The 272,500-nt window shown below is 43.4% G+C and overlaps 3 protein-coding genes and 2 long non-coding RNA genes across 12 annotated transcripts in view; 3 read left to right on the top strand and 2 right to left on the bottom strand.

Annotated features, from left to right (window-relative positions):
- Positions 1-17,841: 17,841 nt before the first annotated feature.
- HES2 (hes family bHLH transcription factor 2) lies at positions 17,842-21,471 on the top strand. Its single transcript, XM_001377177.4, has 4 exons — positions 17,842-18,033; positions 18,122-18,217; positions 18,376-18,472; positions 18,611-21,471. The coding sequence occupies exons 1-4, from the start codon at positions 17,938-17,940 to the stop codon at positions 18,889-18,891; spliced, it is 570 nt and encodes a 189-aa protein (XP_001377214.3). The 5' UTR covers positions 17,842-17,937; the 3' UTR covers positions 18,892-21,471.
- A 401-nt stretch (positions 21,472-21,872) lies between these two features.
- On the bottom strand, positions 21,873-91,388 carry LOC103101292 (uncharacterized). 2 transcript variants are annotated; one of them, XR_008911585.1, is made up of 4 exons: positions 90,750-91,388; positions 85,348-85,622; positions 82,905-84,470; positions 21,873-25,150 (listed from the first exon to the last, which is right to left on the bottom strand). It is a non-coding gene; the product is annotated as an uncharacterized LOC103101292 (long non-coding RNA). The 2 variants fall into 2 exon arrangements; XR_008911584.1 differs by having other exon boundaries at positions 82,905-85,622.
- Positions 80,893-242,241, top strand: ACOT7 (acyl-CoA thioesterase 7). Of its 7 annotated transcripts, none has more exons than XM_056795922.1 (10): positions 80,989-81,144; positions 124,186-124,303; positions 138,748-138,904; positions 149,593-149,684; positions 155,377-155,491; positions 160,643-160,657; positions 162,660-162,746; positions 180,112-180,228; positions 211,045-211,229; positions 241,816-242,241. In XM_056795922.1, exons 1-10 carry the CDS (start codon positions 81,098-81,100, stop codon positions 241,915-241,917), a joined length of 1,035 nt encoding a protein of 344 aa, XP_056651900.1. In that variant the 5' UTR covers positions 80,989-81,097; the 3' UTR covers positions 241,918-242,241. The 7 variants fall into 7 exon arrangements, with proteins under 7 accessions (XP_056651901.1, XP_056651900.1, XP_007492149.2 ...); XM_007492087.3 differs by lacking the exon at positions 80,989-81,144 and adding an exon at positions 89,476-89,611; XM_007492089.3 differs by lacking the exon at positions 80,989-81,144 and adding an exon at positions 112,752-113,125.
- On the bottom strand, positions 101,730-112,850 carry LOC103101410 (uncharacterized). Its single transcript, XR_001622473.2, has 2 exons — positions 112,508-112,850; positions 101,730-102,127 (listed from the first exon to the last, which is right to left on the bottom strand). It is a non-coding gene; the product is annotated as an uncharacterized LOC103101410 (long non-coding RNA).
- A 5,744-nt stretch (positions 242,242-247,985) lies between the features above and the next one.
- The window catches only part of GPR153 (G protein-coupled receptor 153), a 30,483-nt gene continuing 5,968 nt past the window's right edge, over positions 247,986-272,500 (top strand). The window contains exons 1-4 of the mRNA XM_001377108.3: positions 247,986-248,247; positions 256,621-257,152; positions 261,561-261,990; positions 271,499-271,688. Of these exons, the coding sequence (XP_001377145.1) occupies positions 256,797-257,152; positions 261,561-261,990; positions 271,499-271,688 (976 nt within the window). The 5' untranslated portion in view covers positions 247,986-248,247; positions 256,621-256,796. The remainder of the gene's footprint in view (positions 248,248-256,620; positions 257,153-261,560; positions 261,991-271,498; positions 271,689-272,500) is intronic.

Consider the following 272,500-nt stretch of genomic DNA (forward strand, 5'->3'; position numbering starts at 1 on the left):
CCTTCCTTCCTTCCATCCTTCCTTCCTTCCTCCTTTCCTTCCTTCCTTCCTTCTTTCCTTCCTTCCTTCCTTCTTCCTTCCTTCCTTCCTTCCTTCCTTCCTTCCTTCCTTCCTTCCTTCCTTCCTTCCTTCCTTCCTTCCTCCCTCCCTCCCTTCCTCCCTCCGTCCCTTCCTTTCTTCCTCTCCTCCTTCCTTCCTTCCTTCCTTCCTTCCTTCCTTCCCTTCCTTCCTTCCTTCCTTCCCTCCTTTCCTCCTTCCTTCCTTCCCTCCTTTCCTCCTTCCTTCCTTTCCTCCTCCCTCCCTTCCTCCCTCCTCCCTCCCTTCCTCCCTCCCTCCCTCCCTTCCTCCCTCCCTCCCTCCCTCCCTTCCTCCTTCCTTCCTTCCTTCCTTCCTTCCTTCCTTCCTTCCTTCCTTCCTTCCTTCCTTCCTTCCTTCCTTCCTTCCTTCCTTCCTTCCTTCCTTCCTTCCTTCCTTCCTCCCTCCCTTCCTTCCTTCCTTCCTTCCTTCCTTCCCTCCTTTCCTCCTTCCTTCCTTCCCTCCTTTCCTCCTTCCTTCCTTTCCTCCTCCCTCCCTTCCTCCCTCCCTCCCTCCCTCCCTTCCTCCCTCCCTCCCTCCCTCCCTTCCTCCCTCCCTCCCTCCCTTCCTTCCTTCCTTCCTTCCTTCCTTCCTTCCTTCCTTCCTTCCTTCCTTCCTTCCTTCCTTCCTTCCTTCCTTCCTTCCTTCCTTCCTTCCTTCCTTCCTTCCTTCCTTCCTTCTCCCTCCCTTCCTTCCTTCCTTCCTTCCTTCCTTCCTTCCTTCCTTCCTTCCTTCCTTCCTTCCTCCTGCCTTCCTTCCTCCCTTCCTTCCTTCCTTCCTTCCTTCCTCCCTGCCTTCCTTCCTCCCTTCCTTCCTTCCTTCCTTCCTTCTCTCCTTCCTTCCTTCCTTCCTTCCTATCTTAGTAACAACCTAGTAACCACTCCAAGACAAAAAGATAAGAGCTAGGAAAATAGGGTTAAGTCATATTCAAGGTCACAAAACTAGGAAGTGTTTGAATTCAGATTTGAACCCAAGCCCTCTTGACTCCAGGCCTGCCACATTATCCACTATATCACTTGGCTGCCTCTAGTTCAGGTATTCTTAACCATTTTTGAATCATGGAGCCCATTCACTATCTAATGAAGCCTCTAGATTCTGTCAGAATAATTTCTCAAACATATAAAACAATAGGATTCCAAACCAAAATTTAGTAAAAATAAAGATGTAATGTTTTCCCATCTAAGTTCATGGATTCTTTAAAATCTATTCAAGTTCCTAGGCCTCAGCTTAGGAATTCCTGTCCTAATCAGTGTTCTTGTCATCCTCAAATTGTACATTGTTGGGGTAAAGACGTGACACTTTGAGACCTGGAAAATCTACGTAAAATATGTTGACCTTTTTGTATCAGTGAAATCTGAATTTTCCCTTTTCTTTTATGGGGTGTTTCCAGTAGCTTATTGTAAAGTCTGGGCTAAGTATTTGGACATAGATAGACTATACAGTATCTAAATTTTTTCTGTGTTGTCTGCTGGCCTTCGTGTGTCAACTGCAGTTTCTGGAAAACTCCCAAATTCCCACTGACTTTCTTATTCCAACCAGCCATATAGCCAATCCTTGGTGAGAAAAGGCAAGACGTGGAAGGAAACTGGGTATTGACCTATCTTTGGATTCCTGTCCTAGCCTCCCCCTGGAACAGAAGCATCTTAAAGGAGATCTTGCTATTCACAGTGCTTCCCATTAGCGGTTCATTGACCTGAATTGGGTGGGGGGTGGTTCCAGCCCTGGAAGCCACATCTATTTGTGGGAGAGGATTTTCCCTTCCTTTCTCTCTAGACAGCAATTCTCTCTTCCTTGATGGATCACTTAATCTGTTTATCCCCTTAAATACAGCCCTATGGCTCCACAGACCCGGAGGACAAAGAAGCTTCCTTATCATCGACTTCACACATATGGCTCCATCAAAGCCAGTGACAGGTGAGATTCATGATGTACTGATCTGGAAGCCATCTGGTAACAACGTTCCCAACCCAATTATCACCTGGCACAGCTTAGACTGTGGGGGGGGAGATCACATAGAAGGAGGAACCTGTTTTCTCTTGAGTCTTCCCCTTAGGGTCTCCAGAGAGCAGCCAAGACCTAGGTAACATAGTCAAGGGGACAGCTCAAAATTCAGAGCCCCAAATTATGGTGGTGGTGATGGTGATGGTGGGAACCAATCCCAAGGCTCATAGAATGGGTACACCTAGCTTGCTTGGGAGATTCCCAATGGGGCTTTTAAGAAATATTTTACCAAATTGTTGTAGCTACAATTTCATCATCAACTTGACTCAAAGGCATAAATGACTTGACTCTCGGGTTGTATTTGTTGTAAATTTGTTGTAAACCAATACTTCTTGGTTCTAAGATGAACCAGTACTCTGTATTGGTTCTAAGATAGAAGAGTAGTGGTAGTAGTAGTAGTAGCTCAGCAATGGGGGTTAAGTGACTTGCCCAGGATCACACAGCTAGGAAGTATTTGAGGCCAGATTTGAATCTAGGACCTGCTATGACTGTTCTTGGTCTTCTCTTGTAAAAAAGGGGAAAAAGGGGGGAAGGCAAGAGAAAAGGGGTGCGAGGGAGATAAGAGCCAGAGCAGTCTGCCTCTGGTGCTGGGAAATGTAGTCCTGGGACACACAATTCCACTTATACATTCTCAATCCACTGAGCCACTCAGCTGCCCCCTTGGGATGTATTTTTTTTATGCACCATTCAGGTAGGGGTAGCTGAAGTGGGAGACAATTGAAGTTGAGTCCAATGGATTCCTTAAGGTAGAGAAATTGGTTCCAAATAAGTTTTGAAATGGCTGATTAAATAATGCTGCCACAAGGTCTTACTGATCAGAGGGTGAGAGAGGTTGAGGCTCCCTAGTGCTCACTCCCTGCCACTCTGAAAACTTGTAATTCCTAGACATTAAAGATGGTGGGAGGAGGGTCCCAGAGTCAACTGCTTCCAGGCTTACCAATGGGAGTGATTTCGGTGTTATAAGAGGATAGGAGACTTGGAATAAAAATATTTGGCAAAGTTATTTACAGGTAGTTTAGCCTTTAAGAGGGCAGAGATGGGGCATTTAGGTGGCTCAGTGGATGGAAAGCCAAGCCTAGAGACAGTAGATCTTGGATTCAAATTTGGCCTCAAACACTTCTTAGCTGTGTGACCCCGGACAAGTCCCTTAATCCCAAATTGCCTCGACTGTACCACTCTTCTGCCCTGGAACTGATATTTTGTATCCATCCTAACACAGAAGATAAGGGTTTTAAATTTGTTAAAAAGGGCAGAGGAAAGGGAACAAGGCATGACTAGACAAGTGGTATATTGTATAGGAAAGATTGCTGGATTCAGATATTTTTGCCATTCCATATGTGACCACAGGTCTTTAGGCCTCAATTTCCTCCTCTGTAAAAATAAAAGGAATTGGACGAGAGGGCTTTTAAGGTCCTTTGCAGTCTAACTCTATCATCACTGGCCTTCTTGTCCCCCTACTGGACAGAGGATGGCTCAAAGGTATGGGGAAATGAGAGTATCTTTCTCAGGGCTGACTCTCTTCAAGCAACTGGTTTGGACCAATTTTGCAAATGAGCACAGGGCTCAGAGGTCGCATCAATTTTATCTCCTGGTAGTGATCCAAAATATGGTCCTTCAGGCACTTGATTGCTTTCTGCTATGAGAATGAGTCAAGAAGGGGAGTTTGGACAATTCTTTCGATCACTTAGCAGTTGAGTGCTTTGAGAGTCAGGGTCAAGTTTAAATCACTTATTGGAAGGCCATGGGGAAGAAAAGTATTTCAGACAAGGAAAGGGAACCCTGGTTGGGAAAGGAGCAAATTTGTCCAGAGCCTAGGGAGGCTTTTTTTTTTTTAACGCTTACTGGTACTGAGTATTGATTCCAAGGCAAAAGACTGGTAAGGGCTAGGCAATTGGGGTTAAGTGACTTACCCAGAGTCACACAGTTAGGAAGTATCTGAGGTCAGATTTGAACCCAGGACATCCCACCTCCAGACCTGGCATTCTGTCCACTGAGACACCTGGCTACCACAGAAGCCTCTTACAAAACTTCAAATCTAAATTTCCAGCAACATCTAGAGGACGTAAAGAGTGGAGAAGAGAAAGAAGAGATTTCCTAGCCAGCCCTCAAATGAAATCGTGAGCCTGGAAATCTTTGGATAGTGGAGACACTGAGCAAGGACAAGCTGAATATTTCCCAATTCTAGGCAGGCAAAAATGCATGCCCTTGACTCTGGTGTGTTCTTACTTTGGATAGTGCCTTGCGAGAAGTCGAAGTGAGGGGAAGTCTCCCTTGGCGGCAGCATAGTGGATGGGCAGGGCTCCGGTGTCTGTGGTTGAGGAAGGATCGCTCTCTCCATAGCGAAGTAGCCAGTCCACTATCTCAGGGTGACCAAACCGGGCAGCCAGATGTAGGACCGTGGCACCAGAATTGTCTTTGTCCTATGCAGGAAACAAGCATTTCTTAAATATCTACTGTGCTAAGTGCTCTACAAATATCATCTCATTTGAGACTCAAAGCAATTCTGGGAGACAGGTGCTATCCCCATTTTACAGATAAGGAAACAGAGGCATGCAGGGTTAAGTAGTTTGCTCAGAGGCACATAGCTAGTGAATATCAGAGGCCAGATTTGAGTTCATGTTTTCCTGAGCTGGTTCCATCCCCAGCACTCTACTCACTGGACCGATTAGACCCAGAAGTGTTGGCTCATCACGTTGAAGTAGCCATTGGTCACCAGTGGGTTCTTTTGCCTTTATGGTCTAAATTCTTAACTGGGAACCCACAAACAAGGCCCCACAAGTATGTCAACTGTAACCTCGATCGAGGGTATCTCCACCTCTGAAAATTCAACCCAGACCTTCTTATTGCTGACCCACACGCTTCCTCTGACCCTTGGAGCCCAGTGGAGAGAAATCATGGTCTTCCCACTTTATTTGATTAGGCAGCTTCTTGCCAGAGAGAAGATCTAATTTAGGCTAGAGCCTTGGCAAAAAGTAAAAAGAACCATGAGCAAATGTGAAGATTAAAGTTGGAGAGACCATGAAAAAATAGAAAAACTAACACTAACATACTACTAGGGCTGCTAGGTGGTCCAGTGGATAAAACACTCTACACCATGCTTGGAGTAGAGAAGACTTGAGTTCAAATTCAGCTTCATACATTTACTCATTATGTGACCTCAAGTTAGTCACTTAACCCTGGTTGCTTCAGTTTCCTCATCTGTCAAATGAATCAGAGAAGAAAATGATAAACCACTCCAGTACCTTTGCCAAGAAAATCCCAAAATGAGGTCGGGAATAGTCAGACAAGACTGAAATGACTGAATAGTGCTGGGAGAGTTGGGAATTGTTCTAAAAGTTTGGAATCATGCTGGAAAAGTAACTGATCTGTATAGATACCTTTAGTTCCAACAGTTTCTCTATCTTGTATATACCCCATGGAAGTAAAAGATAGAGGGAGATGCACCATATAGACAAATATTTATGGAAACTTTTTTTTTATAACAGTAAAGAACTAGGAAATGGATTACATCATATATATATACATATATATATATAGCAGATATAGGATATTGATTAGGAAATGCCTGAGCCAATTGTGGCATGTCACTGCAATGGAACATTCTTGTGGTATAACAAAAGAACATGAAGAATTCAGAGAAAATGAGGAACTGACGCAGAACAGAACCTAGAGGTAGGAGACATTTTTACACAAAGACCACAATGATATAAAGAAAACCAGCACTGATTCCAGAACTCTCATCAATGCAGTGACCAATTGGGACTTCAGAGTTTTGTCAACAGAGCAAGAACCTAACCTCTTGGCAGAAAGGTGGTAGGCTCTAGGTGTGGAATGAAGCATCACCCCCATCCTCATGATCACTACAGCTAGCATTTATCTAGACCATGGAGGTTCTTCACAACGTTCTTCCCATATACAATCTCATTTGATCTTCACAACAACCCTGTGAGCTTGATGTTTAGTGTTGTCCCCTCACATTTGGCATAAGAGGAAACTGAGTCTGAAAGAGGTTGTGGCTTCCATGGCCAGACATGACTGATGAGTTGTTTTGCCTAATTGTAGTCTTATCACAAGGCAGGGTTCTCTTAGGATTGGAGAGTTCTTTTGACAATGATTTTTTAAATAAAAAGAACATTATTAGGGGGCAGATGGGTAGTTCAGTGGATAGTTCAGTAGTCAGGCCTAGAGATGGGAGGTCCTAGGTTCAAATCTGGCCTCAGACACTTCCTAGCTGTGTGACCCTGGGCAAGTCACTTAACCCACACTGCTCAGCCCTTATTGCTCTTCTGCCTTGGAACCAACACACAGTATTGATTCCAAGATGGAAGGTAAGGGTTAAAAAAACATTATTAGTACATTAATAGAGAGAAATGTAACCAGAGAGTTTATTAATCATTCACATACTTAGAGAAGAGGGCATTACCTTATACCGAGGCTCCACCTAAATGTTATAAAAGGGAATGAGTTGGGGAAGGGAGATAGCTTGAGAACAAAAGAAGTACTCATTAGGGTATGACCCAAATGGGACTAAAGATAGATATTGAACCAATGTAGGCAATGTAGAGATGAAACTCAAGCAGAAATGTGGGAGAAGAATAAACAATATAATAGAAAGGAACACTAAAAGAAATTATAACTTGTGTTGATGCAATGGCCAATTTTACTCTGGAGTAAAACTAGGTATCTCGGTGGATAGAGCACCAGGCTTGGAGTCAGGAACACTTGAGTTCAAATTCAGTCTCAGACACTTATTAGCTGGGCAAGTCACTTAACCCTGGTTTCCTCCATTTCCTTATCTATAAAATGAACTGGAGAAAGAAATGGCAAACTGCTCCAGGATATTTGCCAAGAAAACCCTCCCAAAAGGGTTCAAAAGAGTCAGGTACAATTGAAACAACTGAACAACACAAACTTAGTGTAATATATTTTCCTCCTCTGAGCAGAGAGATGATGGAATATAGAAATGGAAGGTGATATAAGATGATGTAAATGCCACCTTGTTTTATTTAACTGGATTCTTTTGTAGAAACGATTACTGGGAAGTAAGCTATATTTTTTAAAAGTAATCAGTAAAACATTTTTTAAGAATCTAAAGAATATTCATTTAATACATATATGTGAGGATCTATTTGGTCCCCAAAATCCAATTTGCAAATAGAGTATCAAATCAGGTTGAGAGAAAAGAGTGATTTAGGGTTGAAAAATATACCTGATGGAGGCAGCTAGGTGGCTCCTCGTGGGTAGAGCCAGGTACAGAAATAGGAGACCCTGGGTTCAAATTTTATTTCAGATGCTTTCTAGCTGTGTAACCCTGGAAAAGTCACTTAATCTCTATTGCCTAGCCCTTACCACTCTTCTGTCTTGGAACCAATACATGGTATTGATTCAAAGTCAGGAAGTAAAGTCACACACACACACATACACACCCTAATGACGTGGGCTCTTAAAGGCTAGGCCTTCAGAGTGCTAGTTGTTCAGAGCTTCATTCACATAGGGGAAGGCACACACTAGGTCCACTACTCTTGTACCCACCCCACTAAGTAAGGTGCCTCTGCCTCGCATCATAAGATTGACTATTTGTTGAACTCTTTGACCACACTAGTCCATGAATATATCATGATCTGTCTTTAGTGTATCTGCTGCCAAAGCAAGTGTAATGATTGATTTTTAAAATAGGGAGTTCAAAGATAATTATTAATAAATAATATATTTATTAAATTAACCCACACTGGCATTCCATCTTTAAAATTAATTTTTAAAATTTTTAATTAAATTAATAATTAAATTTGAATTTGAATTAAAGAAAAAGATCTTCATTTTGGAGGTGGCGTGGGGTTTGGATCTGTGACTTCAGTGTAGGGGACTCTCTGCACTGAGAAGATGGGCACATTTCCTTTATCTTATAGTCATAGAGAATTGTGTGCCAGAAAGGGCTATTCCCTTCCCTCTCTCCATGCCTTCCTGAGGACATTTCTAACATTATTCACCTCTTTTCCCAGCAGCCAATGGGAGAACTTCTTCCCTCCCCTGGCTAGGTTAAGGCTCATATGCAGCATGAAAGTTGCAGTTTGGGCACTTGGTATCTAAAATGTTTGCCATCACTGGCCTAGGATCACAGAGTTAGCATTTGTTAGAGGCAGGATTTAAATTCTGGGCTTCCTGACTCTCAGGCTTTACTCATTAAATTATCCTGCTTCTTACTTTTGTGAACTTGTTTATTATTAGTTTATATAAGGATAATTTTATTTTTAAAAAGCCCAGAATAAAACTGCTCTTTGGGCTTTTGCCATTGCAGCTATTTTTTGAAAGAGATATTGGAGGTAGGTAGCTAGCTATATTCTTATAGTTTAGTTAGTAACAGTAGAGTCAATCAGGGCATGAACTGTGATCAGCCACTGAGGCTCAGTCTAATTGCAGCCCTGGAGCAGAGAAGAGTTTGCTACTTTTTCTTCTTGTTTCTGCAACTCAAACCTCAGAGACTACTTTAGGGGCACAATGGATACTTGCCATTTCAGCCATCTGAGCCCAAGGAAGTGGCAAGGGTCACTGAGTCCCATGTGTTAGGGGAGAAGGAGAGTCCAAGAGAAGTAGGTGGAAAAATTCTCACTACCAACTCCCTGTCCTTGCCTGACCCCATCATGGGCTCATTCACATTTCTTGTAGTGGAGAACTACAAGCCCTCAGTTACCTCCAGTCCTCTAACAATTGGAGGAATAGGTTTTGGTTGGTTGTTGTAAGTTAACTAAGTGTGATCTTAAAGTCAGGAAGTCTACATTAAAATCTCACTCTGCTGGGCAAATTGCTTTAGAAAATTCAAACTTTCTCATGCATAAAATGGTCAGAATATTTGCCCTGCCTGCCCACAGTGTTCTTGTAGAGGAAAGCATTTTAGAAGCCTTCAAGTATTATATTAACGAGAGTTGTTGCCTTTAAAAGATGAATGGGTTCTCTTCTTAGAAGACCCTAGTGAGTCCCCAAGCCTTTGGCTCTTTCCAGCCCAGAGATGAGGGTGGGAGAGGAGAATAGTCAGATGAATCTAGCCAGAAAGGCTCTGGTGATTACACCTGTCACTTAGCACTAGATTGTTTCTTAAGCTGCTAATGGGACATCCTAGTCTACCACCTGTCAATCTGCACCTAACAAGCTGTTTATCTCCAAGGGCTTTGTATGACAATAAGAATGAGGCTATAGTCATCCCTTCCCTTAGGTCTTTTCTCCTTGATCCCCACATTGTAAGGGATAGGAGATGCCTCTGTCTTTAACCCCTCATGTTGGGGTTGAGCAGGATTAGAGATTGAGAAGACTTCATTGTGTGCTCATGCCCTTTCCTCTCTAGCATTTGTATCCAAGGAAAATCTGGTTATAATGAACAGCAAGGACAATTGGGAAGGAGAAAGGAAGTGATCAAAAAATTGATGTAGTTTTGGGACTGTGTAGAAAGCCTGAAGCTACCAGCACCCTGACCTTTCACTAAATTCCCCTATTCTGCAATCCTTCCAGTACTGGACAAGGGACCATATCATAGGACCAGCTCTGAAACCTGGTCAAGCCTGTGCCAAGACTCTGGATTGCTACTTGGGAAAAGAAGTGAATGGGCCTGGACACAGATTCTGTCCTAATGCAAGCTCTAGGTTACCTGGTAAATCCAGTTTGGCCTCCCCAGGGCTTGGGGGTGGTGGTGATGGTATTGGATGCCAAGGTTAGCCTATTTGAGGAACTCAGAAGCACTGAGGTCTAAGAAGGGTTGAGTGAGACAGAGAGCACTTATTCCTACCTGAAGTCTTAAAAAGATGTTCTCCCACCCTCCAAAGTTCCCTTCTCCTGGAGCTGTTAACGGAGGAAGCTGTAGCATCAGAGATGGAAGGAGGGAAGCCTTTTTCTGCCTCCCTTTGAGTCCTAGGGTCATCCTCCCGGGACGGAGTGGGGTATTAGTACTTCCTGCCACAAACATTTGTTGAATTTGCTGCAAAGTTATAAATGAAGGCTTGCGGTGGTGGTGAGAGAGAAAAGAAAATAGGGGGCAGAGGCAAATTGGAAGAAAACAGAGAGGGACGAACTTCCAGTCTTTGGAAATCAATTTCGAGTGCTTGGAGCCCCCCTTTCCCCAGTCCCTACGGCAGGACAGGCGGATCGGGTCTAAGTAGTTTCTTTCCCAAGTAAAGCTGTAATAACTCTGGAGTCGGCTGCTACTCTCCTTGGTCCTGAAGTTTGGATTCAGAAAGGGAAGCAGCGGCGAGGGCCCCGGAAAGGCTGGGGGCTCAGAGCGGACCTGGAGGCCCCCCTGGCTCCTCACGCTACGCCACGTCAGGTCAGCTCTAGATTGGCCGGCCTAAGGGTAGAGACGCGCCTCTTAGGCCCACTCACCTCCACTCCACAGCCTCCCTGTGTGAGCAGCCACTGCAGACAGGCCAGGTGGCCGGTGGCTGCAGCGTCGTGGGCCGGGGTGGCTCCGTTCCTGGCGCGGGCAGTGGCGGGCAGGTTCGCCTCCTCCACCAGGAATCGCAGGCAGTGAAGTTTGCCCGTCCGGGCTGCGTGGTGCACCGGCAGAGCATCCAGCGGGTCACGCAGAGTGGGCAGCAACGAGCCGGCCCGATGCAGCGCCTTCAGGGCCTCTAGGTCCCCCTGACGTGACGCCTGCAAAGCTTTCTCCAGGGCCATGGCGGCCCTCAGCGTCCTGGGGGCGCCATCCGTTATATCTCCTAAGCCCGGACTGGCGCCCGGCTCGTGGGGCCGAGTCTCAGGCTGCTGACCCCCGCAGCCCTGGATTCCGGTCCCACTCCCACCCCCACCCCGGGGGGCCTGGCTACTGTCCTTGTGCCCCAGAAAAGACTCCTTTCTCTACCTAACCTTGTCTCTGCCCCGGACTCCGAAAGGGTCCGCGCTGCGAGAACGCAGCCGGGCTCTGCCCAGGAATTGAGGGAGATGGCCTGGACTGTCCAGGTGACCCCCTCTCTTCTCCCGCTCGTCTGCTGGGCCTCTGCCTCCGCCCTCTGTGGCCCTGGAACCGCGACGGCGGCCCAAGCTAAGCAGGTCCCGCCCTCCCCTGCCTGGGACTCCTCCCAGCTCTCAGCCCAAGGCTAGGTTTAAGTCAGCAAGGGAGGAGGGGCATCCAGAGCGACAGATTGGAAGCGGGGCTCCCAAGCCCCCACCCCAGCCACTGCTTCCGCACCAAGGTAGACCATCTCCGCTGACAAGCCCAGCACCTGGTTGATGACTGGGAAGTTGCCGTCTGGGACGCCTTTAGGAAAGAAGTGGGAAGACCATTTTAGCAAAAGCGCTGTCTTCTTGGGCTAGAGTCGGCGCTACTGCTTGATGAGGAAACTGGCTGGGGGGCGGAAGAGATCCAGTTCGGGCAAACCACTTGGTCTCTCGATCCATTTCTAACAATAGAAAGAGAGAGGAGACTGCCAGAGGCTAAATGAGGTGTCATTCGAAAGTAACTGCAAACAGGAGCTCGAAGGGACAGTAATGACCATTTAGTTCGTTACCCTCATTTTCAGAGGACAAAAGTGAGTCTCAGAGAAAGGGAGTGACTTGCTTAAAGTCGGTCAAGACTGGAACCCGGGTCACCTGCCCTTCTAAACCCTTTCAGCGATCTTTCCCGGCTTTGGGGGTGCAGAGAGAGGTAGGGTGGTGGCGGTGGCGGTAGAGGGGTAGTCCGAGGTTTGAATGCAAGAATCCATTTCGTCTGATTGATCCCATCTCTGACGAGGACCTAGGGGAACTCCGTGTAGACGTGTGGGTGAAGCACACATGCAAAGCGCCAACGCGAGAAGCTTTTTGGGAGGTCAATTTGTCTGAGAATAGAAAGTGGGCGACAAGTGCAGACCGCGCGACCTTGGCGGACAGCGGCTTTATATACTCATCTTCCACTTCTGACCCCAGGTCTTCCTCGCTGAATGCCAAGACCTCAGCAAGGCCACAGGGTGGCGCTGTGCGGAGAGGGGAAGTTCTCGGCTCCACTAGAAGAGCGAATAAGTGGCAGAGAGCCACCAGGGGAGAGACACTAAGCGGCCCTCTCCAACCGGGTTCATTCAGGCAGGACCCGCCATTATCCAGAGGCCCCATTCTCTGTCCTAGGCCTTCTCTCTTCTTCTTTTCATTCTTCTTTACTAGATCTTCAACCAGGTCACCACCTACTAACCTGGGTGTTTCCCAAAACTTGTTCATGTTCCCTCTGTGCTATCTCTATTGGTGACCATACCAGCTTTATTGCCTTCAACTCTCACCTCTTTGCTAATAACACCCCGGTTTACACATCCAGCCTCAGTGTCCTTCCCAATTTCCATTGTGGCAGGGCCAATACCTCTTGGACAACTCGTTAGATGTCCTCTAGGTATCTCAGACTCAAAATGTCTTGAACAGAATTCATTCTCTCCCACTGCCCCCATTCCTTCCCTCTTCCCAACTTCTTTAGTACCATGGAGGACAAATTCATGTTCCCAGTCACCCAGGCTGATAATCTGGGTATCATCCTCTTCTCCTCACCTGAATTCATCTCATATATCCATTCTATTGGCAAATATTGTGATTTCTACCTTAGAAAAACTCTCTTATTCATTCTTGTCTGCCTACTCATGCAACTGTCATCCTGGAGCAGGCCCTTACCTAGGAGGAGTAACTAGGAAAATCAGGCAATTATGCATACAGAATTTTGCCTTTTAGCTCACCTTTGAAGGAAGTTAGGAATTCTCAGAGGCAGAGGTGAGAAAGAAATGAATTTCAGGTATCAGGGACAGGCAGTGCAAAAATGTCCAGAGAAGGGAGATGGCATATAGCAGTGATGGTGAAACTTTTAGAGACAGAATGCTGTGCCCCAACCCCAGATTGTGTGTCATGCCCCACCTCACCACCTTACTCTGGACAAGGGAGGGAGAAAGGGCAGGGAGTGGCCTGGGAACTCAACTCAGGGGAGGGAGTAAGCATTTCCATTGGGAAAAGGAGTGGGGAGGTGCAGTGGAGAAGGGGAAGGGGACAGCTCCACTCCAGTTCCTTTGCCTTTCTAGTAACTAACTCTGTCTGGCAATGGTGTGCATGCCCACAGAGAGGTCTCTACATGCCAAAGATGGCACACATTCCATAGGTTCACCATCAGGGGAATATAGAATATGAAGAACAGTAAGAATGGTCTGGAGGGTACAGTTTGAACCACAGAGTTCTTGAAGGAAAGCAATGGGAAATAAAGATGGAAAAGTGGTTTGAATCCAGATTGTGAAGGGCTTTAAATCCAAAACAGAGAAATTGAGGTCTGATCTTACACTTAATATGGAGCTATTAGAATTTGGAGAAACCTTCATTTTTCAGAGTGGTTGTTGCTTACCCACAAACTGTAGAATGCAGTTTTGGCATTTTCTACTGCCTTTCCCATGGCCTTTTCTTCACCTACTAGTGCCCTCATGTGGCTCTGACTACTCAAATACTCTGTTTTGGTGCCCCACACAAGACAACCATCAAAGGTGCTGTTGGCTTCTCATTCCAGAGTAGAGAACTCCATTTAAAACTCTGGCTCCCATGGTTAATGGGAAAGAAGTTTGATTATTCATTTAAAAAACCAAAAGCCCAAGCCTGTAATGAATGATTATTGATTGATTCATTATTAAAATGTATATATTATTATATATTATTATATATTATATAAATTATTATATAAATTATAAATTATATAAATTATATATTATTATATATATTATATATGTATATATAAACAATGATTTTTTTGGTTAATCAATAATCAAGTTGCATTTTACAGATGAGGAAACTGAGGCAAAGAGGGTTGAATGATTTGACCAGGGTCATATAACTTGTGGGTATCTGAGCCATATTGGAACTTCAGAGGATGAGTCTTCTTGATTCCAGACCCGGTTCTCTGTCCAATGTGCCACCCATATGCCTATAGTATATGTGCCACTTCTCTATTAATTAGAACATTATGATGATCAAAATAATTCTTTTTCAACCAATCTTGATGCAGCTTGATTATTCACAACAAATACATTTATTTAACATTTTATAAAGAAGCTTTATCGTCTGAAGGAGATACCAAGATAAGGAACCTTAAACTTTATTTCATCTTGTATGAATGATGGAAAGGTTTTACCATGCCTTGAGGAGTTTGTGGGCAAACAGTATCAAAGGTATCAAAGTGGATATACTGGACTTGAAGTTAGGAAGACTCAGCTTCCTGACTGCAAATCTAGCCTCAGACACTTATTAGCTGTGTGACTCTGGGTAAGACACTTAACTGGTTATCTCAGTTTCCTCATCTGTAAAATGAGCTGGAGAAGGAAATGACTCACTACTCCATTATCTTTTCCAAGAAAACTCCAAATGGGGTTACAAAGAGTAAGAAATTACTGAAATGACTTAACAAAACAATGAAGTATTTGTATTTTTAAAAATTCTAACCTTGTCTTAGTATCAATTTTATGACAGAATCACATCAAGGTAATAGGGATTAAGTGACTTTCCCAGGGTCACACAACTAGGAAGTATCTGAGATCAAATTTGAACCCGGGACCTCCCATCTCCAGATCTGGCTCTCTGAACCACCTGAACCACTGAACCACCTAGCTGCCATATTATATGAGTGAGTGTACAGATAGATATATCTATCTATCTGTACACTCACATATATAATCATTAACCCTAAAAATTCCTTAATTTGAGGAATCTTTTTGTGAGTATTTCCCTGTCACCTACCCCTACCATCTAAAGAACAAGGGTTGATAACTTTGCAGCTCATGGCTCAATGGTTTCTGGAGACAGTTTTGGGGATCTATATGGATGTGATTCAATTGTGTGCAGGGTGTTTGTAAATTTATTTTTGTGCAAACTTGAATTTGTTCAAGAGAATCTACCACAAACATACTGTCTGAGAGATGTGTGAGAAAGACCTAGTGAGACTCACCTGAATAGTGAGACACTATAAAACTTGTTTGCTTTTCCTTTAAAGATTGGTCTCCCAGCTTCATGTCTTTTCACACTTTACCTTCTACTCAGCTGTCAGTGGTTTTTCCTAAATTGAGGATCTGATCATATCCTTTTATTCAGTGAGCTCCACCGGCTTCATATTACCTCTAGGACCAAATATAAAACCCTCTTTTGGGTTTTAAAACAGCCCTTCAAATCTGACCCTTTCCTACATTTCCAGTCTTTTTATGCTTTATATCTCCACCTCACTTTTTATGCTTTATATCTCCACCTCACTTTTTATGCTTTATATCTCCACCTCACTTTTTATGCTTTATATCTCCACCTCACTCTTCAGTCCAGAGTCCACAGCGTCCTTGCTTTTCCTTTCCCAGGACACTGACATCTCCCAACTTTCCATCTTATGGAAACTCTCTGTCTCCTAACTTCCCTGGTTTTCTTCAAGTTTCAGCTACAGTCCTACCTTGTGTAAGAAACCTTTCCCAGTCCTCCATTATTTTAGTATCTTCCTGCTGATATTCCCAACTCATCCTTCACATTATTATTGGTTCCTCCTTTGTTTTGGAAGAGTTTCATCATGATATCATAGGATGATGTCTGGACTTGAGCATGAATTGGATTAAGTGAGGCAGAGTTGTGCAAAGTCTTCAGCCTCACTCTCTTCCATAGTCATCCAAGTCTAGTGGCAAGGCAAAAGTTAGGTCTACTGGCAATGGGTCATGATGCAGTGACTTTGACTCTGATCAGGCTCTAAGTGTTCCACAGCACCTACTTCAGCTCCTTCAGGGTCATTGGAACAAATTGTCCTCATCTGCCCATTCAGCTGGGAAGTCTTCACTCCTCAAGATTGGAGTAGACATCACCTAGCTTGTGTAAGGGTTTGAGACTTCTTGGTTACTTTCAACCTGGCTTAGCTCATCTGCTAAGACCAATGTGGCCAATGTGCGTGCTACAGCTTCTTAGAGCCACAGGTGAGAGTTGGTGAAAGGCAGATGAACTACCCTGAAAAGGGCTCAGGTAAGCCCTTACACCAGCGGTGCTAATCCCCAGCCTGTATACTGTTTGTATATAGTTGTTTCCAATTCTCCCTCATTAGTCTGTGAACTCCTCCAGAGCAGGAATTATTTTGTTTAGGCCCTTTGTATCCTCTGAGCTTTCCACAGAGCCTGGCACATTACCGACACTTAATAAATGCTAGTTGGCTGACTGGCAAAGTCTGGCTCATTCCTAGCTCTCGTGCCTTGAGACCGATCCCTCCTCCAATCTACCAGCCTCTGCCTCTCCTCCCACCGTTCAGATTTCCTTCTTCTGAGTCCAGTCCCCAGAGGGAGGGAATCTCGGATCCTTTAGCACCTGGGACAGCGCCCGGTTCTGTTGGGAATCGGGTCTTCCGCCTAAGCCCTGGGACTTCGAAGTCAGCACAGCCTGCAGGTCACCGAGGGCTAATTGAGGAAGCCGGTAGAGTTCTCCCTAGCCTTCTTCTCACCGCCTCGACTTTAAAGCTACATTCGCGAAGGGATGTTCCTGGGTTAGAAAACAGCTGCGAGCCTAGACTTTAAGCACAGGTCGGATCCAGAAGCCGAGCGCGTCCCTAGGCTCATTGCTTCAGTACTTAGTTTCTTCTCCATAGTTCTTTTACCCTGCCCCACCGAGTCCCCGTCCTTCTCCCACGCACCTCGGAGGCTCAGCTCCGCTCTAGCCCTGCAGAAAGGGGCAGGAGGGAGAAAGGGGGAGTCAGCTCCCAATCCGCCCAACAAATAGGAGCTGCGGCCGCCCAGTCTGTTTGCAATAGCAACAGACAAGCGGAATGGCCCGAGAGACAGACAAAGAGACAGAGAGGAGAGGGGAGACAGAGACAAGAAAAAGGACTGAGAGATTGGAGAGGAGAGAAGTCAGAGAGAGGAGAGACAAAGCGAGCGGGGGAGGGGGAGAGAGCGAGACAGACGGAGAGAACCTCTGGATCCGAGAGAGTAAAGATTCGCCACTTTCTAAGGCTTCTACGTGTGACCTAGGGAGTTCCGGACGCGCCTCCCCATAAATCCTCATATTTGGCTCAGGTTCCCACTCCTGGAGCACGTTTAAAACGCTCAAACCAAAACAAACCGGGGGCGAAGCGGGGAACGAGCCAAAATTCTTAATAGCTTTTGTGAATGAGGCCCGAACTGCGCAAAACCGTAATTTGGTGCTAGGGCTAGGGCTGGGGGTGGGAAGGAGAGAAACGCGAACAGACACTTGTTTGTAAGCCGATAGGAGACCAGAAGGGCCTGGGGTCCTAGAGAACAGATACCTAGAGGCAGGAGGTGTGTAAAGAGTAATATAGATCAGAGATTTAGAGGAGGGCCAGCCCGTTTTCAGTCCCCCTGAGGTGAGAGCAACCTCCCTCTTAGTCCCTGGGTTGCAGGCACCTGTTAGTGGTGGGCTAGGAGACCCGGAGGAACAGGGATGTAAGTGGGAGAGCGCAGAAGGGAGAACCCTGGGTTCCTAGTGGGAGCAGAGCAGTCAATTCCTTCCGAGGCTTCGAGGCGTACTCGCCCTTCGTTGTCTCTCCTTCGGATCCTTTGGATTGCCTCACAAATTGCAGTCCTGGCCTGGCGTCCCAGTCGGAACCCTCCTCGCCGCGGGCGTCTCCTCTCTGTCTGCACCTTCTCTGCCCCAGGGCGCCCTGTCTTGATGCCAGGACCCGAACCAGGAGCAGATGGGGCCAGTAATCTCCCCGGGGATCCACCCCTTCCTCGTCCCTCCCAGCCGCCGCCTCCTCCTCCTCTTCTCTTTTCTCAGGCGGGAACAAAGCCAAGAGGTGGAGCCGGAGGGGCGGGGGTGGTTCCTTATAGTCCAGGTGGAGGCGATCCCCCGAGCATTCGCGTCCCAACGCCGGGTTAGAGAGTTAGGCAGGCCTGCCCGGGAGCTCGGCAACAGCTCAGACCCAGCTGTATGTCTCCCCACAGCGATGAGCCGGTTGCAGGGCGCGCCTTCCAACCTAAGATGGGGGTGCCTCGAAGGCCAGGGGACGCGGCAGAACTGCGCAAGGTAAGTTAGCGACGGGCTGTACAGCTGGGGAGTGGGAAGGAGAGGCTGGAAAGTGACAAGCCCAGCCCCAACCTCCCTGTTCCTGCAGACTCTGAAGCCCCTGATGGAGAAACGCCGACGGGCGCGCATAAACGAGAGCCTCAGCCAGCTGAAGGGGCTCATCTTACCCCTCATCGGCAAGGACGTGAGTGCAGCTGTTGCCCTCTGTGCTGAGGGTTTGGTGGCGGTCTCGGAGGGAATCTAAGAGGGTGGGAGTCGGTGATGTCCCTGGCGACACCCAGGAAGGTTCTGGGGGTCCAAACGACGCAGCCCCCTCGAGATTTCTCCTCTTGCTCCCCATAGAGTTCCCGCTACTCGAAGCTGGAGAAGGCAGACATCCTAGAAATGACAGTGCGCTTCCTCCAGGAGCTGCAGACGTCCCATTGCTATGCGGCTCCCAGTGAGTGGCCTCTCACTAACGGGATCCAAGTGAGCACCAGCTTGGACTCGTTCCCCTCCCCCCCCCCCCCCCGTCCCCAGTCCCTCACTTCTTTTGGGGCGGTCCGAGACCCTGACTCTTGGCCTTTTTTCTTTTCAGACTTAGCAGAGAGTTACAGAGAAGGCTATCGGGCCTGTCTCAGCCGGCTAACTCGGCTCCTGCCCACCTGCAGCCTCCTTGACGGCGACGTGTGCAGACGACTCCTGGAGCACCTGCACCGAAGCGCCTCGGGCCAGTACCCTCTTGGGTTCCCGGACTCCCGGCGCAGCCCCAAAGACTCGGGCTCTGAGTCCCCGGATGGAATGCGGTTGGCCTCCTCTCCTCCTGGATCTGCCTGTCCCCCTGATCCCCCACCTTCTGGACTCTGGCGCCCCTGGTAGCCTCCTTGGAGGCGAGAGGGACAGCGTAGAAATCAGGACTTATTTGGAATCCCAAGGAAAGGAGAAAAGTGGGCCGAATCTCCTCGGAAGTGAATGGAGTCCCTTGGAACAGAGCCCCAGCTAACCCTAGCCCTGTGGATTCTCGAGGCCCCGACTCCATTGCCCAGCCTTCTCACAGCAGTTGCACTTTGGAGCTTCTGGTTTCTTTACAGAGGAAACCAACAGGCTTTTTTTTTTTTTTAATAGCTTTGTTAAATGTCCCCTCCTCCAGGAAAGCCTTTTGCAGAGATGCTGACCTCTCAGTACCACTGTGCTGAGGGCGGAGGGGAGGGAAAGGGCTCAGCATATTGGAGAGATCCTGAGCTTGGACCCTGGTCCTCAGAACGAACTTCATTTCCCTGGATGCAGAAGATCGCTGGGGCCGGGCTGTTGGTGTCCCGCCTGTCTCTTCTGAGAGATGTCTGGGGATGGTTGCCAATGCTGAGCTGCCCAAAGCAGGTTGCAGGATGACCTCCCTCTACCCTGGCTCCCAGCACGAGGATTAGAGCTCTCCTGATGCAACCCTGACCCCACCCCAAGGGGAAGATGGGATGTGCAGGGGGATCTTTGCCCGGGCTTGTCTCCCCATTGAGACAGGTCAGAGCAAAAGAAGCAGCAAAAGCGTTGCGGCTTCAGATCTAACAGGAGAACCTTTTGGACAGGAGGAAGAGAGCCTGGGACAGAGCCACCAATCTAACCAGCAAAGGTCTATGGTGACTTAGAAGGCTTTCCAAGGCACCACCATCTGCTGGGCAAAGCTAAACAAATGCTTCCCGGTCTTCTTCCCTGCAGGCTTCTGGGTCAGCAGGATCAAAGCCCCTGGTGTTCCCACTCACCTCCTTTGCTCAGCTTTGCCAATTACCATTCACGTTTATTAAGTGACTACCATAGGAAGGGCCCTGAAACAAAGTAGAAACTCCTGGGAACCTTCCTAGGGCTTTGCTCAGGGGGCCTGAAAGTTAGCCTCTAGAATGAGGCTGCCTTGAGGGGAATGGTATTCTAGACCTGGCACTCAAGAATTAGGGAGAGAAATTGAGTCCAGGCTAAGCTTATGGAAGTTAGGTATCCCCCAAAGATCTTTTCCTCTTTTATTTCTTCAGGAAAAGCCACCAAAGAGAATGACTCTTGTTTCAGGATCCCTGATGATGATTCTTCCCCAGGACCTGAGCCTCAGCCTTTCTCAGTGGCTCTATACCTCCACTAGAACCTTTTAAATCTCCCAAACCTTTTGATGTCTTCAAGTACAGGGAGCAGGAATCTACTAGACTAGGATCTTTAGAAAAAGATTTGGAGATCTTTAGGAAAAGATTCAGAAAAATATATCCTAGATGTAGCCAAAAAATGGAGTTCCTGGTCATTATTTGAGGTTTTTTGTTAGAAGGCTGAGGTCCATGAGCCTTCCTGGGGACAAGACTGTGGTTTTGGTGCTCTAAAATATGAACCCTTGTATTTAGGGGAGGAATTTTATTTTCAAATTCTCACAGATAGTCCTATGGACTCAGCTTGGAATTTCATTTTTGGGGATTTCTGTTTGACATCCCAAAACTAAAAGGAAGAACTATTTGGATTTTCCTTTCACATATTCTTACCAGGTCACCCTTCTTCCTGTCCAAAAGGTTGCACTGTCAGATCTGAAGCTGCTTTTGCTCTGACCTGCCTTAGGTGGGGAGACAGGCCTGGACAAAGATTCCACTGCACACCCCATCTTCTCTGCTGGGGTGGGGTCAGGATTGGAGCAGGAGAGCATATTGGTTCTAAAGTCCAATATATTTCTAGTTGGGTTTTTCTGGCAATGAAAGTACACCCTTATGTTCAACCTCTTTTAAATGCCTAGCCCAGCAACCAGACAAACAAACATTTGTTGATGATGAGGAATAATTGACTTCCTTGGGAACATCTCTAGTTCCTGGATCACTATGTATTCAGAGAAACCAGTCAAGGGCAGGAATGAGGAATTCCCCAGTTGTGGTCTCTGAATCCGTGGGAACAGAGGAAAGTTATGCCAAGAAACAACCAAGATATGGTAGAGAAATGTGGAACCACCTCCCTCATTTTCTTCTGCCAGCCACTCCCTTCCACTTTTTTTTTTTAAACCTATGCCTTTGTCTGAGGATCAATACTAAGTATCAGTTCCAAAGAACAGTAAGGGCTAGGCAATGGAGGTTAAGTGACTTGCCCAAGGTTGCACAGCTAGGAAGTGTCAAAGGTCATATTTGAACCCAGGACCTCCCATCTGTGGGCCTGGCTCTCTACCCATTGAGCCACCTAGCTGCCCCTCCTTTCTACTTTTTAAAAAACAGGTAGCTGAAGACAAGCTCAGAAGTGGAAAATGAATTCTCTTATTTCTTCCTTTCACACAGAAGTTAAAGATTATATTTTTTTAAAAAACGGTGCTTTGTTATTTTGCATCTGAGAAATTGTATTCAAAGGAAAATGTCTATATACATAGGATCATAGAAAAGGATTATACCCCAAATCGTGTTTTTTTTTGTACAGCTTGCATTTTTTAAAAAATATAATAAATTCTGCATGTTAGTTTCAGAGCTGTCTTGTTTGTGTCTGCTTCTGAGCCTTCTCTTATTTTCTTTGTAATTTTTAAAAATGCTGCAATGATTCTCATTTATTTCTTTTCTCCAAGTTTACACTTTAACCGTGACAATCAAGTAGAGGTAAAGGATCTAGGCCAATAAGACTGACTGCTTTTGAGTTCCCTTTTCAGGTCCTGATGTTCTACCTGAGGCCAAGGCAGGAAGATCAGGTTTGCATACCTTCTGGTGTGTCCTCATTTCAGGGTTCACTCACTGCCCCATGATATGAGTCCCAAGGTAAGGTGGTAGAAGGTCAAGAGCAATATCCTAATATTCTCCCTCCCTCCTTCCCTCTCTCTCTTTCTCACTTTCCCTCCCTCTCTCTCTTTCTCTCTCTCCCTTTCTCTTCTCCTATCTGTCTCTTCCTCTCCCTCTCTCTTCCTTTCCTCTCTCTCCCTCACTCCCCCCCCTCTCCCTTTCTATCCCCTCATCTTTCTGTCTCTCTCCAACCCATTCATTCCATTAGAATTTCTGTTCTTGTTTCTTGTGTAGTAATTGGGTTGTCTAGCCATCCTGACCCTTGCTCCAATACATATTACATTAGTATGGAGATTGGCAATATTTCAGATGATGTTGCAAATCCATTTTGAAAATGGTGGAGATTTGAATGACCCGACTTGAGGGAGAATTTGAAGTTGTTTTGCTCAGGAAAATACTTGCTCATGAAAATTTTGAAAGGCATTAAATATTTCTTGTGGTTCTGTCATGTCTGACTCTTCATGACCTCATTTGGGGTTTTCTTGGCAAAGATACTGGGGTGGTTTGCTATTTCTTTCTCCAGCTCATTTTACAGATGAGGAAACCAAGGCAAATAAGGTTAAGTAACTTGTCCAGGATCACACAGCTAGTTTTTGAGGCCAGATTTGAACCCTGGTCTTCCTGACTCCAGGCCAGGGACTCTTTCCACTTCATCATCTATCTGCTTATGTTTTAGTAAGAGCCTATTGTTATTTTTTTATTTTTAAAAAACCCTCACCTATCTTAGAATCAATACTGAGTATTGGTTCCAAGGCAGAAGAGCAATAAGAGCTAGACATTGGGGGTTAAATAACTTACTCAGGGTCACACAGCTATGAAGTATCTGAGGCCAGATTTGAGCCCAGGACCTTCTGTCTCCAGGACTAGCTCTCCTTCTAGTAAACCACCTACCTTCCCCTAAGACCCTATTATAATGCTACTTTTAGGAAAGAGAATAATATAGCCAAAAAGTGAATTTTCTTGTCATTATTCTGAGTTTTTTTTTTTGAGAGCTAAAAGCTGTGAGTCTTTCTAGATCCAAGACTTTTGATTAGGTGCTTTAGGATCCAGAAATCTTTGTCTTTTCTTGACAGGCTTTCCTTGTTATAAGGAATTGCATAATACTGCATTTATAGGGGACTATAAGCTTCTTGGAGTCAGGGATTATGAATATTGCTCATGTTTGTACTCCTGCATTCTCCATATCACCTCACACAAGCACTTACCCATAGTGGGTGCTCAATAAGTAATCTATTAAATGAATGAGTTGGTGAGCAAATGGCATGCTTCAGGAACAATTTGATAGGGATACAGACAGATAAAGCGCTTAGTAAGTGCTTTCTGTGTGCTGGGACCTGTGCAGGGGAAGAGAAAAAAAGGTGATCCCTACCTAGAAGGAACTCACATTCTAAAGGGGGATGACAATGGGTAGAAAAAGAAAAAGAAAAGTTTCTCAAGGGAAAAGACTCCCTTTCAACAGAGATTCCATGTTTTCCCATAACCCCTTCCTCCCTGTGGTAGACCTTTATATTATTGTAGTGATATCATTCATGGAGGGACAAAATCTACACCTGGAGGGTAGAGAGCAGATTGTGATTATAAGTATAATCAAGAAGGTGTGTGTGAAGGAGTTTCTCACCTTAGATCCATTATTTTGTTAAACCTTTACCTTCCATCTTAGAATCAATGCTGTGTATTAGCTCCAAGGCAGAAGAGTGGTAAGAGCTAGGCAATGGGGGTTAAGTGACTTGTCCACAGTCACCCAGGTAGGAAGGTCATCCTGGTTCTGAGCCACCTAGCTGCCCCTACTTCTCAGTAATTTTTCATGAGGAAGGTGAAGCTATTTTTTACATGAAAGGGGTAGTATTTATTATAGGAAATAAATCATTGAATCCCTTGGTTTATTTTTCATTTCAGTCCATTGAACTCAAACCTGGTAGAGAACCAATCTCCCAGATGGAAAAATAAGAGGGGTATAATGGTAGATTGGAAAGATCACAGAACTGGGAGATGTGGGTTCCTGTCCAGGTTCTAACATTAACTATGTTTGTGACTGTGGGCAATTCACAACTTGCTTGGAATTCTGGGTTCTCATTTATAAACTGAGGGGGTTGACTCATATGGCTTTTAAAACCCCTCAGAATCGATGATTCTGAGATCCTTCCTAAGTCTTGGTTTCCTGTTTGTAAGACAAAGAGGTTGTACTATTTAATGCTGAGGGTTCCTTCCAGAGAAAAATTCTATGATCTAACTACACTAAATCCTTCTTTAGGGAAAGGTTAATCATATATATGTCTCACTTATATCAAAGGCTTCCTAACTCAACTAACTAAACTTTACTGGATGTAAAGTTATTTATTGATTGCACAGAGGTAGGTATGTTGTACTGGTTAGAGCTCCTCTTCTTAGTCAGGAAGACCAATCCCTCCTCATACACTTAATAGCAGTATGATCCTAGACAAGTCACTTTACTTCTGTTTGCCTTCTGTCCTCTGTAAATTGGGGATAATACCTCATAGATGAGAAACAAGTAAGACAATATACATATATAAAATGACATATAAAAGTTGATCCTAAGTAGAGTGGGCAAATTCTATTATTGTTGCTAGATATTATGAAAGAAAACTTTTGGGATATGTTTTTAGTTTCATAAAGAAAAAAAATTGGCAAAACTGACTCCCTCCTCTCTAAATTAGGACTCAAGCTTCCTCTTGATTCCTTATAGTCCTTTCCTAGTCAGAAATCTCAGTGACTTCCTGTGGAACTGATGCTAAATTACACTAAAGATTAAGGCATGGGAGGGACATGTAGCATTGCAAGCCTGAAACCCCACACACCTTCCCCAGGAGTCTCTGGGCAAGGAGCTCAGTGGGAATGTGAGCCGGAAGACACAAGCTTTTGGAGGTGACAGTTGCATGCCTGGGCTAGGTCCTTTGCCTGAGGCTGGGATATGACTCTCCCAGTAGAGCACTGAAGTACAAGACTTACCCAGAAGGGTTTGGCCCATAGCTCCTTATTGATTGAGAAACAAACATGCTAGGGGGAAGGTATCACCTGCTTCTAGATGCCCCATATCTTCTGGGTGTCCCCTTATCACTAGCCCTCTGAAATTGACCTAGTTCTTTCTGAAGAGGTTCTGATGGGCAGGACTTGGCTGAGCCAATCTGCTAGATGTCAAAACCTGACACAGGATGACTTCAATCATCTCGTCTTTGGTGGGTGCCCACCTCAAGCTGTCGATGACCATTTAAAAATGCCTAGAAGACCATTTTTCTTCTTGGTACAATGGCCAGCTCCTCTGATAGTCTCTCTTAATCTGCTTCCATGAATCCCTTGAAACTTTATTGCTTTATTATCTCGACTTGACTGATGGAAACTTCTGTAAGATTGTCTCTCTGCAACATAGAAGGAGTTAAAATAATTTAAACACAAAGGAACTCATCCTTCAGGTGAATATATCTCTGATGATATTTAATATGAACTCCCATTTCTATTCAACCCTTTTCTCAAACATTGATTAAGAATCTACTCTTGGAAATAAGTAGAACTGGAACAACATTGTACACCATAATAGCAAGATTGAATGATGATTATCTGTGAAAACTTGGCTGCTCTCAGCAATGCAATGATCCAGGATAATCCTGAAAGACGGGGAACACTATCCCCCTCCAGAGAAAGAACTGCTGGAGTTGTCTTTCATATCAGTGCATCTTTGGTTTTATTTCATGGTTTTGGTTATGTATGACTTTGCTCTTACAAGAGTGACCAATATGGAAGTGTGCTTTTCATGACAAAAAAAAAATCTACTCTTGCGTTGCAAGATCTCATGCTAGGTGTTGCTCCCTCATGAGCCCCTGCTGGGCTAAGGAGGTACAGGTGTCTGTTCTGAATCTGCCTTATTTTTTTTAAACCCTTACCTTCTGTCTTGGAATCAATATTGTGTATTGGTTCCAAGGCAGAAGAGCAGTAAGGGCTAGGCAATGGGGGTCAAGTGACTTGCCCAGGGTCACACTGCTAGAAAGTATCTAGGGACATATTTGAACCCAGGACCTCCTGTCTCCAGGTCTGGCTCTCTATCCACTAAGCCAGCTAGCTGTCCCCTGAATCTGCCTTATATTTCAGGTGTGGAAATTCAGACTTAAAGATATGGAATGTCTTCTCCAGGAACCCAGAGCTCATTAGCATCAGAGCCAAATATCTACTCTCAATCTTTTGGTTCCTGGGTTCTTTCTTCCCTCTACATTACTCTGCTTCTCTGAAGAGGCCCTTCTGGAAGGCTCAATATTTTTGCAGGTCTCCACCTGCTACCTTGGCACCAACTAATTGTGAGTTCAAGTGTAGTTTCTATGAATGCAAGAGCAAAGTACCTGATTGCCAGAGGGGGTTCATATAATAAAGTTTACAAATTACTCTTCTCCCATCTGCTAAATCCTAGGCTTTCCCAGATAGAGCCTCCTCTCAGTTTATCTAATAACAATGACAATAATAGCTAGCAGTTACATAGTGCTTTAAGATCTGCAAAGTACTTTACATATTTTATCTCATTTGATCTGCAACTGGGTATATTAATGAAGTCAAGATAGAGTTGGGCATTTGTGGCATCCCAGATTCTATCTGGGAATATCTGTTTTGAGTGGAAGCAATCATATGGAGCCAGGACTTCAGAGAGGGGAAGAATTGAATCATTAACTGGTGTTCACAAAATAAATTAAGTCAATCCTCTAAGGTCCAGCTGAGGCAAAATTGTTGAGTTTTCAGAAAGTTGTCTGGTCAAAGGAGTCATCAAGAAGATGTGTGACCCTAGTGCAAATATAAATAATAGGGAAATAGGTCTTGATCAATGACACATGTAAAACCCAGAGGAATTATGAGTCTGCTTTAGGAGGGGGGTTAGAGGAGGGCAGGGAAAGAACATGAATCTTGTAACCATGGAAAAATGCTCTAAATTAATTAATTAAATAAAATTTTCCAGATACCCCCGCAAAGAAGGTATGTGAGCGCATCTTATAATTTTAGGGAAATATATAGAAATTGTTCTTTGATAGATAAGAAATAGACCCATTGATTTGTGGATTGTAACACATTAAGGTGCATACCACTGCTGTAACTTCATCCCATACTCTACCATATAAAAGAAAAAATCATCTTTGAAGTTGAGGTAGATTTCCAAAGTAAATGGTCAAACGTCCTTCTGAGATTCTTTTTTCTTTTTTTGTCTATCGCTTATTGGGTTTGGGCATTTACTACTGATCTTTTCATTTATACTAATATAATCATTATGCATATTATATTCCTGTTTTTTTTTCTTAAATCCTCACCTTCCATCTTAGAATCAATATTGTGTACTGGTTCCAAGTCAGAAGAGCTGTAAGGGCTAGGCAATGGGAGTTATGTGACTTGCCCAGGGTTACACAGCTGGAAAGTGTCTGAGGTAAGATTTGAACCCAGGCCCTCCCATCTCTGGGCCTGACTCTCAATCCACTGAGCCACCCACATATTCCTGGTTTTATATCACTTCCTAGAAATATTTCCTGGTTTCTCTGAATTTTTCACATTCATCATTTTTTAGTTCCCAATAAGACTTCATTATATCCAAATACCACAATTTCTTTCATTGTTCCCCAACTGATGGGCTCTGATCTTTGCTACCAAAAAAAAGTGCTAGGAGCATTTTGGTATCTACCTTTGGATCATTATATGTGGCAGTGGGATCCTGGGGTCAAAGGATATTTTTTTCCCTAATTCCAAACTGACCAGGAATGACTGGATCAAGTCACAGCTCCACCAGTCATGTATTAGTGTGCTTGTTTCTCTTCTTGCACCAAGTACAAGAAGGAAAAGTAGCCTTCATTTGTCATACTGTCCCGAAGGAGACCTCTGTGTGTGGTTATTTCTATTCATCAAAACCCAGCTGCCTGCGGGTTTCTGGGGCTCTAAGGCTACCTGGCTGTGCATTTCAGGGACTCCAGATAACTGGGTGTGTGCGAGTTCCTAATTGTGGGTGGATGTCAGTGTTGGAGTGGCTGCAGCAGCCCAAAGGGAGCTGCCCAGGCATGTGGGAGAGAGCAGCAGCTCAGCCACCCACTGAGGTTCCCAGTGAGTAAGTAGTTTCACTTAGGGTTTCCAGAGTCCCAGGCAAAGCCTCAGGCACTCCAAGGAGCTGTAATAATACTTGGAAGAATAGTTTCACAAGCGTGAGAATGGGGTGAGAAGACCTGCCCCACATGCACACGTGGATGACATTTCAGTCAGACTCCCTCCTGCGGATCCCCGAGCAGACAACAGCCTGTGGCCCACGCACCTCCCCTCAGGAATGAAGCTGAGCAAGAGCTCAAAGGAAAGAAGAGTCAAAGAGACCCCAGGACGCTTCAACGTCCCCGAGATGGGAATACAGTCCTCAATCAGGAAGCATTTCTTTAGAATTTCCTGTGTGCCAGGCAAAAACAGCCCCTGCTCTCGAGGAACTTTGGAAAGTCCACATTGGAAAGGAGCAGATGACATGCAAATAACTGGGTAGAAATCAAACCTATACAGTGTCAGTGGAACCACGTGGGGCCAGGAAGCACCTCTGTCTGGAGAAAAGCAGGATTGGAGAGAGGTTACAATGAACCATTTCTGAGAAACACAGAAATTGTTCTTTTCTTTTTTAAAAAGGGATCTGGGGAGATAGAGCAGAAAGGGAACTGAACTGTAAATAAAATTTATTTTTAAATAAATACATAATTTATTTTAAAGTGGCTTTATTGATACCTTTAGTTTTTGTACCACAGTCTCCCTTGGATATACCTTCCCCATTCTTTCTTCCATCCCCAGTTGAATCTCCCTTTGTAACAAAGAAAAGCATTCAGCAAAAATGTATGTAATAGCCTCCATAGTCCTATGGAACCACCAACCCACTTCTGTGCTGAGAAGTGAAAGAAATGGTTCACGGACAAAATTTGTTCTTGAAAGGAATTGCCAGAATTGGAATCTGCCCTCAGACCCTGGGCAAATCACTGAACCCCAATTGTCTAGTCTTTCCTGTTCTTTTGCCTTGGAACCAATACTTAGAATTGGTTCTAAGAAAGAGGATAAGTGTTTTACAAAGGACAGAAGGGAGGGAGGAAGGAAGGATGAAATAAGGGAGGAAGGAAGGGAGGGAGAAAGGAAGGTAGAAAAAGAAAGAAAGAAGGAAGGAAGGGACAGAGAGAAAGAAAGAATGGAAGGATGGTAGGATAGGAGGAAGGAAGAAAGGAAGGAAGGAGGGAGGAAGGAAGGAAGGAGGGAGGAAGGAAGGAGGGACTGAGAAAAAAGAATGGAAGGATGGAAGGAAAGAAGGAAAGAAGGAAGGAAAGAAGGAAGGAAGGAAGAAAAAGAAAGGAAGGAAGGAAGAAAAAGAAAGGAAGGAAGAAACAAAGAAAGGAAAAAGGAAGAAAGAAAAAGAAAGCAGTTGCCAATACTGTATTGTACTAGGGAGGCTGAAACAAGACTATATTTAGTTCAATTTAATTACTATATTTATATAAATATTTCAAAGTCCCTGATGTTTCCCAGACTGACCACCATATACATTACAATGCCCTGAAAAGAACAATGAATTCTTCATCAGAAGACATAGAATCGAGCTCAGTTGTGTGATTCTTGGTCAAGTCACACAACCTCTAGACCTCTATCACTGCGTGTGTGTTAACTTGTTCAGTCCTCTTCATGACCTCATTTGGAGTAGTTTGCTATTTTCTTCTCCAGCTCATTTTATAGATAATGCAACAGAGACAAACAAGGTGAAGCAATTTGCCAAGGGTCACACAGCTAGTAAGTGTCTGAAGCTAAATTTGAACTCAGGTCTTCCTGATTAGACCCAGCTCTTTATCCACTGGGCCATCTAGCTGTGGGTGGCAAGAGGGAGGTTCAAAAAGAGATCTTTTAAATATAACAATATTGATTTTTTAAAATCCATAAGTAGTGATGCAACACAGTGTAGTGGTGTGGGCATCTCTGACATTTACAGGCTGCAAATCTTAGACAAATCCCTTTACCTCTCAATGCCCCAGGAAGCTAAGCCTCAAAGGCTAAGGTGCATCTCTGGCTCGGTGGAGCCTTCACTCCAGCAAGTCCCTAAATCACCTGTGAAATAACTGGTCCAGATAAACCAAACCAGAAAAGAAGATGAGGCTATTTGGAACCTCTTGGGGACTCTCCATTCTCACAATGCCTTTTAAGTGAACTTCTCCTAGTTACCATCCTCCTGTGGGAAGCCACTACTCTCTTTTGTTCTCCCAGTGAAACTTTGGGGTTAAAAAACATTCTGAGGCTCTTCGGGAAACTCCAGGCCAGGAAGGAATAGGGAAATAAAATGGGTGTCACCCTGGAACAGGTTTCAGGTGGAGCAGACTCATAGGAAGGGAAGGGATTTGAGCTTTTATCCTAGGAAGCCCTCATCTCTTGGACCTGCAGGGGTGGAGCTGGGATCTCAGTTTCGGTCTGGTATGTCTTTCACAATCCATAAAGTCGTTTGAAGCTTTATGAAAACATCTCCAACAAATGAGATCCCTCTGGCATTTTAGACTCCAATCAGTTCTTGCATGAAACACATGTCACTAATTTCCCCTCGGGGCCCTTGAGAAATGTATAATTATACCTTGGCTCTTTCCTACTGTAATAGGAGAAGGGCTGTGGGAAAGTCTGAATTAACCTTGAATTCATGCCGTCTTTCATCAATGACTTCCAGATGTGATTTAGAGAAAGTTTAAGAAGACACGGCAAGATTGACATCGACCAGGGTGTATTTTGAACTTGTTTTTAGTAGGATGGGGAAGGGTTAAATACTTTGAAATTATCCCAGTTACTAGGTGTGTGGAGATACAGTAGCTTAGTTGTCATTATCTTTCTGAGACTCAGGAAGAGAATTCTGGAATCCTACAGTTCTAGAATAAGATCCCCTAGTCTAATGTCCTTGTTTTACGGCTTAATTGTGGATCTACTTTTAAATGGCAGAAATGATGCATTGTGGTTACATTTTGCTGTTACATCTTTCTTCTAAGAGAATAAATTTCTCTGGAAAAGAAAACCCAAACAGTCATTTAAAACTAGTGGACAGAACAGGTAGGGGGTTCAAGGGATAGAGAGCCAAGCCTGGAGACATAAGATCTTAGATTCAAATCTGCCCTCAGAACCTCAGATACTTCCCAGCTGGGTGACCCTGGGCAAATCACTTAACCCCCATTGCCTAACCCTTACTGCTCTTCTGCCTTGGAACTGGTCCTCAGTATCAATTCTAAGACCACAGGTAAGGGTTTTAGAAAAAATAAAAATAAAACAAAACAAATGGGCATTTTCATTCTCTATAATTTCTATGATGATTAAAATAAACTAAAATGTAGTTGCCATTTCCTCTACTAGACTTAATTTATAATGTCCTTATAAGAGGGCTATTTAACTGATGTGATGGGAGCAGCAACTGTGAAAGACCCTACCATATCGGTTAGGCTAGGGTTTCCCTAAAAAGACACTGAAACCATCCCTTAGACTTAATTGGTCCAGAGGACTAAGGCTCCAACCCATCGACACAGATTCCTGGTTGACTAAATCCATAAAGACCCAACCCAGGCTTGATGCACTCTTCTGAGTGGGGACAACACATGCTAGTGATTTAGATAAATGGATGATAGAAATTGATAGACAATAGATGAATAGATAGACAAATGGATGGATGGAGCTATAGATGGATGTATCTGTGTGAGAAATAGAGGAGAGAAAAGAGGGAAAATATGTATTAAGTACTTACTGTCAAGGACTGTGCCAGATATTGGGAGTACCAAAATAAGCCCCCAAAATTGAAAACAACAACCCAACAGCAACCCAGTCTCTACCCACAAGGAGCAGACATTCCACTGAGAGATCACAACAAATAAAAGAAAGCCAGAAATGGGAGAAGGGAAAAAAAAGATGAATTCCTCTGGAGATCAGTGAGAGACCACTGAGCATGAGAGAAGGAAAGCTCAAGGGAGAGGGCAGTTAGAGGACCCCCCTCTATGGTCCAGGCTCCTATCCAGGAGGTAGAAAGGTCTGGAAAGTGAGGGAAGAGCATCAGGGAAGTTAACATGGTTTGGGGGCCCCAAGAGATGATGGTCAGTGTTCCAGTCTCACCAGTGAGTCTGAGGAGAGCTATTAATCTCTATTAATTGAGAAAATACATGATGACAAAAATATATTTTGAATTCAGGACCCTTTATGATGAATTTGTATTTTATAAATCACAACAATATCTCCATATCTTTAAACAACACTATGACATTTTTATCTTAGCCAGGCAAACACAGAAGTTAGCAGAAGTTGCACTCAGAGGCACATAGGGGACACTAAGGAGGTGGCAGAGTAGACAGAGCCTTGTCCATGGAGTGAGGAAGACCCGAGCTCAAATTTAGCCTTGTGTCCATCTCAGATGTAAAATGGGGATGATAATAGCCTTTCCCTTCCAGGGTTATGATGAAGATTAAATGAGATAGAGCTTAGCAGGCACATAAAAGTCGCTTAAAAATGTTTATTGATTGATTGTTTACCCCAGTGTTGAGAATTTAGTAGGTGATTAAAAAATGTTTCCTACCTTCCTTCCTTCACCCACCTGAACCATCTCAGCCTACCTAAACCAATGCTGTGTAATCAATAAATACCGATTCCATGTTATTGCTTAGCAAACTTCGTGTTAAAGATTAAATGCCTTTTTTCATCATCACTGAACTAGGGTGAACCAGACCTGACCAGACCACTTGTCTTTGGTTTCTGAGAAGTGAATTTTGAGGTGTTGAAGTCACCTTCCTAATGTCATTCTTGGTCTCCTCCAAGTGTAGGCTGGGAAAATGAAGACCAACGGTCTTAGCTTTGCCTTTTTACCATGTGACAATGTCTCTGACATTTGTTATCTAGGATGCTTTGTTGCCACGGAAATCCAGCCTCTGATCCTAACTGGCTGATGTTTTCCTCCTCACTACAGGAGACAGATGTGTATTTTCCATTGCAGTATGAAGTTGCTGCCAGCAGATGGTGGTAAGGTGCTTCACTCTTATGACTTGGAGAGCTTATTTGAGTCTGAAGTCTAGATAATAGACTCTGATGTGCTTTTTGGGGGGAAGATGGAGTACAGAAAATATTACTTTAAAATTAATATAATTAAACCAAAAGTACCCTTAAAAAGGAGGCAGCTAAGTGATGAAGCAGATAGAAGACTTATCTTCCAGAATTCAAGTGGCCTCAGACACCAGTTGTTTAATCATGGGCAATCCACTTAACTGCCTCAGTTTCCTCACCTGTAAAATGAACTGGAGAAGGAAATGCCAAGCCACTCCAGTCTCTTTGCCAAGAAAATTCCAAATGACTAAAACGACTGAAAAACAACCCTTAAAAAACAAGTTAAAAAACAAACAAACACCATGGGTACACTCAGACACTAAATAAAATGTAGGTTCCTTGAAGACCGTTTCAATTTTGTCTTTGCTCCTCTATCATCTCAAAAAGTGTTTGACACATAGTTGGTTGTTGTCTTTTGTACTTGAAGAAGACCAAAATAACATCACTATGTATGCTATGGTCAGTGTACAGTGTATCTGATTGTGACCAATATATCCAGTATGACCCAGAAGGCTCTAGGACAAGTTGGGAACAAATAACCCACATGAACATTTGAGATGAAGTAAATAGTAAAATGCAAAATGGTAAGATGGAGGGTGATCTCTTTTGATTCACATGTAACTTGGATTTCAGTAAGGCAGAGTTGCACAAAGCTACTGGCCTCGCTCTCTCTTCTAGTCATCAGAGTCCAGCGGCAAGACAGAAGTCAAGGGTGCAATCGATGACCTTGGCATCTTTGGTGTCTGATCTAGTTCTAAGTCCTCTGCAGTGCTTTGACATATAATAGGTGCTTTAAAAATGCTTGTTGTGGGGGAAGCTGGGTAGCTCAGTGGATTGAGAGCCAGGGCTAGAGATAGGAGATCCTAGGTTCAAATCTGGCCTCAGACACTTCCTAGCTGTGTGACCCTGGGCAAGTCACTTGACCCCCATTGCCTAGCCCTTACCACTCTTCTGCCTTGGAGCCAATAAACAGTATTAACTCCAAGATGGAAGGTAAGGGTTTAAAAAAAAATGCTTGTTGAGGGAGAAGCTGGGTGGCTAAGTGTATTGATAGCCAGGCCTAGAGATGGGAGGTCCTGGGTTCAAATCTGGCCTCAGACACTTCCTAGCTGTGTGACCCTGGACAAGTCACTTAACCCCCATTGCCTAGCTCTTATCATTCTTCTGCCTTGGAACCAGTACACAATATTGATTCTAAGATGGAAGGTAAGGGTTTTAAAAAAAATGCTTGTTGACTTCTAGCAGTGGAGCCAATAGAGTGGATTAGAGAAAGCATTCAACTGAGCTCCCCCTACATTTACCTCCAAACAAATTTAAAATAACTCTTTGAATTAAAATCTGTAGTGGCAGGGGGGCATCTGGGTAGCTCAGTGGATGGAGAGCCAGGCCTAGAGATGGGAGGTCCTGGGTTCAAATCTGGCCTCAGATACTTCCCAACTGTGTGACTCTGGGCAAGTCACTTGACCCCCATTGCCTAGCCCTTACCACTCTTCTGCCTTGGAGCCAATACACAGTATTGACTCCAAGACGGAAGGTAAGAGTTTATTAAAAAAATCTGGAGTGGCAGAATTTATAAAAAGCCAGAATGAGACCTTCTCCCAGCCCAAGACAACTTAGAAGGTCAGAAAGAAAGATCTGGGAATTGGGGGTAGAGGCTGTCTTGAAGACCATATGGATAAAACACTAGTGGTAGGACCAGGTGGTGGTGACAGAAGCAGCTTCAGCTTCAAAAGCTTTCAGCCAGAGATAGTAAGGGGATCTGGTAACTGATGAGAAAGAAATTATAAGGGTTTCCTAGTTAGCAAAGGACAAAGGACTGGACACTCTTTGACATCTTCATAAATTAAACCACTGGGTCAAGGGTGGAGGGGAGCACTTTTAGTCAAGAGAGAGTAGAAGAACTGAGGGGCAGTATTATTTTTGGTCCCAAGGGATCACAGTTCCGGGGAGGAATAGTATCACTTCCAATTACAAGGGATCAGTGGACTGTATTATTATTCTAAAATGCAAAGTTTAAATTCTTTTGAGAGTAATTTTAGGGTAAGAAATATGCTACCTCTCTGAATCTAGAAAGTGAACTGTTTGGAGAAGGTGCCATGAAGATGCCTGCAGAGACCACACACTGTACCAGATGATCCAGAGTGAACTTTGGGATGTGGTGATTTGAACAGTGTGGGGTTTTGTATGTATATTTTTATGCCAAAGGAGACTTCCCCCTAACTGGATTTTTGTCGATGAGCCTAGCAATCACTGGTATTGTTCTTTTCCCTTTTATCCCCAAATTATTGTAATTTAAAAGTTGGTTATATTTACAAGATTCACTGGAGAGACCACAGATCTCAGAGGGGAATGTGTAATTGGAAATCTATTACCCTAAAAACTACATTTCCCCGGGAGCCTATTGTTATATACTTCCTGTAGACAGGGGATATTAGGCAGTGACATTGTGGGTCCCTCATCTCTTTGGCTTCCTGTCACGAGCATGGTGGTGGTAAGCTCAGGGGTTTTGAACAGGCTGATTAGCCATGGGCACTTGGTTTTTTTATTTTGCATATTTTTTTATTCCTTTACTTCAAATGACCATTAATAAATCTCTTTTTAATATATTTTTTAATTATTGAGATTAATTTTAATTTTTACAGTACCTTTCTGGGTAAGGACAGAGTGCAGACCAGGATGCAGAGTGCAGACCAGATCATTGACTATACCTCTCCATAGATCATGCCCCCTTGGAAGCCCTGAAAACTTTCAAACCCAAAGAACTAGCTCTAAAAACAGGAGTTTGAAAAAGCCTAAAGCCTGACAGTATCCCTCCCTTTTCCATGCCAGGAATAGAGCCCAACTTTAATATAAAGTTCCAAATCAAGAAGTAGGGTAGAAAAAAGAAATGTGACAATAAAAAGCTACTATGATATAGGGAAGATGAAAATACAAACTCAGAAGAAGATAATGAAGTAAAAACAGCTATAAAGAAAGCCTCAAAGAATAATGTGAACTGAACATAAGCCCAACAATAATTTCAGGAAGTGCTAAACAATTTAAAAAATATATATTTTTTGTTTTCCTCCAATTACAGGTAAAAATAATTTTTAGCATTAATTTCTAAAATTTTGAGTTTCAGATTCTATCCTTCTCTCCCCCTCTCTCCCTCCTTTTTTTGGTAAGCAATCTAATATAGATTATACATGTGCAACTATGCAAAACATATATTAGAAGTTTAAGTAGCTTTTATAAAGATTTCTGTATAATTGCTTTTGATAAGTTGTAACTTTGTGACTTAAATAAGATATAATAGGGGGGCAGCTAGGTGGCTCAGTGGATTGAGAGCCAGGCCTAGAGACGGGAGGTCCTGGGTTCAAATCTGACCTCAGACACTTCCTAGCTGGGTGACCATAGGCAAGTCATTTAACCCCCATTGCCCAACCCTTACTGCTTGCTCTTCTGCCTTGGAGCCAATATACAGTATTTACTCTAAGACCAAAGGTAAGAAAGAAAGAAAGAAAGAAAGAAAGAATATAATAGGAATAGTATAAAAGCCTCTTGTTAAGATTAAAACTCTCTGGAGGTTGTTTCTTAATTTATAATTATTTATTAAATAAATTAAAAGAGCAGGTCAGAGAAGAAAAAAGCCTTTTACCATGTGTGGCTGGCCATTGCTTTATGAAGCCTCCACCAATCCTATAAGGCCAACCCAGGAACACTTTCTCACTGAATTCCTGGCCAAAAAGACTCAATTTCCTATCTGAACCCAAATATATACTCTGAATAATGTCCCCTTTTCCCAGTTCCTCTGATTAGAGGGCTCTGGCCTCACTCTGCTAAAAAGAGAGGTCTTCTGTACAGTTAGGGAGACTTTGGGGCTTCAGCATCCCAATGTATGTCTGTTCTTCTCCCCAGTTGTCTTGATTCTATCAGAAGGTGGGACAGGTTACAGCTTAATCCAATCAAGATCAATACAATCCATTCAATGTCAAAAATCTTCCTTTAAAATCCTGTGTTTTAACAAACAAATAAATAAGATCCTGTGCTTTTCACCAGTTAGGGAATATTGCAAAATAGAATGTAGCAAAGTATATACCAATCCTGTGCTTTCCACCCATGATATGTACCACCCTGTGTTTTCACTGTGCCTTCCACCCAGCTTATAAAAGCTTGCCAAACATTCCAGATTTGTAGAGAATACCTTAGACCAGTGACTGTGAACCTTTTAGAGACCAAGCATCCACACTGCACTTCACACAGCATGTGAGCCCATCACCTTACTCCAGACAGGGGAGGGAGAAATCATTCCCACTGGGCTTCTGGGAAGAAGATTGAGTGATATGAGAAATGTCTTCTGGAGCATTTGGAATTTGTGGAGTAGCATCCTCCGGCATGCATGCCATAGATTTGCCAACATGGTGCTAGACCACTCTCATGTTGACAGATGCTGTTAAGCAGAACACAGGAAAGAACAGACCACATATGCCCTGGGGGTCTCTGCAATTAAGGGAAATTCCCCAAAACTGTGCTTGTCCCTTTTTTCTTTTCCTTCTTTTTTTTGTGTGTGTGTGTGTGTCCTAAGTTCAACTTATGATGTGTAGGCAATTTAAAACACACCTTTACCTGAAGGAATACCCATCTCTTCAATACCCATTTTCCAGATTTTTGGCTTGGAATGCCCTGAAACATACAGGGAAATAATATCCTGAAAAAAAAGTGGAAAGTTCCCAAGAATGGGAGGAGGCAATCCCCTGGATCTTCAATAAATCTAGAAAGCTGGGTCCCTAGTATGAAATTCTATTGCCCTGGCTATTCCATTGCCCTAGCCACACACTCTCTGTATCATCCTTGAATAAACATTTTCATGCCTTCAGAGGAATACTCCAGGGTCTGAACTTCCAATTCTTTGGGCAACAACTGCTATTATCTTACTGCAACAAATTTGCCCTCTCACAACAGGATAAGTATAAAATCTTGCAATTGAATCAACCCTCTTCCCCACCAGCTCCACAAATATAACAACGAGGAGGCATAGATAGACAGTAGCTGTTCTGAAAAGGATCTGGGTATTTTAGTGACCTGCAAGCTCAATATGAGGCAGCAATATGATATGGAAGCCAAAAAAGCAATCTTGGGCTGCGTTTAGGAGGGGCATAGCTTCTAAGCACTTGGAGGAGCAGCGTAGCTTCTCTCATCTCTCTGTCCTCTACCTCTATTAGATCTCATCTGGAATATTATGGTTGGTTTGGGGTAAACAGATAATGATAAGCTATAAAGTCAGCAGAGGAAGGCAACCATGATGGTAAATAGCCTTGAGTTCATGATTCATTTAAAGGAATTGGGCATGTTTAGTCTGGATAAAAAAGACTTGAGCCACAAGACAGTTGTCTTTGATGATTTAAAGGACTGTCATGTGGAAGAAGGATTAGACTCTTTCAAATTGGCCCCAGAAGGCAGAACCAATGGGTAGAAGGTAAAAAGAGGCCAATTTTTAATGACAGGAAGTGTTTCCTAACAAAGATAGTTGTCCAAAAGTGAAATGTCATGCCTGGAGGACTGGCATCTCCCCATTCCTGGAGGTTTCTATAAGCAGAAGTTTGTTGAGTTTATTATGGTAGAGATTCCTTCATTGTATGGGCTGAACTAGGTGTCCAAAGAATTCCCTTTTAATTCTTAAAGCTTGTGATTCTGTGGTTCTAAAAAGGGGTCTTCAAACTCATACATGGGATGGAAATAGTGACCAGAGATCATGCTTTTTGCCTTTCTTTCTATTCCCAGCACTTAGCACAGTGACTGGTGAATATTATGGTTTGGTAAATCTGAACTGATTGTCTGATTGATTGATTGACTCTATCTCTTCCAGTAATTAACTCACTGTTGTATATATAGTTGGCATTTAATAAATGTTGAAATGATTTAGGAAACTTCTGCCATTTTGTTTATTGTCTTACAGATGAAGTTGACAGCCTTGTCTTATGAAACCCCAAACTGACCCTTGTCCGTGATAACCTGTCTTCAAGACTGACCCTTATTCTAGACTGAACAACAAAACCTGAAGTGCCCCTTGATTACCCTAGGTATGATTAGCAGAGATAACCAAATCTTAAGAACCCCTTTTTGCCTTCAAAGTTTATCTAGGCTTCTCCCAGGTATCCTAGCGTCTGATTGATTATTGCCTTTAGGTCTCTCCCAGGCAGGTTGACTGTGCCTAGTGTATCATCCCCAGGTAGTTGGCAAGGCCAATGTCCCCCTGCCCAAATCTATATGAGCACATTGTATTTTGTAGTTCATTGGAAGTTCCATGACTGAGGTTCTGTACATTAATCTTCCTACCTCTATTAAAGACCCTTATTAGAACTACTTTGATAGTTCTGTGTTTTTGTTTTGTTTTGTTTTTTTACAAATTAATCCTAATCCTATATCTGAACTTTTATTAGCATGCTCCTTTCTAACTCACTCTCTGAAGTACAGTTCTGAATGATAATATTTCCCACACTCTTCTGTGGCTCTTGGACCCTTTAGTCCAGTTAAGGGGTGAAAAGCTCCAGAAGGGAACTCTTAGTTACCAGTAGCTTTTTCCTCCATCTAGACCAGGGGTCTCCAAACTTTTTACACAGGGGGCAAATTCACTGTCCCTCAAACTGTTAGAGGTCTGGACTATAGAAAAACAAACTATGAACAAATCCCTATGCACACTGCACATATCTTATTTTAAAGTAAAAAAACAAATACAATATTTAAAATGAAGAACAAGTAAATTTAAATCACCAAACTGACCAGTATTTCAATGGGAACTATGGGCCTGCTTTTGGCTAATGACATGGTCAATGTCCATATTTGTCACTGCTAGCCGTAACAAGTGATGCAACTGCATCAGTTAGTCTAGATCTGGTTGGAGATTTCAGATGTTTCATTCTGGAAAAAGTCTGTTCACAGACATGAGTGTTGCCAAAGATGGTTGCCATTTTGAGTGCATGGTTCCTGAGATTAGGATATGTCTCAGAGGGGAAAGATGCATAGAAATTAGGCAAGCTGCTTGAGTTGAATGCATCTTTCAGAGAGTCAAAATACTGCAGTTCAGTCAGTTCCATTTGGTAAACTGTATCCACATTTTCAATGTCAATAGAAAATGGGTTGGGGAAAAGCTTTATGTCCTATTCATGGAGATGCCACTCTTTAAATCTGAATTGGAACTCCTTTTGCAACTTTTCCAAAGAATCCACACATGTTTCTTTTGGGAATGCAATCAAGGGTTTTTCCGCAAACAGATTTTGAGTTAAGGGGAGATGGCAGAAATTTTCCTCCTTCACTTGTTTGATAAGGAGGCCTAATTTTAATTCAAATGTTTTTACATGTGATTGCATATCACAGATGAGCTTCCCTTTTCCTTGAAGTTGCACATTGAAACTGTTGAGTAGCTCTGTTACATCTGTCAGAAAGGTGAGGTGCCATTTCCATTCTGCATCATTGAACTCTGGTACTTCTTTGTTTTTTGAAAGCATAAAAGCTGTAATCTGTGGAAGTAAGTCATAGAAATGTCTCAAAACTTTCCCTTGACTCAGCCAATGGACTTCTGTGTGGTACAGAACATCTTCATAGGCAACATTTAGTTCAGACAGAAATTCTTGAAATTGTCTGTGGTTTAGTGCATTAACTCTAATGAAGTTAACACAAGATACCACAATTTTCATAACAGAGTCCTACTTCAGTGATTTACTATATAGCAGCACTTGTTGGTGGATGAGGCAGTGTATGGCTATTGGATGAGAATGGATACGCTTGTCCATCTCTTGGTTAATGCAAGCAATTACTCCTTTCTTAGACCCCACCATGCTAGGAACACCATCAGTTGTCACACTGGCTAGTTCAGCCCAGTCCAGCTCCAAATCCTTCACAGTTTGGGAAACCATTTCATAGATATCCTCTCCTATAGCTGTTCCTTTGGTGCTTTGCAGTGAAGCAAGCTCTTCTGTGACTTCAAAATTGTAATTTGTCCCACAATTAAAAATTAGAAGTTGTGCAGAATCATGAACATCATTGCTCTCCTCAAGTGCTGTGACAGAGGCCAGGCTGAAGAGTGTGTGAAATTGATCACCTCAATGGGGGAGAGGCCCCAAGGGATTGGAATCTTGAGGAGGAGAAAACTCTGGCTGGTAGAGGAGTTGGACTCTCAGTCGGGAGAAGCCAGAGAGAGAAGGTTGAAAAAGACTTTCTCCGGAGGGTTACTCACTTTTTCCTGCTGGTGACTGGAAATCTTTTCCCCCAACATTTCCCAATTGAAAAGACTATTGAAGAGAAAACCTGAGAAAGACATTTTAAATCTCTGTCTGACTTTACCTCAGCTCCTGTTGCCCTGAGTCTGAACTGTGGCCAAGGGGGAAAACCCAGGGTGAGTCAACCTGACTTTCTCTCAGGGGGCTCAGGCTGCCAAAGCCTGAGTTCCCCCCAAACTTGAAGAGGGAGGAAAAGGGTTTTAGATAGAGACAGAGACCCCTTTCCCCCACTTTCCTCTCCCCTTTAATACAGTGCCAAGGAAAAATAGGAAAGTTTTCTTGTGGAGTTTTGCAAATGCTGATGCAAATTGTCTCCTATTTCTGCAATCCTTTGTGTAATTGTAGATCCTAAAAGATTAAAACTGTACTAAACAAATCTGCCTTTTCTGAACATATCTCTTAGGCAACAGAAAGAAGGCCCTCTTTTTCTCCCTTGAATGCTCTGCCAGTGCATGCTATTAGCCTAGCAACTTGAAAACTTGCTCGCAGTGATTAAATATTTAGCTGCTTCTGCTTTACAAAAGTATTTTCCTGAGTTGTCAATGTATTTTTCAGTTTTAATATTTTATCTTTTCTCACATCTCCAACCAAACAATCATATTTATCTTTATGATGAGTTTGATAGTGTTGGTGCAAATTGTATTCTTTGAACAGACACTATATTCTGACATATCAAACACACAGCTCTTTCCTTGTACTGCATGAAAAAGTAATCATAAGTTTACTGTTCTTTGACTATCTTACACTCTGAGACAATTTTCTCTTTCTTGATGTCATTGTTTCCTAGGGATTCCAAATTGCTATTAGTAAAATACATACATACATATATATAGGTATATATACAGCCATTGTAAACCTTAAAATTTCTTAGACTTATAAATGTTGGAAATTTCACCATTGGGAAATTTCATACTTGAAAAATTTCCTATTGATAGTGGGAACTCTATTGGAATGTGAACCCCATTGGCATGGGAGGTTCTTCCTCCTCCCTTCTTAAGATTACTTTAGGACAGAAACCTTTTGCTGAACAATGGAAAGGGCTTTGACCTATGCTTAAGCATAGAACAGGAAGTTCTTTGAGTCATGATTGATTTTAGAATTGATACAATAGAGATACTTGGAATGACAGAACCAGGTCTTGGAAAATACAATTTCCACCCCACTCAGTCCTAACAGGATTTAGGAAGGGCTGCAGCAAAAGATCAAGATTTAATTATCTGAGAATATGACCTTCAACAGACATGTGCAAAGCCACGGACCTCTGGGCGGTCCTGGGTTAAGGTAGAGCCACCATTGGCACAGGGAAGACATGGACAGTGATTGGTAGATGTGAGAACTGAGGGGAGGGAACTTGGATGGTTTCCTTAAAGATAGAGGGTTCTGAGGACTGAGGGTGGTTGGTTGGAGAGGTTTTTGCTCTGAGAGGTGGTGCTTTGAGAAGTTTGCTCTGAAGGAAGCTGGAGGTGGAGGCCCCTGAGACTGTTTCTCCATTTTGGTCACGTGAGTGATAGGGACTGATCTCTTTTCTTTGCCTCAGCTATCTAAGGGCTTGGGCCTTTTGGCCCAGCCTAAACAGAAGGGGTATTTAAGCCCTATTCCCTTCTCTCCCCTTTCTCTCTCCCTCTCTCTATCTCTAATACCTTTCTTCCTCCTGTTTGTAATTAAACTCCATAAAAGGTTGACTGCTGACTTGAGTTTTCATTTAGGAATTACATAGCTGAATTCCTTGGCGACCTTAAATTAATATATATCAGTCTTTTAAAGTGATTTCCTTGTCACACCCTACAAAAACAATATACCAACAATAATTTGCCCACATAGAGGCATACAGACTGCACTGCTCATTAATGCAGTCTGCTCTGTGTCCATCAATGCAGCCTTCCCAGTCCACATCATTTCAGCCTCACCAGTGGCCATATTGGTGGAATGCCACTTTTACCTCAGGCTCATATTGGTGAATTATGGGAATCAGCATGATTACAGAGCTGGTTCCTCCACTACCTTCCCAGTTCACACTACCCTGTGCAAACTACACAGCGATCTGTGAACTCACACAGGAATCTGATCACATGGGTAAGACTAATGCAATCAGATTCCATGGCAGGAAAAAAGAAGGCATGACACTAGTGTGTATCCTCTTGTGGTCCGTATTTATGTCCCCTATAATAGGGGTATATTGTGCATCTAGGGGAGTATGAGGGCCATTGTACTACCATGTTTCCCAGAAAATAAGACACTGTCATATTAATTTGACCCTCAAAAAAGAGGGGATGCCATAAAACACCCAGTGGCAGTGGTGGGCTTCCCACAGTAGAGGTCCACCACTGATGTCACAGGCCTGATCACTGCTATCAAATGCCTATATACAGTACTGGAGGTGGTGCTGGGCCTGTGACACTGTATACTGCTGTTTGGGATAGTGGAGGCTGCAGTGCTGGCTGTGATGGGACTATCACACCTTGCACAGGCCCATCACTGCTACCACTATACCAGGGCAGCAGTATGCACAGTGCCGAATCCCCTCCCCCAGATCATCACTCACCATGCTGACGTCTTCCATTGTGCAGCCACATAATGCTTTGCATGGCACCTTGTTCTCATTCAGTTACTCTCAGAACAAGGCAACATGCAAAGGATTATGTCACCAGAAGTAGTACTGTATATGAGTGACGCCATGCTTTGAGGTGCCACCACATACAGTGTTCCTCTCACTGACCACCAATGAAAGAGGTGCCCCTTCTGGAAGTGTGGTGGGGGCTGGATAAATGGCCTCAGGGGGCTGCATGTGGCCCACAGGCCATAGTTTGGGGACCACTGATCTAGACCCATGTTGGCAAACCTATGGTATATGTGCTAGAGCATGCCAGAGGGATCTGCTCCCTTCCCTCTCTTCACTCTGGCCTAAGGCAATTTCTTTCATCACTTACCCCTTTGCTCAACAGCCCAATGAGAGTGCTTCTTCCATCCCCTGTCTGAGGTAAGGCTGGGGGCTCACACACAGCATGAGGGTTGCAGTTTGGGCACTTGGTCTTTAAAAGGTTCACCATCATTGATCTAGACTGCTTTGGCTGTTTATTAAAAGGAGGGTCTTGGTTTCTCTTTCTGGGACGGAGGATCTACCAACAGCTAGAGCAGGAATTCTTTGATTTTTTTGGTGGCCTCTATTCCTTTGGTGGTTTGATAAAGGTTATGGACACCTTAGAATCATGTTCTTAAACTCAGAAAATAAAATACATTGCATCATCAAGGAAGTTAAAGATTTGCAGGACCATCCAAGTCCACAGATCTCCTGAAATCTGTCTATAGATGCCCAGTTCCTCTGATTCTTTAATCAGGAAAAGAAGAAAGAAAAAAGTAAGTCATTAAATGGAGGGGTAAATCTGAAAAAAGAACTCCTTCTCCAACCCCTTCAACTGTGAATTATGGGTTATTAAGATTTGCATACACTAGCCTTTCCCCTCCTACCCTATGTCCTACTTGGAACCTCACCTCCTTGGGTAAAGGAGGTTACCCTGATTTCTTGCCAGAAGAACACAAGCTCTGGCTGTTTCTAAGTTGGGAAGGTGTAGAATGTAGTTGGAACTCAGCCTTGCTGGGTTTGTGGAGGTTGATTGTTACAAAGGTGGAAATCAGGTGAAACTATCTACTAGGAGTCTGAGAGATTGTCATCTGCATTCTTGGAGGCAAGATCTGCCTCAATCACAGATCTTTGAAGTATTCCTGGAAGTCATTGTCTTAACAAACTATTTGAACTCTCAATCTAGATTGTTTTGTGGAGCTTCCCATAATAAATGCAAACTTACACCAAAATGGAACCCTTTAATTTTATTTTGGATACCTTTTGTTTTTATAACAAATTTATTTCTGAATACATTTTTAATCAGTCCCTCCCCAGCAATAGCTCTCATAACAGAAATTTAATGTTTTACAAAACAATACATAAATAATCCAGATTTAATCACCTACCAGCCCCTAAAGCAGGAAGGGAAGGGTGGGAGGGAGATAAGTTTGATCATATCATTTAGGAAAATATATCTGAAAATTTGTTATTACTTGTAATAGGCAAAAATTTTAAAAACAATTAAAAAATTTTTTAGAAATATCATAATGGAAAAAAGACCAAAAGTAGTTGATCAAAACTAAAATGTTAGTTGATTCTTCTTCTCTTCAGTATGTGCAGAGTTCTGCATAAATTATCTAGGCAGCTAGATGGTGCCATAGTACATAAGGCACTGGGCTTAGAATAAGGAACTCTCATCTTTGAGTTCAAATCTAGCTTCAAACACTTCTGTGTGACTCAGGGCAAGTCCCTTAACCCTGTTTGCTTTAGTTCCTCATTTATAAAAATGAGCTGGAGAAGGAAATGGCAAATTATTCTGATATCTCTGCCAAGAAAATTCCAAAATGGGATTAGATAAACACAAGTGAAAAAAAGCCAACAGCAAGAAAACACAGAATACTTCTCTGCAATGAGCAGAGGGAAGTTACTTTTATCAACTCTTCTCCATGGGCAAACTTAGCAATTATAATTATATAGTATTTAGTTTTAATTTTTTCTCTTGTAGTTCATCTTCTTGGGACTATTGTGAATTGTTCCCTCATTTTGCTTATTTTATTTTGCATCAGTTCGGATAAGTCTTTTCATTCTCTGAATTCTTCATATTTATTGTTTCTTAAGGTATATCAATATAACATTTGTATTCTACAGTTTACTTTGTTATTCTGCAATTGATTGGCACTTATTTACTTCTAGTTCTTTGCTACAAATGTTTTTTTTTTTTAAACCCTTACCTTCTGTCTTGGAGTCAATACTGTGTATTGGCTCCAAGGCAGAAGAGTGGTAAGGGCTAGGCAATGGGGGTCAAGTGACTTGCCCAGGGTCACACAGCTGGGAAGTGTCTGAGGCCAGATTTTAACCTAGGACCTCCCGTCTCTAGGCATGGCTCTCAATTCACTAAGATACCCAGCTGCCCCCTGCTATAAATGTTTTGATGTGTCCACTGGATTTTTGGAAATTCCAAGTTTTTGTGGGACTGGTAGATATAGTCAAATGTTAAGTATCCTCTTTTTTCCTAGTAGTTTTTCCATTTTATCAAAGTCTTCTTCCACGGAACACAGCCCTTGGCTGGACCCTTTCCTTTTGTATTCATTGTAAAGCATCAGTCTCTCCCTGATAATCCTGACTTCTCATTGCCTTGTAGCTAAGGTAAAGCCAATCAATCACACTTCCCTGTCCTTAGTTTTCCAGAAGATATATAAGATCCCCAAGTTGTATTATTCTTTGGAGAATCATCTCCTGATGTGACTCTCACAGATACTCTTCCCAGAGTCGCAGAGTCCTTGGTTTTGTGTGGTTTTTAGGTGCTTGACTGTGTGGCAGCTGAATATTGAACACTCTTTCCTGATTAAAGATTTTGTTTTGCTGACTACTTTGTTGGTTCTATGTTTTTCCAAGCTGACAGATATATAAGTCTTTCTGTCATTGATGCCTTAGGGCTAAATGTCTACTAGTAGGATCTCTTGTTCAGAAGACATGAACACTTTATTCACCTTTTTTTTTTTAAGTATTATTCCAAATAGTTTTCTAGAATATTTGGGCCAATTCCCGGCTCCAGTAACAATGTGTCAGTGAGCCTGTCTTTCCTCAGCCCCTCCAACACTGATGATTCCTATTTTTGTCATTTTTCACACTTGTCTGGGTAGAAGGTGAGAGTTTAGAGTTGTTCCAAGTTGAATTTGTTTTTATTTATTAGTGATTTGGAGCAAGATTTCAGATGATTGCCAGTTTTGCAGGGTTTTTTTGGTTCTGTTTTCTTAACATTCTTTTCTTGAGTTCCAAATTCTCTTCCTCCCTTTTGGCTCTCCCCCATTCATTGAGAATATCCATTATACATGTGAAATCATGCAAAGCACAGTTCCATATTACTCATGTGTTTTGCAATTCTTTTGGGAAATATTTCTTCCTATTCTGACCACTTACCCATTGCAGAATGGCCAGAATGCTGGTAAAGGTGGGGAAAAAAGCATGCTTGACACACTTTTAAGTTTAATTTGCATAATTAAAATTTTATCCACCACTTCCTTAAATATAAACAACCAAAAAAAGTAATAAACTAAGTCCTGATTTGTAGTGTTAACCAGTTGCTAAGATGTCAATGCTTTTGCTGAAAATTTTACAATTGACTCCCACTCATCAGTGGGATCAGGCTCCTCACATACCTTTGAAAATGGCTCTTGGTCTTATAAATTTTTTAGTCAGTCACTCAGAAAGCATTTTTGCATAAGAACCTGGAATAGAAGATTTATGAATAAAGGTCAACTGGAGGTGGTCAAAGAGGAGATGGAAAAGGTTAAATGTTGGCATCTTGAATGTCAGTGAACTTAAATGGATGGGAATAGGCGAATTTAACTTAGATGGATCATTACATCTACTACTGTAGGCGAAAATCCTTTAGATAAAATGAAGTAGTCCATCTAATCAATAAAAAGGTGAGTAAAGCAAAACTGGAGTATAATCTCAAAAATAACAGAGTGAAATCTATCTGTTCAAATCCAAGGCAAACTATTGGACATCACAGAAATACAAGTCTAGGCTCCAATCACAGATGCCAAAGAGGTCAGATTTGCTCAATTCTATAAGGACCGACAACGTCTAGAAGTGGGGGAAAAAAAAGATGTTTCATTCATCACAGGGGATTAGAATGGTAAAGCAGGAAATCAATAGAGAATTGGAATAACAGGTGTCAATAAAGAACCACTAAAGTAATCAATAAAACCCAATCTTTAATCAGGAAAGAGATAGGGCTCAATATTCAGCCACTGCACAGAATCACGAGTCAAGTGCCTAAAGCCACACAGAGCTAAGGGCTCTGGGACTCTGGGAATAGTATCTCTGAGATGATTCTCCAAAGAACTGGGGGACTTATATACCTTTTGGGGAACTAAGGACAAGGAAGTATGATCTATTGGCTTTGCAATGATTACAAGGAAACAAGAAGTCCAAGACAGGATTATCAGGGAGAGGCTGATGCTTTGCAATGGATACTAAAGAAAGAGTCCAGCCAAGGGTTGGGCTACCTGGAAGAGGACTTTGATACAAATGGTGTGATTATTGATCTAGAACCAGTCCTCCTGGAGAATGAAGTCCAGTGGTCCTTAGGTAGCATTGCTATTGTTAGCTGGAAAAAAACACAGAACTACTAAATAGTCAGAAAAACCACTCTTTAAATAAGGAAAGGTGTACCGTGCTAAATTGGGCCATCATGCAGAGCTGTGTGGCACATGCCTATGCAGAGTCCAAGGATTGTACTCTGGTTGCTCTGGTCACTGACCCGTGGGAATGCCAACCATGCTAGATTGGACACTTCCAAAGAGCCATTAAAGTTGGGAAGCTTAAATATCTTTTCTGGGGGAACAGGGGAGCTGAGGATGAGAGGGACAGTTGATTGACTTTACAATGGTAACAAAGGAAAATGAGGAATCCCAGACAGTGAGGGGCTGATGCTTTACAATGGACACCAAAGGACACCTTGGTATAGAACTTTGGCCTAAGGGGAGAAATCATTGGGACAAAAGAAGTTACTCAATACCAGATGGGATTAGCCATCCCACTTAAACTATTTTAAGGTCTATTGTTAGTCTGAGATTAGTGAAATTGAACTTTCCCTCCGGGAGGTACTCTCAGCAATAAGATAAAACCAAACCTGGGACTTTCACCTTTAAACTAAGTAAACTGGAGGCCACTAAGTCTTTCTAAACTACAAGTTTGGGGGCTTCTCGATTTCATGTTGACACTATCAATAATTCTGTGGATGCAAAAAAAAAAAAGGCAAAAAGTAAACCCCTTTCTCAGGAAGCTCACAGTCCAGTGGGGGTGACAACATGAAAACAGCTCTATACAAATGAGTTATAGACAAGATAAATAAGAGAATGTCAATAAAGGGAAGGTATTTAGAATTAAGAGGGACAGGCAAAGGCTCCCTAAAGAAGATGGAATTTTAGCAGGGACCTTAAAGAAGCCAGGAGGCAGAATTGAGGAGGGAGAACACTCCAGGAATGAGGGACAGCTCAGAGTCAAGAGATGGGAGTGTCTTGTTCAAGAAATAGCAAGAAAGCCAGTGTTGGGGGCAGTTGGGTAGCTCAGTGGATTGAGAGTCAGGCCTAGAGAAGGGAGGTTCTAGGTTAAAATCTGGCCTCAGACACTTCCCAGCTGTGTGACCCTGGGCAAGTCACTTGACCCCCATTGCCTAACCCTTACCACTCTTCTGCATTAGAACCAATACATAGTATTGACTCCAAGACAGAAGGTAAGGGCTTAAAAAAAGAAAGCCAGTGTTACTAGATTGCAAAGTACATGGTAGAGTATAAAGTGTAAGAAGAGGGAGCCACTAGGTGGTTCAGTGGAGATGGGAGCCTGTTCCAGAAAGACAGTGATCCTGGGTTCGAATTTGACCTCAGACACTTTATAGGTCTGTGTGACCTTGGGCAAGTCACTTAACTCCCATTGGCTAGCCCTTACCATTCTTCTGCCTTGGAACCAACACACAGTGTTGATTCTAATAGGGAGGTTTAAAAAAAATACATAAAGTGTAGGAAGACTGGAAAAGTAGAAGGGAAGGGCCTCCCTCACTCCCACCTTATGAAGGTTTGGGATGCCAAGAGTGATGGAAACTCACTGGAGTTTTCAAAGTAGGGAATGACAGGGTCAGAGTTGTATTTTGCAGTGATCACTTTGATAGCTGAATTAAGGATGGATTAGAGGGTGAAGAGTCTTGAGGCAGCCAGGTTATTGCAAAAGTGCAAGTGTGAGGTAACCAGGGCTTACACCAGGAAAGAAGGGGGCATATCTGAGAAATGTTACAATATGAGAGAGTGAGGAGTCAAAGAGGATGCCTAGGTTGTGAGTGTGGTTGACTGGGAAGATGAGGGTACCCTGAGGAGTAATAGAGAGTTAGGAAGAGAGGAAAATCTAGAGGGAGGGGAAAGATAATTAAGTTCAGTTATGGACATGATGAGTTTAAGATATCTATAGGATATCCAGGTCTACATGTCCAATAGGCAGTGGAGATGTGAGACTGTAGATCAGCAAAGAGGTTAAGGCTATTCCCTTATTGTAACAATGCAGGTACTTGGTCAGGGAATGTATTGAGAATTGTAAAATTATGGCACCCTGCTCAAACAGTGCCTTAGGGGAAGATAAAGTTGTAAACTCCAGATGGAATAATGAAAAAGTCCCTAACTCATACTTATAGTAAAGCTAGAACCTTAAGCTAGGTCTATTTTTAGATCTAATACAAAAGGATGATAAGTACCTATAAAGGTTAAATTAATCACTAAAAGGTCAAGCAACTTACAAAAGGCAAGCTTAACAAAAGAGGTGTGAAGTTTTAGTCTACCCAGAGAAGGTGAGAACAAAAGAAGATGTGAACTAAGAATGGTCAGTCCTGGGGAAAACGTCTACTGTGATTGGTAGATGTGAAAATTAGGGGAGATGACATAAGAGAAAATTCTCTTTAAAAGGAGCTGGATCTCTGAACTGAGGGGGGAGTTCAGACTAATTGGAGCTTGGATTAGTTGGAGTAGCTGGGTCTCTGAACTCAGTTCAGGAGTTGAGGATTTCAGTGAAGGACTGGAGTTTTGTTTGGGACAAATCTTGTGGTGAGTGGATAAATGACTGACTAGTCTCTCTTAAAGCTCAGGCCTAGTCCTAGGCCCTTCCTACTATTTCCTCTTACTCTGTCTCTCTTTCCTTAATTCCTTCATTTGTATTAATTAAAATCTCCATAAAACCCAGCTGACTTGGGTATTTTCATATTTGGGAATTTTTCCCATGGTGACCACTTATTTTTAATATAAAATCAAGACACTAAAATTATCTTTACAGTTTTGGCAATTCACAGTCTTGAAACCCACTTTTTCGCAGTCACAAAAGACTGTGACTATGGAAAGGTTCTGGGAAGTTCTTAGGAATGCTTTTTCTCTTCCTTTGTTACTAAGGAAGGGGTTATGTGTTAGGGCAATTGTTGCTCTACTGCTCCTAAGGAACTGATGTCACTTTACCAGTGGTCCACTTTGGTCTGTATGGCTTTACCCATGATTCACTCTGCCCACTTTGGGGAGCAAACTGCAGTGTAAATGGGAATCTACTGATATGTAAACATTCCAGGGCAATATTCAGTCAAATTTTGTTCTTTTCCCTGCAGACTCTAAGGTAGGCAGTGAGTGTGGAAATTGAGCATTGTTTGAACCTAGTTTGTGTGACTGGGAAAATGACTGCATGTTCAGAGATCCCCAACAAAAGATGTAGATTATGTCTAAAGATTGATATAAGGAGTTTTCTCATAATTGTAACTCTAAGCAACCCAAGTCTTATCTGAAAGGTGGCCCCATATTGATTAACTGGTGATTGTTCCCATGTTCTTTCAATTGTTTATAACTACTTGGCAGGGTTTGTGGGGTATTTCTGCCCAAATCAACATCAGAGGAGCTAGTCCTCTCTGAGCACTCCATACACCTTTTTCAGGGCTGCTCATTCATTTTTGGTAGCCACTTTTCACCCAACTCTCACCTGTGGCACTTTTCACCCAACTCTCACCTGTGGCACTTTTCACCCAACTCTCACCTGTGGCTCCAAGAAGCTGTAGAATGTACTGGGGCCATAACCCAGTAAAACTGTCTTGGCAATAGGCTAAACCAGGTTGGGGGTAACAGAGAGAGCTCCAACCCATTGGTGAGTTATAAGGGCATCTACCCCCAAGTTCATGGTAGAGAGAGAATGTTGACTTGGAAAAAGGGAACAAGAATCATTCCAACTCCTCCAATGAAGGTGGGGCAGGGTGGAATGAATAAAAGTGCAGTCAGTATTGGAAGAAGAAGCTTGGAAGGCTGGGTCATCAGGAGGGAGCCGGGTCTCAGGGATGACCAGAAGATGGAAAGAGTACAAATGAAAGAGATTTTAGATGAAAGTAAGTTTGTTAGGCAGGCACTAGGCACTCCAGAGAGCATGGTGGAATGGTAGTTAGCTTTAGGCTGGGCCATTGGAGGTGGGTGGGGAGGTTGAGGGAAATGGGAATAAGGAATGGGATAGGTGGAGGTGAGCTAGGTTTGAAAGATAAGTCAGAGGTTCAAAATCACTCTCAAGGGAAGAGTGAGATGGAGTTTATTTATCACTAAAGAATTGATGGAGGTGGACAAGTGGGCAGTGATAGAAGTGGGACCCCCGTGTTCTGAAATCTTGAATTTTTCACTATTTGGCACTAGGTAAGCATAAATTGAAAAACCTGTAGTTTCAGCATTAGTTAAGCATAAACTGCAAAATCTGTATTGTTAATCGGTTAACCATTCTGTATTATTCATCACTCATAATGGTTCTGTACTGTTCTGTACTCTTATGTTCTGTTCTATACACAGGCTTTGCAGTGTTCTGTATTATTAATCGCTTATATTGTTCTATATTTATCTTGGTTCTGGACTGTTAGGCATTACTAATCACCCATAGTGGTCATCTATTGTACTATATCTTCTCTATGTTCCCATTTTTGATGAAGGCATTTCAGGAGGGTAGTGACACATCTCTTACCCTGACAAATGATGGCAGGTGGGACAATGAGGGGAAACATGGGACATGTACACTAAGGGCTCTGGCAGTCCAAGAGAATCCCTCAAACCTGCTCATGCTCTTTATTCCCTTTTTGGTGCCCTCAAGTTCACCTATGACATGTCAGACCCCTAAACACACCTCTTCCTGGATTTGGACCCTTCTCAATGCTCATTTTTCAGGGTTTTCTGCCTGGAGCACCCCAGAATGTCCTATTCTGGGAAAAGATGGAGATTTCCCTGGAATGGGAGGTGACAAGCCCCCAGATCCTCAGTAAATATGCAGACCCTGATCCATAGGTAGGGCAACTGCATCAGCCCTTGGGCTATTTCACCAGCCCCGGGCTATTCTGTTAGCCCCTAGGCCATTTCACCTGTCTAGCTATTAGACCACCTTAAAAATCTCTTCTTAGTAATGAATGCTGTTGGGCAGCAGTTCTCAACCTCTCAATTTGTAGCAATGAGACTACATAATGCATATCAGGTATTTACATTCCAAATCATAACTGTAGCAAAATTACAGTTTTGAAGTAGCCACCAAAATAATTTTTTGGTTTGGAGTCACCGAAACATGGGGAACTGTATTGTGGGGTCACGGCATTAGAAAGGTGGAGAACCACTGCTGGAGGGGATGTGGCAAAGTAGGGACATTAATGCATTGCTGGTGGAGTTGTGAACTGATCTAACCATTCTGGAGGGCAATTTGGAATTATACCTAAAGGGCTTTAAAAGACTGTCTGCCCTTTGATCCAGCCATAGCACTGCTGAGTTTGTACCCCAAAGAGATAATAAGGAAAAAGACTTGTACAAGAATATTCATAGCTGCACTCTTTGTGGTGGCCAAAAATTGGAAAATGAGGTGATGCCCTTCATTTGGGGAATGGCTGAACAAATTGTGGTACATGTTGGTGATGAAATACTATTGTGCTAAAAGGAATAATAAAGTGGAGGAATTCCATGGGGACTGGAACAACCTCCAGGAAGTGATGCAGAGTGAGAGGAGGAGAACCAGGAGAACATTGTACATAGAGACTGATACACTGTGGTACAATTGAATGTAATGGACTTCTCCATTAGTGGCAATGCAGTGATCCTGAACAACTTGGAGGGATCTATGTGAAAGAATGCTATCCACATCCAGAGGAAGAACTGTGGGAGCAGAAACACAGAAGAAAAACAACTGCTTGAATACATGGGTGGAGGGGGATAGGATTGGGGATGTAGACTCTAAATGAACATCCTAGTGCAAACATCAACAACACGGAAATAGTTTCTGATCAAGGATACAAGTAATACCCAGTGGAATTGCAACTCAGCTGCAGGAAGGGTGGGTGGCAGGGGCGGAGGGAAATAATGTGATTATTGTAACCAAGGAATAATGTTCTAAATTGACTAAATAAACTAATTCAAATGGAAAAAAAAATCTCTTCTTTAAATAAAATTCTTTCACACTTTTGTGTTGGAGTTTTGAGCCTCCCATTCTTGGGGTAAGACCCTGCTACAAACTTGCTTGTGTTTTCCCACAATAGAATGAGTTCAGGCAGGTTTTCATCATCCTTGGTGATTTGGCCTAAGGGTAGAGTCTTCTCAGGGCTTTAGGCAATTCAGGTAAAGGGCAAGTGCCAGGGTTAAAGCAATTTTGTGACTCCTCTTTCTCTGAGGCAGTAAACCTGAGGAGAGACTTTATGGTGTAATTTTTCTCCTCTTCCTTGGAAGGAGGAGTTTGGAGTTTCTCTTCTTTCTAAGGCAGGAGACCTAACACAGTGGAATAGTGTTTTTCCCCTTACCTCCAAGACAGGATGTTGTTCTAAATCTAATTTCTGCCAAATCTTTTCCCAAATTTCCCTGTAGGTCTTTTTTTTTAAACCCTTATCTTCCATCTTATAATCAGTACTGTGAATTGGTTCCAAGACAGAAGAGTGGTATGCGATAGGCAATTGGGGTTAAGTCACACAGCTAGGAAATACAGAGGATAGATTTGAACCCAGGACCTCCCTTTTCTAGGCCTGGTTCTCAATCAAATGAGCCATCTACCCTTCCCCTAATAGTTCTTGTTAAAGACAGTGATCTCCAAATAGTTTATATTTTTTTTAGTTAATTGAACCCTCTACTTCCTGATACTATTGTAGTCCCCTTTGAGGGGACTCCCATCTCTAAATTCAAAGTCAGTCATTTAGTTCCTACTTTAGCACGTGTTGTCTTGTCCCTTTATTTGCTTCATGCATATATGTTTTGTGTCCCAATGAGATGGAGTACCTTAAATATCTATTTCTATATTTTATAACAGTGGTCTCTAGAGTTGAGTGTTTGTAACCTAGGGGGTACCCAAGATTATACAGGAAAAAATATTAGAACTTCTTTTTATTTTATCTAAAAAAAGAAATGTAGTTTTATTAATGCATAATATATATTGACCCTGCACCATCATTTGTTTCATGACAGAGGGTCATATGTGTCTAGGAATACTAAGAGAAGAATGGAAGTCTCCATGATGCAGAAGGGTTGACAATGGTTCCCTCACTTATTCATTCAATTTCAGTCTATCATGATGTATTACAATGCATGTGTCTGGGTAAGTGGATTTGTGGATTATATTATTCAGTTTTAACTAAACTAAAATGGACAAGTGGCTTAAAGAAATCCCTGAAAAGAAGCCTCAGATTGTAGTGTAAGAGTATGTACTCCATTTAGATTTCAGCAAAGCTGATGGTAATTAAGAACCAAGATGGAGGCCAGAAAATGTGAGAGTGATACCTCTTCAGATACATATAGTGTTCTGGAGCTTGTATGAAATCTCATGATTGAGTAACCTTTTACCTTTTTCAATCCCCTCCCCATTTACATGGACCAACAGGAACTAGGGAAATGTACTAAACAAGGATGCTGAAATGACGTCCCTTACCAAGATACTCAGCTCTGCCCTAGGAAAAAAATCAAATAGTAGAGGCCACCTCTTCCCCATCAGACTGGGAAGTAAAAAACATCAGACTTGAGCCTCTTTCTTGTTTAGTTCTATCAGTTATACCCAATTCTTCCTGATCCCATTTGGGGTTTTCTTAGCAAAAATACTGGAGTGGTTTGTCACTTCCTTCTCTAGCTCATTTTACAGATGAGAAATCTGAGGCAAAGAGGGTTTAAGTGACTTGCCTGGGGTCACACAGCTAGTGTCTGCCAACAAATTTGAACTCAGATCTTCCTGACTCCAGGCCTGGCACTTTATCCACTGCACCACCCATAGGCCCTTAAGAAAACAAAAGAGATTTCCACATACTGACTAAGGATCTCTTTTCAGATAGAGCATAGAGGCATCCCAGCAAAAGGAATATACCAGCACTCTAGCCAATAGAACACAGTAGCAACTAGTTGAGTCTCAAGCTGGAGGTAGAAAGAATCATGGAGTCTTGAAGATTGTCTCTATCAATAGAGAACCCTATGAGAACCTATCCCAACTCAGCCATACCTGCAGTTGAGACTCCATGTGTTCTAAGAGAAGCCAACTCAGCCTAGAAGTGGGGTGACCTATATATGTTAGTGATGCCACACTGTACAGTGAACTCTGTGAGGACTTCTGAAGCTCAGAAGTTCAAGTTGTCAGTTGCCTTGGCTCCATGTGTCCCCTACACATGTCTCATTGCCATTGTACTTTACATTTGTACATATTCTCCCTCCACATATTTTATGTATATTTGAAGGAAAGTACGCGCCAGGTTCTGGGGAATATTTCTTTGTAATTATTGCTTTTTCTACACCATTCAAGTAAATGTCTATTCTAAAGACTAACTGAGTCTATCAGATGTTGTTATTGGGATCCTCAGTAGTAGTGTGAAAGAGAATTCTTTACTCTATTGTCCATCCTGAGTTAACACTAACTTAAGTACCTCACTAGATTGAGAAGACTGCATTAACTCTTCTTTGTTTACCTTTTGATTGAATCAACACAAACTTCAACTAGGTGAAGGAGCTTGAAAACCACTTAGTGAATTTACATTCTCAGAAACTCAATCAGCCAAGATGAGTATTCATCTCTCCAGAAGGTGAATTTTAGAAAATTCACACTCTTAGATGAGAACTTAAGCTTCAGAAGGTGAGAAGTCTATCCCACAGATACTGCAGGGCAGTGCTAGACAATTTGGAAACTGTGTTTGGCCCTTGTGAAGAGGGGAGGGGACAAGAAACCACTATAAAAGCCATGAAATCCTTCCACTTGAGGCAGATTATCTTTGAGAAGAGAGTCTGAAGAGATTGCCTTCTGGAGATAGTCTTCTGACTGTGGAGAGTCTTTGAAGGAGCTTTGCTTCAGACTGTGGCTTGTATTGTGGGTTTGGAGCTTGGATTCAACTTAGACTCTGACTCGTGGACTACTTTGTTGGGTGAGTGAAAGGCTGACTCCTTTCCTAGTTTCCTAAGAGACTAGCTTCCATCTTGGAGGAGGCTGTGTGGTTATTCACCACCAGTCTTCCTGGTTGAAAGCTAATTAGTCTCTGCCTGGATTAAGCAGACCTGGAGTAAACATTTATGTTGATAGGATAGATAACCTTTCTAACCTGTTCACATTTCTCTACTTTATTGTTTCCTCTCCATTTTGTAAATATTTGTAATTAAATTTCTGACTCAAGATATAAAAAATATTGGCAACCACATAATTTTATGAAATTATTGTCCAACCATTAAATTTAACCCTTACAATAGGGGATCACAAGTTACAATGTTAGGAATAGTCATGCACAGGTCACCCCTAGAACTTGAGGTAGCTGATACTTCTCTGTGGGCCCAATCTTTCAATGTGAATTTGAGTTGAAGGAGTAAAGTAAACCTAGAGAGGATCTGGAGAAGATACTAATAATTTGAGAATGAGTTAGTGACAAGAAAATAGCTGATCTGATGATACCTCTTCTCTTAGTATGAATTTTTTATTACTCACATTAGTAGTAGTAGTAGTAGTAGTAGTTTCTCGGTAACCGAGGATGATGTTGTCTTTGTGTGTTTTCATCACATTATAAGGTTAAAAAATGAGAATATGATTAGATTTTACAAGAAGTTGGTTAAAAAATTAGAAATTGTCAAAATTATTTGAAATAAAGGGATAAAGTCAAGATGGGAGAATAGCAGGAAAAACAGGGAACTCCTACCCTAGAAAATCTCTAAACAGATCTAGAAAACACCCCTGACTAATTCCTGATGAGAAAAATCCAAGAAGTCAGAATAGAATTTTTCCAATCAAGATTGTAGGAAAACAAATGATAAATCTGTGGACAATGGAGTTAGGGTCTGGCAAAGAGTGTCCTTGGAGCATTCTAGTGTGCTAAGAGCAAGATAAGGTCCAACATCCACACTAAAGCACTACAACTTTGTTCAAGTTATGACAACAATGTCAATCACAGACTTTACCACCTGCTGGTACTCGAGTGCCTGTTCTAGGTCACAGATCCAAGGAAGATTGAAAAAGGATGATTTGGTTAAGGAAGACACAGGTCCTGGTCTATATATTGGATGAGGAACACATTCAGCAGTATAGCTTGGACCCCACTGGAGCAGGGCAAGGTCTCAGGTCTAACTTCTAGCCTGGTTTGAAGCCTGAAGAGGAATAACAAGGACAGGAATTCCAGACCAAAGGGAAGCTTGTAGTTATTTCACTGAACTGGTAGAGTCTTGTAGCTGGCTGATAGGAACTGAACAAATATCATTTTGTTATTGCTTAAACCCAATTCTAAGACAAGTTCTTGCAGAGCTCAGACCAAGGGGCAGTGATCAGATTTTTCCCTGGAACGGATTACTTTGGGAGCACTGAAAATTCACAGGTCCCAAGTTTGAGCTGTCCCTGAGATTATGGAATAACACAGCACTCAATACCTCCAAGAAAGCAGCAATAAAACCAGCCTAATCCTTCCTTCCAGTAGTACACAGAGCCTAGCCCTAACATTGAGCCTGCAGCTAGCCAGAAAGTAGGTTATATGAATAAGTAAACAAAAAAAGAACTTCACCACAAAAAGGTATTATGGTAACAGAGAAGTTCAAGATAGATGAAGAAGAGAATAACTCCAAAACATCTATAAGTAGTGCCTCAAAAACAAAACACCCCTGTAAAGATAATTTTAGCATAGTGACTTAAAATCTAAATTTAATTGGTTGCCAGGAAAAATCCCAAATAATAAAAAACCCAAATTAGCTGGAAACTTATGGTGAGTTAATTGATATAGTGAAAAGAAACTAAGAAGAAGGGAGAAGGAAAGGGTGAAGGATTTCTCCCGCCTGGCTTGTATCAGCTGGGTAGATTAGGGGATCTAGAAAGTAAAATTTTTGGAGTGTGAAGGAGGAAGGAATCAGCCTGAACTCCAAAAGGGCTCCGCCAAGATGTCTGAGACTGAATCAGCTCAAGGGCAAACTCACTGCCAAACCCAGACAAATAGCTGCCACCATTCCAAGATGTCAGAACGATTAGCACACTGCCAGCCAGAGTTACCTCTCCAGGGAAAGAGAGAGAGATAGGAAGTGACGTGCCTTATATAGACGGTTTTATGCCACTTTCCTGCTTCTCATCTGTACCAATGATAGCTTAGCTTGACTTAGGACAGCCCAGGGGTCTGTCAGCTGTTTCTGATTTGTCATTTGCTAGCACATGCCTGTGTAATGTGGGTGTGCACATTCCTCGGTGCTAGACAGAGCAATATTGAGAGAATCTAAAAATCACATCCCACAGAACTTGCATATGAAATCAACTAGTTTTCCTATCAGAGATGAATCAAGAGTACTAAAAATGTTATAAATGAAATGAGTGTTAGAGAAAAAAACTCAAAAAGAAATGAGAGCTATGAAAGAAAGAATTGGAAAGGGAATCTAAGGTTCAGCTTAAGAGGCATAAAACTTTGCCCAAACCACAAACTCATTAAAAATGAGTATAACTTCTATTCCAAATGCCATTTGGTAGGAGGTTCTGTCCACATTAGAAGAGATGAAGATCTTGCCCTTCATGAGGAATGGGACTGAGCTGGTGAGAGGCTAGAGAGCTCCAGACTTTGCCAGTACCTTTTGGGACTCTTCAAGGGTGTGGGTGGGGATTCCCTTGGGAACTCCTCACACTTCAAGTCTGCCTTGGACATTGAATTGCTTTGGCCACTTGTGGCTTCCTGCTTCTATAGAGAATATGGTAGAAGCTAATCCTATTTCAGGTTGCTGAAGGAAAAGAGAGAACAGTCTCCATAATGTCCCTGTGTCTAGTTTGCTACACTAGAGATAACAGAGTTTCCCCTTAGATGAGATCTAGCATTTCTTTCTTGCTTGAACTGAGTTACCTTGCTCTCAAATGGGAGAATTCTTTCCCTCTATATTATCTGAAATATATTCTCCTATGTACATCCTCTATGATTTCCATTTTGGTATAATTTGGATTAATGGGTTTCTTTGTTATTTGCTAAGTACACCCATTGTGGAACTGGTATATGTTGGGTTGTAATATTGAAAAATTAATATTATGCCAGGTCTAATATGTTAAATGCAATATTTAGAAATATAATGTTATTAAAATGATTATTGTGGCCACCATGTATAAAAATAACTAACCCTTAAGTCACAAGAGTGATAGTAGCTTTTAACAATTTAATTTTAATATAAATATAGTCTAAAAAAGAAATAAAGAGGGAAAGAAATAAAAAAAAATTTCCTAGCCTACCAACCCACAAGAGTGTCTTCTGCCTCAGTCATCAGTCTCTCCAGAGATTGTAAAAGACCCCTCTCTTCTAACATCTCATTCCTATCTCCTCTCCTCTCTCTCTACACAACTTCCTTTTCCTGTGCACTGGTCTAGTGCATCTCAAGAGGCAATCAAAGTCTCTGTGTTTGGAGCTAAGCTCCAATGGGATGGTTTAGATGGGCAGAAAATTCATGATCCTGGGAAGAAGGGATTCCCTTTATACAAGGTCAAGCCTTGGATAGAGTTCTGGGTCCTCCTTCCCCTTAGAAATGATGAAGCAATGAGAAGTTAGAATGAACCCAATTCTTCTCCCTAGACTAACAATATTTAGGGGATTTGATGGATCTAATCCTAGCTCTCTATTCTTCTTTCTGAGGAGACAGTGACTTCTGGCCCCAATCACTGCCTTCTTTCCTGGCAGGAATAAAAATCTCTCTTGGAGAAAAGTGAGGGAATAAGAGGTTAGAAATGTCTATTTTGCCGTCTTTCAGCCTCCCAAGGATAGCACTCACTGTACATGAGTCTCTCTGCATTGGGATCTTCCCTACATGTGGGATCTTCTACCTCTTACTATATTTGAGTGGACCAAATAGAATCCAATGACATCATGAGATGACAAGAACTATTAAAACAAAGTCTTAAAACTGATAAAATATCTTACATCAAAGATAAAAGATAACTAACCTGGAAAATAGATCGAGGAGGAAAAAACCTAAAAGTAAATGGTTTGTGGGAACTCAGGTGGTTCAGAGGATTGAGAGTCAGACCTAGAGATGGGAAGTCTTGGGTTCAAATGTAGACATAGATACTTCCTAGCTGTGTGAATCTGGGCAAGTCACTTAATCCTCATTGCCTAGCCTTTACCTCTCTTTTCCCTTTGTGGAAGTGAGAAATTGAGAATGATTTTGTAGCAGGAGTTTGGAGCAGCTGAGTGATGACCTGTCAGTCAAACAAGAGTGTTCTATTTGAAATGTTACCAGGAAAGGCAATTGGAAGTCAGACCAACTGTTGGCTGGCTCTTTTTGCCTTGAAAGAGGGAAGAAGGAGTTTTCTCTCTTGGTTTTGGAGACTGAAGACAGGAAGGTGGTCTTTTGATTTTGAAGACAGAATAAAGAAAGACAAAAATCCAGATATCTCTCTCTCTCTGACTTGCTCTATTGTGATAGTGACTGAATTTCCAGACCTATCAGCCATTTCTCCAATTGAACTCAATTCCATCATCCTCCAAGCTAAGACTCATCCTAGTGATAGGGAAACCCCCAAAATCCTCTTTCCTTCCATTTCCTTATCCTTCCCTGTCTTTCCCAATAAACCTTTTATTTAAGATAGAGAAGAGAAAAAGTATTTCATTTGAAACATCATAAACTCACTCCTGAGTTGATTTAGAGAAACCAGAAGGAGAATCACCAGGAAGGGGGGAGGCAAGAGGGAGGGAAAGGGAGGAAAAGAGAGGAAGGGAGGAAGAGAGGGAGGAGGGAAAGAAGAAGAAAGAAGATAACAGTCTGATCTTTAGTTATCAATTACCAATCAAATATAGTCCCTTATTATAATTTGGCACCCAGACTGACTGAATTTCACAATTCCTAAAGGCAAAGAAGTTTAAGCAAGTGATCTGTGGGGTAGTAGTGCTGGAAGCTATTGTAGGCTATTGGATTTATAATATCTTATATAGCAAAATGACAAATATGATAGTAGATTCTGTAGAATACATAAGCAATACCACTATGTTTCTACTGTGAATTTTAGGTTTACTCCACCCTGCTTAGTTTAACAAAACAGGAATGTCTCCACCCCTACTTAAGGATTAAGTGTTGAGAAGGATGGCCTATGACAGACATGTGCTAGCAAATGACAAATCAGAAACAACTGACAGACCCCCTGGGCTGTCCTAAGTCAAGCTGAAACTACCATTGGTACATGTGAGATGCAGGAAGTGATGTAAAAATGTTCTATATATTTTGCATCACTTTCTCTCCGGGTTCTTTTTGAAGAGAGGTAGCTCTGGCTTTGGCGGCAGAGAGGTGGCTGGTGGCAGCCTGCTGGGTGTCTTGGCATCTTGGCATGGCTGCAGATATTGTCCAGATTTGGTGGTGTGCATCCTTGATACAGTAACTGGGAGAAGCTTAATATCGTAGGTCAGGTGAGGCGTCTTCTCTGAGCTCTCTCGGAGTTTAGGCTGATTCCTTTTTCCTTTACCTTCCAAAACACTATCCTCTTAGGAAGTCCCTAATCTTCTGAGGAGGCCTTGTGGCAGAGGCCTTTGAACTCCCCCTGGCACAGGCTAGGCCAGAGAAATCCTATACTCTTTTCCCTCTCTCTTCTTCTTAATTCCTTCCCTCTATCTTAATTAAACCACCCAAACTGACTTGAGTATTTTATTTGGGATTTGAATTAATCCCTGGTGACCAATTAAATTTATATTCAGTCACAATCCTAAAATTTACCCTTACACTACTCAACATGCCATTTCAAAAAGAAACCATTCTCTGGCAAATTCTGACACAGATCGACAGGGTTTCCATGGCTGCAATACAGACTATGACCTACCTTAAGAACATTTACAGATGTATGATTTCTAAACATACAGCACAGATCATGGTAGTGGATATAAACTTGGAGACACTAGTTAAGAACTTGTTTGAAGCATTCCTGAAGGCAAAAGGGCTAGATCAGATAAAGGATAAGGGAAATGGTCAGGCAGACAATGCAACTAAGGATAAAGACAGAAAGGCCAAGAAAGCAAAATCCAGCGCACAGGGCAATGACAGTGACAAGGACAATAAGGCAAATAGTGAAGCTGAGAAAATTTTTCCACTCAAAGACATTTCCAAGATATCTAGTACAGCTGGTGTGTTGCATTCAAAGGTTCATAGGCAATTTACTACCCAGGAGTTAGATTCTATGAAGAAAAGGTTTCCAAAGTTTATCAATGAACCCCATAGGATTCATAAAGAACTAAAACATGCTTTCTGAATTTTTGAACCCAATTTTGAGGATGTGGAATTTCTTTTGGCAGAATTTTTTAGCTCCCATGAGCATTACCAATTTATTGGAAAAAAAAACAACTAAGGTCAGAAAGTTCCCTGACAAGTTGGCCTACAAAGGAACAAAGAGAAGATTTTGATTCTCTAATCCCATCAGCATAACCTATCTAAGGAAATGCAGGGAGAATTTGCTCCAAGCCATAAAACTGTGTTGCTCAAAAACCAAATGCTTGGGGGAAATTTGATAGATTGGTGAAAAGTAATGGAGAATATCCAGCTTCCTTTATTGATCACCTTTCTGAGACAGCTGAAGTTATAATGGGCATAGAAAGGGACATGGAGGAGTCTATAAGCCTTGTAAGGAGACAGTTTCTGAACTGTACCACACCTCAGAAATTTTTTCAAACATTATTTTCCTAGATATGATACAGTGAGTTTAATTGAATTAAGAGATGCTGCAACATATATATTTGACAGTCACACAGATCAAAGTAAACAGGTGGTAGATTTACAGCAAAAATTGGAAGAATCACAGAAAAATTTAAAAGACAAGGAGATTGAGGAAATTAAGAATTTGAATACTGTTAAAACATACCCCAAACCTGTTTACAAGTCAAGAAAAGTTCAGAGAGAGACTAGGCAATGCTTTTTTCTCCAATAAGACATGACACCTGATCAAAAACTGTTTTCTGAAAAAGAAGTCTGAAGTTAAGAACAACAAAAACGCTCAAAATACAATAAGCAAAAGCCTACTTGTTGTGAGCATTGTACATTGAAATCCACTCAACATGCAACAGATTTATAGGAAATGAGAAATGCTATAAAGTCAGGGACTAAACCCAAATATGCAGACATGGTTAGGAGAGAATTATGAAGCCAGGAATATAATGTATTTAGTTTGGTACATGGATATAGAGAAAATAGTGAAAGACAGACTGATGTTAAACTTAAGAGAAAGCAGAAAAGAAACAATGAAAAAATGGTGCAAGAAATTAAATTTGTGAGTGATGAAAAATGCAAACCACATGACAGGCAGAGACAAGTAACAGAACTTGATGAGGAAGTTAAAAATATCATTTCTCAAATAACAACAGAGATAAGAGACTTAGAAAAAAACTGTATAGTAACCACACATGAAAAAAGTAGAAATCAAGTCAAAACATTCTTGGAAAACTTTTTTCAGTGCAGATTGGGCACAGGGATTGAATTTTGTAAAAGAAAGCCAGAAAAAGTCACATAAACTCAAGCAGGAGTTAGTGAGAGATACAGAGAAACAAAACAATTTCCTGCAGCAAAAATGACTGTAGTAGAAAATCAAAGCATGAGTTACTGTTAATGGAGATGTAAATGATTTGGAAATATTTACAGATTTGTACAAGATACCACAAAACTCAGTTTATTCTTCAAATAGCTGTATGGCACAGATCTCCTTAGAAAAAAACATATAATTTGAATCCTGAAGATATGATTTGAATTCATTTTCTAATGAAGTAGAGGATATAGTAGTACAATCACCTCAGATGAAGATCTCATAGGAAATGATTTAAATCAAGAAGAGTTAACTGATTCAACCATGTAGCTGGCAGAAGCTACACAGCCAGAAACATATGTATGGAGTACTGTGGGGGAAGAATGAAGGCACACATCCCAGTGATCCAGGGGAAAATGCAGATGTACTAAACTTATTCCCAGAAGATAACATCATAGAGGGAGAGGTTTCTATCTCTACACAGTCAAAAGAGAGTGAAGATGAACAAAAACTTTAGGCTGATGATAGAGTAGAACCCATGAATTTTAGCAACAGCATTGCATATCTGCAAGAAGCTAATAGCATACCATCAAGTTTACCACCTCAACAAACAAATCTAAAGCTTATTGATGAGAAACAACCAGAAACAGATTTGGGAAACATAAAAGCTGGTGACATAGGGTTAGATCAACACAGAAAGCCAGAGTTAACATCTGACACAAGTTTACATGGCATTGAACAAAATCCAATGTATAACATAAGGATTACAGAATTCAGTGACTCAGAATCAGAAACTGAGTCAGAAGGAATACCAGATAGTGTAATAATAATGGACCAAGATAGTGATTTAGAACAAATACCTTATGAATTTTATAAGCTTTATAAGGAAATGGATGAAGAAGGGGATGTGTGGGACACAAATGAGAAAACTGAATACCTGAAACCTGAACAATCAAAATCTTATGAATATGATGATGATGATGACATCTTTGGGCACAGAACAAGTTGTATACCATTGGAGGAACTTTTTGCTAGATTTGGAGTTGATAATGAAGAAGACTTTATATAGAAATTGAATTACATGGCTTATACAGATACTGATTATGTAAACCTTAAAATTTCTTAGACTTGTGAATGTTGGAAATTTCACCATTGGAATGTGAACCCCATTGGCATGAGAGGTTCCTCCTCCTCCCTTCTTAAGATTACTTTAGTACAGAAACCTTTTGCTGAACAATGGAAAGGGCTTTGACCTATGCTTAAGCATAGAACAGGAAGTTCTTTGAGTCATGATTGATTTTAGAATTGAAAAAATAGAGATACTTGGAATGACAGAACCAGGTCTTAGAAATTACAATTTCCACCCCACTCAGTCCTAACAGGATTTAGGAAGGGCTGCAGCAAAAGATCAAGATTTAATTATCTGAGAATATGACCTTCAACAGACATGTGCAAAGCCACAGACCTCTGGGCCGTCCTGGGTTAAGGTAGAGCCACCATTGGCACAGGGAAGACATGGACAGTGATTGGTAGATGTAAGAACTGAGGGGAGGGAACTTGGATGGTTTCCTTAAAGATAGGGGGGGGGGGGTCTGAGGACTAGTGGAGGGTGGTTGGAGAGGTTTGGCTCTGAGAGGTGGTGCTCTGAGAAGCTTGCTCTGAAGAAAGCTGGAGGTGGAGGCCCCTGAGACTGTTTCTCCATTTTGGTCACGTGAGTGATAGGGACTGATCTCTTTTCTTTGCCTCAGCTATCTAAGGGCTTGGGCCTTTTGGCCCAGCCTAAAGAGAGGGGGTATTTAAGCCCTATTCCCTTCTCTCTCTCTCTCTCTCTCTCTCTAATACCTTTCTTCCTCCTGTTTGTAATTAAACTCCATAAAAGGTTGACTGCTGACTTGAGTTTTCATTTAGGAATTACATAGCTGAATTCCTTGGCAACCTTAAATTAATTTATATCAGTCTTTAAGTGATTTCCTTGTCACAATTATGAATGGGAAGGATATTAAAGAACATAAAGAACAAACTGGAAGGGAGATATACAATTTCACATTTATCCTCTAACTTCAAAAATATTACAAATACCATTCATGCAGTAAGAGTGAAATCAAGATTAGTTTGAGTTCCATAGGGTAACATACAACACAAAACCTTGTGAGAATAAATACTAGTCTTAGGTATAAGAAGAAAAAATATATTCTGACAAAAGAACAACTAAGGCTGTGTGACTCTGGGCAAGTCACTTAACCCCCATTGCCTAGCCCTTACCACTCTTCTGCCTTGGAGCCAATACACAGTATTGACTCCAAGACAGAAGGTAAGGGTTTAAAAAAAAAAAAGAACAACTAAGTAATTCAATCACAAGAACACTCCTAAACTTTTAGTAGCAAATTCAAACATCATAACTATGATATATAAAAACACCACAGTAATGGAAGATGGGAAACACCTAGAATGCTAATGAAACATCTATTCACATTGGATGAATTTGTTATCAAAGACTTTAATATCAAGTTATAGATGAGAAACTGAAACAGGTTATCCATATCTCTCAACCTTCATCATAAAACAATCTCTACTAGGGGAAGGAAGAAAGGGAGGGTATACCATGAAGATATTACCTCATAGTTTTAGATATTTCACAAGAACCAACAATGTGGTCATTTCATCAATGAAGATACATGCAAATGACATCTGATTTTAAAAAAATCAATAATAGTCCTTGTGAATGAAAGCCTAGGAATAGAAAGCTACGAAAGGAAAGCACATGAGAGTATGTATCAGCAGAAAGTACAGACAAGGGAGTATTGCACATGTTAAAATGATAATAGAAAAGCTCTGCTAAAGCAAATAAAATAGCTCTGGAAAGGAATATAGCCACTAAAACATACAGAAGGAAAAGACATGCATTTTAAAATTAGCTCCAAAGAGAAGTCTCTTCATAGTCTCTACAAAGTCTCTGCCAATAACAACAATATTAACAGAAAAGAAAGTAACAAAGTTATTTAACATGACAACATAACTCCAAGACCAAATGAAATACATTATATCCAAATTCTATCTCCAAGACATATCTAAAAGACAGCAAACTCAAACACCAAAAGATTAGAAAACTTCAAATTCATATTCTTAACATAAGTCTAAGAACTTATACATTATGCAATATACCCACTCATGAAGATGATCATATGTAACAGCTTACTTCCACACATGAAGAATAACTAATGAATATTGACAAGCACTCATGAAGAACTCACATCTTACTTCCATGCACAATGAAAAATTTCAATCTTACCTACATGCATATGTAAAAACCTTATACGCATGCATTTCCTGAATATTAAAGAACACAGAACTACAATCAAGAGTGACAACAGACAAAATGAGGCATGTAGCACAGATGAAAAGAGATCAAGACACATAGTTTCTACAATCAACATCAAAGACATGGAAGAACTTTGAAATTTTGGACTTGTGATCATGAGGTTATGTCAGAATGTGACATACATGTTAACATCACATAAATACATACATAAAATACACATAAATACAATGTGGAAGAAATCTCATGAATTGGGTAGGTATATAACATATACATAGTTGCAAAACACAAAATTCACACTGATATATAAATTTTTTTGTGTATACTTGTGTATAGGTTCCAAGGCAGAAGAGTGGTAAGGGCTAGGCAATGGGGGTCAAGTGACTTGACCAGAGTCACACAGCTCAGAAGTGTCTGAGGTCATATTTGAACCCAGGACCTCCCATCTCTAGGCCTGGCTTTCAATCCACTGAGCTACCCAGCTGCCCCCTGATATATAAATTTCTGTGGAAAATTCAAACAAAGAACTTTCTTATCTGCATGAGTTTTCACAGAAATCAAGAACAATGTATTATATTTGTACATATGTAAATCTGTATAGATGTAACTTATATACATATGTGAATACTAATATACTAACAAAATAATTGTTAGAATAATTTATTAATGTTCTAATAACTAAACTATAGGGACAATTTAGAAAAATTTGTTCAAAGTCTTAGGGAAGTAGGGACAGACAAAAACTACTTAAGTAAAGAAGTTAGATTACATTATGATTTTAGGTTAGCAATTGTTAGTAACAGAAAATTTTACTTAGTTGAAGTTATAGATATTAGGAGATAAGACAGTTACATATTAAAAATACTGTTGAAATTGTTTAAAATTGTTACATGATTTGTTATTATGTTCAAAGAACTATGTTCATGTAAAATCCCCATTACCTAAACCATTTTCCTATACCCAAACTTAGCATAGAATTAGATAGACAGAAGAGCTAAGATAGATTAAGATTTGTTGTTTTGGGAGGGTAAAGGAATATTTAACATAGTACAGGGTTAAGAATTAGATGGTTAGAAAAAAACACTATTCATAAGCAAAGGATAAACTATGGGAGTGGAAACACGGAGGAAAAGCAACTGCCTGAATACAGAGGTTGAGGGGACATGACAGAGGAGAGACTCTAAATGAACACTCTAATGCAAATACTATCAACAAAGCAATGGGTTCAAATAATGCCCAGTGGACTTACACCTCGGCTATGGGGGGTGGGGGGGAGGAAAAGAAAATGATCTATGTCTTTAATGAATAATGCTTGGAAATGATCAAATAAAATATATTTTAAAAAATTAAAAAAAAAAGAATTAGATGGTTAGGAATATAACAATATATATATATACGCACACACACACACACACATATATATATATACATATATATACATATATGTATATATATAAAAGGGAAGTAACATTAAAAGATACTGATTGCATTTTTTCCCAAAGACGAAAAAGGAGGATATATTGTGGAAGTGAGAAATTGAGAATGATTTTGTAGCAGGAGTTTGGAGCAGCTGAGTGATGACCTGTCAGTCAAACAAGAGTGTTCTATTTGAAATGTTACCAGGAAAGGCAATTAATTGGAAGTCAGACCAACTGTTGGCTGGGCCTTTTTGCCTTGAAAGAGGGAAGAAGGAGTTTTCTTTCTTGGTTTTGGAGACTGAAGAAAGGAAGACAAAAATCCAGATATCTCTCTCTCTGACTTGCTCTGTTGTGATAGTGACTGAATTCCAGACCTATCAGCCATTTCTCCAATTGAACTCAATTCCATCATCCTCCAAGCTAAGACTCATCCTAGTGATAGGGAAACCCCCAAATCCTCTTTCCTTCCATTTCCTTATTCTTCCCTGTCTTCCCCAATAAACCCTTTATTTAAGATCGAGAAGAGAAAAAGTATTTCATTTGAAACATCATAAACTCACCCCTGAGTTGATTTAGAGAAACCAGAAGGAGAATCACCAGGAAGGGGGGAGGCAAGAAGGAGGGAAAGGGAGGAAAAGAGAGGAAGGGAGGAAGAGAGGGAGGAGGGAAAGAAGAAGAAAGAAGATAACAGTCTAATCTTTAGTTGTCAATTACCAATCAAATATTACACCTTGGAACCATTATACAGTATTGATTCTAAGACATGAAGTAAAAAAAATATTTAAGAGTCATTGGATTTCGTAAAGAGACCCAAAAAGGATCTAGAGAAGATCCAGGACCCAAAAAGAGCTTAGACATCTTATTTCAAGAAATCTTAAAGGAATACTGCCCTGATCTAAGAATTAGAGGGAAAAGTGAAATACAAAGATTCCACTGGTCATCTCCTGAAAGAAATTCCCAAATTAAAACTCCCAGGAACATTATCATAAAGTCAAAATCTTCCCCAAAAGTATTACAAATAATCAGAAAGAAATCCTAATGTAATTTGTTGCTAAAAAAGATGCATATATTACATATAAAAATTACATAATTGGAAACTGAATTAAATTCTTCCAATAAGAGTTTTATTGGATTACAAAGATGCAACATCTTCTGATAATTTGTAAGAGTTACAGATTGACATCAGAGAAGATGGAATTTACCATTTGAATATTAACAAAACTTTTGTATAAACAGTGGATAGATGACAAATGATTCTCCTGATTTTGGAAGTGTAACCATCAATTCAATTCCTTCATTTGGAAAGACATACCTTTGGGAAGCATTTCTTTCAGCTGTTATAGCCATTCAAATTGCTCATCAAAATAAAAATGAACTTAGAACTAGATCTTTGGAATTCCCTAACAAAATATGTTAAACCAAGATTTTAAGAAATAATGGAACGTATTCAATCACTTAAACATTGCTCTCATTTTAAAATATTCTAATTTTAGAGAGAGCAGAGGTTTTTTTGCACCAACAATAAATATAATTACTTAAATAGGAATTTTATCCATCTCATTCTTATTAAATTTCTATTTTTGGTGAATGCTTTATAAAGTACATAATATGTTTGGCCAAAGAATGGGTATGAAGAGCCAGTTAGGGATAAGTCCTGGGATTTAGTTGATACAGAGAACTCTGAGATGAGATTTCTTCTTTTGATCCAGGTTGGTACCTTCTCTGCAGTTTATAGTCTTAGAGGACTGCCTAAAACACTAAGAACTTAAGTGACTTACTACAAAGATTCAGACATATATTGAAGTCCATGCTCCAAAGGTTTTTTTACTGATAGGAGACACGATTGTTTGAAGATGACTGCTCCATATTGAGCATACTATGCTCTCAGTAAAGACAAGATATCCTCCAAACTTAGTGTAATTTTAAATTTAAGGCATTTGGGCCACCCCATACTTGTTGAATTTAGTTGTTGTTTTTTTTTAAACCTTTAGGTAAAAGTATCTTAGTACCAATTTTTAGACTATTGGGATTAAGTAACTTGCCCAGAGTCAGATAGAAAGGTAATATCTCAGGCTAGATTTGAAACCGGATCCTCCTTACTCAAGACCTGGAGCTCTATCCACTGTACTACCTAGGTGTCCCTCAATTTAGTTTCTTTGAAGAAGTTATTTGCATATCCTGGGTCAGAGGGCCACTGACTCTTTGAAGTGAAGTTGAAGGTATCAGATTGGACCTCATATTAAGTGAGACATATTAATTGACAATTGAATATGCTTCGTGGTTGCTTGAAGAGTTATAGTCTTTTAAAAATTATATCTCTAGAAAGAGAAGCTTTTGTGCAAGAATTTTACAACTCCAGAGAACCTGAAATACTTTGGTATAATTGGGCTTTGTGGTAGGGTATTGGAGATGAGGATAAAATTTGCATTTGAGAGATACATACTACTCAAAGTATTAAGTGAATTCAGGGGTCATCCAATTCAATTTGAGCGAAAAACCTTTCCCCAAATGCCCTACAAATTGTAAGTTTCCAGTGGAAAAACTCCAGTGATAGGACATCCTACATTCCAAATCAGAGGACCATTTTTGAATTATAGCTAGGCAACATACTATTTTCAAGATCTTGGATAAATCACATAATCTCTTTATTTATTTATTTGTTTTAACTCTTACTTTTCTAGTAACAACTCTAAGACAGAAGGAAAAGGGTTAGGCAATGGGGGTTGAATGACTTACCCAGGGTAACACAGCTAAAAAGCATCTGAGACCAGATTTGATTCCAGGTTCTCTTGACTCCAAATCTGGTGCTCTATCCACTGTGCCACCTAGCTGTCCCTCATCTAATCTCTTTAAACTTCAGTTTTCTCCTGTGTAAAATAAGGGACTTGAACTAAATGATCTCTAAAGTCCTTCCTACCTATAACATTCTATGATTTTATGTTCATATGTGATAGGGCCTGACTGATGAGAGTCTCATCTAATGAAATCCCCACTTGAAATTCCAAGCATAATCAAGTATTCTCTGATGCTTTCCAGTTTGCTTACGGTGACTCATTGGTCCTTGCTCAACCTTTTGAAGTTCACAAGGTCTTCAATTTAGCCTGCTGGGTCTCCAACACTATTTCACCTGAGAGAGCATAGATATAAGATAAACAGAGGCAAAAGAAGATCATGTTGCTCATGGCTTCATGTCAGCTGGAGGGAGAAGAGTAGGTGCCCTTATTCTCTTTCCTTGGGGGAGGCTTAGTTGCCTAATACTATCATACAAGAAAGATACTGAATCATCGCATGGGAATCTTTGGTGTGCCTGTTCGATTCTGGCTTAGCAACCCATCAGAAAAGGTCCAGAGTAAGCACACAGGAAATGTTCATAACCGGTGCATACTTTGAAGTCTCTGTGGGAACTGTAAAGCCGAGCATTCTTTCTATTGAAGCTCAGAAGGACTGGGCTCTCCTTGGCTGGTCAACCTTTGCGCTAGATCTATGTGACCTCTGTTACTTTTCTGGGCCTCATCTTATGAATCTGTAAAATGAAGAGGTTAAATCATGTCAGAGGTTCTTTACCTGGGGTCCGTGGACCCCTGAGAATCCAGAGGGTCTGTGATCTTGGAAGGGAAAGAAATGACAACTTTATTTTCACTAACCTTTGGCTTCCTTGATAATCCTATGTATTTAAAATACATGAATTTTATGAGTTACAAAATATTCTGAAAAGAGATTTCATCAGACGGCCAAGAGGTTTGGAACACAAACAAGATAAAATTAGAATAAGTCTAGGTTCTCCCCCCAGGGCTAACCAAATTTTCTTTGGTCTTAATGAGATGTGATTATGGAGTCAGGATACTAATTTCCTTTATGGTTTATAGTAAACAAGCATATCATTGAACTGTATAACTATACCTCTAATTTTTCTATTAATGGATATGTTGCTTTGAATTGTTTCCCTTTGTTTCTTCATCTGCAAAATGGGGAGTTTTCAGTTGGCAGGAGTTATTGCAAAGGGTCTGTGAATCCATATTCAGATTCATACATATGCAAACTTTCTGACACATGAAACATACCTCCACACACACACAGACATACACACATGGCTATTTTTCAATTCAATTTAAAACATTTATTGAATACTAACAACATTGTCTTATGAAATCCCAGAATGACCTTTGTTCCAGGTAGAACAATAAACTCTTAACCATCTTTTTTATTGCCCAAGCCAGAACTCAGGTAAAGATAATAAAAATCTCAAGCAACTCTCAAACACCCCAAACTGGAATGAATTCAAACAACCAGACTGACATCCTTCCTTCCCTCCTAAAACTATATAAGCTTCTTATAAATTAGTGGAAATTTCCAGTATTACATTGCTGTGTATCTTTCCTGAGAATATAATCCTCCCAGGGTAGTGGCTCTGTGCACTATTTTTGATCAAGGTCTCCATTGCCTCAATTAATAACTTATAATGACTCTGGTAATTCTGTGATAAAAAAAAAACAAACAACTTTTTGATGATACCTAAACTGTATGATACACCAAGAATCCAAAACCAAAAAAGGAAACAATCCCTTCCTTCAAAGAACTTCCATTTTATCAAAGGACTATAACATCAACACAGATTTAGAAATACAACGTATTTCGAGGAGAAATAGAGCCCAGACAAGTGTGGGGGTGGCCAGGAAGGTTCTGTGTAGCACCTGAACTGAACCTTAGAGGAAACTAAGAATTTTGGGAGTTAGAGGTAAAGAAGGAGTGCATTCCAATCAGAAGATGGGCTATGTCTCAAATAAGGAGAGAGGAGGGAGAATGCCTCTTTTAGGGGACAACTGGCAAAATTCACAAAGGAACATGATATGGAGTAAGATTGGAAAGTTGATTTGGAGGTAGACCATGACAGGTTTAAAATGCCAATGTGAGAAATTTACAGGATTATAATATAATATAATATAATATAATATAATATAATATAATATAATATAATATAATATAATATAATATAATATAATATAATATAATATAATATAATATAATATAATATAATATAATATAAAGTATAATATAAAGTATAATATAAAATTAAATATAATAAATATAATAATATAATATAATAAATAAAATATATAATATAATATAATAATGTAATGTAATATAATATAATATAATATAATAAATATAATATGATATGATATGATATGATAAATATAATATAATACAATATATTATAATAATATAATATAATATAATAAATATAATAAATATAATATAATATAATATAATATAATATAATATAATAAACATAATATAACAAACATAATACAACATAATATAATATATAACATAACATAATATAATGATAGTGACTACCTCTCAGGGTCATAGTAAGTCTCAAATGAGATCATAATTATAAGCACTTAGCATAGTGCCTGATATATAGTTAAAATTATATAAATGCTAGCTATTATTATTTGAAACCCTTATCTTCTGCCTTAGTATCAGTTTGAAGACAGAACCACAGCAAAGGTTAGGCAATGAGGATTAAGTGACTTCCTCGGAATAACACAGCTAGGAAATGTCTGGGATTAGATTTGAACTCAGGTCTTTCTTATTCCAGTATCTTCCACTATTATTATTAATAGAATCAACAAGACTTGGTAAGTGATTGTGGTGCTCTTCAATATAGAGATGTTTAGAGGAAGGGCAAGTTAATGGTTTATTGTAGATGCGGTTGTGATGAATAAGTCCAATTCACTTAAAGGTTTTACTGAGTTCATAGAAAGTTTTTGTCATGATATATTTTCTCAATCATCCAATAGATAATAAATGTACTACTATATTCTGTTAAATTTTATTATGGGTTGTACTTGAATATAAATTAATTGGTGGTTGCCAGGAATTTAATTTCTAAATCCCCAAATGAATTATTAGAGTAAATGGAATTTATGGTAGTTTATTTACAATAGAGAGAAGATATTAAGGAATGAGACAAGGGGAGAGAGGAAGAGAGAGCACTAGCTTCCTTAGAGCCAGGACAGAAATTCTAAGACCCTAATCAGGGAAAAGAGTCTCAAGACGATTGGCCTCTGTCAAAAAGAGTGACTGATCCTTCACTCCAAGCCTGGGTGACTGACTGTCCTCTTCAGTCTTTGTTTTCTCTATTTAAAGACCTTTTACTCTTGTGTCACCTCCCCTAAATTTCACATCTACCAATCACAGCAGATGCTCCTCTCTAGGACTGCCCACTCTTTCACATGTGGGTCACAGACCTCCCACTTAATGCATGAAATGGGTGTTTCTACCTTTTTGTGGTTAGTTATACCTCTTGTGGGTAGTTAACCCCTTTTTGTAGTTAAAATGGTTAAATCTACTTCAAATACTGAGTTAACACTTTTGTAGATTAAAATGGGTAGATCTACTTAAAATACTGAGTTACCAGTTTTTGGGGATTAAAATCTAAAAATAGATTGTGGATTATAATTCAATCTTCCCAATAAAGGAAGAACCAAATACCTTTATTGTTATAATCAGGGGATTACAATTTAATCTTCATAATAAAGGAAGAGCTAAATATCTTCATTGTTACAATCAGGAGATAGCTAAATCCATCTTCACAATTCAAATGTGGAATGTGTTAAATCAGTAGTTCTCATTGTCCAGAGTGGGGAGGTGCTAGGATAGATAATCTTGGAGGGCTCTTTCCAACTATAAATTTTATGATTTCATGCATGTATTCCCTATGAGATACCAAGATTAGGAGTTTTATTTTTTTCTATTTCTAATGCTTTGTAGAATTGTTTCTATCCAGGAGTCTTTCAAAGAAAGAGCTTCTTCAATGGAATTTACCACATTTCTTTTGGTATTGGAGAAGTGGTGATATGGTACAAAGTAGAGTATAGGACCTGAGATACTTAGAAGTAAAGTCAGAAGAACAGATGAATGGGAAACCTTTCTGCTTTAGGTCCTTAGCAAACCTCCTTCACAACAGTGCCAAAAACAGTCAGGCTGAATTCTCAGTGGGAAAGTCAAGAAAAAGTCATAGAGAATCATTTGTCCAGGCTAGGGTAGCTTAGGAAGACAAAGAGATCTGTTGACACTGGGTTAGGGCTAAAGGGGAGCCCTCCAAAGTTGCTATGTTAGGACTGCCAGAGAAGAGGGTCTGAGACAACTCTAGGGCAGGAAGAGAACCCAGGGGATCCTTGAAATAGCTCTGGGAGCACCTACAAATGCTATTCAGCAGCTGTAACCTATTACCCAGATACTGGTTGTTGAGTCAGGGCTTATTGTTGTATCATATCCAACTGACTTTGTCAATAAAAGAGAGAGAGCAAATCAATAAATTAGGTATCATGTGAAAAAACCCACTAGAAAGCCATCAAATTAAAATTCCTTAATTATACATCAAAATAGAAATCTTTAAAATGGAAGGTACAGTTAGCAAAAATGAAAGCAAAAAAACTCCATTGAACTAGTAGATAAAACTAGCAAAGCAGTAGCGTCCCAATTTTGCCACACCCCCTCCAACATTTATTATTTTTCTTTACTGTCATATTGGCCAATCTGCTAGGTGTGAGGTGATACCTCAGTTGTTTTGATTTGCATTTCTCTAATCAGGAGGGATTTAGAACACTTTTTTGTGTGATTATTGATAGTTTTGATTTCTTCATCTGAAAACTATCTATTTATATCCCTCCACCATTTGCCATTGGGGAATGGCTTGATTTTTCGTAAATTTGACTTAATTCTAAAAGGAGATATCTTAAGCAAATTAGAACAGGGAACACATTGCCTGTGACATTTGTGGATAGAAGAATACAGGGATAAACAAGAGATGGTGAGCATTATGAGATGTAATATGGATAATTTTGATTACATTAAATTAAAAAAAATTGTACAAATAAAACTAGTGTAGCAAAGATGAAAAGGAAAGCAGAAAATTGGGGAAAATGTTTAAAGACAGTTTCTTAGATGGAGGTCTTATATCTCTTGTCAAATTTATAAGAAGAGTTTTCTCCCATTTGATAAATGGCCAAAAGATATGAGCAGTTTTTGGATGAAGAAATCAAAGCATATGTAGGTATATGAAAAAATGCTCTAAATCACTACTGATTAGAAAAATGCAAAGCAATTCTAAGGTATCATCTCACACCTATGAGATTGGCTAAAATGATAAAAGGGCAAAATGACAAATGTTGGAAGGGATGTGGAAAAATGGGAACATTAATACACTTTTGGTGGAACTGTGAAAGGATCTGAACATTTTGGAGAACAATTTATAATTATGCCCAGAGAGTTATAAAACTGTGTAGATCCTTAGATCCAGCAATACCATTGCTGAGTCTGTTTCCCAGGGAGATCAGGGGAAAAGGAAAAGAATCTATATATTTCAAAAATATTTATAGCAAGCTCTCTATGTATTGGCAAAATACTGGAAATCAAGGGGATGTCCATCAATGACTGAATAAATTGTAATATAAGATTGTGATGGAATATTATTATACTGTAAGAAATGATGAACAGGTTGATTTTTTAAAAACTTGGAAAGATCTACATGAAATAATGATTAGTGAAATGAGTAGAACCAAGTGAACAGTATATGCAGCTACAGAATTAATACTCAAAGAATAACTTGTGGATGTCTACCTCCAGAGAAAGAACTGAGAAATAGAAAGACACAATTTATACATGTGTATTTTTTTTGTCCTCTATGGTGTGGGGAGGGAAGGGGTTGAGATACCAGGGAATAAATTCTATTTAATAAACAAAACAAAACAAAACAAAAAACTGATCTAAAGTGAATTAAGCAGAACCACAAGGAACAATTTATACAGTGAGAGCAATATGGTAAAGATAATCAACTTTGAAAGATGTAGTAATTAATCACTACAATGACCAACTATAATTCCAAATGTCAGGTGATGAAATATGTTGTTCACTTCCAGATAGAGAACTCGATGGACTCAGAGTGCAAAATTGAAGCATTTTTTCTTTTCTTTCCTTCTTTCTTTCCATTTCTTTTTTTCTTCCCTTTTTTCTTCTTTTTCTTTCCCTTTCTATTTTCCTTCCCATTCTTTCTTTCCCTTTTCTTTCTCTTTCTCTCTCTCTCTCTTCCTTACTTCCTTTCAACATGAATGTTGAATTCATCTTGTTTTACTTTTTCTTTTTTTTTCCTGTCTACTTGTTTATTGTTGCCTGAGCAAGTTCCCATTTATTTTTCAATTTTCTTCTAGGTAATGACAAGTATGTTGCCTAGTTTTGTTTCTAAGATGCAGGAGTGGCAAGGGCTGTGCAATTGGAGTTAAGTAACTTCCCTAGGGTCACACAACTAGGACGTATGTCGGGGGTCATATATGAACCCAGGACATCCTGTCTTTAGGCTTGGCTCTCTATCATACAATGTACTCTACCTGGCTGCCTCTATTATACATACTTGTAATAGGTTCCATTTTTCTTGCCTTCTCAATGGCATGTGGGGAAGGATAGAATTTGGAATTAAAAATGGAAACTTTTTTAAAAAGGAAATAATGTCATATTAGAAAAACCAAGTTTCAAATCCTGACTTCTACTTGCTAGCTTTGAAGCTGTGGGCAGGTCAGATCTGAGCTTCAGTGTCTTCTACAAGATGACTGGATTGGATTTCATGATCTTTGAGATTCCCTTCCAGGTTTCATCTATGACCCTATGATGACAACTGTAATGCAGGGCAAACCACTTCTCAGCCTTATTTTCCTTATATGTAAAATTGAACTAGATTTTAAAATCCAACTAAATTTTCTTTTAGTTCTCAATCTAGGAATGAGCCTATCATTTTAATTCTTCTGAAATTTCAGCATTTTTTGGAGGGTTATACAAACTATATTTACTTAATTATAAGCCTTCCCAATTCTCTTTTCAAAATAATTGCAGGACCTTCCCAATAACTTCTGCTTCCTCCAGGATCCTCTCCCAACAGCAACTACTGGAGGTGGTTTCGTATAGTAGATCTGGAAGCCTTGGGTTCATATTCTACATTTGACACACTGACTTTGTGACCTTACATAATAATTTTTTTTTTTACCATTCAGTTCAGTTAGACAATTAAGACTATATAATCTGCCTGAGAAGGTACTCATATGAATTGGCAGACAAGAAATCAAGGGTATAGTTTCCCTGTCATTATTCCTACTACCTTCAGAGGAGTACTCATTTTGGAGCTTGTCAATGTGTTTCTTTTTTTTATTCTGATAATTAAATTTCAATAGAATTGTTTCTTTAGTCATCTTCAGTTATTTTATTTATTTAAGAACAGGATTCTGAGGGGGCAACTGGGTGGCTCAGCGGATTGAGAGCCAGGCCTAGAGACAGGAGGTCTGGGTTCAAATGTGGCCTCAGACACTTCCTAGCTGTGTGAACCTGAGCAAGTTACTTTGTCCCCATTGCCTAGCCCTTACCACTCTTCTGCCTTGGAGCCAATACACAGTATTGACTCTGAGATGGAAGATAAAGGTTAAAAAAAAAAAAGAACAGGATTCTGAGAAGTCTAGGGCTTCCCAGATTACCAAAGAAAAGTCCGGGACTGCAGAAGGAGCAAAATTTCTGCATTCTAACCATAGCTCCAAAGAATACCATCTCATTTAAGCAAAGTAGATTCCACTGGATGTGTCCTGAATATTTTTCTGTGGGAAAGACATTTTCCCTGTGGATGTTTGAAACCGGAATGAGGAGAAACTGGTTAAGTTAAAGATTTGCCTATACAAATAAATATGAATTGCAATGTCCTGGATTTTATGTAGACTCTTTCTCGAAGAAAAAAAAAAGACCTCGAGTCTTTCCCAGGGCCAGATGATGGGGATGCTCTGGTGGCCTTTCTTCATTTCCTGTTTATCCTGTGGAGAGCTTGTTTGTACAGGTTTAGTCGTGTCTGGCATCTTGACTGTTTTTGTTTTTTTTTTTTTTTGGGGGGGGCACATACTGTACTAGCTTGCCATTTTCTTCTCCAGCTCATTTTACAGATATGGAAACTGAGGCAACCAAGGTGAAGTGACTTACCCAGGGTCACCCAGCTCGTGTCTGAGACCACATTTGAACTCCAGGGCAATCTGGTTGCCCTTGTTTGTAAATGTTTGTTTGCAATCGTTGCACCTATTTGACAGTGCTGGCACTGTCCTTTGCCTTTGTGTGTCCACCCAACGTTTAGGGTGACCCCTGGCACGCAGTAGGGGTTTAATAAGTTATTTGTTGGTTGAATGATTCCCTCCTACACGAGGACCGGATGGGCTGTGCCCAGAGGGAAGGCCCAGCATGGCCATGTCCTTGATGGGTTTAAGTGGGGTGTCCGTAGGGAGTGACTTTAAACCCTTCAGGAAGCCGGGGTTCCGACCCAACGCGCCCCGAGGCGCTCTCGCGCTGCACCTCGAGTCCCGCCCAGGGGTGGGGGAGGGGGCGGCGACTGGCTTAAGCAAGGGCAGCTAGGACACAAGCCACCGCCCGATCGTCGCGCAGTCCCCTTCCTCCGCCTCCGCAGGGCGGTGCCTTCTCAGCGCCTGGCGAAGGCGCCCGGGCTAGGCGGGGCTCAGCGAGCAGGCGCGGCTTGTCTCTGGGGGCGTGGCTATGTACCGAAGGCAGTGGTTCATTGGTTAGCCATGGCGGTCATCCTGCCCTCTTCCCGCCCCCCGCCCCACCCCCTCGATGGCGCCACCCGGCCTCATTCATTCCTCCCCGTGCTGCTCTGATCTTGACTTCGTTCTGTCCGCCGGGCTCTCTACACCATGTCGAGCGAGAAACCGGCTTCCCTGTCCGTCATCCAGATCAGCAGGTAACGGCGGCGGCCGAGGCCATTCAGGCGTCCGCTGCTCGCGAGCCAGGCACCTGCCGCGGCCGGGTTCGGCCCGGCCTGGCTCGGCCCGGCCGGGCGGAGAACAGCCGGATGGAGGCTCGGCTCTGCCTGAGTCACGCCCCGGGCCGGGCCGGTCGGGAAGGCCGATGCCTGCGCTCACTGTCGGCTCCGCCCGGTCCCAATGCATCCTCTGCTGCCTGCATCCTCGAGGCCTTATGCTCCGGCGCCTGGGCCTCTCCATCTTCTCCCCGGGGGTGGTGGTGGTGGTGGTCCAAATATCGTTCCTCCCTCCGTAGGCTGAATCGCCTTCGTTCATCCTTCCCCTCCCCGCTCGATTTTCAGCCCCCAGTATACTGTGCCCTCACTCGCTCTTTAGGATGCTCACCTCTCTGCCTCTCTGGGATGACAGCCAGGACTGAGCCACCTCCTTTCCCCATAAATTCTAACCCCCAAGTGCTGCCCCACCAGGCGGAGCCGTATTTGCTTTTCCTCCTCCTTTCTCCATAGTATCCCTTCATTATCACCCTTTAGATACCATCCCTGGCTGAACCCCATTCCCTCATCAAGATTCTCATCTCCACCCCACTGATACCCTTTCCTCTATACCTCCTTGAACTTCATTTCCAAATTCAGCCCCCCTCCCTTATCCCCAAACCCCCGAAACTATCGCAATGAGTTCCATTCACTCGTTTCTCCACAGTGATTCTCCCTCGTTGACCCCTCTCCTCTCAATACCCTCATCTTGTCCCTCACCCTCACATCTTATCCTCTATATAGACTATCATCGTGACTGAACCCATTCTCTCATCTACCTCTCACCTCATTCTCCCCTCTGCCTTCCGAGCGAGCCCTCCCCTCCTTCTTAACCACTCATCTTATCGAAATTCTTCCTACTAGGAGTAGACCTATCCCTTCTCCATTCTTGCCTCATCCCTCAATTACCTCCCCCTTTGAGGTCCCATTCTCATACTTCTACCTCTTCCACCCAGCCCTGTATTTCTTTGCTATTCCCCTATAATCAATGATATACATCCTTCCTCCCCACTAATATCTACCCTCTGGAGTTCATCCCTAATTTTTTTATTGGTCCCTCAATATCTTCCCCTTAGAGCTCCTCCTCATCCTTTTATTTGTGCCACCTCCCTCCCCCCAATAGCTTCCCCCTGGGGTTCTACCTCAAATCCTTCCTCTTCCTGGGTCTATACCTCATCCATTTACACTAATCAAAAGATCAGTCCCCTCTGGCATTGATCTCCACACTCTCATCCCTCACATCCCCCCATTAAAAAATTAAAAATAACAAACAAAAAACAACCAGTTTCCATTCTGTGACCTACATCGCTTCTCTTATGCACCTGGGACCCTTGGAGCCTTTTACCTTTACCTTGTCTTAAACCTTATTTACCTTCCATACATCTACCTAAAATGCCTCATTTCTCCACCCCATTTTCCCAATACATCAGCTTCTTGTCCCTTTGTCCTCTGTACCATTGGTGAACAATTCCTGCTAAAGGATTCTCTATTCTTGCTCCCTTCTCTACCCTAGTTATCCAGCGTTATGATCTGTCTAAAATTATTTCATTCCTCCCCTCCCCCCCTTCTAGGGCTTCAACCTGGTGGACCTGAGATCTGGCATCTTGTTCATTGGTTTTGGTTTTCCCTCCTCCTCCCCAAACTGGTGAAGCCAGAAGGACCTAGGAGATACTGTCAGTTGGCAAGAAGAAAGGCAGATCTCTTACCTTTTTTCCTTCTTGGGGTGAGAGCCCTGAGCTAGCTGCTCTCTAATCATCTGAGAGATCTTCTCTTGACCTTATTCATATGTAAAGTAGGAGACTTGTCTCTGGTAGGAATCTTTGAAAGAAACTGTCCTGTTCCCTTCTTTTATGGATGAGAAAACAGACCCAGAAGAGGAAAGTGATCCTTTTCCTTTGATGCTTGATACTTGCTGCCTAGGTAGCCCTAGCAATCAAGTTAACTTTTTTAAGCCTCAGGTTTGAACCAGATGGCCCTTTGATCTGGAGATCTTGGATGGGCTGTGACCCCCAAGGTCACAGAGATAGCAGGCACCTAAGATTCCCATTCCTCTAGGTCCCCCTTTTTCCTTCACCCTTGGCCCCCCTACTCTCCACATTGTGGTAGGGACTGTGGTTTTTCAGGCCTGTTGCAGCTACAGTTGTATACCAATCCAAAGACCTGGGAATGACATTCTAACAGCAATTGTCCTGTTTACTCTGTGCCAGGCTGTGAGTGAAGTGCTTTACAATCTTTGTTTCCTTTGATAGTCCTTTTTGGGCTTGTGCTTCTTTCTAAACATTCCCTAAATGACATCTTTGGGGACTGACGACCAACCACTTTCTCCCAGATAATTTTGTCTCCTTTGATTTGCATCTGTTTGTATTGACTTTGAGAAGTACATTTACTCCCAGGTGGCACTGTTTCTCCATGCCACATATACCACTAGTGAATAGTGATGCAGGATTTGGGCCTGTGGTGTCTGGGACCCAAAAATAGTGAAGCGCTCCATGCTGCTCTCTACTCTGGAGTCCTCCTGGCACCTAATTCTTTTTGGCAGGTAATCCCAGCTGATTCTAGTCAACAGAACTCAGGATCTTTTGTTGGGCTACAGTGCCGTCCCAAATCCATCTCACATTCCCTTTACTTTGGTAGCTTCTAAAGTCTTAGTTAAAAGTCGAGAGAAAGGGTGCAGCTAGGTGGCTGCTAGTGGAAAGAGTGCCAGGTCTAGAAATGGGAAGTCCTGGTTTCAAATCTGGCCACAGATGCTTCCTTCAGTGTGAGCCTGGACAAGCCACTTAAGCCACTTAACCCTTCCCTTATTGTTCTATTGCCTTGGAAACAACATTCAGAATTGATTCTAAGATGGAAGGTAAGGGTTAAAAAAAAAAGCAGGGAAAAGGTGTTTCCATTGGGTAAAAAATGAAACTACTGCTGTTGCAACCCATCAGTTGATGTTTATGGAGTTAATATAGTATAACAGTAGGAACTTTTGAAGGAGGAGAAATAGATCTTTCTCTTCAGACAGCTTAGTCTGGGACAGACCAACTGACTGATGGTCAGTTGCTGAGCTAAGCTTGGATGAGGATTTTTCTCTTGGATCACTGAATCTTTGAAGACTTGATGGAATTGGGAATTTGAAAAGAAGTGACTTTGGCGTGGAAGAGAGAGGTGCTTGTAGAACTTGAGGAGGGGCCTGTTGCAGGGAGACCAAGGCATCATTTACTGGAAGGGCCCAAAAGGTCTCCAAGCTGACTTTCCCAAATGAGGTTTTCTTTCCTAATGCTTCACTCCTGAAAAACACGGTCAACTTGAACGTTTGATTTGCCTTCCCAGATTTGAAATGATCTTAGACTTTGATTTCCTGGATACAGTTACAAAAGATTAGACTTGTTTTGGTTCTGGGCCCCTGAATGTGAATGCTAGGAAACCACCAGACAGTGATTTCGATGGTGATGGTCTGGACACACTTTTCAACTTTATCTTAGTAGAGTAATTTGTGGTTTCTTGGGACCTCACTTGGAAAGGGTTTAGCACAGTTCAGTGCCTGGTACATAGTGGGCACTCAGTAAATGTGAGCTTTGATGATGCTGATGACCATATTTGGTTCCAAAGAAGAGAAATAAGAATGCCCCCTCCCTCTTTCCCTCCACCTTTCTTTGTAAAGGCAGGGGAAAGAGAAAGAACTCTATTTGAGTGGAAACATTGAGGCCCAATTGGGGAGTAATTTTAGTTTCCAGTTTTGCTTAGAAACTACACCTGGGTTGTCATAGTACAAATAGACATTGCCTTCCCATTTCTTAAATTGATTTTTTTTAAACCTCTGCCTTCCATCATAGAACCAATAGTATTTCCAAGGCAGAAGGGTAGTAAGGGCTAGACAATGGGGGGGGGTTAAGTGATTTTCCCAGGGTTACATAGCTAGGAAGTATCTGAGGCCACATTTGAACCCAGGACCTCCTGCCTCTAGGTCTGGCTCTCAATCCATTGGTCACCTAGCTATCCCCTTTTTTGGTTGGTTTTTACTAATATAGATACAATGAATCATAGCTTTAGTGTATGCACCTGGGCCCTCCATAAGGGAAGTGGCCTTGTAGGGCACTTTGTCTAGACTAGGTGTTAAATACATAAAATAATTTGAACTTGGAAGCCACAGTAGAGGAAGCTCACCTGGCAGAGGCTTGGCAGTACATATTGGCATAGCAGACAGATTACTAAAGAAAGAACCGCTCTGGGGTGAAGCTCAAGGGATTAAAATGTTTTTCTTCCTTTAGAATTTTTACTAATATCTTTTGTCAGTCAGTCAATAAACATGGATTTATCTCCTGCTAGGTGCCAGACACTGCTACAGAATCTCTATTTCTCAACACTGAAATCACAAGTTCTGGCCCTCTCCCTTTGTTTTCCAACACATCTCTTCTCCGGTTCTGACCGAGAGGGCCATCCTTTATAACAAAGAGGGAGAAAAAAATTTACATTAGTTTTTTTACATTAATTAATTTACATAAAATTAGCATTTATACTTTTCCACACCTGAGCAAGCTTTCTTTCCAGTCAAACAGGATTCTTTCCCTCTTCCCAGCCTTTGCAAAGAAAAGGGGAGAGGAAGTACATTCTCATCTCTCTTCTTTGGGCCAAACGTCCCATTATCATCCTCATCCTCATCCTCATCCCCATCCTCATCCTCATCATTGCTAACATTCATACTGTGCCTACTGAGTGCCAGGCACTTTGCCAAGGCCTTTCCAATGATTATTTCCTTTGATTTTCACAATCCTGGGAGGAGGGTATTATGATAGCCTCCCTTTTACAGATGAGAAACAGAGGCAGACAGGTCGAATGACTTGCCTCAGAATTTCAAGGTCTTCCGTTCTGATTTTTTTTGGTTAGTCTTCCTACTCACATTTTTGTTGGAGGCCTGGCATGTGTCCTGAGTGCCTCTGCTGCTGCTACACGGTGTAGAAGCGGCTGGGTAATGCAGACACCATCTAGAACAAGTTCTGATGGGCTTAGGTGACTGGCACCAGTCATTGGGGGTGGGGTGGGGCAGGAGTTGTTTCTTGGTTCTGCTTACTACATGCTTCTTGGAATTCTTCACGCATGCAGTTCAGGGGCCCAGATGACTTAGCCATTCCAAAAGGGGATGCCTGGAATAAATATGTTGGTGTATGCAAGCCTTTTTTCTTTCTTTTTTAAAATAAATTTATTGATTGCTTGATTTAGAATATTTTTCCATGGTTACTTGTTCTCTCCCTCCCCTATTCTCTATCCCCTCCTGGAGCTGAAAAGCAATTCCACTGGGTTATACATGTATTATTCAAGCCTTTATTTCTAATGCTGGCCACCTTGAACTCCCTTTTTTGCAGGGGGATTTCTGTATTTTAGTCACTTTTCCTTGACCTCATTCCAGATCAGTTTCTGGAGTGGTTTGCTGGGTCTGAGACTCTAGCTTTGGAGAGGGTCCCAACTCTGCATTTGGGCAAACATTCACCTCCTGGGCCTCAGTTTCCTCACTTGTAAAATGATTGATTTGGCTTAATTGGCTCTAGATCTCCATTCCTTTGATTTTGGAGTGGTCTTTCCTATGGTGGCCAGTAGTTTGCAGTTCTTCTTTTGAGAGTGTCAGTTCATTTCTTTGAACCACTTATCCACTGGGAAATGACATTTAGACTTCAATAACTATTAATTCCCCATTTGCCTTGCCTGTCAGACTCTTAGTCAGAGATAGTAGATGCAAAGATTTTTTTCCCCCTGGAAGCTGCCTTGTTATGTTCTTTAACTCAGTTCATCTTTGTTGTGATATAGATTAACTAAGGAAATGCCAGTGGATTTTTTAAAACCCTTACCTTTTGTCTTAGAATCAATATTGTGTATTGGTTCCAAGGCAGAAAGTAATTAACAAAGGCTAGGCAATGGTGACTTGCCCAGGAGTACAAAGGAAATGTCTGAGTCCAAATTGGAACCCAGAACCTCCTGTGTCCAGGCTTGGCTCTCCATCCACCAAGCCTACTAGCTGCCCATCTCCAAAGGATTTAATACATCATTGTAATAATAACTCTTTTCAGTGGATCTGCTTTCTCAGACTGAAAGAGAAGCTGGCCAGGACAAAGAATTTATAGACTCTTCATTATATGGATCAGCTTTTTCAAAAGTCCTCACAAAAGGCAACTTTAGATAATTCAGCCCGATAGGAAGGTTTTAAAGGCAACAATGTAGCTGGGACAGATTGGCGTGAAAGAGCCAGGCTTGACACATGGATGCTTCATTTCTTCCGGAGGCACTGGACCCGGATGCATTTTACTTTTCACTACAGATTGAATGAAGCACACCATTTCTCACTTCATTTCCTTCATGAGTTGTTTTTTTCTAAGATAAGTGTCTTCTTTCACAACATGACAAACATGGAAATACCATAGTGCATGACAGCACGTGTACAAGTGGTATCATGTTACCTCTGTGTCGGAGAAGCGGGGAGAGAAGGAGAGAACTTGAAAATATCAGAAAATGATTTTTAAAAATTCTATCTGAGTTTAATCTGGAAAAAAATCTAATTAAAAAAAGTTTCCCCCCAGGAATTGGCCTTTGACATATTTTGAACTTTATATTTAACATGTAAAAATCCTGGCGATCCTGGCTATGAGAGTGTGCATCTGGTGAGTGCTTTGCCATCCAAAATATTCCTTCAGCCTCCTGACCTTATCAGAGACCGCCTGGGACAGAGAGCTTCCTTTTGGGAGACCCCAGGCTGCCCCTCGCCTCTCAGGCAACACCGTCACTTATGGGGAAGGCACGGGCCAGCATCCAGACTCTCATCTTCTCATGGCGCCTTTACTAGCCCAGGTCCATAGGCAGATATGGTTTAAGATAAATCAAAGCAAGAGAGAAAGAAGCTGGACTTGGCTGTGTCCCTGCAGGGACCTGGAAGAACTAGAGGCTCTGAAATAATACTTCAGTAAACACTTATTAAACAGGAGAGAAGACCTGGAGCAGTGGAAAGTGGGCCAGCCTGGAGGTCATGGGTTCAAATTCTCTTTCTTGTCTGAACCAGCTTTGTGACTGGGTAAATCCTGTAACCTCCCTCGTTCAAAATTGGCCTCAGATACTTACTAGTGTGGCAAGTCACTTCACCTCTATTTGCTTCAGTTTCCTCATATGTAAAATGGGGCAATAATACACCTACCTTCCCTGGTTGTGGGGAGATAAGAAGTGAAGGTGGGGATCCCAGTGTCCCAGGCAACACTCTACGACCATCAAGTTATAGATGAGGTGCCCATCTATGTGAGTGGAGGGAGTTTGCACCCTAGAAGTTCTCTATATTGATGAAATCACAATTCTGGATTAAAAAAACCAAACCAGTAACAGTAGGGGGGGGGGCAGGTATCATCCCATTGTTCCAGATGAAGAAACCGAGATTCAAGGGTTAAATAGGTTTGTCCAAAGTTAATCCAGCCAGTAAGTGATGTAGATCCAGAATGTACATTTTGTCTTTTCTATGACAACCCAGAACTTGCAGATTTTTCTCGGGCAGCTCCCTAAATCAGTGGGCCCTAAATCGGCACCTCCATTAGTCATGGAGTGTTGGAAGTGCTTTTGGCCTAGACCCTCTCCCTCACTGTGGGGAACTGTGGATGTGAGGCTCCATTTTTAGTCCCAGGGCTCCCCGCATGGCCTTCCTGGGCTCCTTGGCCTGGCCAGTGCCCCCATGCCCCGGGATTGCAGTATTTCCTCCAGCTCGTTTCTGAAAGTGAGCCCGGGGGAGAGTCTCACCGGCGTGGGGGCTGTAGGACCAGCCACGTTTTCTCAGAGGCCTTCTTGAAGATCTGGACGCTGCCTCCGGGGAGAGTCTGGAGGGGCTCCAGGTTCGAGTGTCTGCCTGTAATGTGGGGATGGGCCAGCCTGTGTCCTTGGCGTGACACGGAGGCTTGGAACCTCATCTCGGAGAATCTTCCCATTAAGTCATCGACTTCCTTGAGTTGCCCAATCTAAGGGGACTGCTGGGAGCGGCTTTGTTGACTTCACTGGGGAGTTTCCATTTCCTCCTGATGGGTAGCGCTGACCCCTGCTGGCCGCCCTGGTGATGAATTGCTGGGAGCTAGGATGGGGGAGGGAGGTGGATCCATCCATAGTTAAATCAGGAGAGACTGGCAGGTGGTAGGCGTGCCTGGGCCGACAGGCCGGCCAGCCAGGCAGGCTCAGAGGCGCGACGGTTCGCCTCTGTTGGCTGCTATTTGGGGAAGCAGGTCACCACAGAGAAGGGGATTAACCCTCCTTATCTAGCCTGAAGAAACTTAAGGCTTTCCTTGGGCCACTCGGCTCCCTGAACCGGCCCCATGAAGAAGCTGTGGGCCCTGGCCCTGGCCTCTCGGGCCTCTTCCAGGGCCCACACTGTGGGTCCTGCTTCTCATCCAGACCATTCTAGACACACAGGGAGAAGGTAAGAGACTGATTCCGGTCTGCCCCTTCCTTCTCTCTCTCCTGGAATGACTTGCTAAATGGGAACGACAAGTAGTTCAGTGCCGGACATTCATGGTCTGCTTTGGGGGATTTGTTGGCCCGCCTTTTCCTTGGGTATTGGCTATATGCTGGGATATTTCATCTTGTGTTAGGACGAGACCCTCAAAGCTCACTGGGGATTGGACTGACCTTCCCCAAGGGACTAATTAGCCATGAGTCTCCTTTTAGGTCCAAGACCAGCAGTTGGGTCTTCTGTTCTCTGGCGGGCCTTGTTCCTGGGCCTTCAACTTCCATGATGAAGTTCATTTTTTGTTCTAATTTGTATTTTTGATCATGTTGGTAGCCCAGAGACTACGGAGTCAGCAAGGCAGGAATAGGAGTCCAAATTCTGCCTCAGATTCTGCCTCAGATACCTAGCTGTGAGCAAGCCACTGCCCTCCTTGATGCCTGGGTTGTGACATCCCTTGGTGCTGGGCATCTGATGCCTGTGACATCACTGGTCTGTCCCATGGGCACAGGGCAGGCCTGCCACCCTTCAAATCTTTATTCTTTTGGCCCAGGATGCCCCTTTCTGTGGGATAGGCATTGGAGGAGAGGAAGTCTAGCTTGAGTTAACTGGTTAAAAAGCTTCTCAAAGGTTTTCTCCCAGCCTTAACACTCTTCCCCTCCATTCTTTATCTCCATTTCTCTAGTGTTTCTTTATAGTTGGTTTGCTGCCTCTGCCCCTAGGATAAAACTGCAAACCTCACTGCATCTTGCATAATCTGGCCCAGGAAGGTAAAATTGACTCACTGATAGCCAGAAATACTGCTGGGAGTCACTCAACTCCCATATTGCCTAGTGCTTACCTCTCTCTTCTGGTTTAGAACCAATACAGAGTATCTATTCTGAGCCAAGGTAAGGCTTAAAAAAATATGCTGGGGCTGTTTTAGTTTTTGTCTAAGGAAGCATCCTATCCATAGCAAGCATTTCCTAAATGTCTGTAGAGGATTGAACCCAGAAACCCTCTCCTCTCCCCTCATTTCCCTTGTTAGATCCCCACTCTAGCTTGGGGGTAGCCATTTATTGCCTGTCTCTCAGGCTGTGCCTTCTTTGGGGATCTTCACCCCAATACGTACCTTCCAGTGCTTCCATCCAGTGCTTCCATGTCATCTTCCCCTCCTTTTGTTGCCCCCAAAGCCTCTGGACAAAGAATGGGAGAGGGTCCTTTCTAGAAAGAGTGGACTTTGTTCTTTCCTTTCTGTTTCAAGAGCATCAATGATTAACTTCTCCTTTGTTGGGTTGTTAGGAAGCTGGGTTTTCCCTCATCCTTCATTTGAAGAAGGCTGAGGCACAGAAAATGACTATGGAGTGTGTGTGTGTGTGTGTGTGTGTGTGTGAGAGAATGTGAGTGTGGGAGTAATATGGCCAGGAGACCTTCACCAATGGGCAGCTCTTCCTTCTGGGCTTCCTTGGGGAGCGAGTCACCTCCCTGGGGACCAGACTCATGGTTGGATGGGTCTTGTGCTTCATTTTCTGGAAACACTACTATTTAGGCCCATCTTCTGGTACCAAAGAGACTGGTGGTACCCTGAGTAGAGCACTGGACTTGGAGTCAGGAAGGGCTTCGTCCTAGAATTTCTGCTCAGTTAAGAAGCTTAGGCCATTTCTCTATGAAGAACATTGTTTATTAACAGATGAGTTCTGGCTCTCACCCAGCCTCCCAAGAGGAAAAAGTGAGCACCCGAAGGCTCCATCCTTGGACCTTCCCTGCCAGTGCTCATGGATGAATGCTGGAGAGAGGAGGGAGACTTGGGCACCTGGCCTCCTTCCTTATGACTTCATCCTGGGAGAGGTGTGTCTCACAAGCTTTACCTATGCCTGTGTGCTAGAGCTTGCCACATTCCCTTTTCCTAAGAGAGTTCTTGTTTAGCAGGAGCAGGTTCCACCCTTCCTAGAACCAAATCTAGCCTAGTGAGATGCCTTGAGGCCTGGGAAGAAATGACTAGCTTGGAAGCCGGATGACCTTCAAAAAATTTTTTAAGAAAGGTTTCATTTATACAAATGATTACAATTCAACATTAATTTTCAAGTTTGACTGCAGACCACTTTCTCTCTGTGGGCCTCAGTTTCCCCTTTAAAAAAAACCCTACTTTCTTTCTTAGAATCAATACTAAATATTGGTTCCAAGGCAGAATAGTATCGGCTAGGAAATGGGGCTTAAGTGACTTGACCAGGGTCATATAGCTAGGAAGTGGCTGAGGCTACATTTGAACATACGACCTTCTGTCTCCAGGCCTGCTACTCTATCCACTGAGCCACCTAGCTGTCCCTCAGTTTTCTCTTCTTAAAAATGAGTATAACAGCATCTACATGAGGATCAATGAGAATATTTGTACAGTGCTTAGCACAATGCCTGGCAGGTAGTAGCTTAAATGCTTGTTCTTTTCCTATTTATTCTCTATCTGGAGAAGGCTGAAGTAGAAAATTGTTAGGTTTATCAGGCAATAAAAGGATCTGCCTGCCCCCTTCCCATTATCACACAGGTGATGGGATACCAGGAAAATTGTGTCTTTTATTCCCATTAGATGATATATTCTTGGTAACCCTGGACCAGTGCTATCGTGTCTTTGACCATCAGGGGATGCTATTGCAATGTTACAAACCAATTCCTGGTTCTCTGAATTCTTGTGTACTCTGGTCTTGGCTGATGATCCCCAGGGCACCCATTCTGGGCCATATTCCATTACCTCTTGGGCCTGTGGGGGCCGCCCAAAGTTCTGCCACTGCCACAAGAACACATAGAAATGGCAGAAAATGTACCTAATGGAAACTTTGCAAATGAACTAAGGGAATGGCTACCATTTTGGGAGAATGACTGAAGAGTTTTTTTCCTATTTCACCAAAAAATGTTTCTTACTGTTCTCTTTTTATATCTCACCTCATATCCCAATAATATGCCCCTCCCTTAAAAGAGCCCTCTTTTAAAACAAAGAGTTAAAGAGAAACAACAATTAACCGAGATATCACCCTTATCTGGCTGAGTGTTTGGTATTCCACATTCCTAGATGTCAACCTTTTTAAAGAATGCCTTGGAGGAGGCAGGGTCTCCTTGATCTCCTTTGGGCTCAGTGATTGGTACCCAATTAAAAAAATTTTTTTTCCATTTACATTGTTGCCATCTTTTTATATATAGATGTAGAATATATATATGTTATATGTATAATGTATGTGTTTGCACATACAGACAGTTCTCACCTTTTGTACAGATTTAAATCCCCAGCTTTGGGTAGGTAGCATGACCCCACCAGGGCTACTCTGGTTTCCAGCAGGCAAGAGGGAGCCCCAGGCAAGGGGTCCTCTGCTGCTGTGGGACCCCTCTGGCTGGGGGAGCTGCTCTCCCAAGGAAGGACAGGTCTGCAGACACACATGTACATGTATATATATACACATGTGCATCTATAAACAAAGATCAGACTTGGTTCTTTTATTCAGTTTCTATTCCAAGAACATCCATGACTTTTCTTTTTGGATGTGGTTATTTAGATGAGTATTCTTACTCTCAGCCCCCCAGTCAAAGAAGACTTATAGCACAAGAAGTGAGAATGGCTAGTGTGTATATGTGTAAGAGTAGGGGGGGTGTTGTATAAAATATGTGTATGTTAGATGATGTAGATGTCTTCATATATACATATGTGTTTATTTTCCAAGTTCTGCTAACTCTACTGTGCATCAGTGTATGTATTTCCAAATTTTTCTCTATTCTTTCCATTTATCATTTCACAGTGTACCAAATATTCTGTCACATTTTTAAAAACTTTTTTTCTTTATTCAAAGATATTTTCTCAATTATATATAATAATTTTTAATATGTTGTCTCCCTCCCTCTCTTCTCTCTTCCCTATAGGAGATAATAAGCAATTTGATCTGAATTATACATGTATTGTCATGCGAAACAGTGTTCCAAATTGGTCATTGAGAGGATACTCATATAAAACCAAAACTCCAAAATAAAACCATAAATAAACTAATGTGAAAAATGGTATGCTTTGATCTGCAGCTGACTCCCACAATTCTTTCTCTGAAGATGGAGAGCATTCTTTGTCATAAGTCACTCAGAATTGTCCTGGATCATTTTATTGCTGAGAGGAGCTAAGTCTTTCACAGTTGATCATCCCAATCCCACAATATTGCTGTTCCTGTATACAATGTTCTCCTGGTTCTATTTATTTCACTTTGCCTCAGTTCCTATAGGTCTTTCCAGCTTTTTCTGAAATCATCCTGTTTATCATTTCTTATAGCACAATAGTATCCATCACCATCATGTACCACAATTTGGTCTGCCATTCCCCAATTGATGGACATCTCTTTAGTTTCTATTTCTTTGCCACCACAAAAATAGTTTTGTACAAGTAGGTTTTTGAGAGCCGAGCCAGCAGTCTCTCAGTGAGGAGGGTTCCTCTGTTTAGAGTGTGGCCATTCAGTCAGATAAATGATGAGAGGCACTGTATGCTCACTCATATGTCAGACATCACACAGTGCTCTGCCATGGCACAGAGGTTGGTTTATTTTATAGATTCAATGAGTACATTTCTGTCACACAATCATTTCTCAACGTACAGGTTTCCATAGAAGCTAACAATAGACGTGAAGCCTAAGGAAACATTGTTGCTATAACAGAAATAGAGGAACTACATAAACAGGGTGATCTGGAGGTTAGTACCTCTTGACTTAAGGGATGACCAGTTAGGGGAATCATTGTTATTTTTTGTCAGCTTTCACAATCAATCACAATTACTTAGGAGATGGGTAATAAAACATTTCATAGCTAGGTACAGGGTTAGAGGGTAATTTAAGACAGACCAGAATTGGGATTTTCCTCAATTTCCAAGTTGTATATTTCTTGTGATTGATTCAGGCACCTGGTAAGGTAGCTTGGTTATGAACCAGTGAAGTGTGTCAATAACTTGTGTTTCAAAGGAATGCTTCATTTACCTGTCATGCTTTGCCTACAATGGGTGTAGAGTGTTTAAGTATGCCTTTGCTTGAGAGAGAAGGGAGGGGTAATGGGTATTGGTCTTTAGGTTTTAATTCTGTGATTTTAATCTTTTGGGGTAATCTGGGGGGATTAAAGTGTGATATATCTGTGTTAACTTTATAAGTATTTGCTTTCATGTTATTTTTCCTGTATTGGGGAGAGGACAATAATCATAACAGTTCCATTAGTAGGGGAAGTTAGAGGGAGAAGTCATACAGAAGGGGGTTCAGTGGGTGCCTTATTTTCTGGGGGCTGCTTTGCAGTCTCCATTTCCCCAGACTATGACTTTGTCAGATAGCAGGGGTGTGATGGCTCTCCACCCATTTTTTAAAATCTCCTTGGGATACAGACCTAGTAGTGATATTACTGGATCAAAGGGTGTGCACTGTTTTATAGCCTTTTGGGCATAGTTCCAAATTGTCCAGCATTTTCTTGTACCACAGTTTGTTTAGCCATTGCCCAGTCCATGGGCATTTACGTAGTTCTCAGTTTTTTCTACCACAGGAAGGTCTGCTTTGAATATTTTGGTGTTTTGGGGGTCTTTTCCTTTCTTTTGGACATTCTTGGGTTATGTATTTGGCAATGACATCTCTTGGGTCAAAGAGTGACCATTGTAGTCATTTCCCAGATTTACTTTTTGCTCCTAGCTGTTTGCTTGGGGAAGGAGTCCTTGACTTTTCAAAGGATCTCTGCCCTAACTGCTTATATAGTGACTTCAGGCAAGTCACTCATGCTTTCTGGACCTAATTTTCCTTTGTAAGATTAGGGGGCTGCTCTGCATGCCCTGAGATCTCTGAGCTCTAATAGCAGCTGAATGACCAAGTAAATGGAAGAGCGTTGCATGTGGAGTCAGGAGTTTGAATCCTGCCTCAGGTACTGCCAAGGCCTTTTGATTTATCATCCCTAAAATGAGGATGATGATGGTATCTACTTCTCATGGTGGTGAGTTTAAAATGTGATATGTGTAAAGAATTTTACAAAACATAAAGTGCATAATGTTTTAGTAATGCTTATTGGTAAGTCTGTGAACTTATGAGGATGAAAACTCATCAGTGCCAACTAGCTGCTGCCTGACTCAGTGCTTTCCTCAGCCTGGCTTGACCATTCAGAATGTTTCATTTTAAATTTCCCAGCTGGAAAGGACTTAGGAATTGCTTAGTTAAACAACCCTTTCATCCCCTTTCCCTTCTTTCCCCTCTAGATAGTTTACTGTGAACTTTAAACATCTAAAATTGTTGATTTGGAAAAAAAATGTCATTCCATAAATACCCTTTTAAATCTCTGGCTTTCTTGCCAGTTTCCTTATCCAGCCATCCATGTGTTTGTATCTACATTTTCCTTTTGCATTATCAGGGGAAATATTCTAGTTCTTTCTTTGTTTTATATTCTTTTGTTGTCCTTCTTAATTGCCTTCTAACATACTATTATAACACCACACTGTTGCTGTAGGCTCAGCTTTTCTTGCTTCCTTGTATGGGATCTTAGAAGCAGCCAAGGGTGAAGGATATTTGAACACATGTCCCTTTTAAAATACCGAGGGTGCCTGATCTTCTGCCCACTGCTCACTGGCAAGGCTCTAGCAGGGTTGTATGTGTGTAAGTTTTATTTTTAGAGGTAATCCATGCCTCTCAGCTGGTACTCATCGTGAGGAACTTTTCTGTCCATGGAGTAATTATTTATATCATAATACTGCCAATTTGCCGCCCAACAAGTTTCCACCTTTTGCCTTGTGGCCTGTGCATGTAAATGGACTGAATTCCCAACTTGTTAAGCAACCTTTTTTTTCTTTGCCAGTTTTGACTTACCACCTCTCGAGGATGTGAGAAGTGATGTGTCCAGGGTCACATATTTACTGGTAGGACCAGGTTTAGAATTCAAGTCCTCCCACCCCTCCCCAAATTCTGTCGAAGCTTCTAGATGCCAGGTCTACACAACACCCCCTGCCCTTAAGGAGCTCCTATCTGTCTAGGGAAATACAAGAAATATTTGGGACGGTCTTGAGAGGGAACCAAAGAGCACTAACTAACAGGGGTTGCAATGGGTCAGATCTGGCCCTTGGAAGAAGGTGGCCTCTATAGATATTGAAGGAGAATTTTAAAATCTGTGAGCCTGGGGCTCCTGGAACAGGGCGACTTGTCATCTCACACGTCACGTTAGAGTCAGAACTCAAACCCAGCTTTCTTTGGCTCCACACCTTGCCCTTTGACTCCAAGGGGCATTGCCAGTGGGGTGACGGCCTCAGTGTGCCCCAAGCAGAACCCCTGCTCTCCCCTCACCCCGGCACCCTGGCCATTCTTGTTCCCTACTTGCCTCTTTCTGTTGAGGGCATGACTGCCCTTCCTTGGACAGGTGTGGTGCCCCCTTTCTTGATTAGTCCTCCTTCATCATTTCATCCTTTATAGCATCTCTTCTATCTTTCTTTCTGCTCACAAGGCCACAATTTGAGTGGAGGCCCTTTTTTAGTGTTTGCCTGAACTGTCGTGATCTTCTCATTTGATAGCCAGGCCCTGTCCAGCCTCCACCCAGTGGCTGTTTCACTCTCCCAGAAGCACAGGTCTGACCATCTCACTCCACTGCTCATCCATGCTGGGGACTCCCCATTGCCTCTGGAATCAAATATCGATTCCTCAGCGTGCCTTTTAAAGCCCATCACACCATGGCCCCAGCTGCCTTCCCAGCCTTGCTTGTATGTGCTGGCCACCAGACATCCACCTCCTCCTCTCTTTGGGCCTCTGCATTGGTTGCCTCCCCTGCTCGGGATTCTGCCTCTCCATTCTGCCTTGCAATAGGGGACTCTGTAGAGTTTTGAGTAAGAGCTTGACGAAGGTCTTTGTCTTAGGAAGATTATTTTATAGCTGTGTCGAAAGACTGAATTGGAGGGAGACTGATGAAAGTTTTCTTATAATAATACAGCTGAGAAGTTATATGGACCCAAACTGAACTGAAGTGTCTGTTGGAGTGTAGACAGGAGCATGCAGTTCACTTGGGTGATTCAAGAGATGGTGCTGCCTTTGAGGGATGGTGGTGAACTTTTTGGGGGAAGGGCAGACCGGATAATTAGTTCAATCTGAGATGTTAAAGTGCATCCAGGTAAAACTCTCTCTCAGACATTTGGCTAGATTGTACTGGAGTTCAGCTTGATGTGATCATAGATTTTGAGTTGGAAGGGACTTTAGGGTAAGAGTCCAAACTCCCTTATTTTACAGATGAGGAAACTGAAACCCAGTGAGCTTAAATTATGTGTCCCGGGTCACACAGAGTATCTGAGGCAGAATTTGAACCTCACTTTTCCTCACTTCCAAACCAGCTAGCTGCCCACTTATGGATGTTGGAGGAGGAGTGGGGTCTCACTATCTCTTGCCTTCTCCTTGACTTTAAATACCTTAATTGCCAAAACACCCAAAGGCCCATGGGTATAGATTTATCTTCCAGATCCTGATAGCCCTCATCTCCCCACCCCCATGGAGGTCTTTCTCCTTTCTCAGTGAAGTCAGTGCCTGGCACACACCTTGTTTTGCCTCTGTTTGTCTTATATCTATGCTCTCTCAGGTAACATAGTGTTGGAGACCCAGCAGGCTAAGTTGAAGATCTTGTGAGCTTCAAAAGGTTGGGAGAAGACCAGTGAGTCACCGTAAGCAAACTGGAAAGCATCAGAGAATACTTGATAATGCTCAGAATTCCAAGTGGGGATTCCATTAGACAAGGCTCTCATTGGTCAGGCCCTTATTTTACATAGGAGAAAACTGGAGCTTAAAGAGAGACAGCTGCACAGTGGTTAGAACATCTGACCTGGAGTCAAGAGAACCTGGGTTCAAATCTGGCCTCAGATGCTTCCTATTTTGTAATCCTGGGCAAGTCACTCAACCCCCATTGTCTAGTCCTTTTCCTCCTCTTAGAGTTGTTACTAGAAAAGGGTTAAAATAAATAAATAAGGAAATTAGGTGATTTATCCAAGATCTTGAAGATAGTATGTTGCCTAGCTGTAATTCAACTTTAGTTCTCAGACTAGTTGACTTCAACATACACTTTATTGTTTCCTCCGGTACCCTAATTTCCCAGTTCCTTGGTCTAATTAGCTCCATAACCACCTCCTCCACCCCCCTTCGCTCCCTATGGGATGATCATAGCTTCATGTTCCAATTTCATGTTTAAGAATGCCAACATTCCTTTACCTGATCCTATTGATCTTGCCTTCTCTCCTAGACCTTACTCGTTCTAAGCCTACTCCTTGGCGTCATTCCTACAAATTCTTGTCCTTCATCATCATTTTGGTTCTGCTCTCTTCCTAGGTTTGAACCAGTTCCACTCCTCTCCATCCTCTCCTTTAGAATTCCCCACGTCCCACTTCTGATCATGCCTTGTCCAAATCCATCCCATGATGACTCCCACCGTTCACCTCCTTCACTGCTGTGTGTGTGCTGCCGGGCAGAGTCAGGGGAAGTCATGAAACTGTGCCACCTGGGCCAGAGCCCTTCTCTCAGCCCAGTTGTCCTCTGACCCCTTCCTTCTGCTTCCAGACTTGTCATTGGAGGGGGCAGTCTCTTGCCATGCTCTCCTTCTGACTGTAGCAAACCCCACAAAATAGCTAGCATTTGCAAAGGGCCCTCTGTGCATTGCCCAGTTTCATTCTCACAGCACACGTCTTGGACCATCATCCTGAGCTGAAGAGCCCCACATTAGTTGTGGAAGTTGAAGCTGGAGGTCTCTCCACAGCCAGCCTGTGGTCAAGACCTCCCCGCCCCTTAGAGGTTCAACAGTGGATTTTATAGTTGTTTTTTTTTTAAACAGTTAATGAACATAAATCATTAACAAGGCAGAAGGTATTTAGAATGATAAGAAACGTGTTATAGTGTTTGGTAACAAGGGTGGAGAACCTTTGACACAAAGTCATATGTTAATATAGGAAAATTTAGTGACTCCTCCAGCACTATCCTACTACTTGTGGGAGGGGTTGAGTCAAAGTAACCTTTCTTGGCCATCATATTCTGGGGAGCCTATAGTTGACATAGATCCTCACAAGATCCAATAACACCTGGACATGTCAAGGCTGTTTTCCTGTGATCTCATCAGGTCACCTGTCTACTCAGCATGCCCAATGAGCCCAGCTCCTCCTGCGTGGGGCTCAGCTTCCCTGGAGAACTACACAAACTTGACCTATTTGTTTCTCCAGAATCTCGTCATCGGGTTAGTTGCTATAATATTCCAACATACCAAACTACATCCTTTCTAATACTATGGTTAATATTTTATTATAACTAATATCTTATACACAGTATCATAAGTGGGTCTAACTTTCTAAAAATTGTAATTTCAGTGACTTAACTAAAAGATTATATGGGATCCCTAAGTTCATGATATAAAGGCTATAAAATAATTTTCCTTTCAATTCCCCTCTGTTCAACACACCCTGAAAACAAAGGGGTGTTGATTACAATTTCATAACTCAAGGGGAAAGCTTTTATGAAATATATATAATCCAGGACAGGCGTTCTCTTACCAGGATACAAAATACAAATACATGATCAATAATAATGTTATTTTATAGAATTTTGAAGTAAAATCAACATTCTCTTCTATCAAAGTCATATTTAGACTGCTGACTCAATACTGATTTGGCTGCCTTTTTCTGATGCTCAAGAGCTTCGGTCTTAGGACAGCTTGAACAGGATGAACCAAGGGCGGAGAAATCCTCTGGCACATCAGAAAAAGAATTCCAAGCTGAGGGCCTTGATTTGACATGGTCTAATAGAACAAACAAACTTTTGATAGTACCAACTGTTAGAAACAGAATATTCTGGACTACGATCCTAATGTGGATTAGAATCACACCTAGGGTGCATATTTATATCAGACAAATTCATCTATATTTATATGAATCATCATAACAAGCTTTTTGGTGCTTTAATTGGCTTTGGGCAGCATTTACAAGAGCTAGTTACATCGGACAGAAACCTGTCACAACAGTTACAACAGCATTTCAAAAAATAAGATTCCCAGAGAATGATTAATCTATCATGGCTAACAATTTGGAGATTTCACTTTGTATCATAGGATCACAAACATCAGACAAATCCACGTGATGATGAATTTTGCATGGATTAACACTGGCAAGCTTTCTTCCAGGGCATAGTATGGATGTTGCAAGACTTTCTGTAAATAGGCAGCACCAGGCTGAGATTGGGAAAGCAGAGATGCTATTGCTATCTGGTGGCCTTGAATGGTAGGCTAGAGAGGTTCAGGATTCAGCACCCTTCTGCTTAGATGGAGTAACTTGCATCAACCTGGGAGGTCAAGTGCAGAGAGCAAATATTTCCTCTGAAAATGTCCAAAGTAATTAGATCAGCATCTTTTATCATGGGCAGTGTAGTAAAAGAGAAAACATGATTTAAATACTCTTGCCAGTGAAGAACTTATTCCATTGTGACTTACAAGTTGGGGTTTCTTTGACTGTGAATTTAACCCAACAAAGCAGAAAGAAGCATTTCACTTTGTAGACTTGACAAAAATCGTAATTCAAAGAATCATAAAGTTTCAAAAAAAAATTTTTTTTTTAAACCCTTACCTTCCGTCTTGGAGTCAATACTGCGTATTGGCTCCAAGGCAGAAGAGTGGTAAGGTCTAGGCAATGGGGTCAAGTGACTTGCCCAGGGTCACACAGCTGGGAAGTGGCTGAGGCCAGATTTGAACCTAGGACCTCCCATCTCTAGGCCTGGCTCTCAATCCACTGAGCTACCCAGCTGCCCCCAAGTTTCAAAATTTTTATTAAACCCTCGCCTTTTGTCTTAGAATCAATGCTGTGTGTTGGTTCCAAGGCAGAAGAATGGTAAAAGGCTAGGCAATGGGTGTTAAGTGACTTGCCCAGGGACACACAGCTGGGAAGTATCTGAGGCCAGATTTGAATTTAGGACCTCTTGTCTTTAAGCCTGGCTCTCAATCCACTGAGCCACCAAACTGCACCCTAAAGTTTCAAGTTCTAAAGTTCACTCAAAGTAGAGTAATTGTCAGCAAGACAAAAAGCAGGAGAAAATTCCAAAAGATTCAAATTACAGAATGAAAAATAAAAACAAAATTATTACAAAAATAAAAACCAGAAAGAAAACTTTATTATATGAATTTCCCCCTACTAAAGGCAAAATATCAGGCCATTTGAGGTGGGTTTTGGCCTAAAGTGTCACTATCATGGTCTTAATTCCCCTATTAATCGTCTTAACTTGTAAACAGAAGAAATTAGTATACAGATATAGTAATCCAGAAAGCAAAGTTAATAATAATTGCCAAAATTAACTAACATTGGGCTTCGTTGTACTTTTATAGCCCATCTCCAATGTCAACAAACTCTTATCTCAGATCTCAGATGTTCCATGTAGTTGTTTGAGCTCCAAAACCACCTTTTCTGAGATGGTCAGGGATAAGGCACTTCTTTAGTAGATTTACTTCTTTGGTTCCCTGTTGCTTGTAGAGATTCTTTAGATGTTCCTGCTAAAATATTTTACAAAGTAGATCTCAATACAAATTAGTACAGCTTTTCAAATATTATTAAACTATCAGGAACTTACAGATACCATTAGAATCATTTACATTTGACATATAGGATTATCTAACCTGTTGCTTTCAAAATACTTTTTATTTCAATTCCTTTAGAAGGATCAGATGCTATTAGGCATTGACCCCTATAGATAAAGACATAGGCAACAAAGCCTTTTTGCAAATAAATTTCTCCTCAAATTCTGTGATTGCGCAAATGAATTAACTCACAAGAGACTAATTGTACTCCAATTAAAACAAAAACTGAGATGCAGATACACTTAAATAATTCCCAGGTGTATACAGAGAACAGTGTATATTGTTATGATAAAAATTCTCTGGAGACTGTATATTAATTTATAATTATTTATTAGTAAAGGTTAGAGAGAGAAAAACATAGCATGATCACCTGTCTATACCTAAAAAAAACCCCTGCTTCCCTGGCTTGAGTTCCTAGCAGTGTGACTGCATTGACTCAAGCCAGCATGTGCCAAGCATTAAATGCTCCAGAAAAGGGAGAGAGAGATCACATGGGTCGATGAGGATATGAGTGGGGATAGACTCTCTACCTGGCAGCCCTAATTCCTGGCATGTCTCTTCTGCTGCTCTGCTCTATTTGCAAGTCTCCAGCATGAAAGAGAGCGCTCCTTTCTTTTAAAGCTGGTGACATCACTCCTCCTTTGTATCTCTGGGAGCACAGGCTGGGCCTTGATCCAAGTCAGAGCCCCATCTTCCAGATGCCAGAAATTATTCGGCACTGGAGCCAGCCTCTTCCAGGAAGTCAAGGAGACCTCTTGCTCACACAGGTGGCCAGTCAGAGGGTGGGTTTTCACATGGAAGTAGGGGGTACCAATTTATCTTAAATTCACATGACATCAATTGAGTTTGTTACACATTTGGTTGTTAACCACATTCAAATGGAAAAGATATTATAAAAACATTAGTTATATTTTGAAAGAATGAAATATTTCAGTGACTTAATCTTATAAATGATAAATATTAACAGACAATTCAATGATAAGTTCACTTGGTTGTTTGACTTATGGAATGACTACACACTATATAGAAACAGTCACATTTTATAATTTGCATTGTGCTCATATCTTCCATGGGCCACTTGCTCTGATTATAACATTTTCCATAAAAGGAAAAGCAGGGACAGGATTATAAACAGTATCTACATTGGTCCTTTTAGGCATAACCCTTGAGGGCATAGTTATTATTACTTATATTAATCATCAAATTTATCCCCTAATAAATTTATTTGCAGGACAACGTATTGCTACCATACTAATTGATTTAAACTGATATGAAAAAACAGGACCAAAAGGACAAACTAATACCCATTCTTCAATATCATCATTCGATATCATCATCACTGTTTGACTTCAGATAAAAGTCAGAGTAGTCAATCTGTAATGTAGTAATAATTCTACTTTACAGATAGATGCAGGAATAATTAGGTGAGAAACATTCTTATTTAAAAAGAAATGACAAAATAGGTATACTGAGTCACAAAGGACTCCTTGACTTCTGCCAGATAAAGAGCTCCACCTGTGTCAGTTCAGATTCTCATTCCTTCTGCATGACTGGCTTTTCTCTGGAGTGATAGATGACCAACTTAATGATCAATAATGTATCAGATAACTACACTTGAACTCAAAACTCAAAATAATTTTAGTTGCAATCCCCAAAACTTACTTCAAATGGCAAATCTCACCAGTCACTGCTTAGAGCTCAAAAATTTCCAGGATTCACACACATAGAAGAAATTTCATTCTATAACTTACTTGATTTTCTTCTCTTCTTTTTAAGATGTAACTCATCCTGGCATAAAGATCAATGATTAGAAATCATTCCTGTGTTACAAACTTATAAATCCTTTTTAAAAAATTTATTATTTTTTTTTGAAAAATTTATTTAGTCAATTTAGAATATTTTTCCTTGGTTGCAAGAATCATGTTCTTTCCCTCACCTTCCATCCCCCATCCTGTAGTTGACATGTAATTCCACTGGGTTTTACGTGTGTTCTTGATCAAAACCCATTTCCATACTGTTGATGTGTGCACTAGGGTGACCATTTAGAGTCTATATCCCCAATCATATCTCCATCGATCCATGTGATCAAGCAGTTGTTTTTCTTCTGTGTTTCTACTCCCACAGTTTTTCCTATGAATATGGATAGCGTTCTTTCTCATAGATCCCTCTGAATTGTTCTGGATCATTGCACTGATGCTAGTAGAGAAGTCCATTGTATCACAGTGTATCAGTATCTGTGTATAATGTTCTCCTGGTTCTGCTCTTTTCACTGCATCAGTTCCTGGAGGTCATTTCAGTTCACATGGAATTTTTCCAGTTCATTATTCCTTTGGGTACAATAGCATTCCATCACCAACAGATACCACAATTTGTCCAGTCATTTCCCAATTGAAGGGCATCCCCTCATTTTCCAATTTTTTGCCACCACAAAGAATGCACCTATGAATATTCTTGTATAAGTCTTTTTCCTTATTATTTCTTTGGGGTATAAACCCAGCAGTGCTATGGCTAGATCAAAGGGCAGACAGTCTTTTAGCACCCTTTGGGCATAGTTCCAAATTGCCCTCCAGAATGGTTGGATCAATTTACAACTCCAATTTTGCCACATCCCCTCCAACGTTCATTACTTTCCTTTGCTGTCATGTTAGCCAATCTGCTAGGTGTGAGGTGGTACCTCAGAGTTGTTTTGATTTGCATCTGATTATAAGAGATTTAGAACACTTTTTCATGTGCTTATTAATAGTTTTGATTTCTTTATCTGGAAATTGTCTATTCATGTCCCTTGCCCATTTATCAATTGGGGAATGGTTTGGGTTTTTTTTTTTGTATAATTGATTTAGCTCTTTATAAATTTGAGTAGTTAGACCTTTGTCAGAGGTTTTTGTTATGAAGATTTTTTTCCCCAATTTGATGCTTCCCTTCTAATTTTGGTTGCATTGGTTTTGTTTGTACAAAAACTTATAAATCCTTAATAATTCAATCTCCTCATTTTAGAAATCCCCTGCCCCAACCAAGATCTTTTTTTATAGAGCTGATTACTTTACCCACTCACATGACTTCTTAAAGCCTTACAAGTTTATAAATAAAATGTTTTTTCTTTTAACTTTTCCATATAGTAATTACCACATTCAAATGGAGAAGATATTACACAAATGTCATTTATATTTTGAAAGAATGCAATATTTCAGGGGTTTCATTTTATAAATGATAAATAATTAAAAAATTTTTTTAGTCCTCAAAGAATCTCATCACTCTACAATGAATTTAACTAATAGGATTTTACCCCAAACTACCACAATTTATTTATCTGAGCGTTCTCAGGGTCATGGTCTTGTCCTCCCTTAAAAGTTTTTCTTTTTGTAGTGAGGAAACAAGATCTTGAATTCCTATGAAAGCGATTACAAAATAGACAATAGATTCATATACCTCACAGAAAATAAGATTCAATACCTAAATATTTGAATTCAAACTCTAGTACTAGTTGGTTGTTTCCTAAATTATGTCTTTTTCTTTTCCTTGAGCCAGAAAAGGGCTAATAAATCTGCAAACAGTTTAACTTTTTCTTAGCACTATCTTAAACCTGTCCTTCTATGATTAACGATGGCTTCATCTTCTAGTTGTTTAACTATAAAACTGCTGTGCTGAGAGATAAGAAAATGCTCTCACTTGCTTCAAAACAGATTAACAATAGTTCAAACTTATTAGCACTGAAACATTCACCATTTTCCTTCAAATCCTGTTTACTCAACTAGTGCAAATAGGTTTTAACTTTCTTCTCACTTTTTCTTACTTAAAATTTTCTTTAAATAGTTTAGTCCCTCCTTTAAACTTAGATTAAAGTCCCTTACTAAAACTGCATGTCTTGTTTCTTTCATATTCAGATCCAATATTCATTGTACCACTCCTCATCCCAAATAGTCTATACTTCACTATCACTTCAATTGCTAATCAATAACCCCAAAGAATCCAGAATTTTAAAAGATTGTACCATTTAAACCCATATCTTAGCACCTCGCTTTCTCCAATTTGTCAGTCATCAATTTTGTTCATAGTACAAATTAGTAAACTAAGATAACTTCTCATGATTAAACAAAATCTCTGATACATGCCGTCTGTGTCAATCACATTAGATTCTTACATTCAACCAATTAAATCATTCTTATTCTAAAAGTATATATTATAGTAGCATTCCAAACTAACTGATAGATGCTCTGTCTTAAATTGACAGGTTTAATGTTAGTATTTTAAATGTGTAAAGGAACTTGTGAGCACTTTTTCTGGACCATGAAAAATCCTAGTGCTAAGTTGCCTCTTCCTTCCATAAAGATGTTATTGAATTTCTAATATTGTATATTATTGAATTATTGAATTTAATTAAGTATTTAGTAATTCAAGTTTGTCTCTCATCCAATTTACTCACTTGTCAGTTGCTTGCTAATCTTAAAACAAACTTTCCCCTCTTTGCTGATAATAGGGTTTCCTGGGTGTCTAAATTTATGGCCTTAATTACATCTCTTATCAGCAGGCTGGTTAATTTTACTTAGCAGAGATTCCATTTAGAAAACAGTTTTCAAGGTTAAAAAGCATTGGACAAGTTTTAGTTTTATTTACCATGATGGAAATCATTCATTATATGTTTAATGGCTTAAGCCCTTTTTAAACATAGTTAACTATGATTCTTTTAAGGTTAAATCTAAGGATTTCTGCTTTTAATTCCTTCAACCATTTTATTCGATTAAATTGCAATGATAAATACATGACTCTTGATATTAAACATGAGACTTATTTGCATAAGTATAACACTGCACATCATATATTTTAAATCTTTATGTAGGCAGAAGTTATAGTAGTTTCAAATACTTTATTTGTTATAGAGTCCTCGGCAGAACTTAGGAGCAGTTTTTGGTTTTTGCCTGTGACCAGAGTGGAATATTACCAGACTTTCATAAAGGTTCCTCACGGGGTGGCCATTGTGGCCTTTGTCAACGATGTTGTCTATCTCTGGATCCCATTCAAAATCCTGTCATCATGTCTGACTGGCAGTAATTTTGGGGCACCGGGTAGTGGGGTGCTGGCTAGCTCTGGCCTTGGCAGAAGGAGGGAGTCCTGGAGGAGGGGGTTCGAGCCCTTTGGAACTGTGGTTGCTCATTGTGTTGGTCAGAATTCCTAAGCCTTTCAGTTAATTTTACAATATTGTGGTTCTATAAATTGTTCTCTTGGTTCTGCTCACTTTACTTTGGTGCAGATCTTCTCAATTTTTTTCTGAAATTATCCCCATCATCATTTCTTGCAACACGATAGTATTTTATCCCATTCACCATACCACAACTTGTTCAGTCATTCTCCAATTGATGGATATCCCTTCAATTTCCAATTCTTTGCTATCATGAAAAGAGCAGCTATAAATATTTTTGTACATTATGGATCCTTTTCCACTGAAAACTGCCTATTCATCAATTGGAAAGTAGTTCTTATTCTTGTAAATTTGACTCATTTCTTTATACATCTTAGAAATGAGACCTTTATTAGAGAAAATAACTATAAACATTTTTTTCCAATTTTCTGTCCCCTCACACCCCTATTTTAGCTTCATTGATTTTGTCTGTGCAAAACCTTTTTAATTTTGTGTAATCAAAATCATCCATTTTATGGCCTGGGAGATTCTCTGTCTTTTTGTTTGATCATGATCTCTTCCTCTTTCTTTGATCTGACAGGCAGTTTTGTTCCCATCATTCTCCAGTTTGCTCATGATGTCACCCTTTATGTGTCATATACCCTTTTGGAGTTTATTTTGGTATCTAGTTTGTGATGTTGGTCTATACCTTGTTTTTGGCAGACTTTTTCCCCAACAATTTCTGTTGAATAATGAGTTCTTTTCCCAGTAGCTGGGATCTTTGGGCTGATCGAAGCAAGGCTCCTGTGTTACTGAGTTTCTGTATATTATGTACCTAACCTGTTCTACAAACACCTGTTTCATACGCAACACTAAATTATTTTTTACGATATCAGTTTTGTAAAAGAGATCGGGATCCTGATTATGCCTCTGACTTCTGGGTGACCAAAAGTCATTGTCCCTCCCTACCTGTGAGATGGGGCTATACTGAGAGTACACAAAATGACCTCTGGCCAGTCTGCAAGTCTAAGATTCCTTGACAAGAAGCCCTCACATTTTTATTATGTTATGGCCAAGGAAATATACATTTACTAGTTCTGTTTTTCTGCATTTGCTTGTAAAGGTTTTATGTTCTAATTTATGGTAAATTTCTATGAAGATGATATGTGCAGCTGAGAAGTAGGTATGCTCCCCTTCAGTATTCTCAAGAGGGCTTTAATATCCAACTTTTCTAAAATTTCCCAACTTCTTTTCTCTTTATTTTATGTTATTCAGGTCTGAGAGGAGTAAAATTAAGCCTTCCCTGTTATTCTTTTACTATCTGTTTTCTCCTATATTTCATTTAACTTTTCCTTTAAGAATTTCAATACTATACTATTTAATGCCTACATATTTAGGATTGATTAATTCATTATTTATTGCATTTTTTAGCAAAATATAGTTTTCATATTTAATACCTCTTTTTTTTTGTCTGACCTTGTTGGTGCTCATGATTGCCTTTTTTACTTTAGCTGAGATTTTGCTCCAGCTCTTTATTTTACCTCTAGATGTATTCTTCTGTTTCAAATATATTTCTTGTAAACAGCATATTGGATTCTGGTTTCTGATCCATTGTGCTCTCCTGTTCTGTTTTAGAGTTCAAGTTCATTCTGTTTACTTTCATCTGATGGCTAATCATATATTTCTTCCTGGCCTGTTTTCCTTTTCTTCCTTCCTTCCTTCCTTTCTTCCTTTCTTTCTTTCTTTCTTTCTTTCTTTCTTTCTTTCTTTCTTTCTTTCTTTCTTTCTTTCTTTCTTTCTTTCTTTCTTTCTTTCTTTCTTTCTTTCTTTCTTTCTTTCTTTCTTTCTTTCTTTCTTTCCTTCTTTCCTTCTTTCCTTCTTTCCTTCTTTCCTTCTTTCCTTCTTTCCTTCTTTCCTTCTTTCCTTCTTTCCTTCTTTCCTTCTTTCCTTCTTTCTTTCTTTCTTTCTTTCTTTCTTTCTTTCTTTCTTTCTTTCTTTCTTTCTTTCTTTCTTTCTTTCTTTCTTTCTTTCTTTCTTTCTTTCTCTCTCTCTCTTTTCCTTCCTTCCTTCCTTCCTTCCTTCCTTCCTTCCTTCCTTCCTTCCTTCCTTCCTTCCTTCCTTCCTTCCTTCCTTCCTTCCTTCCTTCCTTCCTTCCTTCCTTCCTTCCTTCCTTCCTTCCTGTCTAAAACCTTTACCTTCTGTCTTGGAATCAATACTGTGTATTGGTTCCAAGACAGAAGAGTGGTAAGGGCTAGGCAATAGGCATCAAGTGACTTTCCCAGGGTCACAAAGCTGGGAAGTGTCTGAGGCCAGATTTGAACCTAGGACCTCCCATCTCTAGGCTTGATTCTCAATCCATTGAGCTACCCAGCTGCCCCCCTCTTTATTTCTGCAAAGAATGCTTTTCAGTTGGATTTATATGCTCCCAAATATTTTATACATTCTGTAGTTATTTTGAATAAAATTTCTCCTAGCTCTTCTTGCTGGGTTTTATTGGTTTTATATATAGAGATGCTGATGATTAAGATGGATTTGTTTTCTGTTTTTCACAAATTTTACATATAACTTAGCTGTAGTTGTTAATTATCTCAATTATTTTTATTTGGCTCCCTCCCATTCTCATACTCTCATGTAATCTGAAAACTACTTTTGTTTCCTCTTTGCTATGCTTATTCCCTTAATTTTATTTTCTTTTGTTGCTATAGCTAATGATTCTAGCACCATGTTAAACAGGAATTGATTATAAGCACTCCTGCTTTACCTGTGATCTTATTAGAAATGCTTTTAATGTTTCCCCTTAATTATTAAAAAAAACAAACCCTTTCTATATTAAGGAAGGTCTATTTATTCTTTTTATTCCTAATGATTTGAAAGGAAATGAGGAGAAATCTGGGTTTCTCAATGGATTGAGAACCAGGCCTAGAGATGGGAGGTCCTGGGTTCAAATTTGGCCTCAGACACTTCCCAGTTGTGTGTCCCTGGGCAAGTAATTTGATCCCCATTGCCTGTCCCTTACCACTCTTCTGCCTTGGAACCAATACACAGTATTGATTTTTTTGGCATTATTTTATTAGGTCATTTTCAAACATTATTCATTAGAAACAAAGATCATTTTCTTTTCCTCCCCCCCTCCCACCACCCCTCCCATTAGCGATGTGTGAGTCCTCTGGGTATCACATGTGTCCTCGATCTGAACTCATTTCCATGTTATTGGTTTTTGCATTAGGTTGTTCATTTAGAGTGTTTCCTCCATAATGTCCCCTCCACCCCTGTAGTTAAGCTGTTGCCTTTCCTTGGTGTTTTTACTCCCCCCATTTGTCCTCTGCTTGAGTGTAGTGTTTTTTTCTCCTTGATCCCTAAAGGTTGTTCAGGGTCATTGCATTGCCACTAATGGAGAAGTCCATTACATTCGATTGTGCCATAGTGTATCAGTCTCTGTGTACAATGTTTTCCTGGTTCTGCTCCTCTCACTCTGCATCACTTCCTGGAGGTTGTTCCAGACTCCATGGAATTCCTCCACTTTATTATTCCTTTGAGCACAATAGTATTCCATCACCAACATCTAACACAATTTGTTCAGCCATTACTCAATCGAAGGGCATCCCCTCCTTTTCCAATTTTTGGCCACTACAAAGAGCGCAGCTATGAATATTCTTGTACAAGTCTTTTTCCTTATTATCTCTTTGGGGTAAAAACCCAGCAGTGCTATGGCTGGATCAAAGGATGAACAGTCTTTTATCGCCCTTTGGGCATAGTTCCAAATTGCCCTCCAGAATGGTTGGATCAATTCACACAACCCCACCAGCAATGAATTAATGTTCCAACTTTGCCACATTCCCTCCAACATTCCATAGTATTGATTTTAAGGTGGAAGGTAAAGGTTAAAAAAAATAAAGAAAATGACTTTCAGATTTTGTCAAACGCCTTATTAATATCTATTGGTAAGTGATTTTAATTTGTTATTAACATGGTTTATTATATTTATATTTATCCTTATGTTGCACTAACCATGCATTACTTGTATATATCCACCCATGACATTGTATAGAGTCTCTCTCCTTCCTTCCCTCCCTCCTTCTCTCCTGTCCTTCCCTTTCTCCGTCCCCTTTTGTCTTAGAATCTATAGTAGGTATAAGTTCCAAGGCAGAAGAGTGGTAAAGTCTAGGCATTTGGGGGTAAGTGACTTGGCCAGGGTCACACAGCTAGCCTGAGGCTGGATTTGAACCCAGGAATATGAGTCTTCCTAGCCTCCCCAATTGAGAATGGGCCGGAGAGAGCAGCTCACTGGTACAGTGGGAAGAGAGCTGGAATCAGGAAGACCCGAGTTCAAATGTCACCCCAGACATATACTGGCCTTTAGACCCTGGGTAAGTTATTGGATCACTGTCTGCCTCTGTTTTCTCATCTGGAAAATGGAGATAATAAGAGCACCTATTTCCTAGTGTTTTTAGGAAGGCGAAAACCTGAGATGTTTGTAAAGCCATTTTCAAACCTTACTATAAGTGCTATATAAATGCTAAGGAGGGTTTGGGGAAGGTCTATGGTGGCTGATGGAGCCCAAGAGGAGCTGGGAAGGAACTTAAGAATTTGAAGAGGTCAGGGTAAGAAGGAAGAACCTGGGGTCAGGGGAGGGGAGGGAGAGAGCAGTGTCCTCTCCGCTTCTTTTACAATTTGGGTGCAGTTTGGACTTTGGAAGTTTTTCTATCAGGTTGTTAGTAAAGTTTGTCCAGTGCCCAATTTCTTTAAAAAATTAAAGAAAATAAAAACCTCCCAACTTCCATTTTAGATTCAATACTAAGTATTGGTTCCAAGGTGGTAGAGCAGGAGGAGCTAGGCAATGGGGGTGAAGTGACTTGCCTGGCCTCGTCACCCAGCTGGGAAGTATCTGAGACTGAATTTGAACCCAAGACCTCCCATCTCCAGGCCTGGCTCTCCATCCACTGAGCCACCCAGCTGCCCCCTAACTCCTTTAGAAACCAGCTTCCTGGGTGGAGATCAACTAGTCACAGATAAAGCCTTGTTTTATCAGACAAGCACTCAGTGCCTTCAAGTCTTAAAGTGCTGGGTAAATGTCAGTTGCTATTAATAATAGCAATAAATGTATTTATTTTTTAGGGAGTCCTGGGTAGGACTTCAGAGGAGCTCTTTGTTTTTACTTGTGGCCAGAGTGGAATATTACCAACCTTCCTTAAAAGTTCATCGCGGGGTGGCTGTTCTGGCCTTTCTGGCCTCTGTGACTGATGTCATCTCTTGTGATCCCATTCAAAATCCCTCCTTTCTCCCGGACCCAGGACTTGGGACACAGCTTTAGCTCCAGCAGAGCCTCCTGGTTGCGGTTTCCCTGGGTTTGTGGGTTCAGGGCACACTGCTGTAGTGGTTCCTAGATGGAACTTTCTAGACCAGTAGAACGAGTCGTAGCCATAGTAGAATGTAGCTCATTTATGAGCTAACACCAACCAAGTGTTCAGACTGACTTCTTAATTTCACGTTGCTTCTTCCAGAAGTGTTTTCATGTTGTAATGACTTATAAAACAAGGTTTCTATGGTGACGGCTCTCCGCAAGCTCTCAGGATTGGCTAGACAGCTGCTTCCTTATTTGACTGGGCAGTAGAGGAAGTCAGCATGCTTTCCTCCAAACCCAGCAGGGCCAGGTGCCTTCGGGAATGGTCACAAGGCTTGTGCCACTGTAGCTGAGGACCTCCTGGCTCAGCCCGACTGGGACATCCCCACTACTTACCCCTGCTCAGCTTCTCATTGGATGCAATCCTTTCCTCACTAGGGATGACCTCTGAGCTCTGCAGGTACTGGCTTCTTCCCCCTGGGAGTGGCGTGGGGAGTGGGCTCTGTGTGGATGTGGGGGCGTCTGCTGGGCCACTTTCATGAGTGAGAGAATGCAGAAAACAGCCCCAGACTCAGCCACCAGCTCTGTACTGGGCACTGTGGTGGCTTGGGGAGCTGAGGGCTTGTGGAGGCCCCAAATGCTGACTTCCTAGAATTGATTTCTAGCAGTTAAGCTCTTTAGACTGGGAGGAAGCGGTGGCAGGAAGTGCCACCACATACTATCTCCAATGGACTGGTGAAAGGGAACTCTGGCAGGGCTTCCAGGTGGGCTGGCAGGCTAGACATGAAGTTTATTATCTTCCCATTGTTGGGATTTCAGCGATGCTTTCTAGTACGAGCCAAAGTGGCTGGTAGCTGGGCTTATTATTTAAATAATTGCTTACAAATTCAAATATAAACATAAGAAAAAATCATCAAACATACTATACAATTGCTTTCTTGTAAAAAATGGACTTCAGTATCCAAAATATGAAAATAATAATTATGTAGGTATTACTTTGAGCCCCCGCTAGCTTTTTTTGCCTACTTAACCCCTACTTGTATATATGTTTCTCCTTTTATGTAGTCATCAGTCTTGGTATTCTTCTAGTTTTACTTAGTATGTGTGTCATGTAGGAGAAAAGTAGCCTTGGAATCAGGACTGAGGTTCAAGTTATGTCTCTGATGTATTGGCTTCATGATTCTGGGAAGTCACTTAATGTCCCAGTGCCTCAGGCTCTGTTTTGAAAATAGAAGTTACAGAGAAGGGTACAACTTGTAGAAGGGATTTCTTCATCTCAGAAACCCTTTACTGATAAACTCACAGATCCATTCAGGCCCCATTCCTTTCCAGATTTCTCTATGTTCTCATAGTTGCTATTCTTAATACAATTATCTTTTATTTGGCTATCCCATAGATTATAGAGCCATTTCTCCAATTGCTAAACATGTAGGTGGCTTCCGATTTTTAAAATTACAGCATGATGGATGGGGCTCCCTGGGGCTGTCCCAGAATTCTCTGGTGTGGTAACTTCTCCACAAGGGGGGAATGGATGATGAAGAAGAGTGTATATGGTGGAAAACATTTAGAATATAAAATCTGAGCAAAGGTATCATTGGTGACAATATGTGGGTAACAGATATCTGAATTTCTTCTATTGATAATTCCTCAATGATCTGATAATGCACCCCACAGTAGGCCATTATTGATTTTCTGCCTTTTTTTCCAGGAAGGGTGGGGATGGTAAGAATGATTTAGATTTACCCCATAATATCTGAAACTGCTGGATTTGTGTGTGAAATATTGATCATGTATAACTTATATTTTACAAAAAACTATAATGATGTACTGCAATAAACTTACATTTTAACCAGTAAAAAAAAATGAAATATTTGAAGAGATGATGTGTGGGAAAGGAATTAGAATTGTTCTTCATAGCCTCAGGTAATGGGTGGATTCAAATCTGAGGCAGATTTGAAAATGATATAATGAAAAACTTAAAAATGAGAGTTGCCCAAATGTGGTTTGGGCTGCTCCTGGAGGATGGGAGTTCCCCTTTCTTAGTTATGTTGAAGGGATTCTTGTTCAGACCTGGCCTGGATTGGTGGCGTCTGAGGTCCTTTCTAACACGAACATACTGTGAGATAGTACTGCTGACTCATTCCCTCTGGACTTTCTCTCCCAATCACCTTTGGCAAGATTGTATGGTCAGGTAGAGTTAGCCTTCTATCATCTCAGAGTAAGTGGTAGCTTCCTTCAAGTCTAATGTGCTCAGGATTAACCATAAAGTTTCTAATACAATCTTCCATCCCGTAGGCTCCCCCTAATATGAACAGCAAGGACACCAGTGAGCTTTTATGAAGGGATATGTACCCAGGAATCTTGTCAAGACAAAAGATTAAAAAAAATTCCTCCACAATGGGACCCTGAGAGTCCCTTTCCTCCTAGAGTCCCCACAAAGTTCACTTTTGGCTGTGGTATTACTGATGGCTGTATTGTTGTCTTGCTTATCACCTAGTTCTTTGCAAGGTGCAGCATCCAGGCTGGTGATTCAACCCTTTGCTAGGCTCAGTCATGGAAGCTGATTCTGGGGCCCGGATCCTCACCATCCTTGACTCTTACTGCTCCTTGTTCTGGTTGCCCAGGGAGCCTCTGATGACTCTCCTGGTATTTTGAAGCCAACAAGGCAGTAACCCACTTTCTTCTGTCTTTAGATAACGTATTCACCTATAATCAGGCAAGAATAAACACAAAAGAAGTAGGTCTCATGTATGCAGGGATACATGGCAGGTAGGTAGGGAGCAGTAGTGACTTACTTCCTCCAGAGGCTTAACTGGGCACAGAGTATCGAGAATGTTCTGTATAATAAGAATATGATGAGTGTCAAGTAGCAGAAATTGCCTACTTATTTTGCTTTCTGCTTTTGTGGTCCTGACAAGTTACTTCACCTTCCTGGGCATAGTTTCTTCCTGTAAAGTGAGGGAGTTGAATTAAAAATAAATAAATAAATTAATTAAATTAATTTAGAATTTTTTCCCATGTTTACATGATACATGTTCTTTCCCTTCCCCTCCCATTGCCAACAAGCACTTCCACTGGGTTTTACATGTATCATTGATCAAGACCCATTTCCATATTATTAATATTTGCATTAGGGTGATTGCTTAGAGTCTACATCCCCAATCCTATCCCCATTGACCCATGAGATCAAATAAGTGTTTTTTCTTCTGTGTTTCCGCTCCCACAGTTCTTTCTTTGGATGTGGATAGTGTTCTTTCTCATAAGTCCCTCAGAACTGTCCTGCATCACTGCATTGCTGCTAGTAGAGAAGTCTGTTACATTCAATTGTACCACAGTGTATCAGTCTCTATGTACAATGTTCTCCTGGTTCTGCTCCTTTCACTCTGCATCAATTTCTAGAGGTTGTTCCAGTTCACAGGGAATTAATCCAGTTCATCATTCCTTTGAGCACAATAGTATTCCATCACCATCATATGCCACAATTTGTTCAGCCATTCCCCAATCAAAGGGTATCCTCTCATTTTCCAATTTTTTGAATGGCTTCTTTTTTAAAAATTAAAATATGTGTTTTTAATATTGTAAATCAGCTAATTAAATAAAAGAAAAAAGGCATTATTACATCTATTATAAGGAACCTATGATGCAAGCACAACAGGTATGGTTATCTCTATTTTGCAGATTTAAAAACTGAACTTCAGAGAGGTTACGTGACCTACCTATAGTCAGTGAATGGTCAAAGTCAATGTCTCATCTGACTTCAAGGCCAGTGCTCTTTCTGCTATATGTACAAGGTGTACTGTTATGTGATCAGCCATTATATGAGCAAAAAGAGAACATAAAACAACTTCTGGTATCACATCTCTAGTGCTGCCACTTGTACCATTAGGGTGACCCACTGCCCACTGTTACTGTAATGCCACCCAGAATACATCTTTTTATGAAAACTATTAGAACTTCTACCCTTGACCTTCCTCAGCACACACTCTTCCCCCCATAGTTGGTTAGGCACAGACCACCTAGAACAGTGTTGGCAAACCTATGGCACTATGCATGTCAGAGGGTGACCTGAGAACGTTTCTCCCATCACCCGCCCTCTGCCCAGTAGCTTGATGTGAGGGCTTCTTCCCTCCCCTGCCTGGGATAAGGGGGTGACTCACATGTGGCATAAGGATACAGTTTGGGCACTTGGTCTCTAAAAGGTTTGCCATCACTGATGTCAGGCTGACTTGCTGTACACTCTAAGAACAACCAAAATAACATTCAAAAGATACCAATCAATATTGTATCCTGGAAGTGATTACTGGTTCGAGGACATGGTGGAAAATTCAAAGATGTTCAAAATGATTATAGCTGTGTGGGAAATGAAAATATAGATGCTAGCTATTATTGTTATTGTTTTATTCTTTCTGACCTTAATACTATAGCTTAAAGTTTGCAAAGTGCTTTTCAAAATAAAAAAAAATGTTAAAATATATTTTTTAACCTAAGATCTACCTTCTCTTCCTCTACTTTCCTCCCCCACAATCAAAATCAAGAAAAATTAAATCTTTGTTACAATCATGCATAATCATCAAAACAAATTCTCACACTGACCATATCCCCTCCAAAAAAGGCTCAGTTTTCACTCTGATTCTGTTGTCTTTTTAATAGGAGATAATCATATGTTTCATCACAAATCCTCTGGAGTAGTGGTTGATTATTGTCTTGAATCAGTTTTCAAGTATTTTGAAATTGTTTATGTACAATAGTATTGTTTTTACATAGATTGTTCTTCAGGTTTTGCTCATCTTGGTATCAGTTCATGTAAGTCTTCTTAGGTTTCTCTGAAACTGTCCCCTTTATCATTTCTTATAGCACAATAGTATTCCATCACATTCATATATAATAACTTGTTCAACCACACCACAATTGATGGACATCCCCTTGGCTTCTAATTCTGTACCACCACAAAAGGAACTCTATAGAGTTTATAAATATTTTTACATATGAGTTCTTTTCTTCATTCCTTTCTTTGGGTATACATGTAGTAGCTGTATTTCTGGTTCCAAAAGTTAGGTTTTTGGGCATAGTTCCAAATTGCTTTCCAGAGTGGTTAGATCAGCTCATCAACAGTGCATTAGTGTACCTATTTTCCCATATCCTTCCAGCATTTGGTTTTCTTTTTTTCCCTCCCAACTTAACTAATTATTCAATATGAAGTGGTACCTCAGAGTTGTTTTAATAATTTAGATCACTTTTTTCTATATAATTATTGATAGTTTAGATTTCTTTCTTTGAAAACATATTCTTTGACCACTTCCAAATTAGAATTGGCTCTTAATCTTATAAATTTGACTCAGTTCCCTCTGTCTTAGAAATGAGACCTTTTTCAGAGAAATTTATTGCAAAGATTTTTTAGCCCATTGATCTACTTTTCTTCTAATTTTAGCTGCTTTGGTTTTTGCTTATGTAAAACCTTTCCAATTTTATGTAATCAAAACTGCCCATTCACAGACTCTTCTCCTGTTTGGTAGGCCTAAGAGGGAGTTTCTTCCTTGTGACATATCCTTTCTCAATAATTTGGAACTTATATATATTATAGGTCTCCCTCCTAGAGCTGACAAGCAATTCCCCTGGGTTATACATGTATTATAACTCAAAACATGTTTCCATATTATGCATTTTTGTAAGAGAATAATCCAAGTACACTTTCAACCATAATTGGAGGGGGGAAGGTAGGTGGCTCAGTGGATAGAGAGTCAGGCCTAAAGATGGAAGGTCTTGGGTTCTAATCTGGTTTCACGCCCTTCTTAGCTTTGTAATCCTGGGCCAGTCACTTAACCCCAGTTGCCTAGTCCTTACCACTCGTCTGCCTTTGAACTGATTTGTATCATTAATTCTAATATAAAAGGTAAGGGATTTAAAAAAAAGTAATTGGGAAATTTTCTAATCCAAAAGAAATTCAACGAAACACTGATAATGTTAATGATGGCTCTTGTTGCTATTTAAGTTAGATTCTGTTGTTCTAGGGAATTTAATTCCTTCTTACTCTCAGCCAGTGTCTTAACAGATTATGGTCAGGTTTCAGTTTATGCTCTCTGTAGTATTTCCTGCTAGAAAATAAGTATCTAATGTTTGCCTCATTTACCTGGCTGGATGCTATGGACAGCTTCACTCCCTCCAGTGTTTCTAACCTGCTTCCCAGCCGCTGGATGGGAATAGCCACAGGAGCAAGGTAGGAGTCAAAATGGTCTGTAAGTATTTTCACAGAGTGTGGATACAAGGAAGGCCTATGTCTTAACAGTGTGGAATCCCCTACCCCAAATCGCCGCTCACCATGCTGATGTTTTCCATTGGGCAGCCACATAATCCTTTGTTAGATGCTTCGTTTTCATTCAGTTACTCTCAGAACAAGACACCACGCAAAGGATTATATCACTGGAAGCAGTACTGTACGTGAGCGAAGCTGCTATTGCAGTGCTGCCCCATACTCTTACTGACCACCAATGAAAGAGTTGCCCCTTCCGAAAGTGTGGTGGGGGCTGGATAAATGGCCTCAGGGCGCTGCATATGGCCCGAGGGCCTGAGTTTGGGGACCCCTGCCCTAGATGGTTTCAACCAGAAATCTGTCTATGCCTTTGTAGCCCTCCCTCAGCTGTCCTTGAGCATTCCTCTCTCACTCATGGTCTGGGTTAACAGGATTTCCTTTCCAGGAATGAGATCTCCCTTTCTCTTTAATCCTATTTCTTATTTTTCCAGGCCAGCTGCTATGCCTACGGCTCCCTCTGAAGGTTTTCAGTAGAATTTTAGGATTGTAGATTGGCCAGAGGTCTTCTGTGTGCTCCCTCTCCCCCATCTCCTGGCTAGGGAAGTAGAGGGATGCAGTCAGAATCCAGGCCCATGCTCTTATTCCTCTGCTGGGCAGCCTTCTTACCAGCTTATCTTATCTCTGTATGGCACTTCTGCCTGTGTCCTGGCCTTCTTCCATCATTAGCTGTGTCTGATTAAAATAGGAGTCAGTCCTTAGATTCTAATAGTTTATTAGGGATATTTGGCTAGGTAGAAGAAGAGAGAGAGATAGAAAAGGGGCCTCATTTAACCATTCCATGTGGCTTTTCCAGCAGACCCCGGCAGGGAAGTTTGTAGGCAGAGAGCCAGAGCCAGACAGAGTGTGGCCTCCCTTTTATAACCTCCTGCTCCCTTTCTCCTGTCCTAGCCTCTGGGTCAAGTTCAGGCTCATGACAGGTATCCAGGTAGTCAACAGGACATGATGTCACTGTGTAGCACCCCCCTCCCAAAAAAAGGCCAAGGGGAGGATAAATTTCCTTCACACATCTGTTTTTTTTTTCTTTCTGTGCATCAGTAGCACCTAGAAGGGAGGAAGTATATTTGAATTGAACATCTGCTTTATTTGTTGACTGTCCTGCCTTCAATACCATGCCCATGAATTTGGCTAACTGGATGTAAATGCTTTTCTATATAGCTTCCTGGTGGCTGCTGAGGCCTGGACTCCTCATGAGGAATATTCCTGCCTCTTAGCGATGGGGATCCCTGAGAAGATTTCCCCTAGAAGAGGTCATTTGTAGCTGGGATGTAAAGCCTCTAAATTTGGTACATATGTATGCCTTCCTCTTCTAACAGTTATTTTAGTGGTTGCTGTTGTAAAAAGGAAAAAAAAAAGCCCCAACCCACCCGTGGTTACCATGGATTTCACCCAGCAGTGTTTTAATTTTAGGGCTGACATTTTCATGTCACAGTCAGAAACATTGGCGGCGATCCTAGTCAGCTCCCTGTTCACATTCTTGCTTACACACAGGTAAAATTCTTATCCAATGGTTTTCCAGTCAAAGTCTCCTCTAGAGCATGTAGGTAGACTTTGGGCCCAAACCAAAGTCCCCCAGGACAGTGCTTATACCATCCTGAATGGGGATTGCACCCTTACTTTAATTGGAATAGGGGACTCAGTGTGGGAAGAAAATTCCCTCTGCTAAATGCAGTCTGGGCCTTCTTGGCCCACAGGTGGAACTTGTGCCTCCAGGCTTTTCTGACTCCAAAGGTTCCTTTGCTTTATCTCTAACTCCCCAGCAGAGATAAAGGTGCTTTAAAAATGTTTGTTTATAGGTATGTCCAGATGGCTTGGTGAATAGAGAGTGTAAAGAATAAAATTTAGGGATACTGAGGCAGGTAGAAATTAGTTTCTCTCTGTAAGGAGTATTATATTTTTATGAAGTTTATTAAAGATTAAGGATTAAAGAAAATACAGGATAAGAAAACATGTGTCTAGGCCTCTGGCCTAGACACCTCACCTACATTATGAAAAGAGCCACCTCTGCTCCAAAACGGAAGTCCAAAAGACCCCTCAGTAGGCCGAGAACTCCTTTAAATAATCATTTGTGTTCTCGCCCAGGCGAGAATTCAGTGTGATTACAGAGCACTCTGGAGAAGTGGAGCAAAGGATTCTGGGGATTGGAGTCCTGAATTCGAATTTATTTTTACAGGAGCCAGACTGGAGATAAGAGGTCCTGGGTTCAAATGTGGTCTCAGACACTTCCTAGCTGTATGACCCCATGCCAAGTCATTTAGCTCCAATAGCCTCATCCTTTTACCTCTTGCCTTGGCATCAATATTGATTCCAAGACAGAAGGTAAGGGTTTAAAGAATAATGATTGTTTATTGAACTGGTAGGGGGAAACAGCAGTGGACTTGGAGTTGGGAGACCCGAGTTCAAATTACATTTCCTATGTCACGAACCATTGAATAGTTTTCCTTATCTTTAAGAAGGGGCGCTAGGAATAATACTTGTTCTCAGAATTGTGAGGGAAGTGCTTTGTAAGTCTTAAAGCACTGTAGAAATAGTGAAAAGACAATCAGAAAAGAAGTAATATAAAAAGTACTCATTGTGTGGTCTAGACAGCAAGAGACAAAGGTTCAGAGAAGGGAGGGATGACTGGCTCAGAATCAGCAGGGAGTATTTCATGGGCTCACTTGCTTTAGAAAAGAGCCTTTTAGTTGGAGTCCTTCAGTTCTCTTGGTCTTATAAACCTACCTGGGCTGAGCAATTGCTAAACCTTTGAGAGGAGGGAAAAGAGTAACAAGGAATAAGTAACACATATGTGAAATTTCAAACCTGGAGCATGTTTATTGGAGTTAAATGTTACCGGGCCATAGACTAGAAGGAAAAGGAATTTAAGTGGCCATCTGGACTGCCTCCCTCATTTAATTTAGTTTTTTAAATTCCTTTTTATCACAGTCCATTGTTCTCAGTCCTTTATTTTTTCCCTCTCTTCAGATTCAACTCTTCTTTGTAACTAGGAAAAGCAAGTGAGCAAAAACAATTGGTGCAATGACCACATCTGCCAGGGAACACAGGCTTCTACCCTTCTGCTTTCCCACCTTGGTTCCAAGGGGAGACGGAGGCATCTTTCCTTGTCTGTTCTAACAGATCAGTATTGGTTTTGGGGTTATTATTCAGAGTTCCTTTCTGTGAGCTTCTCTTTACATTGTTGTCATCATTTGTGTATTATATATTTTGGATCCGCTTATTTCATTCCACATCAGTTTATATGAATCTCCAACTTATAATGCATGTCAGCACAATGTGTAATGTTGCTCTGAATTTCTCAGAATATTCCATTTCACTCTTGGGCCATATCTGGTCCAGTTACCGCCCTTTTTGTCTCTAGTTCTTGGGTATCACAAAACGTCTTTATTGTTTCTGGCTTTGACCATTTTAGGGTATATGACCAGTAGCATACCCAAGATTTTTGTATCTAATTTTATAGCCAAGGTTATATGACATCTCCGGGGTTGGGTAAATGAGAAGAACTGGGATGGGAACTCGGGTTCTTTGATCCCAAATTAAACCGTCATTATGACACTATATGGGTAGATCTGCATAGCTTATGCAACGAGGTTCTCATAGCATCCAAGGCTTACTTTTAGCCCAACAAATTGGGTCTCCAGAACATCCGTGACTTATTTTTAGTTCACCTGTTTTGGTGGCAGTTGTTGGGTCAGCTGAGGGTGAGGAGGGAGGGAGAAGCTACAAGATTTGGGGATGGTGGTCATAGGGCCAAGTAGGACCAGGGTGAGGTGGAACTTTGGGTGGGCCTTAGAGCCACCCAAGTAACCATTTGGAGAAATGGGCAGAGATGATTGATTATTCTAGGCTTATGATGGGACAAAGAAGGGCCAGTCAAACCCTTACCAGGAAAATGGCCAGGCTTCCATGATTTTTCCCAATAAAGGGTGACCCATGATTTCCAAATGGAAATTGTGTCATTTTTAGGATCAGATTGGACTCTCCCACTGCTGGCCATCCATTTAGTGATTTTGGCTAGGTCAAAGAATCAGAACTAAGGGGGCTGCTGGGTAGTTCAGTGGATGGAGAGCCAGGCCCAGAGATGGGGAGGTCCTGGGCTCTAATCTGGCCTCAGACACTTCCTAGCTGTGTGACCCTGGGCAAGTCACTTAACCCTATTGCCTAGCCCTTACTGTTCTTCTGTCTTAGAACCAATACACCGTATTGATTCTAAGATGGAAGTTAAGGATTACAAAAAAAATTTTTTTAAACCCCAACAAAACTAGTACAAGCTTCTCATCTTCCCAATGAGGAAGTTGAGGTCCAAGGAGATGAAGTGACTTGGGCCCAGGATCTCATGAGTAAACATTAGAGACAGGCTTTGAACCCAAGTCTGTTGACTCCAAAGCTAGTGCTTTTTCCTGTGTGTATGTGTGTTTATTTCCTGCCCCTTTCAGCAGGGGTTGGTCAGAGACCTTCATTTCCCCATCCCTCCAGAGCTTGTCGACTTTAAGATCTCCCATCCAGACAGCTGGTGGTTTCCTTCTCCCTTCTGTGAAATGGAAGCTGGTCCAAGGGGCCTGGGTTTAAAGAAAAGGGCCTAATCCTTGCAGCAGCCATCCTCACTGGTGTCAGAAGCCTAAAAATGCCAGCCCCCAGCCCTGATAAAGTAGAGGCTGATTGTGGCATCTCAGAGGGGCCAGACAAGCACTGCAGAGCTTCCAGGTTTGAGAGTCAGGCCTGCCTGAATGTGTGGGACTGAGGATCTCTAAGGGGTGATGCCATAGCTTTAGGGTATTTCAGACCAGTTGTACCAGATCCCCCAGGCTCTCCTTGCAGCCTCCCCCCATGACCCAGGACTCCTCCTCTCAGATTTTGAAGGATGCCTTTGCCTCTGGCTGGCCGGGAGCTGAAGATGGAGGCTCCCCCAGGGTTAAGGGAAGCAGTCCCTCTTCTGTGTGCACTGCCTCCTCCTGGGAGAAGACAAGGAGCATCATGGTCCGGTGGCAGGCCTGCCGGTCTGTCCTTTACCGGCCATGTTACTGGAGAGGCCCTCACATTCTGAACATCCCCTTTTCTTTTTGGGAATGGCATTGAGGCTGGACTTTTTGTTTTTGTTTTTGGCTATTTTTGCCTGTTGTACTTAGAGCCTCCTGACTTCAGCGCCCCCCAGAGCTGGATCTTATTTGTGATGTGTGAGCCCTTTCAGAGATCTCACGGCTGCTCTGTTTTGCCTACAGGATAATGCTTCCAGATGATGCCAACGTTGCAGGCAATGTTCACGGAGGGACGATTTTGAAAATGATTGAAGAAGCTGGGGCTATCATTAGTACCCGACACTGTAACAGCAAGCATAGAGTAAGTAGTTTGTGTGTGTGTGTGTGTGGGGGGTCACCTATCACCAGGCCTTGCCCGCTGCCCTGGGAAAGCTGGGCCCTCAGGCACGGTGCCTCAATGGCCTGGCTCTGGCCCTGGTGGCCAGTGTGCCCAGTCGCCTGGCCCCTGTGAGGAGGCTTCTGGAGCTTCCTTCCCAGCTCTCAGCCTCTCTGAAACGGTGGTGGGGAAGAAACTGCTCTCAGAAGAAAATGGAGAAGAAAGGGGAGAAGATACTGTTTCTCTAATGAATGAAACTCATTGTCAGAGCAGGGGGATCTTAACCTGGGGGTATCTAACTTCCCTTAAAAAAAATCAGCCCAGGGTATTTCAACATTGGCTTTCTTCTCAATCTTCTCTGTTTGATTTTATGTGTAAGAACAAGTATTTTGAAAAGGGGCCCATGACACAAAAACAGTTGTGAAACTCTTATTTTTGACTCCCTCGAGCCATGTGACCCCCTAGTTACAAGAATTCTAGTCCGATATGTGCCTCTGTGTGTGTATGTATACGTATATGTATATTATGAAATCCATACATATAGAATGTGTATATTCTCATTATGCAAATTAGACTTTACTGAAAGAAATCCATATTCCAAAACAAATTACAAAAATTCTTTATGCAAAGCAGAGCCTGCCCCCTAAGATGCTGTGCTGTGCTGTGCAGGCAGCGTAGATGGTGTCGGGAAGCATCTTGGAAGTCAGTTCCCAAGTGCCTGCAGACAGTGCTTCTCCCCAGGGTTCAACAGCGATCCTTAGATTTTCACTGTGGCTGCCGGCAAACATGCTCTCAGAGGGAAGAGCAAACCAGATTGGAAACAGAATCATGAGAAAATACGAAGGAGGATAAAAACTGGCGTATTCTGGAGATGAGAAATGGTTAACTTTTTGGATCAAAGACCAAAGTTCCTTTAAGGTTTATGACCATTCTAGCCAAGGCTTGAAACCTCTTTGACTATTTAAAGGGAAAGTACCCGGAAAGAATACAGGTATTTATTTACATAAGCAGTGGATGCTTTGCACAATTTAAAAATAGGACAGGATTTCATAATGTACAAGAGCCAGTAAAGATATTGAAGCAATAAAGAAGTTCCCAGAGTTCTTGGAAAAACATTCTAGATGAAGGTCCCTACTTGCCCTAGCAAATTTTTGATGTAGACAAAAGCAGTCTATTGTATCAAAGAAAAACCATCTCGAACCCAAGTCTCAGTGGAAACTATGCGGGGACATAGAAATTTAAAAAATAGAGTTACTCTTCTGCTTGAAGGGATTGTGCCTGGGACTCAGAAATTAAAACCTGTTCTTGCATGCCAATCAGAAAATCTCAGAGCATGGAAAGGAATCAGCCAGACAACACTGCCGGTGCATTGTTTTGCATTTTCCTAACCTAAGGAATGGATAATCCATATCATCTCGGAACAGTGGTTTATGCCCTACTTTATTCCTGAAACTGAGAAGTTTTATATTGAAAATGGTCTTCTTTTGTAGTTTCTGCTTATTTTGGATAATGCCCCAGATTGCCCTCCCCATCTAGAAGATTTTAATGACTATGGAAAAGTAGTCTACCTTCTTCCTAACACTACCACAGCAATGCAACTTGTGGGTCAGGAAGTGATCTTAAACTATTAAAAAAGTTTATTTATTTAATTAATTAAGTTAGAATATTTTTCCATGGTTCCATGATTCATGTTCTTTCCCTTCCCTCATCCCACCCCCTCCTGTAGTCAATGAGCAATTCCACTGGATTTTACATACGTCATTGATGAAGACCCATTTTCATATCATTAACATTTGCACTAGAGTGATTGCTCAGTGTCTACATCCCCAATCATGTCCCCATCGAATCATGTGATCAGGCAGTTGTTTTTTCTTCTGTGTTTCTACTCCCACAGTTCTTCCTCTGGATGTGGACAGCATTCTTTCTCATAAGTCCCTCAGAATTGTCCTGGATCATTGCATTACTGCTAGTAGGGAAGTCCATTACATTCAATTGTACCACAGTGTATCAGTCTCTGTGTACAATATTCTCCCGGTTCTGCTCCTCTCACTCTGCATCATTTCCTGGAAGTCATTCCAGTTCACATGGAATTCCTCCAGTTCATCATTCCTTTGACCACAATAATATTCCATCACCATCAAATACCACAACTTGTTCAGCCATTCCCCAATCGAAGGGCATTCTTTCATTTCCCAATTTTTTGATACCACAAAGTGTGCAGCTATGAATATTCTTGTACAAGTCTTTTTCCTTATTCTATCTTTGGGGTACAAACCCAGCAGTCTATGACTGAATCAAAGGGCAGACATTCTTTTAAAGCCCTTTGGGCATAATTCCAAATTGCCTTCCAGAATGGTTGAATCAATTCACAATTCCACTAGCAATGCATTAATGTCCCAATGTTGCCATATTCCCTCCAAATTTATTACTTTTCTTTTCTGTCATGTTAGCCAATCTGCTAGGTATAAGGTGGTACCTCAGAGTTGTTTGATTTGCATTTCTCTAATTAGAAGCAATTTAGAACACTTTTTTATGTGCTTATTGATAGTTTTGATTTCTTTAGCTGAAACTTGCCTATTCATGTCCCTTGCCCATTTATCACTTGGGGAATGGCTTGATTTTTTTTTTTTGTACAATTGATTTAGTTCCTTATAAATTTGAGTAATTAGACTTTTGTCAGAGGTTTTTGTTATAAAGATTTTTTCCTAACTTATTGCTTCCCTTCTAATTTTGGTTGCATTGGTTTATTGTACAAACCCGTTTTAATTTAATGTAATCAAAATTATTCATTTTACAGTTTGTAATATTCTCTATCTTTTGCTTGGTCTTAAAATCTTTCTTTTCCCATAGATCTGACAGATATACTGTTCTATGTTCATCTAATTTACTTATAGTTTCCTTTATATTTAAGTCATTTACCCATTCTGAATTCATCTTGGTATAGGATGTGACATGTTGTTCTAAACCTAATCTCTCCCATACTTTTTTCCAAGTTTCCCAGCAGTTTTTGACAGTGGATTTTTGTCGCCAAATGTGGGATTTTTTGATTTATCATATACTATTTTACTGAGGTCATTTACTTCAAGTTGATTCCACTGATCCTCCCTTCTGTCTCTTAGCCAGTACCATATTGTTTTGATGATCACTGTTTTATAGAACAGTTTAAGATCCGGTGCTGCTAGGCCACCATCCTTCATATTTGTTTTCATTATTTCCCTTGATATTCTTGATCTTTTGTTCTTGCAGATGAACTTTGTTATAATTTTTTCTAATTCAGTAAAAAATGGTAGTTTGATAGGTATGGCACTGAATAAGTAAATTAATTTGGGTAGGATTGTCATTTTTATTATTTTAGCTTGTCCTGCCCATGAGCAATTAACGTTTTTTCCAATTGTTTAGATCTAGTTTTAATTGTGTGGAAAGTGTTTTATAGTTGTGTTCTTTTAATTCCTGTGTTTGTCTTGGCAAATAGATTCCTAAATATTTTATATTGTCTAGAGTGATTTTAAATGGAATTTCTCTTTCTAACTCTTGCTGCTGAGATGTGTTGGAAATACATAGAAATGATGATGATTTATGTGGGTTTATTTTGTATCCTGCAACTTTGCTAAAATTGCTGATTATTTCCACTAGCTTTGTGACCTGAAAAGGTTACATTTTTTATTTCTGCTCTTTTGCATTTGTTTGCAAAGCTCTAGTACAGGGTCAATCTTTGTGAATGTATCATGCCCTTCTGAAAAAAAGATGTATTCCTTTTTGTCCTTATTTATTTTTCTACGTATATATCTATTAACTCTAATCTTTCCAAGATTTCATTCACATCTCTTACCTCTTGTTTATTTTTTGGTTTGATTTATCTAGATCTGATAGAGGAAGGTTCAGGTCTCCCATTAGTTTTACTATCTATTTCTTCTTTAAGTTCTAATAGTTTCTTCTTTAAACATTTGGATGCCATACTATTTGGTGCATACATATTGAGTACTGATATTTCCTCATTGTCTATAATACCTTTTATCAGGATGTGATTTTCAGTCTCTGCCATGTCTCCTGTGGGCAGCCCCTCTCTGACCTCTCTGTGCCCAATCTCTGCATTCCTCAAATTCCTGGGGTCACAAGTCTTGCTGCTCTCAGGGGTATGTCTGTGGTGCTCTCAGCCAGCCCCCAAGAATCTAGAGTTTGCCTGGCACTTGCTCTGACTGGTTGAGTAGGGGAGGGATGATCAGCTTGTGCTTTGGTAGGAGTAGTTTTACCCCCTTATAGTGTGGAAATGCCCAATCCCTTTCTACCTTCAAGGATGCATCCTACAGTATTTGCTCATCTGATTTTGATTTTTGTGCTTTTGGCATGCTTTATATCTTATATATGGTGATGAGAAGAATACCTTTGCTTCTACTCTTGTGGACATCTTAGCCTGGAAGTCTGATCATAAATTTCAAGGCATGTTATTTGCTATTTTCCCAAGCAGCTGCAGCTTTAGGTATAGATAAGGACTTGACATTAAGACCTTTCTCTAGGGCCTATAGCATTTACCATGTAATTTGTAACATTGCTGTGACATGGGAAGGTGTAACAAAAAAACTCGTATGAAGAGGATTTGGATAAAAGTGTGCCTGTGGTTCATTCCCAATTTTCATGGATTTGATAAAATCAAAAGAAATGAGTAACAAGATTGTAAAATTACCCCAAGAATTGGAGCTAGGAATGGATGAGAATGATGTGCAGGAATTGATTGAATCTCTAATTTTCCCAGCAGTTTTTGTCAAATAGTGAGTTCTTGTCTCAAAAGCTGAGATCTTTGGGTTTGATTGAGTCTCAGGGAGAAAAATGTCTAGTGAGGGTCTGAGAGTGCTGCTGGCTACAAAGATTTCAAAAGAAGAAAGGAAAGCTTAAGTTGACCCAAAAAGGCTCATATTGGCAGAAGTATTTTACCATTTTCATGGTTTTTTTTTCTTGTATTTAAAAGATGGATCCAAATACTTGAAGATTCTTAAAAGTTTAAAGACTTGTTGAAAATAATATTGCTTGCTATGGTCATATATATGAGGAAAAAGAGAGCCACTGTCCGAACATTTCTCCATAGCTTCATAAAAAATGTTATATAGCCAATCACCCGTGATAAAGGCTGTGGTGAGGAAAAGGCAAGATCATTCCTGTGTTAACTTTACTGAACAAACAGGCTTGTACATCCTTTACCATGAACTTTATCCTTAATTTCATCATTCTGTTGATTGTTATGGCATGGCATTTAATGTATTTGCATTTTAGTATATTTTGTGAAGAGCCCCATAGCTTCAGAAGACAGACTCCAAGACCTACTGTGGGTGGCTGTAACTTTGTTTATAAGGAGATACTACCAATCCTAAAAATACATGCTTTCTCTCGCTACTCCTGCCCCCTTAACCTAGTTCCCTATCGCCTTCCTTCTTCCCCCACAAAAAATAATTTAAAAAATAGAAAATGAAAGCAGAACTGATGGGCAGTTTCTCCAGGGTTAAGTGGGGGACTACTATATTATTCTATGTATGCCTTTGTTACATAGGCTAAGCAAAATGGGTGCACAGGGGCAGATTCATATTGTCAAAATTGCTTTACATAGACAGATGGCTGCCTCCGTAGAACAAGAAAGGCTGGTATTCAAAGAACCAGAATTTGGGCTCTTGAGAACTGCTCCAAGCTGCCAGTGAGAGCCACCTGAAGACGGTGAACATCAGCCAGGAAAGCTCTTCTTGAGGCTAAATAGATGTCATGGAGTAATGAAGGGTGACCTTTCAGCCTTCTGGAATTTGGAACAATTGCCAGATCAGAGAGGGTGAAGCTAATTGCCAAAATCAGAGCAGGTGTGAGAGTGCCTCCTTTCCTGGCTCGCCTGGAACTGTTTTCTTAACTCAGTGGGGCAGAAGCTAGTAGTTAGGTGTTGGGAAAACCTTAGCAGGACTGCCTTGGGTCTGAAGTGTTGTCTTCTGGTACAGCAGACTTGCTCGTCAGTCTGACTCAAAAGCATTTATTAAGCACCTACATGTGGGAGGTACTGTGCTGAGTGCTACAGAGAAAATTAAAGCTTTCCTTGCGGTCCTGGAATTTATATTCTCAATAATAGATAAGAGTTTCACTGTGTGCTCATAGATAAGAAACCGTAAGGACTGCCAGATAGGAGGGATGGGGCAGGAAAGCTGATCGCCTTACTTGCCCTTTGTGGAGGGGGAAGTGCCACTGGTGTGTTTTGAAGGATGCCCAGGATCCAAGAGGCACAAGTGTGGACTGGGGTGGGGAGACTTCTAGCTGTGGAGGCCTGGAGAGGGGTCAGCCAGGAGGCCAGTTTGATGGGAATGGAGAGAATATGTAAAGCTTTAGTATGAAATAAGCCTGGAACGCTAAGGGCAGCCAGATTGAGGGGGTTGCCAGGTCAAAGGATTCAATATTTTATATTAGAGGCAATAGAGTCCCTGGATGTGTTTAAGGAGGGAGCTCAGTCAGCTCTGAATTGCAGGGGGATCAGGGTGGCCTCTGTAGAGAGGATGGATGAGAGAGGGGGCAGAAACAAAAGCAGTTTAGGGTTTAGGAAAGACAAAAGGAGGGATACGTGAGAAGTCATAGAAGTAGAATGACCAAGACTTGGAAACTCATTAGATGTAGTAGGTAAGGGAGAGGGAAGACCAGGGCTGACCCCAAAGCTGCAAAGCCAGTGATGTGGGAAAATGCTAGTGTCCCAATGAAAGGGGGAAGGAGAGAGAAGTTTTGATAGACCATATACGTTTGTTCACAGGTCCCTTTTACCTCAACAACTCTTTTCAGGATGGCACATTTAGAGTTAAGCTCCTGAAAGCAATGGCCTTTGTCTTTCCCTCCATTCTCCTCCTTTCCCATCAGAAGAAAAGAAAACCCAACCCTTGTACCAAATATGCATAGCCACAGAAAACTGCATTTTTTTGTCCTTTGTCCCCCCCCCCCCCCCTTTTTAATCGAGGTGATAGTCTGCTTCCTCCCCTGTCTCCTGGAAGCCTGCTTAGACACTGATCTGAGTACAGTAGGCTTTCAAAGTTGGTTCCATTTCAGTTAATTGCTAACTGAACTGTTGTCAGAAAATAGTTAGATAATATACATTTATTAAGTGCATGCTATGCCCTAGGCACTTTACAAATATCTCACAACATCCCTGAGAGGTAGGTGCTATTATGATTTTACATTTTACAGATAGGGAAACTGAGCATTTAAGTGTCTAAAGTTCAGAGTCACACAGCTAGAAAGTATCCAAGGCCAAATTTGAACTCAGATATTTCTGATTTCGATTCCAACTCACTATCTATTTGGCCACATAGTTGCCTGCACATATGTATGTAAATTGTGATTTTACAGAGTAAAATGTTTATTAGATTTTCAAAGTTTTTCTTTGATTGCTAAATGATGCATTATTGCATATATTTTTCTTTTTCCTTGTGTGTTGAGTCCCTTTCGTCTCAAAATTGAGTGGAGTCTGGGTATTGACTTTCTCTTTTCTTGTATTTTATTTAGATAGTAAACCTGATTTTCTTTCTAACTCTAAACCTCTGATCCTATGTTCCATTTTTCTTGCATGCTTTCCCTGTTCTGTCTCTTTCCATTTCACCTTTTAAAATGACGTATTTGAATTCATCTGTTTTGTCTCTGATAGTTTCTTAGATGGGCTAAAAATACAGTTCCATTTTCTTGTAGTTTCTTATTTGTGTTTTAGACATCTAACACCCCCTTGAATGCATCTAGAATTGATTGCAGAATATGATGGGAGCCATGAAATCAATTTAACCCTTTCCATAAGAGGACCCATTCTCTCAGGGCTTTTTATTAATAAAAAATATATGGAATAAATAAGTTAACAAAATCTAAATAGGCCCAATCTCTGCAAAAGGTAGGAAGTCTGACAGCCAGTGAAGTTCTTTCCAGTTTCAGGCTTATATTATTGAAGTGGGGGAGGAAGGAGAGAGAAAGAGTGAGTGTGTGTATGAGAGAGAGAGACAGAGGGAGGGAGGAAGGGAGAGAGACAGACACTGATACACAGAGACAGACAAGATTCTGTCCTGTGTCTCTTCTTGCTATATTACTACTTTACTTGGTGTTAATCTCCTCAGCTCCCATGGATTTAGTTATGATTCTGAAATCTTAACTCCCCTGCCTTCACTTTCTCTTTAACTTCCAGTTTCACATCTCCACCTGCTTGTCGGACATCTCCAACTGGACTTCCTGTCCAACACTGACCTCAGGCCTTTCTGCCTTCTACATTTCCCTATTACTATTGAAGGTACCAAGACCCCAAGGCTTGCAGCCTAGGTTTCATCCTCAGTTCCTCCCTCTCTCATAGGGTCACACAGCTAGGAAGTGCCTGAGGTCACATTTGAACCCAGGACTTTGAGTCTCTAAGTGTGGCTTTATCCACTAAATCGCCTACAGCGACTTTCCTTAAACCCAGAACCATCTCTGTCACTGTCTATTCAGTAACCCCCAGTGGCTCCCTATCATTCCCAGGCGCAAAGCCCTTTATAACCCGCCTCCCCTCTCTTCCAGTCTTAGTTCCTGACACAGTAGGTGCTTAATAAAGCTTTGACTGATTTAGGGGGCTCCCTGTGTCCCGTCTCCACTGCCGGCTGCCAGTAGGTGGTGCTATGGCCCTATCTCTCTGTGAATGAGAATCAGAGCAGAATCAGAGCAGGGTGAGACGTGGATTCTGTTCGGTTGAGCCTTCTGAGGAGTCCTTTGTCTTTGCCGGGGCCCACCCTTGGGCGATCCACTGCTCGTCCGCCGAGCTGCCGTGGTTGGAAATGTTCTTCAGTCAGCCTGGTGGCGGCCTCCACTATTCCTCCATAGGCTCTTTGGGGCCACGCGGCCATTCTGGGGCATTCCTTCAGGCTATTGAAGAGGGCTCCCTGGTTCCTCATCAATCTTTTCTTCTCCAGCCCGCAGTTCCTTCAGAAGGTGTTCCGTGGCAGGAGCTCAGAGCCCTTCCCCGGGCCACGGGCCTTTCTCTTTGGATCCTTGCCAGTCCCTCCATGCCCTTCGTAAAATGTGGTGCCTAGAACTGAACCACAATCCGCCGCTAACCATGGCAATCCGGAGATGGGGCACCTCTCGAGTCCTGGGTGCTGGGCCTGCCCAAGTTTGTTCTTCCTTTCTTATTTGCCACAGTACGCTCTTGACTCGTATCTAGTTTTTCTTGTCACGTTATTCAGATGAGATGCTATCTGGCCATGCCTGCTTCCTCTTGCATTTTGGGAAGGAGGTTTTTAGATTAAATTTCAACTTGCTTGGCTTGGTGCAGCATTCTAGTCTGCCAAGATGTATATATTTTTAGGGGCAGCTGGGTGGCTCAGGGGATAGAGAGCCCAGTCTGGAGACAGTCGTCCAGGGGTCAGATCTGGCCTCAGACACTTCCCAGCTGGGTGATCCTGGTCCAGTCACTTACCCTTCATGGCTTAGCCCCTACCACTCTTCTGCCTTGGGCCCGACCCTTAGTATGGATTCTAAGACCAAAGGGAAGAGTTTTTAAAACAATAGACATATAGATATATTTAAAAAACTTAAAAAACCCTTATTTCACTTAATCTGATAGCTGTCCTTTGGCTTTGAATTCTCTGCAGCTTCTCTGCTTTTGGTAAGCTGTCTTTCTATGCCTTGTCCTGGTCATTGATCAAGGTATTAAATAGGATGAGCCTAAGCAGAGATCCCTGGGGCTCTCTCCTGAAGATGTCCTGCCAAGTTTAGAATGATGGATGACTTCCCTTTGGGATCTTGCCATTCAACCAGGTCAGAATGCATTTCATTGTGCCATTGTTTGTCCTAAATCTTGCCACAGATTAAGAGATTTGGAGTAAATACTTTGCTCAAATCTAGTGTAAACAATCAGCCAATACCTCCTGATTTCGTAATCATAAAACTAAATAAGGCCATCCTACAAGACTTATACTTGGGGGAGCCAAGCTGGTTTTTGGTGATCCAACAGTTCCTTTGCTCAACGTTCCAACAGTCACTTGAATAACACTGAGCCATTCCTGGCCAGCTTTGAGTACATTCTTTTCCTGCTCTTCTTTTGAACCTGGGGCTTTTGCCTTTCTCCCCTCCTGTAGGACGCCTGCTCATCACATCTCTGCATATTCTGTCAGTTCCCAAGTTGCCCAGTTGGGCACAGGGTCTTAAATTCACCCAAAGCAGCCAGAGCTCTTTTATTATTCTTGCCTTAATAATCTTGGGCATCATCTCCCAATGAGCCATTTTTGTTCTGTCCTTTCCAGGCCAAAGATCATTCTTCTCAACAGACCCAAAAAAGGGCAGGGTGAGAGCTGAGCAGCAGTGCTGCCTTCTTTCTCCTTTCCCCACTTGGCTCCAGCAGCAGTCTTGCCTTTCCTTGACCCCCTCCCCAATATTATGTTGTCTTGGCTCTCTCTCTTTTTAAAATAAAATATTTATTTTAAAAATATTTCTCCATGTTTCCATGATTCATTTTCTCTCTCCCCTCTTCCCTCCCTGCTCCCAGAGCTGATAAGCAATTCCACTAAGTTGTACAAATGTTATCACTTGATACCTCTTTCCATATTACTCATTTTTGTTATTGAGTGACCTTTTAAAGCCCAAACCCCAAGTCATGTACCCATATATACAAGTGATAAGTGACCAGTTACTTTTTTCTTTTGCAGTTCTACTCCTCAGTCTCTCTTGTTGCCCACCCTCAGCTTTATTCTGAGCTTTAGTGTTCCTAACAGATTTACAGGATCTTACTGTCCTTTTGTATTCTTGCTCATCTGTGCGTAGCTTTTTAAAATAATGATAGCTAGCATTTGATTCTTCCTGAGTGTCCAATAGCAGGCTCAGTAGACAGCTCTCCTTTTTCTTCTTTAGCCTCCAGGTGGTGCAGTAGATAGAAGTCTGGGCCTGCAGTCAGGAAGACCTAATTTCAAAACTGGCTTTAGATAATTCCCAGATGTGTGACCCTGAGTAAGTCACTTAACCTCTGTTTGCCTTGGTTTCCTCAACCTTAAAATGGGAGTAATACCTCCCAGGAATGTTGTGATGATCAGTGCTTTGTACAGTGCTTTGCATAGTCCCTGGCACAACAATAAATGCTAATTATTATTGTTGTTGTTATTGTTGTTAGAATTTTTTCTTTTTGTCCTTAGAATTTGATTCCTGAGAGCTTCTCATCCTTGCTGGCCTGTCATTCCCCCATAGATTTATAGACCAAACAGGATCCTATCTATCCTTTATCTGAGTACTTTTGAAATCTGCTCTTCTAAACTTGAGGGTATAAGGTAAAAATCCTTAGATTTCCTCTCCTCGTTCATATATTTTCATATGGAATTGTCCCTTTCTCCCAAAGTTCCCACCGTTTATACTTTTGTTAGCAAGAATCAGGTACAGAATAGGATTTTCTCTTGGTTCTTCAACTTTCCCAAGAATATTTTTTTAAAATTAAAACTAATCAAGAAACCATTAGCTTCTCTTCTTTTGGGAGAGGATTCCTGCAGATGTCTGTGTAATTGAAGGCCACTGTCACTCCTACCCTGGGCCTCTTGGCCAGGCACTGCTTTCTGCAGTCTTCATGTCTTTCTCTAAGTAGTTTGTATGTGATTTATTGATGAAGATAACATTTCCGTGTCTGCACCACTGATCTCCATTTGAATGTTCTCCCCTTTTCTCTCAGTGGTCTAGCTTCTTTAACATAGGAGGGGGCTCTGCTCCCATTTACTTCTTCTGTTCTTTTGAAAACCCTTCAAGGACAATATTCCTGAGGCCAGAGCATATGGTCTCATTCTACCAAGGCTCAGTTGTTAATAGTGGAGTAAAATTTTCCTCTCTACATTCAGATGGCTAGTTCTTTTAGTCTATTAACCTACGGATGTACTTTTGGTTAGACCTCTGAGGCAGTAGGGTTTTTTCATTTTCTTTCTTTTGTACGTAACTTTTACATTTTACTTTTTTTTCAAGTAATAAACATTATTTTCTCTTTCTAACTGTTCCCATCCCCCATGGAAAAAAGGAAAAAGAAAATCCCTATAACACGAATGCTTAGTCAAGCAAAACAAATCCCCACATTATTAGCCAAGAATTTTATTGCTGGCTCTTTTCTTGAATTCTGTTTCTTGTATTTCTGGGTATCTCTGCTATTCTCAGGCACATGGTAGGTGCTTAAATGATTGTTGATTGAGTCCTGTATTATATTGAAGATGCTCCTGAAATAACTAGACAGTTTTCTCTCTCCTTTTTCTGTCTGAACCCTGCTTGAGTAGATTATAAGAACTCAGACAAATAGATTCTTACGAGACCTTGTTAGGTAAATTTTAGCCTAGAAGCCCATCATTCTTCTATTTCCTCTGTCCACAAATCCAAATCCCATTCTAGCATCCCATTTTTAATATATTTTTTATTGTGAACTTAAATAACAGACATTTCAATATACAAACAACAGAAAAGGCTTGCATTGGAAGCTGGGAACTTCTGTTATGTATACTTTGTTAAGTGTATATTAAATTTAATATGATGGTAATAAGCAAGACTATTTGTTGCTTCAGTTTGAAATGATCAGAGAGCCAAAATGAAAAATCAAATGCCACTCACTACTTATGTTTCTTTATGTTGTAGCACCTTAAAAAAAAAAAGGCAAATCTCTTCCCTCCTCCCTTTCCTTTTCCAAGGGGAAAAAATAGTCTGAGATCCAGCATTGCCACTGCTGTTTCAATAGGTTCTTCCACTTTCTTTACTCCTACTTTCTTAACCCCTTTTAATCTCACTTTGGACCTTCTCATTCCATGAAAACCACCTTCTTCAAAGTTAGTCTGATATCTTAGTACCCAACTCTAAAGGCTTTATCTCAATCCTCATTCTCCTTGACCTCTCTGCAGCCTTTAACACTGTGGATCACTCTCCCTTCCTTAATTCTCTTCTTTCTAGTTTTTTTATCATCTGTATCTCTGAGATCCTTTCTTCTCCGAATCCTCTGCCAGATCCTTCTCCAGATCATGAGAGGAAAGCAACAAGAGTTGGCCACTTAGAGTGGTTGTTTACATGCTTAGGGGATCTGAGATTTGAACTTTCTGAGAGGTGGGCCTAGAATTTAAGTCTTTTCCCACATGTAATTACAATAGTTATGAAGAATCTGGTATGTCTTGGATACTTCAGTGAATCTAGAAAGGGGATATTTCACCATTTTGTCTGAAAACATCCTTGCAGGCAACTTCTAGGGCTTCTTGTCCTTGTATCTAGGTCTGTGGCAAAGAGATAGCAGCTATTCTTCCCATGGGATTGGTGAGGATTACTGCACGAGGAGATTGGAACATAAGTTTGAGACATGCATTCTTTCTCTCTCTGTCTCTCTCTGTCTCTGTCTCTCTCCCTCTGTCTCTGTTTCTGTCTCTTTCTTTCTTTCTCTCTCTCTCCCTCCCTCCTCTCTCTCTCTCTCTCTCTCTCTCTCTCTCTCTCTCTCTCTCTCTCTCACACACACACACACACACACACACTTTTCTCCTTTCTTTCTTATTCGGGAGTGAGGTAGTCATTTCATTTGTATATCTGAGATTGAGCCTGATCTCAATAATGGTTGGAGCACGATAGACCTAAGTAGGCTTGGATTCACAAGTGAAGTCTATCTGTGAGGAGAAAGGAAGTGTTCTTGACTTTGTCTAGCTTGTGCAATAGAAATGACCAAAATGCCCATATCCTTTGATTAGAGATCCCACTGCTGATTATATATCCCAGGGAGATCAGTGATTTTAAAAAAAAGTATCCCATATGTGCCAAAATGTTTAGAGCAGCCCTTTTTTGGGAACCAAGAAGAGGAAACGGAGTCAAAGCCTACTGATTTGAGAATGGCTAAATAAATAAATCCCTAAATGTGATTAAATATTGCTGCCTTGTAAGAAGTGATGACTGAGAGATCCAGAGAAGCATGGGAATATATATAGAGACTGATGCAGGGTGATATGGGATCCTTTGAGGCAATAATCACCTCAGCTGGCTAAAAAGAAGAGAAATCAAAGGACAAGCTCTCTCTGCTTTGTAGAGGTGGGCACTGAGGGTGCCGAACAATACATTTAAGGGTGAGCTTGATGGATGTTGGTTTTGCTGAACTAGTTCTTCTCTTTTTTATTACAAGGGACAGTTCTTGGGAAGAGGCAAGAAAGAGGGGGTATAGTGAGAAATGTAGGAAATCCTCCTGGACTCTAATGACTGGCATAGTATTTTGGAAGGCTAGGGCTGGGGGTGGCTGTGGTCAGGAAGCCCCATAAGTCTCCGGAGAAGCTCCTCTTGCTCTGATGTGGGTCTCCCTATCCAGATCACTCCCCCTTTGCTGGCTTTGCCATACCATTAGAGGGCTCAGAGTTTGGGGGTGGAGGAGTCCTGTAGGGCTCTTGTTCTTTCTGGGGTCTGTCTGCGTTGCCCTAAACCAGATGTCTTTGTGATCGATCCCCTAGGAGAGCTGTGTGGCTGCCTTGGCCAGGGTGGAACGCACGGATTTCCTGTCCCCCATGAACATTGGAGAAGTGGCTCATGTCAGTGCTGAGATTACTTACACTTCAAAGCACTCAGTGGAAGTCCAGGTCACTGTCACTTCGGAAAACATCATCACAGGTAAGTTGCAGGGTCTCTTGGTCTGTGGCCAAGCCATCGTGGTCTCTTTTTGCATGGGATTGCTGGGAAAGGACTGCTGGGAGCGCTCTGGGATGAGGGAGGAAGGCAAATGCTTTTCTTTCTCATTACTGTCAGGTTCTGATCTCATTTGCTATTTCTCTGCACTGTCGGAGTGTTAGGTTTGTGCAAAGAATTGTGAAACCCAGAGTTGTTCTCTCCCTTGGAGGTGGTCTATTCTAGGCCTTGTTGCTATTCTGGGAAGCAGTAAATCAGACCTGTTTTTGAGTTCACTGGGACGAACCTTTGACTCTGGCTTGATCTGAATACTCTCTTCCTTGGCAGTGGTAACCATGGTAACACAGTTTCATCTTCCCACATGGCAACTGCAGAAAGATGTGGTGATGGCTCTTACACATACAGACATTTCTTTTTATAGCTGGGTTTTCAGTGATAAAAGCATATCACATCCATTGTCCACGGTTTCTTCCTGCAGGTACTTTTCTTCCCCCTCGTCCCTAGATAACACTCGAGACTCCGATAGGTTCTAGTTTAAAACACTCGCTGACTATCTCATGATCGCCAGGATATTTATTAAATGTCTTCACTGCATGTTGCTAGGCTGGTTACAATATGAACAAGTTTCAGCTTCCCCCTCCCAAGTAAGTGTTGGGAAGAGCTCTTATAAAGCCAAATGCTGGCTCAGGTCTGCTCTATGTTTCTTGGTATCTGGGAGGCTCGACGCATTCTGTTGCTTTCAGCATAGCTGGCGATCACAGCAGGGTCTAGTTAAGCGAGTAGGTTACCATGAATAATTTAGATCAGCCAAGGCAGTGGGAAGTCTGCAGGCCCAAGGAGGCAGATAAGCTGACTCAGTGTGTATGTGTGAGTTCCGGGTCTTCAACAGGGGAAGAAGGCTGATGGTTGTGGTCAGGGTGGCTCCTTTTATAGCCTCTGCTCTTGTGCGGTTATTTGGCAAGGGGTCGAGGATGGACGTGCCTGACTCTGTGAGGTTCGTCCTGTCCTCTAGCAAGCCATGACCCTATCTATTATACGTCCATCATGCTGTGCTGTCTTTCTAGGACCAAAATGACACCATTTCATTCTTCCCAGTTGAAATTGCTTCTGTCAGAATAATTTTTTGTTTGTAATTGAGGGAAGTTTGGGGGAGATAGCAAGGATACTTAGCTCTAGCCAAATAAGACCCTTTCTCTAAAGGCAAATTTAATTTTAGAGTGCATGTTAAGGGTATGAAGAGAATGCATTTAGATATGCTTATTTTCTAAGACAAAAAGACGTAGAAAATACTTGAACCCAATTATAAACTTCAAAAAATGACCAGCTATAGCAATAGATCAGTGCAGTAGCAGCTCATGTTTTAAATAAGAAAACCAGCTCACATTTCTGTATCACTTTAGACATGTCACTTGAGTTGAAAAGCAAGTGCTCTCATTATCTCCATTTTATAGATGAGTAGAGTGGACCTTGGAGCCCTTAGTGATTCTCCCTGTGGTCATCTATCCTAATAAGCCCCGTGCTCTTTCTACTCTCTACCTGGTGGTTCCATTTAGCATTGTGATGACAGCTCCAGATTGTTTGAGTCCTTGGGATGGAAGGATGCTAAGGTCACAAGAATGGATGTTTTAGGAGGTGCATTTGCCTTAAGGGGAGCTCATTATCTTGGATTGAGAAACTGTTCTTTCCTGTGGTCTTTTCTTAAGAGAGAGCATTTAGAAAGTCATTCACCTTCTTGTCCTGAATTTATGATTATTGGACAGCAAAATTAGTCTGGTTTCATATTGTGCCTCCCTCCTTCAACGTGTTCTGCCAGAGAGGCCCAATCAGGCATCTGTACCATGGCTTTCCTAGGCCACTTTGGCCTGTATGTCTTCAGAAACTCCACACAGAGTGACCCTGAGCAAGTCACTTGACCCTCATTGCCTAGCCCTTACCACTCTTCTGTGTTGGAGGCAATACATGGTATTGACTCGACGACGGAAGGTAAGGATTAAAAAAAAAAAAGAAAACACCATACAAAGCCCCATTTGATTGCTGAAGTTGTTCCTGAGTATCTGCTCTAATTTTCAGAGATGATATCTCAGACCCTCCAGTAGCTATTTTTTCTACCAATTGATGGACTAAGACTTAGTCTTGTTAGTTGATGACCTTTCATTATTCTTTAGACCTAGGGCAGTTTCAACTTTGGCTCCATCAGCCTCCCCCCAACACTCCCTTTTTCTTGCATAACTAAGTTGAGGTGAATTGGACAGTGGGATGAAAAAGGTGGAATTTTACAACCTCAGGAGCCTCCCTGGATTCCAAGAGCGTTTAATTCTCCTCCTTGTGTAACCCCCTTTCTAGATTCCTATTTTCCTGCTCCAGGGCTGCTGAGTATCCCTTGGAAAAAAAATCATGAAGTTGAGTTGATTTCTCCTCCTATAAATGTATGGTATAGAATCTCATTTGGGCCCTTTATGTTGTCCTGATCAATTCCCAATGTCATTCCCCATAAGTCTTTTTCTTTCTCTCCCCTTGCCTGGGGATATCTAGTGAATGGAACCCTGGACTTAGAGACAGCAAAGGCTTGGTTTCTGAAGTATGAGATGTGACCCCAGACAGTCCTTTAATCTCCCTGAGCCTTCATGTCCTCACCTGTAAAGTTGGAATTTTAATGCCCAAAGTACCTACTTCATAGGGTTGTTGGAATCAAAGGAGAGAATGTGTACTGAGCACTTTGTAAACTGTAAAGCCCTGTGCAGATGTCAGCTATTTATGCTAGGCTTACACATAGCTCATGCATGCATGGAAGAGGGTAGAAGCATCCACTGTGAGCCTCATCAGCCCTCCTTCTTTCATTCCTCCATACTTCTCAGCCTTATCATCTACTTTTTTCTCTCTGTGGTGACAGAAGAAGGGATCTTTTGGTACCTTCCTAAGGCTAATCTCCTTCCCTGTCCTTTGATTCCATTCCTTTCACTTTCTCCTTCAGCCATCATCCCTCTCTTGAGGATGCCTTCCAGATCTCTGCTGTTGCCTGCCAACATGCCCTGAGCACCCTACTTCTAAAAACAGCTTCTTTTAACCCCTCGGACCCCAGCCTCTTACTGAGCTCACTTTCCACTTTCTTTCACTGGTTAAATTTGTGAAAAAGTTTCCCACTCCACTGCTCTCACTCTTTTTCTTCTTGCTCTTTGCGTAAAGCCCTGAAGTTTGGCTTCTCCCACTACCACCCTTGCAAAGCTTTTCTCTCCTTTTCCCTGTTCTTCTTCCTCTTCTATCTCCTCACCTCTGTCCCCATCCTTACAAAAGTAGATTCTGTTTGGCCTCTCTGCCACTTGTGCCATGGTTGACTTGCCCCCAGCTACTGGATGCTCTCTTGTCCCTTTGCATTAGTGACCTACTCTCTCTTGGTTTTTAACTGCTCCTTCCTCATTGCCTTCTTGACTCATTCAAGGGACTGTTCCCCAAGCATGTATTTGGCCCTCTTCCCTTCCTTTGCTCTCTACCTTGGCAATCTCTCTTATTCCCATATCTTTATTTATTTGTTACTCTTATACCAATCCCTCTGTTTCATGCATCTCTTCTGAGCTCTAGGCATCTCCAGCTGCCTATAGGACATAGCCAATTAGATGTCCCGTTGCCACTCCAAATGACCCAGATTGGGCTCATTAGCTTTCCCCCAAGTCTGTTCCTATTTTTGACTTCATTATTTCTATATTTAGCACCATAATTAATTTGGTTTATCATGTTTGTAACCATTGACTATTCCCTGCTTTTTAAAGGAAATGTTTTATTGATGGCCTTTTAAAAATATCACTGTCATTCCCCAAAGAAGCTTCCCTCGTAACAAGGTATGGGTGAGCCGGAGGATAAATCAATATGTAGGCCCTGTGGGACATATGTGCTCCATTCTGCAGCTCTGATCAGGTTCCTGCTCTTCTGTTGAGAGGGGGGCAACATCACTGCTCCCAGGCCACTGTGGGTCACTGCCTTGATCAGAATTCCAGTGTTTTTCCAGTAAGATTTTCTTGGACATTTTTGTGGTTGTTGTGATGGTGGTTTTCCTGATTCTGCTCACTTGAATCTACATTGGTTCAGGTTGCCCTGAACACTTCATATTCCTTCCTTCTGATGGCACAATAATATTCTGGCCTATTCCTATGGAAAAGTGCATTTGGCTACTCCCCAAGTACCAGCCCTTTGCCACCACAATATGTGTTGCCATAAATATTTTTTATGTGTAGGACTTCCCCTGTGTCACTTTGGATAAATGCCCTCTCTGCTTCACTCTCCATCACCCACTCACCCAGTCTGCTGCCAAATCTTGCCGTCTCTTCCAAAGGATCCCTTCTTTCTATTCATGCAGCTGATGCCCCACTTCATCCCCTCGTCATCTCTCACCTGGTCTAGTGCAGTAACCTTTTGGCTGATCTCCTCATCTCGCGGCTCTGACCTCTCCAGTCCCACTCCATCTGGCTGCTACAGTGATTTTCCCCCCAGGTTTAGGTCTGGCCATGCTCTTCTGCCCCATGAGCTCACCATTCCCTCTAGAATCAAATAGAAAGCCCTTTGTTTGGCATTTCAAGCTTTTCATGACCAGACAGACTCCCCTCTGGGCACTCTCAATCCAGGCAAATTGCCTCTTGTTTCTCACAGATGATGTTCCATCTCTCCCCCTTTGCCCTGGCCATTTCCCTTCCACTCTGGCCACCTTCAAGAATCAGTTCATTTGCTGCCCCTTCCAGTCCTTCCAGCTGGTTTTGCCTTCCCCCTCTGAGGCCACCTTCTACAAAATCTGAATTTATCTTATGTGGACATAGGCTTTCTCTCCTGTTACAGTGAGAACGTCTTGTTTGCTTCTTCCTCATACCCCCAAAGCACAGCCTAGTGAGTACTTGCTGGTTGATTGCTGGGTCAGGGCGTACGCATTGCTTATTGCCTTTACTGGTATAATTCCAGATTCTTTTTCAGAATCGTTGAACCAGTTCATAGCTCTATCAGGAGGGCACGAGAGTGCTTGTTCTCCCCAGCCTGTCTGACCATTGCAGTTTTCTTTTGTCATTTTTACTAATATGATGAATGGGTCCCGGTAGCACCTCAGAGTTGTTGCTCTTATTAATAGTGACTTGGGGGAATAAGTACAGGTCTATTAGGGGCTCCACTTTCTTCTTGTATCAGATCAGCTCCCAACAATGCCACTTGTAAACACTCTTTGTATCTTATATATCTTCCCCAGGGCTAAGCAAGCCCAGGGCTCTGCAGGCCAACTCACACCAGTGTGCATTTATTACGTGTCTGCCGTGTGGTGGCAAGCACTTCGGGGGGGTTAAGAAATATTTGTTGAATTAATGAATGAATGATTCTGCAGGCAGAGACTTCAGATGCCCATATTCAGGATTCCTGTTTTGAAATTAAGGACTATGATCGTGATCTTTTCATTTCTACTAAAACTAGCCTAGAGTCCCATGAACTTTTGGTGATATTTTTAATCACTTTTGGCCAAAGTAGTTTTCTAAGAATATAATTTTGTTTGTAGTCATCAACTAATGCAAGAGCTTTCAATCTTGGAAACGTGGAAGACTTGTAGAATGGGTCTTCCCAGCACCCCTACAGTACTTTCAGGTTACCCCATTGATTAAATGAGTCGACTCTGACGTTCTCTGCTATCTGTTTACTCAGTCCAAGTCCCAAACAAATAATTTCATTTCACTTTGTGGAAATGGAAGAGCCCTTCTCACTTTGATGTTTGACAGAATTTAAGTTGAGCTGGAGATTCCCAATAGGCTCACTGAACTGTATGCCAAGGTGCCACCAGGACAAATAATGATGATGTTTATAAAACAGGGGGCCCTTTGAATGGCTAAGCCAGGGAGTGAATGGCCTTTTACCCCTGGACCTCAGGATAAGATAGCAAGGAGGGTAGGGCTGGCCGCCTGCCAGCAGGCAGGAAGGAAACCCAAGCGAGGTCCTATGGGATAAGAGAAGAGTATAGAACTGTGTTAATCAGCCTTCCTGGGATTAGGGGTCTCCCAGGACTGCTTTAGAAGCTAACCCTTGGGGAAGCAGGCTGTCTGCCTTGTTTGCAAGAAGCTATTCATCAGGGCATCCATAGAAGAAAGAGCATTCATCCCTAGGGCCTTGTTGCTGTTCTCTGACTTGTCCTGGTCTTCTGGGGTCAGCATAGGACAGCAGAGCTGTGAACCAGGGCTGGAAGGTAATTCCTGGGCAGCCAGCCAGTGCCGCTAGAGACCTCAGAAATGAGCTGCCCCCATTCCAATGTAAACTGGGCCAGGGGGAACAATGAAGAGCATCTCACTGTTTCTTAGGATGATTCTAGGAGTGATATTACAGAAATTCAAATTTGTTATGACCAATGACAGTAATGCCATTCTCCATAACATTTGTAATTATTTTCCATACTCATGATTTTTGGGGGACCAGTTGTTCATTTTATTGGCATGATGAATTCCTGATAAGGAAAACCTCCTCTATCCCTGCAGATCATCATGCCTCTACAGTTTAGTCTTGGAGAGCTGAGAGGCAAGCCTGTGGCCCTGAGGTTCAGTGACTTCCCCAGGGCCATGGGAATAGACCTATGTGATCTCTAGGCCAGCTCTCTCCCACCACACCACCTCTACCTTTTTTATTCCTTTGTCTCCATCATGTCTGGACTCTTTCCAGAGTTGGTCTTGACTGCAGCTTTGCAGCTTCCCTTTGATGTGTCATCTTTCCCACCGAGGATGGAAGGACTGGCCATACTGGACTCTCACTGTTTTATTTGTCACATAGTCAGTGTTTAAAATATCTATAAAACTTCTTTTTAATATTCAGTTTTCTTGTCCTGAACCTAACAAATACCAAATAACTTTTCCTTAAAAAAGAAAAAAAGCAAGCTTTGTACAATAGGCACCTGTCGTTTCATGTTCAATCCTGGCCTGCTCTATAGTGTACATTCTCTTCCTCCTACCCTACTGAGAAAGAAAAAAACAAACCCTATGTTATAAACTTGTAAAGTCAAAGAAAATTCCTGTGTTGGCCACATGTGAAAAAAAAAAGCCTCAGTCTCCTCCCTGAGTCTTTCAGTTCTCTGTCAGGATATTAGATCTCATACCTACATTGTATACCCCATCACCTGGTGCTGTAATATGCACCTAGCACAGGTACATTAGGTTTGGAGCCTGGAGGGTCTAGGCTTCCCCCTCTCAGCTCCTACATTTACTAGTTAGTGGACCTCAAAAGTCACTACGTTTCTGCTTCTTTATCTTTAAATGAATAAAGCGGCATTTCGCTCACAGGGATATTATAAAGCCCAGAGGGTCAGTTTACCTTGACCAATCCCACAAGGCCTTATCTACTATTCTAGCCATCTCTTCCATTGAATTTGACTAATATCTATTGCCTGAGCCATATAATTTGGCACATGATGATAAATTGTTTTGTGTCGTTCTTTTATTGTTTCTTGTGTATACATCATGTTAGTTTTTAAAAAAAATGAATTCTTCAAGAGCAAACACTATCTCACTCTTAAAAAAATTTGAAGCAGTGACTTTTTTGGGGGGCGGTGCAACATCTTTACATGTACACTGCTATAAATTTAAAACAAAGCAGTGAAACATTGTCACCACCCTGAGCCCCTACCAATGACTCTGTGTGAACATACCAGGTGGTTCATAAAATCAGAGCAAAAGACATTTAATTAAAATAAAATGCAAAATAAATAGCACAGTACTTCCCAAACATTATCTCTGTCAACATGGCGGAGAAGGAAAGGAGTCATATCACACTCTAGACATGGTGTTAGAAGTTAGTGTCTGTAACAGTTTCTGCAAAGACATTTTCCTTTCAGTCTTGGTGGTATCTTACCCTTTTGTATCTCTTCCATCGCGTGAACCATAAGACTGGGCCCAGATGGAATAGGTACTCATAATATTCCTATTAGTTAACTAATTTTCATTTGACTGGAATGACTTTAAAATTAAAGTTTTGACCCAATTACAGAAGCAGGGCAAATATCTTTGCACATTTTCTTTGAAATAGTTTCCTTTCCTTTTTCCTTTGAAGGTACATGCTCTTTGTGTAAAGTTTATGAAAAATGTGTAAAAGGAAGACCCTTGTCCCATGTGTCTCCTGTTAGTGGAATCCTGGCTTTGTAAGCCCTGCCTTCTTTCCAATCAGAAATCTTCATTACAAAACCATGAAGCATATTCACTCTGAGACAGCCACAGAAATCTCAACTATTGAGAATGTTCATTTGTCTATTAAGAGTGTCAAAATATTTAACTAATGTGGAAGTGATTGGGAGACAATAGCTATGATGGCTTTAAGATTTTAAACAGGATCTTTTCAGAATTTCAGTTTTACATCTTTGGATGCTTTCCTTTAATTATTGTGCTTTGTTTACATCATTTAGATCATTTGATCGGCTTTGGCTTAGAAGAGATCCATTCCCAGTCGTCACGGGAACCAGCTTGTCAGAAGAGTGTTAGCTGAGTCGAATAGTAAAGCTTTATTCCCCAAAGCAGGCTGTCAGATTTGCTCCCAAGTCAAAATGCAGTGGAAATATTTTTCCTTATTATTAGTCTTTATAGTTGTTCTCAAACAGCGAGGACACTTTCTCAAAATCACACAATTGGGTTTAAGTCAAGTGGCTGATGGGCCAGAACACTGGAACTGGGCTGCAGGTCCCAGGGGAGCCTGGGCTGCTCGCCTTCCTCTGGGCTTCCTTTTAATTGTGCAGCTGGGACTCAGCTCTGTTTAGTCCAAGAAATAAACATGAAAAGGCCTGTGAGCATCTTGGTGGAGTGGGCTGGAGGGGGGGGGGGGGTCCTAGAGGCCTAGAAACCCCTGTGGCCTGGGCACCAGAGGACCTGGGATTCTGCCCCTTTCCCTGATTATTCCTGGTGCCTTTCGTGTTTTACTAGATGCTGGACCCTCCAGGTTCCAGTTACCTAAAGCAGCCTTGCCAACACTTCCCCTGGACTGCCAGCCCCCTTGGATTCTGCTGTCCCAGGAGACCCTGAGGGGATGCCTGTGGCCTAAGGCTAGTGGGCACATGGCTGCTTGTAGAGGTAGCCTGAAGTCACACAGAGACATCTCCCTCCTCACCAGCTGTCCTCTGGCATGTTGTGCAAGTCTTACACTGTGTGACGCATCACTCAGAGGCAGGCAGCTTCTCTCTTCCCATCCTCTTCTCTCCAAGAAGTCTGACAATAGAATCCGGGTCTGCAGGAGCTTGCCTGCGAATCCAAGTTTTCAGCATGATGTTTCCGACTTTGAGGAAGTTCCTGGAGTGGAGGGAATGGAACTTTGATGATACTGGTTCTAAATGTCTATAATTTTGTGGGTAATTGGTTTGGAGCACCAGTGCCTTTTTCCTGCTTTGTAAAATGGTACTCTTCCTCAGAGTCTGTTCTGGCCAGGGAGGAAGCTGATCTGAAGGGCCTAATGAGCTTTTCTAGCTTGCAAGCAGGCACGTCCGTCTGTCTGTCTGTGCAGAGGCTGCGCACACACAGTAGCCATTCCCCAGAACTCGCCTCCTGGCTCTCTCCTCTATATCTCTACAAGCGTTTGGGGTGGGATTGGATCTGGGATATCAGATCCCCGGGAGCTCCCTGTAAGCAGCTTCCTTCCCTCCTTCCAGCCTTATCTTTTCATTCTTAGCCAAAGCACGCTTCAGATAGTTTCCCCTTTGGTTGCCCAGGGTTCCACAGCAGTGAAACAGAACACCATTGAATGGGGCAGGCTGTCAGGGTCGAGGAGAGGCCCCTCCCATGGAGGTCAAGAACTGACCAGGGTCACTCGGGTGATGTCAGAGATGGGAATGGTCAGACTTCCGAGAGCCTGCTTTGGGGAATGACGCTTTTCCCTTCCACGCAGCCCTCTAGTCACTGTTTTACAAGCGAATATTTACTGAGTAGTATGTGTCACGTGCCAGGCTGTCTCTTCTCTTTGAGTCTGACGGCTGATGGATGGTTTCCCTTTTGGCAGCGTTTAGACTGGGGGGAGGCAGGACGAGAGAGGGAGAGGCAATCTGGCAGGAGGCCTCCCGTGTTTCCGCCTTGTTATAGAAAGTTCTTCGGTAAGGAATCTAGAGCGAGAAATGGAGTGTTGGCTTAATCTGTTTGCGGAGCGGCGCGGGGACCTTACGGCCCCCTCTGACCCCTCTCTTCTCTGCACGGCCTCCCCGACGAGGCCTTCTCCAGGCCCAGATCCGCTTCGGGCAGGGCCTTCCTCAGGAAGGAACAGCTGCAGTATGGCCTACAGGCCTTGCTCCTAGGAGAGAGTTCACGGATCTGAGCTGTGGGGAAGCCCGGGCCTTGGACCTGAGCTAGTTCTAGAAATCATGTTTTAAATGACCTTATTTTTATGGGTGTGTCTTGTTAGAGCCATTTTGCCTTTGTGTAGATTATACATGTGATCTATGCCACGCACCCCTTTTGTACCCACGGGGCCATCCTTCAGGGGCTCCTCAGTGGCCTAGTCAGCAGAGCACTGGGCCTCGCCGTGTGGCCCTGGGTGGGTCACTTAACCACCATTTGCCTCGGTTTCCTCAACTGTAAAATGGGGAGAATAATGGCACTCGCTTCCCAGTGCTGATTTGTGGCTGAGATCAGGTAGGTGAAGTGGATGCCGCGTCAGACCCCTCTGTTCCTCTCCTCAGAGCTTTACTGATCCATCTTCCTTTTCCCAAGGTGTGAAGAAGGTGACCAACAAGGCGACGCTCTGGTACGTGCCTCTCTCGCTGTCAAACGTGGAGAGAGTGCTCGAGGTCCCTCCTCTGGTGGTAAGAAGCTGCATGGCGTGTGGGGGTGGGGGGCATTTCTAAGCCTTGAAGCAGGAGCTTTCCCTGCCCTCCCCAGGATCACAAGGCCATGTTGGCCTTCTGTGGGGCAGCTTTGGCGAGCTCCATAGAAGAGGGGGCATGAGGAGGCCACCCGGGATGTCCCCAGGGTCCAGATCATGACTATTGGATGGCTCAGGGGCTGGTGGAGGGCTGAGGGTTCATCCCCTGAAGCCAGGCTGGCAAGGAGCTGGGCCCTCTCCACACAGGCAGCGGGTGCTCTGTCCACTGCAGGTGGGCCCTGGGGGAGGGAGAGTCTCCCAGTAAAGTGGCCTTAAGAGGCCTCCTCCACTCCTCACCAGAGACTAGGCCACTAGGTGGCATGGGGCAAAGATCCAGTCCTAGATGCGGAGTCAGGAAGACCTGAGTTCAAATCCTACCTCAGACACTAGCCGGGTGACCCTGGGTGAGTTACTTCATCTCCATTTGCCTTTTGCCTCAGTTTCTTCACTTTGGGGATGGGGTTGATAATAGCATCTCTCTGGGTTGTTTAGCAGAACAGATGAGATAACATATATAAATGTGTTGTGTTTGATGGAAGCTTATGAATGAATGATGTGAAATGATAATGAAATACTCAATGAAAGCTAGTTGTTTTTGATGATCATAATTCATATCAGGAATGAAATTGTAGATGCTGCTATTGTAGATCCTATTAACACTATTTTTTTATCTCAAAGAGATTTTTTTATTTTTTATTTATTTTGAAAATTTTATTTAATTAGTTAATTTAGAATATTTTCCCATGGTTATATGATTCATGTTCTTTCCCTCCCCTTCCCCAACCTCCTCCCATAGCTGACAAACAATCCCACTGGGTTTTACATGTGTCATTGATCAAGACCCATTTCCATATTTTTGATATTTGCACCAGAGTGATCACTTAGAGTCTACATCCCCAATCATAGCCCCATCGACCCATGTGATCAAGCAGTTGTTTTTCTTCTGTTTCTGCTCCCACAGTTCTTCCTCTGGATGTGGACAGCATCTTTCTCATAAGTGCCTCAGAATTGTCCTGGGTCATTGCATTGCTGCTGGTAGAGAAGTCCATTACATTTGATTGTACCACAGTGTATCAGTCTCTGTGTACAGTGTTTTCCTGGTTCTGCTCCTTTCGCTCTGCATCACTTCCTGGAGGTTGTTCCAGTTTCCATGGAATTCCTCCACTTTATTATTCCTTTTTGCACAATAGTATTCCATCACCAGCATATACCACAGTTTGTTCAGCCATTCCCCAATTGAAGGGCATCCCCTCATTTTCCAATTTTTGGCCACCACAAAGCGCAGCTATGAATATTCTTGTACAAGTCTTTTTCCTTATTATCTCTTTGGGGTACAAACACAGCAGTGCTAAGGCTGGGTCAAAGGCTTTTAGCACTATTTTAAAAACTGTTACTGTTAATGCCAAAGCCCTGGCTTGTGGGGTTGGAGGGCCTGCATTCCCTCATCTTAGAGCCCTGCTGGCCCCTGGCCCCCCCTGCTTGCCTCTGTGCTCTTTTGCCTGGATGATGAGGCCCGAGTACCCTTGAGGGCCTGGTGGTGTGGCCCGGGGCCATGGGCCATGGGCCAGAGGCATCGAGCCATGATCCCAGCCTGGCTTGCCCCAAGGCAGACTCAGGGCCCTAAAAGGGAAGAGCAATGGGGTAGGGAGGAGCGAGTCTGCAAGCAGCAGAGTGACTGGCCAGGGGTCTCCTCCCAGTGTGTCCTGGGGGAACTTGCCACCCCCTTCCCCCTCTAGGCTGTGGAGGTCACAGTGGAGGCCCCACAGCCTCTCCCCACTCCCGCGCTTTCCTTTAGAGGTCAGGCTCTCAGCACCATCTCCCAGGTGCAGGCAGCCATTCCCCATGTGGCTTTGTGAAGCTGCCTTCTCTTTTTAATCTTCTTTGTCGTAGGATGCAGGGAAAAATGCATGTTCAGAAATGAAGGCGATGTTAAAGCAAAAAAGAGTTGAGATTTTTGAAAAATGAAGGGAGCCTCTAGGTAGTCCCAGGGATTGAGCGTTGGGCCTGCAGTCGGGAGGATGTAGGGGTTCCAGGCTAGCTTGTAGTCTTTGAACCCCAAGTGTTCAGCCCTCACTGCCCTTCTGTCTTAGAACTGGTGTTGGGCCAGAAGGGGAAGGTTTGAACGTGTGTTTAGATTAAGCCAAGGGAGTCAATCAGTGGGCAAAGAAGATTCTGATTTCACCTCGTGACTTAAAAGGACAGCATGAGGCAGTGTCTCTTGACTTTAGGAAGAAGCTCAGGGTTCGAGGGTTGCTTGAGGAGCTCCTGGGGCAGGGGGCAGGGGGAGACGTGTAAAACACTCATAGAGCTAAGCTGTAGACAGGCTAAACTGGAAATATTCAACGCAGGAAGGCCTCGAGTGAAAATGAAGGGAAATTGCAAAAAAAAATGAAGATGGTGGATTTTAGCCAGGGCTTGAAGAGTTCAGGCATCCAGGAGACAGAGGTGAGGAGGAAGGCTGTTTCAGAGCCCAGGGACAGCCAGGGAAGATGCCGAGAGGTGGGCGATGGAGTCTCTGCTGGGAGGCAGAGCAAGAAGGGAGGCCAGCATCATGGGGTATATGGGTGGGTAGGATATAGGCTTAGTTTATGAAGGACTTTGAATATAAATCAGAGGATGCTCTGTTCGATCATTTAGAAAAGAATTACTTTGGGTTCTTAAAAAATATTCTGGAGGGGCAGCTGGGTAGCTCAGTGGATTGAGAATCAGACCTAGAGATGGGAGGTCCTAGGTTCAAATCTGGCCTCAGACACTTCCCAGCTGTGTGACCCTGGGCAAGTCCCTTGACCCCCATTGCCTAGCCCTTACCACTCCTCTGCCTTGGAGTCAATACACAGTATTGACTCCAAGACGGAAGGTAAGGGTTTAAAAAAAATATATATATATATATATATTCTGGACGTAAATTTGAGGGGAGAGTCATCTCCATTTCAGATAGACTCGCTGAACTTTTTTCTACCTCAAATTTACTAAGTCTGACCATAACTGGAATTTAATGTGGCCCGACAGCTCACTAGTCAAAATATTTGTTCTTTCAATTTGATCTATAATTCTCTTTTTCAAACCCTTACCTTCTCTCTTAGGATCAGTTCTAAGACAGAATTGCAGCAAGGGCTAGGCAATTGGGGTTTGTTATTTGTGCAGGGCCATATGGCTAGGAAATATATGAGGTCAGATTTGAACCCAGGACCTCTCATCTCTAGGCCTGGTTCTCTATCCACTATGCCATCTTGCTGCCCTGGTCTTTAATTTCCAAAACACCTTAAGGTAACACACCATAGGCATTCTCTGTTCTGGGATATAAAAACCAGTTAAAGGAAGCAGCCATATTTAGCCTGGAAAAGACTTAGGTATTGGAGTTTGGGTCGAGGAACATGTTCGCACTCTCAAGAGTTCACGTGGACGGTGCTTTAGGCGGTGGTCTTGGCCCCAGAAGTGGGCCCGGAGCAATGAGATGGAGTCACAAAGGGACAGATGTAGGATGGATGCTAGGAAAAGCTTTCTTTTTTATTTATCTATCTTTATTTATTTATTCCAATGACATATATAAGTTTTCTGAAGTTATCAGATCAAATGAGTCTTCCTCCTGGAGCTGGCAGGTGATTCAATCTGGGATCTCTGCACTCTCACACAGAACATCTCCATATAAAACCCAAAGCCCCAAACATAAGCCACATAAACAAGTGAAAAATGGGACGCCGTGATCTGCATTCCGACTCCAGCAGCTCTTTTAGGAAAAGCTGCCCCACAGCGGACTAGGTGCTTGGCACGGAGGTAATTCCTGTTCTTTAGGGAAGAGTGGAGAGCCGTGGGTCAGGCCTGGCTAGGAAGCATTCGCCTCTCCCGGGGGTTGGCCTAGATGACTATGGGGGGTTTTTCCTCCCATTCTGGGATTTAGAACGAGGATTCCCATGAAGCAGCCTTCCAGGAATGGTGCGGCCTATTGGAGAGACTCGGATTCGCTCGGAGTTGGGACGACCCTGCCTCCACCTTTGGCCCTTAGTGATCTGGTGGCCCTTCTGAGCCTCAGCTTGCTCCTCTGTAAAGCGGAACTATTTCTAGAGCCTGGATCAGCAGATAATGAAGTGCTTTGCAAACCTTAAAGCCCTGGTTGACTATTGGTAGTCTTCAATCTGGTGTTACTGTAGAAACGAGAAGTTTCTGGGGATGCTCAACAAAACAGATTTCAGCCCTTCTTTCTTCTCTTAAAAAGACATTTCTAGGGAAGCTTGAAGATTAGTCACCAGTTTTCTTAGTTGGACACACAGGACAGATTTTGCTCTCACAGTGGTAACCTTCCGATTGTGGAACATGATGGAACAATTGTTTTATTTGATTGGCGGAGGAAAAGGTTCCGCTGTCCTTTGTAACTTCGAGCACTCGCACTGGTGGTTTTTCCCCTCTCGAGCCCCTCAGCTTTGCTCACTCTTCTCCAACCTGGGATAATGGATAGTTAACCACAAAATGGTGCTCAGTTACTGTTTCAAACAGCAACAATAAACCAAAAACAAAAGGCGAAGAATTGGCAGGAAAATGAAGCTTGCAGGCTTTGGAGTCAAAGTCTAACAAAGCGCCCTGGAAAGCCTCCTCCTGGAGTAGAAGGCGGTGATTGGGGCAGAGGTGAAGAGCGCGAGGTTGGTCTGCGGACTCTGGCCCAGTGGAGGGGTTATGAGGGGCAGAAGGGGGGCTGAAGGGGAATGCGGAGATAAAGGCTAGCCCGGCGTGCTTGCATCTAAGGCTGCTGCAGAAATGGGATTTCCTACACTTCCACACAGATAGAGTGTTTGACTAGATCACAGAATGGTCGACCCACGTAGGGCAATACTAGAAATGCATACACAGGCTTCCAAGATGGGACGCCTTCCTCTCTCCCTTCCTTTATTCACAATCTTTTAAAAGTTGACTTTTATTTTAGACCTTGTAACAGCACGTAAGGTTGAAGGGTGAGGCCTAGGCCATTGGGGTGAAGTGACTTACTCGGGCTCACAGCTAGGAAGTGACTGAGATCGGATGGGAACCCAGGCCCTTCCGACTCCTGGCCTGGCACTCTTTCTACTGTGCTACCGAGCTGCCCCTCAATCTTTTTTGGAATGACTTGCAATATAACTGCTGCAATTTTTCTATAATGCTGATGGTCTCTTCTGCCCGTTACCTCCTAAATGGGGAAGAATTCCTTGAAGTGCAGCAGCTTTGGAAAATTCCTTTCCAATGAAAACAATCAAAAAGAAAAAAATAAGCAAAGAAAATGATGTTTCTTGTAGATAGATCCAAGAGAGCAGAAGATGTGGGGCTGTTGAAGGGTCACTGAGGCCCGTGGCTCTGGAGCGGAGTCAGAATACCAAGGAGAGGGAAGGAACCTCCCCCCCACCCCCAATCTGACAGAGAGAGGGGACTCTGTGTGTGTGTGTGTGTGTGTGTGTGTGTGGTGGGGGGCTCAGTTTTCATGGGAAACTCATTGGTAGATTTTTCCTCCAGTTAGAGATGGCTGGGTGCCCCATCAGGCCAGCCTCAGGAAGATGGCCTTCACCCAGGGCACCCGACTGAGGGCTCTGCGCCCAGGAGAGGCCCCAAGGGCCCGCAGTCGGCCTGAAGCCAAGCAGAGTGTGACCTGCATGTCTTATGGTTTTCCTCAGTACGTCCGGAAGGACCAGGAAGTGGAAGGCAGAAAGAGATATGAAGCCCAAAAGCTGGAACGCATGGAAACCACCTGGAAGACCTCGGATACCATCCAGCCTGTTCTTAACACAGGTAACAGCCCACATCCCCAGCACCCATTGCTCATTTACTTATTTATAAGTAAAGAGTAATTAATTAAGTTGATTGTCCCAAATCAGGCCATTTGTATTACTTCACCTCTTCACAGAAGAGATCTGAGCCGCCTGTTTTGTGGGCTTGAGGGGCCCTGCTTGGCAGCGTGCCATCTGCACCCTGTGAAACCTCTCATGGCGTCCGGTGGAGACCTGCAGCCTCCAGGCGCCTCCCCAGCCCTAAAGAGCTTTGGCTTCCCAAGCTGCCACTGTGCCACAGAGGAGTGGGTCAGCAGCTCTGCAGTGCTCACATGGCACAGCATTGAATTATGGGGGATTTTGCTAGATAATGGAATACCATCATGGGCGGAGACAACCTTAGAAGAAAAAATATTTGTCAGGATTCGGTCATGAGAAAATTATTCCCTTTTCAGTAGAGTCAAAATTTTGGTTCCTTTCCCTTTCTTTCCCCTCTTATCTCTTTTCTTGCCCCTAATTTACAAATGAACCAGCCCTTTTCTTTTGTGTTTCTTCTGTAAATCCCTTCTGTTTGGGACATAGTAATGGCTAATGTGCCCTAAATGGTTCCATGCCAACTATTCCCCATATTTCTTCTAAGTATTTCCTTTTTCTCCTTGTATACAGGGGTGGCCTTGGAAAGCAAACTGTGCTTACCCAAATCCAGGTGTAAAGAGTAGATTAGATTAATTAGAGGTGGTTATTCGCTTTATAGAAGGGACCTCTTCATTTTATGAAAGGAGGTACTCAGTTTCTTTTAAGCAGGAGCCTCCCTGATAATGATTGCTTACATAATCATTGGCTTTTAAGGGATAGTCTAATTTTTAAAAAACCCTTATTATGTATTGATTCCAAGGCAAAATAGTGGTAAGGGCTGGGCAGTGGGGATTAAGTGACTTGCCCAGGGTCACACAGCTAGAAAGTGTCAGGACAAATTTGAACCCAGGATCTCTCATCTCTAGGCCTGACTTTCATTCTACTGAGCCACCTAGCTCCTATAATCCCTATACCCTAGGGATAGTCTATTTTTTTTTTAAGCAAGATTAGCTAAATAGAATTAGATATCATGTGCTAAACTGACCATTTGTAAGGTACCGGATCTCTCAAGTGGTCTAGGCAGTTCTCTAAGACTAAGTTTCAGACTAGACACTTGATTTATCCTGGAGGAAGGATATCTCTGTAGCAGTCAAATCATAGGTCCAGATCTTTACATTCATAAGTAGGTTATTAATTCATATCAGATATACAAGTGCAGACCTAGTCATATGGTGAATAACGATAGTAGAAAACATGTTGCAGAGCACATTTTGAGAATCATGAGATTTGATATGACTTGCTGTTCATTATTCTGGAGAGCCAAATTTGTTCTTGACATCAATCTGTTTGCATTCTTTTATATTTTAATTATACTTTTCCATACTCTTAAGAAAAATATTTATAGTAATCTAAACTCTAGTATTTTCTTAATGATGTCTGATTGTAAATATGGTGCAAGAGATTTTTTAAAAATTCACAAGCATTTATTTTCTCTCCCTCTTTCCTCTATTAAAAACAAACTCCAACAAAACCCTTGTCACAAATATGCACAGATAATCAAAACAAATTATCACATAAATGTCCAAAAATGTATGCATGAAATTTCTGAAAAAACCCATATTGTCATGCTCTACTTTGGCACTCAGAAGGTGACAGTTTGTTTCCTGAGCTATTTAAATGGATTTCCTTTTATAATTCTTTTTTTTTTAAACCCTTACCTTCTGTCTTGGAGTCAATACTGTGTATTGGCTCCAAGGCAGAAGAGTGGTAAGGGCTAGGCAATGGGGGTCAAGTGACTTGCCCAGGGTCACACAGCTAGGAAGTATCTGAGGCCAGATTTGAACCTACGACCTCCCATCTCCCATTTCCCAATTCTTACCTTTCAGTGATGTAGTAGAAATCCATCTTCCATGTTTTCACTTTTAGATATTTTTTTAAGGAAATCATATTTTCCTTTGTTTTGTCTCTTTTGTTTGCTATCATTTATGATCAAAGTTGCTGATTTTCTTTCCCAAGAAGGATGAGGTTAGAGAGGAGCCAACGTGTGGACAGGTTATATACCCTTAACTGAGATTCTAGAGACATAGTCTTAAGGGCCTCCATCTGATTGGCCTTAGCCAGAAACCTTTGTTTCTTTGCATAGGTTGGGTAAGTTGAATGTGATGATGGAAAACTATGGCTTGACCTAGGTGGGAGGGAATTAGAGAGTAGGGAGTATGCAAACATATCTTTAAAAGACTTTATTTAAATACTTAGAGAATCTTCAAGGTAAATTTTTTAAAAATTTAGGGTCCATTGATGATATCTGACATTCTTAATAAAAATGATTCTCTTTTGGGGGATGATGAAGATATAAAAAGCATTAAATGAAAAAAAGAAGCATTAAATGCTTTTTAAGAATTCATGCAGGGGGCAGCTGGGTGGCTCAGTGGAATGAAAGCCAGGCTCAGAGACAGGAGGTCCTGGGTTCAAATGTGGCCTTAGACACTTCCTAACTGTATGACCCTGGGCGAGTCACTTAATCTCTATGCCGAGCCCTTACTACTCTTCTGCCTTGGAACCAACAAAGTACTGATTCTAAGTTGGAAGATAACAGTTAAAAAAAAAAATCCATGCAGCATATTTTGCTGGAATATATATAATATGCAAGGTCCCATCAGAAGAGATATAAAGAGAAATATCACCTTTACCCTTTGAGATCTCCCAGTATAGGAGGAGATGAGACATCTATCTGTATGCTTGAGGAATCTGCAGCTTCATCATTGCACATTCCTTCCTCCACGGATGCAAATCTGTTTGCAGCCTTAGTATAAAATCTTTAAGAGCCACTGTAGAATCCAAAAGAATTCTTCAGCCCATGACCCTTGGTGGCCAAGCTCTTCCAACTTGGGTAAGATGGTCCTTGGCGCCCATCCAGGTCCCTCTCCAGGCTGCCCTCCAAGACTTTCCATCTGGCGAGAGCAAGGCCTGCTAGAGCTGCCACTCCCTGTGGGCCGTGGCTTTAGAGGAGCTTGGGTCATCTCCATGCTACAGAGACTTTGTATCTGACGTATTGAGGGATATATCTTCTGCCCCAGAGTATGAAAGTACAAAAGAGAATGCAATACTAGTTTAAATTTGCAAAATATTTAATTTTTAAAGATGATTATTTATTTAAAAATATTTCCCCCTATTTCCATGATTCCTTTTCTTTCCCTCTTCCCTCTTTCCTTTCCCCTCCCAGAGCTGACAAGAAATTCTACTGGGTTGTGCAAATGTTATCACTTGATACCTAGTTCCATGTTAAAATATTTAATTTTTAAAAAAAAAATTATCTAGTTAGCTTTCTACACTACCCTGCCCTGAAAATCCCTTCAAATTTGGAGGACAGGGTACAAACTCAGATATTCATAGCCTCATTACCTAGCAGTGTATCCCAAGGGACAAACTAGCCTTGTAGGCCTCTTTGAGAGGTCTTTCAGAAAGAGTAGACCTGATTTCTTCTCTGTACCCCCTCAGTGAAGGGGGAAAATACAATGACTTTGAAAATTTGTGACATCTATTTAATTCATGCGGTGGGCTGATTAAATGTTTTATTTTGAGTATTTCTGGCTCTATTCTGTCTCGGAGTAATAGGATGAAAAATGAATTGATCCCAGGGACTTTTGATATTAAAATGTGTTTGACAAAATGTAAGTGTGTTGATTGTTCCCTCCAGAGTTGAAACACGCCTCTGCCATTATTGTGCTGCTTATGGGAAGGTGTTATTATCCACTAGTAATTTGGCTGTTAGAGAGAAGATTTCAGGCCTTTAGTGGGCCAGGATCACACAGAACAAAATAAGCTTAGTACCTGGCCTATTTTCTAACCAGCTCTAAGGAAAAGAATGGGCTTAATCTTACTAGCTCATTGTTAGGACTTAACCTAGCAGTCTAGTTCTTTTTGAAATCCTTCCTAATCTCATTTCAGCCCTTTTGTTTGGCCTTGGATTTTCCCTTCCTCTGTAGTAGAGCATTTCTTTATTTTAAAAATTCAGTTTTATTTTTGTGTTTGAGTCCTCTTTCTCATCCCTCCATATTTCTCTCCCCACTGCCATTGAGAAAACAAGAGAAATAAACGGTTACAAACATATATAGTCAAGCAGAACAAATTGTTGAATTTGCCGGGCCTCCCTCTAGAAACAAAACAAGAGGCCTTGCCTTTTCTTCAGGGTAATTGTCTCCCATGTGCTGAAGAACTGTGGGCATTTCTAGACTCCCTTATGTTGGGGCCAATAGCTTTTCTCATTACCCAGCTTTAGTGTCATTCTTCTCCTGAATCAGTTTCAAGTTCCCCGCTTTTCTTTAGGAGCTGTCATTCCAGAGCTTAGACACCACTGAGGAGAAGAGCTCATTATTAATCTGGCAGCAATGGAAAGAGGACAGTGGACCTAGGACCCAGGTTCAAATCCATTCTCTGAAGCTTAGCACCTTTGTGCCCTTAGGCAAGTCAGCTTGAAAGTGAAGGTGATGATGCCCAAGATCCACTTCTATCACCCTCTGATTTAATTTAATTCTCTTGGCTTTCTTCAGAAACAGAGAACCTCAAACATGATTCTCCACTGCCCCTTTCCAGTTTTCATACAGGTAGTGAGGTCGGGGATCAGTGAGTATGGAAGGGCCAGCTCTGCATTTCTTCACTTTAAAATTTGGGAAAACTGAATAGAACACGTAATTAATTAGAAGAGAAGAAAGTGAATTGGCCAGTGTTTGGCTTGAACTTTAATTCCTCCCACCTTTGAAAAGAGCGGTGGTGATGCCGCTAATGGTTAGGGAATAGCATTTCACGTTGCCTTCTTTCCCATTAAATGGTTTCTGATGAAACTGAGCTTTGCAGTTCAGTCTGATGAGTGTTTTTGGTAATCCAATTGTCCAATTAAATAGGTTCACAAAATATTTTTTTGTCAAGATGTTGCTCTCTTGGTTGATAAAGCCCTTGTTAGAAGGAGCCCGAGTTGTAGGTTTGGAGTACGTGGCATTGCTGAGTGAGGTTCTTCGAGGGTTGTTTGAACGGAGCACAAAGCTGATGGAAGCATTATTGGTTTCATGGATTTTCTGTTTTCCACCCGCCTGCTTCACAGATAGGCAGACTAAAGGTAAGCGTCCTCCCGGAGCCGTGTCGATGTTGTCGTGTGGATGGTGTGTGTGTGTGTCTGTGTAAGGGAGAGCCCGTGGGCTGGCTTCAGTGATAGGGGTTAGCCTGGTACCTGGGTGTCTGAGCTCCAAGCGAAGTGTGCTGGGATGGGGGGGGGGGGACCCAGGAATGCTTAGCTTGTCCAATGGTAAGTTTCTTCTGTTGAGTGAACCTGGAGCAGGAGGCAGAGGAAGGAGAGAGGGGAGACTCAGAGCCAGACACAGCCCCGTCAAGAGCCCTCTGCTGGCTCCTTGGCGGCTGCTGGGGAAGAGGTTCCCGTAGACCCTTGCTCAGTGTCTTGGCAACATTGTGTTGCCCATCGATGCCTCCCCTGTGGGAGCTCTCAGGCCCGAGCCCTTGTTGCTCGTGAGAGCTCTGAATGCCACAGGATGGACTTGTTTGTTCAGACTCACTGCTCTTCTGTCCCTGGGCTTTAGCGTCCTGCACAGGTACCAGGGGCTCATGGTGTCAAAATACTTTCCTACACGCCCTTGCTTCCCGAACACTCTAAAGCTGGGAATTCTGGTTAAATCTCAGTGAAGGAAAAGGCTAAGCAAATGACAGCTACAAGGCAGGGAAGGCCATTGGGCTGAGGTTAGTGGTGGAAACAACAGCTCGAGTCACTCTCCGGCCTTCTGGGTTGATGGGGAAAACCAAGGTGGTTCTTTTAGAGGGATGAGACCTGTTTACCAAGGGCAGCCTACATACGTAGCACCTCTCACCTCTGCTCAGAATTTTAATCCGAAATGTCCTTTATAGCTTGGAAGTTTGAAAACAAATTGATTCCCTGAAGGTGTAGAATAAGTAGGTAAGGGGGTGGCTAGATGGCTCGGTGGATTGAGAGCCAGGCCTGGAGTGGGAACGACTTGGGTTCAAACGTGGTCTCAGATGCTTCCTAGCCGTGTGACCCTGGGCAAGCCACTTAACCCCAATATCTCAGCAATAACCCCCCTTGCTCTTCTTCTGCCTTAGAATTGATACTTAGTAAGGTGTAAGGGTTCAAACGGTAAGAAGGTAAGGGTAAAAAAAAAGAATAAATAGCTGAAGTCTCTCTCCCCCCATGGTCCGTATGGTGCATTTATTCTGCTTAAGGAGTTTGGCAAGACCCTTTTACTCTTTGGAAATTACTGCCAGGGCCACATAGCCCGAAGCCTTGCTAGTTACTCCAGACATCTTAGCATCCCCATCATCCACAGGCTGAATCGGAGCATGACCTTCCTGATGCAGGACCCCATCCCAACATAGCGGCAGCCCAGCTTTCTTGTGTAGACAAACATGTATGCATTGAAAAAAAACCTGTGTGGTTGGAGGTTGTAGCAGTGGAGAGTTCCACAGTCCCAAGGAGGCCCTAGCATTCCAAGGCCCCAGCGGACTCATTTCCATGAGAGCGGCTAGCATCTGAATGCTTTCAGTTCCTTGCAGGAATATCCTTAGCACCATGCAGAGCGGCGGTTCTCAACCTCTCAATTTGTAGCCATGAGAATACATGGTGCGTATCAGGTATTTACATTCCGAATCATAACTGAAGCAGCATCACAGTTATGAAGTGGCCACCAAAATAATTTTCTGGTTTGGGGTCACTGCAACACGAGGAACTGTATTGGGGGGTCACGGCATTAGAAAGGTTGGGAACCACTGCTTTAGAGCCTCAAGGCACTGGCCTGGCTCCTGGAAAGTTAAATGTCCTGGAGCGGCCTGCAAGGAACAGAAATGACCCCCTGGAAGGAGATGGCTTCCTCTGTAGGAACTGTGGCGGGCACGGCAGGCGGGCCAAGGAGAATTGCAGCATCTCTTAGCAGCCTGTGCCCATTCTGTAGGGAAGGATGAGCTCAGCATTGTGAAAAGCCCACCGCTGGCCCTGCCGTCGGCTGCTGGTTGCTGCCCTCCTCTTGTTCTCTGGATTCCACTGCTCCTGAACCTGTCTTGGGAGCCGGCCTGATCTCGATTTAATTTTTTCATTGCAGAGCCCTATACCATCGGCTACAGCCAGTCCAGTTTGATCCATCTTCTGGGACCGTCTGATTGTTCTCTACAAGGCTTTGTGCATGGAGGTATGGAAATGGCGGCCGCTGCTGTTTTTCCATTCTGTTGTTTCTTGGTAATATCCCTCAGGAAACTGTACTGCGGGGTGACCCAATTTAGGCTCTTGTGTTTAATGAAGTATAAATTTAAACTTTAAGAGGTTGCATAATAAATGACTGAAATGCCGACGGACGGTTCTTGGTTTTAAAAATTGGGAATGAAAGTCAGAAGGGTGAAAGCTTCACAGTGTACACTTAAATGCCCTTCATGGATTGGACTGCGCATACATTCTTGTTGCCTGTGAGCTGGGGACAAGGTTTCAAATGCTGGTGGTGAGAGTAACATTTCAAAAACTGAAAAGTGGGGCAGCTCTTTGAAACAGTTGAAGCTCTCTCCGCTCCTGGCCAGGACTGAGAAGACAGCAAAGCAGCCCAGACAGTGGGAATTATTAGCCTCTGATAGGCAGCGGGCAGAGCACTGAGCAGGAGGCAGGAGAAGAGGGTTCTAGACGCTGTGTGCTGTCGTGCAGTGAGCTCATTGGCCTACATTTGAGCCGGCTTTTCACTGGACTCAGTGCGTATCTCCTCTCTCTGTCGGTATCATCAAGAAACTGAGCCTTGCCTCACCGGAGTCCTCCCAGGTGCCACCCTGAGCAGGGGCATTCCTCAGGGCAGTGTGAGGGAGGGCAGCCCCCTGGTGCTGACTTGCCACAGAAATGAACTCTTGAGGCTTTGGGAATGCATGTCCCCGAGGAGGCACATCCCTCTCTGTGGCTGTGTTTCCCAGATTTCAGTGGAGACTTCCATGCTAGAGTAAGGCTCTTCTCGCACCTCGTACTTGACAGTTTACACCTCCAGAGAGCATTTCTTTCATTGCCTCCAGAGCCAAAGGCCCATGTGGCCTCTGGGCAGCCGGAGGGTAGCCAGGTGCCAGGGACGTTCAGAGAAAAGAGGATTATGAGGCTCTGTAAGGTTTCCATGAGGTATAAAACGGTTTCAAAATTTTCCATAGAAATCCAAGAGCATGCACAATCTGTGATGCATTGACTGCGTATTGATGGCCCTTGTTTGTGAAGGCCATGTTTACCCAGCAGCTTATCATGCATCATTTGCCTCTATTTTCATGGAGCTTTTGTGCCTGCAGTTTGTGAATATGTGCCCAATAATTTTTACCAAACCCAGTCATCTACTCTGGTAGCCAGGCTCTCACCAGGAGCTAGTGAATGAAATGAATACCACACTGACAATAATTGAAAGCTGTAATTTTCTTGTATTTTCCTATAAAGAGCCGTCAACAAATACAGAATCAGAAATAATACGTATCAAGACTTTTACAGAGTTGTAATTCACAGATGCCATTTGCAGAGGAAAAAAATTGAGTAAAATAGTTCTTAATTCTGTCTTTATTCATAAATTCTGTGCTATTTACCTGTGCTTCAAATCCCCTGCCCACAGTCTGTGAATTTGATAGATTGCCTGTCCTTGATCCTGAAAGACTTGTTTACTTCTAACCTGGAGGGAGGCTGAGAAAGCCTGCAGAGGCGCAGCTCTGGGGTTGAGTCTGTGGGGCTGAAAATCACCGATTAAGGCCACTGGCTCTGATGAGTGACACAAGGGGGTCTTGAAGAGGCCTTGGCTGGATTGCTTCTTTGGATGACGAAGATGCTCAGCCCCAATCTCGTAGCCTTTCCCTTGTCCTCCTTCCTCACCTGAGAGCAGGGGAAGTGTCCTATGGAGTATCCCCTTGTGTGCTTACATTCCCCCACTATAGAATAAAACTCCCATTTCTATAGTCTTAAGACTCCAGGGAACCACCAGAGAGAACTCTGGTGCCCTTAATATTTGCAGAAAAGACTCCAGTTATCTGGATGCAAGTTGATGGATTTTCTGTGTGTATGATGGATTCATTGAGATTGAAAGCTAAAGCAGGGACTGGCTGTGGGGGCTGGTGTACCTCTACTAGATCCATTTCCTGAACTTTCCCCTCTCCCTTCTTTCTGGGAAGAAGCCTCAAGATGTCCTTCCTCTGCTGAGATTAATTTCCATGTGTCACTCAGGCGCTCCTCTCCCCATTTTAGCAAGCATGTGTTCCATTTGTGTGCCGGGCTCATGCTGGCACCCCAGCAACAAGGGGCTAGTGGTTCTGCCAAGGCAGTCTGAGGCCCTTCACCAGCCTCCATTGGTGGGAAAGAGCCCCAGCCAAAACACAAAATTGGAAACACATTTGAGGTTGGGGAGGGTGAGCTGGGAAGGGGCCCTCTTCTCCCATTGCCATTGCTGGCACCCTGGGAGTCACAGAAATCAGGGATGGGGGGCCCAGTTTGACATGGCCTTTTTACTCTGAAACCTCTTGGGGCCTGGAGATCCTGGGCTAATGACAGTGGAAACATCGAGTATAGGAAAAACTTTTCGATGGGAACCAGAAGTGCCCCAATACCCATGCTCCATGAGAAAATGTTTACTCTCCTCTTAAATTACAGTGTTTCTAGTCTTAGGATCTCTGTTATCTCCCCAGGAGGAGATGGATTAAGTAAGGGGGCCCCTTATGCTGCAGGGGTCGGTGGGTGGGGTGGAGAATTTGTTGCTATAGTTACCCTTTATCATCTAGCTGTTATCCTCTTTTAATTACACCATAAAAGGCTCTCTAGGAGAGGAGTTTAAAAAAAAAAACCCTTCAGTTTGGGTATGAATGAATGACAAAGCAGCTCTGTTCTAGAAAAGGAGTGTTCTGGGTCCCTGGTCTTCATGTCTGTGACCAGGCCTCCCCAACATACTCATTTCTGGTCTAGACGCTTACTTTGAGGTCTTGGGACTCTATGCCTTTCTCCTCCTCTTTCCTTTTCCTTTAAGCCACTTACTTGGAGTCAGTTTCTTTTCCTTCCTTCCTTCCTTCCTTCCTTCCTTCCTTCCTTCCTTCCTTCCTTCCTTCCTTCCTTCCTTCCTTCCTTCCTTCCTTCCTTCCCTCCTTCCCTCCCTCCCTCCCTCCTTCTCTCCCTCCCTCCCTCCTTCTCTCCCTCCCTCCCTCCCTCCTTTCTTTCTTTCTTTCTTTCTTTCTTTCTTTCTTTCTTTCTTTCTTTCTTTCTTTCTTTCTTTCTTTCTTTCTTTCTTTCTTTCTTTCTTTCTTTCTTTCTTTCTTTCTTTCTTTCTTTCTTTCTTTCTTTCCTTCTTTCCTTCTTTCCTTCTTTCCTTCTTTCCTTCTTTCCTTCTTTCCTTCTTTCCTTCTTTCCTTCTTTCCTTCTTTCCTTCTTTCCTTCTTTCCTTCCTTCTTTCCTTCTTTCCTTCTTTCTTTCTATGTTAAACCTTTACCTTCTTTCTTAGAATCAGCACTCTGAATTGGTTCAAAGACAGAAGAATGGTAAAGACCCCGCAATAGGGTGTAAGTGATTTACCCATACAGCTAAGAAGTGTGTGAGGCAAGATTTTGAACCCCAGACCTCCCATCTCCAGGTCTGGTTCTCTATCCATTGAGGTACCTAGCAGCCCCCTTGGAGTGATTTTCTAAGCTACTTAAGCTTAGTGGTCAAAGAGACCTGTCCAGTCTACTCCTGTAAGGAGATGTCTAGACTTCTCTGATTATTCCTTTTCTAAGTATGGCACACTCTGGGCAATACTGATTGTCCTAGCCCCCAAGCTGTTGTGTTAGGCCTTTAGCAGGAATGGGAACAGGGGACACTTTATTCTGCTTATTGCTTGATTGTAAGCCTTTTGGAACTCATTTTCCTGAAAAGTAATTCCATTTCCAAATAATAATTCAGAAAGATAACACTACAGAGACATCATTTGCATATATCTTCTTCCTTCTCAATTTATGATTGGGAAAAGAAGTTGAGGTCCTCAGACCCACTTTGGAGATGATTCTTATTTATCTTGAATGAGTCCTGGAAGATCCTGGGCAAGTGGGATGTATATGGTAATACATCCAGAGGCAGGCTTTTGTCTGCCCTTTAGGTGGGTGGCTCTGTACTATTGATAGGTTGGCTGTGACCTAAACTGCTGGCAGTTTTCCCCAATTTGAATTATAAGAAATCTGGTAGGTGGTTTGAACAGATGTATTCCCAGTACTTACAATGGGATAACACTTAAATCTGCAGGGAATTGTGAATATGAATCTTTTCTGTTTAATAGGGTGGTCGTTGCTTGGGGCTCAGAGTCCCAGTTGGTCTTCCAGAAAGAATATTCTTGGGAGGGGGGAGGGATGAGTGTGTGTGAGAAAGAAAGTCTATAACTAAAGAGTTTTATCAGCCTTAGGCAGGAGTGCTGGTGAGTCTTCCTCCTAAATGACATGATGAGAGTGATTGTTGACTATCCCTTGAGGCAAGTTTGTCTATTTCAGAAAATGAGTTCCCAGGATTCAGTGTTTTCTACCTTTTACAATCTTCTGTCTACAAACATGTCTATCAGAGAAGACCTTCTTTCCGTCCTGCCTTTCCTGTCAAGCTCCTCTGCCTGAAGAGGGTTGGTAGTGTCGATTGTATTCGGGGTCACTAGATTCCTAGAGCTACTTTGATGATCCAACAGAACCCACAGGTTATATGGTTAATTTTCTTCTGGAAAGGAATAATGGTCTGGAAAGGAATAATGGTAGCAAAGCCTGTTATGAATCAGGTTTAATGGGCCATTGATTGTCTCAGTTGACATTAGGTTAGACATGGAGGCAAAGGGTACAGTGTTATATAGAATATACATGTCTCTCTGGGAGGTTGATAAGAAATTTTTTTTTTACCACCATCTAGTAAAACTTGTACATGAGCTGGGTAATAAATATGGTATCTGTAGGCCTGTACAGCAACTTGCCCATTGATTTGTGATGAAGACAGTAGCATTGTCGTTTGCCATTGAAATTTTGTTGCAAAACACAGTACTTTTGGGAAGGAGAGCCTTATTTTTTTAATTTAAAAATTTTATTTTTTTCTCCTTAAAACCCTTACTTTCTGTTTTAGAAAGAACAAGACAGAAGGGCAAGGGCTTAGGCAAATGGGGTTAAGTAACTTACCCAGGGCCACATAGTGAAGAGGTATCCGAGGTCAGATTTAACCCTCATCCTCCTGATTCTCAGCCTGGTGCTGTATATCCATTGTGCTTCCTAGATGCCCCAAGAGCCTAAAAAGTTGAATGGGAAGAATAACTAGTACATCTCCTATACCTTGTTCTATGGAATGCAAGATAGAGAAAAATATGGAACAAATTCTCTGTGTGATCCCAAGCTAGCTAGGCTTTTAACTCTTCTATTCCTGTTTTTGTTTTAGCTGGCTATAAAAAGGTATTATTTGTGTGTGTGTGTGTGTGTGTGTGTGAGAGAGAGAGAGAGAGAGAGAGAGAGAGAGAGGGAGAGAGAGAGGTGATCAATAGCTATTGATAAATGCAGTTCATAGAGGGCAGAATTTAAGAAAGGAGCCTCTTAGAAAACCCATGACCTCCAATGACTCCACATTGTAATATTTAAAATTATGAGACTGGTTATAGTTTAATAACTTTATTAAATCAAAAGTAGTAGTAGTAGTAGTAGTAAAGAGAGGAAAAAGTAGGACAGAGGTAGAGAGGCACATAACCTTTCTAATCTATTGTTGCCATTATGGGCCTCTAGCTACACTGTTCCTTCACACCCACACCAAAGACCCTGGCTTCCTCCTGGTCTGAACTTAAAAGTGTTTTTCTCTACCCACTAATTCTCACATGCCACATCTCAGGAACCAATCATAGTTTCTTAATTTGCCTGGGCTGCCATGGGGGCAGTGCCTATGGAATCATCGTTTCCTATCCCTTTAGTTTGTAGTTTCTTTAACTTCCTTTTTCTGAGTCTCATCTATGCCAGGCCACTTGGAGATGACATAAAAAAAGTGACACTGGAGAGAGAGAAATTCACTTCTGACAACACAAATATCTAGAGTATAGGCAACAAGCAAGTGGGGCCTGAGACCCTACCCTAATGGGAAGGAGGTAAATTTGACTTTATCGTTATCCTGGAGGCTTGCTGAGATGAAGTCTCTGACTGGGTGACAGTTCTGGAGAGGTATATTGTTATTTAGTTGTTCAGTTGTGTCAGACTTTTCATGACCCCCATGGACCATAGCACACCAGGCCTTCCATCCTCCTCTATCTCTTGAAGTCTGTCCAAGTTTTGTTTATCCCTTCTGTGATGATACCATCCATCTGCCATCCCCATCTCTTTTTGCCTTCATTCTTCCTCCACATCAGTCTTTTCCAGTGAGTCCTATCTTGTCATTATGTGGCCCAATTTGACCTTCCATTGAATAGTCTGATTCCTTAAGTACTGAGTAATTTGATCTTCTTTGTCAAGGGACTCTCAGAAGTCTTTAGCACTACAATTCCAAAGTGTTAATTCTGTTGCTCTCAACTTTCCTTATTCCAATGAAATATGGTAGAGAAAAGGAGAGGGGAGTCATCGCCCTGAATAGAATGAAGGTATGCTCTGAGTAAGGAATTTAGGAGCCAGAGGGAGAAGCCTGACGAAGCAATTGGTTGCAGGTTAATGGTGAGAAAAACAAATCATTTTGACTTTGAAGTACACCACAATCTACTCGGACAGAAAAAGGAAATAGCTGAGGTGTATGGGAAAAGTTCCCAATCCTGGCAGAAAGCTTATTATAATATTGATGGGAGACCTTAGTTCCTAGACAGCTGCTGGAGCTCCAAGCCAAAAGCAGAGCAGCTAAGAACTTTTTGATGTGCCTTAGTAATCATTTTATCCTTAAAAAGATGGAAGGTACCTATAAGGGGAAATTTATTCTGGATCTAATTCTTACTAACAGTGAGGAACTGCTTTCTGGGAACTTTGGTTCCCGAAAGTGATCATTCCTTGAGTTAATGATAGATGAGGGAATCCAAGCATAGTCTACACATATCCTAGATTTTGGAAAAGGTCATTTCAGAGGGATTAGATGAAAGATCAGTTGAATATCGTGAACTAATAAAACGTTGCTAGAATGGAAGATGCTCTAGAAGGATCAGATTATCAAGAATGAAATTCTGAAGATAAAAAAAAGCAGTTATAACAAGGATGGAAAGTGGGATTTCTATGAAGAGACAAATGTGGATGCATTAGAGAGCTTAAATGACCTTGGTTTGGAAGCAAAGGCAGGTAACAGGAAGAATATAGAAGGTATCTCAGTCTGATAAAGATAGTGTCAGGAAGGCCCAGCCCAAGAATGAGTTGAGGTTGGCAAGAGACATAAAAGAAAACCAAGAGGGTTTAGCTAGCTTTGTTGTGGAGAGAAATAAAGGATCGGTGAAGGGATGGAACCCTCAAATAGGGGTGGATGAAATGACGATAACTGGTGACCAAGAAGGTAGAGTTTCTCAATTCTAATTTTGCTTCCATTTTCTCTGCCATTGAAAATGGCTTAGCTACATTTGTCCCCAAGAGAGTTCAGAAGCTGGTAAGAGATAAATTGAAGTCTCCTGACCCAGGTGGAACTATATCTTTGGCAACCAGAAGAACTGTCAGATGTGACATCTGAGCCTGTCACTGATGTTGGAAAGATAATGGAAAATGAGAGAGATGCCATAAGACTGATAAAGGGCAAGTAATGCCCCAGAATTTAAAAAGAAGAAGGAATAGAAGAGAACAGAGTATAAACTGAAGGCCAATGTATTTGACTTCAAGTCCTCGGAAATATTCTAGAAGGACATTACGCAGAGGCCTGTAAAACCCCTAGAAAGGGAAGCTGTCATCATGGAGAGCCAGCAAGGCCTGGTCAAGGGCAGGTTGTGCCACATCTAGCTCAGCTGGCAGGTGAGGGGAGCGCCAGCACCATCGACTCCCCAGGTTTTGGGGAGAGATTTTGCTGTCATGTCTCTGCTGTTGCCATGGAGAAGACAGAGCGGGAAAAGCTAAATAAGACAGATTTAGGTCATTCAGACCTATTTGGGTGGTGTGAACAAAGAGGTTTGGTGTCAATGAGGCAGGAAGTCTCCAGTGGAGTACCTCAGGGATCTGTGCTGGGATCTTATGCTGTGTTATCAGTGGCTTGGGGAAAGGCTAAGTTGGAATGTTCTTCATATTTGCAGATGATATATGACTAGGAGCGAGAGCAAACACTGAATTATAGCCAACATCCAAAAGGATCTTGGCAAGTTTGAGCATTGGATTGAATCCACTAAAATGAGAATTTTAATAGGGATAAATATTGAAATCTTACTCTTGGTACAAGTAAGTCATGGTTAAATAGCAGTTCTGAAATAGATCTGTGGGACTTAGTGGACCATGTGATTGGTGGACCAAAATGCCTGTAAAATAAGTAAGAGAGGTCTAGGGGCAGCTGGGTGGCTCAGTGGATTGAGAGCCAGGCTTAGAGATGGGAGGTCCTGGGTTCAAATGTGGCCTCAGACACTTCCTAGCTCTGTGACCCTGGCCAAGTCACATTTCCCCAAATGCCCAGCCCTTATTGCTTTGTTACAATTACTGTACTTTGTTACAATGCTAAGCCAAAAGGGAAAGGTTTAGCAAAACCAAACCAAAAAAGAGATCTAGCATCCAGGAATAGGGAGCTTGAGTCCTACTTTCCTCTGCCCTTGTCAGAAGCTATCCTCACATGGGATTTGTGTTTGGTTCTGGGTACCACAGTTTAAGAAGGCCATTCATAAGCTGGAGTGTCCAGAAATGGGCAGCCAGGATGGTGATGGACAGTGCATCTGGGTCATATGGGAATTGATCCATCAGCTGGGAATATTTAGCCTGTAGAAGACTGGGGGGTGGGGTTCTGTCCTCAAGAATAGGAGGGACTGTCATGTGGAGCAAGGATCAGACTTGTTCTTTTGGTGCCAGCATGGCAGAACCAGGGCAGGGGGGAGAAGGGTGTTTTTTAGGCACAAGGTCAAGAAAGAGTGGCTAACAGGTGGAGCTGTCCCCAGGTGAAGTGGCAGAAGCTTGTTGGGCATGGAAGAATTGGGACTCCTTTGGTGTAGATATTGGACTAGATGGCCTTGAGGTCCTTTCGAGCACCAGTTCCATGATTCTTCCTTGGAGCATTTTCTGTAGATCTTTTATAAGATCTCTTCTAGCTTTGTTGGGTTTTTGTTATTGTTTTTGTGTTGCTTCAGTTTTCTCTTCTTCACCCCTAGAGAAATTTTCCTGACTGTCCCTGTGGAGGAGGACTGGCTAACACTAATTGGAGGGCACCAGGCAGGATGCGATCTATCCATGAATCCTCCCGGTGCTACATCCTGGGACCAGACAGAGCAAGCCAGATTATGATGGTAAAACACCCAGATACCAGGAACTATCTCAAGATGTCTGGCTCCCATCGTGTATGGTTCAGTAGACGTCACTGGCCTGAGCACCATGCCTGTCTCTCTTTAGCCCCCCAGCTGACAGGTCGGGGTGTTTCCCTTGCTGGGGACAATCTTGCCTCTTGGATTCTAGGGCATAGAGTAATTTCCCAAAGCCTCCCTCCAGAGATGCTCAGCCAGTGAGCAGCCCTTGAAAACAGAACTTCTAGGGCACTCTCTCTGCGGTCTCTTCTGCTTCTTCATTAGAGTTTGGCCAAATTCAGCAGTGACATGAGGGTTAGCTACCTTCTAACGTTCTCATTTCCCACGACGAGTGAGGGAAAGGCTAGCGCTTGCACAATAGCACTGACTCCTGTTCCTGTCCCATCCTACACCTCGTCCTGGCACTCTGACTTGGAAAATGAACCATTGGTTATGTTGTTTTCTGCCAGAGGCAGTGATCCATGAGCAGCACATTTTTCACAACTTGAAAAATGCTTTTCTTAAACATGAAACAACCCAATTAGCCAAGTCTTATTTCAGACCACAGGATAATCAAATCTGAAACAAGAGAAACATTTAAGTCAAAACATCAGTATGGGAAAGTGGCTCTCCTATGGCCCAAATCCCAGAATCCCAGACTTTATGAAGGGGCCTGCTGGATACCCCTACCAGCCCTGACCCATGCTTGTCCAGCCTTTGCTTGAAGATGTCCAGGGAGTGGGGCCTTGCCCCTCCGGGCAGTTCCTTCTGCTTTGGGATAGTGGTCCTCACAGCAAGCCTCTTCCAGGCAGGATGTGCTTCATTCAGGGGTTTTTCCTTGCTGCACCCCCGGGCCAGACAGAATTTTGTATTTATGTCGTGTGTCCTTCCTTTTGTCCTTTTTCCCTTTTAACTTGTGCACTTTTATTTGAACTGGCCTTAAGTCAGTGTGCAGGTAAAGCTTCTTCCTTCCATGTTCCCTTCCCATGGAACTATGCCTTATAACAAAGAAAAATAATTTAAGTAAAAACATCTGATTAGATTGACAGCAGACATAGCACCCACTGCTGGTAGCCTCTTTATGCTGTTGCTGCCAGAGCGATGAGCTACGTTTCATGACTTCTTTTCTGGGATCTTTATTGGGTTTTCTATTATTCAGAATTCAGCCTTCCTTTTAGCAACCTTTTTCTCTGTGCTCTATTGGGTTCTTGGTTCAGCTTGTTTCTCTTTGCATCAGTTCCTAAGCATCATTTCTCAAGTCTCTGAATCCCTTACATCTGTCTTTTCCACCTACAGCAGGTCTTTTCTGATAGTTCAGTGACCAGTGATACTGTGCTAAAGATGACCCTTTCCTGATTCTCTCCTCCCAGCTGTAAGGGCTTCCTCCTTCACTACCTCATAATTTAACTACTTTGTATTTATTGGGGATTGATTCTCTACGAGCTCTTTCAAGCAGAGACTGGTCTTTTTTTTTTTTGCTTTGTATCCCAGGGCCTCCTAGTGGAGTGCCTGGCCCATAGGAGGTGACCCCTAGGGTCCTGACCACATCTAACAGTGACAGTCTTAATTCAGACCCTTCACCTCTAGTATGCGGTACCTCAATTACCCTGCTTAATATTCTTCTGCGTTTGGTTCAGACTCAGAAGAACAGAGGCAGGTAAATTCACACCACAGAAGGAAGAAGCCAATGCTCTTTGGGGAGTCTGTTGCTAAATCTGATTTTATAATAATCCCTTGTTTGTTACACAAAGGGTAAGTTGTTTAAAAATAAGATGAATTATCTATGATTTTCTTAATATAGTAGTCTAAGACCCTCATTCTGTCAGTTAGGATTAAATATAGAAATGGGAACAACCAAAAAGGCTACCCACTGGGTAGTCTGCTCTCCTCCATAAATGGGGGTTCCATTAACTGTAGGTTTAGGGTTGTCGAGAAACATGACCCAGTCAACCAGCCATTGCCTTTGGAAAAATAAGCATCTATTTTTAAGTCAGTCAACATTCTGTCAACACTTTTTTTCAGATCTGTTAAGGCAGTTAAATGTTACATTCAAAAATATCTTTGGTACCAGATGTTTATCTACATGTTAGCCGCCAAGCAAGACCACGTTTTCTTCCCATGTTTCCTCAAACTACTGAAATATCCAAGGATGCTGAATCCTACAATTTTGTTGTCATCAGTTCAGTTTCACATCTCAGATTATAAGTACAGGACCAGAAAGACTATAGTTTGCAAAATTAATTTTCTCATGGTCAGAGATTCCTGATTGTTGTCCCAAAGTGAGTTGAGAGACAGGAAAGGGGGCCCTTTAAAGAAGAAACACCCAAGTCTTTTCAAAAACACTAAAAAATGAAAGTCTTAGGGTGGCTACTTAGACAGTTTATGTCATATATTTAAAGAGGTACCTGTGATTTTCACAGGCAATGTAGTCATAGTAGCTTGACATAATAGTCAAGGGGATCTGAGTTCAAATTCTGATTCAGCATTTATTTCCTGGTTGTGTGACCACAGCTGTCACTTCCTGTGTCACAGCATCCTAATCTGGTATATATGGTTGATAATGCTTTGTGCACTTACCCACCTCCACAATGTTGCTGTGAACACTTTGTAAAACACAAAATGCTCTCTTATTATTTTTGTTTTTGGTCTACCAGCAAATGTTGGGGAAACCAAATAAAAAGGAAAATGTATGATTAAGGCATTCAATTTAGTGTCAGGTAGAAAAATAACTGTAAGGATCATGATCAGATGAGAGCTTGGATAAATAGCTAAGAGAATGCATGATGCATGTCCCTCTTGTCTTTGGAGAGGAGTGGGAGCAAGGAGGGAAGGAAAAGAGCTGTTATGTGTTTACACTATATTGCCTGCCCTCCCAAAGGTAGCTGGGATGGGTCAGTTTGGGGTAATTCCTTTTTTTTCCCTCCTTTAATCTTGAATAGATGGCTTGATAAGAGAGGGTATGTGTCGAAATACATTTGAAAAATGTTGGAAACTGTTTTTACATGTAATGGGGCGGGGGGTAAATAAAGAACCTGTAGTCCATGAACTATTTTTAAAAATTTTGATCACTGTATTTCTGTATCACTTGTTTCCTTGGTAATCCTATGTGTTTTGTTTATGCATTTAAAGAAATCATTCTGAGCCCAGGCTAGCCTAGACTACTAGAGGGGACTATGACACATACAGGTTCAAGAACCCATGCTTTAGGTATCCATAGAGAAGTCTTTTTCAAGCTTCCATAGGGGTCAAGATCCCTTCTTATTTACCTGAAATCTCTCTGGCCTGGTGTGTAACAAATGTGTACATTTGACCCTTTGGTTACACCAGAGTCAGAGCCAAAGACTCCCTTTGGTGATGCACTCACAATATTTGCTCCCACCAGCCTCATGCTTTGTCTTCCCCAGCTATTTAGCAGCTTCCCTTTGTTTCTACCAGGCCTTTTTTAGCCTTCAATTCTCTTGTTCCTTCACAATTTCCCTTGACTCTTATATCTACAGACTATTTTATATTGAGAAGCCTTCCCTCAGCCCCAGAGAGACGTGTTCTTCACAAAATGTGAGATGCATTAGGTGATGATGGGCTTTTCCATCTCTCGCTCCCTATTTCTTTGAACAGGAGCCCCTAAAATGAAGAGTTGTTTCTTGGCTCAGTGGGTGCATAAGCACAGTGTAGGTATGACTAGTTTCCACCCTTCCTGGCCATGTTATACCATCAGTGTAGCTTCTTCTGTCTCTGGCTCATTCACCCCTGATCCGTACCAGTTTAAAAAAAGAAACAAAGGGAAAAGGGGGTCTTAGGGATGGATGATTTTATTTAATTAAAATATTGTCAATGTATTCTGAACTTAGTAATTCTCAATTAAAAAAACAAATTAGCATTCAAATGCAAAACAAAAATGATGATTGCCTATCAGATTGTAAACTCATGTTATTTACAGTCTAAAATGTTGACTATGTTAAGAAAGCAAATTTAAAAGTAGAAAAAACAAATTTATTTTTTCAGATATTCATGGCTTTTTTTATTTTAGATTGTAAGCTTCTTGAGGGCAAATGCTAAAAGGAAAATTCTTCTGGCTTTTGCCTTAAGGAGGGAAATTTGGGACAAAGAAAATTAAAAAGTTAATTATATGTCAAAGTTGCAACATGTTGACAGGGGATCAGCAAGGGTTTCAAGAGGGGACCAACTTTTATTGATAACTTTTGATTAAGATCAAGATAATTCAGTTAGATCCACGGCAGCAAAAGGGGAAGGGCCATCTCCTCTCAGTTCCTTCCCAAGGTAGCAAGTAAGTGACAGTCTGTCAGGTACAGATGGTGAGGGAATAACTTGGCCTGTAATTGAATAGCAGATAATAAAAGCTGCAGACAGCAGCTCTGATTGAATCCCAGCCCTGATTGATCCAGGGTCACAGGTCCCTGAGTCAGCCTTACTTGTACTATTGCAACAAACCAAATGCACATTTGGGGGCTTTTACTCTGATTAACGAGACAAAACTCAGGACAAAGAAAATTTAAAAGAGTTTATTAAAAGAACATCAAAGTAGCAGTATGCTGATGGGCTGATCATTAGGGATCAGCAAGGCAGGGCCAGTTTTCATAATGAGAGAAAGACAATCCCAATAGGTTCACATCAGCAAAAGAGGTCAGGCCAGGTGGGCTGGATGGGACAATTTCTATACAGGTAGCAGACTATGGGACAAATCTCAGGAAATACCAGGCCACAGACTGAGCAAAGCCTCCTCTCAAAACTCATTAACTAGCAGGACTGGGAATAATGGGTCACTGAGCGATTATAACTTTCTTTTTCCTAACTTCCTCCTTCCCTCCCTCCCTCCATTACTTTCTGGTGGATCCATAGAGTTTAGGGTCTTTGTACAAAATGAAGGTAGTGCTTTGGGAGCGGTTTAGAAGCTTCTCCCCATGGCATGCCATTTGGATCAGAAAGGGTTGTCTTCTACTCACCCCTCTGCCATTCTCATGACGTATTCTCTGACCTACTTGTAAATTCAGAGAAATAGCAGAGCTTCTATACTAGTCTCTGAGGGGAAAACTAGTTTACTCCTTTCTCTATGGAATTCCTGTACCTGTCTGTGCATTAATTTAACATAGGCACTATTTTTCTAGAATATTCTCGTGGATTATTAAGGAGCATTTTGTACCATAGCTATAACTTGTAGAAGAATTTATAACCCCTTTTAAAAAATTCATTTTCTTTTCCCTAAAGCCTGCGGTCCATCAGCCTGTCTAGCTCATTTATATAAATGAGCAAACAAAGGCACTGAAAGGAGAAAATAGAACATCTGTTTTCTTAAAGTAAACCTTAAATGCTTTTAAAACATTTGTGCCAGTTCCCATTCTTGCTGCACCCCTCACTTCATTTGCCCTTGGTCTCTTCTCTCTTTCTCAGCCCAACTCCTTGAAAAAGCGGTCTACACTTTCTGCTTCTACTTTCTTTCCAACTCCTCCTTACCCTTTATATTCTGACTTTTGACCTCATCAATTGATTGACAATGCTCTCTCTCAACTTACCATTGGCCTTTTCATTGCCAAATGTGATGATCTTTCCAGAGTTCTGAGTTGTCCTTTTTGACCTGTCTGCAACATTTGACACTATTGGACACCTTGTATCCCTCTGAGTGTGTGTTTGTGTGTGAGTATATGTGTGTGTGTGTGTGTGTGTGTGTGTGTGTGTGTGTGTGTGTGTGTGTGTGTGTGTGTGTGTGTCCTTATTCCCTCTTTAGTCTCCTATTACCTGTCCAGTTGCTCCTTCTTGGCCTCCTTTGCTGGCCCAATGTCCATATTATCCTCCCTAACTGGAAATGGTCCTCAAGCAAGGTCTTCTTCTCTTTGCCTTCTCCAGCCTTTCTCACTGATCTCACTAGCTTCTGTGGATTGAGGTATCATCTCTGTGGAGGACTAACATATCCAGCTCCAACCACTCCCACACCACCAGAGAACCATTAGATTTCACATCTTCCATCCCAGAGACATCTCAGACATTGACAAAACAACTCATCATCTACCCTCAAACCCTCATCTCTTCCAAACGTCTTCTCCTTCCTTTAGGGCAGAACTAGCCTTCCAGTGATCCGGATTCAGAACCTCACTGTTACCCTCGTTTCCTCATTTTCCCTCACCCTGCAAAACCAGGCATTTGCCAGGGGTTGCTTGTTCTACCTTCATAACATGCAACCTTGTAGTGGCGGATCCTCAGATTTCCCCCTTTCGGGACCCTACCTGGCCAAAACAGAAAATTCCATAACAGCCTGAGCCCGACATCTCTGCACGTTACACCTGCTCCTGTACTTCCAGGTCCAGTCAAACAAGACATTTCTCTGTCCCTCACATCAGAAGCCTCATTCCCATTCCCATTCGCATTTCCAAACCTTTGCTGGGGCCATTTCCCAGGACCTGGTGTCCATTTCCTCTTTCCTCTGATGCAGAAAGGCTCTCTCTTCCTTGGAAGCACAGCTCAGGTGCCATTTTTTGCATGAAGTCTTCTATGATTTTCCCCCTCCCCAACCAGCTCATGCCTTCCTTTCCAGCTGAACTTGTATTTAACTGTTTTGTATGTGCTTGTAATCACTTTGTAAGTCCTTGCTTCCTCCATTCCAATGTAAACTCATTGCAAGTCAGGATTGTTTCACTCTCTGTAGTTGAGCCAAGGCAACTGACATTTATTCATCACTCCTCATATGTGACATATCTCCACTATCTGCTACCGTACCTGGCACAGTGCAGGTGCCCAGTCTGTGCTACTGGCAGCCATGTGTTGATAGACTCCTTTTGGTGCTATTTTCTTGGAGATCCAGCTGATGTGTAGAGGTGTCTCTGGGTTAGCCAGAGACAAGCTCTGGATGGTGCTACCATCTTGAAAAGCCTCCCAGGATGGTCCTGGGTCCCTTTGTGTATGTTCTGTACACCAACCCAACTAAAGAGAGACCCATCACCGGCCTTTCAAGAATGAGCCCTCTGAGGGCCAAATTGATAGATGCTCTCAGTCATCTTCAAGACAATGCCCTATTCTTTCCACCTGGCAGCAGTTTCTTTGGTTCTACAGGCTTTGTCCCATTACAGAAGAGACACCTATAAGGTGTTGCTTCCAGTAATATTTTATATTTTTGTATATCTTTCAAGATTTTGGGAAATACTCACATTCTTGGAGAAGAAAAGAGATATCCTCAGGCTTTTTTGCTGTTTAAAGCAGGATCTGAGGACTTGAAGTGGGAAGGAATCTTAGGGATTCTACAGTCCAACCCATGAACTTTATAGATGAGAAAATTGGGTCCAGAAAGGCCCTAAAAAATGAAGAAGATTAAGTGCCTTGCCCACAGCTGCACAACAGAGGCAGAATCTCAACCAGCTCTTCTCATAGCAAATTCTATCCACTTTATCAGAAAGTCCTAGTTTAGGTTTATAAACATGAGAAACATGTAGAATCATCCAAGTGAAGTAAATCTTGTTTCTGATCTGAGAGATATCCAAGGTGGTACAATGGATAGAGTACTGGGCTTGAAGTCCATAATCATTGAGTTCAAATCCAACTTCAGATACTTACTGTGTGACCATTACAAGTCACTTCACCTGTTTACCTCAGTTTCCTCATCTGTAAAATTGAAATAATAATAGCATCTCTCTTCTAGGATTATTGTGAGAATCAAATGAGTTAAAATTGTATCATAAAATGTGTAAAGCAAAAGGGTCTAGCATGGAGTAGGTACTATATAAATACTTATTCCCTTCCTTTGCTGAGGAGGAAAAAGGAAGAGGAAGAGACCTGCTCCTGATGTTGCCAAATTATACCCCAGATCTTGGTTATTGAGGCAGAGTAAATCCCTGCCATGATCCTGTGACATTTAAAGACACCGAGTTCCAGGGTGCCGTCCTGCTGAGGGATTTGGGGAGGAGAGGTCTGTGTCCTCTCCAGAGCCATCATGCAGTGAGCCCTGAGGAACACAGACCAGCTGAATCTCTTAAGGAACAATGGTTTGATGCATCCACCACAATATGCCACATTTGGACATTTTCCCTACAGCCTTGACGGCTCCCTTTCTATATTCCTGCTCCAGACCTTGCTGCTATGTTAGTCAGAGTCGACTGGGGTCTTACGAATTGGCTCCAGGACACGCAGTCACTTTCTCTGGCTGTTGTGTGAATTCATCATGCATCTCTTTTCCTCTTTGCAGGCGTCACCATGAAGCTAATGGATGAAGTCGCTGGGATTGTGGCTGCTCGCCATTGTAAGACCAACATTGTTACAGCTTCGGTGGATGCCATTAACTTTCACAAGAAGATCAAAAAAGGTAATGGAACCATTTAGGAGAAGAGATGGTCGTGGTGCTGGGATAGCCTCTTCCCTTTAGGACTGCCTTCCTTTGATTTGCTTTTTAAGCAATGGGGTGCCACTCTCCCCTCTCCCTTAACAACCCAGCCAGCCTGCTGACTCATGAATCTGCCCGTGAGTTAATTATTAGTCTTTAGCTCACTAGTGACCCAGGTGACTCAGCTGAAGACCCAGGACCAGCACAAGCGGATTAGCTTAAATGTTATTTGTATTGCCTGGGTAAGATATGGCATTTTGAGGGAGAGAGAGCTGATTTCAGCGTCAGGAAGAGCCCGGGTACAGATCTGTACTTTGGCACATATGATCTGGGTGACCTGGGCAAGTGTCTTACCTTCTCTGTGCCTGAGGGCACTCTTAAGCCTTTTGGTTATAGGCACGGTGCCTCCTTTAAGGGAGTTTCCACCCAAGAGTCCTCTATGATATGGCCTGGGATTTTATTGGTGTAGAAGCTGAGGAAACTCCTTCTGTCGGTGCAGTTGGCACCTGAGGGTCTTGGGGAGTTGGCTTCAGCAAGACCCTATTTAGTGACTTTCCCAGGGCGGTGCAGCTGGGTCTTCTGGGCCAGAGTCAGCATTCACTCCATTGCCCCACAACTGCCTTGAGAGTTCTGTACATGGAGGTCTAAACAACAACCAAAAAACCACATTGCTACAGGGACTACTACCAATTCCTTACCTTCTTTTAGCCATCGATGAACTCAGACCGTTTCCAGTGACAATTGAATAGGGATATTTCATCCATTTAGAGAAAAGATCTCTCTCATTTAGGGGATGGCTGAATCAGTACACACGAATCAAGACAAGCCATGTTCTTTAGGTGCCCTGGAAATAACGCTGAGGCCCATTTCTCTGCCCTTTGGTTGTTTCTCCCCTGATGAAAATGCAAACTGAGCATTGACAAGTCGACCAGCCACCGAGAAATCCTACTTGGATACAGATGCTAGAATCTCAAGTTGGCCCTCTGCAGTTTATTTCATACATAATTCAGCTCCGGCTTGTCATCCATTATTGCTGAGCTGACAATCTGAAGCAATTTTCTCATCTTGACATGTGGTGATTTATCCTTGTGCTGCCGCCTCCTTCCCTAAAAGGAACAGTTCATTGCAGAAGCAGGACATCAGTATTGAGTGAGTTTGATATTGATTCTGTGGATGGCGAGATTAAAATCTGCATCATTCCAAGATGCTTTTAGATGGGACAAGGCCCATGTTGTGGGGAGGGATAAATGGAAGGAAGTGGAGGCCTGGCTTGAACTGTTCTATTTTCCTGCCGGAGGCCTGAATAAATGGAGTCTTGCTATAAGCCTCAGAAAGCACCATTGCTAGTGAGATCAATATGTAGCCATCCTCCCCATAGCCACTACCCGAGCTGGCTGGGTTATGGGTCTGCCCTGGACACTCTCCTCTCTCCTGGCCATTTAGGATCTAGACAGAAGCAGAGGCACAGCCCCTCTTCTCCCTGTGTATTGTCTCTGATGGGTGCCCATTGCTCATGCCCTATATAGGACATCATGACTTCTGAAATGTAGACTTGTGTTTCTCCCTGTCCACAAACACCAGGCTGGTTTGTTGTCTGTGCTGTCTCCTTGAAAACAGGACGGTGCCAAACTTTGGGATGCCAGATTTGGGTCACTTCCTGTTGCATAGCAAATACTTAACAAATGTTGTTGCTTGGGGGATTCCTAGGAACAGTTCTGGAGATCTCTAGACAGTGGCTTAAAGTTACTTATGTTTGAGACTTTGAAAGAGCCGTATTCTGGCCATGGGGAGGGAGTGCCTTTCATCGATTAATGTTACAGCTCCTACAAATTGCTAATAGGCGGTCATTCTCCTTTGGTGGAGAAACTCCTGAAAAAGAGCCTCTCCTCAAGAAGACAGGCCAGTTCTTGGACGTTAGATACAGTCACAGTTTGTTGTCCTGCTCCATTGTGGAAAGTTTTCTTGCTTATTAAACCTTGGTTGAACGAGGGCCTTCTAACCATCCACAGGCATTAGGGGAGGACATTCATTGCATTTAAATAGCTATTTTGGACAGAAGAGTAAAAGGGTTCCGTATGCTGAATTCCTCATTTAACCATCAGCTCTCCAGAGCGTCCCTCTTACCTAGGCAGTTGACACTGGATCAAGCCCTGTGTCACTTTCATCACCTTGTTTCAAGTCATCATCAAGACCATTAAATCCTCAGTCCTGTGTGGTCTAGGAGTGCCCCACAGCACTCCCTGATCTTGGGAAAGTCTTTTCATTACTTTCTCTTTTTTCATTTTCCATTTTTCATTTTTTCAGATTACAGGTCAATATAATTTTTCATATTTGTTTCCTGACGTTTTGCAATCTGCATTCTCTCCCTCCCTCCCCTTTCCCCGTCCCCAAGAAGGCAGGTAATGTGATAAAGGTTGTATATGCATTATCATATAATATTTTCATGTATGTCATGTTGTGAAACACGGTCCATATTGCTTACACTAGAGAAAAATTGATGGAAGAAGTCAAGTGAAGAATGGTATGCTTCAATTGGCATTTGAACTCCATCTGTTCCTTCTGTGACATCATGATTTCCTTGGAGTTGTCCTGGATCCTTGCCTTGATGATAATGGTTCAGTCATTCACAGTGGATCCTCATGCACTATTGTTGTTATTGTGTACCACATTCTGCTGGTTCTTCTCACTTTGCTTTGTATCACTTCATATAAGCCTTTCCATGTTTTTTTGAGATCATCTTGTTTGCATTTCTTATGGCACAGCAGTGCTCCATTACCAGCATATACCACAGCTTGTTCAGCCATTCCCCAGTTGATGGACATTCCTTCAGTTTTCAGTTCTTTGCCCCCACAAAAAGAGCTGCTATAAATACTTTTGTACAGATGGGTTCATTTTCCCCTTTCTTTAACTGGGATACAGACCTAGTAGTGGTATTGCTGGGTCAAAGGATGGCAGATTACTCTCCAGAATGGTTGTATTTGTTCACAGCTACGCTATCAGTGTATTTGTGTGCCAATTTTTCCATATCCCCTCCAACATTTTTCATTTTCATTTTATGTCAGGTTAGTCAGTCTGGTGGGTGGGAAGTGATATCTCAGAGTTATTTTAATTTGCATTTCTCTAATCAATAGTAATTTGAAGCATTTTTTCCTATGACTAAAGAGAGTTTTAATTTCTTCTGTGAATTGACTGTTCCTATCCTTTGACCATTTGTCATTTGGGGAGTGCTTTGTATTCTTATAAACTTGACTCAGTTCTCTATGCATTTGAGCATTTCACTGCTTTCTTTGCCAGTTTCCTTCCCCTAATGGGGATGGAGACTGGTAATATCTGTATGACCTATCCCTCAGACTAAGAGGATCAAATAAAATAACAAAGGCCAAATACTTTATGAAGGACTATATTAATGTTAATTGGTTCCAAGTCCCCACCAATCTCCATTTCCACTGCTTAATTAAAGAACCATTATTGTGATGCTTTTGCCTGGATAAGTGACCCTTATGGTAGCTACATTTTGTGTTCTTTTACATCCCGAGTTGAAATTACACTTAAAACCCCCAAACCATTTTTTGTATGACTTGCTCTTTGGACGATCAATGCTTCCCCAACCACACTTCGAGAACCACAAATCAAGAAAACCTTCCAGAGACCCAAGTTTCTAAGCTTCATCCTGACTAATGGACACATTTTATAGCAAAGAGAAAGAATTTCCCTCAAAACGCTCCATCCAAAAGTCATCCTTTTTTTGAAATAAGGAAGCGAGGCCAAGGAAGGCTGACAGCTTAAGAGCCTTTATTAGTCATATGATTAGTGTTCATGTTAAAAGGAAAGTTCAAAGGCATTTGATGGTTGGGTCACATTTACAAAAGGATAATTAGGAATGGTTCATTTTGGAATGGAAAATCTGAATTCCAGACTTCTACAGGAAACATTCTCCAGTGTGATTAATTTCACATTCCAGATGAGAACAGACCATCCAGAAGGAATCTTACTTTTCACAAATACATTAGCATGGTCGAAATGAAAAAGAAATTATTCTTGCTCCTGCAAGTAATCTTCATCTTTCAGAACCCATCATCACCTGACTAAAGTGGCAATTATTACAGGATGGATGTGTCTGGGCAGCCTTGGTACGGTTGCCTAATTAGCCCAAAGTAGGCTGTCATCCACAGACTACTCAATTACAAGTCTAAAACTAAAGGTAGACAGAATCCCAGTCCTGTAACCAAGTCTCTTTCCCAGACTCTAGTATCTGTGGCAGCAGCCAAACGCTCCCATGTCTACCTAGTTTCATTTCAGAGCCAGGATTGTTCTATTGCTTTGGAGTCATGCTTTTAGGCCCAATGACTACCTCGAGGAGAAGCATTATATTTGTTGCTCTTTTCCTAGGTGCTTTTTCTTTTCTTTTTTTTAAGAAAGGAAAAACCTTAATTATTATATTAAACTATGATCATCATTCCATAACATGGATTATTTCTGTGGAATGTTCACGTAGGTCTGGTCTCCATGATCACAACGTTTTGGTACCTTCTGGAGAAATGTCCTCATGGGCGGCAATTGGTTTTTCTTATATTTTTCCCATCTGAACTATTACAGGATTCACCCTTCTTGCCCTTGCAGCCTTTGGCAGTGCCAGCCACTACTTTATCTGGGATATGTACACTCTGCTCCCTTGGTGTTTGTGAGACTGCTCCTCCTGTCTGTTCTCCTTTGGTCTATCTGTTCTTTTTTTATTTTCCTTTTCTGGTTCTTCATCCAAGTCATACCCAATAACTGTGGATGCCCCTCAAATCTTATTACTCAGCCCCTTTCCCCCTCTATGTGTTCTCAATTGCTGATTTCATATGCTTACTATGGATTCACTTATTATCTTTTTTGCCTATTTCCTGAACTCCAATCCCATATCACTAGCTCCCTTTTGGAATTTTCAACTCAATATAAATCAAAAGACAAACAAAAAAACACCTTTATTTTCCTCCAAAACCTTTCTACATCTCAATTATTTTTTGTTTATTTTACTTTATTTTTCCATGGTTACATGATTCTTGTTTTCCTCTCCTCTTCCCTCCATCCCCTGGAGCTGACAGGCAATTTCACTGGGTTATACATATATTATCTCTCAAATCCTTTTCTATATTATTCATTTTTGTAATAGAGTCATCTTTTAAAACCAAAACCCCCAATCATATACCCATATAAACAAGATATAAATCATATGTTTTCTTCTGGATTTCTGCTTCCACAGTTCTTTCTCTAGTGGTAGATAGCATTCTTTCTCTTGAGTCCCTCAGAGTTGTCCTGGATCATTGCACTGCTTTTATGTACATCTCAATTTTAATATTACTGTTGAATTTTATTAATATTAATTTAAATATTAATATTACTGTTGAATTGCTATTTGTTGTTGTAGCTAAAGTAATTCTGGATACCCATTTTGTTGTTGACAGAGAAATTTAAAATTTGGGGACTTGAAGTGATATTTTTTATTTTTCTTTTTAGAAGAATTTTCTAATGCAATTTGCCTAAGCTGTCACAAAATTATGATCAGGCAGCATACAATCCTACTAGACTGGCAGAGATAAAAAAGCCCATTTTTTCTAGTGCACAAAGAAGAAAGTGTGAATTGTGCTTGTCTCTTTGGCTTATTTCTCTTGTGATCATTCAGAAGTGCCTTGGAGTCCTGTGGAGCTGGCCAATGTATCCATGTATTATCCTCATCTGCTTGTTGGAGCGAATCTGGAGCATGTTCAGATTCAAGCACTTACCTCCCCTCAAGGAAAACCAAAGAGCCTGTGGCCTGGAAAATGGTGAAAGAACATTAGATTCAGAGTCAGAGGGCTCGAGTTCAAATCTCAGACCTGCCTCATAATGTTTGGGGAGCTTTTAACCTCTTTGGATCTCAGTTTCCTCAAGTGTAAAACGAGAAGGTTGGATTCTGAGGTCCCTTCCAGCCATAGATCCAAGATGCTTTGTTGTGACAGAATTTCAGATGTTTCAAAAGTGAGCTCATTTTACCTTAGGCTGGGCCTTTGGGAAATGGCAAAATGATCACATTTATTCCACTGGCCCTTTTCTCTCTTTGATAGTAGTATCTTCTCTGCCTCTTCTTCATAGAGCCCCAACTTTTAAAATCTTATGCTCTATCCTTTCAGACCTTTACTCACAAAAGGTTTTTAGAAATTCATTCTCATATAACAAATATATAACAATTCCAATCACATATATAATATACAAATATAAAATATAAATGAATTTATATATAATAAAAATTCAAGAAATATTTGCTAATCAAAGGCATTGTGCCAGATACTAGGATTACAAAAATAAAAATGATTGAGGCTCTGCCCTCCAGCAGTTTATATCCTAGGGCAGGAGAACATAACCCTTAGAGAAGGGAAATACAAGATCAGTCAGTAATCAAGCCTTTATTGAGTACTTGCTATGTGCCAGGCCACTGTATTAAGCTCTGAGGATACAGAGATAAAAGCAAAAACAGTGCTGTGAGGTCACCTTCTATTAAGAGGGGCCACCTGCAAACAACCATGTACACACACGATATGGGGAGGGTTAACTGGAGGTGATCTCAGCATTGAGGGGAATTAAGAAAGGCTTCCTTAGAAGATGGGATTTTATCAAAGACATCAGGGAAGCCAGGGGCCAGAGGGGAAGGAGAGAGCATTTCAGGCATATGGGACAGTCAGTGAAAATGCAAGTTAGGAAATGGAGTGTTTCTTGCAAGGATCAGCAAGAAGGATGGCATCCCTGAATTGTAGAGTGTGTGGAAGGGAGTCAGGTATAAGAAGTTGGCACAGAATTCTTGGGAGTGAGGGAAAGGAGGAGTGATGAAGAGCTTTAAGAGGCAAACAGAGGATTCTGTACTTGAGCCCAGTGGCAGTAGGGAGCCACTCTCTGGACTTTATTAAATGGGGGAAAGAGGGTGACACAGGATGTTAGGAAAATCACTTTGACACTAATTGAAAATGGCCTGGAATGGAGAGACCGACCTGTTGCAATAGTGTAGACATGAAGTGGTGATGCCCCAGAGCTGTGGCAACATTTTACACATGGAAGACAAAAGTAGAGAATCAAGGATAACAAGCCATGGTTGCATGTCTGGGTGCCTGGAGAGATAATGATGCCCTCAACAGTAACAGAGAAGTTGGAGAGAGGAAAGATGAGTTCCGTTTGTGACATGCTGAATTTAAGATATTTATGGGGCATCTGATTCCAGATATTCAGATAGGTGGTTGGAGACATGAGAATGGTGATCAGAATCCATAGGAACTAAAGAGATCACCAAGCAAGATAGTAAAGAAGAAGGGAAGGCCAAGGACAGAACCTGGGGCCATAGCTATAGTTAAGGGGCAAGACTAGGATGAAGACCCAGTAAATGAGCCAGAAGATCAGGCAGCCTTCAGAGGACTTAGAAAGGACCACTCAATTTGGCAGTTAAGAGATGATCAGCAGTTTTGGAGAGAGTGGTTTAAATTGAATGATGGGGTCAGAAGCCAGACTGCAGAGAATTAAGGGATTGAGAGGTTGGCATTGCAGACAGCCTTCTCATGGAGTTTAGCAATGAGTGAGAGGAGGAGAGGGCAATGGCCAATGGAGATGAGTAGATCAAGTGAAGGCTTTTAAGGCTAGGGGAGGCATGAGCATTTTTGTATACAGCATGGAAGCCACCTAAGGATATGAACAAACAGTTCTCAAAAGAATTGCCAGAGATTATCGTGTGAATGGGAATGATAGAGGGCACAATCTACTACAGAAGATAGGGATATAGTATTTGTGGCTTAGCCTTGGCAGAAAGAATCACCTCTTCCTACGAGATGGGTGAAAGAAAAAAGAATAGTTGATACATTTAAGTGATGTGATGAGAGAAGGGAAGAAAAGAAGATTATTGAATGGCCTGTTTTGTTTTGTTTTTTTGGTAAAATATGAAGTAAGATTTTCAGTAGAGTGGATGGGATAGGTGAGAGAGGAGAGCTGTTTGGGCCAAGGGCGCCCTCCTGATCCCTCTCAGATCCCACTGGGCATGTGCCCGATCATGCCATCTATACCTCAGTGTGAATTCTACGTTTCCATCACGATGATGGGGAAAGTTTAAATATGACTTATTGACCATGAAAGCTTTAGAGGAGAAAGTGTTAATTCCTAATGTTAAAATACCACACAGACTAATCCATTGAGGTTGAACATCTTGACCTTCCAGGGCACATTGTGTAGGGCTCAGAGTTGAATGGAAAGACGAGTGAATCTGGACCATGTGGAGATGTCTAGGATCATTTTATCAGTGGGCTACTTTATAGATATAAGCCTAGAAATGGAATCTTTGGGTCAAAGAGGAGGGATGTTTTTGTCATTTTATTTGTATAATTCTAAATTGCTTTCCAAAATGGTGACACTGATTCACAGCTCCACTAATAATACTCTACTGTGTCTACCTTCCTTTAATTCCTCCAACATTGACTCTTCCCATCTTTGGTCATCTTTACTAATTTTCAAGGCATGAGGTGAAACCCCAAGATTGTTTCGATTTTTAGTTCATTTCTGTAATATAATGAGGAAAAGGGGAGAATGGAAATGGAGCCTCCTCCTTATAAAGCAGGGAAAAAGTGAGAGGAGGTGTTGTTATTTAGCTAGAGGAGAGAAAGAGGATGGATTTTGTCTTTTCCCCCTCAGCCCTCTCTGACTAGACCCCCTCCCTATGACTGCCTTCAATTCCTACTGGCAGGCTCTCTGGGATCTTTGTTGGAAGAAGCTTTCAGGTGGTAAGCCTCTTTCGTCTGGGGAGAGAGAAACCCCTTCTCTTTCCCCCTCAATTCAGTCTGTCTTCTAATAAAGCTGGAGTCAGTTCTGGGTCCTAATGAGTAAGTTTATTCAAGGGAAGCAGGAAAAGGACAGGGCTGATGAATGGTAAGGACTGAGATTCAGGAGGGAAAGAGAGGGTCCCTAGCTAATTAACACCCTTCCCCTCAAAGTTAGGTAGCTCAGGTCTGATAACCTGAACCCCTGAGGGATTCAGAGTAGAGAAATCCTGGTTTCTTGTCTGGCACAGCAAGTGTCCCCAAGTTCAAGGTTCAAAAGGGGTTGTAGAGATCTTTGTGGACTGCTTGTCTCTCAAAGTCCTTGTCCACTGGCTGGGGTTCAGGAGGATCTGAGATCAGGAATTCAGGGAGAGAAAAACCCTCTGCCACTAGGAGTTCATTTCAACTGCCTGGATCAGCTTTTTCTCTCCCTCCAAGATTCCAAGTTCCTTTTCTCCCATCCCCTATACCCCTCTTTGCTGCTTGGAGGATTCTTGCAGCTCTTTCAGGCTTATTCCCAAAGTTTCCGGATTTCTCTCTTATACTTCTTATCAGTGATATGGTTATTGATAGTTGGCAATTCTTTTGAGAACTGTTTGTTCATATCCTTTGATCATTTATCTTTTGGGGAATGTCTTTTGATTTTTGATATATAAATATTTATGTAACATTTATTTAATTTAATATTTAATACATGTAATTCTTTATATATCTTGGATACCAAACCCTTAAAGAAATTTGATGCTTTAATTTCATTGGTGCAAAAGCCTTTCATTTTTATACAATTATTTATTTATTATAGCTTTTGTAATTGCTTCTTTGACTAAGGACCATTGTTTAAGAACTTTTTTTTGATTAAGGACACATCTTCACATAGCCATAAGAAGCATGTGATGTACTTCTCTTCCAGTTTTTTATAGAATAATCTTTGTTACATTCCATTATGATGTATTATGGAGTATGATAAATTTAACTTTTGCCAGATTGCTTTCCATTTTTCTCAGCAGTTTTTATCAGACAGAGCATTCTTTCCCAAATAATTTGTTTTCCATTTTATCAAACATTGAGCTCTTGAGTTCCATTATTTCTGATTCTCAGTTGTCTAGGGTTTTCCATTGATCTGCTTGCTTTGTATGGGCTAGTTTGATGCTCATAACTGCTCTATGAGGTAGCTGCTAATTTCCTCACTTTGCAGGTGAGGAAACTGAGACCAAGAAGGTTATATAACTTGCCCAGGGTCATCTAGCTCATAAGTACTACCTAAGGCAAGATTTTAATTTGAGTCTTTGTGAATCCCAGTCCAGTGTTCTCTCAGTATCCAGTTAGGATACTAGGGTAAAGAGTCCTAGGAGATGTAGTCTCCCAGGGTTCAGATCCATTTTAAAATGCACATTACCCCCCCATAATTCTTTGGGAGATCAGTCTCCCCAATGGATCAAAACAAACGTAAATAAATTTATAATCACAATAAAACTAAAGGGTATATACATCAATGCAAGGGGGAAATGGCAACAGTTTTTACAACAAAAGAAAACCAAATACTTGGTGCTTTTTTACAAAGAAATCAGGGGGCAGTCCCTTTCTTCACAATTATATATCTATATCTATTTCTATATATCTATATCTATCTATCTCTCTATATATGTATATAAAACAAATGATTTTTTTTTGACAAAACAAATGAATTTTTTTTAACTAAACAAGTGAATTTTTAACCTCAAAGTTCAAATTTGTGCCTCCAGGTTTTCTCTCAGGATCTCCTGGAGCAGTGTACAGTCTCCAACGGCATCTCCATCTATATTCTGAGAGTCAGTAAATTTTTTTCCCTAAACTTTTTTCACATGAAATAAAAACACAATTCCCCCTGAGGAGGATATCAAGAAAGATGGAAATCACACAGGGAAATGTGTGTGAGGCATGAGGCATATGAGTCACTGCCAATTAAAATCATCATAAAAGTAGCACAAAAAAAGCCAAATAACTATTGGATGATATTTCTAAACATCCAATCCTAAATTTTATATGGAAAAATTCTAAATAAGACAAAAACACAAAATTACAACAGGACTTTGAGTAACGCCCAATGAAAGTAATTCATGTCCAACATCATGCACTCACCCACTCAGCAGCCAGGACCACAGTCAACCACCACAGCAAGAAAGTTAGGGAAAAGGGATTAGATTTTTATTCCTTGGTTTGATATCTTTCTTCTTTCGTTGTTTCTTATTAGGAATAGAACATGGAGCCAGAATAGCTAACTGTTAGGTACTTGATATAACTTTCACAAGGATTGTGATGCAAGGAGTCCTGTATCTTAACATATGTTAAATGCTGCAACCTGGAGTCTCACACTAGGTTCAAGTCCTTCTTTTATTGGCATAGAAGTCTCTAGAAGTCTCAGTAATCTTAGCAAGATTGGTTTCTCTTTTTGACCTTTGTGCGCTTTTGGCACTATTCAGGTTAAATCCGTGATTCTTCTTTGGCACTGTGTTGATCAGGTCTGTGCTCCTTTTTTATTCCCATTTCTTCGAATCAGACATATGTACTAAGTCCCATAATATGTAAATACTAATGGTAGTTTCAGTAGTCTAAGGCTTTTGGGGCAGGTAGTTACTGTTAGAACTAATGGACATAGTAAACGTACACTAGTGTAATAATCTAAAATTTTTTCAATTTAGGTAGGTGACATGTGCTTAGGAAAATTAAATTGCACATGAAATTCTAAGAAATGTGTCCTATAATCAGTGATTATCAAAAATGTCTTTTAATCAGTATCACTTAAGGAGGGGTAGAATATAAAGGTTCTTACCCAAGAACTTTCTTACATTTTCTCTTACCTTAGCCATGATCCACAATGTGAGTGCAAATGAAGTAAAAATCAATAAAGCAGTGAAGAAAATATAAAAATTTCCCAAAAGCACAAAATGCAAATCAAGACAATACAGGTCATTAATATAAGTCACTTATACAGTTTTTCTGTGTGGTGATATAAGTACAAAGAAAAAACCAAAAATTCAAAATTCATCAAATACAAGTTTTCTAAAAGTTGTTATGAACTTTCATAAAGGCACAAATCCAGGGTCAAATACAGGATGGCATAAATAAAGGATGGTACAATCAATTATTCAGTATCAACAGAAGGTACTTGTTTTTCATGGCTACAATGAATCCATGAGTCCTCCACAATTTCTTTTTTAAACTCTTATCTTCCATCTTGGAATCAATATTGTGTATTGGTCAAGTGAGTCACACAGCTAGGAAGTGTCTGAGGCCAGATTTGAACCAGGACCTCCTATCTCTAAGCCTGGTTCTCAATCCATTGAGTCATCCAGCTGACCCCTTTCTCCCCAATTTTAATAGCTGTTGGTGTAGTCAATAGGATCTAGAATGGTCCATCATAAGCAGGTTCAGTTGACCCAGTACATTTGAAATTCTTTATATACACACTATTACCTGGGTTTAAATCATGGAAGTCTATAATAAAATATAGAAATATATAGAAGTCTATAGGGCCTACCTGAACAGTAGCTCCAGAGTTTTGAAGTTCTCGCAATTTTGTTTGTAATTATTTGATATATATTGCAATGGTTGTTAACAATGATGTATAGGCAGGGTTAAATGGTTGAGCCTGAATAGGTGGATGTCCAAATAGCATCTCAAATGGTGAGATGTGTAAATCACTTCTGGGCTGACTTCTGAGATAAAATAGAGCCAGAGAGAGAATTTCAGCCAATTTTAGATGAGTCTCCATGCACAATTTGCCAATCATAGTTTTAAGTTCTTTATTCATTCTTTAAAGTTGGCTGGAGCATTGGGGATGATACAGTGTATGAAATTTAGGAGTTATATCCAAACATGAATACATTTGTGATAAGACTGAATCAATAAAATGGTTTCTTCCTTCTGAATCAATATGTGCTGACAGGCCAAAATGAGGAATAAACTCTTCTAGAAGGACTTTGGCAACAAAAGCTGCTGTGGCTCGAGCAGTAGGAAAGGTTTCAAGCCACCTAGTTAGCTGATCGATTATGACCAGACAAAATTTATACTGTCCAGCTTTCAGCATAGGGATAAACTCAATTTGCAATGCTCAAGTGGTGTGTAAGGAAGAGGATGTACACCAAAGGCTTTGCCCCAAAAAGCATGTTGTTTGAAGTCCTTGGCAGGTAGGACAAGCAGTACATACTTTGGAGGCAATTGTAGTTATTCCAGGTGCTACTCATACTCTTTTAAGAGAGTCTACAATGCCTTGGGTGCTGAAATGACCATGTTTATGGATGGAGTGACAAATTTAGGTGTAGAAATTTCTAGGGATCAGGGGTTTTCCATCTGATGGTACCCATACTCCATTAATTTGTTTGGCTTTAAATTTCCAATGAAAGAGTAATCTCTAATCTTCTGTTGAGTCTATAGTGCCATTGAGGTTCTCTCAACCTTTGTCAAGTCTATACTTTTAGAACTGAGTATTGGGTGATTTTATTTTGTAAGTCTGGGGAAGCCTCCTCATGCCCCAGATCAGATATGCTGGAACTCTTTGTTTTGAGGACAGGGACTATTTTCACATGTGGCTTTGCATCTCCAGTCCAAACTAGGCATTAGTAGGTGCCCAGTAATTGCTTGTTTAATTGAATTGTCCAGGTGTATTGAAGAGGTCTCTGCTAGGATCTGCCTGTCTATCTAGTGTCAATAAGGGGCCTATTAGACAATTTAACATGTATCCCTCCACATGTGTAGGTTCCTCTGTAATTACAGAGTCTCTTGTAGGAAAGTTAGGAGGGTCCTTACCATAGGGCATATGACAAGTGGTCTTTGCCTTGGCAATCATTAAGGAGGGGGAAACCTCCCCTTCTTAAAAGAGCACCCAGCAGCCCTTCTTCAAGTACTTGTAAATGGGTATTGTCTTGTCTTCTCTAGGCCAGGCCTGCCTAGGTCCATCACCTTGTGGTCCTTGAAGGCCAGCTTTCTTCCTGCTAGCATCTTGGTTAAGACCCCAGGGTCTGGAATGATCCAGGCTTGACAGGACAGTTTACCCTGAGTTCATGAAGCAGCCTAGTGTGTTTGAAATCATGGCTAAAAGAAGAATGCCAGCCATTCCCCTGTCACGTCATCCTCTGGCCAAGTGTTGGCTACCAACCTTTGCCCTCGGCATTGTTCATGGAAATTAGCAGGAGCAGGAGCAATGCTGAAAGTCAGAAGCAGAAAGGTTCCAGAACTCTGGAGAAGTGGCAGGTCTGTTGTTTCTTCTCAGAGACAGTTAAGCAGGCAGGAGGTTGAGTTTCTATGTAGTCTTCTAGGGTGGAGCTAGAGAGCTAGATATTCTCTCTCTTGAGGCTTTCCTTATGATCCAACCTTTTCATGTGGAAACTATTGATGCTGAGATATTCCTACAGAGCTGCTGAAGCCATCAAAAGCCATCTATCAGTGAGACCCTTTGAGCCATGGTCCTGTTTACCTTCTTAACCTGCTACCTCCATCACCACCCAAGGGGGGAATTTGGGTTAGAGAAGTGTAGTTTATTATAGGAACTGGGACCTTTAGGTAGAGAGCTAACTGGCAGTGCAGACACCATCTCTCTGAAGTTACCAGCTTGTTTTGGGGGGAGGGAGGTTTATGTTCTTTAGTTTAGATATTCCAAACCCTTTTCACCTTTCCCTTAGTTATTAAACCAAACTGTCCTGTGATTTTGCAGTGCCTGAGTTGCATACCCTAGGCTGGTATACCCTTCCCAAACCAGAATACTAGCCCTATAATACCACCCTTGAACCTATGCAGGGGTCCTTGACTGGGTGTGGTGGCATTGGCAGATAATGAATGATGGAAGACAGTTGGGAGTGTCAGCCTGGTCCAGGCTTTCCACGGAACTACTTCTGCTAGGCCCAGGGTTGGTTTTATTTTTATATCTCAATGATTACATACTTTCTTGGCACACAGTTACATGATTCATTATACATGTTCAAATGCAGATAATTGGATAAGTGATACATTAACTTTTAACAAATTGTTTTGTTAACATTCTGTGATCATTCTACATACTTATATTGTTACTGTTGATTCTGACAACCTATACAAAGCTTTTGCAAAAGATAAATTATTTCATCACAGGTGGAGTAGCTAGAAGTCAGTTCTTTCATTAACCTGTGAAGTGCTTTGGACTTGTGGAAAATCAAAGAAAATAATTTGTTACTTTTAATAAAATAGATAATCAATCAGAAGTTCTAGAAGACAATCAGCAAACACTGTAGCCAAGTTGAGGGATCAAAGGGGTAATGGAAAAACAACTCAGTTTTAATATTAGGATAATCATTTTTCAGTGTTTCATGGGGAATTTCAAAGATGGATTTTAGTTTGTAAATCAAGTCACTGAGGCATGGCGTACTGGCCTCTCACTAGGGTGATTGATATACTGACTTAGGAGAACTTGTTTCAGGCCTGTACATTGGGTGGAGAATTTTTGAGTATAGATCTTGTTAGAAGTTAACCCATAAGAGTCTCTTAGGTTTGATTTCATAAGTGTGATCTTTTAGTGATATTCTGGGAGGATGATGTGGAACATTAGTATTAATCCTACAAGCATTTTGCTCTCATGCTATCTTTCCTGAAACTAGGGAGAGAAGCAATTCCAATAGTAAAGAATGTTAGTAAGAGAAGTCACACAGAGGGGGGCTGAGTGGGTGTTTCCATCTTTCCTGGGGGTCACTTTGTGACCTCCGATTTCCACAAGTGACTGTGTCAAACTTCATGGCTTGATGGCCCCCAGCAAACTTACAATTATCCTAATTAGTTATTTCAATTAGGTATTTCACTGAGGAGGGTCATGTTCTGGACAAGAGTCCCAAAAGGTTTTTTTCTAGAGTCAACAAGGGCAGCTTTTGCTTTATGCAGATTGCCCAGCTCTGGTGTCTGACAGTATGAACTGCCTCATGATGGCTGAACAAAATCCAGGCCAATCCAAAAAATGGAGCAAATGTGTCCCTGTTTTGGGGTCAGATATTGGGCTTGGGTTTTTTTGTTGTTGTTGTTGGTTGTTTGTTTTGTTTTGTTGCTTCCACAGAGAAAGTCACAGCAGGTATTGACATTCCAGCAGGATAGTGGATCAAATTAAATAGTTTCCACATGATCTCTCTTGATTATCTTTCCCTTCAGGAAATCCACCTGGTCCTTCTCTATTATGTATTATGGGTGCCAGATCCTTGGCAAGGTTCATGATCTTATCTGTTCATTTGTGAAAGGGTTTGTAGCTAGAAGAGTGCATAGCTTCTAGGTCTTTCTCATCTGAAAAGTATTTGAGGAGGCAGCTGGGTGGCTCAGTGGCCTGAGAGCCAGGCCTAGAGACAGGAGATTCAAATTAAGCCTTAGATCTTTCCTAGCTGTATGACCCTGGCCAAGTCACTTAACCCCCCTTGCCTAGCCCTTACTGCTCTTCTATCTTAGATCTAATGCACAGTGTTGATTCTAAGATGGAAAGTAAGGGGGGGAGGGGGAGAAGAAAAGTATTTATGCATTAAACACAAACATTTGAGTCAGTTGGGAAGTAGAGGAAAGAGTTTTTGATTTTTTTTTCCTAAAATATAATTTGGAAGTTTCTTGTGCCTCAGTCTTAAAGCAATGTTCATGAAGCATTTTCTACCAGACTTTTATGATCACTGAGGTTTATTTGTGGTCCTTGAGGACCCAAGTCAATCCAACAGCATTTATGAAGACTTATGTGTAGGCCTCTGTGCTGGGCACCAGGGACACAAAAGCAAAAATGAGTCCCTGTCTTTGAGGAAGTCACTTTTCTCCTGGTCTGTGCACACCAATGTGTATGGTACAATGAAAATTGAGAAGAAAGAGTCATGACTACTATGAGAGGCAGGTCACATTCACTCAGCACCCTTCCAATGAGCCATTTTCACCCAAGTCAGTCCAGATTAAAACCAGAGGCTGCTCAATCTCCTGGCACATTAACCAGCTCTTTCCTCCCACACATATTCTGCTCTGTCTGCCTTCCAGACCTTGTTTACAGGATGCTGGCAGAGAACCTTCTGAGAACCAGAGCCCTATGTGGCAAACTTTCTGAATTCAGGGAAATGACAGTGAAATGGCCCTCCTGCCATGCCACATATACTTTGCCCCTCCTTGGTGCATAGTCTGCCACAGTTGGGATCTTGAGATGGTGCAGCTTTTCAGGCTGGCTCATGGAGCTTTTTGATCCAAAAGGGAGATAGGCAGGTTAGTGCCCTTTGCGCTGTTTCCCTGGAGCATGATTTCTTCCCTGTGTTTTCAGGTCCTCGTGGGCCTGTCATCGTTTTGGAAGATGGGGCCAAGGGCTTTAGACCTTCATCCAGTTTCAAACTGCAGGATGCAGAACTAGCTTTGTGTCTTGTATAGAACTGCAGCTATCTCCAGAACCCCAGGGGGAAGGGAAAGGCTTATTAATTCATGTTCTTTACAAGCTGAAAAGATAAAAACTCCCTCGCCAACCCATTAGCCCATTGGATTCATTCAATCAGTCCTGGGTGCATTTCTTGCCCAGGATATAAATGCATCTACTGGAAGATAATATATGGACAGACTTGTGTGTGTGCGCATGCACACACACACCCACTCTTAAAAGGTGGCACTTGTTATTTATAGATTCTTCCCCACGCACACACATTTCCAGACAGCCTCCTCCCAGAGAGCTCTGATTAAACAGTGTGTTAAGGAATGGTTTCATCCTTGTTAGTCTTTGGAGGAGATACCTTATGGTTTTCCTTCCTACCGTGATAAACAGACGCACCTGCAGCTCCGATTGCCTCTAGTTGCTGTCATCTTGAACCTTTGTTCCTGGACAGTGGAGGAGACTGTCAGACAGCATTAGTGAGGGGGCTGGAGAACTTCAGAAGCAAAGAAGGCTGAGGAGGATGTATTCAGAACAGATGGAAATTGGAGAAGGGAAGGCACTGGGAGATGGGGCTAAGGATGGAGACAGGGAAAGGCCTCTTGGCAGAAGGTGGGATCTGAGCCGAGTCTTGGAGGAAGTCAAGGAAGTGGGGAGGTCAAGATGCAGAGGGAGGGCTTTCCAGGTGTGGGGGACAGCCAGTGCCAAAGGCCAGAGCTGGGAGATAGACTACTAAGTGAGTGTAATAACCAGGAGATCAGTGTCATTGACTCTCAGAGTATGTAATAGGTCAAGTGTGAGAAGGCTGGAAGGATTATGAAGAGATTTAAATTCCAAACAGAGGGCTTTCTGTTTGGTTCATCAGGTGATAAAGATCCACAGGAGTTGATTGGCATGGGGGCAAGGAAGGGGGGGAGATCTATGTCAGATGGTCAGGTCTGGGCTTAGAAAAATCCCTTTGGCAGCTTGGTGAAAGCTGGATTCGAGTTGAGAGAGACTTGAGGCAGGGCGACAACTTCAAAGGTTCTCATAAGCAATGAAGTGGCCCTAGGGTTGTAAAGGGAGAAAACGACAAGATTTGGTAGTCGATAGGATCCATGAGATGAATGCAAGTGAGAAGTCAAGGATGACCCCAAGGTGGTCTTCCTGGGAGTTGGGAGGCAGGAGTGAGCCTCAACAATATCTGGAAATTTGAGATGAGGGTCGTGTTTAGGGGGAAATTCAGTCAGTCAGCAAATATGTTGAAGTGATCAGAGTGCTTCTTTAAAAATGTTTTGAATATGACAAACCCAAAGATCCCAGCTTTTGGGACAAAAATCCACTATTTCATAAAAACTGCTGGGAAAATTGGAGGACAGTGTGGGAAAGATTAGGTTTAGATCAACACCTCACACCCTACAACAAGATAAATTCAGAATGGGTGAATGACCTGAATATAAAGAAGGAAACTATAAGAAAATTAGGCAAACACAGAATAGTATACATGTCAGACCTTTGGGAAGGGAGAGGCTTTAAAACCAAGCAAGACTTAGAAAGAGTCACAAAATGCAAAATAAATAATCTGGAATATATTAAATTAAAAAGTTTTTGTACAAACAAAACCAATGTAACTCAAATCAGAAGGGAAGCAACAAATTGGGAAACAATCTTCATAAAAAACCTCTGACAAAGGTTTAATTACTCAAATTTACAAAGAGCTACATCAATTGTACAAAAAATCAAGCCATTCTCCAATTGATAAATGGGCAAGGGACATGAACAGGCAGTTCTCAGCCAAAGAAATCAAAACTATTAATAAGCACAAGAAAAAAGTGTTCTAAATCTCTTATAATCAGAGAGATGCAAATCAAAACAACTCTGAGGTATCACCTCACGCCTAGCAGATTGGCTAACATGACAGCTAGCTGGAGGGGATGTGGCAAAGTGGGGACACTAATTCATTGCTGGTGGAGTTGTGAATTGATCCAGCCATTTTGGAGGGCAATTTGGAACTATGCCCAAAGGGCGCTAAAAGACTGTCTGCTCTTTGATCCAGCTATAGCACTGCTGGGTTTGTACCCCAAAGAGATAATAAGGAAAAAGACATGTTCAAGAATATTCATAGCTGCACTCTTTGTGGTGGCCAAAAATTGGAAAATGAGGGGATGCCCTTCAATTGGGGAATGGCTGAACAAATTTTGGTATATGTTGGTGATGGAATACTATTGTGCTAAAAGGAATAATGAACTGGAGGAATTCCATATGAACTGGAATGACCTCCAAGAAGTGATGCAGAGCGAGAGGAGCAGAACCAGGAGAACATTGTACATAGAGACTGATACACTGTGGTATAATCGAAGGTAGTGGACTTCTCCATTGGTGTCAATGCAATGTCCCTGAACAATCTGCAGGGATCTAAAAAACACTATCCACAAGCAGAGGACAAACTGTGGGAGTAAAAACACGGAGGAAAAGCAACTGCTTGACTACAGGGGTTGAGGGGATATGACTGAGGAGAGACTCTAAATGAACATTCTAATGCAAATACCAACAACATGGAAATGGGTTTGAACCAAGAACACATGTGATACCCAGTGGAATCGTGCGTCGGCTATGGGAGAGGTGGTGGGAAGGGGGTGGGGGGGAGGAAAAGAAAATGATATTTGTTTCCAATGAATAATGTTTGGAAATGACCAAGTAAAATAATGTTTAAAGTGGAAAAAAAATAACTACAAAAAAATGTTTTGAAATCTGCAAGCTAGAGATAGGGTCTCCTTTGCTTTCTATGGTCATCGTGCTAGTCAGTAGTGAGTGGATTTAGGCTGTATTCTGACCTTTTCCTATCTAAATTCCCATGGTTCTTGCTTCTTTATCTTGGGTAAGGTTTGGCAGCTGGAACTAAGTCATGGAGTTCCATCCCAGATATGTCCACAAATGAAAGGATCTATCTTCTAGGCTTGGTGTGGCAGCTGATGAAGCATTTTAGAATCCTTTTGATTTAATTGCTATAGGAAAACCAGTTCTTTATCTGTCATCCACATTTATATATCCTTTGGTATTGGAAATCAGTGCTTTGGAGGGAAATAGTTACCAAGTTAAGGTTTGTCAAATGGTGTGAAGAGAAAACCTAACCACAATGTAGATGGCAATTGGTTAATAAATTCATTGATGAATGAATTAATATTGTGAGGCAGGTTGGTGGCAGGTCTGACCCTTTACAAGTGAGCTTGACTGCTTTGCTGCAGGGATGTCCAACATGCTGGCTTTGGCCCTCATTACTGGTCCAAAGCCCTTCCAAACCAGATTAAAAAGTAATTGGGAAATATTTAGCAAAATAAACAAAAATACAGTGGAGCCTCAACATGTCAACATGTAATTTTCTGAGTCAATCAGCAGTCCATATCTTTTGTATGGTTTAGTTGCCCTCTTCCTTCCTTCCTTCCTTCCTTCCTTCCTTCCTTCCTTCCTTCCTTCCTTCCTTCCTTCCTTCCTATTCCTTTTATTTTTTAAAAATTACATATAGTAACAATTTTTTAGCAATTGCCTTCTGATCTTTACAATCCCAGTTCTCTCTCTCCTTCCCTCCCTCCCTGTACCTTTTTCCAGATGGTAAACAATCTGATAGAGATCATTCCAGTGTTGTTATGCAATATAAATTTCCATATTCTTTATATTGTGAAGACATTTATCAAACATGTAGGAAAAAACTCATGAAGGAATAAGGCAAGAAATAGTACAGTTAGATCTATATTCCTACTCTTCTATGTTCCTTCTATGGCTGGGGACAGCATTTTTCATCACAACACTCTTGGGGTTGTCTTGGATCTTTGCAATGCTAATAATAGTATAGCCTTGCACAGTTGATCATCGTCCATTATTTCTGTTACTAAATACACTGGTCCCCTGGTTCTGCTCATTTCACTTTGCATCAGTTCATACAGGCTTTTCTGAAATCATTCTGTTTGTCATTTCCGATGGCACAATAGTATTCCATTAAAACATAAACTTAAGCCATTCCCCAATTGATGGATATCCCTTCTGTTTCCAGTTTTTGAGGGGCCCCATTTTGATTGGACTTTGATACCTTTTCTTTACTATTTACCCATCTCTTATAATAGGCCGTGCCCTCTCCTCCATTGCCTTTAATGGTTACAGAATGAAGGGGCACACTGGTATCAGTTCAGCTCATAAGAAAGCAGTTGCTCAGCTTTGGGAGCACAAATAATCCACTTGGCATTCGCTTTTCTGCATTTTTGTTGTCAGGGATCATGAAGGAGTTCAAAAGCCATATGTGGGATGAGGCAGCTAAGTTGCCAGATGGAATATAAAGGTGAATGCAGAAATGTGTTTCATCAGGATACCAGCCCAGGAAGAAGGGAGGCTGGGAGGCCGAGAGCACCGAAATACGGGTTATTTAAAGAGGTGTTTGTGTCCTTTGGGATAGAGCTCTCTCATCCTTTTGCCTCATAGATATTTCATTGAAATTGCTAGAGAGCCTTCTCTTGAAATAGTGAGAAATAAACTCTCTCTCTTTTGTGCAGTGGTCATGTGCTTGTGGCCTGATTATAGAAGAGCATGTTAATCTGCAAAGTGACATTTGAAAAGATATTGGAAAATCCCTTGAAATGTCAACATGCGTTTGAAAGAAGCATGTTATCATTGCCAATTTAAAGATGCCCATGCTTGTGAGAAACTCAGTTTAGTGAAGAAACCTTGGAGAAGGTCTTCATGAGGCAGAGTAGAAATAGTCCTGGCTTTGACTCCTGGGACACCTTAATACTGTGATCTTTGCTCTTGACCCCATTATCATTCAGTTGCTTTATCAAATGAGATAATATTTGCAAAGTGCTTAGCACCATGCCTGGCACAGTTGGTGCTATATAAATGTTTATTCCCGCCTCCCCTCATCAGTAAAGAGAATGATCCCTCTCCTGTCTACCTGTCAAGGCTTTTCTGAGGACACTGCTTGGATAGATTTGTATCACCACCACCACCATCATCATCATCCAAGCTTTGAGTTAAAAAGGCAAAAAGGCCAAGGCAGAAACTGGGTGCCACTAGAGAAGGATTTTCTTCCTTTTGTTTGTCAGAAATAAGACCCAACAAACTTATTGTTTAGGGATGACGGTAAATGGTGGGCGACCTATTCACCTTTCTGAAAATGGACTGGTATCTACTGATTTGACTTAGAGCCTAAATACTGACATTGTCAGTATGCTAGGATGCCCGCTCCATGCCAATTCCCAGGTGCCGAGTTCTTGAATCTTCATCTAAAGAGTACCCCTCCTGGAAGCTGGAGACCAACGTCAGTTGGGGACTAAGTTTTGGTTCCTCCATTCCTTTCCCCACTCACAGGAACAGTAGCCAGGGGGATCTAGATGAGCCATAATGCCTCTTTGGAAATGTCCAACTTAAGAACAGACAGTACACTATTGGAGCTTTAGAAGAAGCTGTGACCCAACAGCCACATAGGCATTTTTTGTTATTTTGGTGTTCCTTTGCTAGGAGTAGATACAGTGGGAGCTCAGACAGAGGCTTTGCGCCTTCTTGCAACTATCCCTTGGCCAGAAAGATCAAGGTTTTGACCAAGACACCAAAAACCTAATCTGGTTAAATAGCTTCTTTAACTGATATACAAGGGCCTTTACAGAGAAGGAAACTGGATCTTGGATAGGTAAATTGACTTACCTAACATCACATGGGGGTGAGCGGCAGAACCACATTTCCGATCAAGGTACAAACTCTCTGGGCCCCCAGATTTTGGCCTTAAACTCCACACTGCCATTTCCTCTTCCCACCTCCCTGATGTTAGGAATAGGAATTTGGCTCTAGCTCCAACTTCCTTCACAAGGTCCTGCAAAGTAGTGACCCCAGCCAGCTGGCACTTGGAACTCACAGATTTGTGCCTTCTGCTGCCCTAACTTTTTTGATTGGGTAGTCAAAGTTGTCAGTGTGTAAAATTGTAAATTGGGAAATGTAGCTATCATTAAACCTAGATTTTAGCAAAACATTTGATTAAGAGGAAAAAATATAAAGATATTAGCTGTTCATTGAGATGGATTTTAAACTGGCTTAATAACTGAACCCAAGAGAGGAGCCATTAATATTTCAAAAACCTCTTGGAAAGAGGTCTCTAGTAGAGTGCTCCGGGATCTGTGCTTGGCCCTGTGCCATCAAATGTGTTTATCAGTGACTCAGATAAAGGCACAGAAGGAATCCTCTTTCCAGAGGATGCAAGGCCAAGAGGGAGAGCTAATTCATTGGGTGATGACTCAAGCTCCAAAAAAATTCTGGCAGGATGGAACACTGGGTCTAATCTAATATGGTCAACTTTGCTGGAGCTAAATGTAAAGTCTTGGGCTGAAACTCAAAAAACAACTTCCCAAGGGCCTCATGGAAAGGGATGTTTGGGCACCAGGTTAGGGGAAAGGGATCTAGGAGATTATGGGGCCTACAGGCTCTGTATGAACTGAGCCAAGAACCTTCCTGTACTTTTAGGCTGTCGTGAGAGGTGGAACTTCCAGAAAGGAGGAAGAGATAGTGAAGTTGTATGTACTTGACTTAGTCAAACACCACATCCCATTCCAAACACCCATTTCAAAGCTGCCAGTATTAAAAATGCAACCAGGATGCAAAGGGGTCTTGAGTTCATACCATTTGGGTACCTAAAAAGGGAAGACTTAGGGGGACAGCATCCTCCCTGTCCTGGGGAGAGGCCCTTGTTCTGCTCAGTCCTACTTCAGAGAGGCACATTTTAGGTTCAATATCAGGAAAGACATCGCAGAGCTACCCCAGAGTAGAAAAGTGCCTCAGGAAGTAACAGCTTCCCCTCTTCTGGAAGTCTCAAAAGATTCCTAAAGATATTGTGGAGAGGAATGTTTTGTAGACAGGTATTGGTTGGCTTATGTGACTTCTGTGATCTCTCCAACTGGAAATTCTGTGATTCCTTTCTTCTTTGATCTTCCTCTGCTTCTGTCTCTCTGTCCGTCTCTTGTCTCTGCCTATCTCTTTTTTTCTCCTCTTTCTGTTTCCTTTCATCGTTGATCTGTTTCTCCCCCTCAGTTTCCATCAAGCTAGCTAGCACAGAGGATAGAGAGGCAGGTCTGTCGTTGGAAGGATCTAGGTTCAGATATGGCTTCAGACACCTTCTATTTGGGTGACTTAATCACTTAACTTCCCATTGTCTAGCCCTTGCTACTCTTCTTCCTTAGAACCTATTCTTAGCATCAATTCTGAGACCAGAAGGTAAGGGGTTTAAAAAATATATGTTCTTACAAGCACTTATCACTCCCTCCTAAACAAATTGACAGCAAAAAGAAAACTGAACACAGAACCCCTCTAACAAATATCCACAGAGCAGCCAGACAAGTTCTTGCATTGGTCGTGTCCTCATTGCCTATTTTAGACCGATGCACACTGGCAGCAGGTGAGCACTGTCCTCCAGACTCATGGGTTATCATGGCACTGATGGGAGTTCGACAGCCTTTCAAAGTTAGTTTCTCTTACATCATCATCATACTCTTTATTGAAATTTCTACTAACTTCATCTCTGCCTCAGTGCATAGAGCTTTTCTCATTTCCTCAGGAACTGTCCGCTTCCTCGTTTCTTACGGTAGAATAATATTGCATGCCATTCTCAGATCATTTCTTTAAGCCATTCCTTGGTAAGTTGGTTCCCTCTCAGTTTCTAGTTTTTGACTTCTATGAAGAGAGCTGCTCTAAGTCATTCGTTTTTTCCCCCCCCAAGAAGCTCACACCCTATAAGTTCACAGACTGTCTCTAACCCATCGCTGATGTTCATGCTCAGCTCAGAGACTTCAGTGTATTCATTGGTGTCCTCTGAAATGCCCAGTTCATCCATTTTCTTGACTCTTGGGTTTTCCACCATCATTCTCACTTACGTCTTAGATATTGCCATTACTTGGTTCCTTCCATGATTCTGAATGATTCTGAATTCAGAAATTCCTTCTCTGGTCCCAGTTTTTATCAAGTTTGCGGCAAATCAAATCTAATCTATTTTCCATGTGACAATCCTTCTATTTCTCCCTCTACCTTTCTCCAAGATCTATTTTTATTTAGTCTGTTTGTTTTAAAGTAATTAAAAGATTTGTCACAAACTTAATATTGAACACGAATGCTAGTTAAAACTTGTGTTTACCACTAAATTTAAATGCACAAAATACAACTGTGCTGAGAAATGATATGTAAATCTAATTTGCCATATTAGAATATGAACTCAAACAGAAATGAAAGATTAGCAAGGGATCATGGAAGACTTCATGAAGACGGTAGCTCCTAGGCCTTTGGGGGAGAAAAGGGGTGGGGACAAGAGAAGAGAATAAGCATTTGTATTGCGTCTATTTTGTGCCAGGCACTGTGCTACTATCATCTCATTTGATTCTCCCAACACTGGGAGGCAGGGGCTTATTATTTTGTCTATTTTATTGATAAGGAAACTAAGGCAGACAGAGGCAGACATTGCCCATGGTCACACAGCTCATTGGTGTCTATGGCTAAATCAGATCTTCCTGAATCCAGGCCTGGCACTTTATCCACTGTGCCACCAGTTGCCTCAAAAAGCAGGATTTCAATTATTAGGGTAGTGGAAGAAGTCCATTCTAGGCAGCTCAGACTGGCAGGACAGAATTGGGCAGTTGCCCAAAGTCCATTTTGGCTGGACCATGGGGTACCCAAAGACGAATGGTATGATAGAAGATTAAAGAGGTAGGTTGGAGCACAGTGGAGACAGGATGTCCATGCCAGGCCAGGGAACTGGCACTTTATCTGGGGGAAGTGCCCAACATAGTGTCTGAACAGAGCCAGTGCTTTCCAAATGCTTGCTAGGCGGTGGATTAGGAAGAATCCTCATTATTAGATTGTGAGCTCCCTGAGGGCAGGGATGCTTTAGTCTCTCTTGGTGTGCTCAGCACATGGCACAGTGCCTGGTGCTTGATAAATGTTTATTAACAGTGAGAATGAAAGGAAGATGGAAGATTAGAGTGATTTTAGAAAGGAAGACCTTTTAGGAAGCTTTTCTAAAAATCTAGTTAAAAAAAAAAGAGTGGAAACAGGTGAGGGCTGTTGTGGGAGAAGAATCATGGGATTTCAAAAACTGGAAACACATCAGAGCTCCATTAATTATAAGAAGGAATTTTTATCATCAACGTCTTTAATAAGTGTTGATCCAGCCTCTGCTTGAAGGCTTCCAGTGATGGCAAACTCACCATTTCTTGAGGGAACCCATTCTATTTTTGGACAACTTTAATTAAGTTGTTGCTAAAATTGGCCTCTCTGCAATTGCTACCAACTAATCCCAGTTTTATCAACTTTGGGGCAAAGCAAGTCTAATCTATTTTCTTTTTTTCTTTTTTTTTTAAACCCTTACCTTCCATCTTGGAGTCAGTACTGTGTATTGGCTCCACAGCAAAAGAGTGGTAAGGGCTAGGCAATGGGGGTTAAGTGACTTGCCCAGGGTCACACAGCTAGGAAGTGTCTGAGGCCACATTTGAACCCAAGACATCCCTGTCTCCAGGCCTGGCTCTCAATCCATTGAGCTACCCAGCTGCCTCCATTAATCCATTTTCCATGTGACAAAGCTTCAGATACTTGGGCATAGCTATTGTGTCCCAGCCCAAGTTTTCTATTTTTTAGGCTCTACTCCCAGGGCCTTCTATGGGGTCTCTTGAGCTTGAGAGAAGGCACCATTAGCTTTTGGGACCACTGTGTTGTACTGTTGACTCTGAGCTTACAGCTCTAATGACTAGATATTTATCCCTTCCTTCTAAGTCCTAGCTACTGAGGTTTTGTTTGGCACAACAGTCTAACCTCCTGGGCTCCTTCTGGCTATCATTTTTATCCTCCATCATCAGTCATAGAATTTGATCACTATTGAGGCTGGAAAGGGGGATCATTGAGTACAACCCTCTTATTTTAGAGGGAACTGGAATGGGGATACCAGGGACCTAGAAGGGAAAGGACTTTCTTAAGGTCGATTCGCAAGCTAGTGGCAGATGCGTGGCAACCATCCTTGTGGCAGTCACGAATTTGAGAAGCGTGCCATCCATGCCTTTATCTAAGCCACTGATAAAAATGTTAAACTGAACCAGCTAAGGAAGAATGCTTTGGTGGGTCACACCGTACTTCACATGAATGAGTTCAGAGCACCAGATGATGCAAGGATTCTTTGCATTCGGTCTTCACCACTAGGCACTCAGGAATGAAAAAAACGCCAGTTTGATTTACAATAAGGCAACAGAAATCACCAATTTTATTTATTTTAGGAATCCGCTCTTTCCTTTTATTTTTATTTTTTCTTTATTTACTGTGTAGTGGTTGCAAGAAAAAAGAGTAGTAAGGGCTAGCAATGGAGGATAAGGGACTTGTCCTGGGTCACCCCTCCAGTAAGTGTCTGAGGCCAGATTTGAGCCAGAGAACATGCCTTTCTAATATTCTGAGTGGCTAAAAGAGAAGCATTAAGCATTTCTGCTGCATCATCTCGGGGAAGAGCATCGGTGTCCTTGTTTTGATTATGAGCTGAACTTGCCTCTTTTCTCATGGAACACCAGGATTGCTTGAAAGAACAACCGATGAACCATGGTTATTTAGCCTTGAGAGTTTGCAGACATTTTACCCAAAATGAAGTAACTGAACCTATCACTTCAAGGAAGACAATGGATAATGTTGGTTACCGGTGATAAAATGTGAGCTTTCAGATGATAACTAGTATTTGGGAAAACTGGATCCACCACCATCAAAAGAAGGTAATTAAAAAAATGTTAATCAATTCGTTGCCGCTACCAGATGAAATGATAGTTAAGTTTGTCCTCAGAAGTCACATCGGGAGACTTGGGTTCAAGTGCAGCCTCAGAGTCTCAGTAGCGGCGTGCTCCTGGGCCAGTCACCACACCGCAGAATCACTTTCCTCGTCCCTTTCATTGCCGGACTCACGCGATTGCTGTGACAGGAGCGCTCTGCTAGCCTCATAGAACAGCTCTGGAAAAAGAACTTGAAAACAACCATTTTGATCGTGTTATTTTAGGGTAACTTGTCTCCTTTGCAAGGAGCCTGCCTGCCCCACTCTCTGAGGCCCCCAAACCCTCAGGATCCTGCCGAATGAACAGGAAGCATGGTCTGAGCCATCTGGACTTGTTGAGGGCTGTTCTCTCTCTTTTTAAACCCTTCCCTTCCGTCTTGGAGTGGATCTTAAGTATCAGTCAGGGTGGAGACTGGCCCAGGATCACCCAGCTAAGATGTGTCTGAGGCCAGATTTGAACCCAGGGCTTCCTGTTCTCTCTATCCATGGAGCCACCAAGGCGCCCCCAAGAGACACGTCTTACGTTGGTTTAAAAAGCCATTTGCCAATCTGTGTCATGTTTGGGTGAGGGTGGCCGGCCGGAAGGAGCCCCCCAGCCGTCGCTGTCGTGCCATCTCTCAGGATCGGCCCACCAGCCTTTGCAGACACGGGTCCCTCCATAGGCGCTGAGGGCTGCCAGGGAGACCGAGGATGCCAGAGGAGGCCCACGTGCTTTTGGAGAAATAAATCGATTCAGGGGGAGGTGGCCCAGGGCCCCGGGCAGACTGGTAGAGGCTCTGTGTGAGGAAAGCTGCGGCCCGGCCTGGCCAGGGCCTGGAAGGGAGGAAGGAGAGCCAAGTGCTGCAAGCCTGCAGGAGGCTGGAGAGGCCTGGGAAGATGCATTGTGTGGGGCCTCCCCTTTCGAGGCCCGGCTCTCCAGGCACTGAGCTCTGCTGCAGTCGAGGCCAGCGTGGGCTCCTCAGGGGCATTCACATCCAAAGGCCGGGGAGGCAGGCTGGAGCTCTCAGAGCACAGACATGCTGGGTGGCCCTAGCAAGAGTCAGGAAGCCCCGGGCGCTGTAAAATCGGGACATTGTTTGTGTTGCTGTGCCTCCCTGCAACCACTCTGGACCAAAGTTTGAAAGTATGCCCCGGAGGCTTGGGTTCAGATCTTACCGCAGATACCTGACTGAGAGACCCTGGGCAAATCATTTCGCTTCTATGGGCCTCCCTTTCTTCATCCCTTAAATGAAGGGTTTAGGCTGCTGGTAAACAGGGTGCTGCCTTGAGACAGAAAGACCTGCTTGGGTCGTGAGCTGTGTCGCCTTGGGCAGGTCACTTACAGGGTGACTCGGTGCCCACTGATGACTTCATGCTCGAGGTCTAGGATCCCAGGGACAGGCTCCGCAGGCCTTTGATGGGCGTCGCTATCCTTAGCCTTCGGGCCATCATATTATGGTCCCAGGCTGAGGGAATGGTCAGTGGGGAGGAGGGGGTGCCCACTGTCTGGCCCTTCCCAGCAGGGAAATGAGGGCCTCCCTTGTTTCAGATGAGGGTACCATCAGCTGGTCCCAAAGATTGCCCTGCCCGCAGAGAGTGTGTGTGCATGCGTGTGTGCGTGCTGCCTAGGCACTCGGGGGGGCTTCTCTGGCGAGGGGAGGCCTGCACGTGGCACTGATACTCTTCCCCTGCCCCTCCGTCCCTCGGGGCTCTGTGGCCTGAGGGAAGAGCTCAGTGGGAAGGCCTTGCGTCCATTTGTCCCTCTGACATGCTTTCCTGCATCGTGGCCCTGGGAGAGAAGCATAACTCCTTGTGCCTCTGTTTCTCTGCCTGTTAAAACACATGAATCCATCGACCCTTTCACTGAGAGGATACGGAGATGGCCAGTGCGGAAGGCCTTGAGTGGTTCAAGGGCGGGCAGGCCGATCTCTTCCTCCTTCGCTTCAGGCAGGCCTGTTTGAAGCTGCTAACGTTTGGCCGGTCAAATGCTTGGCCTCTCTAGAAAAGGGCCTTTCCTGCAGGAGGGACAGTTCTTGGTCCGTGTCCTGACTCTGGATCCCTTTCCCTTCTCTTGGGGCCTCCGAGGAGGTCTTGGGACTGAAAAGCCCAGGCTCGTAGGGACTGTCCGAGGTCCTTTGATCCCGTTTTTGCTTAGAAAGGGGGCTATTGCTACGTGCCTGCTCCCCACTCATGACTCCCCGTGGTTCTTGTTGCTGACCGTGGGGCTCCTTCCTTCCCACCCAGAAATGACCGCTCCACTCCGGCCTGCAGCAGTTCATGTAAGTAGAGCTCTACGTGGGACGGAGAAGCCCGTCCGTGATCTAGAATAACCCTCCTTGTGTGTAGGTTGGCTGCACAGTCCTCCCTAACAGCCGTCTCCTCCTGACACGCTTCTTTCCCCGGCCCTACTAAACAGACTCGTTTAACCCTCCTCGTGCGCTTGGGGTCGGTAGTGAGAAGGCTTCTCCAGGATCCCGGGTCCGATTGGCCGGGCGCCCCTCCGCTTCCCCCTCCAGAGCTTGTGTCCGCTCCTCTCACGGCACCCAGCGTCTGGCCCGGCTCGGCACAGGGGCAGCGTGCCTCTGCCAGTGCCCCTGGGGCTGCTTCCGGGGCCGCCAGGCTCCGGCGGGTCATCATCGGCCCTGCTGACGGCCTGGCAGAGAGCGGGGGGAAGAGCAGTGGCTCGTCTTCTTCCTCGTTGTTCGATGACTTCTCTCCCCTAACCAAAGGTCTCTGACGTTGTCCCTACCTAACCTGTCCCGGCCCCACGTCCCCTTTGCCCTGCGCCCAGCTTCCCAAGGGGCTTCCTGGGCCCCGGGCAGCCTCTGTGGGCTCACAGGCATGTTGGTACCTTCCAGGGTGTGTCATCACCATTTCTGGACGCCTGACCTTCACGAGCAATAAGTCCATGGAGATTGAAGTCTTGGTGGATGCAGACCCCATCGTGGATCACTCCGCAGAGAGGTTCCGGGCTGCCAGTGCCTTCTTCACGTACGTGTCCCTGAGCAAAGACGGGAAGACGCTCCCTGTGCCTCCGCTGCTGGTGAGTAGGCCTCGTCTCTGCTGAGATCTCAGCATGGATACTAAGACAGGTGGTGAGGGCTTGATGAATAAGTGCTGTCCAATGCTCTGAAAGGGGGCTGGCTTTGCCCTTGGAGTCCTGGAGAAAGGACGGGAGCTTTCTGTGCTTTTGCTGGGGGTCTGGTTCACTAAGACGGGCTTGTCCCATTCCAGATGAGTCCCGTCCCGGATCTGCCGCTGGCTCTTCAGGCGGACCTTTGGACTTGGGGGTCCCAGAGGTCCCGCCCAGCTCTGGTGTCCCAATCCAACGAAGGTTTAACATCTGTGTCCCACATGCTGGTTTCTTGCCTGCTATGCCGATGACTCTGGTCTCTCCAACTTGCGTTAGAAATTGGGTTGCTCTTGCTGGCATTTTTGATGAGTGTGTGGTGTCCGGTCTCTCACCCTAGGAATGTCTGGAGGTTCTCAGATGGATCATTTCTCATCCTTTGTGCCTAAAGGTCGTAGTTTTACAGATTCAGGAGCTTCTTGGCAGCTACTGCGAAGTACTTCCGAGAAGGGAGAAGGTGGCCCAACTACGCGGTTGGGGTCAGGCACCCTCTTTTTTCTCAGGCTTACCATCCAGAGAGGCTTGCTTTACTTACAACCATGTCCTCCTGTTTCCATCCCAGAGAGCCCCTATTTCATGGACTAAGAAGGAAATCAGGGCCCTTAGGATTAACTGAGATGTGGTTGTTACAGCTGGTAAGAAGGGAGGATTTGGGTGGGGAAGGGAGTTTGGATGAAAGATGGTGATGGGGAGCACGAGCGGCATCACTCTGAATGAGAGCCAATTTGTGTCCAGCGAATGACGGGTGCTTTGGTGGAAGAGTTCAGGCAGAATCACTCGGGCATTCTACCAGCCCTGAGAAACGGTGTGTGCAGAGACACTGCCCTCCCCCACCCCCATCTGCCTTCTCATGTCTCATCCGTGCCATGCTCATTTTCAGTTTTCTGTCAGATATCACACATTTAAAAATTGGCTACAAACTTATTTTTTAAAACACACACCAACAATAAACAGATTTCCCCTTCTTTCGAAACCCATGGTTTCCTTCTTCCTGTTACTATGAACTGGACCAATAGGCAGAATTGATTCTAAGAGAGAAGGCAAGGGGTGTTGGTTTTTATTTTTCAGTACAAACAATCCCATTTGATTCACAGTTAATTCAAGGTTGTGCATTAGTGATGAGGGTTCTGTTTCCCAATGAAACCAAAAGGCAGGTAGGTGTAAGCACTAGGGAAGCGGAGCGATGGGCTGACCTGTATCTCACTTGCTGCTCCATACAGTCCCTCCTAACACAGGAAGAGATACTTCTTTGTTTCTCCCCCAATACCATTCCTCCTTTTCCTCTACATCCCCATGTGGGCTTCTCCCAAGGAAGCTACCATGTTCTTTCAGTCTTTTCTTCACTAGGCCAACCCCATCCCAATTCCTTCAGCTGGTTCTCAGGCAGGATCAGTTCTCCTGTCCCCCATGTCCTCTCTGCAATTACTCTACCTTATTTCAATGAACTTAATAAAATGTGGCATTGGAAATGGGAGGGCCTACATTCAGATCTGGCCCCCTGACACTTCCTAGCTGGGTGACCCTGGGCAAGTCACTTACTACCAACTGCTTAGCCCTTACAGCACTTCTGCCTTGGAATCGATACTTGGTATGGATTCTAAGACAGAAGGTAAAGGTTAAGAAAAGTAAAGAAAACTGCAGGTCTAGGAAGGGGCTGCTAGGGCCAGTCTGGGAGGGGTTTGGGAATCCCAGCAGAGGGGATACTAAATTGTTTAACCTATCATGTTTCCTCGTAGGCCCGGATCTCCTTCCCGGGACCTCTCGTCTAGTCGTGCTTTCCCTAACGTGTACTCATTCAGTTGATTTTTCTTTTCCAAGCGCAGTTTTCTCTGTTGAGTTTAATTTTATTCAATTCAGCCAGTTGTTTCGGTCCGTTGAGATCCTTTAAGCAGTAACTACGCTTCCCTCTCATACCCACATCTACTAGCTCTTTCACGGAGCCTTCTGGGATTTCTCCTCCCGCCCCCAAGTGGGACTTGGTCTTCTTGGGCTTCACTCGAGATTTTGTTTAATCTGCTTTGGATTTACTTATATGACTGGGCCTTAGAGTAGCTGCTGATGTGTCAGGTAGCCAGTGCTGCTGAACTCCATGGGTCCGGGCCATTGTCTCAGCTAAGGTCAGAACCCCCCAGAGGGAACAGCGTCCTGTTCCTCGCACAGAACACATGCTTAGTGGACCTGTGCCAGATTGAACTGAACTGAAGGCCCCTCTTCACTGGGTCAGAGCTCAACAGCTGGAAGGGGAGACCTTGACTGCCGTATTGTCCAACCAGCCATGAAAGGAGCCTGATGTCCAGGGGGCCATTCCGGCACTCGAGGTCCTCGGAGGCAGGAGAGAGCCCCGGTCCTTGTGGGCCGCTCTCATTGGCAAGTCTTCGCTGGCGTCCAGTGCTTCCATCCATGCCTCCTAAGTCTATCTCTGCACCCAAACAGAAGAAGCGTACTTACTACAACTGACCTTAAACGACATAAGCCGAGCTTCGCGGCCCCCATTTCCTCTCTTTTCTAGGCTAAACAAGCCAGGTTTCTTGAATTGACTCCCACATGAGCTCAGGACCCTTCGCTGTCCTTGTGGTCCCTCTCTGCGTATCCTTCAGCTGCCCAGAACCCAACTCACGCCTTCTGCTGGAGTGGCCTGGCTGAGGGTCTGTGGCCTCCCTCTCTGGGTGCTCTGGGTGCTTTTTGGCTGCTCCATCACAGTCCTTATGGACTCACCGAGCTTGCAATCTACTGAAGCTCCCAGGTCCTTCTCCAAGCAGCTGCTGTCCAACTCTGCACCTCTCTTATTCTGGTGAAGCTATTTTTAATACCCAAAGGTACGATTTTACATTCATCTCGATTGTATTCCATTTGGTTCAGTCCAGTGCCCTACCCCAGGCGTCTGGGCCAAATCTCTGGCTGCCTGCTTTTGTGCAGCCTAAAAGCTAAGAATGTTATTTCCCCTGTCCATATAATTTGATTAATTATTAATTTTATTGTATTTTAAAATGTAAAAAGTGTGGCTTGTCCTCTGCCATTGTTTGTGAACCCCAAAGATAGCCTCTCAAGATCTTTCTAGATCCGACTGTTATCCAGTGTGTTAGCTATCCCTGCGGCATTGAATCTTCTGTAGATATGATGAACATGTTCTCTGTTGTCCAGGTCATTGATAGAAATGTCAAAAACATAGGGCCAAGCACAGATCCCGGGGTGCTCCACTGGAGACCTCCTGCCCCGCTGACACTGAACCACTCAAACTGCTCCCTGAGGCCAGCCGCTCAGCAAGGTCTGAACCATCTCAGTGGTTATCTAGTCCACATCTCTCCATCTTCTCCTCAGCGACAGTGCGAGATGCTGTCACAAAAGCTTTGCCAAAAAACTAGGGATACAATGTTGGTGGTGTTTCCCTCATCTCCTACTTGAATAGTGCTGTCAGAACAAGGAGAGGAGTTGAATGTTTTCCAATCTCTGCCCTCCCCCCTTTTCTATCTCTCTCTGTCTCCCTCTCTCCCTCCCTGCCTCCCTCTCTTCATCTCTCTCTCCCCCTCCCTCTCTTTCTTCATCCCTCTCTCCCTTCTCTCTCTCTCTCTCTCTCTCTCTCTCTCTCTCTCTCTCTCTCTCTCTCTCTCTCTCTCTCTCCCTCTCTCCCTCCCTGCCTCCCTCTCTTCATCTCTCTCTCTCCCCCTCCCTCTCTTTCTTCATCCCTCTCTCCCTCTCTTTGTCTCTCCCTCCCTCTCTCTCTCTCTCTCTCTCTCTCTCTCTCTCTCTCTCTCTCTCTCTCTCTCTCCCTCTCTCTCTCCCTCCCTCCCTCCCTCCCTCTCTCTCCCTCCCTCCCTCTCTCTCTCTCTTCTCTCTCTCTCTCTCCCTCCCTCCCTCCCTCCCTCTCTCTCCCTCCCTCCCTCTCTCTCTCTCTCTCCCTCTCTCTCTCCCTCCCTGCCTCCCTCTCTTCATCTCTCTCTCTCCCCCTCCCTCTCTTTCTTCATCCCTCTCTCCCTCCTCTCTCACTCGCTCTCTTTCTCTTCCCCTCTCCCTCCCTCCCTCCCTCCCTCTCTCTCTCTGTCTCTCCCTTACCTTCTGTCTTAGAATCAATACTAATTATCAGTTCCAAAAACAAGCTGCAGGGCCCTGATTGTCTGGTGCAGCGTCACAAACTCCACAGCCGTGAAGGGGATTTTCTCTTTGAGTGTGACTGGGTTTTTCACTGCAAAGGAGGGAGAAGGCAGTTGTTGAGTCCTTGGTCCCAACAGTCAAGGGATACTCACGTTCATTGAGACTTTGCCCAAGACTCCCGAATGGTGAAAATATTATCCCCCTACATTTATAGAGCACCTACTATTTGCCACATGCGGCACAAAGTGCTTTTTTTACGCATATCTCGTGTAGGACCCTCACAACAACACTGGGAGGGAGGGGCTGCTATTATCTCCATTTTAGTCGAGGAAATATAGCTAAACAGAGGTGCAATGACTCGCCCAGGGACACAGCAAGTAAGTTCTGAGGCCAGAGATTTGAACTCAAGACTTCCTGCCTCTGGGCCTGGTGCCCTGTTCACTGCACCCCTCCGGACAGGAGAGGTCAGGGATGACTTCGTTGCTGGGCGGGCCTGGCTCTTCCCAAAGGGCTTTTAGGGCTCCCAACAGACAGAAACGTCACAGATTGTCTAGTCCAAACCCCAGCTTCACAAATACAGCGGTGGCCAACGTCCCGTGAATCTCCTTTATCCCACAATCCCGTGGGTGACCACGGTCCCTGGCCATGGGTACAATGAACAGTGCGTCACTGCCTTCCTCGGCCTCGATGACCACCGCAGAGAGCTTTCTTCGTTTCTGACCGAATGTGAACCAGGACCGGCCATCGGTGGCAGGCTTGCTCATCATTTGGCTTTCTCGGCCCGACGCTACTTGTGGAGCTTCTCTCTCCTATGATTAAGCTTAAGTGCGCAGTGGCTGCTCAGCATTGTCAGCAGTGCCCCCTGGATTCCCGTTGTGTGCCGGGAGCTCATCCCTCTTGTGGAGCGGATGCCGCCGGGCTGTGGGCCGCGGGCGTTCCACGGGCCTTGCAGCGAGGCACGTTCATTTTAAGTGACCTCGTGAACCTCGGTGCTCCCTGGGGCCCTCCGGACTCCGGACCTGCCCTGCCTGGGCCCTCTGAGGCCAAAGGCCCAAGCCCCGGCTCCCGGCACCCGCTGGGTGGCCCGCTGCCCTGGAACCGAGGCCCCGAGCCCAGAGCGCGTGGAAGGATGCTCGGTCTCCCGGGCCACAAAGACCAGACCTGGCCATCTCCGAGGTGACCTGGGCAAAGCTTCCCGCAGGGCCGGCTGAACAGCTCATCGGGCCCTGACGGAGGCCAGGCCTGGAGGCAGAGGCTGCCCTGACCAGAGCCCTCTCCCAAAGGGGCCCCTCAGACCAGATGACAAAAAGAAAGGGTTCAGAAAAGGAGGATTCACGCCTTGGGGTTCAGAGGCAAAGGGAGAAGGGGGGGTTCTCCGGAAAGCGCCCCCCCCCCCCCCGACTTCTGACTCATTTCTAATTAGTCTGGAAAGTGCATGAAACGGTGCTTCCCACGGGGCAGCCACCCACCATTGTGCCCGCATCCAGAAGGCTCCACTGCGGCCGGCGTCTGTGACAGCGAGCCCCACAGCGGGGGGAGAAGAGCTAAAAATAGAGTGGGCTGAAGAATGATGCTAGGGAACAGGGGAAGGGAGGTGCGGGGATTCTGCACACACAGGTGTGGGGTTCTCTGCTCCCCGGGCCACTCGGGCTGGGCCCCCCTTCCCGGGTTCATCTGGATTCCAGCAGAAGCCCCCGCACTAGGAGGGACGTCAAGCTGCATCCCTGGGTGTGTGCGGGCCTCTGGGGCTCTGGGGCTCTGGCTCTCTCCCGCCCACCCCAGGCTCTGGGGGCTACGAAGCCCCCCCCCCCAAAGGAGCAGAATGAGAAGGAGCCGCCTGAGCCTGCCTGAGCTGAGCCGGACAAACACACAGAGGACGTGGCCAAGACCAACAAGCTACTGCCCCATCATTGGGAAGAGGGGCGGCATGGGAGGCAGGACCTGACCGTGCTGAACCTCTCCAGTCAGGGTGACTGTGGATGAGTCCTTTTACCTCTCTCTCCATCCTCACCGACCATCTTTTTTTGTTTTTAACCCCTCACCTTCCATCTTGGAATCAATACTGTGTATTGGTTCCAAGGCTCTCTGTGACCTCTTTGGGGTTTTCTCGGCAGATCCTGGCGTGGTGGGCTGTGTCCTTCTCCAGCTCATTTTACACATGAGGAAACTGAGGTAACAGGTGAAGTGACTTGCCCAGGGTCACACAGCTAGTGTCTGAGGCCCAGCGCTTCAGTCGGTGGGCCAGGTTAGCTGCCCAGGATTCCTTGTGATAGAATGGGACAAACGAGGGCACGTTAGGGTGCCCTTGCTCGCACAGACACAGCAGCAGGCTCTCGGAGGGCCTGGGCTCTTGGGCAGCGCCAGCACAAAGCAGGTACCCAAGATGCGCTCGTGAAAAAAAAGGACTTGGAATGAAACTGAACGGGGAGAAAGTTCTTTCCAAACCTTCCCGTGCTTTCTCACAACTATAATTGTCTTTATTTTAAACTGAGAACGTTTCCACCAAATACAAGGCTCCGGGGAAGGGAATCGCCAGAGAACACAGTCATAAGAGCAGCTGACATTTATATAGCACCTGCTGTGTGCCAGGCACTGTGCCAGCCCGCTGTACTCATCCGCTCATTTGGCCTCAGAACCACCCTGGAAGGAGGCGCCCTTCTCAGCCCCATTTTACAGAGGAGGAAACTGAAGAGAAGACAACGTAGGAGTCGCTGAACGCTGCTTCCACCTTCGTACTGGAAGTGAGAGTCGAGCCGTGACCACGCCCAGAGGCAGCAGGAAGTGCCCAGCTGCCCTGAATGAACTCACATCACCCGGGCCGGATGATCTGGCTCTATTCTTGGGTCCCGAAAGACCTGGAGGATGTTCCGCCTGAGCCAGGACAGCATGAGAAATAGGAAAGGAACCACAAGGTTAAAGATGGGCACATTTTCACAAAAGGGAAGAGATCAGCCTGCAAAATGGAGGCCGGGGAACTTGACTTCAATTCCTAGGAATGTCCTGGAATGGCTCATTAAAGAGATGCCAAGTCGGTAGCTCAGGGGCTAGAGAGCCAGCCCTGGGCACGGGAAGTGCTGGATTCAAATGTGATTTCAAACGCGTCCTCGCTGTGCGACCCTGGGCAAGGCACTCATCCCCCATTACCTAGTGCACCGTCACCGCAGGTACCCACAATCCCAGTGGCCAAATTCCTGATGGGTTCATTTAGAATGAGGAAGGATTCCAGCTGGGGAGCCCAGCAGCTTGATCCGGGGTGCAGCCGTGATGCCCTCATGCTGCCAGACTCGTAGCCAGGCCGAATCCTGGGCTCCCCGTCCACAGCCATCCGTCTCCCCCCGGCCCACCTTCCACTGTGCCCTGTGAAACAAGCCGTCCTTCCCCTTGTTCTGCCCTCCTCCAGAGCCTTTGTGCCAAGTTTGTCTCCACCTACACGTATTCCTATCCTTTCCCCACAAGAGACGGTAAACTTCTCGAGGGCACGGGCTGTGGCATTTGTCTTTGCGCCTCCATCCCTGGGCGCGACCCTGGCACCGAGTAGGCCTCTAATAGATGCTCCCTGATTCCTGGAGCTGAGTGGATAAACTATAACGAGGCCGTGGTGCGAGCAAAACTAGCCCTTGTCGTTCTTGGGTGTTCAGATGCTGCAGGTTTCTGATCCTGTGATAGGAGAACTTCTCAGAAACGGTCTGGGGGCCTGCCGTTTCTCACGGCATCCTGTCATTTCCCCCCACTGAGTCTCAAGTAGCAGCCTTAAGCAGTTCAGAGAATTCAGCGGCTGGGGGGAGGGCAAGGCCCAGAGAGGCCACGTGGGGCAGAAAGGTGGAGGGCAAGGCCGGGGTCCTTAGGGTGCATTCGAGGCTCAGATGGGAACAGGACTCGGTCAGGTGGGATTTGGAGGTCTAGAAGGCGTGGAGGCAGGGCGGCTGGGGCTCTCCTTAGGATGCCGTGCCGAGGAAGAGGCCAAGTTCCGCTGGCCTTCCGTCCATCTCCCCATCACGTCCCTCTTCCTGACAACAGCCCGAAGGGGTCTGTCCTGCCCGTGGGGCAGAGGAAGGGACAAGGAAGGTACCATTCCCACCCCCAGCAGTGGAAGATCCCGAAGCTGTCCAAGCCGGGCCAGGGCTCTCTGCCGCAGAGCCGAGGTTCTTCTAGGGGACTCAAGACTTGGCTTGCAGACCTAAAGCACTCCCGCCTCCATTTCCTTTGTTTGCCTCAGCCAAAATAACCCTCTGGGAGTAGCTTTGAATGGCTGACTAATTTAAGAGCTGTCATGGGGGGCTCGTTTGAGGCCTTGGTTCCTGGGAAGGTTTAGCGACCGTTGGTGATCGAGGCCGTGCCCGCTCTGCTGTCCGTCCACCCAGCCAGGGAGGAGTCATCCGCTGCAGTATTTATCGTGTCCGTTGGCCCGCCGGCCCCGTATTCTTTGTTTCCTTTTTGACGTGTTTAGAAGAGAGCCCATCTCGTGGTGCGCAGGGCCCGGCTCCTTGGCTCGCCTTCCAGCCCAGGAGCTCGCCGGGACATCAAGCCCGGGGGGGGGGGGGGGGGTGTACAGAACGGGACGCAGGCCCTGAGTCAGATGCCAGCAGATGTCGGGGGGGGGGGGTACACAATCTCTGCCGCTCTCGATAAGGCTCGGTGAGGCCAGCCTCTGCTCTCACGGCGGGTGGGAAGCCGGGTGACGTTCCCCGTCCCACCGTTTGCTCTCACAGACAGACGTAAGGCCTCTCCCCCCAAGATCTCATTCTACCGCGGAATGGGGCCCAAAGGGGCAGCAGGCAAGAAAACAAAAGGACGTGCCCAAGTAACGGGGGCAAGGAGCAGGGGGCCTGCCGAGCTAGGATGGGCTCCGGGGGGGGAGGCAGGGAGGACACCAACCATCGCGGATGAGAACAGCAAGGGGGACCCGGTGGTGAGAAGGCAGAGAGGGAAAGCGGGGAGGGAGAAATCCTCCCCCTGCGATCCCGCTGAGGCCTCCCTGGGGCGTTCTCCAGGCAGGAGGGACCCCCTGACGCCATGTGAGCTTCCGAGTGACCGTCAGGCCTGTGCTCCGGAAGCCTGGGAAGCCAGGATTGGAGAGGGGCGTGTTTGGAGGTGAGGCGTCCCAGGACGAGTCAGGAAGCCTTTCCTGAGCCCTCTTCATTCGAGTACCTTTCCTTTGTCCTGTCTCTAGCTTGTCTGTCCATGATGGATGGCAGTGATCTCTCCCATTGGGCCTTCAGTGCCTTGGGGCCAGTGGCTTTTGTCTATCGCTGTGTCCCCAGTGCTTAGCACAGTGCCTGGCACACAGTAGATGCTTGATAAATGCTTATTGGCTGACTGGAGACCATAAAAACATTTCTCACATCCAGTCCCATCTTGTAAGTGAATAAAATAAGCTATGAGAAAGGGAGAAACAGCTGGGTAGCACAGAATACTAGGCCAGGAGGATCTGGGTTCAAATTTGGCCTCAGACACAATCTATGTGACCCTGGGCAAGTCACTTAACCTTGACTGCTTAGACTGGGTACTAACACAGAAGGTACGGATTTCTTTACAAAAAGTTATAAAGCGGGACATTGACTTTGGGCTGTGAGCCTCACAGGGAAAGAACTGCTGACCAAAATCACTTAAGAATTAAGGGGGCAGAAAAATGCCTATTATTACACCCAAGACAACCCAGCGAGTCGGTGCCAGAGCTCGGCCGAGATCCTTTGATTGCGAGGCTTGGATGGTATCGATTGGACCTTGGGGAGACGCACGCGAAAGCAAAGGGAGAGATGGGAGCGGGCCGGGCACCGCTTTGCCATGTTTTCTCCATGAATGATTCTTGCGTCGGCTCCAAGGGTGCTCGATCCTTGCGCTATCATCCCATTTCGAAGTGCATGAAGTAAAGGCCGGAGGATCCCCGGAGAGGCCTCTTGCAAACTAAGGCACCCTATCTGATTCTAGAATTCTGTCCAGTTCTGTTGAAATGCAGTCCCCAAAATGTGAAAGGAAAAGTTTCTGGACGCTTCCCCGAGGCTGCAGATCAGAGCCCTGGAAAGACCCTTTGCTCTTCTGGGCCCTGGGTCAGCGCTTCAGAATCGGCTCTTCTCTGGCTGCGGGAGCTCCTTCACCGTCCCCGCCACGAGAGCTCAGAGCTTTAACCAGTTGCTGTGCCCAGGGACGATGGGCAGCTAGTGGACACCGAGGTGCTCAGTGGGTAGAGCGCCAGGCTTGGTGCCAGGAGGACCCGGATTTGAATCCAGCCTCTGCCACTTCCTGGCTATGTGACGCTGGGCAAGTCGCGTAACCCTGTTTGCCCAGCCCTTGTCTTCTGTCTTAGACTAGCTACTAAGTGAGAAAGTAAGGCAGAAAGAGAAGCCGCCGGTCCCTGCCCACTTGGGGTGCTCCCTGGCTGTGCTGCAAGCCCAGGGGACCTGTCATCCTGTCACTTCCTCCCGAGTAGGGAGGGCGCCCCCGAGGGTGGATCCTGGAGTGAAAGGCTGGGGTGCCTGGGCTCCGGCTCAGAGGAGAAGAAATGAAGGACAAGACCCAAGCAGGGGTGCAGCTGGGGATCCCAAGTAACATTTACAGAGTGCCTTAAGGATTGCAAAGCATTTTAGATGTTCTTTCATCTGATCCACACACCAACCCTGGCAGACAGTAGTAGTTTCACTTGAGGAAATGGAGGCAGGCGGAGGTAAAACAGCATCTGGGCAGATTTGAACTCCGATCTCTGTGATTCCAAGTCAAACAGCCTATTGACCCAACTGCCTGGATTCCATCCTTGCCCTTTGCTTGGCCCGCCGCCTCCCACCTCCCCGCCCTTGCACGGTCCTTCTCCCGGGCCGAGAGTGCCCCCACCCTTCAGTCTTTGAAGCCCCGGCTTCTGTGCTACACATTCTGCCCTTGCCCCCTCCCCAAGTTCCCTTCTCTTTACTGCAGAGTCTGCGTGCCGAACCCTGGAAGATGGAGGTTTTCTCTCTGGAGCTCTAGGCTCTGCCCGTAGCCGAGCGTCGGTCCCGACGGCGGCAGCCGGGGCACCTGTGGGCATCGGCCAGCTTCAGCGGCCACATTCCCCAGCGTCACCTCGTCACGTTTTCCTTCAGATACGCTTCGTTCTTCGTTGCATTCTGACACCTTGGGAGCTGACGGGTGCTGGTTCGGTGTCTCGTCCCGTGGAGGACTCAGAACAGCCAGGCAGTGCCTGGTGTGGGGAGGGCTGGGCCTCCGGCCTCCACTGTCCGAGGCAGGGAGGCCGGGCCAGGAGGGACGGGGGCAGTGTTTAGGACTCCTGGGGAGGCTCTCACTTCCTGAGACGCCCGGCTGCTCCCCGGGAGAGGCGGCCCCGTGCAGACCGCAGCGGAGCTCCTCCATCCAGGGGCACAGCAGCCAGCCACGTTAGCAGACAGCGGTGGTGTGCCCGGTGGAGCAGGCCTCCCGCCGGGCGTTACAGCACAGAGCCGGGCCACAAAAGGCTGATGAAAGGACTTGGGCCGGACTGTACCGGCGATGTCCCTGGCCAGTCTCTAGAAGAGCCGGAGTTGTCATAGAAATGATGGCTTGAGACGGCCAAGAGGTGTCGGGAGGCTGCGATGATCCTGGGGGGAGGGAGGGCCTCTCCGCACACGCAGGGAGCACGCGGGGCCGATCCACAGCTCCAACAGCCCGGGACTGTCCAGAGGCCCCGGATGTTTCCCATTAGAGACTAGCAGGCGGCTCCGCGGCTTCACTAATTAAGAAAGCCCGGTCCCTGCGGCGTCCGGAAACCCTCCTCGCGTGGGACTTCATTAAGTACAAAGGGATGAGCGAATGATTTTACCAAGCGTGGAACGTAGTCTCCTGCCGCATGGGCCAAGCGCAGAAAATGGAAGCTCTCAAACGTTTGGTTGGTGATGCGAAGATCTGAAAACCACAGCTTTCCCCTGCAGAGGAAGAAAGCCCAAAAGGCAGCAGCTGCTCCGGGGTGGAGGAGAGAGGGAGGGAGGGAGGGAGGAAGGAAGCCAGAGCCACAGGCCCTCCTGCCCCGACTACAATGGAAATGGCTTCGGAGCCAAGAAAGGCCATCCACCTCTGGCCCTCTGCTTGCCAAGAGCTCCGGTTTCTTATCCCTTGCCTTCCATCTCAGAATCAATTCTGTGCACTGGCTCCAAGGCAGAAGAGCAGGAAGGGCTGGGCAATGGGACTTCAGCTGCCCCTCTGCTGCTCCTTCGGGGCAACTGAGGCAAATTCCCATGTTGGCGAGCCAGCCAAGGAGCCTTGACTTTGATTTGTCTAGTGCCATAGGACCTCACTTGATCCTGACAAGAGCCCAGGGAAGGGAGTCAGGAAAGATGTTACTATTCCCCCACCAGAGGCTCGAGCTGTTAGAGATGGGCAGTGAGTCCACTGGCAGAGCTGGGACTGTGCCCAGGCCTCATGCCCTCTAGCCAGGCCTTTCCGTGGAACACCCCTTGTCCCAGGAGCACCCTTTGGACTTTGGTTTGGCCCCCTGGGAGTTGTCTTTACAGCTTGTTCTGTAGCTTAATGGCCACGACTGCTTCGAGATCACATCTGCAAGTTCTGTTTTATCCTAGATCCAAAGCTTCTCTAAGGCCAAGCTCCATGGAATCCCCAGGCCCTGACAATAGTTCCTGCCCCAGCAAGGAGGGTGGGTACCATAGCCACGCTTTCATTGTCAGCGCCAACCTCTGGCACTTGAAAAAAAGGCTACCCCCCCCCAAAGGATGCCTTACTCTCTCTACCGCCCCCCATCCACTTATTTATTTATTTATATGTTTGTTTGGAAGGGAGGAGGAAATGGAAATGTAGGGAGACAGCTGGGGTGTGGGGGTGTGCAACATGCCAGTTAGCCATCTGCTTCATTATGTTGTCTCCATCCCAAGCTGTAAAACGGGGGTTCCACTTAGTCATTCGAATAATGGGAAAAAGTATATTTGAACCAATAGCCCCAGGGGGCTTAATAAATGCTAACTTCCTGCCTGCTCTTGACTAGTTATGGCGGAGGCTGCCTCTGCCTCACTTAGGAGGCGGCGGAGCAGAGATTCTCTGCCCAAACTCCTTTATTTGGGATCTCCCTACTTTGCCATTTGCTATGGGTAGAGCAGGTGACAAAGGCTGCTACTGCTGATGAATGTCTCCTTTGTTGGCAGGCCTTGAGATCAGCCTTTTTCAGAGAAATCCCCCAATAATGTTTCTGATGGAATGTCAGAAACCTTTCATTTTCTAGGGGCCAAGGTGGTACAGGGGAAGGAATGCTGCCTTTGGGGGTCAAAGGACCTGGGTTTGAATTCTGGCCATACCAGCAGGATGAGCTGGAGCAAGTCCTTAAATCTCTCTGGGTCTGATTAACTCGTCTATTAGATGAGGGAGATGGGACCCCAGGACCTCTGAGGTCCCCGCCACTATGTCCCTTTCCCTGGCAGCCCTGAATTCTGAGTTGATGGGAAGGTGGCCCTTGTGGCAGATAGCCTAGCAGTTTCTGTTGCAGAGGGAGTTTGGATAGGTTTCCTCCTGTTGGGATCGCGCCGTTCCATCTTTGTCTGCTTGACATCTGACAAGTAACTATTGGAGATGGATGCATTTTATCTAAAAGACCAGCCGCGCGTGTTGAAATGTGCCTTCAGCTCCGCATTCCCGCTTTCTAGCTTGGTTAAGTCACTTATCTCCCGTTGCTGGAGGCTCGGGCAAATACTCATTCCTTCCCTGTCCAGAAGGGTAGAAGGAGCCCGGGGGCTGGACCAGACCCTGCTCCATGGCAGCCACAGATGTTCTCTGTATGGTATTCCAATTACTCGTCTCCTCTTGGCCCAGCCTCGATTCTTGACCCAGATGTTCTCAGCTTTGGTATCCCTTCTTTTGCCTGCCTCCATCCAGGATATGTCCGCGACATTCTATATGTGATCATTCCTGGAATACGAGGCCAAGGCCTCAGAGATGGGCTGCTGTCTCCTGGTGCAATCAGCCCCGTAGTTAGAGGCAGGGAAAACTATATTGTGCTTAAATACCCTAGCCTTCCTCCCGTATTGTTTGAGGCTTGATGTATATGCGCTAGCGCCCGGTATGGGAGCCATGCGTAGAGTAGGCGCTCAGTACGTTTTTGTTGACGATAATGAGGCAAAATATTGTTCATATTTCTATCTGGGCTCTTTCTCAAAATGTGGAGCTTTGAGAAAATGCCACAAATTTTCAGAGATGCCACCATGCTTGGAAATGAGAAGAAGAAAAGATGAAAACTCTCGTTGGCTCCAGAAAAGGAGTTTCGGCGCCTTCCTTGGCCAGAGTTCTCTTGGACCATTTCCTGCATATTCATGATTAGGAATTATTAGTTGTGTCTCAGGGTAGATCCTGGCTGATGGCTTCATTCCAGAACGTCAAAGGGAAGTATAAGAAACCTCCTTGAGAACTCTATAGTTAGTGTCTCTTTTGTTCTGATTAATGCCGGACTCTGGCATCCACTGTAGAAGTCTGGCTAGCTGTTGGAATTCACCGTCCTTTTGCCAGAAGCGTGGGAAAGAATCGCTTCTGTCTCAATCTGTGCATTCTCCTTGCCTGGGCTCTTCATTCCTCAAATGCTGTGATGTTGGGAACACAAAGCAGTGTCTTCTGTCGTGATTCTCACCTTATTTTTAACAAGCAAGTTAAAAATGGAAGCAGAACCGGAGCTGTTGAGTTTCCTAAATGCGATCGACTTGACTCACCAGATCAGACAAGCGGAGGGACCACGTCGTCTCAAATTCCAGCTGAACAGCGATCCCTCGATCATCCGGCCACTGAATAAGCTCCTCTTCCGTTTGGCATTTAAAGCTTTCCGTAACCTGACCCCAGCCTACCTTCCCAGCCTTCTTACACATGTCTCCCCTCCACCTACATTACAGTCCAGCTGTCCTGACCCGCTCAGGATTCCTAACACAGGACGCCCCACCTGCCATCTCTGAGCCTCTGTACTAGCAGTCCTCTGGGCCTGGATGCTCTCCCTCCTCACCTTTACCCTCCTCCAACACTCACCTGAAATGCCCCTTCTCCGCAAGCGTTTCCCCGTCCCCCTCCAGCTCCCAGGATCCTCCCTGCGAAGGTTACCTTCTGTCTTGCGTGTATACGAGATATTTATTTACATGTTGCCTCCACCATTCGATTGTAAGCTTCTTGAGGACGGGCCACTTTTGCTTTTTCTTTGTATCCTCAGGGCCCAGACAGTACCGAGGGCTCACCAAATTGTCACTGATTGATTGATTAGAAAGCACTGCAGTGGGCAGCAGGGTCACCTAGACAAAAACAAAGCCGCCTTTTCCCTCGCGGAGCTCATGTTCCATTTCTGAGATGAGTGTCTTTAATGTAGGCAAGATCTAGAACCTTCAGAAAAGGGGTCGTGAAGGAGGTAAGACTTGATCCAAGCTTTGGGAGGAGCAGAGGTCAGGAGGGAGAGCAGTTCACTCCATGCAAGGCAAGTAGAGGAGGGAGGGCTCCAAAGTGTGTGGGCCTGGGTTTGGACTCAGCCTTTCCTGACTAATGCTCTCTATACCTGGTGCTTCATCTACTATCCACTCCTTTGTTGCCCTCAGACTGATGAGGAAAGGGTACAGAAGTGATTGACTTCTTTGCTTGGCCTTTTTTTTTTAATCCTTCCCTTCCATCTTGGAATCAATACTGTGTATTGGTTCCAAGGCAGAAGAGCGCTAAGGGCTGAGCAGTGGGGATGAAGTGACTTGCCCGGGGTCACACAGCTAGAAAATATCTGAAGCTGGATTTTTTTTTTAAACCCTTACCTTCCATATTGGAATCAATACTAGGTATTGGCAGAAGAGTGGTAAAGGCTAGGCACTGGGGGTTGTGACTTGCCCAGGGTCACACAGCTGGGAAGTGTCTGAGGCTGGATTTGAACCCCGGACCTCCTAGGTCTCCTTGGGTCTCTAATTTTGGTGCTTCATTCATTGCTTGATCCTAGATACCTCTCAGAGAAACGCCAGCTTTTTTTTCCATATCTCAAAAACTACGGAGTTCCTCAAGAGCAGGACAGACTTTTCTATTTGTTTTCTGAGCGCTCTGCATATAATAAGCACATAACATATGCTTTTTCATTTATTCAGAGAGGAAGACCTGGCTTCTTAGCTTTTGTAACAGCCATTATACGTTCAGGAAAGGAGCCTGGGCCTCTTTGTCACCCACTAAAGCAGCAGCCTTTTGGATCTTAGGCCAGGCTTAAGAAAAACTCACAACTCCATCTTTTCTGTTCCTCAGCAGGCTCAGATCACTGGTTTGGAACATTCCACTTATGGACCATTCACAGGGCCTTCTGCTACTTTGATGTGGGCAATGCACAGGGATAGTTATGGAGGCCAGGATGGTCCTGGGCCTGCTCTCGGGTCATCGAGGCAGGCTGAGGCTGGGCATTTCAGTTGGGTTGGGGCAAGAGGCCGTCCAGCAGAAACCTGGCTGCCCTCAGCCTCTGTCCTTGTCTTCTCTTGGCCTGGAGACAGAGCCTTCTAGACTAGACCATTGAATGAAACCCAATGAAACCACAACGGAGGGGCACAGGAATAATGACATTTGGCTCTTGTCTGAGAACAGAATAAAGCTCAGACAACAGAAGCTTAGCTTCTAATTTCCTGGTGGTTGCTATGAAGTCCTTTTCAATGTTCATAAAAGCAATAATTTTGGTTAAAATGTCATGAAATTCCTACAAGTTAAGCATCCATGTGCCCTGCCCCAGCCCCCAGCGAGTTAAGTGCTGGGTAAGCCCAAAGTGCTTCCGAGTGGTGCGAGGAACAAGACCGAGTGATTAATTCTAGGAAGTCCATTAGCAGCCTGAGTGCCTCTGGAAGAAGGGATTTCCATTGGAAGCCTCGCCTCCTTTTGCACCACGATACTCCCCTCAGAGCCGCCCTGAGCTCGGCCAGCCTGGCGGAGACCACGGCAACGGATGGAGATGTGCCCGGCGTGTTCCACTGTCGGGTATCCCACGAGGGCCGATTTCACTTTAGCGCCAGGTCAGTGGGAGATCGGAGGGCAGATCAGCTGTAAGACCCATAAATCCGGGGGTGCTGATGTGTCGGGAAGTTGTCTGAGGCCAGACCACACAGCACGCGAAGCCGGTCGAGGTCACGGGGCGGTGCTCTTACCATTCCTGGGAATGCAGCGTCAAGCGTGTGCTGCTCTGTGGGCTTTTGCTCACATTTGTGAATATGCCTGCAGCGTTTTAAGAGCAGACTTTTTCCCCTTCCTGGCAGCAATTTAGTTATTAGCATATTTGGAGGAGGAGGAGAATTAAAACACATTTGTTGGGCCCCAGCCAGTGCATGGCGCCATAGAGAATTTGGAACTTCCTGACACTGCGTGTGACTGGCGGGCAGACAGACTGGGCTGCACATTTTCCCTTCTCATTCTCACCGTTGGGTTTTTCCCATCATACTTTTTGCATCGGCATCTTTGCCAGGAAGACATCTGAGGGTCTTGTTTGCAAACTTCTAAGGGGGACCTCGAGTCCGTGATGGGGCCCTAGTGGGTCCCAGGGGGGGAATCCTGAGAGTCGGTCCCCAGGCAGAGAACACACAGATGCTCTTTTCTGCAGGGTTTGTCCATCACGCTCGGGGGTCGTGCGCCTGTCCATTATTCCCATCTTCCTGGGGGGCGCCTTGCTTTTTGCCGGCCTCCAGAATGCTTCATTTGTAAATTCTTAATGAATGATACAACTGGTGATGAAAGAGACCCAACGTGGCTCCGAGCCATTTTCTGCCTTAGAGATTGGAGGGATAAGACTCTGGCCACCATCCTCCTCGGTCCTCCCCCAGGAATCTCTGACCCTTGCAGAGATCTTGTTGCAAGCAAGGAAGGGTCCATTTGGATTAAAAGAGCACTCCATGTGTTCAGCAGCCAGTCGAGGCCCATGTCACATCTGGGCCGAGTTGGAGCCTGCACATGTTGCCTGAAGAGGCATCTGCTTTGTTCCTCTGCTGGGCTCACTGCATTTCATCTGTTAGAAAAAACCCAGCACGGCCTCATTAATGCCGACCCAGCCAGCAGGGGAGTCGAGAAGTGTGGGGCTGACTAAGGGCTGTTTACTCATCTGAGTGTTTAGGGACAAGCAGAGATTTGATCTCTACACCCTGAGATTTTGTCTGCTTACATCTTGATCCCTCCCCACCCTCACCCCCTCCACAAAATCAAAGCTGCTTCCGCACTTGGGTCTTTCCCACCTGGAGCTTCTTCCAGGACGAATTCATGCTGTTTCTTCCTGTTATTGCTTGGAAATGGTTTTTTGTTCTTGCATAATTCAGATTTTTGCCCTGTAGAGAAGAGTCACCTTCACCTGCTCCCCATGAGGTCCCCCGTTTAATGTGCGTGTGTGCACATAGAGTGGGAAACGGGAAAGGAGATGAAGAAATAGCATGCCCCTTTTTAAGCAAGCAGTGTCTTCCATCCCTTTGCTTTCCCTTTAGCCCCAGGTTGATAACTGTGCCACAATTAGGTTTGGGGATAAATGCCTCCTTGAAACTCTGAAATTTTGTTGTGGTTATCAATAATAGCATCTAGAAGGAGCTGCTAGATGGCTCAGGAGATAGAGAGCCAAGCCTGGGGAGAGTCTGGGGTTCAAATCTGGCCTCAGACCCTTCCTAGCTATGTGACCCTAGGTAAGTCACTTAACCCCCATCGCCGAACCCTTACTGCTCTCCTGCCTTGGAACCAATGGTTCTAAAATGGAAGGTAAAAGTTCATGACATAAAAATAATAATAGCAGCTAGCAATTACATAGTAGCTACTCCGTGCCTGGGACTGTGCTAAGTTCTTTACAAATAATATCTCAATTGATTCTCATAACCATAATGGGCAGTAGCTGCTCTTATTATTCCCATTTTATGAACTGAAGGGGTTTGCCGTGGGTAACACAGCTAGGAAGTGCCTGCAGCCAGATGTGAATCTGGATTTGGATCCCTGACTCCGGCCTAGCATTCTGGTCTCTGCTTCCCATCAGCCCCTCTTCTTAGGAAGAGGCTTCTTTGCTCCAGTGTGTTTTAAGGGCCAATGGTGCGACCCGTTGGAGCCAGAACCCGTTTACGTTAGTACTGCTCCCCTCTGAGGTGCCGTCAGAGCCGAATGAAGCCACTTTGGTTTTCACAGAAACATCAACTGGATCAGTATCTTCCTCTTATCTCTTCTCTGCTCTAGAACCGCCAGCTATCTATATAGGCAGAGCAAGAGGGGTTATTTCCAAGCTGGTCAAGTAAAACATAATGCGGTTTGCTAATTCTGGAGCAGCTTTGCCTGTGTTTTTATGGTTTACCTGCTGCTCCACCGTAGAAAGTGCCATGTTCTCTAGGGTCGAGGGACAGGGGCTTGGGGGCTCTTTTTCAGCATGAAGTTTTGTTTGGCCAGTTTAGAAACGGGTTATGTGAGGCTCATGGAGCTCACTAAAACAGGTTAGGGCTTCCGGGGGTCCCCAGGTTATTGGAAAGAAGAGTCTAAAATGTGGCACTAAGAGCATGTGGGCTCAGCTCCAACATCCATCTCGGACCGACTTGGGCTCTGAGAGGTGTTCTGAGCAAAATCTAAGAGAAGAGCAAGGGGCGGTCCCTGCCCTGAGAAGTTTGCCTTCTGCTGAAAGGAAAGGTTCAACAGGAAATATCCAAGCTGACGTTCCTGGGGGCAGAAGAGTGTCCGAGGAGATTGCTGTAGAGGAGACCAGGGTCGGCGTGGGTCCGAGTGGCTTGGGGAACAGACCTCGGAGGACTTTTCTAAGCCCATTACCTCTTTGAGGGGAGATGGATGGGGAAGGTATTCGTGCCTCTGTGTCCTACAGAGCACAAGTGAGTGGCTGGGTTGGAACCGGAGCTTGGGGGTCTCCTGGCTCTCAGCCAGGCAGGCTTGTTATTGTTTTGTCTCTGGCTTTCCAGCCCCTAGCATAGATCCTTGCTCAAAGTGGAGGTGTCGAATCAGATTAGATTAGGTCGTTGGTGTGCCCGGGAATGACGCTGCTAATGTTATTGCTGCAAGTTTGAACTTGGTTGTTGCCAATTTAATAAGCGTTTCTGAGTTATGTAATAAGGACTCAGGAAGGGAAGAATTGACGAGATCGCCACCACCTAGCATAAGGAGGGCAGTCACCGTATAAAATATAGATAGAGACCAGTGGACAGACAGTGGCAAAAGAGAGGCATTGTACGCGGTGCCCATTTCAGACCCCCTGGGCTTTTCCAAACCATTTTCCACAGGGCGCCATTATGTAGCCAGTGGCTCTTTCTAAAGCTGACTGTGAGATGATCCATTAGCTAAAACGGAACTTTCTTTTGGGTCTCAGCCATAATGACCTCCTTCTGGCAGAGACCTATTATAGGCCATCCCTGGCCCCACTCTTCATACCACTTGCAGATATCTACACTTGAGCTGATAGATTCCAAAGAGGAATGCACCGCTTGATGATCTAGGATTGCCCCTTCTGCCCCAGAAGCACACAGTTGGAGATCAGGGACACTTACAAAATGGATGGCTCCTCATAGATAGTCTATGTTCATGCGTTTATTGAAGTTCTGTGCTCGAGAATGAAATCCGAGGGCTTCCTCCTCCTAATGCAAAGACAGCATCCGATTCTAGTTCTGATACGTGTGAGAGAAAGAGGATGTATCCTTCTCTTAGGCTTGGAGGCACTTCCCAAGCCAAAGGAAGGAAGACAGAAGACTGCGAGGATCTCGTTTCCAACAAGTATGAAGAGCAGTAAGAATACGGCATTGACCTACACAGAGTGTGCAAGTGCAAGAGGTGTGTTTCTGGGAAGGCCAGGGAGCTGCCTGTGCTCAGGGAGCTGCCTCCTTCCTAGATGAGAGGATAACGGACTCAGGAAACACCTTTGCACTCTCTTGGTTCTCTTAGAAAACAATTTCTTTTAAATAAAAGAAGGACTTCAGTGCAAAAATGAAGAAAAAGAATCTGGAAGAGACAGAAGGTGATCTTGGATCTGTGACAGGAGGCTGAAGGACAGAAGAATATGGCACAGAGGAAAATGAACCATTGAACATTTGAAGTTCAATGGAATGAAAAAAGCTAGGTATGAAATACTAAGGCTTCTTATGCCAAAGGTATTTTTTAAGAGGAAGAAGGAAGAAAAAACCCTCAATAAAACCAACGAATATATTTTTTTAAAAAGTGAACATCATATACAATGTTCCACAACTTTGGGTTTCTCCACCTTGGCAAAGGATGTCTCTCTGAGTGCTTGGGAGAGATACAGGGAGAATTATGAATTACAGGTAGGCAATCTGAAAATTAAGATTTCATTTAAAACCTGTCATCTTGGGGGCAACTGGGTAGCTCAGTGGATTGAGAGCCAGGCTTAGAGACAGGTGCTCCTAGGTTTTAATCTGGCCTTAGACACTTCCCAGCTATATGACCTTGGACAAGTCACTTAACCCCCATTGCCTAGCCCTTACCACTCTTCTGTCTTGGACCCAATACATAGTATTGATTCCAAGATGGAAGGTAAGGGTTTTATAATTTAAAAAAATAATAATAAAACCTATCATCTTAAAAATTAGGATCTCAAAAAAAAAAAAGAATTTTGCTAATTAGAATTGAACTTGGCAGACTGTGGTTTGCAGACTTTATTCTGTTTCCTTTTTCTGAAATTGTGGGAGGCCCTTCAGAGGAGCAAACAACTATTTGCCCTCCAGAAAGGTGATATGGTACCAGGTGAGGGAAAAAAATCTCATCTCATAAGGGTTAGAGGAAAAAGAAGTGAATAGTGGCAATTGGTGGATTTCTGTTGAAGAATTCTGAGTTTGTTGACATTAGCCACAGAGGACCTTCTCATCACTGCCTCCTTCTCTCTGCCATATCCATAGTATTCAGGGACGTAAAGATCAAGCTTCATTGGATAGGATTTCTACTGGTAATGAGAGCATCCATGCCCAGAACAATGGGAAACTTTTCCAGTTTTTGAATGCAGAATGTGAGTCTGCATTCCTTTAGAAGGGAACCCTAAAGCAGAGCAGCTGGATTATCTTTCATAGAAGAAAACACAGGAAGTTATCCTTGGAAGGAATTCAAAAGAAAAGGATTTGCTGAGCTGTTGAATCCCACAGGGCCATCATGGGAGCCTCTCTTCTTGGTAAAGAATGGCCAAGAAGGATAGAAACCGGAAATTCAAAAAGTTCAACAAAAACAAGCCATCAGGGTTGTCAACGAAGTAAAATGATCAGCAACTCAAAAGCTAACTACTTCTACTACAGAAAGTACCAAAGGAAAGATTATGGCACCTGTGAAAGTTCTGAAGCCTGAGTTGATGAAAAACTTGAAATTGTTTGTTAGCTTGAGGATTAGAATTTTAATTAACCACTAAAAACAAAGAGGTCAGCATTCTCTTTCTGGGGACGTTCATGTAGGTCTTGTCAGCACTGATGACTCTTGCCCATTTCTGGTGATTCACATGGGCTCAGATGACACTCCACAAAAGCCTTCAGTGATCTATCTGGACACAAGCTCTCCTTGTGACAAAATCAGAGATATTAATACTTTCTTGCCTTTTCTTAATGGTAATTAGATTCTTTGAAAGCTGAAAGAAGCAATGAGAAGGGTTTGTTCTGGGTCTACTTTTTCTAATGGGGGAAGAACTCATTACTGAAGGAGAAATGATTACAACCTTAGGGGGAAGTGGCTGCTCCCCTTTAGACCTTGTGATAAAGGACAAGAAAATTGAATGTCATCTGTCATGTGCAGGAGATTTTGGGAAGACAGATTTCAAAGAGTTAGATAGGATCCCATAGCCTAAAATTGTACACAGAAAATCCGTCTAGACAGAATGAGATGTCAGGAATGCTATTTGAAGGTACAAAAAGAAATTATTCTAGTGAGGTGAAAAAGGGAAATTGTTGGTAAAGGTTTTGCAAATGCACAAAGACCAATTTAGACTTAAGAAGACTGGTATGAATAGTAGAAGTGAAGGCAGGTGGTTGAGGATACATTTCAGAAATGTGATGCAGGCCTAGAAAAATAGAGATAGGAGTGCTAAAGCTCAGAGAGAGCTGGGCTTTGGGAGGAGTGCTGAGAGCCCTGGAAGGGGGTTTAACTATTAGTCAAAAGAAAAGAGGACCAAAGAAAGATAAGGACCTTTGCCTCTGGGCAGACATTTCTCTTTGGTAACAAACTGAGAAGGAAGCAAAACTGTCCATCCCTTTTTTCCTTCTCTGCCAAGGAGAAATATCTTGGGACAATAAGGAGCCAGACAAAAATGGTTTCTAGGAAGCTAAAATCCAGGAGAAGAAAGGAGAAGAAGCAAGAGAGCACTGGTCGCTCTTGGGTGAATTCAAATCATGATGAACCACAGATGGAATTACACGCCAGGACACCAAATGCTTGCCAATGTGATTGCTTCCTGGGGGCCAGGAATCTTTGAAAGATGGCACAGCTCCAGGAACAAAGAACAGTGAATGCTACCTTCCTTTTCAAAAAAAGAAGAAAATGAAGTCTTCAAACTATAAGCTACCGAGCTTGACTTTTATCTCTGACAGAGTCCAAAAGACTGATTTATGAGTATCTAGAAAAAGAAATGTGGATCTCAGAGAACAGGGAAGACTTCATCTGAAGCAAGCCACATCAGACTAACCTGATTTCTCTTTCTCTGACAGAGTGACTATTACTAGACTGGTTGATTAAGGGAATATTGTCGATATAGTGTGCTTAGATTTTAGCAAAGCACTTGACAAGCTTTCAGATGCTACTCTTGTGGATAAGAGGGAGAGATGTGCAATATAGTACAGTTAGGTAAGTGCCAAATGGGTTGAATGGCTCAGCCTAGAAAATAGCTAATGGTTGAACATCATTTTGGGATGAAGTCTCTAATAAAAGGCTCTAGAGATCTATTCTTAGACCAGGTTTGATGTTTTTGTCAGTGACTTGGATAAAGGCAGAGATGACATGCTTACCCAAGTTCCAGATGATATAAAGCAAGGAAGAATAGTTTAATTTATGGGATGACAGAACTGGGATCCCAAAAGACCTTTATAGGCTAGAACTTTCAATCGAATCTAACTAGTATGAAATGTAATAGATATAAATGTAAAATCTTACACTTCGGTTCAGAAAATTGAGTTTATTATAGCAATATTATTCAAAGATGAACTGTTTATGAACTAAGCTATACTGAATTACATCAATATTCAAACCAACTACCAGGGACCTATGAAGGAAGATGCTGTATCCACTTCCAGAGAAAGAACTGATATATATATATCAGTAAAACTATATGTATATATATGTATAAGTTATATATATATATATATATATATATATATATAGTTTCACATATATCTGGGTCACATATATTCACATATAACGTCTGGGCTAGATGTTAGCCTTCTGTGGGGAAGATTTGGGAAGGAGGGAGGGAAACAAGCAACTTGGAACTCAAATGTAACCAAAAAAAAAGAAAAAAATCTCTTTACAGCTGGGAAACAGGAGAGCCATTATAATCAATAGCCTTGGCTCAATAGCATTTTGAAAAAGATCTGGGGTTTTTAGTGGACTCCAAACTCAGTATGAGTCAATAATGTGTCTCCTCCTCTCAAAAAAACCCCCAAATCTTGGCTATCTTAGGAGAGGGGGCAAAGTACCCAGGGACATTGACAATTATAGTCACATGATTGCTTGGTAAGATCATCTTTGAGTATTGGGTTGAATTGTGGGCACCACATTTTAGGAGAGACATTGCTAAGATAAAATATCCATAGGCATTACTGGCTTGATCAAGGACCTTGCGCTCATTAACACGTGAGAATTGGTGGAAGGAAATAGTAATGTTTAGCTTGGAGAAGAGAAGACTCAGGGGAACAGTAGATAAAGAACGAGGCCTAGAGATGGAAGGTCCTAGGTTCAAATCTGGCCTCAGACACTTTCTAGCTGTGTGACTCTGAGCAAATCACTTAATCCTCCTACCTCCTTTCTGCCTTGGAAATGACACTTAGTATTGGTTCTAAGACAGAACATAAGGATTAGAAGAAGATGAAGAATTCAGATAATTGTCTTGTGGAAGAACTCATTTTGATCTGTTTGAACAGAACCAAGAGTAACAAGATCAATTTAGACTCAATGTAAGAGAAAAATTTCCAATCCAGTATCCCCAAGCAGAATGGGCCATCATTAGAGGTTGTGGGCTCCTCCTAACCAGAGATCTTCAGTCTGCTTGTTGTAAAGGGTCAGGGTTAGGTGGCCTTCTGAGGCCCTTTCTAGCTTTCAATCCACGTTCCTCTGATTCTCAGAAAGGTACAGATTGGACGAGATGTTCTCAGAAGTCCCTCCCAACTATGAAATTCTGTGATTCCCTAATTGCTCGTTGACTTGAAAAGCCCCTTTTTGCCTTGTCTTATTTCTCCTTCCTTATGAAAGATCACTCTACAAACAGAAACTAAGACCCGAAGGTCTCATGTTGATTGTTTAGGATTGTGTAGTAGTGTTGGAGCAAAGACTAGAACCCAGATTTCCTCCTTTCTACCCCAAGGGTATTCCCACCACTGCATTGTCTCTCACCATGTCCGACTGTCCCACTCACTAGATAAAGGGACCTTCCCCCTCGATTTCTTTATTGCCGTCAGACAGGTGTTGTCAATAGAAACCCAATCCTGCTCCTCTTTTAGCATGGATTTTGCTGCCTCCCACCTCCTGACCCTTGTCTTGGCCATGACCACTCTTTCTTTATGGGAACCGATCAATGAGGGGTCGCTGGTGCAAAGATGAGCAGCCAGACTGTGGAGCCATTCCTTCCCATTGGGCAATGAGAGCTGAAGTTGCTCCAGGTATTCTTATGGGATGGAAGAGGTTCTTAGTAACACCTTGTCCTTCATCTCGGTACTGGCAGGCTTGTCCTTGGAGTTCTCAGTGATTTCAGATTTCCCTGCATTTGGGCTTGGGATAAGCTGAAAATGTTTAAATCAACCTTGTCTTGTGTGGACTAGGAGAAAGAAGCCCTGACAGGAATTGTATGTAGGAAAGTGGGCCAGGACTAAGTAAAGACCTTATCAGTTAATGGGCATGAGGCCTCAGATTTTCTCAGATCTCACGTAGATGAAGAGTATCTGCCATTTCCGTATTGGTTTTAAAAGGTTGTTTATATGTTTAGTTCTCTGTAAGGTATTTCCGATAAAATTGCTTTTAGCTTTAGAAACTTAATGAAGATGGCCAGCCAAAGATAAAACTTGACAGTGAGGGGAGATTTTCACTAAAGTGTCTTGGAGAGAGATATGGCCAAACTTCCTTTGTGTGTATCTACGAGTTTCAAAAGGGAAGAGAACTACTGTCAGCAGTAAAATACATTTCCATCAGATACCCTTAAGTTTCATAGGCTCTGAGCCTGCAAGGTTTTGACAATTTACACCTGGTGACATTTAGAGAACGATTTCAGAGATGTCTGAGGGGGAGGAAATATTTGGTATAACTTGACATTACATTCTAAAACTGATTGTAGTCATCTTTGCAAATACTCCGTTAATCTGTAAAACACTCAAAACTAAAAATAGCTGCTGGAGTTGAGTGCCATTGGAAATGAAGGGCGTCTGCCCGATTGACTGATTTTCTTCTCTTTGGCTTCCAGACACCTTGAAGGTGGCCTAATAGATCTGTCCCTCAGAGAGCACTGTGTCAGGCCTTTAAACTTGAATCGCTGGCCAAAGAGACGGGAGAAGAACTTAGGGGCTTTTGGTGGGAGTTGAATTGACTAGGATATCAGAATTGCTAAACTTACTGAATCTTATACAACTTGTCCAATATAACCTTATACAATAATTTTAACCTCCTGGACCCTTTGAAAGGGTCTTAGAGTCCCTCAAGGATCTCCAGACCACACTTAGAGACCCTCTAGTGTAAAAAATAGATTAGAACTCTGGACTTTAATCCCCACAAGCCCTTGCTCCACTTCCCCAAAATGCTTTGTAATCTCATGCAATTCTGAGGTGGGCCGAGATAGGGGAAGGATTTAAGCTGATTGCAAAGGCTTTTGTGGTCTCTTTTGGATTTCCGTTTTGGAGCAGACGTGGCTCTTTCCATAATGTAGGTGAGGTCTTGTCTAGGCCTCTGGCCTAGGCCGTGCTTTTTCTTATCCTGTATTTTCTTTAATCCTTAACTTTAATAAACTTCTAAAAATATAATACTCCTTGCAGAGAGAAACTAATTTCTACCTGCCTCAGATGCCTCAGTCTCCCCTAAATTTTAATCTTGACACTAGACTAGATGATCTCTGATCTGATGACATTTCTATGGATGTCCCTGTGCTCTCTATGCATTAACTCATTCATAACTTTTAATGCACTATTATAATGATTTTTTTCATTTTAAAACTCATTACTGGGGAGACTCTCATGGTTGAAAATGATGTAAACTGTACATGGTGCAATCATAGATTGCCTGCATTTGTGGTATGATCCTGTTAGGACCTTGGCAGTGCTCATTTGGCATATATCTTAAGATCTGATCTCCATTGTTCCCACTCTGATGGAACTATGCAACCTGCACATCTCTTGGCAGCCTCGTAGCCAGGAAGAAACCCCATTTGCCAGATACTAACTTGTTAGCCCCTCACTGTCTTCCTAGGAGCAGTGAACCAAAAAGGCTTCCCATATTCCAGAGTTATTCTCCTGAGCATAAGTTGTGGCTTCTCAGCGACCTTTTTGAAAGGGCAGACATGGAAACCTGGAATGTTTAGGGTGGATCTGGGGATACACAGGTGGCTACTTGTGGTAGAAGGAAGCCATTCCTTTCTTCAGGCCTTCCTTCTTACTCCCTAAGCAGGGCCCTTCCCATCCTCTAACCTAATGTCATGGGCTTTCAAAGCAGAAGTTTGCTTTATAAAACTCAAGTTCTCTCAGGAAGGATTCTATGAATGGATGAAGAGTAACGTGAGCAGAATCAGGAGAGCTATTTATACAATAACCACACTCTAAAAACAAACAACTTTGAAGACTTAGTAAGTGCCTGCTGGGGGCCAGGCCCTGTACCAAGTGTTGGGGCTACAAAGAGAGGCAAAAGACAGCGTTTGTCCTTGAGGAGCTCGCTGTCTGATGGGGGAGATAACCAAGAAATGTGGACAAACAAGCTAAATATAGGATAAATAAGAAATCGAGAGAAGGAAGGCACCAGATTTAAGAGGGGTTGGGGAAAACTTCTTGATGAAGATGGGAATTTATTTGGGACTTGAGGGAAAGGCAGTATGTGGGGATGAGGAGAGAGAGAGAGCAGTCCAGGCCTGGAGACAGCCAGAGAAAATGCCCAGAGCCAAGAGATGGAGGGTCTTGTTTGGGGAACAACCAGGAGGCTAGAGTCATCTGTAAGGGAATCCTATGTAAGACTGCAAAGGGAGGAGAGGCTGGGTTATGAAGAGCTTTGAACTCCAGAAGATTTTGTATTTGATCCCGGACATAACAGAAACCACTGAAGTTCACCCAGTAGAGATTGTGACATCATCAAAGCTGACCTTTGGTGGCAGAATGGGGGATGGACTGGGGGGAGGGGGGGGGATGACACCTGAGGTCGGCACATGAACCGGCAGATAACTGGGGTGGTGGCAGTGTTAGAAGAGAGAAATACTGCAAAAGCAGATTCAATAGGCCAGAGCCACAGATTAGATATGGGAGAGGAGAGAGAGCGAAGAGACAAAAAATTGAAAACCTGAGGGCCTGAGAGGATGCTAGTGGTACCCTCAAAAGTGAGAGAAGTTTGGGAGTGGGGAGGGTTTGGGGAGGAAGATAAAGGAAGATAACGAGGTCCATTTCAGACATGTTGGGCTTAAGATGTCTCGGGACGTCCAGTTCAAGATGTCTTGAAGTCAGGCACAGGTACAAGACTGGAGTTCAGAGGAGGTTAGGCCTGGATGCATAGATCTGAGAATCTTCAGCACAATAATTGAATCCATGGGAGCTGATGAGATGTGAAGTGGTGTATATACTTGGTAAAGGGGCGGAGGGAGAAGAGAGCAGGATCCCTTTGGAATACCCACAGTTATAGAGAGAGGGCATGATCTGGAGGAGGATCCAGCAAAGACAATGGAAGGAGCAGTCAGAGGCGGAGGGAAAGCCAGGAGAGAATGGGTGTCCTGAAAACTGAGAGAGGAGAGAGTATCACGGACGAGAGAATGGTCGACAAGTGTCAAGGATAAGGATAGAGGAAAAGCCATTGGACTGCACAAGTGAGAGCACTGGTAACTTTGAAAAGAGTGGGGAGAATGAGGTGGAAAACTGGCTTCTTGGGGAGTTCAGAAGAGAGGTGAGAGGATGGGAGGATTCCTTTTGTAGATAGCTGTAAAGAGGAGTTTAGCTTCCAAAGGCAGAAGAGATACTGGTTGATCATTAGCAGGGATGGAAGGGTTGGGGAGGGTTTTCTGAGGATGGGAGGGAGATGGGCAGGTTTGAAGGCAGTAGGGAAGAAGGAGCAGACAGGGAGAGATTGAAGAGAAGTCACTGGTGGGATGAAAGAGGAGGCAGTCTAGTGGAGTTGGGGCAGAATGGGGTTGTTTGTGCAGGTAGAGAGGAGCTTCAAGGTGTCTTAGAGCCTTGCTAAGGAGAAAGGCCATTTCATCCTGAGAGAGTGGGAGAAAGTACCTCTCACCTGTCGCTCAGAGAAGAGACAAAGAAGAGGGGAGAAGAGGGCAAATGGCCTCAGTTTTTTTTTTCCTTAGGAGGCTGGATTTTCAGCTGAGTGAGGGGATGGGTAGCCATGAGAGGTTTGGAAGAGCTGCTGTGGAAGGTGGGAGAGAGTTGATATACCAATATGGCAGGATTTCCTAGCAGCAGCAAGAGCCCAGGTGAGGTGTAACCAATATTTTATGCCTTGTCGTGCACAGCAAAGTTGTTGTGTAACAAATTTATAGTGGACCCACTCAGACTTGTTGCATGATTTTCTCTGCCTTCATTCAGCATGTGTGTAGGAGCAAAGGCAGGGGATGGTGGGAGTATTCAAATCCTGAGGCTTGGCAGCATGCAATCAGAATGATAAAGGACCTCAGGAAAAGAGGAATGTGTGGAGCTGAATTGATTCACCAGTGGGTTAAGATGGAGAAAAGTGGAGAGAGTGGCTCTTGTAAAGGAGATGGCCTGGGAGAGAACCAATTCAAGGTTCAAGGGATTTTGGAGGTCACCCTATGGACAAAGAGTAGGCAGGAGAAGAGGTGGAAAGTCAGGAGGTGGTCAGATAAAGGGGTTTCAGATTGAAGGACCCTGACCAACCCCAATTCCGGAGAACTCATGATGAATCTCACTGCCTCCCTCCTGACTAAAAAGTGATGGATTTTGGGGGTCAAAAGAGATGTATATTTTTGAATGAAATTGAATTGTATATATATATATATAGTTACAAGGATTTCGGTTTTCTTTTTTTCCTAATTGAAGGGAGAGAGAAGGAAGGTTTGGGTGAAGGGGAGAGAAAATAAATGCTTGTTAACTGTGAAGAAGAAGTTCTGACTCTTCCTTATTTTCATGGTCAACAGGTAGAGACTGAAGAGGAGAAAAAGCGTTTTGAAGAAGGAAAAGCCAGATACCTGCAGATGAAGGCCAAGCGACAGGCCCAGTTGGATGCCATCCCTCATTAGCGACCTTCTCCCTGAGCTTCAAAAACCCAGGGAAGATGCAGCTGGGAAGGAATTTGTTTGTTCACTTAGAAGTAACTCACTTGGCCAAAAAATCCAATTCCCATTGAAAACTGGTGTTCTGTGAAGTACTTGTAATGCGGTGTTAACCTACAGTATATTCTGACAATGTATACACCAAAGCTTCTTTACATTACTCCAGTATAACTGCTATATGGTATTATTCCAAACTGTCTCAAGTCATTCCATTGAAAAACTTCTGTGCACATTGTAAGTTATATAAAGAATACAATGATGTTAATGAAGTAATTATTTGGTTGGAGCTAATCGGTCTGACTGGTGCTGCTTGCTTCATGAGGGAATGAATGAGGGGCCGGGTGGGAGCTGTGGGGGTTACTCTGCCCCTCTTTTCACAGAACCTTGGCCAGGCCATGACACAAAGTCCAGTAATCAACACCAATTCTTTGCCTCCAGGGGAATCTGTTGTAGTCCGGCCCTCCAACGGTCTGGGGGACAGTGAACTGGCCCCCTGTGTAAAAAGTCTGGGGACCCCTGCCCGAAGTGATGCCTGATAAATTCTGGGTCGATGGATGGCCCAGAGGAGACATTGTCTTTCTCCACCCACCCCATCTCCACTTGGACTCTTGGCAAAGCTCAAGTCAAGACAGCTTGGCCCATCTTCTTAGCCAGCCCTTTCTAAATGTGAGAGGCAAGACCCTTCTGTCATCAGAAAGTAGCCAGATTGCTTCCTGGAGCCCGAGACCCCATTCATCATCTAACTCTCCATGCCCACAGTCATTATCCACCCAACTCTGCTTTAAGAGGAGGAAAAAGGGTTCAGAAGAAAGTAAATTAGCCATTGTGGGATGAAACTCCCAGGATTCCTCTGAGCAAGCTGCTTTAGAGAGAGTCAGGGAAGCAGGGCATCTGCCGAGATTCAGAACAAAGAAAGGAATCAGACTTTATAGGAAAAGGTAATAAAAAGCAATTGCTGCCAGTGTTCACTTACTGAAACAAGGAGGATGTGGCTGGCTGTTTCTCCAAGGAAGCTTCTAGCTGGTGTAAAAATATCATCTAATATCATCCTTCTGCTGGCCAGCAATGAACAGCTACAGATGCTTCCTTCCCTCTAAGGGCCTGGTTCTCTCGGGGCCCTAGAAAGAAATGGTTCCAGAAATGGCAGCAAGTAGGCAGCAAGCAATGCCAGTGCCTAGCACATAGTAGGCACTTCATTGATAAAGGTTTGGCAAGGTGTACAATCTGTCAGAATCCCTAGAATTAAAAGTCTACCCCTAATCCTGACATCTCTGAAGGAAGGCTTAAAGATGGTGGTACTGGGATGGATTATACATAGTGTATCCACAAACATGGCGGCCCATCCAACCTATCCTCTAGAGGATTTCTGGAGTTGCCTCCTATCTCGCTCATGCTTCTGGGCTGCCTTCCATCAGCCTCCAGGGCCATACTAGTCAATTCAAAGGGTGTACTGAGGGGTCAGCTAGGTAGCACAGTACATAGAGTGCCAGGTCTGAAGTTGGGAAGAACTGTGGTCAAATCTGGCCTCAAACACATCCTAGCTGTGTGACCCTGGGCAAGTCACTTAACCCCAGTTGCCTAGCCCTTACTGCTCTTCTGCCTTGGAGCTGATACTTAGACTTGATTCTAAAACAGAAGGTAAAAAACAAAGCAAACAAGGATGTATTCACATGCAACAAGAGGGCACGTATAAATGTACAAAATGCCTTCAAGGAGCTCACAGTCTAATGGGGGAGACAACATGCAAACCAGTATGTACAAGTAGTCCACAGATGGGATGAAAGGCACTAGCTCAACAGAGGGAAGGCACCAGATGAGGGGGATCAGGAAGGCTTCCTGAAGGTGGGATTTAAAGCCAGAGGAGATAAGAGGCAGAAAGGAGAAGACAGAGAATTCCAGGGAAGAGGGAACAGCCAGTAAAAATGTCCAGAGTCAGGAGAGACTTGTTAAGGAACAACACGGAGGCCAGTGTTACTGGATGGCAGAGTACATGGTAGGGAATTTGATGTTAAAAGAAACTGGAAAGGTAGGAGGGGGCTATGAAGAGCTATGAATGCCAAAAAACTCACATTGAGCTGGGAGGAAGACATTAAGTCCCTCAAGCCTTCATCAATGGCCCTAAAGCACTCCAATGGTCCATTTCTCACTCCACATTAGGAAGTTTTAGTCTTGTCTGACTTATCATGACCCCATTTGGGGTTTTCTTGGCAAAGATACAGGAGTGGCTTGCCATTTCCTTCTCCAGTTCATTTGACAGAAGAGGAGACTGAGGCAAACCAATGATGTCAGACTCTTTGTGACCCCATTTGGGGTTTTCTTGGCAAAGATACAGGAGTGGTTTGCCATTTCCTTCTCCAGCTCATTTGACAGAAGAGGAAACTGAGGCAAACCAATGATGTCAGACTCTTTGTGACCCCATTTGGGGTTTTCTTGGCAAAGATACAGGAGTGGTTTGCCATTTCCTTCTCCAGCTCATTTGACAGAAGAGGAAACTGAGGCAAACCAATGATGTCAGACTCTTTGTGACCCCATTTGGGGTTTTCTTGGCAAAGATACAGGAGTGGCTTGCCATTTCCTTCTCCAGCTCATTTGACAGAAGAGGAAACTGAGGCAAACCAATGATGTCGGACTCTTTGTGACCCCATTTGGGGTTTTCTTGGCAAAGATACAGGAGTGGTTTGCCATTTCCTTCTCCAGCTCATTTGACAGAAGAGGAAACTGAGGCAATCCAATGATGTCAGACTCTTTGTGACCCCATTTGGGGTTTTCTTGGCAAAGATACAGGAGTGGCTTGCCATTTCCTTCTCCAGCTCATTTGACAGAAGAGGAAACTGAGGCAAACAGGGTGAGGTGACTTGCCCAGGGTCGCACAGCTGGGAAGTACCTGAGCCAAATTTGAATTCGGAGTCTTCCTGACTCCAGACATAGCACCTCATTACATGACCAGCCCCAAATCTCTTCTGGCCAATTGCTGTTGCTTTGGTTTTTCCCTCACTTTTTGAATACCTTCTCTGTCTCTTCCTTCCTCGGTATTGATGTCATTACTGTAGATTTCCCCTTAGTACAAGGAAGGCTTTGACTTGAGCTCACCTTGCTTAATTCTCAGTCATCCATTGTTATCTGTCCAAATCTGTTAGCAATCCCCACCATTATACCCCATCTCCAAACTTTGAGACTTCACGTGCCCAGAGCCAAGTTAACAGAGGACCCCAGGATGAGCCATCTGAACCCAAAGGCTTGTGAAAAGCCACGGCTAGACAGTATGGGGGGTGGGAAATACTGCCTAGAAATGTCCTCTCTGGAAGCAAGCTGAGATGCATCTGCAAAGGCAAATGAAAGCCAGATCTGCTCTTGGCAGACATTGGAGGGACTGACCTTATCAAAAGCATCCCCTGGAAAAACCAGGCTTTTGGAGGAGGAGAGAACCTCATTCTTTCCACCTCCATTTAGCCCCAACCCTCCATGAATCAGCTGTTAGGAGAGGTCAGTACAGCCGTGGCAGGTAATCGGGCTCGACTCATGGGAGGGCTAAAGGGTCAGTGAGTGGCTGGCTGGGAACTAGAGTAAACCAAAGCGGTCCTGGCCATATCATGGCCCGAGGCACAATGTAATGGGGCCAGTGTCTCTGTGTGACTAAATCACCTGTGACTCATGAAAGAGGGGGAGAAATGTTTGACTTATAAATGTCACATTCGATTACGTGAAGAGTTGTGTACGGCTGCTTCCCACTGTTAGCTATTCTATTTATACCCAGGGCTCCGTGTTTAAATTCGGCCGTCTGTGCGATGTTCAGATGCTCTCCATGAAAGCCCCCAAACCAAGGTCCCTTACCTGTCTGGCCAGCCACCCTAGGGCTAGTCCCTTCCTTTACAAGTGGATATTCATGGATTTGTTTTTAACCACCAAAAAATACAAAACAAAACCCATTTTGGCTTCTCTCTGAAGACAGTCCCTTTGGGATGGATGGCACCTTTGTGGAATCCATCTAGAAGTTGTTTCCTCTCCCCTCCTGACGTTTACAAGGGGATTGTGGAGACTTAAGAAGTAGATCTCTGATGAGAAAAAAAGCAACAGTCCTTCCTGGGGTCGCTGGAAAAGAACTGGGTTACTCCTTTTGGCCAGGAATAGCCTGAACATGATCCCAGTCACAAAGAGCTAGAATTAAAGCCCGGCGCTCTCTGGATTGAGCCAAACACACCAAGATGCTTTAGTGCATTCTCATGAAGAACAGCCCTGAGGTTCCAGCAGGTCATCCTTGATCTGGGATGAGTGCCCTGCTCTCTGGGGCATGTGCAGATCCCCAAGCTTCCCAGGAATGGGCAGAGACGCTGCCCTTACACACAACTTGAGTTAAAGGGATCACTTTTCAAAGACCAGTAAGCCCCAGGAACCTCTGGGCTCTATTGTGCTTCAAATGCTTGCTTGGGGATGGGGACTTAAAAGAGATTTGGCCAGAATCCCCATCCAATAATGACACACAGGTTGAATTCTGCTCCATCCTAGGGATGACAGTTTCCAGTTCTAGGGAGGGTCAGAGATTGGGAAATAGAACCCAGACATTTTTCAAATGGAAAAACTGAAGCACCTCAGAAGTGGCTTGACCAAGGTCAGGCGCACACAGCTAGTGTATCTGGGGCAGGATCCAAACTCATGTTTCCTGACTCCAAGTGCCCCCTGTCCATTAGATCACGCTTCCTCTCAGAGAGGTGAGTGCCTCTTGAAGATGGACAGCCATTCAGGCCAAAGATAACCTTTGAGACGTCTCAGTACTTACAGGAAGGAGCATTCCCTGGTGCCTCCATCTTTTCTTTCATATACAACATCCAGGTGGCTTTAGCTGCCTCCCCTACCCACCTGTGACCATGCTTCCATAATTTATCTCTTTTTTTCATTGCTCGAAGTCTAGCTTTGCAGACTTTATATCCTGGCACTGCCAACCTGACTTATGGCTACCTAGTAGCTAAAGATCAGGAGACAGTTTAGGAGGCAGGGGCTGGGGCAGCTGGGTGGCTCAGGGGATAGACAGGGAGGACTAGAGATGGGAGGTCCTGGGTTCAAATATAGCCTCAGACACTTCCTAGCTGGGTGTTTCTGGGCAAGTCCCTACTGCCTAGCCCTTACAGCTCTTCTGCCTTCTAATCCAGAAAATAGGAATGAAAAAACTCACTAAAAAGAGGCAGGAAGTGCAGCCAGATGATTGTTAAACTTGGAGCCACAGGTTTAGAATTCAAATCCCAACACAGTCACTTCCTAGGGTTATTTCTGTTCCTTTGAACTCCAGTGAAGTTGGACTAGCTAACCACGGAGATTCTGACCTCACTCCCATCAAGGATGTATCTCTGGGCTGGACCACATCCAGCCACACACAAAGCACCAGGGAGGACCTCATTCCTTTCCCTCCTGGTCCAGGGCAGTTCTGGGGCCCCTCAATCTTCACCCTCCCGGGCCAGGGCAGTCCCTTTAAACGGGGAACCAGGACCCTAGTCTTCCCAGGCCCAACGGGGCGGCACAGTGGAGGCTCGGGCTCTGAGAGGTTAAAGGATGATGGGGGAGGGGGACAGATGCGAGTGCGGAGGGAGATGAGAGAGCACAACCTTCCTTCTTCTCTGGGGGTTCTAGAGACAGATGCTGGCCTGGGAGGAGACAGCGGCCACTGCCAATTGAGGAGGGCGGGGTGCAGCAGTCACCCTAGACGGCCGGGCTGGACACCCCCTCGATCACTATCTCCCTGTGACTGGCCCGGAGCCAAAGCCGTGGGCTGCACCGAGTCACAGCGTCCGCACTCGCCAGGGGCTTCAGTGCTCCTCCCCCCTCCTCACTCTACGCGGTTGCTTCGGGCCTGGGGGGGGGGGGCAGGGAGGAGGGGGAACTTTCAGGATCTCCCCTCCAGGTTCGCAGACCCCGCCTCTCTGGCTGGATCCCCCCCAAGCTCTGCCGGGGGCGGGGCAGGGTAGGGGCGGAGCTGGGGCGGGGGCGGGGTCTCCGCTGAGGCATGCGCCCTGCTCCCGCCCCCCGCCCCCCGCCCCCCCCCTCCTGCCCTCCCGCCGGGAAAGGGGAGGCGGGCTGAGCCCAGGCGAACCAGCTGGGGAGCGCGGCGCCGCTGCAGAGGGGGCTGCCGCCCGAAGCCCTGCCAGCCTGGGCGCCGCCAGCCAGGGCACTGCATGGAAAAAGGATGCCCCCGGCCTGGGGGGCGACCCCCGCTGCTGTTCTGGGGCCGGGGGAGCCGCCGCCGCAGCTGGGGGCCAGAGGGACAAGGCGTCCGGAGCGAACTCGGAGCCCCCGGCACGGAGCCGCAGGGTAAGCGCCCCAGGCCTGAGGGGGCGCGACTGGGCACGCGAGGGGGAGTCGCGGCGGCTAGCGGGCAGGGCAGGGCAGGGCGATAACGGTGGGGGGCTCTGGGTGGAGTGGGCGGGGAGCGCTGCTCCTCCTCTCCCTCTTTCTTTTTCATCTTCTTCCTCCTCCCCCACTCTTCCCCTCCGAGTACCTCCCCCCACCCCAGTCAGCCTCCCTGCTCATCCTTGGGGCTCGCGGAACGGGAGATGGGGCGCTGACCCTAATTCACCGCCCACCCGCGGTCTTGGAGAGAGGCGCTGGCTCTCTCTACCCCCATCGCCTCCTGCCATCAGAGAGGTTTTGCCTCCGGGAGCTTCGGGTCCCCACCACCGTTGGCCTCCGCGGGAACTTTCCCCCGGGGTTCCATTGACTGGAGGGAGCCCCCAGAACGTACGAGGGTGCTCACGCTATCCCCGTGATACTTTGCCCGGGGAAAGGAGGCCGCGGACGTCTCACTCGGCTGTGGCTCTTAGAGAAGAGAGCCCCGGGCCTCCTGCCCTGGTCAGCTCCCCCCTGCTGGAGCCACCGCCCCCTCGGGGCACCGAGGCTCTGGAGCAGCGCCCTTGATGCAAACCTGGCCGGGGGCGGTGCTAACCCACGCCCTCCCGGGCACCCCAGAGTTCGCATTGGAGGGAGGCGTCCCCAGAGGAGGGCTGGAAAAAGCGGGAGGGGGCGACAGCTGCCACTAGCATGGGGCTGTGGCGGTAGGGACTGCGGGGACCTTGCACCAGCTGGACTAGGCAGCTGGGCTTGGCCATGGCGGGGTGGAAAGGTAAATGAAAGGTATTCATGGGGTTGGAAATACTAGAAATGAGATGGAGATTGAATTGAGGGGGCGGGGGAAATAAAAATAGAGGGGGCCCGCCTTCAATGGTCCAAAGGGTGGGAGAGCCCCAGAACGATCCCTCAGTCCTGGTCAGAGATTGCTCCTCTCAAAGAAAAGACTCTCTTGGGAAACACTACACTGCTGCCCCCCCCCCCCCCCCCCCCCGGCGCCCCCTATTCCCACCCCATCCTCTTGACATTTTATAGCAGAAGAGATAGAAAGCAGACTTCTAAGAGAACCCCGGGGTCTGGGTCAGAGACATGGAATGCCATAGGAGCCCTTTTAAGTTCGTACCCCCCCTCCCCAAGGTCCTCTTTGTTGCAATAAGCCTCTAGTCTGCCGATTCATTGGCCTCCAGGAATGTGACCTAAGAGATATTGGCCCCACCCCCGAATTGAGAGTTGTATTCTTAAAGGCTTGGGTGTCTCCCTGTCTGTGCCAGCAGCCCAAGGATCCCCTAGACCGGAGCACAGCAGCAGTTCCCTGGGACTCACTTTGGGGTGGAAGGAGAGAAAGAGGTCATCAGGCTGGGGTGGTGGATAGGTAAAAGGAGCAGTAACAACAATACCAGTGCAAGACTTCTAAGCTGTACCAGGAGGGTTTAGGGTGGGCATAAAACAACAAAACTTCCCAGGGCAGCTAGGCGGTACAGTGGCTAGAGTCGGGAGGACCTGGGTTCAAATGTGGCCTCAGACCCCTTCCTACCTGGGCAAGCCATCTGCTTGCCTTTTGTCCCTCTCTTGTGTCTTAGCTTTGAAGATAAGGTTAAGATTTAAAAAGAAAAACAAAACGAAATAAAAAACACATCAGTAAAAGAATACGAGATACCTAACTGTGGAAGAGGAAACCTAAGATCCTATACTTAGATTCCAGGAAGGGGACCACAGAGCCTATCTAGGCTAACCCTCTTAGATTATATACATCAGTCTAAGTAAGTGGGCACACACACTTGGTCAGATCAGAATCTCAGTGTTGAAACTCCAAGGCTAAATGAACTGTTCTAGTGGGTCAGTGGTTTTTTTTTTCTTTTCTGGAGGATTTTAACAAGAAGTGGGCTGGGTTGGAAAGAAGAATTTTTCCATACTAACACTGCGGGAAGGCAAGAGCCCTGATACACTATTCTGTTGGTGATTTTGGATCATCTGTATCCAGTTAGCTTAGCCTCAGGTCCATCGGCGAGGCGATGTCTCCACTTATCAGGCCCTCGAACCCTTCTTAACCCCCAAACCTCACCCCTGAATTCCATGTGCATTTACAGTTTCTCCAAACTGAGATTCCCAGTTTTCTGCCAAGATTCTCCACTATCTCCACCCAGATAAGACAGAGCCACGCTTAGTTTGCTAATACTTCAAATGCAGATTGTCATTGCCTTTTCCAAATTGTGTGATTTAGGGTAAGTCGGTGAAATTTCTCAGTTTCTTCATCTGTTTCAATAAGGAGAGTGGGTTGGACTACTTAATTCTGAAGTTTCTCTCCCCTTTAAATTTATGATCCATTAAGTCCCATTGGGTGCAGAGCCTTGTTTGCCTTAGAATTATCTTTCAGTCTTGGGGTACATTCTGATCTGGTAACATTTTTCTTATAGTTGTTCAGTCATTTTTTTCAGTCATGTTGGATTCTTCATGATGACATTTGAGGTTTTCTTGGCAAAGATTCTGGAGTGGTTTGTCATTACCTTCTCCAACTCATTTTACAGATGAGGAAACTGAGGCAAATAGGGTGAAGCCACGTGTCCAGGTTCACAAAACAGACCAGATTTGAACTCAGGAAGATAAGACTTCCTGACTTGCCACTTTTTTTTTTTAAACCCTAAGACCTTCCATCTTAGAATCAATACTGTATATTGGTTCTAAGGCGGAAGAGCAGTGGGGGCTAGTCATTAGGGGTTAAGTGACTTGTCCAGGAAGTGTTGGGGGCAAAATTTGAATCTAAGACCTCTATCTAACTGCCCCTTTTTTAGTGAGTTGTAAAGTGATGCTTTGGACAGATAGGTGGTACAGTGGATAGAGTACTGGACCTCATCTTCCTGACTTCAAGTTTGGTCTCCGATACCTACCAACTGTGTGACCCAGGGTGAATCAACTACACCCTATATGCCTCAGTTTCTTCATCTGTAAAAATGAACTGGAGAAGGAAATAGCAAGCTACCCTAGTATCTTTGCCAAGAAAACCCCAATTGGGATTCAAAAGAGTGGAAATGACTGAACAAGACAACAAAAAGGGTTCTGGAAGACCACAGATACTTTAGGGGGACTGTTGGCAGATTGCAAGGGTCCCTGAAATTGGATAGGGGAAAATCTCTTAATTAGGCTTCATTACCGATTCTCTGGATTTTCTCTACTCCTGCATGGGTACTAATCCATTCCCCCTTTTCAACTTGCAACATGTTATATTCTCCCATTAGAATGTAAGTTCCTTGAGGGCAGGAACTGGCTTTGTGCTATTTAAGTGCTGGATGACTTGATTAAACCCCAACTGAAATTCAATATGCCCTTTGATTATAAATATCGGTCACAAAATATTATTCAGAGAAGGGGTTCTCAGGCTTCAGTAGGCTGCCAAAGGGGTCTACCAGGAAGCCCCTTACTCTAAGGATAAGAGAAAGTGATCTATGTAGGAAAGACTCATATGTGTGTCTAAGCATTTAACGAGTGATTATCGAAGCTGGGTCATGCAGTACTTAATGACTGGACTTGAATTCAGAATCCTACCTCAGACTGTGCAAACCTACTCAAGATCTCTATCCGTTAACTCAGCTGCAACCTAGGGATGATGCTAAGAGCACCCACCTCCCAGGGCTATTATGAGAATCAAAATGAGATTGCATATGCAAAGCCTGTTGTAAACCTTGAAAGGAATATAACCATGATATTATCATTATTGAACAAATGAATCTTGGGTCCTACCCCAGGTTCTTGGGACGATGAATCTGGAAGATCCTGAGCCTGAAAGTGATTTGTGAACTGTCTGAATCCCTTTGAGTGTGAAGGATGCTGACCATTATCTTTCTCTGACATGGGGGAACAGGAAAGAGAACTGGGGTTAGTGGTGGCCAGTAGGCAGGACAGCCCTGGAGCTGCTGGATCCCATTGGGCCAGCTGTTGTTGAGTTCTGCTTAGTGACTGGACTGGCTAGGGGGCACTCCTAGGGATACATCAGCCCCACTGACCCAGGCAATTCAGAGACCTCCAGCTTTTCTACCTCTCAGTCTGAAGTAAGGAAAGCCTTGCGTTACTGTCATAAAACGGATTTGGGAGCATCCTGGCCATTGGGACTCAGAGCAAAAAGGGGAATTTGTCTTCCTGAGCTTCTGTCCCTCTGCCTATTCCCCCCAGGCCCTCATCTTCCTCTCCCTCCCTCCTGCTTCATCAAAACTACCTATCTGTCAGTCTGTTTCCATCACATTCATTGTCCAATATATCCCTTTAACCACTGAGATGGTAACAAAGATTTAAAAAAGAAAAGGTGTGGGGGCAGCTGGGTAGCTCAATGGATAGAGAGCCAGGCTCTAGGCAGGAGGTCCTGGGATCAAATGTGACCTCAGAAACTTCCTAGCTGTGACACCCTGGACAAGTCACTTAAGCCCAGTTGCCTAGCCATTATTACTCTTCTCTCTGAAACTGACACTTAGTATTTATTCTAAGACAGGGAAAGGGTTTGAGAGAGAGAGACAGAGACAGAAAGAGGGAGAGAGAGAGAGAGAGAGAGAGAGAGAGAGAGAGAGAGAGAGAGAGAGAGAGAGAGAGAGAGAGAGAACAGTTCAGAAAAAAAGAATTAACATGTTAAACCAGTGCAGTATTCCACATCCATAGGCTCCCACCCTCCTGTGATAGGAGAGAGATTCATTTTCTTCATGTTTTTTAGGTCAAAACTTGGTCAGTGTGATTCTGCGCCACTTAGCTTGGTTTCTTTCTATTTGGTTGTTATGATCCCTGTCTATATTGTTTTCCTAGTTCTTCCCTCTTTGTCAATTCATATATATCTCCCCCTGGTGCCCTAATTTCCTCATATTCCTCATTTCTAACAGTAAGAAATAGTCCATTACATCTGTATACCCCTTGTCTTGTTTCCTATAAGTACCCTTCACATACCTATTGACCTATTACCTCTTTGCCCTATCTGGCACCCATGCCAGGAATGTTCAATCATTTCCAGTCTCTTCCAACTCTTTGTGACCCCATTTGGGTTTTTCTTGGCAAGGATCCAAGAGTGGTTTGCCATTTCCTTCTCCAGCTTATTGGACAGATCAGGAAATTGAGGCAGAGTTTAGTGACTTGCCCAGGGTCACACAGCTAGAAATTATCTGAGGTCAGATTTGAACTGTGGTCTTTCTGACTCCAGACCTTGAGCTTTATCCACTGTGCCACTTAGTTGCCTCAACAGCAAGATTACCTCTTTGTCTTTGCACTGGCTATGCCCCACACCTGGGGTGACTTCCTGGAAACAGTGACTCCTTTCAAAGCATAGCCCAATCTCCATCTCCTCCATAATGGCTTTCCTGATTCCACACTCCTCTGAACCTCATTGTGAGTGTTCTTTCCATGCCACTTTAAATTACCTTAATTACTTTTTTATGTTAATTAAATTACTCTATTTTTTTAATCAATTTACTTATATGAAACTCCAGCTTTCTAGTAAAAGGTACCTCCTGGCATAGTGCCATATACAGAATAGGTGCTGAATAAAGAGAGTGGAATGAAGTGGAAGAATTTGACAAACTTTCACACTGGGGTGAAAATGACTGAGGAAGTCAAAGGTTCCCAGGGGCATTAGCATCTCTAAAAATCTTTACCTTCTGTCTTAAAATGGATACTACATCAGTTCCAAGGCAGAAGAGTAGCAAGGGCTAGGCAATTGGGGTTAAATGACTTGCCCAGGATCACATAGCTAAGAAGTATCTGAGGCCAGATTTGCACCAGGACTTCCTGTCTCCAGGCTTGGCTTTCTATCTTGGCCACCTAGCTACCCATGTATTAGCATTTCAACCTAGACTAGACTCAAAGCCATAAGCCCAAAGAGCAGAAATTGAATTGTGGAATTAAACAGCCTATGGGCAGTTTCTGTGTAAGTCAGCCATATTCCTTTCTGGTCCTTTCTCCCCTTCTCCCACCCTTCTATCTTTCCTTCCACCCCTGACCATACACTGACACTAGTGACTTTATAGAAGGAAGAATTTTAGACTCCAGGCATTCCATTTGGCTGATCATCTTGCTTTACAGACCTTCTAGGAGAACCCATTAGCCTGGTTGCTCCTTGAGGGCAGGGGACTTATTCTTGCCTTTCCCTTTGTGCAACTCACTTAACACAATGGCTGGCCCATCGTAGGAGCATAATAAATGCTTATTGACTAACTGAGGAGTTGTGAGGAAGGTACTTGTCCTTGGAATGCTCAAGATGAGAGAGGGACCTTGGCCTAAAGCTGATGCAGACCCTAGAGAAGAAAGGATGCAGCAGGTTGACCCATGTAACTTCACTGTCCTAACCAGTTCTGCAACCCTAGGAAATGTGGAAGGGGATGCGTATGCGTTTGTGTTGATGTCTGGACAAGGTGAGTGGGAGAGAGAAAGAGGAGGAGACATACCACTTTCCCCACCATCTCCCCAAGGAAGCCTAGAGAAGGATGCTGAATTCTGCCTTTCCAGCAGAGAACAGATTTAATTCAGAATACCTGATTCGGCTCTTTTATTACCTGTATGATCTAGTTCAAGTCACTTAACCCTTCTGGGCTTCAATTTTCTCCTCTATGAAATTAGGATCCCTTCCAATTCAAAATCTTATAATTCTTCTGAGTATGAAACTACCCTGAAGTCACTTAGAAGCAAAGCTGTGGGTCTGAAAGAGAAAGAGAAGATACACAGAGAGAAAAAAGATAAGGAAGAGAGACAAAGGCAGGAGGAGAGAGAAATAGGAGAGAAAGAGAGAGGGAAAAAAGAAAGAAGGAGGAGAGGAAATTGAGAAAGACAGAGAAAGGGGGGAGAGACAGAGACAGAATATGTGTGCATGTGAATGTGTATGTGCTTGCAGCTGAGGTGTCTAGGTATATCCAGGGGTGTGAATCAGTGCTATCTGTGTGTGAGCCCTTCATCAGAGAGGAAGCCACTCCTTACTTCTACAATCATTCCTCCTCCTCATCCCTGCCATCTCCATTTGGGCTCTTGCCTCTCCAGAGCCTCTGTTTGCTTGATGAGAAGAAAGGATAGTGTCTTAGATCATTGCTCTCCCTCTACTGATAGCTGGCCATCTCTAGGTCCTCGGATTCAGGAAATTACAGAATCCTTCAGACAGGTGATCCATTCCCGGGCAGACAAGATGTTCCCAGGATGTATTGGGATTTGGAAAATCTCTGAGCAGATACCACTTGGAGGTAGGGGCTAAGAGATCCTTGGTAAGATCTGGTCATTAGAGGTGGGACAGACAGCAGAGTGGAATAGGTTTGTCCCAGAGGGCAACAGGGCGGGGATGAAAAAAGAAAGGAGTTGCCTCTACTTAGCCTTCTTTTTTTTTCCCCCCACTCAACTCTGTGGCTGCCTGGTAGAGGTGGGTCCATTCAGTTGACCAAGGAAAGTATTTTAAGTACTTAGGGAAAAGGTTCTGGATGAAACCAGAGAGGATAGGCTAAGAGGAACAGAAAGTAGGAGAGAGCCATAGGCTGAGAGATGCCTTTGTGTATTGGCAGCCTCTGGCATTAAATGGAGAGAAGCTGGATTGGGAGTGCCAAGCTGAGAATAAAAGGTAGGAGGGTCCAGTTAGGTGGAGGGAGAGGCTGCCTTGAGAGTTATCAGACTTGAATCAGAGGCTTAAAGAAGCTTAAAGCTGGGTGGCCAAGTGAGGTAACAAGGTTAGGTGGAGAAGGGTACCTTTGAAGGTGTTAAACTAGCTAGAGAAAATCTGTTGAGAGTGCCAACAAGATGGGAAAGGGCTGGGGGCCAAGGCTACAATCTCGGAATAGAGAGTAAGGGGCAGGGCTGGGGGCTCGGAGCTTGGTGTGAATGCCCTGACGCACAAGAGGGATGGTTTTGGAGGTTTCAGGCTGAGCACCAGGGACAGGGTTGGAGGTTCTGAGTTTGGTACGAGGGTTATGGGTCAGAGTTTTGGGCCAGGTATAGGAGACAGGATTGGGGACTTTTAATTAGGTCAAGGGGGGCTTGGCATGAGGGGTAGGTCTGGGGCTCTGAGCTTGTACAAGAGGGACAGATTGGAGGTTTCAGACTGGGAAAAGGAGATAGGATTTGGGAGTTTTGAGTTGGGTCAAGGGGAACAGATTGGAGGTTTCAGACCGGGCATGAGGGGTAGGTCTGGGGCTCTGAGCTTGGTGCAAAGGGGATAGTTTGGAGATTTAAGGCTGGGCATGAGGGGCTGTCGGGGACTTCAAGCTAGCCTTAGAGGAGGGAGGTCAGAAGATTCAGGCCAAGCACAAAGGAGAGCAGCACAGGGGACAAGAGGCTGAGCTGAGAAGGCTCCAAAGGTCCTGGGGCCGGGCCAGAGTGCTCACCCTCTCTCCATCTCCACAGGTCCCTTAGCCTGTTGTCCATGATGCCTGGGACCAGCCCTTTGTGAGGGGCGGTGCTCTGCACAGGGGGGCCCTAGGGCTCCACTGGAGGATGTCCGTGCTGCCCCTAGCCCTCTGTCCGTCCATCCGTCCCCATCCAGCTCCATTGGGCCTGAGGCCCGGCCCTTGCCCTGCACCATGAAGGATGAGGACAGGCTGCACAATAATGCTGTGGCCTGGCTGGCATGCGCCGGGGTCTCGCTGCTGGCCAACGCGTGGGGCATCCTGAGTGTCAGCGCCAAGCAGAAAAAATGGAAGCCTCTGGAGTTCCTTCTGTGCACGCTGGCTGGCACCCACATGCTCAACATTGCCATCCCCATCACGATGTATGCGGTGGTCCAGCTCCGGCGTCAGCATTCTGACTACGAATGGAACGAGGGTCTCTGCAAGGTCTTTGTGTCCACCTTCTACACTCTCACTCTGGTCACCTGCTTCTCAGTCACCTCTCTGTCCTACCATCGCATGTGGATGGTCCGATGGCCAGTCAACTACCGGTGAGTCTGGGCAGAGGACCAAAGATTTAGGGCAAGAAGGGATTTCAGGGACCGGGTAGTCCAAACTTTTGATTTTACAGATCAGGAAACTGAGTTCTGTGGAGATGAAGTGACTTGCCTTAGGCACCACGCTTAATGTGTCAGAGGGGGGATTTGAACTCAGGTCTTCCAGAGTCCCTGGTTTAGACCTTTATCTGCTATTCCATGTTATCTTTTTTTTCCCTGAAAACTATTATATTTTTTATTTTAAAATTTTATTTAATTGATTAAGGATAATTAATTTAATTAAGAAAATCTTTCCATGGTTATATGAATCATGTTCTTTCCCTCCCCCCTCCTATAGCCAACGTGCAATTCCACCGGGTTTTACATGTGTCATTGATCAAGACCTATTTCCATCACGTTATCTCTTTAGATGTAGAATGTTGAACTTAAAGGAGCTTTTTCCATCTGTCATTTTACAGACCAGGAAAAGGATGTCTAGAGATGAGAAGTGACTTATCCAGTGTCAGTCAACTCAATACTGGCAGATTTAGGGGCAGCTGGGTGTCACAGTGGGTAGAGCACCAAGCCTAGAGAGGGGAGGTCCTGGTTCAGATCTGGCCTCAGACACTTCTATCGGTGTGACCTTGGATGAGTCACTTAATCCCCTTTGCCTCACCTTTGCCCTTCTGTTTTAGAATTGATACTAAGACAGAAAAAAAGGGTTTAAAATTAAAAAAAAAATTCTGACAGATTTAGGACAGAGCCTCCTTTCTATTCCATGGAGGTGTATATAGATGTGTAGGAGAATGTGGTGGAAGATGTAGACCTCGGAGATTATGATGGCCAACCCTGGCCCTGGAGAATTGGAGGATCATAGCATCATGGACCTAGGCTGGAAGGGACCCTGGTAGCCATATAGTACAACCCACTCATTTTACAGATGAAGAAACTGCAGCAGCACAGGTGGGACTTGAACTCAGGTCCCCCGATTCCAGAGCTATTGCTTTGTCCACTTGTCTCTTTCAATTGCACAGATGAGAGACTATAGATGTGGATTATTACAGATGCTGTTGATGAATTGGTTTTATGAATTCCTATTTTTTTCTCCTTTTTCTTGATCTTCCTCCAAGAGTGGACTCTCCTAGCAGGTGGGAAGATCACTGGTCCAAAGGGAGGGGAATTAATATTTGGTAAATGAGAGACATTGAATTTTTTTTTAAATGATGTGAAATTCAAGTCTCCTCACAATGTATGTGCATTTCCAGACCAGTCACTTCCTCCAAACCTGTTTCCTTATCCACAAAATGATAATGATATTTGAAATATCACACAATGTTAGAAAGTTATTTGTAACCTGTCCTTCTGGTATAGGTATCCTAGGAGATCGTGTTAGGCTTGGAAACAGGAAAATCTGAGTTCAAGTTCTGCCTCATGCGTATTAGTTGTGTGAATCTGAGTAAGTCACTTTTCTCTCTTTGCCTCTGATTGGAGATAATAATATGGAGATTCCATAATAATATAATGGTTGGGGTGAGATTCAACCCACTGCCTCCAAAGTCCCTCCAAACTCTAAATTGGTGAAGAGTTGCAAAAGTCAGAAGATGGAATATAGTTTGTGTGCCTTGACCTGTCCATCTCCAGAACTCAGTCTTTTATTTGTCGTTGAATCATTTTAGCTGTGGTTGACTCTTTGTGACCCCATTTGGAGTTTTCTTGGCAAAGATACAAGAGTGGTTTGTCATTTCCTTCTCCAGCTCATTTTACAAATGAGGAAACTAAGGCAAACAGGGTCACACAGCTAGGAAGTGGCCAGATTTGAATCCAGGTCTTCCTAACTCCAGGCCTTGGCACTCTATCCACTATGCTACCTACTGGCCCCAGTATTTTATTAAGGCAATTTAAATCTCCCTCCTGATCCTTTTAGATCCAACACACTAGGGATATAGGAAAAAAAAAAGACTCCATTTCCCTGCACTGATTTCTTGGCTTCTGGGGCCAATCCACCAAGCCCACTGCTGACTCATTCCTACCATTCGGGTCCTGGCCTTGGATGAAAGTGCAGTTTCCTCAGACCTCTCTAGGAACCTGACTTAATTCTCACAGTCAGGGCTGTGGGGATGAGCCCCCAACTCAGTCACAGATCAAAAGGGGTCCCCGTGGCTCTACCTGAAGAGGCTCTGAAGGGTCCCAAAATACCTTTACAGAACAGGAAAGTGGATAGCCATCCCAGAGAGGTGCCATCCCCAGGCAGCTGAGGGTTGCTGGGTTGTCTGTTTTCCTAAATGAAAGTAAATAAAGAAGGCTTGTGCTTAGGCACAAAGAGCCTTGTTCTTCAGCTTCATCAACGGCAAAGAGGAAAATGGTGATGGAGATGGTCCTTGGCTGAGCCCCACTTTTTCCTTAAACTTATGCCCCCTTTCCTGGACCACCTGCCCAGTTTAAGATGTATGACCCAAGAGAGCAACAGATTATGTTCATGGGGACAGTTTCTGCTCTTAACCTAATGACTTCTTTCCTTTAAATGATGGCTACCATCTTCATAGCACCTCTTAGCACCTCAAAAAATAAAATAAAATGTCTAAGTCTAAGCCAGTGATAAAATGTTCCTGTGTTTATTCTTGCCCTCAGAACTCATTTGAGAGGCTCTTTAACCCTTTTGTTTCATGCCAGCCACCCCTAATGAAGAGTTAAGTTAACAAACCAGGCCCTGTTGTCTAATTAACTGATGGGTGGTGAACATTAGCTGTATAAAGCGAGAGCTCTGACCTACATAGGGAAACATCTGCGCTGTCTGGAAGCCTCTAACTGGTGTCCATGTGCTTGCCCTCTCCAAGCTCCATTGAGGACCCTGGGAGGCGGGTGCCCAGCCCACCTCACCCCTGCAGCTGGTGGATAGAGAGAGGGAGGGGAAGAGGAGTCACACCTTTCCTCCTCTGGTCCCATACTTGGATAAGATGGAGTAAAACCCGTTTGAAGCAGATCTAGTCACTGTTAGAAGGCTGAAGGAGCTTGGGAGAATCTTCTGGAGCAGCAGATATGGCAAAGGACCATTCCTTTCAGACTCAGAGTAGGATGGGGGAGAGAAAGGAGGGAGCTTTCTCTTCTCAGTGTCCTGGATACTCTTCTTGCTGGGGGAAGGAGATGGGCACATCCCAGATTCTTTTAGGTAGAAGAAAGCACAGACATTTTATCCCATCCCCAAGATCAGACCTGCCAATCTCCTCCCTTCCTCCCACCCAAGAAAGAAAGGATTGGGTAGAGGATCGATTTAGCCACATTTAATGCCAGGAATGCTTTTTGTGGTAAATGGACCATTTCCAAGAAAGTTATAGTGTGCTGAGAAAATTACTGGAGGGGCAGTTAAGTGGCACATGGATAAGGCCTGGAATTGAAGAACCTGAGTGTAAATCTGGTCTCAGACACTTCTAGCTATGTGACTCTGGGCAAGTCACTTAACCCCATTTGCCTAGCCTTTGCCCCTCGGTCTTAGAGACGAAAGTGTTAAAGACAAAATAGATTATTGGACCCAGGGACCTTCGTTCTTGTTCCAGTTTCACCACTGTATAAATCTTGGGCAAATTGTTCTCAATTTCCTCCTTTGTAAAATGAAAGGCTTGAATGAAGTAAGTTCTGGGATCCCAGGAACTTCATAGCTATGTAACCGTGGGCAAATCATATTACCTCTTGGAGTCTCTGTCTCCTTGGCGGTAAAATGAGGATAATGGTACTCCTGCCTCCTATTTCACAGCATCGAGAAGAGCCAGTTTTGTAAACATTAACCTCTTATATAGCTGTGAGCTCATGGTCTTATTCCTGCTCTAATATTCTTGGATCTCACCATGAAGGGGCTGGCGTGGACCTAGCTGTGACTTAATGACAGAGATTTGAAGATCATTGACAGGGCTCATTCAACCCTACTCCCCCATTTTACAGAGAAGTAACCTGAGGCAAAGAGAGGATGCTCACATCATTGCTCCAGATCTGGAAGGGACTTCAGAAGCCATCTAGTTCATCCCCCTCATTTTACTGAGGAGAAAACTGGGGCCTAGAGAGATTGTGACTTACCCAAAGTCACACAGATAATACAAGACAGAGGCAAGATTTGACTCCAAACCCAGGCTTTTTTTTTTCACTTTTCTCACACAAACCCAAACAGGATTTCTCACTTCTAAAGAATCATAAAGGGATGGTGGAATTTCACAAATCATTCTAGATGTCCTCTAGTGTCAGAGATTGGGGTGAAAACATTTTTTAAACTCTACTCCCCCTTGGGGCATGGGACTAAAGACTCAGATCTGGTTGAGGGTGGGAAAGAGTAAAGACTTGGGTCTTCTTTTGGGTCAGGGGATGAGCTATGGCCTGGGCACATCCCCTGGCCCTCAAGAGACCCAGCAAGTGAGCAACGTGATACTCTTCCTGGCAGGCTGAGCAACACCAAGAAGCAGGCGGTGCACACGGTGATGGGCATATGGATGGTATCTTTCATCCTGTCCACCCTCCCTGCTGTGGGCTGGCACGACACCACTGAACGCTTCTACGCCCATGACTGCCGCTTCATCGTCACCGAGATCGGGCTGGGCTTTGGCGTGTGCTTCTTGCTCCTCATCGGAGGCAGTGTGGCCATGGGAGTGGTCTGCACCGCCATCACGCTCTTCCAGACCCTCTCCCTCCAGACGGGCCACAACCTGGACCGCAACAAGTTCAACGTACCAACCATCGTGGTAGAGGATGCCCAGGGCAAGCGACGTTCTTCTATCGATGGTTCTGAGCCCATCAAGACCTCACTGCAGATCACATACCTGGTGGCCGCCATTGTCTTCATTTATGACTGCCTCATGGGCTTCCCCGTGCTGGTGAGCTGGGACATGGGGGACGGAAGGTGGGGCTGCCATCTGAAAATGCTAAAAGGAAAAAAATTATTGTTTTGATCTTTTTTAAAACTTTATTGAGGGGGCATCTGGGTAGCTTAGTGGATTGAGAGTCAGGCCTAGAGATGGGAGGTCCTGGGTTCAAATCTAACTGCAGACACTTCCCAGTTGTGTGACCCTGGGCAAGTCACTTGACCCCCATTGCCTAGGCCTTACCACTCTTCTGCCTTGGAGTGAATACACAGTATTGATTCCAAGGCGGAAGGTAAAGGTTAAAAAAAAAACCAAAAACTTTATTGAAGAAAAAGCAACCACTGTCTCCCCCTCCCATTAATTACCTCCCTGCTACTCTGAATCTCCTCCAATTCAAATTTCTCTCCTTGGTGTGGGATTGGTCCTTTCATAGACCAATCTCTTGCCCGGAAGTAGGGGGCGTGGTCCCCTAGCAATGGACCAATTCACAACAGGAAGTAGGGGGGAGGGACCCCTGGGGCATGCTAGGGGTTGTAGTTCCCTGGCCACAAGAATTTCAAAACCCACACAGCTCTGTCCCCTTGAGAAGTGGAGGCCTAGGGTGGGATGGAGTCTCTTGGTCCTTCAAGCTATCCCTTTCCCTCTAGGCCAGAGAGAGGTCCCTTGGGAAGACTAGTGAAGCCAGCTGACCCATCTCAGAATCAAATATAGAACAAGACACAGGCTACCTCAAAAGCCTTATTAAACTGAAACTCACTAAGACTTTTGGATCGCCTATACCTAGGTTTGTAAAGGAAACCAATTATATTGAAATAGAAATACAAAATATTTTTAGCGGTCCCTATAATGTCAATAATAATTTACCTTTATCAACCATGTTAAAGATCGTTGAATTTTATTTATTTATTTTGCAATTTGAGAAATTTTATTTAATGAATTAATTTAGAATATTTTTCCATGGTTATGAGATCGTTGAATTTTAAAGTGAAGAAAGGCCCTTGGAAACCTTTTATTCCAACCCCTTCATTTTACAGTGGAGGAAATTGAGACCTAGTTGGTTAAATGGGTCACACCAAGATCACACATTTGGAGTGAAAAAGGACCTTATGAATCTATCTAGTCAAGCTCCATTTTTGAGTCCCAGAGAGATGAATCAATTTGCTCAAGATGACTGAAGAAATTAGTGGCAGATTTGGGGTGCTGAGAAGGTTGGGGTTGGCACAAAATGACCTCCAAGATCCCTCCTGAGTCTGGGATGCCCTGGTCCAAGCAGTTACTGGAGAAAGAACCAGGTGCCTAGTAGCCTGAGGGAACTAGAACCAAGGGAAAGAAGGATCTTTGGAGAAAACAGGAAGAGAGAGATGGAGCCTGGGGTCTTATTATAAAGGTGTTGAAGAGAGTGCAGATTCCTAGAGATGATTATGTGTTTAAAATGGCACAACTCGTTGCTAATGGCCTCGGTTGGAGATTTATCTCCAGTAAAGAGATGAGAGGCTCTTATCCATTAAGGGGAAAGAATGAACCACAAACCTCATCCTGCTTCAGAGGGAGACAATGTCTCCTTCTCCCAGTCCTTGGCAAGGTCCAGGAATGAACTTGCTCACTGCCTTGGGTGGGGGTGGCGTGGGGTGAAGGGCATAGGACTACAGAAGCCAGCCTCCATCTGTCTGTCCTCTCTGAGGGCCTCTGCCTCAGTCAGTCTCTCCATCAGCTTGGCAGCCCCGTCCCAGCCTCTGTTCCCTGCATTGACTGAGCAGCAGGGAAGTGTTGGAGTGGTCTGGATGAGCTGATTTTAGCTTCTGTCATCCTGAATAAATCAGTGGCACCAGCTCCAGGAAAAGTCAATTACTTATACACAGAAACAGAAAAGTGCAGAACTTAGATTTGGAATTAGAAAGGGCCTTGGAAGCAATCTAGTTCAACTCCTTTGTTTTACAGAAGAGGAAACTGAGGTCTAGAGGTTAAGTGACTTATATGGGTCACATAAGATTAAAAAGGACCTTACAGGCTATCTACTTGAACCCCCTCATTTTTGTGAAGGCCACAGTGAGATGAAACCTATAGCCCCTTTCCCAGAATCATGTTTTTAAATGTACAAAAAAAAATACAGAAAATTACAGTGGAAACTAATGATATTGAAACACAAGTCTTGAAGTAGTGAGAAAACAAATTCAGAGGTTCCCTGAAATCTAGTCCGTCAGGGATCCATGAATATCTGGTTCAGAACTCTTGAAATCTAGTCCATCAGAGATCCATGAATACCTGGTTTAGAACTCTTGAAATCCAGTCCATCAGGGATCCATGAATGCCTGGTTCAGAACTCTTGAAATCTAGTCCATCAGGGATCCATGAATACCTGATTCAGAACTCTTGAAATCTAGTCCGTCGGGGATCCATGAATATCTGGTTCAGAACTCTTGAAATCTAGTCCATCAGAAATCCATGAATACCTGGTTTAGAACTCTTGAAATCTAGTCCATCAAGGATCCATGAATGCCTGGTTCAGAACTCTTGAAATCTAGTCCATCAGGGATCCATGAATACCTGATTCAGAACTCTTGAAATCTAGTCCATTGGGGATCCATGAATACCTGGTTCAGAACTCTTGAAATCTAGTCCATCAGGGATCCATGAATACCTGATTCAGAACTCTTGAAATCTAGTCCATCAGGGATCCATGAATACCTGGTTCAGAACTCTTGAAATCTAGTCCATCAGGGATCCATGAATACCTGATTCAGAACTCTTGAAATCTAGTCCATCGGGGATCCATGAATACCTGGTTCAGAACTCTTGAAATCTAGTCCATCGGGGATCCATGAATACCTGGTTCAGAACTCTTGAAATCTAGTCCATTGGGGATCCATGAATATCTGGTTCAGAACTCTTGAAATCTAGTCCATCAGAGATCCATGAATATCTGGTTCAGAACTCTTGAAATCTAGTCCATCAGAGATCCATGAATATCTGGTTCAGAACTCTTGAAATCTAGTCCATCAGGGATCCATGAATACCTGGTTCAGAACTCTTGACATCTAGTCCATCAGAGATCCATGAATACCTGGTTCAGAACTCTTGAAATCTAGTCCATCAGGGATCCATGAATGCCTGGTTCAGAACTCTTGAAATCTAGTCCATCAGGGATCCATGAATACCTGATTCAGAACTCTTGAAATCTAGTCCATTGGGGATCCATGAATACCTGGTTCAGAACTCTTGAAATCTAGTCCATCAGGGATCCATGAATACCTGATTCAGAACTCTTGAAATCTAGTCCATCAGGGATCCATGAATACCTGGTTCAGAACTCTTGAAATCTAGTCCGTCAGGGATCCATGAATACCTGGTTCAGAACTCTTGAAATCTAGTCCATTGGGGATCCATGAATACCTGATTCAGAACTCTTGAAATCTAGTCCATCAGGGATCCATGAATACCTGATTCAGAACTCTTGAAATCTAGTCCATCGGGGATCCATGAATATCTGGTTCAGAACTCTTGAAATCAAGTCCATCGGAGATCCATGAATACCTGGCTCAGAACTCTTGGCTTAGAATGGCTCTCCTAGCAGATCTCTTCTTGAAGAACTAGAATGGTCAAGTGTCCATCTTCTACATGTCATTTTCAGAATGAGGGAATGGATAACAGGGTCTCCTGCAGTGGGAGCTAGAGGCACATTTGGAGACTCCAAAGTATCCCATTTTGGACAGAGCTCTCCCATGGAGAGTGGTCCAGTATCCCCAGTACTATCCAGATCCATAGGATCCAGGATAGGATGTTGGGGTAGCTGATATATGGAGCCAAACCCAATCCCTCCCACTGGAGACCTAGACTGGCCAGATATATAATGACCTTCCTTGTCTTTCCTATTAGAATGGAATCTCCTTGAGAGGGGGGACTTTTTCTCCTTTGTACTTGCATCCTCAAAGCTTAGCACAATACCTGAAGTAAGTTGTGTTGTTTAGCCATGTCTAACTCTTCGTGACCCCACAGACCATCGCACATCAGGCCCTTCTGTCCCCCACTATCTCCCATAGTCTGTCTAAGCTCATAACCTGGCACATAGTCGGTGCTAAATCAATGTTTGTTGACTTTTTTCATATCCATTATGACCAATGAGCCTTACAGGCTTAACCTGTGCAAAGTCAGAGAACTAAGAGAGTTCCTCGCCCCACTGGGTTCTGATAGAAACTGATTTATTTATTTAGAAGTGGGACTAATATCTGACACAAGACATAGGCCAATGGGCTAGAGTGAGGCAAAGATGGGGAGCCAGGGAAGAAAGAGGGAACCTGGAAGGAGAACATGTGTGTATGTGTGTGTGGGGGGTGGTAGTGGGTGTTTTTTTTTAAGTAAAAATACCTCTATATACAATTTTTCTAAAGCTCACAGTGTTTTCCTTTTTTAAAAATGGATTACTCCAATCAGTTTAAAAATGGAATATTAAGTATATTTAAATCTGGGCACCCATCTGCACTTAATTTTTTCTTTTCTGAAAAGGAAGGTAAAAACATCGAGCTGAAATATGCTGCCAGGATGGTGACTTTCAGAAAGTGGCTTTGAGCAGACCCAAGCAACTCAGTCTTGTTGTGAAAAAAATCAAGATATTTTATTTTACATTTTAATCTTTTCCAGATTACATGTTGATACAATTTTTAATATTCATTTCTTGACATTTTTCAATCCATGTTCTCTCCCTCCCTCCCACTCCTCCCCCTGCTAAAATTTAAGTTTCAAAAAGTAGGACATACTTCTTGTTATAAGGAATGGCTCTCTGGGAGGAAAGATGGAAGGGAAGAAAAATGTACTAAGTGTTTACGATAGGCCAGGCATTGTGCTAAACATTTTACAGATATCTCACTTAATCCTCACAACAGTCTGGGAGGTAGGTGCTATTTTTATCCCTATTTTACAGTTGAAGAAACTGAGGCAAATAGAGGTTAAAGTGATTTACTTGGGCAGTCATACAGCTAGTTAGTGGCTGAGACTTTAAACTCAGATCTTTCTGATTTCATGTCCAATGCTCTATCCACTGGGCCACCTAGCTGCTTCTAAAGGAAGGAAAAGGAGAAGAGATACAAGGGGAAATCTAGATGATATAAAAATAAAATCTATCAATAAAATTTTATTTTAAAAAAAAGATGAAGACCTTTGACAATGAAAGTTTAGCCAAGCTGATAGCTGTGGGTCTGGTGTCTGGGAGAGAATATATTTAAGAGAAGGTATAATGGAGCCAGGAATTCTAGTTCCAGCTTGGCCATAAACCCACTTATGTGATCTTGAGCAAAGATTGCCTATCTTGTGCCTTGGTTTCCCCATTGCTGAGCTAATGCTGACTGCTCCTAAGAATTGTTGAGTTTGAGGTCTAAAAAAGGTCAGCTATGCTCAACTTGGAAACTCCACAAGGTCTCTACCAATAGAGATTGCAACCCATCCTCCGCCATCTTGTGAGACCCTTGTTCCATGTGCTCCCAGGGTTTTACTAAAGGACCCTTCCCCGTTCAGACATACTGAGAACTTCTGTTTTCTCTTGATATTACACTGGCTTCTTGTTGAGTATCCATCAGTTCTACCCATACCGCCTCTATATGATTGGGCCATCTTCTTTTTCATCATTTTTGATGCCATCTTGCATGCTGTTTTCCCTTCAAGGGTTCTTATTCATCTGTTGCAGCTGATGACAATCACTAGTCAATCAGCCAATTTACAAGCATTTATCAAACAGTTCCAGTGTGCCAGCCACAGTGTTAAGCGCTGGAACTATAAAGGAAAGTCAACAATAGCCCTTGCCCTCAAGGAGCTTCCATCCTAATCATATAAATACACAGATACTTACAAGTTTGCTACAGAATAGTCAAACAAAAAGTGCAATATTTCAAGGAAACAAATTATGAAGTGCCTAATCTATGCCAGGTCCTGGGGATACAATGTTCTTAGGGAGAGAGTACTCATAAGTGATACATAGAACAATTAGAAACAGAAGGAATCCAAAGAAGTTGGGACAGCTAAGTGGTGCAGTGCATAGAGTGCTGGGCTTGGAATTGGGAAGACTCATCTTCCTGAGTTCAAATCTGATCCCAGACACTTATTAGCAAGTCACTTAATCTGTTTGCCTCAGTTTCCTCATCTGTAAAATGAAATAGAGAAGGAAGTGGCAAACCACTCTAGTGTTTTTGCCAAGAAAACCCTATATAGGATCACATAGAGTCAGACATGACTGAAATGACCGAACGACAACACAGAGAAATGAAATAGAAAGTCATTGTTTGTCCTTTGTTTTGAAGAGGACCAGTGACATCACAGGATGGTCACCTGCCTATGAATCGGACCTAAGGGAGGCAGAGTCTCACAAAGAAAATAAAAGGTAGTTAGGAAGGGCTCCACTGTTGATTGATAAAGTACATTCTTGGCAGAGGGAATGCACCACATTCCATTGCAAAAGAATGGAGGTGGGAGATGAAAATCCATGCTAGTAGATGGTAGTTATAGAGGGAAAGGCTCAAGTATCTGGTGGAGAGGACCAGGAAAACCCTCTGGCAAGAGGTAGTTCTTGAGCTGAGTCTTAAAGACAGCCAGAGAGTTTCTAAGAGGTGGAGGCAAGAAAGAGGAGAACACTCCAGGCACAGGGGATAGCCCATGCTAAGGCATGGAGATAGGAAAAGAATCTTCATATATCCGCCATGTTCCTCTCTGTGGCCCTCTGGACAATAATCACTTTTAATTCTTGGAAAACTGTGATGTTTTATGACTCAGAGACATAAAGCCACATGGATAGAATGTTGGCATTAAGAAATGGACCATTGCTTCATATCATGAAGTTTGGGGTCAGGAAAGAACTTTACAGATGCCCAAAGGCAATCCATCTGGATATTGTTAGCAATGAGGTACAGCCCAAGCGAGGTGGCTTGAGTGCCTGGCTGACCGATGGGGAAAAGGATGTCATTGGACCCAAGGATTGATGTGGCCTCCCCTGCTTGTAATTTCCCAGTGGGGGACTCTCTTGATTCATCAGACCCTGCAGTGAGTTGGCTAGTGAGAGTCAATCTTTGTCCTAGCCACTGGGCTCCCCTTGTCTGCAGGCAAAGCTCACTCTGTGCCCAGAAACTCTTGGAAACAGCTAGAAGGCTCAGTGGATTGAGAGCCAGGTCTTGATGCAGGGTTCAGATCTGGCCTCAGACACTTCCTAGCTGTGTGACCCTGGGCAAGTCACTGAACCCCCATTGGTAGCCCTTACAGCTCTTCTGCCTTGGAACCAATAGGTAGTATTGATTCTGAGATCGATGTGAGGATTAAAAAAGAAAGATGCTCCACTCTCCAAGAGCAGCCAGCCACTGGGACACACCAACTGTGGGAACTCTGGACCAGCCTTCTTCCAAGGGACCCCCTAGAGTGAGTGCCAAAGGATAACCAGTGAATCAATGGCCAGATGTTTATTCAGTGCCTGCGATGTGCTCAGCTCGGTTCCTTGGCTGCGTACCAAGTGATGCAGAGATAAATAATTAGGAAAAATTAAATGGCAATAAAGCTTCACAAGAGACAGATGCATGGATTTAGAGATGGAAGATATTGTAGAGTTCATTTAGTCTGAGGCAGCTAGGTAGCACAGTGGATTGAGAGCCAAGCCAGGAGATGGGGACGTCCTGGGTTCAAATCTGGCCTCAGACACTTCCTAGCTCTGTGACCGTGGGCAAATCACTTAACCCCCATTGCCTAGCCCTTACTAGAAAGCAAGATTTTAAAAGGGAAAAAAAAGAGTTTCATGTAATCTAAGCCCCTTATTTTACAGATGATGCCCAGCTGGAAATGACTTGCCCAAAGTCACACAGGTGGAAAGTAGTGGAGCTGGAATTTTAACCCAGATCCTTGGACTCCAAAACCAGCATTCTTTTTGTTGTAGCATGATGCCTCCGTCCAGTGGGCACTTGTGATGAATCTTACAAATAAGTATTCTGGGAGGGGAGCTTGAGTTGAGAAAATAGCTCCAAATTTTAAGTGAGAAGGTCTGAGTTCAAATTCTACCTTTGCCTCTTACTGCTTAAGCAAGTTCTAGCAAACTTTTAGTTTCCCTCTTGTCTCCCTCATTAGACTGTGAGCTCTTTGAAGACAGGGACTATCTTTTGCCTTTATATTTTCAGTGCTTATTACAGTCCCTGGCACACAATAGGTGCTTAATAAGTGCTTGTGGAGGGGCAGCACAGTGGCTTAAAGGATAGAGAGCCAGGTCTGGTCATGGAAAGACTTGGGTTCGAATTTGGCTTCAGACACTTCCTGTTGTCTGACCCTGGGCAAATCACTTAACCCCATTTGCCATTGTCTTGGAACCAATATTTATATCGATTCTAAGACAAAAATGTAAGGGGACTAAAAAGAAAAGTAAAAGACTGTCCTTACTCTTGGGCAGCTTACAGTCTAATGAATAAGACAACCTTACAAATGATTAAAGTGATAACAATATTTGCTTTAGGCATTGGAAATACAAAGAGAAAAATAAAGCACTCCCTTTTCTCAGAGAGCTTCCATTCTTTTGTGGATTTATATATATGTAAGTAAATACAAAATAAATTTAGGATATCTGGAGATCCTCAAAGGGAAAATATATATATTTTTATTGTATATATTTTTTCAAAATGTCCCAAAGCAGTTTGTATATTTCTAAAATATACAAAATATTTTGTATGTATTTTAAGTAAACAAAACATTTTGTGTTTATTTTTAAGCATATAAACATATTTTCTATATTTTTAAATTAAAAATATTTTGTCCCTCTTTTGAATTCTATAAAAAATTGTTAGATTTTTGAGATTACATGAAAATAGTCTGTACATTTCCTGGAATGTATGAAACATATTTTGTGTATATGAAATAAAAAATTTTTCCATTTTTATCAGTACAAAATATTTTTACTTATTTTTTAAATGCTTGAAAAAGATCTTAAAATGCACAAAAATATTTTGTCTTTTTTAAAAAATGAAAATTCTTAAAAATATTTTTGGAACCAAATGAAAAACATTTGTTTGTTTTGGAAAGAGATGAAAAATATTTTGTCACATTTTTGAAGCAGACAAAAATATTTTGTTGGTTTTTAAAAATATATGAATATTTTTCTTTAATATAGACAAATTTTTTTAGAAATAGACAAAACATTTTGTCTGCTTTTTTATTATTCAAAAAGTATTCTATTTTTTTAAATAGGCAGAATATTTTGTGTATTTTTGGGAAATATTTTGTATTTTTTTTAACACACTGAAAAATTCCCCACTCCTACTCCAGAACTGATGATATTCTCTCATTTGCCCTAGAGGTTGGAACATTAGAAGCTTTCTGGGTTTTGGTGTAGAGGGGGGGTACCAGGCTGCATTCTGAAAGGACCTGGGGTTCTATGGAGCAGAGGAGTTTGCAGTTTTCCCCCAGAGACAATTGGGAGCCACTGGGTTTTTTGAGCAGAGCAGCGACCCTCTCAGAACTGTGCTTTTTGGGAATACTGCTTTGGAAGGCCACTGAAGGTTTCCCTATGTCACAGGTGGTGAGCTTCACCAGCCTCAAGTCAGACACCTCCTACACCTGGATGGCTCTGTGCATGCTGTGGTGCTCAGTGGTCCAGTCCCTCCTCCTGCCCCTCTTCCTGTGGGCCTGTGACCGCTACCGGGCTGACATCAAGGCCGTCTGGGAAAAGTGTGTGGCCCTCATGTCCAATGATGAAACAGACGAAGGTGAGCACTGGGACTCCGGGGGAGCTGGGAGGGAGCCGGGAAGTCACAAAGCTAGAATTGGGACTGGGGAGGCCCCTCTCCTATTTTACAGATGGGGAAACTGAGGCCCCAGGAGAGGAAGTAGCATCCTCCTACATTTTACAGATAGGGAAATGGAGACCCAGGAAGGGGACAGATCCCAGATCCAGAGGGAAAAGGGTTCTCAGAGGCCAACTAGGCCAACCTTTTTCATTTGACAGGTGGGGATACTGAGGCCCAAGGAGATGTGACTTAGAATAATACATCCAGTGCTAGAAGGGACCTCGGGGGTCTTTTAGGTTAACAGCTAGTAAATATCGGAAATTGATTCGAGTTTCCGGTTCTGCCTTTGTCTGACTCTATTTCTTATAAATCACCTCCTGACTTAGTGTCCTTAAGCAGGAACATCTACCCCACCGCCATTTTACCCGCACTAGAAGTCCCTTGGGCATCAGTTAAATGCCCTAGTTAGGGAAGCTTTCTGTTTGTGGAATTCTGCCATTATTCATCAACGGTGGCTTCGTGCAAAGACCTAGAGATAACAAAAGCAAAAATTGAAATCTCTCTTGCCCCCAAGGGCTTACATTCTATTAAGAAACACAAATAAATATGGAGCGGCTTGGCGGCTCAGTGGATAGAATGCCAGACCTGGAATTGGGAGGACGCGGGTTCAAAGCCGGCCTCAGACGCTTCCTAGCTGTGGGAACCTGGGCGAGTCACTTATTCCTGTTTTCCCAGCCCTCATCCTTCTGTTCTAGAGTTGTTGTTGCTAGGACAGAAAGGAAGGGCTGGAA

This window comes from Monodelphis domestica, chromosome 4 (genome assembly GCF_027887165.1).
Source record: "Monodelphis domestica isolate mMonDom1 chromosome 4, mMonDom1.pri, whole genome shotgun sequence".
NCBI classification, from domain to species: Eukaryota; Metazoa; Chordata; class Mammalia; order Didelphimorphia; family Didelphidae; genus Monodelphis; species Monodelphis domestica.

Excerpts from the sequence above, each read along its gene's own strand:
- HES2 (XM_001377177.4), top strand. The coding sequence starts at position 17,938 with ATGTCTCCCCACAGCGATGAGCCGGTTGCAGGGCGCGCCTTCCAACCT. Across the intron at positions 18,034-18,121 it reads ACGCGGCAGAACTGCGCAAG|ACTCTGAAGCCCCTGATGGA; the intron begins GTAAGTTAGCGA and ends CTGTTCCTGCAG. Across the intron at positions 18,473-18,610 it reads CCATTGCTATGCGGCTCCCA|ACTTAGCAGAGAGTTACAGA; the intron begins GTGAGTGGCCTC and ends TTTTCTTTTCAG.
- ACOT7 (XM_007492087.3), top strand. The coding sequence starts at position 89,508 with ATGAAGAAGCTGTGGGCCCTGGCCCTGGCCTCTCGGGCCTCTTCCAGG. Across the intron at positions 124,304-138,747 it reads ACTGTAACAGCAAGCATAGA|GAGAGCTGTGTGGCTGCCTT; the intron begins GTAAGTAGTTTG and ends TCGATCCCCTAG. Across the intron at positions 138,905-149,592 it reads TTCGGAAAACATCATCACAG|GTGTGAAGAAGGTGACCAAC; the intron begins GTAAGTTGCAGG and ends CCTTTTCCCAAG.